Raw genomic sequence first — 288,358 nt, forward strand, 5'->3', positions numbered from 1 at the left:
ACTGGTATTGATGTGTCTATTTTTAGGGTAGTGCAGTGGTGTTTGGGCAGTGTAGAGGGTCATGCTTGGGCTGATGTTTCAGGGTTTTGGGCAATGCAGTGGTGTTCTGGCAGTGTAAGGGGTCATGCTGGGGGTGGTGTCTCAGGGTTTTGGGCAGTGCAGTGGTGTTCTGGCAGTGTAGGGGGTCTTGCTAGGGGTGATGTTTCAGGGTTTAGGGCAGTGCAGTGGTGTTCAGGCAGTGTAGGGGGTCTTGCTGGGAGTGGTGTTTCAGGGTATAGGGCAGTGTAGTGGTGTTCGGGCAGTGTAGGGGGTCGTGCTGGAGGTGGTGTTTCAGGGTTTAGGGCAGTGCAGTGGTGTTCGGGCAGTGTAGGGGTCATGCTGGGGTGGTGTTTGAGGGTTTAAGGCAGTGCAGTGGTGTTCGGGCAGTGTAGGGGGTCATACTGGGGGTGGTGTTTCAGGGTTTAGAGCAGTGCAGTGGGTCGTGCTGGGGGTAGTGTTTTAGGGTTTAGGGCAGTACAGTGGTGTTCGGGCAGTGTAGGGGGTCATGCTGTGGTAGTGTTTTAGGGTTTAGGGCAGTGCAGTGGTGTTTGTGCAGTGTAGGGGGTCGTGCTGGGGTAGTGTTTTAGGATTTAGGGCAGTGCAGTGGTGTTTGTGCAGTGGACAGCGCATGCGCTGCATCGCTAGGCGAGACCAAAAAGCATTGCACCAAGATGGCTGCCAACACTTCCTGGATTGAAGTGTTGGCAGCCAATTAGAGCCAAGCTTGTGCTTGTGTAGTTAGGTCGCGCCCAGATACATAAAGATTTTTTCCTTTAATATATCGAAAACTACTGAACGGATTTACACCATTAAAAAAAAGGTCGCTTTATGAACCAAGCACTACCTTTTTGCCTAATTTGGTGTAATTCCGTTCAGCAGTTTCAGCTGTAACCGTGTCTAAAGTTTCCTATGGGAAATTGATTTTTTGACCTCTATTTTTTGAATTTCTCAGGAACTACTGAACGGATTTACACCATTTAAATAAAAGGTCTCTTTCTGACCAAGGGCTTCCTTTGTGCAAAATTTGGTATAATTTCGTTTAGCAGTTCGGGCTGTAGTCGTGTCTAAAGTTTCCTATGGGAAATAACATGGAGAAAACACGTTTTGGGACCCCCCTTTTTTTCACAGCCCCCACTTGGCGAATCACCCCGAAACTTTTAGGATAGGAGCTGACTGGAGCAGGCCAAACGTTTTGAAAATTTCGCAAAGATTCGTCAACCGGCGCCAAAGTTATTGGGAAACTAGGTCCTAACTATAACTATCTACTGGCGACCCCCAGTAGATAATATATATATAGCCGGTAAGTGTGGGATGAGCATTGATGCACCGGAGGGTGCACATAGCTTTGTCTTATAACTCGCAGGTGTCAGGTAGAGAGCCCCCGTTAGTAGTTTTTGTTAACTGAGTCCTGGCAGGGGTATTGTGCCCTTTATCTATACACGGGCTATGGCAGGGTCATGCAGGTAAAGAATACATTAAAAAACAAAATGAGCAAGGGGAAGCAAGCTGGAGCCTCAGCAGAGGATGCGGAACCCAAGAACAAGTGGGCAGGGAGACCTGGCGCTGCACGTTCACTATTTTGCGAGATAGAGGAGGAGAACAGTGATTGCAGTTACACACCGGGGTCATCAGCTGGGCAGACAACAAGGAGCCTGAAACAAATGCTGTTCCTTTATGAGGAACTACAAAAGAAATAAATAAACAGATTGTGGAAAGTATCCTCACTGGACAATAATATCGAGGTGGGCAGGGCCCCGAGGGGACTGAGGATTCTGATTACACCAACTTATCAGAACCCGCACCCCAAACTGTAGGAGGAATGGTCAAATTTAATGGTGGCAACCTGTAAAAACATGTTGGGGCTCCTATCCAAGTATGCTGCCCTGGAACTTGAAATAACAATCAAGGAAAGAGATAAATTAAAGGAAGAACTAGATAAACATCCAGCGCAAGATGAAATCAAGGCAGCACTGGGCAAATGGAGCTAAGGCTCGACAAATATAAGGAAGAAATCAAGCAAAAAAAGAAATGAGAATTCCTTCGAGACAAGCAGGACTATGCCAGTGGGAGAATCATGACCTTCGGAAGGAGATACGATGGAGCAATTAAACAATTAAAACAAATGGGCGCGTTGAGACAACAGGAGGTGGCCACGTCAGATTCCGGCTCGGAGAAATACTCATATCTAGAGGATCAATCGGATATCCTGAGGAAAGACCCCCTAACCTTCAGACCGCTTGAGGAATATTGTTTTTTTACAAACAAACATGACTCAGAGCGAGACCACCGGAAGGAGGAAGAGGAAGAGGCGCAGGCGCAAGAAGAGGAAAACAAGAAGGGGAGGACGAACACACAAAGGACACAATGCTGTATTGGAGAACAACGCGACAGACGGAAATGATGGGTGAGCAGAATTTGACGGTGGTGAACTTGTCATCATATGAATTAACTTTGGCAGAAAAATCCTTACTTGATCTTGGCATTACTTTTTGTCCTACAGCAAACTTTGATTACAGCTGGACAAGAATTGATATGTGTTTATACATACGTAAACTAAAACTCATGAAAATGTTTGTACATAAAAAGCAATGTGCCACAGGGAGTGGGGGTGTTGTTGAGGGTAGTGGAACACAAGTATCAGACCTTTTCTGTTTGAATGATATTGAAGGACTGGCATGCTTGGCGGAATCGGGAGAAGAACTGAATGAGTGGCCAGGTGAACATGACCTCCTGGAACAAATAAGGCTAGAAACTAGGGGTACAGCACCTACCAAGTTCAGGCCTAAGTCCACCTTCAACCCCAATCTACCACATGACAACCTGGACACTTTTCATGAGGTAGTAGCTCAAAACCTCATGCGTATTTAGAATAAAAGTAAAAACAGACAGGCACATAACCTGACCCCAGAACAAAGACTAGCTCTAGGGGCATTAAATAGCGACCCTAGTTTTGTCATTAAACCATCTGACAAGGGAGGGAACGTGGTCCTGTGGGACATAAACTTATACAAACAAGAGGCAAACAGACAACTCACTGTCTCTGGAAACTATGTAAGGTCAAGCAAGGAACTATACGATGAGGCAACCAATACGTATTAAATTAAAATTGGACACTGGCGACATCAGAGAATTTGGGAGAGGAGGAATACAGGTTCCTCTGTAACAAATACCCTACAGCACCGTGTTTTTACGTGCTGCCAAAAATTCACAAAGACAACACCAACCCACCAGGTTGACCTATAGTTTTGGCCAATGGGAGCCTCCTAGAGAATACATCCATCGTCTTAGATGCTTTCCTTTTTCCATATGTCCTTAGTCTCCCATCATACTGCAGAGACAGCACTGACTTTATCAATAAAATTTTAGGATTTTCTTGGCAAGATAATTTCTGGTTAGTGACAATCGATGTGGTGTCATCGTACACGTGCATCAAACACGAGGATGGGATAAATGCTTGCAAAAAGTTCTTTAGAGACAGGTCAATCTTTTGTATGAACAATCTCGAATGCTAATTGGCATGTTGACATTTTGTCTTTAGAACAACTTTATTCTTTTTGAGGACAGGTGGTACAAGCAAGTGGTCGGTACCGGTATGGGAAGCTGCTTTGCACCGAGCTATGCCTGTATGCTAATGGGATGGTGGGAGGAACAGCTGATTTGGATTGAAAAGAATGAATATCTGACACGGCACACTGTTTTTTGGACACGGTTCATAGATGACATCTTTATGATCTGGGATGACTCCAAAACTGATCTAGAAAACGTTCTCACTATGCTAGGGAAAAATTTGGTAAATCTCCGTTTTACGCATAGGTATGATCTGTATGAGATAGCCTTTTTGGATGTCTGTGTGAAAATCAGGGATGGCATTGTCTCAACCAACCTACATAGAAAGGCGACTGCGGGCAATAGATTGAACTGGAGCATCCCGTTTGGTGAGGGCAAAGCGTAATTGCAACACACAATCTGCAAATAAGAAAGAGCAGAGCATTATGCTGGAGAGGTTCAGGAAAAGAGGCTATCCTGAAAACAAGTTTTAAGGGTAGCTATAGAGAAAGCTGCTGCCCAGGAAAGAATGGCCCAACTGGTAAAGAGACCTGACACTAGGAAAGAAAGTAATGACATTAGAATGATAACATCCTTTAATGTTGAAGCATTGGCAGTGTGTAACACTCTTAAGAAACACTGGCACATTGTCAAGAATGATCCAGTAATAGGATCTCTGGTCAGCAACCACCCCCTGGTCAACGAAACAACAAAATTGGATACAGAAGCAGAAAGGCTTTTTTAAGTTTGGGAAATGTAAGGCCTGTAGCACCAGCAAAAAGAGGAGAACATATCCACTGCCGACTGGGAAGACAGGGGGTATAAAAAATGTTCAGAAATTGTAATACTGATTTCTGTGTCTTTGTGAGAAAATGTACATAGGGAGCACCATCTTCCCTCTGAAGAAAATACTTTTGGAGCACAGTAGAGCAATCAGAAATGGTGATCTGAGTTACTCAACTGCACGACATTGGTTGAAATACCACAATAAGAAAGTTAATATATTGTCTTTCTTTGACATTGACGGGATGGCTCCAAACCCCAAAAGGGGGTAACCATGAAAAGCAAATAAGAATCCTGGAGTCAAAATATATCATACTTCTCGATACTCAGACCCCGTTCGGGCTGAATAAAGAGGAGGAACTGTTTATCCACATTGGATGTGTACCCCATTTGTTTCATTGACTTTTTGTGCTTTCATGGTGATCCAAGGTTTATCTGTATATACTGTGTCTTGGGGAGGGCTCTCTACCTTGACGCAGTATCAGCAGGTTGGAAAACTTCACAGGAAGCATAGCCTGTTATAATGCCCAATTTAGTGTGGTTCCGCACTATTTATTAGTTTCATTTTTTGGTCGTCCTTCACCTTGGGTCTCTGTAAATATTTACATATAAAAATGTTTGATAGATACCAACTGGGGTACCCTAAAAATCTAGAGGTCATGAGAATGCTGAGGCCCAGTTAACCTGCTCCCCTTCGTCTTCTTTTTTGTCTTTTTAATTTTATTTTTCATCCTGACCTCCACCACCACTGTATCTGTAGTTATCCCTCCCTGAAAGGACCCCCCCTTCACTTTTAAATGTTGTATTATTTTGCAAATTAGGATAGTTACTGTGGGTTGCACAGTGGTAACCATAGTTTTACTAAGATTGACCTCTCTTATAATTTTTTTAAGGACCAAAATTGGTATTACTTTGTTTTCTATTTTTGCGTATATATAGGAAAGAGGATTCACTCCACGTGACTCGGCCTGTACTGATTAAGCCACTGGGCGTTTATTTTGGAGAAGCAATAGTTGAAAATGCTTAATATGTAATGAGCGTGGAACATATGATAACGTCATCTAATCATGAACAGTGCTCCTTTGTGGGTACTATGATATGTATTTGTATTTATCTGTGACTTAACGAAAATGTATTTTGTGCATTAGATGATTATTGAATGTCAAGTCAAATGAAATTAATTTGATCACACAAAGTGATTTTGGTTGCGCAAACAACACTGTGGTATTGAATCAAAGCACCGAAAGTAAGTCTTTCCATATAGTCTGTTTTCAATGTTTATATGGTTAACCAGTAGTGTATGGTCCTTCTTTTATGTTTTGTAAATACACTTTAAATGGTGGTCTCAAATAGTGAAACTTTGGCTTGTGGCAAAGACCATTCAGGTTGAAACAGGTAGGCAATAACAATATTTTGTTTACACTGACCCTGGTGTGCGAGTCTTCTTCGTTGTGAAGGAAGTGCTCATGGGATTTTGCGTATATATATATATACATATCTATATATATATATACATATATATATATAGATATGTATATATATATCTATATTGGCGCTCCAGGACTTTGGTGTCTATAGAGAGAGAGAGAGAGAGAGAGAGAGAGAGAATTTCTCTTTGTCTATATTTGTTTATAGGTGTGGTTTCCCAGGAAAGAACGCATCTATAAAAAAACAATTAGCCCCCACAGAGGGCCGACCCCCTGTCAATTTCACCGTCATTGTAAAACATTTTTTTCCTTTTTTCAATTTCATGGTGGGGGGGATCGTGCCACCCCCACGGAAAACCAACTTTAAAAAAAAGAATATATATGCCATGGGGGGGGGGTCGTCCCTTTCCCATGAACCTGTATTCCCCATTGGAGTTGAGCGTGGCCTTAGCTGCTGCATTCTTGGCCCCGGTGGGGAAAACTGTGACGTCAGAGCGCCTTGCAGCGTTGATGTTACAGATAGACGGGAGGAAGGGCAGGGGGAGATGTGGAAAGCACCAAAGATGTTAACAATATATTGTGTTAAAAATAATGTAATTCATGTTAATTGCTTCAATACACAACTTTGAACAATTATTAATGTACGCTATTGTTTTATTCTTTAGGAGAGTATTTTTTTATTTAAACTTCAGAAAAATAATTTTGATTTATTTGAATGTATTTGAATTTTTTTAAAATATAACTTAAAATGTACCTAATAGTGCTGTAGCTTTTTCTTTTTGTTCGACATTTGAAGGAAATATGTAAAATTGATTTAATTTTCAAAATCTGTCTAAAAGGTGTATTCAGATTTCCGATAACATAAATAAAAAAGTAACTTAATAAACATATACCTTAGGTTGCTTGAGACAGAACTGTCTTAAAACCAGTTCTGACACTCTTGTCACCTTCAAAAGCTGGAATACACAACCGTGGATGGGAAAGTTAACAACACTACCCTGGAAGACAGTGACCCATCTCTGAGTCCACGATTTTTTCAATCACTGTCTAGTGCATGGGTTAAATCTGGTACCATCAACTCTGATTTACTTTACTGCCTCACCTCATTTTCCTTTTTGAATCTTTGGTTTTCCAGTCCCACCTGGTATTCCAACAGGCTAGTGAGGGTTGTTGGGGGATCATGGGGGAAGCCCTATGCTCCTATGGCACTGCTGACAAATACCTATTTGCTGCAATCCAGTGCAGCATGCAGAAGAAAGCATTCTAACTTTCCGCTCCTACAGCAGCAGAAGCCAGCTTACTTTCCTCCTATCAGTAGACAGAAGCAGTACTCTTTTACGTCCCTCCACCCCCAAAGACAGGCAAAGGGCGGTGGTGGTCTGTGCATTGCTCCTGGGGCTTTGGCTACCCTGGGAGCAGATTTAAGGGTGTCACTTTGCTCCAAAGGTGACCCTTCTTTGTCCAGAGGGATGGGGTCCTCCAGACACCAATGATTGGGCCAGGCCTGAGGGAGGAGGCCCTCCTGGCCAAGTATGAGTCTGTAGAGGTGGCACCATGCATGTTAAATACCTGGGCAAAATAATTCATGAGTTTCAGAAGCACTGCTTCATACCCTGGAGGTTTAGCCCTCCCTTGTGAAATTCAAAGAGGTCTCACAAAGTGACACACACTTTTTGCTTCTTATTTTGCCTTTTTTAGCAAAGTTTTAAAAAGTCACATTTCAAGCCACCAGGAATTTTTTCAACAGCCCACCCTGGCTTCTAAAGTGAGCATTTTCCAGGAATCTGGTATTACTGGTTCCCTGTGCCGGTCTTGTCTCCTGGCTTTTGGGACTGCACTCCTGCTCATGGGGCATCTTGTGCAGCCTCTCCACCATATGCCAGCCAAACAGCCTTCTGTCTGCACTACAAGGCCCCAAAGTCTCTTAACCGTCTTGCAGGACATCCAGGGTGGCAGCGGAGTACAGATCTTCCCGAACAGACCCTCAGGGGGCTTAAGGGGGGCCAGCTACACTGCATATGGAGATACCCAGCTAGTTCTGTTGGTTAGCTGGAGACAAATGTCCTCATTTAAATCTTGATGTAGTTGGAACTCTGTGGCGGTTATGATGATGGAGTCCCCTCCCCACCAATATTATAGTCTATCTACCTGATTTAAAAGTGAGTGGACCATGGTTTGATGTCTGCCTAGATGACTCCTTCTCAGCTGTTGTCAAACTCCTCCAACGGCCCAATGCAGTAAGGGCCATCAGAGGGCTTGGCTGTATTGCTGCAAACCTAATTTAGATGTATGGATATACAGCCATTTTTCAGGCCCAAACAAGGCCGGAAAAAACCTGGTGGCAAGCAGCATTGAAAAGTACACAATACTTTCCTCACAATAGGAGGAAACTCATGGCGAAGGGGGCATTGTTTTTTGTTTGTTTTGAAAATAAAAAAAAAACTGAGTTTGATGGACCGCTCCTTCATGTTGATGGAATCGTCAGTCAAACTTACAGTGTATTGGCAGAAACCACAATGATTGTGGTTCCTGCCAATTCAAGATGTCAGAAGGGGTGCCAAATATCACGTTTGTCAGTAGCTCCAAGAGGGCAACTTGCTGATAGAGGGAAGCTCAGACAGTAAATTTGGATTCTTATCAATGATGAGAGTTTTCCTCAGGAGAGGGCTTGTAGGGATGCTATCTTTAATCGCTTTGATCTTATCAATGGAAAAAGAATTAAGAGCATCGGTGAGGGATTGGGTAAGGGGAATCATTACAGTAATTCTGTTGGGATTTGATAGTTCAGACAAAATTCAAAAAATATCCTTTGACTTATTTGTAGAATTTTATGATTTTCCAGAGAAACAACCAGATTTGGCTTGTATAATACAATTGTTATATTGCGTGAGCTGAGACTTATGAATTTAACTTTTTTCCAGGTGAATAATTCCTTCGCCAGTTACATTCAGTCCAGCACGTTCAAGTATAGCAGGTCTTAGATCTTCAGAAAACCATTTTGGGGCATTGAGATGCCTAGTCAGCCTAACTATCTGAAGAGGAGAATGGATTTTACTGGCTTCTGTTGGCAAGGTTGTAATGTTTTACTCTTGTTGGTTAATGTGGGTCTTTTTATTTTGAAGAGATGTAGCCAGTAAGTTGCAAATGGAGTCAATATTGTAGTGTGTATAATTTCTAGCTTGTATACCTGGTCTAACCCGGGGTTTGGGAGGGACCAGATCAGAGAGCTTGAATTTAATTAAAAAGTGGTGTGACTGAGCACAAGGCATGACCAAAAGTTTGTCCACCAAATGTTTGGTCGTCTAAACCTGGTCTAAAATATGGACCTTTATCTGGGATGGGGAGGTCACATGCTGTTCAAACTTCAGGAAGCTTAACAGATCAGTTAATTTTAGAGATACTTGCACACCCATTTCTGCAGTAGCCTAGTAATTGAAGTCCTCAATTACCAAGATTTTTGCATGATCAATTACTAGGGGAGAGATGTAGTCTGCCAAGGAGTGTGGAAAATGAGGCATATGTCACAGTGGTCCATATACCAACATAAAGGTTAAGAGAGTAGATGTAGAATCCAGTTTAATCAATAGACTCTCATCTGCTCTAATATCGAGCAGGATTACAACAGACAGGGGCAGCCCTGTAAACCAAAACTGGGGCTCATAAACAATGTGAATGCTACAAGGGTTCAGGTTCCTAGTTCAAAGAAAAAACATTGTGACTTTAAATGATTCATTTCAATAATCCTATTCAAAGATCATAAAATAATTCAGTACACTTAAGAAATTGTCACAAATATATTTTTCATTAGTCCATTTTATTAAACAGATATACAATAATACAAAAGGTGCTCATTACGTTACACAAACATATGTCAATAGCAAGGACAAACTCTAGTGTAAACATAAATAATAATAGTGGCAAAAATTTAACAAATTATATGCAATAACAGGTTTGTTGAATCACAAAAACAAAAACACTCAATGCTTCCTCAACGATATTTCAACCATATTAATTTAACAGGTCATCATCAGGACAGAATATATAAAGGGCAACCATTAGTCATTCAAACTAGAAAAAGTAGGGATGATCATCATAAATAAGGATACTGATATCTATTTTTTAGTTCCAAACCATATCATTCAAGTTACTCTTGCTTAGAAAGCTAAGGCCCAAAGAACGAAAGAAAGATCCTTCACCAATCTTGAATTATTAATGAAGAGAAATAAGTCAGAAGCAAATTAACTAAAGAATTTAAAATTATTTATATAAAAAATGTATGAGAATGTGTAAGGAAATATTAGACAATGGAGCACACCACGTGGAAGTAAGTCTCCATTTACAGCTCATAAAACAATTGTTTTTTTAAAAAATTATTTTAAAATGAGTAAAGTGAACTAATAACTTCTGTCAGTGCCCAATACAGAAGAAAACAAAATGTTCTTAGCCACTTACAGGTCCTGCGTGGCCAAAATAAATTTGTCGCAGACGGGGGGCTATTAGATTTAAAAAATTGTGCTCCTTCCCAGGTCCAATCCATATACTTTAAGCTGCTAGCACAAAGAAAAGAAAACTGTCAGTGGTGCAAAACAAATCATATATCTCACATTCGATATACCAAAAAATATATAGTGCTGGTTTCCATGAAGGATCATTATCAACAACCTCAATAGAGAATCAATAATGTAATGCAATAAGAATGTAAGGATACGATGCAAATTGTAATGAAAACAACATACTTCACCTTCAATACACATAATTATCCAATACTGATTTCAGTGAAAAGTTGCAATATCAATCCATTTGAGGAACAGTATAATACAAAATCAGATGAAAAGAGAAGATTTACAATCTTCTAATGTGTTCAGACCTCTTCTGATACTGTCGCATTTTAGGAACCAACAACACTCAGTTTGATTTAGCAACATTTGAATGTTGCCTCCTCTTACAGGTTTTTCACTTGATCAATACCCTGCCATGTAATTTCATCCTTGTGATCATTACATTCGAGAAAATGAGACACTAGTGAGGCATTTGGAGTACGACATTGAATGTGACTCTTGTGTTGTATTACTCTGGTCTGAACCTTTTGAGAAGTCTGTCCCTCATAGATGAGGTCACAGCAGCACCAGATGGCATTGACCACAAATTGTGAATACAAATTTGTCTGGTCCTTCAAACTATGTACAAAATTGGCATGTGAGAAAAGTTTTGTATTTATCGTAGATTCATAGGCATTGCAATTGCCACATTTAAAATGTCCAACAATCTTGTTCGACCCCCATACACCTGCTAAATCAGGGGAACTTATTCTTGGTGTAGCCGCACGTACCAAGTGGTCTTTGATATTTCGACCTCTCTTAAAAGAAAACAATGGTAAATCATCAGAGATGCCGCCTGACTTAACCAAAAGCCAATGTTTCTTAACAATTGTACTTATAGTGTTGCCCTGAGTACAGAACGTAGTGGCACAAACAACCCTTCCAACAGTTTTTTATGGGCGTGGTGTAAGTAAAAGTTCCCGGTGGTTATACGGTGCTCTTTTTTGTGAGTGCTAATTTATTTAGATATTATTTAATAAAAAATATTCTTATATTATTTTACCATTCAAAATAACATATTAACTGCTATAATTAAATATTATATATGTACAATATTTATATATTCATAACATTAGATTATATTCATTGATAATTTTAACTATCTAAATTAATTTGATTTAAATTAACGTGTGGTTTTATTTGGATCCCCTGCATCCATTTTTTTCTAGTGGGTGTTGCAATACCAATGGTTTCCCACGTGAGGATGTGTACTTAGCTTTTTTTCAGTAGTATTTTACACTTGGATTGTGTCATTAGGCAAGAGAAGTAAAGTTACTCAAAAGTGTGAACAACTGAAAAGTGTAAGTTACCTTTTTGAATCGGGCCTGGTCACTGCGCTCTATAAACCATTAATGTAACATATCATAACACATGTGAACAGTTTAGAACTTCACTCTTGCAGGCCAGAAATGACAATGCTCACAGTGACCAATTGTGGAGAGGAGAAGGAGCGTAATCTTCTTCCAGAACTTCTGTCACACAATGAGAAGAATGGCTCAGTGGAGGGAGTTCTACTCTTTCCTAGTCCGATGAAAGAACGAAAGAGGGTCTGCTGGCAGCTCTTGTTGCAGTTTGCCTCAAGGACCTTAAGGACCTTGGGTTCACCACTTGGCCCACCCAGGGCTTTAACTGGGATGAAAAAACTGGGGGTACTCTCTAAGGGGCATGGCCGATGTAAATTAAGGGCATGGCTTAAAAACATGTAAGCTAAAAATCTGTGCTTAGCATAGTGTGCCGTCCAACTTTTATTTTGCTGTTTGTCGCTGCACCCAGATATATGATACAACAAGTAACATCACACCTACAAGTCAGGACTATTGGTTTTGTCAATGGTTCTTAGTTGCAGAAGATAAATAAGCAGCAACTATGGCTTGACGTATATAATATTGAAAAAGGTTCCACTTAAAGCCCTTGTGACACCACGGCGATGTTGCTGCTCTTGCGTCTCAAAAAGAGAAGGGAAATCCAGTGGAAAAATGACTCTCTTTAAATGATTTCCCTTCCCCTACAACGCTCACCTGGCATGACATCATGCCAAAACTTCTCTACTAGTGAGAAGTGAGCAAAATGAGCAGGCGCACTTCAATGTGCCTGCTGTCACTGCAATCTGGAAAAAAACAGACCGCCTGTGCCACGGCACAGAACAGAGACTGATAGGGACCCATTTGAGGACCCGTTATAAAAACTGCCAGTGATCTACACTGGCAGGACCCGGTCCACTTAAATCCCTGGGTCTACTCATGACATTGACACTTTTGCCAGCATGCCTGTAAGAAATACAATAAAGAGAAATAGGTGAATTACAAGTATCCATGTATCCAAGATGTTGGAAATTGTAGTAATTGAACCCACTAGACGTTTGGGGTGAAGTCCAGTGGTTTTGTTACTTCAAACTGCCTCACTGCCCCACAGTGCTGCTGGTCTGTGTGGATGTCAGGTTTCAAAGAAAGAACAGATTAAGTGCATCCAGAGTCGTCTGCTTAGTTAATTTGAAGAAGCAGTTAAGGCAGATGAAACCTACTATAAATGATTAAGGCCAATCTGCTTTGTTGGAAAGCTTTATGTTAGAAAGGAATTCGAAGATGGCCACAGAGTTCAAATCACCCACACCAGTAGTTTTCCAAACAAACTCTCGCGATAAGAAAAGAGTGAGAGAAGAACTAAAAGACTCTCTCAATCCATCAGACGCTTCACTTCACTGAATTATTCCCGACGAGCAGCGTTTCACGTGTGCGTAATTCTCTCAGAAGAATAATGACCGTAGTGATTGTGATTAAAGTGTCTGTTGATTATTAACGTCGCAGAAAAAAGTCACTCCTTGCTGTAAAAGAGAAGTTCTCATCAGACACAACTTCCCCCTTCAAAATATAGCATCTCCTCACATTTCAATCTTCAGAACCTACAATGAAGAAAAAACTTCAAGAGTGAAACGAAACATTATTCACTTTTAGAAGTAAACGTTCTGCAGATCGCAACGTACCTCGTAGTGTTTTCGGCAAGTAGTCTTGCTGTACGCAAATACCTGTGAGAAAAACAATACAGAACTTGATAGTGTGAACTTTGAAATTTATATGTTATTGATAGAAAATGTATGGACTAGATATTAAAAGAGACTGAGAAGTAACCCTGGGCGTAGTTCGCGAAGTAGCACTTCGCGAAGCTATGCAAAGTGCAGTTCGCACTACGCGAGCTACGCGTAGCACTTCGCGAACTGCGTAGTACCTTGTTCGCACTGTGCCAGATGTCGTTTTCAATGATTGCACAGTGCGGACAAGCAACCGGCACTGTGCAATCATTGGAAATGGCATCTTGCACAGTGCGAGCTGTAGTTTTCTGCTGCTCGAGTAGATTTTTACTCGAGCGGCAGCTTTCTCAACGCGAACTGGTAGTTTCTCATCGCGAGCGGTCGCGAGCATACGCGACCACTCGCAATGAGAAACCTGACCTCTTCGCGTTGGGAATCTCGCCGCGAGGTTTATTTTCCATGCTCGCGATCGCCAACTTGATGTTGCTGATCGCGAACAAGGAAAAAGTCTCGCTGGGATGTCATTTTGCTTGCTCGCGGTCGCCAACTTGACGTTGAGGACCGCGAGCAAGCAAAAAATGACCGCAGCACTACGCAAGACTACTCTACGCGTGTTCGCACTGTGCTACATGCAATTCGCGTAGTGCGAAGTAGCGCGAACTTCGCGAACTACGCGAGCGTAGCGTAGTGCTTTGCCCAGGCTTACTGAGAAGTAAATATTGTAAATAATTGTTGGATTGTTAGAAAATAGGGAACTGGTATATTATTACCAGCAAGAGAACAGGACAAGCTGAGAAAGAAGTGTCAGAATGAAGCAAGACTTGTATCCTTCGAAATGGTTAAATAGAACATAAACATAGAAGAGAGGTTAAAGCCATAAAAGTATGGGTATGTTAGAATCATAGAACAATCACATGCATGATTATTAAATACATGTAAATGTTGGCTAAAATTAATTAAACAAGTTTACTAATGAAATGTTGACCTTATTGTAGTTCATTAGCTGGTTCAATAACGATAGACCATACAAGTAGAAGTTTAAAATTCATTTAAAATCAGCTCATAACAAGGAAACATTAAAGGGCACTTTATCAGCAATCATCAGCAAAAAAATATTTAAAAACAGTATAATATAATATGTATAATGCAAAAATTGGCCACTTGTTGACTAAGATAATTGGGCTTTCCTAATGCAGATTGGATCCATATAAATAAGACGGTATTAAAACAGTTCCAATGTTAAGTTGGAATCCTCCACGATCCTATAACTCAGTTCCCAGTACCACAAATCCGATTTGGGTGGACTAACAAGAGAACTGCAAACCCAATGTGGGCAAATTGACAACAGAATTCTACTTCTTACACTATTAACATACGGAAGGGTCCTAGGGAATATTTAAAGACCAAAAAACACAGACTCTATCCCCTGTACAACACTTTTCAAACAAATTGAGTCTGGTGGTCTACATACAAAAGGCATACCTCAGTTACCAACACAGGCATAAGAAAACCCTGAGCGCAACAAGCAAAGACCTTTGCGACTAAGAAGGATTTCCATCAATTACCAAATGCGCTCAGTGTCATCATTTGGATATCCTTCCTTCCCGCCACTAAACCTCCATGTCACAGAGGCAGTGCATGTGGATCGGGTATCGACCAGGTCACCAGAGTCACACAAGGAGGGAAAGAGGAAACAGAGACCACTTGCTTATCTCGCATTAAACCTCAACGTTAGGTGATGAGTTTGTAGATGATGCAAAATGAATGAAAAGTTTGTGCAGTGCATGAAAGTGAAGTTAAAAAGGAGTTAGAGGAAAGAGAACTTTTATTCTGGGTATCTCTACTAATCCTGATTAAAAATGGTGCAGAAACAGCTTTGAACACATAGGCTGTCTCACAATACGGACAACATGTTCCAGCCTTCCCGACTGTTAGTCGTCGGCTTTCTTCAGGACCTCAATCAATATCTGTATTGCTACTGCATCAATAGTAAAGTCAAAAACATATTAAAATAAATACAACCTTCTGGGTATACATTCCTTTGTGCAAGCGGTTTGCTTATGTCACCTACAATAGAAAAAACAATAGAAAAAACACAATGCCTGTGGTGAATAGGTAACTCTACTGAAGTGACTCATAATATACGGAGAGAGACTTTTTAGTCTCCTTCGATGTAGAATCGTTATATACCTCCATTCCACAGGATGAAATGTTGGACACTATTGCCTCTATTTTGAATGACACTGACCTAGATTTGATCGCCCCAGTTCATTTTATCATGACACTCGCCCACTTGGCGATGAAGGAAAATTTCTTCAAATTTGAAGAAACAGTGTATCTCCAAGTCTCAGGCACAAGCATGGGAAGTATTTTCGCGCCGAGCTTGGCGAATTTATACGTCCACACATTTGAACAAGAACACGTACTGAATTCTGATAATCCCTTCCATGAGTCGATCCGACTGTGGAAGCGTTATATCGATGATGTTTTTGTGGTGTGGTGAGGAGATCTGGATTCAATCTCCAAGTTTTTACAGTGGCTGAATACACGGAATGATTTTCTGAAATTTACGGTAGAGGCACATAGAGAAAGAATAGCCTTTCTTGACTTATCCATTTTTGTCACTCCAACGGGATTGGAGAGTGAACTGTATCACAAGCCAATGGCCCGCAATTCCCTTCTCAGATAAGTCAGCCAACACCCGAAGGCGTTACGTGATAATTTGCCGTTTGGCCAACTTCTGCGGGTGAGAAGGAACTGTTCTACTCTGGAAGAAAACAAACAACATGCCCAGAATCTGTCTCAACAATTGAGAAAAATTATCAGCAAAGATTAATCAAACTGGCTTTTAAACGTGCCACCAATAACAACAGGGTGGCGTTATTGGAACCTCAGTTGGAAAAATCCCCTTTAGGTCGTTTAACCTTTGTCAACACTTTTAGCACCTTAACAAACAGGATTCAGAAGAGCATAAAGAAACATTGGCGACTTCTGAATAGTTGTAAAGATAAAATTCCACTCCCCCTGTTTTCATTGAAGAGAGGGACGAACTTCTGAGACAAACTGGTGCACACTCGACCAAAAGAACAAAGTCCAAGGCAAATTGGAACACTGTGGGACCTACCTGCGGTCCAAGGGCATTATCCCTGTGAAGTTTGTACAATCTGTCCACAGACAAGACATTCAAAAAGTATCGACATTGGAACAAACAGACCTTGGGAACAAAGAACATTCTCGAATTGCAACAGTGATAACCTGATATATTTGATATAGTGCCCTTGTAAATGTCAGTATGTAGGTATGACAACCCGAAAAGTCAGATTGAGAATGTTAGAACATAAAAGCACTTTTATGTGCAAAAAAACGAACACTAAATTCACAAGACATTTTGCCGAGTTCAACCACCAAGCGATGATTTCACTTGGACTGTTTTAGAGAAACCGTATATACCTTCTCATGTGAGTGACATAGTAAAATTTCTGTTTACAAAAGACCAAAAGTGGGTGTTCAAAATCCACAGTGATATATCAGGCCTGAATGATGTTATACCATGGACATTCCTATGAACCTTCATTCATAATATTTTGTGAGAGACACAAATGCCAACCTATACTAACATCACAATACGCATCAACGCATATACACTTTCTCAGTTATGAAGAGTCATAGTGAATAATGGCTAGTAAAGTAGAGACAACATGAATATATGAATTAACCTATAGGCGCAAATTTTCCCACTTTGTCTACACAGCTATCTCAACCCCTTTTGCCGTGCCGAGAGCACACTGATCTCAAGATATCCCCCACATGAGATCAAACTTAGATTTATTGCAATTCATTTTGTATTGGGAATAACTTAGGCATTTTCATTTCGTATTTGTATTTTTATAACAAGTACGCTTTTGTGAACTCTCGGACAGTTTGGCAAATGTAGATGCACATTTCATAGCAACTAGATAGTCACCTACTAGCCTATCGTGTTTGATTAATCATTTTAAACCACTGGTAGCTTTTGGTTTAAGAACAAACATCAAGCGAGATGTTCGCAATATATATATACAAACTTTTAGTATTTAATTCCTCTGCTAACACCCACGGGGTTTAATGTTGAAAAATAATTTGAACAATAAAGAAATATAATCTTGAATAACACAGGAGATAAACTGCAGGACCGCGTTTTCAAGAACTACCATTTCTGGGCTAATTGACGTCTTTTAGTAGTTCAAACTGCTGTCTACACGTTGTTTGATCACCGGGATAATAAACTACTATTTCTGGGATAATAGACGTCACTGAGTAGTTCAAACAGACGTCATCGGGAAACGCCGGATGTCTACACTGTTTTTGATTTCGGCTTAAAAAGAACCATGAGTCGAGCGCGGCCACCTCCCATACAGCTCAGTGCAGAGCCAAAGGCACCGACCGAGAGGTGAGTCTCCGTTCACAGTTGCTCGTGTATGTGTCAAGAGTCAGATGTTAGGTGGGAGAAGAAAGGTGGCAGTGACGTTTTATTGGCTTCCCACTCTCTCCCCCTTATCGTATTTCTCTCTCTCCAATTTATCGATTTAGGCTAGGTATACACGAGGTATAAGCCGAGTCAGTTGAATTAATACTGAAGGGCGAGATATGGATAGTTAACGCTTCATACCATTTCACTTTATTTTATTTTATTTTATTGTGGCATTGTGATTTGATATGCGCACATTCGAAATAAAGCCCCTTGAATGAGAGGTATTGGTAGAGCAGAAGTTTCTTCCCCTTTAAGCAGCACTTAGATTACCAGTGTTGTTTTCACGATTATACAGTCACATAAACCAGTATATTTTCGGTGACTAGAGCGCATTTAAGAACAAACGTGTACTTTTAAAAGGTTTTTTTCGGTTCTGGTTGAGCGAATTCTGATACTTGTTTTTTGCCTTCGCACTTCAAATCTCAGATGACTTCTGGTTACTGGGGTGTGAACTCAGGAGAACTTTTATCACCATTTTTCCGATATAGATATGGTGTGCTTGTATAATCATGTTGTAGTATAATCATGTGGTAGTTGTTTTAAGCTGTGTCCCATCTGAGCCTACATATGTATCAACATAAAATCTACAAGACAGTAACAAAAATGAGAGACAGAATTAGAATTAGTTTCATTCTTTTTGCTCATATGAAAAAATTCCCCTCTACTTCTAGGGCAGGCCTCCATTTACCTGAGTAGTACCGGGTTAGGTGAGGTTTTCTCCTTGTGACAGGTAAGCACATCGAGTGAACAAAATAAAAGGTTAATAAACTCATAGTTATAGGTGACTATAATGTATCTATAATGACAAGAAACAATATTATGAGTCACTTCAGTAGAGTTACCTGTTCACCACTGGCATTGTGTTTTTTCTATTGTTTTTTCTATTGTAGAAGACATAAGCAAACCGCTTGCACAAAGGAATGTATACCCAGAAGGTTGTATTTATTTTAATATGTTTTTGACTTTACTATTGATGCAGTAGCAATACAGATATTGATTGAGGTCCTAAAGAAAGCCGACGACTAACAGTCGGGAAGGCTGAAACATGTCGACCATATTGTGAGACAGCCTATGTGTTTGATGGAGCGCAAAAACCCTAGCAATGGGGAAAACAACCCCCGTACCGGTATCCTCTCCGCGGCACAGACCCGACGTTACACTAACTCATTCACACATGCAGTCATTGGTGGGGCCCATAACACCAACACTCACACTTTACTTCCACACCGGTCTGCACGCACAGGAGGGATGAGTGGTTCAAGCACCGGACATGTGAGGGGAACACCTTATAACCTATAGGGAAGGAAAAGTCATTTACAAATATACAATAACGCCCTCTCGCCTACAGATCTCAATCCTAAACATCAAGGCACTCCTCCCACATGGTCAATGGACCATTTAGTTGGATTGGTTGATGGTGATTTAGAACCAGCTAAAACACATTTCAAGATTTTGATCTTACCTTTCCTAATAAACCACAAACGCGGTTCTTGTTAATCAATATCTGTGTATCTAAATTTTCATGATTAGTTAAATTTGCATTTGGAAAGTTTATATCAAATTTCATGTAAATCGCAGAACATCATATTTACCTAATCTGGCTATTCGGAGTCCTCTAATTCATTGGCTCAAATTTGCAGTCAGTCGTCCGAAAGTTAACCACAGTTCAAAGTTCTTTGCTCAGCACGCTATAGTCTCAAAAGATCGGCAAAGGACCAGAGACGTGTAAGCATCTGTCATTGTAGCGTCACAAGTAGCATCGTCGTAGTCGAAGTTGTAGTTGATGAAGTTGTCGATGAAGTAACCCTCTCCATTCTACCATGCATTTTTATAATAAAATTGAAGCGAATGTGATACATTTTATATTTTAGCGTAGTCATGATTGGCTGGTTGAGATCGTCCGATGTCAGATATTAGGGTTTCAGTACAGTTCGAGGGGTGAGGTCATTGGTTTGTTTAAAAGTCAGTTTGTTACGTTTTTTTGTAAAGTCGATTGTTTTCTGTCTTGCCCGTCTTCCCACTGTGTCCTTGCTCGGGTACATGGGGGATATAGGTTGTGACGAGGTTAAGGAAACTTCTCGCACCTGCGCAGCTCACTCCGCACCTCGTGGGACAGTGGCCACATCGTCGTGTAGAGTCAACGGCCATCTTTGATTTAGGCCCGAATGCCAACTTAAGCGAAACAAACACAAAAGAGTAATTAATACATAGAAATAATAAATCTAATGTTAATCCCTTACTAATCCCTCTATGTGCTTGTATTTATCTAGCGTATAGCAACATTTAAAGCAATTATATTCACCCTTTGGTCCTCTTCTTCGGCAACATTACAAGACATTACAAAAGCAACATATATCATGCAGTATTCTAATTACTACATATACTACATATACTACTTGTTAGTATGCGTACGGATTTTAGTCATAAAGGTTATTTAGCCATGCAAAATGCAAATCCCACATGTAATTCGAATATTAATAATGTTGATTAATAATCATGCAAACTCATTTAATCATATTATAGTTAATGGATTATTTCATTAATAATTTTCATGCAGAATGGGGGAGGTATACAATATTTTGTACTACCTGCTCCATCAATCCCCCCTTTGGATGATTTTATCACCACACCATTAAAATGTTGTATCAATTTGTCAAGAAAGTGAAATGAAGTCTTTAGATTAATTCACATCTCTGTTTCCCCAATTTCTTCTCTTCTTGCTGTTGTATACATATTGTCTTTCATTTCTTCTAATTCTACTTCTTCAAACTCTCTCTCTTGTTTCTTATTCTGTCTTCTTTTCAAATTTTCTCTTTTTAACTTTTTCTGTATTTTCTTTCTTTTATGACATAAACACCCTAATTAATACTATAAAAATCACACATGTTAATCGAAATAGGATTCTACCTCTAAATGTACCACCTAAGTTCAACAGGAAATCTTTAATAGAAGAAAGTTTCTTCCCAATCTTTTCCCAAACACTTTCAACCTCCAGTGGTGTAATTACCTCATACAATTCAGTTATATTTTTAATGTAGATCTTTAGATCTTTACTTTCGTCCGGAATGTAAGTACAACAATGTTGAACTTTCAGCATTCCACAGACTCCACCCTCTTTTGCCAATATTATATCAAGGGCAAGTCAATTTTGCATTACCATGGCACGCATTGCAACCATTTCAGTATTTACCAATAAATATCCTCCAGCGGTGCTTGTTGACAAGCGATCCACTACTGTTGATAGTTTTCTAATTTTGTGTGTATTCAGAGATATTCCCACTGCTGGTATCAATGCTCCAAAAATGTCTCCCACAATTTCTGACCAAGATTCTCTTTTTCTACGTGTTAGTAGACTACCTAACTTATATACACCATCTTCTCCTCTTCCCATGTGGAATATCTTTGGGAAAGTCAGACCTACATAACATGTGCCATACCATTGATCTGGCAACCGATAATATGCCTTGTTCCCGCAGATAAAATATAACCCAGGAAAAACTGGATCCTTTCCTCTTTTAAATCCCTATCCACCCATGATTCGGTATGTATCATGGCACTCACTGTTACCTACAAAGTAATTATCATATGCAGTTTGATTCCTTCTAAAACACAACTTTCTTTTCTGAGGCCAATCTAAAGCGATAGTTGGAATAGCTTCTCCCTTCAAGTGTTTTTCCATTTCAACATCACAGACTGTCTTTTCCTCTTTTCCCTCAGATGCTTTCTTTTGCCTTTTCAATCTCCTTTCTTCAACCATATCCAAGAACGTCTTTTCCTCTTTCTTTAAACTGCAAGTCAAATTATTTCGAAATATATATGTTAGTTCTTTAGTTTCTAAGAAAAATTCACCTAACACCTTTGCAGGCTTTACGTTATTTAATTTGTTAATTGCAGGTACTTGTGAAAATATATTATCTACATCTGAAAAATAATATTCTAACTTCCCTATTTGGTAAAACAGACTAGCTATTACACTACATGTTATTCCATATGTTACTGGAAGATGATGGTAGGTCACTCCCTCCGATACAGATGAAGGTAGCTGCATGCAAACGTAGCAGTCTCTCACATCCATTGTCTTTACATATTCATACAGTAATTTCGAAAACACATTGTTAGAGAAATCATTTATGGACCTATCTTTGTGTAGATAATTCCTCTCTATTTTAGTCGGATATACTTTCTGAATCTTTTCTATATTAGTTTTATTCTCAATATGTCCTTCTATTGTTTCTAGAGTAATCTTAAAATATATCATCAAAGCTAATACACTCCATAGAAGCATTAAAAATCCTGTACAACATAAACACATTTTAAACCATCGTTTTAGAAATACACATTTATCTTTTCTACTTTCTATGTTTGCGATTTTTGTAAAAATGATCAGTGTCTTTTGACTTAACCTCTTCTACTTCACAACTAGTTTTGTCTAACCCAAGGCTCTAAGCACCTACTTGGTTCTATCAGTTATGTCTTTTCTTGTATTCTATTTTCTTTCCATTAGCAGCACTTTTGTCTTATTCAGTTTGGCATTTGATCATCTTTCACTTTTCTCTCATAATCTTGATACAGAACTACCTGAATATCCGTCTCTTCTCCAATATCGGACAAGATAACTCTCCGGATTTCCGATTCTTCGTGTACCTCAACCGCTTCCGGTACAGTCACCTCCGGCTTTTCTTGGCTATCTGCCTCTTCTTTTATTTCAGGCAGGGCCACATACGACCATTCACCTGCTCTGCTCTTAGTGAATTCACTCGTGTCAGTCGATATCTTAATCTCTTTATCTTGTTTGGTCAGATTTCATCTCTTGCTGGTCTTTTCGATTTATTTCCTTTATCATTCTTTTCAGCTCTCCATGCTCTTTTTCTCAAGACTCGACCTTCTGGTACTTCTTCATCACTTTCCTCTGATTCTGTTTCAACTTGCTTTTTGCTTTCAGCTGTTCTTCTTTCCACCACTTCTTTTATTTTCCCTACTTTTGTCCCTCCTCGTGGTTCTTGCACACAATCTTCCTGCTGACTAATTGTCCCTTCCTCAAACTGGATGTTTGAATTCCCTACAACTCCTCGGGGGTCTTCTGCAAGAATCTTTCCCTCTCTTTCTGTATCTGGCACCTGTTCATCTACTTTTGTTATTTCAGGTGGAATTTCTCTCAGCTTTTCATCAGGAACTTCCTTATCAACAATTTCTTTGATTGTCTCTTCACTGCTTTTCTCTTTTCTCCAATGTACCTGTGCTTGTTCAGTCTCTGAGTCTGAGCTGGTATCAGATATCCGTAATTTTCTTCTCAAAGGAATATTTTCTGGGGCAACGATCAAACTTGGTTCTGACTCCCCCCTTTCAGGATTTTCTCTTGTTCTTGTTTCTTCAGCACTAGTCTCGGACTCTTCAAAATATTCTCCTTCTTTGTTATCCACTGGATTTGGGATTCTCAGTGTGTGACTAGCATGAATCCAGTTCTTGATCCCAGCACACTTCACAGCTGTTGTTGTAGTCAAAATCAGTTGTCGTGGTTTTCCCCAACGTGGAACCAACAGTTCCTTCTTCTGTGTACTTTAATTCTCACCCATTCTACTGGGCTCAGATCATGAGCTTGCTTCTTTACAAGGGTGGTGGCATTCAATCCAACCTGATGAAACACAGAATGAACTGCGTCAGCCAGCCACTTACAGTAATCCAACACCAAGTCATCAGTTATAGGCAACAGCTTGTTGACTAGTATGAATACATGATGCATTGCTCTTCCCATGATAATTTCACGAGGGCTCAAACCTGTGTTCCTATCTGGAATAAATCTAATAGTCATGAGTACTAGAGGCAAGACATCAGGCCATTTCAAACCTGTGGCTAAACACATTTTTCCCAATCGGTTTTTAATTGTGCCTTTCATTTGTTCCACCACAATAGAAGCCTCTGGGCGATAGGCACAATGTAGTTTTTGTTGTACATTCAATGCTTCACAAATCAACTTCATGATCTCATTATGGAAATGCTTTCGTCTATCTGACTTAATTTTAACTGGGAACCCAAATCTAGGGATGAATTCCCTCAAAAGCAGTTTTGCTACTGTAATTCCATCACTCCTTCTTGTGGGGTATGCTTCTACCCATCTAGAAAACAAACAGACCATTACTAGAACATACCTCAACCTGTTACAGGGAGGCATTTCAATGAAATCAATTTGCATTCTGGTGAAAGGCCCTCTTTCTCGACCTATCGTTCCTAGACTTACCACTGTTTTCCTTTCAAGAATGAACTGCTGACATATAAGGCATCTTTGACAAAGGCTTTCAGCTACAAGTCTAAATTTTGCATTGTACCACGTTTGCTTAAAGGACCTAATCATCGCGTCTCTCCCTATGTGTCCCTGTCCATGATACATGCGTGCCATGGCAGACACCATGCTATCAGGCATGACTGGTCTTCCATCTCGATAAACCCACACATGATCTGTCTCTCTTAGTGCACATCCTGCTTTTACCCACTGTCTCATTTCCTCATCTCCTGCTTCTTCCTGCAATTGCCTCACTTCTTCCCAGGTACTCATAATGTTAGTAAACATTAGGGGACAAAAATTCATCTCTCTCCCTTTAGCCCTGTTGATTGAGCTCTGGTTTCAAGCACAATATTAAGCCATATTGTTGGCATACTTATTATCAACTGCGACGTAATCCCCCGTCTGAACGTGTGTAGCACACTTCACAACGGCCAATTGTCTAACCAGCTGTATCGCCTCAAGCAACTTCCCAACCACTTCAGCATTCTTTATAGGAGTTCCAATTGAAGTCAGAAATCCTCTCTGCAGCCATATCTGGCCGAAATCATGCACAACACCAAAGCCATACTGACTATCAGTTATCACAGTCACTCTCACATTCTTTCCCAACTTGTATGCTCTAGTTAAGGCTACAAGTTCAGCAACCTGGGCTGATTTTACTCCCTTCAGGTAAGATGCTTCCATTACTGCTGCAACCGTACATACTGCATAAGCTGCACTTAAATTTCCTTTGTCTGTTCTCAAGCATGACCCGTCCACAATCATCACAAAGTCAATTTCTGTCAAAGGTACATATTTATATCAGGACATGGTTTGGTACAGAAGTCAAGTACATCCAAACAATCATGATCCATTTCGTCCCTGACTTCAACATTCTCAGCATCAGGTAGCAACGTTGAAGGATTCACATTCAAGCATCTCACAAGGCTCACATTCGTTGCACCTAAAATGACCTTCTCATATTTAGTCAGCCGACTATGTGTCATGAACTCAGTGCGACTCCTTGTTAAAAGGATTGCCACATCATGAGGCACAAACACTTGCACAGGATAGCCCATCACAATTTCTTCACTCTGTTCTAGACTCTTACAAGTAGCAGCTACTGCTTTCTAACAACCTGGCAATGCTACAGCTACAGGGTCTAGCATAGCTGAAAAGTATGCAATTGGTCTTCTCAATTTTCCATGTTTCTGTATTAGTACCGAGAGTGCACATCCATTCCTCTCACTGCAATACAGCTCAAACTCCTTTTCATAATCAGGCATTCCTAATGCTGGCGCATCACACAAGCTGTCTCTCAATTTTTTAAAAGCTGCTAGTTCTTTCCTATTTAAGTCACTTCTCATCAGTCGTACCAAAGGTTTTGCGATCAGGGAAAAGTTACTTATCCACTGACGACAATATCCAACCATTCCAAGAAACATTCTCACTTTTCTTTGCATCATTGGAGCTCTCATTCCTTTTATTATCTTGATTCTGTCTATAGTTATCTTTCTCAGTTCTTTTTCAATTTTGTGACCTAAATCTTGTACTTCTTTCTGACAAAATTGCAATTTTGATGGGGATACCTTAAGTCCTCCATCTGCCAAATGATTTAGTAATGCTATGGTGTCCATTACACTAGCTTCCAGAGCCTTTGACGCCGCAAGTAGGTCATCAATATATTGGACTAACACTGAATTCTCGGGCATTTCTAAGTCTTCCAAGGACTTTTTCAAAATCTGATTAAATATCGAGGGGCTCTCTGTGTACCCCTGTGGGATTCGGCACCAAGCCAAAATACGTTCGCCAAAACGAAACGCAAAAATGCGTTGGCTATCATGGTGCAACGGGATGGAAAAGAAAGCATGGCATAGATCAATCACTGTATACCATTCTGCATCATGGGGAATCTGATACAAAATCACAGATGGATTTGGTACAATAGGACAACATGACACAACAATTTTGTTTATCTTTCTCAAATCTTGTACTATCCTGAACTTTCCAATAGGCATTTTCAGTCCCATAATTGGTGAATTACATGGACTACTCATTATTTCTCTCAGGATACCTTGTTTTAACATTTTCTCGATTATGGGAGTAACTCCTTCAATTATCTCGGGTGTCAGTTTATATTGAGGAACATTTGGGTAGCTTATTCCTTCCTTCACTGTTATTTTTATTGGATCCACATTTCTCATTAGTCTTATGTCTTCTCCCGTGAAATCCCAGACTTCTGCTTTCACTGTCTGTATCAATTCTTTTGCTAGTTTGTCAGGGTTAAAAACAGCAAAGGCTTCAGTAATCTCAGTTTCCATATTAGCCATAGTCATCTTATACAGTACATCTTCATCAGGGGTCTCAAATTGTATACCATCAGGGACACAAAATATGGTGCATTTATTTTGCACAGTAAGTCTCTACCAAACAAATTTACAGGACTTGAATCACACACGACAAAGCGGTGCATTTCAGAAAATTTCCCTATATTAACTTTTACTGGTTCTGTGAGATACGTTTTGATCTGTCTGTTGGATACTCCAACCACTTGGATTGTTTCGTCCGAGAGAGGAAGATTATTTACATCAGCTAACCTAACAGTTGATCGAGTAGCACCAGTATCTACCAGGAAAGTAATATTTTCATCATTTACCTTTCCATCCACAAAAGGGCCTGTCTGGTCTACTTCTAGAGTTGCGCCAAGTACGCACTCTTCTCCCTCCCTTCGGCACCGTCAATAACCTTCCTCTGACTCACTCTCATCGCATTGTAGCCAATACTGAGAAACAGCACTAGCGCGCGGCAGCTTAGTTACCTGTTCTTCGTTGTAGAATCCTGTCTCATTACTGTATTTCTGTGAATTTACGCTCTGTGGAAAAAGTGGTTTTGGCACCTGATTCTGTTGGGTAACAACCTGCTGCATTGGCTGCGGTTGACCACTCACCTCTTTCTGCACCTGCGGATTCAATGATGCATTATCATTATTAGTATTAGGGGGAAACTTACACTCGGATTTCCAGTGCACTATTCTTCCGCAATTATGACATGGCCATTTGTTTTTGGCTTCTTCTATATTGAATTGTCCCTTTCCTTTTCCAACATTAAATTTAGGTTTTTGTCCTGCACTATTTGCTTGTTTAATCAGCTGAGCTTCCTGTCTTTCTGCCACTTTTACTTGTGCCCACATAGCCTTTTCTTTTCATTTACGCTGTTTGGCCTCAATTTCATCACTAAAATACTTTGCATGTCTTAGTACTTCATATATTTTCTTATTTTGCCAATCCACTTTATGCTGTTTTATCATCTCACTAAGTTCAGGGCGTAGACCATATACAAATCTGTATACAAAATGACTCAAATCTTTTTGTGTAAATTCTTTTTATTCAACAACTTGCACATTATGACAATATCTTTACATTATTACAATATACGAACTGCATGGGCATATTCTTACCAGTAGCATTCTCATGTTTCTAGGCTTTCACTCCTTTACCTGCTGTGTTCGTTAAGACTCAAATCTTTTTCACTCAAATTTTCGTCACCACTATCTGTTTAAAGACAAGGATTAACCTTTCGTAGTACGCATGCACTGACTCCTTAGTTTCTTGATGAGTTTGGCCTATTTTTACCCAATCAGTCTCTTTGGGAGGTACTTTGTTTTTCAAAAAGGTGACTACTTGTTCATATTTTTTCATCACCTCCGGATCAGGGGCACCTGTCTTTGAATCTCTATGGTATTCTTGTGTAGGCCAATTGATCATGATCTTGCACTCTGTCCATAAATCTGCTGGTACTATTATGTCAAATAAACTATTTAGATCAATCCACAAAACTTTCGATAGTTTTACAAACCTGTCCACTTGCCTATACCACTCGACTGGCTTTTCGCGTAGTCGAGGGAAATCATTTGTAAATGACAAAATATCTTGCCTAGTCCTGGAATTTCTCTCTTAGGGCATTCTGTCACTATCTTTTATTTTTCTCTTACGGGGAAAGCTGCAAACGTTTTCCCTGATGCATCATCTCGTTTTCTGTACCACCTACTTCTCCATTTATCCACACCTCCCCATTTTCTTAACAAAGTGATTATGGGGCATATGTATGAAACCAAAATTTAGTCGCAAATGCTGCTAATCGCAAATAACTGCGTATGCTATTAAATTTTCGCAATTTCTTATGTATGACACACATTCCTAGAAAAAATTAAGAAATGGCTAAATTAGCGATTTCTTAGGCTGCGAAACTGAAAAATAGTGATTATGTTTGCGATTTCTTAAATAGCGATTTTTTTGACTTAGCGAAATTCGCAATGAGGATATCGCAATATAAGAAATCGCTAGCAAATGTATGAAAAAGTCGCTAATTGCGATTTTACGAAATTCGCAAATTAAGAAATCGCAATTAACACCAATTGCATGCAGGTGGTAAACTGGTGCAAGGTACTTAAACCACCCCACAATGCAACAGACCCAAACACAATGGCATCAATGTTCGTGATAGCCAGGAGGCTGCGTATTCGGGCTTTTGCACAGAGGAGAATGAGACAGGAGCGTATATTCAGGCTGCACATCACTCTGTTCCAGCACACTGAAGAGGACATCTATGACAAGTACAGACTGAACCCACAGACCATAATGGACCTGATTGAGGAGCTGAAACCCCACTTGGAACACCCTACACGCAGGACACAAACAATTCCCACACATGTGCAGGTCCTGTGCTCCTTGCACCTCCTGGAGTCAGGGAGTTTTCAACAGGTAATAGCGGAGGTTGGTGGGGTGTCACAGAGTGTACTTTTGCGCTTCTTACATGCCTTTCTAGTTGCAATGCTACAGAGGCTCTCACAGCACATATACTTCCCCACCACCCAACAGGCATTACAGCAAACAAAACTGGACTTCTACCAGATTGCACGTTTCCCCCACGTCATTGGCTGCATCGATGGGACCCATGTGGCCATCACACCCCCATTAGCAACTGAATATGTCTACAGAAACCGGAAATGCTACCATTCCCTCAATATACAGATGGTGTGCAACGCAAAGTATATCATCATTGACATTGTCCCCAAATACCCCGGCAGTACACATGACTCTTTCATCTTTAGACACAGTGGAATACACAGACGTCTGAGTGCTGGACAGTTTGGGGAGGGATACCTGCTAGGTAAATACATGGCACACATCGATACATCCACTACATCACTTGAGGGGGGGGACATTGACTTACCTTTTGTGTCTATCCCTGCAGGTGACAGTGCCTTTTCAGTGCTGGACTTCATCCCGACCCCATATCTGGATCCTGCAAATGCAAGTGAGAGGAGCTACAACAGGGCACACAGATCTACACGCAGCGTCATTGAGCGTACCTTTGGAATCCTGAAGAGCCGCTTCCGGTGCCTGCATAAAAGTGGAGGCGCACTGCAATACAGCCCTGAGACCTGCTGTAAAATCGTGGCAAGCTGTGCAATGCTACATAACATGGCAATGAGGAAAGGCACCACAATTGATGTGACCGGTACAGACACATCGGATGACGAGCGCCCTGCTCCCTCTGCCAGACCTGCATCAGGATTCAGGACAACTGCTGGACGCCAGAGACGGACTGAGATCACACAAAACTACTTCTAGGTGAGCAATGATGACATGAGACAAAAAAGCTTGATAATGTGTGCAGTGTTTATTCACCCTTCACAATTATGAAAATTGTAGCTGTCCCCAACACATGTTATGCACACAGTGCAGGTAGGGCACAAGTAACTGTGCACACAGCATAGTAGGGTTACTTCACCCTGTTTGCATTAAGTGTCACCGCACAGTTCACCTCCTTCGGTGACGCATTGGTGGTGTTTGGCGTCCAGGCTGAGTGCCCCCCATGGTGTTCCCTTGTCCTGCACCCTGTCTGGCACTGTGTCGTCTGTCCCCTGGCAATGTAGGAGTGATGTTGCTCCTACTGGAGGTGTCTTCACTCTCGGCAGAGGCCATGAGTGCGCTGCCACCTGCGTTGGCCGTCTGCAGCTGCTCCACAGCAGTGTTGACCTGTGCAAGTCCTCGGGCTATATCCTGGCAGCAGTGCGCCATTTCGACCTGCATAGTCACGCTTCTGCGTGTGAGGGTGCTGGTGGTGGTGCAGAGGCGGTTCATGGCCTTTGTATAGTTGTGAAGGCGTGCATTGGCACGTCGGCCAGCCCTATCACTGGCGGCCTGGTTGTGCCTCAAAGTGTCACAAAGGCCACGGATGGCACATGCCATGGCCATGATGCCCTCCCCATGTTTTTCTGGTCCTTGTGGATACGGCATAGCTGCCTATTGATTGACCTAAGTGATTTGCTTTGCAGGCGCTGTTCCTGCAGCATGCTATGTTCCAGGCCTGAGAAGACGGATTCTTCGGCTTCAGTCGCAGTGCTGCTCCTGGGCCTTGACCTGTGTGTGTCCTGTGTTCGAATTCTTGGCCTTGGTGTGTCCTGAATGGGCATGTGTGACACACCCTCACTCCCCTCTCTCCTGTCACTGTCATCCCCTGTGGCCGGTAATTCGTCTTCAAATGGAGGCAGTGGGGGCACATGTGCGTGCTTCCTGCGCTGGATTGGAATCTGCTCAGTCTCGTCACTGGAGTCCTCAGGCTGTGCAGGCTCCTCTCCCTCTGCGCTGTCTTCACGTGCCCTGGATTGTGCTGTGGATGTAAAGGGGACTACACGAGTTTGTGTCTTTGTCTGCAATTGGCAATCAATAAAGTTCCTACAGTTTGTTTTGGCTAACCTCTGACACTGTATCATTCACTTATCCCCAACCCAAATGTTGTCTCATGGACACACTGTCAGACATAGTACTACAAGTCCCATGATGCAGTACTGGGTGTGCTATAAGACTTGGACTGGAATGACATTTTGTGAGGTTACTATGCGCATTTGGGGAAGTGTGCATGGGAAGGGGATGAGTGCAGATTGATTTTACATGCATCTTACCTTGGCTGCTGGATGCAGGGTCGGAGCTGTCTATGTCAGCCACACCACCGACGCTCTCAGGCAGGAGAGTGGACTCAACAAGCTCCTCGTGGGGTGTTGGCTGTTCTGCTGTGGATGGTCCTCCTCCAGTCTGATTTGTGTCCTTCAGTCTGGCTGCCACCCTCTCCTTCGACCTCTGGCGCATGTCATACCATCGCTTGCGCAATTCTTCAATGGTACGATTGGTCACTCCCACTGCATTCACCTTACTTTGGATGTCCAGCCAAATTTTCCTTTTCCTCGCCTCTGGGACACGCAGTGCCTTCTTGCCAAAAAGGAGCTCATGGCTGCACACCATCTCTTCAATGAGGACCTCCTGCTCCTTTTCTGAAAACTTATGCTTCCTCTTCTCTGCATCCTTGCCCTCCTGTTGTTTGTTGGATGCCATTGCTGGTTGCTCTCTCCTGGGATGCCTCCTCACACTCTCCAAGCAGCCTCTGGGTGTGGCTCAGGTGAGCAGGTGCAGGAAATCACTCCAGTTTCCTGTTTGTGATGTCATCAGGCTGCACCTGGATTGCAGATTCCCGTTTTTGCGATTTCTTAATTTGCGAATTTCGCTATTAAGAAATCGCAAATGAGGTTTCTGAGAACATTTTGCGATTTTTAAGAAATCGCAAAATATTTGCGATTTATTTTTTACATCCCGCTTTGCGAATCTCAATTTGCTAATCGCAAAATATCGCAAATTGGGATTCGCTAAACGGGAGTTTGATACATATGCCCCTAAGTCTTTTATCTGGATTATTCGTCCTGTGGTGTTCAGATTTTCAATAACTTTCTCGGTAAAGTCTACTTGATATGGTTTTTGCAAAGCTTTTACCTTTTCAATGTCTATACCCATTTCATTTGCCGTCTCCTCTAGTCTTTAGTGTAGATTCTTTGCTCTCCAAGTTATTCTTTTGTACAAAAATACTAATTCTTTATCCTGATATGATTTTAATTTCACTGTGGGGATAGTCCCTACTGTTAACTCTTCCAAACCATCCTTAGCTTGGCCACATCTATAGATTGAGATTCTCTGTCTTTTCTCTGTAAGCTCCTCAACCATTAGGCTTAATTCTTCTGAAGTAGGACCTACTGGTTTTTCCTCATTACCTCGTTCTGAGTCTCTTGGAGTTTCTGATATGGAATCTGTAGTCATTATCAGTCTTTCAATTAAACCTGGATTTGCTGTCAAATTTTTAGGCGTACTCTGTTCTGATGTACTTACTGTTTGTCTCCATGGGTTCTCGTCTGAATTTATCCTTGGCCTCTCTGTCTGTTTATTACTGTTATAAGGGACCGTTAGACAATGCTCATTATCCTTTTGTTTATCAAAAATAGGCATTACAGGACCTATGGTTACGGGAACAGTCACGGCTTCTAAGTTTTTAGTCAATTCCCTAATCTTTTCAGTTAACTCTAAAGTGGTTTTTGATAATTCTGCTGAATTTTCACTACTTACCTTACTATCCTGTTTCCTCTCTATTTCTCTGAAATAATTATTTCTCCCTAACTCTTGGGGTACTGGTTCAGTCCTAATGTTTCGCAAAGTCTCTCTCATTGTGGCACTTGGTGTCAATATGTCAGAATCTGTTTGACACGGGGTGGATTTTTATAAAACATGTCGTCAAGAACATCATCCTCCGATTCATGCACTCCATACCCTCCTGACTCTATATTATGTCTTTTTTCTGTACATTTTCTTCCACTAACGTCTTCAGCATGTCTCACAGGAAACAAACAATCAGTCATATTTGCGTTTCGCCATCTCCTCATTCTATCATCATGATTCTCCTGTCCATGTGATCTACCAAACATGTATTTATACCTTCCGCCAATCCTCTGTCTTTCTCTCTCATGCATCTCATCTTCCCATTCTGTCAATGCTTCAAACTGTGTTGGTCTAGGTCTTGGTTCTAGATTCATCATTCTTTCTTTCAAATTTCTCAAAACCGCTAAATTAAATGAACCATGTTCTGGAAATGCTAAAACTCCACCATCTGTTGTATATTTTTCCCAATTGTCCAACCAAATACAAGTATGGTATCCGTATTTCGTAACCATAAAGGATGCGGGCGATTTCGATGGAGGAAGCAACTGTCCCTCTCTAGTCACAATCGGTTTGTCCTTTTTAAAGAAATTCTTGATTTTTCCAAACCAGGACTTTTTCTGGTGTATCGTAATACATCATTTTGTCTTCCGTGTATCGCTAGATTTTCCCTACGACTATTCTGTTGCTTTAACAAATCGTAGCGCGACTCACACTAACGCACCAATTAGGAGCGTCTATGTCACTTCTGTAATTCTCCAATCCCAGCGCGACTCATTCTAACGCACTAATCAGAAGCGTCTACGTCACCCTGTAATTCTCCACTCCTAGCGTGGCATACACTAACGCACCAATCAGGAGCATCTATGTTTCTTACTGACTAGCCAATCCCAGCGTGGTCTTTCTGACATCAGCTTTTCTCGCTGTCGCAGCTCCTGCTCCTGCTGACCCCTCCTTTATATAATGTATTGGTAAACTTTTCTTACGTTCTTCTGACTTACAAATCTGTTAGTAACGACATAAAAATGCCACCATTATCTGTAAGAATAGTTAATGACCTTCCTTACAAGAATTCCGTCCTTCCCGAGAGCAGTGCTTACCTCTGCCCTACTACAGAATCGTTACTTCCGTTGATAAAGTAGCACATCCCTCTACTTCACCCTTCTAACAAGCATCAGCTAACCGTTTCTCCAGAATTAAGGCCGATTCCGATCCTGGAAAAACCGGGTACGATTCGTTTTCTCCATCCGACTCGTACCCGGGAAAAACACCTTACAAATATGCAAGTACGATTCGTACGGAAACACCATTTCCGTACGAATCATAAAAACCACCGACCGACAAAAAAACACCCACAATTCTGATCCGGGACACCGCGGACGTGACGTCCGGACGGAGTCAGGCAGCGTTTCACGAACCAGCAAGTACGATTCGTGCCCACATCACTCCGCACGGACAATATTTTACGGCAGCCAAAAACTGCTGGGAAATCATGACGACGCGCAGAAGGAGCACCTGTACGCAACGGACAGCCCTGGACCCCAACCTACGTGTCATCCCGGCCCTCATAGCAGTCCACCTGGTGTACAGGAACCGACGCAGACGCCGCAGAAGGTCAGGACAACACCCAGGGGCAAAGAGGGGGGCAGGGGCAGGAAACATAACCTCCACCCAAGTCCAAAATCAATCATGCCCTGTACATACCTGACCCCCAGGGCATGGTCACTTTGGGGGGCGGGGGCATCTCCACCAAGGACTGCGTCCGCAACAACGGAAGTTGACATGGACGCGAACCGGCAACACAACAATTGTGGTACGCACCGTACCCACGCCTTAAGAGCGTGGGTACGGGTCGTACCACGCCCACCCCTACGTCACCCCAACAATGGCGGTACGGCCCGTACCCATGCCTTTTGGACGTGGTTACAGGTCGTACTCCCATTGTTGGGGTGCCGTAGGGGTACGTACCATACCCATGCCTTTAGGACGTGGGTATGGCTCGTACCACGCGTACCCCTACATCACCCCAACAACGGCAGTATGGCCCGTACCCATGCCTTTGGGACATGGGTACGGGCTGTACCGCCATTGTTGGGGTGACGTAGGGGTGGGTGTGGTACGACCCGTACCCACGCTCTTAAGGTGTGGGCACGAGCCGTACCCCTACGGCACCCCAACAATGGGGGTCATACCCAGGCCGTAGGTTGTGGGTACGGCTCATACCACGCCAGTGGACAGACACATAGGGGTGTGTGGCCATCAGCCCCAGCAGTGCCCAGACATAGGAGGGGTGGGTGCCTATCACTCCCAGCAGTGGCCAGACACAGGAGGGGTGGGTGCAGAGTCCTGGTTCAGTACGTGTGTTTTTCGCATCTGTGAGGTGCGTACATCGGCCATGTTGTTGTACAGTGCTCACATTTCCTATGGTTTGGTACGACTCATACATGCGCAAGGCTGGGTGAGGGTGTTGGTGTAGGGGCCTGGGGTAGGGTGCGTACAGGCACGGGCAGGGTGTAGGGGCCTGGGAGTCCATGCCGTACATATGAGAACCGAGGGTACGGCGCGGACATAGGAGGGGGCTGGGGGTACGGCGTGTACATATGGGGTGCTGGGGGTACGGTGTGTAGCCCCACCCCTGTAGGTACGGAGCGTACCCCCACCCCACCCCCGTAGGTACGGAGCACACCACCACCCCGTAGGTACGGTGTGGACCCCACCCCCGTAGGCATGGAGCGTACCACCACCCCCGTAGGTACGGAGCGTACCCCCACCCCACCCTTGTAGGTATGGAGCGTACCCCCACCCCACCCCCTTAGGTACGGAGCGTACCACCACCCCCATAGGTACGGAGCGCACTCCCACCCCACCCCCGTAGGTACGGAGCGTACCACCACCCCCGTAGGTACGGTGCGTACCCCCACCCCCCCTATGGCCGGTGCGTACCCCCACCCCCCCTATGGACGGTGCGTACCCCCACCCCGTAGGTATGGAGCGTAACCCCACCCCCGTAGGTACGGTGGGGACCCCCAGCGCTATGCGCTGGGGGTCCGCACCGTACATACGGGAGGTGGGGGTATGCTCCGTACCGACGGGGTGGTGTGGGGGTACGCTTCGTACCTACGGGGGTTGGTACGCTCCGTACCTATGGGGGTGGGGTGGGGGTGCGCTCCGTACCTACGGGGGTGGTGGTACGCTCCGTACCTACGGGGGTGGGGTGGGGGGTGGGGGTACGCTCCGTACCTACGGGGTTGGTGGTACACTCCGTACCTGCGGGGGTGGGGGTCCGCACCGTACCTACGGGGGTGGTGGTGCGCTCCGTACCTACGGGGGTGGTGTGGGGGTGCGCTCCGTACCTACGGAGGTGGTGGTTCACTCCGTACCTACGGGGGTGGGGTGGGGGTACAGCACGTACGTGGGGGGTGGGCTGGGGGGGTGTTTGGTGCGTATGCGGGCACATGTTTGGACGTCTCCATGGTTGCCATGGGAGTTCGCTCCGTACTGTGTTTTTTCCATACGGTTGTGCATTCGGACGGACGGGACTTCAGTTTACCGATTCGTATGTAAAACTGTCCGGGGACGTGTCGGACACTGTTTCGGACCCGAGGACTTGTCGGGGAATTTTCCCAATGCGATTCGTATGGATTTTTTAGCATACGAATCGTACTTGCCAGTTTGTACGGGACTTGTACGATTCGTACGGAAAAAAATCCGGATACGATTCGTACGGGGAATGTTTCTGACGGATCGGAATCGGCACCTTAGTTGGAGACCTAATGCTCCTGAGAAATAAAACCAGAGTTTCACAATTAACCTGAATGCTATTTCATTCACGCACTTTCATACGGAAAATGTAGTACATTCACACAGAATTCTGTCTTTCCCAAGAGCAGCGAACAGTCTGTCCTACTACAGACTTATGACACACGTTAATAAAGTAGCACTTCCCTCTACTTTATCCTTTTAGCAAGCTTAGGGAACACCTATTACCTTTCCAGTGATAAGCGTAATCAGAGTTCCTTTTGGACTCCTGGTACCTAAGACCCAAATATCACAGGTGACCTTCGCTACCATACATTTCTCTCATACAGAAAATGTCCCTAATAGCAACACACGACGATGTTAACAAATCGAACCCAGACAAAGCGTCGTGCAACTCCAATCATCACACGTTTTCCCCATGTACCTACAGGGCAAGAACAATTCCGTCTTTCCCGAGAGCAGCGCTTACCTCTGCTCTACTTCGGAACCGTTACAAACTTGCTACATCCCAGAAGCCGTCAAACAACATAGAACTCGACGCGACTCAACATAGAGTGTTAATACATAAGCCAATACTTATCCACAGTCAATAAGCAATTTACAAGCAAAAATTCACCAAACCAAAACAATAAAATCCATAACTCTGCTACCAGAAAAACTGATGGAGCGCACAAACCCTAGCGAGGGGGAAAACAACCCCCGTACTGGTATCCTGTCCATGGCACAGACCCGACGTCACACTAACTCATTCACACATGCAGTCATTGGTGGGGCCCATAACACCAATACTCACATTTTACTTCCACACCGGTCTGCACGCACAGGAGGGATGAGTGGTTCAAGCGCCGGACATGTGAGGGGATTACCTTATAACCTATAGGGAAGGAAAAATCATTTACAAATATACATTAATGCCCTTTCGCCTACAGATCACAATCCTAAACATCAAGGCACTCCTCCCACATGGTCAATGGACCATTTAGTTGGATTGGTTGATGGTGATTTAGAACCAGCTAAAACACATTTCAAGATTTTGATCTTACCTTTCCTAATAAACCACAAACTCGTTTATTGTTAATCAATATCTGTTTATCTAAATTTTCATGAGTTAAATTCGCATTTGGAAAGTTTATATCAAATTTAATGTAAATCGCAGAACATCATATTTACCTCATCTGGCTATTCGGAGTCCTCTAATTCATTGTCTCAAATTTACAGTCAGTCGTCCGAAAGCTAACCACAGTTCAAAGTTCTTTGCCCAGCACGCTATAGTCTCAAAAGATCGGCAAAGGACCAGAGACGTGCAAGCATCTGTCATTGTCCGTAGATCTAAGGAAAGTTCGCAGTCATCAAATAATCGGACAGCATCTGGATCCTCTAGGATTCAGGAAAACGGAGCAGTCACTCTAAGTAGCATCGAAAGTAGCATCACAAGTAGCGTCGTCGTAGTCGAAGTAGTAGTCGATGAAGTTGTCGATGAAGTAACCCTCTCCATTCTACCATGCATTTCTATAATAAAATTGAAGCGAATGTGATACATTTTATATTTTTGTGCAGTCATGATTGGCTGGTTGAGGTCGTCCGATGTCAGATATTAGGGTTTCAGTACAGTTTGAGGGGTGAGGTCATGGGTTCGTTTAAAAGTCAGTCTGTTCCGGTTTTCTGTAAAGTCCATTGTTTTCTGTCTTGGTCGTCTTCCCACTGTGTCCTTGCTCGGGTACATGGGGGACAAAGGTTGTGACAAGGTTTAGGAGACTTCTCGCGCCTACGCAGCTCACTCTGTGCCTCGTGGGACAGTGGCCACATCGTCGTATAGCGTCAGCGGTCATCTTTCGTTTAGGCCCGAACGCCAACTTAAGCGAAACAAACACAAAAGAGTAATTAATACATAGAAATAATAAATCTGATGTTAACCCCTTACTAATACCTCTATGTGCCTGTATTTATCTAGTGTATAGCAACATTTAAGGCAATTATATTCACCCTTTTGGTCCTCTTCTTGGGCAACATTACAAGACATTACAAAAGCAACATATATCATGCAGTATTCTAATTACTACATATACTACTGGTTAGTATGCGTACGGTTTGTAGTCATAAAGGTTATTTAGCCATGCAAAATGCAAATCTCACGTGTAATTCGAATATTAATAATGTTGAATAATAATCATGCAAACGTATTTAATCATATTATAGTTAATGGATTATTTAATTAATAATTTTCATGCAGAATGGGGGAGGTATACAAAATTTTGTACTACCTGCTCCATCATGTTCAAAGCTGTTTCTGCACCATTTTTAATAAGGATTAGTAGAGATACCCAGAATAAAAGTTCTCTCTCCTCTAACTCCTTTTTAACTTCACTTTCAAGCACTGCACAAACTTTTCATTAATTTTGCATCATCTACAAACTCATCATTTTAGGTTGAGGTTCAATGCGAGATAAGCAAGTGGTCTCTGTTTCCTCTTTCCCTCCTTGTGTGACTCTGGGGACCTGGTCGATACCCAATCCACATGCACTGCCTCCGTGACATGGAGGTTTAGTGGCGGGAAGGAAGGATATCCAAATGATGACACTGACCACATTTGGTAATTGATGGAAATCCTTCTTAGTCGCAAAGGTCTTTGCTTTTTGCGCTTAGGGTTTTCTTATGCCTGTGTTGGTAACTGAGGTATGCCTTTTGTATGTAGACCACCAGACTCAATTTGTTTGAAAACAGAATTCTACTCCCATAAACAAATTAGACGCTATGAGCCCTTCCAAGAGATAGAATTATGTATATGCACTTTAGGTATGGATCCCTCCCTGTTCAGCAAAATGGTGCTCAAGCAATGGGAAAAATTGCCCAAGTTGCAAGGCCGCGATAGACAATATCACCCACCTAATGTTTGCCTGCCCGGCATATAAAACATCAGGGGATAAATTGTTGAAACCGCTTTGCCAGCAACTGGGCACAAAGGACCACTGCACAGCACTGCATATCCTCAGGTCCGACCCCAGGCCTTTCTTTGCATGCTGCGTAGCAACATTTTTGGGACAAGCCTGGCTCGTGAGGCGGAAAGCCCTTTCAAGATAGCAATAGTTTTTATTGTATATAGGTCAGTGGGGATTATAAGGCTACAACATTATTGCTGCTAGAATTTCTACGCACAAGCACTTTATTTTTATATCCCCGCTGTCATGTTCAGGCAGACTTAATGCCTTTTTAGTATAGTACCAATGCTTACTTACAAAGATAAAGTATTGATTGTTTTTATACTGGTACATATTTACCTACCTTTGTTGCTCCATTCTTTTTATTAATTTGAAACACATTAGTATAAAGGGCTCGACTGATCATTTGGTTGTACCAATATCTATGTTAACCAAATATGCTGTATATCTGCACTCTTTTTTAAAGAACAGCAATGTATTTCTTATTCGTAGCTTTTATGAAATTTTTGTCGAAATAAAGCTTAAATTGATTTAGAAAGGCATACATTTATCTTATCAGAGCTTTATAAAATACAATGTAATAAAAAATAAAGTGCATATGACTTCATAAAAGCTTAAAGAATAATACTTTCCCTAATGTGAACGGTGTCCCATATAAATGAGGCATTACTAAAACATAGGAGTAGATACAAATTTTAGTGCAGCCTTATGATCGCAAATGTTATTTGCAGCAAAGAAAGGCTTCAAATAGTATACCCTGCAGTCATCATAAAACCTGCCGAAATGGATAAAGTGCTTAGTGCTTTGATTTGAAGGGCCATCACATGGACATCGAATCCTATCAGTGGGTCGTTGTTCATAAATAGATAAGCAACTAAAAAGTGCAATATCCCTGGCCGCAACCTTTTTAAAACAAAACAATGCTGGGGCTGTGAGACTGAAGAAATCAAAACCTTCTCAGGGTTTTCACTGATACACCTGGTCCTTTTAAACCATCAAAGAAGAGATTGACACAGAAGCTGTAATATAAAAGACATCTTTTTTATTAACCTCAGATGAGGGAGATTGCGTCACACAGTACCCTCAAGTCACTGTAGGAGGCATTCTAAGGAGTACAGAGAACAGGGGCCTTATATACCCACACAGGGGCTCAAAAGAAGGCGGTACAAGTACACATGAGAAGAGTTACACACATAGATGGTCATACAGAAAATGCACAGTCAACAAGTAGGAGGAGTAATGAGTTGCTGACATCAGTTAGAACAGCCTGACAGTTCTATACTAGGAGCAGATGCATTCTACTAGCTAGGCCCCTCTGAGCATGTGCAAGGCTCTGGAAGAGGGAAACAGCAAATGGCTAGCACATAGCTAACTAAAATGCCTGCCAAGTACAAAATGGCTTTCAGCTCATGCTAACAGATCCCTGCAATCTTTAACAAGACTATAGACAAGTATGACTGAAAACCTTCCTCAAAGGGATTTGACATACATAGTGAAACCATAGGCATTGCAAACCACCCATAAAAACTGCGAGTTGAGAATTTCAGGTGATTTTAACAGCAACCTAATGAAGAGCGACTCAAGCAACAAAAAGCGTCAAAACGAGCCAGTGGCCAACGATCAAATACAAAATCTGGAAAATTTGGGTTTGACCATCTTGAACGGAAACACTAAAGGGGATAAACTGGCTAGAATCACATTTCTGTGTGGGAAAAAACAATTGATCATAGACTATACCATAGTCAGTAAGGGACTTTTCCATCTAGTCGATTTATTTTCCATCCATCCCCGCCCAGAAAGTGACCACCTCCCACAAGAATTGGCATAAAACGCCAAACTGTCTCAGAAAAGGAACACAGCATCTTTAAATGAAATGCCAGTAACACATAACCTAAGGAAATTAAAGTGGGACAGGACAAACATCAACCTAATCATGGACACCATGCAAAAATATGTAAGCAACATCGGGCCGCAAAGCACCCAATCCTTGATACAAAATTGGGAGAATCTAGGAAAGTTTTTATTAATCAAATTTCCAGTAATCCCAGCACACCAAAGGACACAAAGAACAAATAATGAAACATGGTACAACGTACAGCTGCGCGATCAGAAAAGGAAAATAGCTAGGGAGGTAAGAACCAAGGCACTAGTTGCAAGAACAGGAGTAACTACAGACAATAGTAAAGTCACAGAAATGAGAAAGAAATAAAAAGACGATTGTAGGGAGGCAAAAAAGATGTATACCGACATCCTCTGGCTGAAACTACTAAGTGCTAGCAAATTGCCAAATAGCAGTGAATTTTGGGGGATAATAAACAATTTAACAAAGGGAGCAGGATTGCAACAAAATGCAGGAATAAGTGAGGCAGCATTTTCACAGCATATTCACAAATTTAATAACTACACACAAAACAACAAGAAGGTGGAAATTGACTCGGAAATACAGCAGGAGGAAAAGCACAGTGTAAACAACATATGTCCCCCTATCCAGGGACATGTACAACTGGTAGCTGACCAATAAAACCTGAACTTCCACAGTTCAAATATTCTAACCAACACAAAGCAACTAACAGTAATCATAAAAAAACTGAAAACTGAAGGAGCAGCAGGGCCAAACGGCCTCCCAAATGCCTTTTTTAAACAAGATCCCGATTTTTGGGCCAATTATCTCACGCCGCTCTTCAATCACCTATACAGCTACAACAAAATCCCAAACTCTTGGAGAGAGAACATATTCCACCCAAGTTATAAAAATGGAAGCAGAACTGAGCCTGGTAACTACAGGCTCATTGCCCCGATCGATGTTGAGGCAAAACTTTATGCATCCTGTATTCTATCACAATTACAAGCATGGATGGATGAAAGGAGTGTAATTCTGAAATTTCAAACAGGTTTTAGGCTTGGAATGGGCACAAGTACGAACCTGGCAGCACTGACAATCCGAACAGAAAAAGCCATAAGAAAAAAATCCGGCCTTTTTGCATGATTCATCAACTTAAAATCTGCTTTCGACAGAGTCCCACAAGATCGACTCTGGGGAAAACTGAAAGCATGGGGCCTGCCGCAAAAACTAATTGACACCATAGTAGCCCTACATAGTGATACCTGGGCTAGGGTGAAGCATGGAGATGGTATTAGAGTGTCATCCAAGATGAGCACATATGTGGCCTGAAACAGGGATGTGTTTTGGCTCCGAGTTTATTTAATATGTATCTCGCTGATTTACACATCCATCTGCCTAAAGAAAATGGGCATTCACCCAAATTGGCAAATGAGCCAATACAGTACTGTCAATACGCAGATGACATAGTGGTCATGAGCCAAACTCCGATCGGGTTGCATAGCGTCATTAATAACCTAATACACTACTTTGATTTGCAAGGGCTGGAGATAAACAAGAAGAAAATAAAGGTAGTGCATCTAGCAGGCTTGAGGTCTGGTAAATATAAATGGTACGCAAAGGGCGAACGAATAGAGGAAACTAACACATATAAATATTTGGGAATCACGCTGGGCCGAAACATGTCCTTTACAGATCAGAAAAGGGCAATAAGAGCAAAATCCCAATCACTAATCTTTTCATACAAACAGTTGCAAAAGAATTTGAGCTGTCCCTCTTATAGTCACCTTCTGAAAGTAATGGTAGCACAACTACTACCCACACTGGCTTACAGCCTAGAAATATGGCATGGTTGGGAAATTGATATTTTAAACGAGCTCCAGACCAAGGTATACAAATCAGTCTTTAACCTCCCAAACGCTGCATCACCAGCTCAGATCTGCATGGAATTCAGCCTCCAGAACCAAAAATACCAGAGAAAAATCACTTTTGTCAAATTATGTTGGAAATTTCGTTCCTCAGAACCCGGATCCCTGAAAAATTTATGCTGGACAGAAATAAAGGCCGAGTTTGATCAGAAAATATCCAACACATTGGGCGAATACTTGAGATCAGCTCTGGTGGAATTAGAAATCCAAGAGGAATGTGATTGCAAGATGGAAAGGGCAGCATTTTACAGAGTGTGCAACAGTGCTGCAAAGAAATTGTCCATCTTGGAAGAAAAAAAAACTTTTGTAAAACGCTGTCACACCTGGGCGGTAATAAATTCTTACTTGCAACTTAAACCTCAAGCACATTTCCGACTTATGATAAAAAAGAGGTTCATGCAGTATAGATTAGCAGAACATGACTCTAAAGACTTGTTACCGTCCTGGAAAGGCAAACATGAAGACGAAAATCGGCACCTATGAGGTTACCAAAAATAATCTTTATGCCACCATTGTCAATGACGCAAGAAGGACGCTAATAAAACCGATTTTTAACAAACTTAACAGACACTAATTAAGTGAAGAAGGGCACAAATGGGACTGTAAACCTGTACTAATATTGTGTCTTTTAACTTTTGTACTTGGTAGATTTTATAATTGTTTTTTACTTTTTATTTATTGTGTGCTTTATGGTTGTGAAAGACCAAATAAAGGATTCTTTCTCTCTCATAGGTTACGTGCCTTCGCTAAGCCTCTTATTTCCTGCCCTTGTGCCTTAAGAGTAGAGTTTATATTTCATTCCTATGCAAAGCCAACACACTATGTGGTGATGTAATCACAGAGCAGAAATGTAGCTGCTTAAATGTATCATTAATGTGGGCAAGTCAGAGAATATTAAAAGCATGATCCAGTGTTAAGCAGTCCATAATAGTAGATCTGCATAAAGACGTTTCGGGTTTAGCCCAAATTGACTGCCAAAGCATAATTAGTTTAAGTATCAGTAAATCTTCCAGATAGGTTAACCCGACCTCTTTGTGACCTCTTTGTGAGTGATATATGTTGAGGTAGAGAAAGAGATACTTAACCATTTGATGTAGCTATTCTGTTCAGCCTGCAAAGGGCCATACTATGCGTGGCCTCAAATGCCTCCTCAATACATGGCAACTGATAATTCTTTGGCTTTGTATACATTAATCATGCCCAGATAGTTAGAAGTGTTAACCCTCACAATTTGGGAGCCTTTAATAAAATTAGTTAGACATTTCTGCTTTTCCCCCCACAAATCATTGTGAAAGTCTTAGTGCTATTAAGCTTCAACATCCTCTAAATATAATCAGCAAAGGCGTCTTTCAGTCCCAGCAGACCGATGGGAGTTCTGACATCAATACCGAGTCGTCAGCATAGAGTAACACAGGAACCGAATGACCGGCATTTATAATCACATCTGCCTGCAGAGATCTGAGGGCATCACCAACCCCATTAATGTAGAGGGAAAGTAGAAACAGGGCCAAAACACAGCCCTGCCTAATTATTTTCTTGACTCTAAAGGGTTGGGTACACTCCCCGTTAGGACCAAAGCGCACCCTTGAAGCCAGACTCCCATATAGTTTTGGCAAGAAAGCTAAACATGTTTCCCTTTGTCACCAGAGAGAGGAGTGCATGCCATAGGGTCTTGTGATCCACCAAATCAAAGGCACTGCTAAGATCAGCAAAACATAAATAAAAGGAGCCAGGCTTTGCCTCTGTGTATTTCCCCACACTCAGGTCTAGGTTAATGCAAAGTTCTACAGTCCCCAAACTGTTTTTAAAACCATACTGGACCTCTGGGAGAATAGAGTTATCAGTAGCTCACTACTCCAATGCTGTAAGAGAACCCTGCCCATCAGTTTAGCAGAGGAGTCCATAAGAAAAATTGAGCCAGGACACTTAGGGGCCTATTAGCATATCGGGCAGACCACCACCGCCGGCCCAGCAGTGGCGATCCACCCGCCAGATGCTCCAGTTTCACCCCAGCTACATTAGTATGGCGAGGGACACTGCGGCGGACCGAAAGACCGTCCGCCGCTTTTCCGCCGGTCGAATTCGCGGCCGGCAGAAAAGGCCATCAATATGGTAGCGGTGCCATCCATATTAGGATGTGCAATTTTAAAGGCCTTTCCATGGTGGCGATGCGCCATGGAAAGGCCAGCGGAAATAGCTTTGGGGGCCCATTACGGGCTGCCGTGGGTTTAGGGGGTGGGGTGCTGCACTTGGGGCATTGGCATACACAAGGTGGCAGGCACCGCACTGGTATGGCATGAAAATGCACAACATGCATATTTTGCATTGTGGCGGGTGCTGCTTAATGTAAAATATGCGGAATGCGACCACCAGGGTGGCGGTTGCATCCTAATGGGCCTAACGGGTCCACCGCACCTCTGGAGGTCGGTCCCGTGTACCGTCACGGTGTCTGCCCACCATCGTAATAGACCCCTTAGAGTCCGATCTATCACCTTTCTTAAACACAGGCCCTATAATGGAGTCTGCCCAACATGGAGGGATCTTATACTCAGCGGCTGCGCTGAGCATATGAGTAAGAATCGGGCCCCAAAGTTCCCAATGGCCTTAAAGGCGTTGACCGGGACACCATCTGGTTTGGGCAATTTGCGCCTACATTATGATCTAAGGAGGGGAGTACCTCCTCCAAGGACACTTCCAATGGGCTACTATAATTTGGGATGCCTGTCATACATATATCACCCTCTTATGTGCAAAAATATCTAAATAATGCTAGACACATGCATAACAGGGCACATGCAAAGTGAGTTCAGGAAATGAATCATCTCTTATAAAAGGAGCATTGACTGTTTTCCAAAGCAAAGTGGCATTATTGGTCTAAGCCGACCGTGCCAGATGGTCCATTCTCCTTCCCTTAGAACCCTTTACCTGTCTGCAAATGGCAATTTATAATCCCTCCTAAGTTGCTAGATGGCAGTAAGGTCCTTAGGAGAGCTGTGTAATGCAACCCACAGTAATCTGGCAGCCTGGGAACATGAGTGATCAAACCATCCTTGTGTCAATGAGCTCTCGGGGTCTAGATCTGCGAGTCAAGCGAGCACAGATTGACCTAGCAATATTCTCAAATGCATCCACTAGCCATTTATTGTCCACCATGTCACTCAGGCAATATCTAAACTCTGCTGCATTAATATCTAACAGCCTTTGCAACACCACTGAGGGATCAACCCCTGTCCATTTAATCCGTACCCTGTTAGGCCTAATGGTGTCTATACTGGTAGCTATTTTGCTAGCCTCCAACCTCTCAACCTGTATTAACAACGATACGGTCTGGGGTTATGATCACTTACAGCGGTTGCTACTATTCTATAATCCGTAACAGGGGCCCCTGCTAAGTAGGAAACTAATGTACTGTTAATAATCATATTAGCACCTCTACCAGTAAATGAGAGGATCTGAATATTGTTCACTTTAATAGTAGTCTCTAATAATAATAGACCATCCCTGAAAATTAAGTGCATGTCCACAGACACTATACATGAAATGTGAGACCCCCTCACCATCTGAATTGGTAATGACATACACAGGTTTTCCTGGATGGGCACATTTCGGAATGTTAAAATTCCCAACCCATAAAATTAGGCAATTTTGTGAACCGGCTTGCAAAAAAGGATCTAGGTCATTCATACTCTAGTGCAGTAACAACTGAACTGTGGGTGGAATTAAAGATATTGTTATCAAAAATGTATTATTTTTAAAGCCAGCTATGTTCCATTAAGTGAATAGGCATTTGCATGTGTAACCTGTTGAAAGTGGCAAAGGTGGTGGTATAATTTGATTGGAGTCACAGCTAAGGTCCTTCTGATCAGCTAAACCAACTAGTGGAGAAATAATAAAGAGGGGAAGGAGTAGCAGGTCCTACATTGAGACCATGACTAGGGCTTATACAGTTATTTTGATCTCCAACTTTCTCCAGATGGTGTGTGTATCATGAGACGCTATGTCAGTCGATCTTGTGTAGATTGCTTAAGGTCTCAAACCTGCTAGTTGGAATGGGAAAGTGACAGTCAATCTTGAGCAGCTGAACAAGGGGGGAGCACCTAGTGCCCTACAAGAGAAGTGCAGATAATGGTAGAAATACCCCAAAGTGAGAAGAAGGATGTCACCAGAGTTTATATTTGAATTGGAGCCCTTGATAGAATCTCTCATACAACTCTAGGGTGTCTAACATGTATTGTCTCCCTATTAGGTCCAATCCACATAACCCTTCTTGCCATGATTATTTGGATGGCTCTCGCAATTGGAAAAACAGTCTTAGTCTGTAACCCGTGTAGGACATTATTCCTAAATTGGTAACATGACTCAACTGTACCTGGGCTCAAAAGGGGGGACATTCGTCATAATTGCCACATAAGGGCAACAAGCAGGTGGTAGATTGATGCTGACATTATCAAGTTGCTCCCAATTCCGCCCATCACTAGTATTGTCCCCTGGTTGCTGATGGGTAGCTTTCACTGATGTGGCACAGTTGTTACATCAATTGCATTGCTGCAGAATATTATTGCATAAGTTGAAAGAAATTAGAGGTTACACATTTGATTAACCGTTGCTAATATTAGAGAATCAGAAGGAAACAGCTGGCATAATATGCAGGTATAGTGCCAAGGGGTTAAATAATATACTGAAAAAAGAAAATAATAATCTTTTTAATAACTGTATTGTCCTACATATGACAAGCTGAGTTTGATGCTGCCAGTATCTACACTTTGAAGGTGTAATGGTTAAGGATCAATTGAACCACATGTGCAGTGTATTCTGGAAGCGTTTAGTGCCATGGTTATGTCAGGGCTTCAGGGGGTGCCCACGACAGAGGTTGATCTATTGGCGGAGTGAGAGGAACAAGTGTGTGGGATGAGGTTGGGTGTAATAGCTTTTGCAGATTGGGAGTCTTGGGGGTCATCGATCAAACAGTAATTATTTGCAGAGGGGTTGCTGTTCGATCTGGCTGTTGGGGGTCTGAGTGAGGTGTATAGTGCGCAGGCGGTATCTCAATAAACCATGCTATTGAGCCGATTTTTGACTTTGGGTAGATGACCCTTCCCCCAATTGCGTGCAACTTCATGGTTGACCAGCAGAAGGGCCATCGCTACGAAGCGAAGGACACCCTTCGAGAGATCCTGCAGGTAGCCAAACAGTGCTAGGAGTGGAACCAGGTCAGTATCAATCTCAGTCATTTGGGCCAGTTGGGAAAAGACTTTGCTCCAGAAGAATGCAGCATGGACACATGACCACGCCATATGCAAGAAATCTGCCTTTGCTATGTGGTATTTAGGGCACTCCAAACATCTTGTGGTGTCATATTTGTGCTGATCTTTAGGTGTGATGTACACCCTGTGCAGGAACTTAAAGTGGATAAGTTTGTGATGAGGATTAGGTGATAATAAACGTGTCTGTTGTCAGCAGGCAACCCGATTTTTTTCATCAGTTGGTGCCCCAGATCCAGCTCCTGAGTGTCTCTGAGATGTGAGTCATGGGTGGGTAATAAAGCCACACTGGTATGGTACAGCTTCGGCACTAGTCAGCTGTCGTAGTTAATCAGCAGCGTTAGAGGAGTAAAGTAATCTGGTTTTAATGGGTACACCAGTATTGGTGTTGGGAGAGCACTATAAAAGCGGTGCAACACAAAGCAGTCCATGACAGAGGCTGCGACAAAACAAGTGTCTGTGGAGTGTGTTATGAAGTGTCCATCTGGAAATAAGTCTCCAAATGTGTGATGGCCATACTGTGTCAGAGTGTGCTTCACCAAGGTCTCACAGGTGATGGTGTACCAGGGGTTATCCAATAACACCAGAGAAGGTGAGTAAAGTGACAAGGCACGCAACATATGTTGAAGATATTGCCAGGCCCATCATGTGGTGAATAGCGTTTGTCTATCATAGAGATCAAGGGGGATCCCCTTTGGTAGTATAGAGGCTAGTTCAGGTTTGGTGAATGGAAGCCTGGCGTCTGAGTGAAACCAGTGGTGCACAAACTGGCATTATGCTGCCAGGTAATATAGTGATGCAGCGCACACAATGTAATTCGTTTGATTTATTTACTTACCTATGCTCGGGCGTGTGCCTGAGTTTACTACCCCCCACCTTGCCCCTACCCGTCCTGCCCCACTGCCCCGCAGCACTCCCTTAAGGAGCTGCTACTGTCTGGGAGTGCTGTCCGTACTATATAGCGCCACACAGAGAGAATGACTGCAGGTATGTAAAGGGTCCTCCTCCTGACTCCTGGCGCTCTTGGGACACGTAGTCCCAGAATCGGCTCCTTGGAAGTCTTTTGCAACGGAAGTGCTGTCTGCACTATTTATCCCCACAGAGAGAGAAGGACTTCAGGTGTGTATATGGTTCTCCTCCTGACCTCGGGTGATCTTGGGACACGTAGTCTCTGAACCAGCTCCTGGAACACAAATCATGCTTGTGCTCCATAACTTAGGCCTGTCTCGTGGATTGTGCCACTTTCATAAATGAGAACAACCTACTGGCTTGCCAGAAAGTTAAGTAGCATGAGTGTGGTGGTGGCAGCATACCACGTTTTTGTCATCTGACAGTCTTTATTTTTTTGATTATTTCTTAATTACATTTTTATTTGAAGCACTGAGTACAGAGCATAATCATCAATAGTGTACAATTTACAACATAAAACGTAGAAAACAATTTATACAACTAAAGCAACAGAAGTAAAGAAAAGGGATGGTAGAAGGATGATCAGAACAAAACAACTTTGTCCGCTTACTTTCAACACACATATTTATTCATGAATAAATTAACATGGTTCGTCAGTATTATTTTTGTCTCCAGCTTGAGGTGAAGACTAATATTTGAAGGGTTGGAGCCTCCACTCAGAGTTCTTACATGTGGGACACCTGACAGCGGCATCTGAAGAAATCCTTTGATAGAGGTAATATAAATGTCAAAGGTAAGAGTAAAGATTCAATGGATTCTCTTCGATTGTGAAAGGAATGGGGACCAAATGCTTCCAAAAAGGTTGATTTTGTCTAAAAGGCAGTATATATTTGTTCATGTAATTCAGCCACAGATATGTCCTGTCCAATCTGTGTGTTTTAGAGGGGTTTGTGATTTCCAACATCCGAGAACTGACATTGAGGCCACTGCCACTGCTGTCTTGCCCCTGTGTGTTTTCTGACAATTAATGTCTGGAATGTCCTGGATATCATGGAGAAAGATATGGTGTATTGAGGGGACACAGATTCTGGCCAGAGGTGTTGTTCAGGGTGGTCAAGACTCAGTGCCAAAAGGATAAGAGAAATGTAGATGAGTAGATTAGGTGAATTATGCCCCCATCTTGGTGACCTCACCTCCAGCCACCAGATGCTCCTGATACAATGCCCCTCTGCAGCCATTGCTTGCGACCAAAGTCAATCATGGAGGAGTTTGAAAAAGGTGAATTTCAGTCTCACTTCATGTAAGCCTCAATTAGGCCATCCAAGTTTGATTCAGAATAATCTGTTTCCAATTTGCCTGAGCACTTCTCTCATAGGGAAAGTTGAAGGGGGTCTGTTCTCCAGCAGGGTAAAGTAGAGACTGGAAACAACCTCAGTGTAAGAGCTCCCTCTTTTTAGGTTTTCATAGACCTCTGCTGGCAGGTGGAAGGTAGATAGTTGTCTTAGGGCACAGGGAAGATTGGTCGCACCATTGCTGCTTGTTCTCCACATTAATTTGTTTTGTAATGTTTCAAAGGGTTTCACATCCATGTCTTGGATTAATTGATCTATAGTTAATATACCTTTATTGGAGTAAGCCTGCCAGAGAATCTCATGATCCTAAATTAATATAGCTTTGTTATTCCAAATGAGGGCATTCTCGTGAAAATAGGAATGGGCTTGCAGGTGTTTATATGCTCTGTCTCACATATGTGTCCTAACTAATATCTAGTAGTTTCTTTTCTCTTGCGAATCAGCCACTTGAAACAGCAACCCAGTGTTAGTGTGTCCCTCTATCAGGCTTTGTTCTACAGTCACCCATTATAATATTTCAAGGGAGTCATAAAAAGTTATGCCAAGTGTGCTAGCTGATGCGCTTTGTAATAGAGAGATATATCTGGGAGGCATAGGTCTCCTGATGTGGTGCCCACTTGTAGTTACAAAATACGAAGTTGGAGTTTTTGGCCATCATCTTTAGTCATCTTTTTCTGTTAGATTACCAGATGGATCGTAATGGCTCTTCGGATAATGCAAACAAGTAGGAGCCGTCACCATTTTTATTATTTGTACTCTGCCCTACAGGGAGAGTTTTATCTGAGACCATCTCTTGAAGTGTAGCTCAGTTCTTGTGATCAAGAGGTCCACATTTTTCTAGGAGATCATTGCCATCGTGAGTCCCCAGATATCTGATGATGTTGGTTGACCATTGGCAATATGACCCCGATATTACAACTGGGGTGTCTGTATGGTTAAGAGGAAAGGCCTTGCTTTTCCCCCAGTTTATCGTCTAAGCTGAGAAGTTGCCAAAAACATCTGTCACCCCTAGGAGGGCACAGAAGGAAGTTTCCATTTCTGTTAGTAGCGTTATGATGTCATTGACATACAGGCACAGTTTCACTTCAAGCGGGTACTCTTGTCGAGTTTCTCCGGAGACGGTGAAGTTGTTTGAGAGGAAGCTGTTACTGTTAATAAAGGCTGTCAGAGAGCAGTGCAACAGCTTTATTAGTTGCACAAAATGTTCCTTGAAATCAGCCTTTTACAATGTTTGAAAAAGATATGGTCTATCGGTCAGGTCGAAAGCCTTTTTGGCATCAAGGGGGATTGCCATTTTTTTACCTTCTTCTTTTTCACATACCAAATGATATGGGAGAGCAAATGCATGCGGTTGTAGATGACCTCTTTGGGATCAAGCATGCCTCTGATTTGTTTACGAAGGAGAAGATGTAATTTTGGGCCAACTAGCTAGTACTTTGGTCAGGATTTTCATGTCTGCATTTATCAGAGAGATTGCCCTATAACTGTCACAGTGCAGCCATTCTTTATCCACTTTGAGAAGGAGGATAATAGGGGCTCCATTGAATTCTGTTCAAAGGGTTGCTGTGGTTCTATTTTCATAGACTTTGTATATCTTAATTGGAAAATGATTGTCCCCAGGAGCCTTGATATTGACTATGGACTTCATCGCCTCCTTTGTTTCTTCTGTGGTTATGTCTCAGTTGATTTCATCTGCTGAATCCTCAGTAAGACAGGGGAGGGGCAGAGACTCAAAGAAGGTCTCTTCCGCTGGAGTTTAGGTCATGAAAATGGAAGAGGAGTACAGTATTTTGCAAATAGATGCAAATTTCCTCACTGTCTGCATCAGCTGTGAGGTCAAATTAGTAGTTGTTTTGATAGCTGGTATAGAGCGTTGGGCTTTTAATTACCCTAACTGATGAGTTACTAAATGTTCAGCCTTTTTACCAAACTCATAGTAAGGGTGTTTGCTGTGCCCCAGTGCCTTTTCTGTTAGTGTTGTATACATGAAGTGGAAGTCTAATTTGACTTGAATTACTTGTTTAAATTTTGATAATGTGGGGTTACCTCAGTATTGTGACAAGTGCTGGATCTGTCTTTCCATTTGCATCTTTGTCACCAATGATTTGTTCTGCTAAATTGCAGATTAATTCATTACATTTTCCCTCATTACCACAGAATGATTGGTGATGAGTAAACTGTATCTTCATTAGTATCTAATATTCCACCTTTTATTATTTGCTCAGGGTCTTTGCACTGCTGTGTGGCAGAGGGCCTTTTAGGTAAGCAGTGTTCTTCTTCCCTGTGGTGTTTGAGATGATGTAATACCAGTGTGCTTGTATTCGGTGATGTGTGAAGGAGACTAAGGGTGCCTCTGCAGTGTCAATTTATTGGGCAAGAATAGTGTCCAAGTAATTTTCTAAGACTGCTCAGTCTGTGCATTCTGTGGTGATGATGTTTACGGTAACAATCATAACAGCTGGGTCTAAGAGATCATAGCATATGCCCTTTTAATGCTGGTCTCAATGAATTGGCGAATCTGGTGTGATCTCTCTGCGAGTGAGTTGCCTGTGAGCCATAGAGAAATCTAGTGGTGAGCTGAATATGGTTGTAAGGCAAGCAGGCAACCAGATTGATAGGAAGCGTTTGGCATCAGGCCAATTTTCTTTCTTGGACACCCCAAGGATGCAGATATTGCAAGGATCTTGTACTCCTCAGAGTCCAGATGATGCAAAAAGGGGCCCACCCCTTGACATCCCCAACTCCAACTGAGTGTTACATAGTATTTGGGCGATCAAGTGAGGGAAAGGAAAGGTTGTAAACTGCGGGGAGGAGAACCTATAAGACAAAGAACAAATACCATGAATACATATATACATGCAATTCTACTCTCATGTGATCTCACTAGTGGGCTATATATACCTTATCTACTTGAGTGCTTATCCAAGCCTCTTTCTAGCTACTGGAAACAACCAGACCCCTTTGTAGATAATACTACAATTCACAACACATCCCCTGCCACCAACACCACAGGACTTTCTGCCAAACACACCCTTAGGCATATGAATCCAAGTACGTTCCGGCTCTCTAAATGTCAGTGGGATTAAAGTTGCTCATAATGAAAGTCTCGATCCAGAAATGGTAAAGTACCAAAATTATATGTTCCAAAGACACTACTGGAGTGTTTTACGTAGTACTCTTCATGTAATTGAAAATAGATGCAGTCAAACAACTTAAATGAAATGTTATTCCCTTCAGAATTGCAAACAAAAACAAAACTGTGTAGGTAATTCTCCCCCTACCTCCAGCAAGATCAGCTTCTTGATGGCAGAGCGGTTATCCTCACCGCCGCCCTGTTTATACCTTCAGCACAATCAGATCTTTTAGGGCTGAGTGGTTATCCTCACCGCTGCTCAGATTAGCTTAATTCAGAGCCCACTCTCCAGCCGGTACAGTGTTCTATAATTTCCCATCTCGACTTCTCCGTGGGCATAGCAAACCCACCACAGCCGACCAAAATGGAATCCTGAGCCATCAACAGTAAAATAAGGGCATGCTCAGCCGAGCACTACAGAGCGGCATCTCACTTCTGCACTAAAATCTGAAGTGCACGAAGCACTCTCCGCTCGGGTCCCATATGCTGCTGAGCCGATAACCAGACAAACAAGAATCACGCATGCTGACGAGCACACGCCGCGTCTTATTGTAGACGCTTGCTCCTCCTCCTCCTGGCTTCTAGGAACTGTAGTTTAATGGTTAGGCAGGAGCTAACCTATGCGTTTCCTGGCAGATATTATCCCTGTGACTGCAATCTTCCAGATCCATGACAATGCAGTTCCATTTATCTGAACCCCAGTCTGGCACTTTGCCCACCCTAGACTACAGGTCTGTAACCTTTCCCTCTGATACCAGAAGGTAATGCCAGTTGAAGTTGGGGTGTGGTTCATTATCTGTCCCTTAAACCTTCTTTAAATGGTATGGTAGTCAGCAATTTAAAAGTGTGGGGCAAGTCCAGCATCAATACACTTGGGGGCTGAAGGATACATTTCTAGTGCTCATAAGTGTGAACATTAAGATGTTGAGGCCCTCCTTAAACCATGTTGGAGACAATAATTAGAGCTGTATGGGATAGATCCAGCAGATGAATACTTGGGACTGCATGCGGGGTGCATGCGGGGTGTATCACCAGTAGTAGGTTTGTGCTAGCAGATATTTTCGGATCCTAGTGCCCGATAACTCAGATAACCAAGATGTTGATTATAATAGTACATGGTGACCGTACACAATCCAAAATGGGCAACACAAACAAAGTTATAATCAGATACTGCCTATATATTGATAGAGAGTCTGCCCAGTTTTGCCAAATGGGTCCGGTGTACACATTGAGCGGACCTCAGGCCCCTGTTTGCGGTTCCCCTCCTAGTGGATCACCACAGGAAACGTTTGCAGTGATCTTGGGAGTAGAGTGCTTACAGTGCAAAGGAGGCATTTGGGTAGTTTGCCGGAAGGTGAAAATCGCTGGTAGCACAGCACCCGACTGCTTTTGTAGCACTGGTATCACTGTGAAGTCTGCACCTTTAAGGGAATGTTGGATTACCTACAGACCAACATGCAGGCCCCAGGTCTGGTAAGCATTCTGGGCTTTCTAGTGAACATTCAGATCAGGTATTGCAGAGAGGCTTGATGTTTGGTTGTTCTAGGGTAGTAGGTATTAGGGGAACTCTGTTTAACTTGCAGTTAGTGCCTCATTTTTAGCACCTTTTGGGCCAGTCGCAGAGCCTGCTCAGAAAGTCTATATGCTGTTCAAAGTTGGCCCCACCCTGCTGACAGTCTCTTACTTGGTGGCATTTATAGCAAGTAAGCACTTTGGACTAGAAAGAAATTCCTGTCCTTCCTTGTCATGGTGCTCATTCCTGGCCAAGCCATTTCTATTACCATTAATATTTTACCTAGGCTTTTCTCCAGACCGAGTAAAATTACCCTGCCCCTTACCATTCAGTCTACAACCACTCTGTGGAGAGGTCCTCCCCTTCTTTGGCTTATAACGGTGCTGTTCTAGCCTGTTGTTCACTCTGTTAGCTAACCACCTGCCAGCCAACAGTGATGGCTTCCCTAGACCCCTTCTGTCAGGTCTGACAGGTATTGCCTAAGTGATGGTGGAGTTAACTCATGTTTAGAGTCACTTTGTTTCCATCAATTGGTTAAGGGATTGAAAATCCTTGGCCTCCATTCCTCTCAGACACTCATTCCAATCATGCAATACTTTACTAATGCATGTCTCAAATAGAACACCATCCACTCTCTCGTAGTCCTTGAACATCTGAAGGTACTGAGCGGGCTTCACCCCAAACCTCTCATTCAGAGCTTCCTTCATTCACTCATAAACTATATGGTCTGCCACAGGTATCCTTCCTATGGCGAGTGTCCCTTCCAGTGGCATGCAACTCATTAAGGCAGCTGCCTTGGGCACTTCATTTAAGGACTGCACCTTAAAAGTGACCTCAAATCTCACTAACCATTCCATGGTATCCTGCCCTTCGACATACACTTTTACACTTGTACAAGCTCTCTTGAAATCTTGTCCATAACCCATCCTGAACTACTGGAGGTAAAGTCACTTATTCCAGACAGAGCTGTCTCTGCCTCAATCCTAAACTTCCCTCTCTCAAGGGCTATCTTTCCCTCTCCAGCTCACGTTCTCTTTACTTTTCCCATTCCTTCATCGCTCTTTGTTACTCTTCCTATTCTCTTAGCTACTCTTCCCTTACTCTTAATGTATCTTCAAAGTACCATGCATCCTGTATCTCCATCTACATTTCTTCATTTTCCAGGTGACCTAGCCCTAACTTGTCCATCTTAAACTTCTTGTCCTTACTCTTCTGAGCAGCTTTATCTCTCTGGAGAGCCAAATGCAACTTCATAGTCTCTGCTAGACTTAATTCACACAAAGAATGTGCTCCTGGAATCAGTAATTATGGTACCTTCAAAATCAAAGGTGTTGTAAAAACCTGGAAAATTCTTGAAACTAATGTGGGGGAGTGAATCTTGGAAATTCTGGAAAGAACATTAGGGCACACACTTGGTGTGGGTATGCAATAGCTCTATGCTAAGGGAGCTCCACAACTCTCTCTTCCCAGATTCCTCTCAAGGGTACCTCTCCAGAGTATACTACATCCTCACCTTTTTCACCATGTTTCTCAAACTGGTCCCTAATGAACTCAACAAGGACACTGAGTCCCGCTCCCTTTCTGAAGTTAGTGGCTATTCTCCATTCATGTGAGGTGATCCTTTAGGTTAGGCCCTGATATAAAGTACACACCTTAGAAATTCCACAATGTGTGTATGGAGATGATGTTGTGCTGACTTGCTTTGCAGAATGCTTTGAGTTTCAAAAGCTGCTGGAAAAATATATAATTATTTGGTTTAAATATTCATAAATGTATTTTGAATGCACCAAACGTGCAGCACATAAATGTTAAATGTTGTAGGTGGTAACATCTCTATAGAAGCTTTAACTAAATAAATGAGTCTACAAGGGATTTTATGTTTACCAATACCGAAGGATGCTGTAATCCTTGGTGTTGAAAAGTCCCTGTGCACCCCTATTTTTTGCTGACTGGTACTGGTGGTAACTGACTTTGACTGTCCCTGGGCTCTGTCTAACCAGGCCCAGGTCCAATGCTCTGTTGAAAACACAGTGAAAACACACACATACATGAGGGTACACTATATATTGGGGTTCACATATAGTTGGCACCACCTACCGTATCAGTCCCTAGTATATAATAAGGCATGGCAGTTTAGAGGCTGGCAGCCTTTCTGCACTTGCATGTGTGTACTGCTGAGAGACTGATGTCTTTTTAAAAACAGCCCTGTGTTGCAGCGCTGCTTTCAAATGTAAATTGTGCCCAAACTTGACTTTGGTGGTAGGGACACTTAAGAAGTGATAAACTACAATTGTGGCATTTTAGGTACCTCCAGGGTGTCCTCTAGGTGTCCCAGGGGTGGGGGGGTCATGTCATTATAAAGAAGGTCCTTATAAAAGATGTTTTATATGCCCTGGGGATAGAGAAAGTGCACATTTCACTTTCCCCATTGTGGTAAAGGGCCTCCCATAATCGACTTTGATGCCAGAAGCACTGTGGAGTGAGGCTCTACACTATCTTTGCATATTCAGGACCCCTGAAATCTCTCCTAGGTGTCCCAGGTGAGGGGGTCATTTATCTATAAGCAGGGCCTTCATAAAGTATGTTTTATATGCTCTGCTGATGGAGGAAATGTCCATTTAATTTTCCACATTGTAGATACCTAGCCCCATAGGATAACATTGCAATAGTTCATGACCGCATAACTATCAAAAGGACTTGAATTAAGATATCACTCAAGGATTTAGGAGAATGGTTTTGATAAATCCAACAATATGCCATTGTTGAATTTATCCTAAAGTATACAGAATTTTGTTTATAACACTTTCTTTTCTGTAAGCCAAAATTCCGCCTTCCTGCCCTTTTCCCTGATTGGTCAGAGTCAACAGGATTAGCCAGACTAAAAAGGAAGGATTGAAAGCGGCATTTTTGTCTCACAATACTGATTTAGCTATTGAGACTAGGCGAACAATTATCTACAGACATTTGTGATGCAGAGTGAATAATAGAGAAAACAATTGATGGACCAAATGGAAAACATAATTGACAACTATACATGCCTGATAAAGTTCAAGACACCTGGAAAGAAATACTTTGGCTGGATGCTTTTATTGATTGGATTTTACAATTTGGAATATTGGATTTGAATAAAGCAGTAATAAGCTTAGTGGACCTAGGGACTCATTAATAAATCTGTTTACGGGTACACCATTCCACTCTTTGGTCTGTCAGGATTAGCCAAGCTGCTGTGATGAAGTGATAAGTTGCTCCCCAGGGAGAGGCTATCTGGTGGAGAGAGCTCTGCTACGCAGGAATGCCAGAGAAGGGGGGAGGGGGGCATAAAGCATGAAGTTTCAATTGGGTAATAGGACAGGCAGAGCATGCCGGGTCCATATACCCATCAGTCCCCCTGACCTTGCCAGATGGCAGGCTTCAGGCAGGAATTTTCAGATGGTAGGGGGATGACAGCTTTGGAAATGAGCCATACTGGGGGTTGGTTTAACTAGTTCTCGGTCCCCTGCTGCTGGGATTTCAGCCATATTGAATTTTGTGGATAACACGCTTTCTGGGAGAAGATTGTGCCACACTTTAGAGGAAGTGGTCATGCTCTGGGGTGTTGCCCTGCAACTCATTGAAGAGGGGAGCTCTCCTGCTTGAACCCAGTGAACACTGCATACATATGTGAGAGCAAAGCCTCTCAGATCTGCTGCTTGTAACTAAGAAGAGAAGAAGCCTTGCCAAGCTGGAAACTTGAATTGACCGTCAGGTCCTGCATTCTCACTGAGGGCGCCTACTGCATTCTATGGAACTACAGCCCTTTGGAAGTACCTTGCTTCAAAACATATAAAGAGTGGACTCCCTGCAAGCTACATGTCAACAGAGCTCTTGAGGATCACCACCAAGAACCCTATACCTCGAGTGCGTCCAGTGGATTTGTAAGAGTTTTGTTCAGGAGCATTGTGGAAATTGTGGACCCAAACATTCAAGGACCCTATTGGAAATTCCAGACCCTTTGACTGTGTTTTGGACAATGTGGACCCTACGAGGAACTTCAGGAAGAAGTTCCAGAAGTTTTGTGCAACTTTGGAAAAAAGCTCCAAAAGGGCACCAACTCATCCGTGAGAGCCAAGCCTTGAACCGCGAACTACTGGTTTGTCCCTCGGAAAAGCTCTGGAGGTCCGATTTCCAGAGTTTGACCAAGAGCTCCATGAAAAGCAAGCCAGCGAACCCTCACTGAATCCGGACTGGTGAAGAACATTGAGGGACCCCAGCAGAAAAAGCTCCAGAAAGGTTTCTAAGTCCACAGGTAAAATTTCAACCAAGGCCTACAGCGAGGGGTATACCAGCAGGGCTCCATTGCAGACAGCCTGAAACATTGACTTTGTCCTGGTAAAGTGCGAAAAGATGTCCCAGAGAGGTGCTATAGATTTTTATGTGCTATATAGTGCTAAATCATTAAAAATTCATATTTTCGGATCCCTACATTGAATTTTTGTTATTGTGGTGTCATTTTAAAGATACAAATATTTCCTTTTTGATAATTTGGTGTGATATTTTTAATGTATGTTGTGTCTTAATTATTTACTGAATTGGTGTTTTTAAATGCTTTACAGACCTGTCTCCTAAATTAAGCCTGCCTGCTCACAGCCAAGCTACACAGGTTTGAGCATGGGAATAGTTTATTGAGACCGGTACTGAGCCCTAGACTGTGTTAATGGCCTTATTACCACTGGTAGATGCATATTTATTACTACTAATAACCAAATTTCCAACACTTAGACACTTTGATTATATATCGAAAGTGTAAGATACCTACTGTTGCTCTAAAAATGGTGGCATAGTTGATATTGATGATATTGGGAAAACTAGAGCTAATGTTACATTATCCTCTTTAGTCTGAACTACAGGTATACAGAGGGCTGGCAATTACTGCAACTAGTTTATTTCTTATGGTTCGAGGGAAAGGTATTCAGAAGCAGAGTTATGTTTTAACAGTTCGAGTAACATATTGCAGCCAACCCTAAAGCAGTCAAGCAGGTTGTACTCTGATTCTGAGTGGTTGTATTTCACATTATAGAGGTAAAGAAAAGCAAATTGCACATAAGTAGACTTCACAATATTTGCTACCAACATATCAAACAGACATATATAAGGAAAAAAGGATCTACTTTTCTCAACAATGACTCTACTTTCCGTGATAATACATTGATAGCCAGTATTGTAGAGTTGATGAAAGCGCAGATCTATATTTGAACTTCAGCATTATTGTGGCTCAACCCCTGAGGGAAGATTTCTCATTTACACATTCTTGGTAGTAAGAACTAGGTGTATTAGGTATTATACTCTGAAATTATATTTATCTGGGATTCAAGTTAAAATGTTAGAACTTATGTACTGAAAACGCAGATGTTTATCTTTTGCTGGTTGTATGAGTTGCAACCCTGTCCCCCTGTAGTATTTTCTCAGGGACTACCCTTAGTTTTAAGAATGTGTCCCAAGTTGTGTATGTGAATCAGTGTTAATTGAAGTGCCCCAAGCATTTGGAAGAGCACATCTATTAGGATTATCTTTTTCTGCAGACCTCTGGGAGTCTAAAGGGCCTATTCACTCATGTTGTAGTATGTTTAGTAGTACTACAATAGTACTACAAAATGTATTCACAAACCTAGAAAAGTAAATCTCCATTTCTCCTATCTTTTCTATGGAAGGAGCCCCACACATATAAGTTTACTATGTTGTCTGGAAAGCATTCCGTCTGAATCAGTTTTAGAATGGTTTCTGACCGGATCGGATTCTGGGAGTCCGTCCGACCGATTACGATGATTCCGAACACCATTCAGTCGAACTCCCATTGACTTCAATGGTAACCTTGGTTCCGACCGAATGCACAGGCTCTGTTTGAAGAAAGGGGTGTTTGTGGAAAGTCGTGCATCCTGTGACGGGCACCCCAAAGTGCCTGTCACACTCTGCATGGTTGGAAAAGGGGGACCCATGGGTACCCCCACGGTCCCGATTCGGTGACACCCTGGTGAAGGGGGGCCTGCTACAAACCCCCAAAGTCAGATTCCGACAGCCAATCCGTGTCAGAACAACCAATTTGGAAAGACTGTCCGAATCTGACATCCTTATTGGTCAGTCAAAATTTCGGTCCGCAGACCTGTACTAGTTGGCTCCGAACGACACAGTTACTCCGAATCCCGGTCAGAGACGAGTCGGAAAGTCCAAACGGTTTCCGAACATCAAACTCAATAGTTCAGATTTGTTTCCGAGTCAGTCGGAAACAGGCTTTTGAATCTAATTGGTATGACAAGAATGCCCTTTGGGGCCTTTCCAAATGACATTGTAATCGACCCCTTAGTAGTTAATGTGGGGGGGACTAAGGGGATGGTTGAAAAATGGGACATACTTAGTATAAAATAGGTGGGTTTTAGGCAGCAATTATGGGGGTTTGGAGTGCCAGTTCCTATACACAAACCGCTCTTCTAAAGTTACTACAGCCAAAAAGGGACTCCAAACAGTAGTAAATTACTCCAGCTCAGAGCTGAAGTAAGTCCTGCCCCACACATGGCCAGCCACAGGTAAAGCTACACCCAACCTCTTCTTATACTTTACCATAGGGAGATTACCACCACAAAAAAGTTATTACATATATGATTATGGGGAATCTTATTATACATTAATTGTATATACTTATATTATATATATTATATGTAGACCAAAAATGCTACAGCACAATCAACTTAAGTTTGAATTGAGCCATATATATATTGAATTAAATTTAAGTTACTTGGATGAAATTTAAAAAAATACATATATTCTCACCAAAATATTTGTTTTTTCGTATGTATCAAAAAGTATTAAAAGTGACGTACATAATTAATTAAAAATAATGTAATTATATTTTAATAAAATGTAGTGTTGCTTTTTTAAATTCAAAACATGTTGTCCAATATTTTATAATGCAGCAATAAGTATCCACCTATATATTATTTTAGATAGTTTTATTAACATTAAATTATATTTGTTTGTATTTTAACTTTCTTAAATATTTTATATTTACCTTAACATTGTTTACTAAGTGGTTTTATTTTAATTCAGTAGCTCCATTATTTTATGTGAGAGTGTGTTGTAGGACCAGCGCTTGTCTGTGGGTTAAGACTTACTACCGTTTCTTTTTGACAGTAGCAATTTACACTTTTAAATTTGGCACCACCGATCCGTTCAGGAAGTGGAGAAGTATACATTTACACTTTTATGAATATCCCAAAGTAGAACATGTACGCTAAAGTGTAGCAGTATATTACACGTGCAAATTGCTCACAATTGTAAATTACCTTTGTGAATAGCCCCCAATGAATGTAGCTGGATGTTGCTGATTTCTGCATTAATTTCTACAAGCCAATTAGCTCTGTGGCAATGAGAGGACGTGATCAGAGAGGGCGGCATTTTGCTTCGCTTTATGGCCCCAGTCCAACCTAAATAAAAACTACCTTTAGCACGATGTCACAATTTTTCGTGTTAAATGTCCTACAATACAAGTGACCTACTTAAAAACTGTAAAGTTGCTTTGTTGCACCTGGCAATTTTACAGCAAATATTAGGTCAGGTGTCATTTACAGCACAGAAGCTAAAATACATTGGTCAGTATTCACTTTCAAGTTTTAACAAGGCAAACTGAATTTCCTTCAGTGCATTCACATCTTTCACAATCGCTGAAACTGATTTTTTTATTTTAATACCATGAAACATATGTGACTTGAATTTCCCAAACAGATTTTCATTAAAATGTTGGAATAATAACCGGCAGAATTTACAAATATGATTTTTATTTGAACTTTCTCTTTGATGTACATTTTATTGTAATGATTTTAAGTCCATCACTTTGCTAGTTCATTAGACCTACAAAGACCAACATGCATATTAATAGAAATGTGCAGAATGTACCTTTGTAATTATATGCTACTCACAGATAACCATAATAGTAAATGTTTCCTGGAATGCTGAAAGACAAGCCTGCATATTGCTGTTTATAAACTTAATTGCATACAATTTACCATGAAATTGCTTGCATACACAAAAATGGTAATGCTCTTGAGCTTTATGCATTGCTTCATGGTTCTTTTCCTTGTAGCACTTTTAAGTGCAGGGAGATGCCTGGCTCCCCTCTGCTTTTAACTGGTATTTGATTTCCTATTCTCAACTTCTAGTTTCCATTGTTATTTTAGCTTGCAATTTCCTTACCAGTATCACCATGCAGGAGAGGAAGCTCTCCTGACGTGCAAGGGGTTGCTGGGCCCCATTTGGAATTTCCCTGCCCGCCCCGCTCTATGTGGATTGGTCGGAGAACAGACACACCTATTTCATTATGGGCAATGCGCAGATGCTCCGGTCCTGATCTCCGGTAGGAGATCACTCTCTTCCCCTGTATTATTCCACTCCATTTGGAGTGAGCTTTACCACTCTGTCTGGAGTGTATTTTTAAAAGTGTTTTATAGCGTTTGGTTCTTTTACTTATAGCACTTTGAAGTGGAGGGAGATGCCTGGGTCCCTTCTGCTTTTAGTTGGTGTTTGATTTTGATTTCTCACCTTTTAGTTTACATTGTTATTTTAGTTTGCCATTTCATTACCAGTATCACCTAGCAGGGGAGTAGACTCTCCTGATGTGCATGGGGCTGCTGGCCCCGGTTGGTGTTTCTTTTCCTGCCCCCTCTGTATGGATTGGTCAGAGAAAAGACACACCCTTGAGGCAACCTATTTTATTATGGCAGATTCAGAGACGCGCCGCACCTGACATCTGGTAGAAGATCACTCTCTTCTCCCTTATTATTTCACTCCATTCAGACTGGGATTTACGACTCTGTCTGGAGTGTATTTTTTAATAACATTTGCTTCTTTTCCTTGTAGCACTTTTAGGTGTAGGGAGATGCCTTGCTCCCCTCTGCTTTTAATTGGTATTTGATTTCTTTTTCTCACCTTTTAGTTTCCATTCGTATTTTAGTCTGTCCAGACTTACCGTGCAGGGGAGGAAGCTCTCCCAATGTGCATGGGGTTGCTGGGCCCAATCGGTGTTTCTTTGCCCACCCCCCTCTGTTTGGATTGGTCAGAGAATAGACACACCTGTCTTGAGGCGGCCTATTTCATTATGCCAATATATAACTGGTATTTGGTTTCCTTTTCTCACCTTTTAATTTCCATTGTTATTTTAGGTTGCCATTTCTTTACCAGTATTGCCATTTCTTTTCAGTATTGGCAGGCAGGGGAGGAAGCTCTCATGACGTGTGTGAGGTCGCTGGATCCCGGTAGGTGATTGTTTTCCTGCCCCCCTCTATGTGGATTGGCAGGAGAATAGACCCACCCCTCTTAAAGTGGACTATTTCAATGTGGTTGATGCATGGACACACCCCAGCACACCAAAGGCAAGCCTTTTGGGGGCTTGGGGCCAGAACCTCAGCCCATTTTAACTCCCAGAGAATGTGTTACTTGGCCCTCAAACTCAGGAAATTAGCTTCCGCCTTACCAATGGGCTGCTCTAATTCTATCAAGGTAGGTGGTTCCCCTCTCATAGTCATACCAAAAGAAGGATGGAGAGAGAAGCAGAGAATCATTCAGTTTCCATTAATGGTAGATTCATACTCCAAAAGAATGAAACACTTGTATCAGTTTTGCCAGAGTCTCTATGTATCTTTCAGAGAGACCCTCATTCACACTAACAAAGGGTGCATTATATGTTGATTCTCCGCTCCTATGAGTAGGTGAACAGCATCATCATTGGGTATATATGCCCTGAGTGTCCAGTTCTCCAGTTGATCTACTGTCCTCCACCAGGAGGAAGAATATATGGCTTGCGACAGTTGCGAGTGGTAGGTGGATCATGAAGAAGAGGTGAGACTTAAAATTACCTCTGTTCCTGTAAAGACTCTTTAAATGATCAGGAAAGGGATAATAAAAACAAAGAGTGATGCTGTTGCGGGTGTGTTATTGATCCTTAGCACCTCGTGCTTGGTTGTGGTAGGTCAACATGTTTCAGCCCTATGTTGCCCTAGTGGGTCATGGGGCCTTCATCAGGACCGGTGTAAAAACGATTGGAATATAGAGTCGATCAACGTGTGTAAGTAGATTCACTTAGTACTCTTTGTTAGAGCACTCAATCACTTAATTCCTGACATTGTGTTATAGGAGCGGACTCTGCCTATAACTTAAGAAGGAGACCAATGATTCTCCTTCTGGGCTTTGCAGTGAAGTTAACCCAACCCTCTATTTTGGAACTTGTGAGCGTCAGTGCTGCTGCTGTTCTCTGCGCCCCGGATATGGCGAAGGAGAATCATTGGTCTCCTTCTTAAGTTATAGGCAGAGTGTGCTTTATCGGCCACCAACCCTGTTTTGGGTGAGGACGTGGAATTTGCAGATACTAACTTAGAAAGATCGATCAAAGAAGCCTTAGACTTTATAGTCCACCTAGCCCCTGGACGTCAATCACAAGCCTCCCCTTCTGGAACCTGGTACAATGAACCTTTAACGGCAGCCAAGAAACTATGTAAAAGTCTTGAACATGCTTGGAGGCAAGGATACAGCCTGGTCATCAACCATGAACAAGCGCTCAAAAAATACCACAAGCTTATCAGACGTACTCACAGACAGTTCTACTCACTTAAAATTTACAGATCTAATAAATCATATGAAGAACTATTCTCCATGCTCAATTTCTATCATGTTTTCAATGCGTCCCCACAACGGTAACTTTCTTCAAGGATAATTGCAAAAACATTGCTACTTTCTTTGCCTCGAAAGTGGCTAAAATTTATGGCATGTTTACTACTGAGGCTGAGAAGTGGAACAACCTACTAGCCACTAGAGAAAACACAAACAATCACTATGGTCTTGTACATTTTACCAGTCCCTCCTTAGATGAGCCACAAGGACTCCTACAAATTAAATCAGAATCTACTCTTGACCCCTCCCAAGCTCAAAATACTGCACTAAGGCATGACCTCCATCCTCCCCTACTTTAGGCATCTGATTACTATGTCACTTCACTCAAGGCATGTTCCCAGGCAATGGAAGCAAACAACTGTGCTCCACATTCATAAGAAACTTACACTAGATCCCATAATCTTGGAAAATCTGAGGCACATCTAACTCCTGGCCTTCTTTGCAAAAATTCTTGAAAAGCATGGCAATAATTAACTAATGTGTATCATTGAATCTAGTGACTTGCTTCATCCTTCCCAATCAGGATTTAGAGCAGTTCACTCCAATGAGACAGAATTATTTCTTGTCACCAAAATCTTGAGACTAAGTGCTGATGAAGGTCATACTTCAGACCTGATATTGCTAGATTTGTACGTGGCTTTCAACACCATATTCCATGGCCTCTTGATTCAGAGGCTGGAGGAATGCGGTGTCAGTGGCCCTGCACTACAATGGCTAGCCTCTTTCTTGCTCGATCGCATTTTCCAAGTCACCCAGAGTCTGTTTGTGTCAGCAACACTAACCTTACCACAAGGAGTTCCTCAGGGCTCTATTTTGTTTAATATCTATATCCGCCCCTAGCAGAGATCATTGAGAGACACAAGGTTAAACTAGTGTCATATGCCAATGAAACTCAATTGATTGCGACTCTCTCCCAGGCAGGAGACGAGCCGATGAAACAGTTTAAATCTTGCTTAGCAGAACTGGCCTCTTGGATGGCCATCAGCTGTTTGAAGCTCAACGCCAATATAACAGAGATCCCTATTATGGGTAAGGCCCCATCCATATGGTCATCAGCTTGGTGGCTGGAAGCTCTAGGCCAGACTCCTGAACCCAAGCCCAAAGTCAAGAACTTAGGGGTGTGGCTCAATTCCAAACTAACATTTGAAAACCAGATTAGCAGCGTAGCAGGGAAATGCTTCGGAACCCTTAAAACTTTACGAAAGACCCCAGACCTGCTCCCGATCGAGTCATGGAAAACCATTGTTCATGTTCTGGTAACATCACAGTTAGATTCCTGTAACATTTTGAACCTGGGAGCAATCAAAGGTAGTCTGAAAAAACTCCAAAGAGTCCATAATGTGGCAGCCCGCCTGGTCCTCAGTCCCCCCAGAAGGTCATCAGCATTGGTGACCCTTGCTACCCTCCACTAGCTCCCACTGGAGAAAACAATCAGCTTTAAAGCAATATGCTTCTGTCATAGAATCCTCTCCCAGGAAGAACCCAAATATCTGCACGCAATGATACAACCTTACTCACCATCCTGCAATCTCAGATCCTCAAGGCCAACTTAGGCTTTAGGGTCACATTAAGGGCACACTATTTCTCCTTAATGGATGCCAACGCCTGGAATTCCTTTCTGGCACAGCTGAGAGCAGAACCTTTTAAAATGACTTTTAGGAATAAACTTAAAACTTGATTGTTTAGCTCTCCTTAGTATCTCATGGTGCTATTTCTGATCTAGAATATTTTGTTCTGTAGCTTAGATAGATCAGGTATCAGTGCAGGGATACGCGGTATGGTGTATATAGGTGCTTTAAAAATCATGTATTATTTGTTATTTTGTCACTTTGTATTTATAAATTGATGCATAACAGTACAGACTAACTGTGAAGAACACCGTGCCCAACAATTTATCATCAAAGTTGATTTGTTATTCTACTTTTAAATTATTGGAGTTTCTTTAGGGAATGATAATAGCTTTTGGGAAAGGAAAGAGCATCACATATGACATGGTGTTACTTGTAAAGGAATATACAAAGGTATTGATGGATGTTTAGAAAGTGATGAGGTGAGCAACGCCGACGCAGCCATCACTCCCTCCTAGTGCCCAGCTGCTGCCTTCACAAACAGTTAGGGTGACCAACTGACTCCATGTCATTACGGACACTGTCTCTAATCCTGAATTTTTCACATACAAATAATTGTTTTCAGGTTGTGAGTCTACACTACAACACCTAGAGTGAAATAGCTTGTCACATGAAAGTTTAGAAATGGAAAGAGCATTAATAATGACATGGAGTAAGTTGTCATCTTGCCATGAATACGGAAAATAGCTGAAGCCACAGCCCACTTTGAAGGTAACCTGTGTGTCACAGGTGTAGGATGTGGGGTATGGTAATGCCCGGCAATCAAAAGCACCAATAAATGAATGTGCATGGGATTTACTGTGGGTTCAGGACATGGTCTTTAGTCAGGCATTACATGTCAATCATAGTAGATCCAAAGGCATTTTATGAGGATTTGGTGGAGAGCAGCACAGCAAGTCACCTTGCTGCACTGCCCTGTGTCAAAGTGAAAAGGCAGGATTATGCCGCATCTATGGCATAGGGTGCCTTCCTTTCCTTTCACCCTGTGCTGGTGCCATTTCTGCAGCCAACGCCAATGCAGGCACCCGTGCACTGTGGTGCAAGGATGCCTGCATTGCATGCAGGATTGTTTATGTGCAGGAGGGGGTACCTTCCGGCACAACAAGAATCCTGAGAAGCTTTTTCCTCTTTCTATGTGTGCTGCAGAATGCAGAATGCAGCACACATAGAAAGAGAAAAAAAAACGAGGAGGAATAAAGTTATTTCTTCTCGTTGCACTTACCCTAGGGAGGTAGTAGGTTTTGGCACATCCCCAGGTTTACATGGTTTTGTAAATCTGGGGATGTGTCAAAACCCATGGGTGTTGTGTAGGAACACCCACCACAATGCCCATGCAATGCCTCCCTAGCACAAGGTAAAGCAGCACAGCGATTTGCGCTGCCTTGCCCTACTCCATATTTTTGAGGCCATTCCAAGCCATAAAAAGTGGCTTCGCGTGGCCTCGTAAATCTGATTTGGTGCACTTCGCGATCCCACTGCATTGCGGGACTCATTTGAAGTAGTTTCAAGGGGAAATTTGTTGCATCATATTTCCCATTAATCGTTCGCCTGCATTTTAAAGGCCACGTTGTAATGCAGGAAGTTGGGTGGAAGCAGAAATAACCTAGGCAAAGTGAGACGCGAGCTGCAGCCTGTGTAGGAAATATCTTTCTAATTAGAAAACTGAATCAGAAGTATCATACTTTAAACACACATTATTGCGGGAAGACAAAGGCATGGCAGCAGGCGACAGTGGAAAGCTTTGAGAGTCAGACAGGGAAGGGCTCCAAAGAGGGCATGAAATTAAGGTCTCCACGAAGGGCACCAGTGTAGAGAAGATGACAGCAGAAACCCGGACTCCTGTGCAACCTTCCTAGTCAGGCAGCGCGCTGAGGTCTGTGAGCGCCTTGTGTGCCTAAGACAGGAAGAAAGAGCTGTAGCCGGGTCAGAGGGAGGGGACAACGTGTCTGACTGCTTGAAATGGAAACTCAGGGCTTGACACTAGCACTAGAAGACAGTCTTCTAAGTGGGCAGGAGGAGGGGAGGAAAGGTCTACAATGAGCGATGGCCCATATTAAACAGTTGATTGAGTGTAGGACATGCATTCCTCCGCACAACAGCACTACGCTGCAGCGTCGCAGTCTCCAGTTCCATACCTGTCTGTAGCACTCTTTGCTATTTAGTTCAACTTGTGTAGGTGCCCGCCTCTTGCATATTTTCCTTTTGAGTGTTAGCAATCACAAAACGAAACTAAAAGCCACCATGTTGGTAGGCAGAGTCCGAGAGAGATAAAGAGCTGCATAAAAAGCAAGTTCTCACTGAATTCCTTAGTCTGTAATGTGAACTCTCTTGGGCCTCTCAGCCCCCTCTTGAGTCATGTCCAGAGTGCTTTCCCTTCAAAAGATTTATCAAATTTATACTTGCTTTTTAAATTCTCTGCAAACAGAGCCAGATAAGATTCAGATTTACAGGCCTGTTTAGAAGCAAGAATGCTCTGCGAATGAAAAGGGAAACAAATACGGGTGCTGAACCTGAACACCCCCACACCCCCAATGTGAAACACGGGCAGGAAAGAAATTTAAAAAAGAGTGCCTCAAAGAACACATGAAGAACCAAAGCACAATCATACAGTACTTAGTCCCTGCTCTCTGGGAGGAATGAAAGAGAAAAAGGATGGACTAAGAGACAGGATTGACCACTTGCAAGCAAGGATTTTTAAAGGACACTGAAACAAACAAATGAAATTACTTTAAGCCCACAAGAGAAGTATATAATAAAGTATATACACAAGGACTCGAATATTCGACCTAAAAACGGCAAAATGTATGTATTGTTAAAATAAAACCAACGCATGAGTGTCCCTAAAGTCTAGCTTATTTTCAATGCAAAAATGGCAAGCAGCACAACAAAATAATCATACAACAATTGTTGCTTCACTCTACCACATCTCTTGTCCAAAAACAGCCCATTTGGGCACGTCTTGCAAGCATGCATTTATATATATTTAACTATTCATGTGTATTTATGGGGCGTAAACATGTGGCAGAATCTGTTATGTCCAGCAAAACTCATCTAATGAACACGGGCAGGATCTCCTTATGGAGAAAATGCGAGATGTCCTTGCAGCAAGAGGTAAGAGGTACAATACATAAGCTCACTGTTGACTTCATTAATTTCTTTAAATTGTGCTTCTGGCTGCCAACATCAAAAATGAGGCTACACTTTAATGCGAGATGCAGGAAACGTGCAAATATACTACTTTGAATAAAATGGTTTGTAGGCCTACTACAGACATAAAACTTTTGTAGAGACTAAAGTGTGCTCCAGATTAGTAAGAAAACAACATCCATATTTGATTATAAAATTCATCAGAGCACGTTGAAATATACAGATGCGAAAACACATTAATGTCAAAGCAATAGGAATACTTGATTATATTTCACCAACCCCTCTTTTTTGCTGGGAGGCAAAACTGCTTTACAGTAATTTGATCGAAAGCATCATCAATACTTCCTCTTTCATGTATTCATTAACACTGTCTTCAACATCCTCAAAAGTAGCAAACGAAAAAGAATTGGCAGTGCCTTTATTTTAGTGCAGATTGATGCACTTTATCAATTTTATAAAGACATATATAAAAACCCCAGTCTCCATTTAAATTATTCCAATTATCATTTTCAAAATTTCATTTCCTCAATGCCCAAAAATTTCATGTAAGCATGTAAAGATGTCTTTAAAATCTAGCCCATTCCCCAAATCATGTAATTTCTTTATGCTATCGTTGATGTGCTTTATTTATTCATGTATGCTGAGTGAGGTGTTGGGAACCTTCAAAAGCACCCTCTCTTGCTGCTAATATGTATATCTGATGCCATCCAATTCTGAACCAGCATCTTGGCATAGGCATCTAATTGATCTATCACTAATCCTCGTGCTAATGCTGTAGACTTAGCAAATTAATTGATGATCTCAGCATATCTGCTCACCCCATATAAAGCAACTGTTACACAATGTGGTGAAATTCAAGAAGAAAAAACAGAAGCAGTGGAAGCAACCCACTTGACCCTCCATCGCAGCAAAGCATCTCATTCCAGGAATGGTATATCCTAAACAACAAGTCTCAGACCAATCTATGGGCAGCCTTGGATACGCTTGGGATTTTTAAATAAAGTTTACATAGCCCCCTGATGATGTTGCTTGTCCATGAGTAAAATAATAGTTCATGAGTAAGACAGAATTCAAATTGGATGCACTCTACAACAAGGTTTCAACAAAAACATTGCAGACATTTGCTTCATGGTACACAGGGATACATCCTGGCTTAGTCAATGCTAAATAAATCACATCTGACATGGTCTGGTTGAAATGATTGTTCAATTTTCAAGGCCCTGAAAAGAAGAATGGCATATGCCGGGACACTCTGGCAGTCTGTGCCCATGATAGATGAGATCAAGGTAAGTATCATTGTATCTGACCGACCGATCAAAGAAATACTTCTCACTACATCTTTTTTCCTACTTTTCTAGCACAAGCACATAGGCGTTGAGTTGATACCATAGGTGGAACAAAGCAAACACAAGGAGAGGATGGATGGAGTGCTGAAAAATTTCAGACACTTACCCCAGTCACTATTAGATCGGGGTTGAATCCATCATTGTTTTTTAGCTCACTTCGTCACCCCAGTTCAGACCCAGCCATGTGTAAATCAGTCTTGACCTTGTTCCTCATGGGAACAGTCCAGCCCGAACTGCCAAGCCAGATCTGCCCTGGACTGGAAACAAGCATCCTGGGACCGGTTTCGGGGTAACACCCCTCATCAGCCAGGCTAGCTCGAATCGAGTGGCAAAGTGGGCAAGGGACCCACGTCTGGGCCTACCCTGCCAAATTAGGGCTAACAAAGCAAATACAAGGAGATGATGGATGGAGCACTGAAATTTTTCAGACACACACCCCCAGTCACGATTAGATCTGGGTTGAATCCATCATCATTCTTTAGCTCACTTCACCATCCAAGTTCAGGCCAAGACTTTTGCAAATCAGTCTTGACCCTGTTCCTCATGGGATACGTCCAGCCTGAACTGCCAAGTCAGGTCAAGCATGGCAAACAAAATACCGATGGATTAAAGCCACATATGTGACTGGGGGAGGGGAGAATGTTTGAAAATATTCAACATTCCATCCATCATCTTTTTGTGTTGCATTTTTACCCTAAGTGGGAAGGGTGTGCCCAGACGAGGGTCCCATGCTCACTACACCACAGGTTTCAAGCTAGCCTATCTGATGAGAGGTGATGCCCTGAAACCGGTCCCAGGATGCTTATTTCCTGGTCCAGGGAGGACCTGGCATGGTAGTTCAGGATGCACTGTTCCTATGAGGCACTGGGTCAAGACTGATTTGCATATAGCTAGTTCTAAACTGAGGTGGCAAAGTGAGCTAAGGAAAGATGATGGATTCCACCCAGACCTGTGACTGGTCCTCCCTAACACATTCTGACAATCGTGAGAGCCATCTACCCATGGCTCTGGATCCTTTTGAGTACGGAGAGTCTCTGGTTCTCTGAAAAGTAGCTGTGTGCCCTGCCATGCCTGTAGATTGTCTGTTAGGCCATGACCTGGAGCGCAGTACCTAGAGCGAGGTAGGGTTCAGGTCACAATTGGAGATGTTGGGATTGTCTGATTGGATCTGTATAACCACACGGTCCATGACTGCCCGGGAAGAGCGCCATGGGTGTCAGGAATCTGAAAAAATGACCCAGAAAGCTGACAAGAAAGTGAGTGGCAAAAGGCGTCAGAAACTAGCTCCTGGAGTTTCCACGGTCAAGGCTGATGGGGCACCTAAGGATGATGCCCACAACCACCAGGGGAGGACATTGCACTCCTGGGTGACCTGCCTGAGCTTGTTGGTTGACAATCCTATGATTCTGGGCAAATCACTTAATCTCCCCATGCCTAACCAAAAAAGAATGTGTGTCCTCATGTAACATAACTGGTGCTATATAAAGCGCTCTGATACCTGATTGGATTTGGGTCAAGTTTGCGCTATATAAAACTCTGCAAAAAAAAAAAATTGAGTTTGGGCCCACCAGTGAGGTCTTCCTATATAGTGAATCTAAGGCTCTTGGTTCTCTGGAAGCATGTGTGCTGGTGGTCCCCCAGTATTACAGGACCTTCCTACTAAGTTTGGCTCATGACATACCCCTGGTAGGACATCTAGGAGGTAGTGTCTTTCCAAGGCACTAAGTAAATGTCAGCATACATGAAGTCCATGTGGATGAGTGTGAGGTAACCTACAAGTTCATGGTTATATGAACGGGATGCACACCGTGTTTAGTCCTGATTGCTATATTCTCATTAGTCCTCCAAAAGTGCGTGCGTGAACTGGCATAGTGCCTCACCCTGGTGACACTGACAACATCAACACTTAAATGGGGTGTCCTTAACACCCCAAGCCAGGCGCACTGCGTGATTCGTTAATTCGTTACTTGATGCTACTGCATTTGTCCAATCTTGCACAATTAATCACAGGTAATCTTGTCTCTGCTTAACGCCGTTTGATCCACACAAAGAATGATGCCATTTGCCAAATTTCTTATACTTATGATGCGACCATCCGGACTTCTGTCATAAAAACCTACAAGTTCACCACATCCTGTTACCTCCAAACCAATGGACCTGTGGAGAGATTCAAAAAGACGTTCAAAGGCATGACAATGGGCCTGCCTGTGCTCGTGAGGCATGAGTGGGATGACCTCATTTAATGCCTTCTCTTTGCCTACAGGGAGGTGACTTAGAAAGGAGTCGGGGTTAGCTCCTTTGAACTCCTCCATGGCTACTCTGAAGGAGGGAGGGGGGAACAAGCTCCCGGGAAACCTCCACAGCATGTGCTCAGCTACATGCTGGCCCTTTGAAACCAAATGGATGCACTGCTTCTGCAAAAAGGTACAAAGCAACCTTCAGACCATAAAAGAGGCTATGAAGCTCGCTCTGGTAAGACCAGATGGGGGACTCTGGTGGAGTTTCCACCTGGCCAGAAAGTGTGGGTCGTGGAGCCCAGAGCTCTCCAGGATCGCTGGATGGGCCTATGAGAGGCAAAGTCCACCTACCTGCTGGATCTCCAGACCTCTAGGAATCCTGTTAGACCTGGCATCCTTTGGGTTGGCTTCCTCCAGACATTTTTCATTGTATCTTCTGTTTCTAGTTGATTCTTTTTGTTGGTGTTAGGACACTGAGTACTGCTAAGCAGTGCTAAAGTGCATGTTCTTCTCCCCTAAACATGGTGACATTTGTGTAGACCTGGTTGGCATATTTAATTTACTAAGACCCTTATAAAGTGGTATTCCATATACCCAGGGCCTGTAAGAAAAATGCTGCTAGTGGGCTGCAGCAATGTGCCACCCACAGAAGTAGTTTTGAATCCTGTCTCAGGCAAGCCATAGCAGTGCCTGTGTGTGCAGTTTACTGCCCCATCGACTTGGCATTTACAACTACTTGCAAAGCATCATACTCCCCTTTTATTACATATAAGTCACCCCTAAGGTAGGCCCTAAATAACCGTATGGGAGGGGTAAGTGTAAGGTAGGACATGCATGTTTAATTTTTACTTGTCCTAGTAGTGACAAACAGACTATTTTTTTTTCACTACTTTGATGCTTATCCCTCTCATAGACTAACACTTGAAATTCCTTGGTACATTTTTAAGATGTAATTCTGATTAGAGGGGAGTAGCTTTTTCGTGTTTCATAACTTTGAAATGATACTGATAAATCCTCCTCACATAATGTTGGGTTTAACATTGCTGTTTTAAAGATGCATCTTTAGAAAGTGGTCTTTCTCTGCACTTAATGCTCTGTGTGCCTGACAGCCTGCCTCCAATACATATCTGGGGTGGGTGACAGCTACATCTTGTGCATTCGCTCTATACAGCCACAACACAGGAGTGATCGCTGTGTCTGAGTACCCATCTACATACATCTGCATACTGATGGCCTTGCCTGGGTAGGATGAAAAAGGCAGGGCTAACACTTCACTTGAATAGGCAGTGTCCTGTCCCCACACAAAGGACTGATTACCCCCCTGGCTGACAGGACTGCATTGAAAGGGATACTTATGCATTTCAGAGAGCTGCCTTGAAGTGACCCCCACATCAACAACCCTTTTGGATATACGTACTGGGTCTTTGGCCCCCCCAAAATGAGACACTACTAGACTTGTAAATAAGGTCTTCAAGAGGAACTGCTGTGCTGCTTAAAGGACTCAACTGGACTTGCGATCTGGAAGGCCTACTTTTCTGTTTGTTTTCCTGCTGGCTGCTGCTCTCTGACTCTGCTGAAGGAAAGCTGGACTCCAAGGGCTTGTTGGCTTGTCTCCTGTTGCTTGAAACTTAGGGATATCAAAGCCTCTACCCCCGCTCCTGTGCCTGGCTTGCTGGAAGTGGCCTAGATACTTGCAACATTGATTTCAATGCCTTGACCTTGCTGCAGAGAAAAATTGACACATCGGAACCAGCGCTTTGCCTCCAGAGATTGATGAATAGGACAGCATTTAGCTGCCTCAGCAGCTTGGTGAGATCAACTCATCCCCTCAACTGCATGGCAGAATTTGGCACATTGCTCAGTGCCTTTCGACTCTGGCACCTGTCTTTGTAACTGATGCATCACCTTCACTGCGTGGAGAAGATCAACTCATCTCACTGTTTGTGACCAGGAAGGGTACTTTGTTCACTGGGGCCTGCGTAGATCCTGTAGCCAGCTGACGTTTTATTGTGGTCAGCCGGAGCTTTGACTTTGCACTGGTCAAGCGTGACCTAAAGTAACCTTTTTAGCGCTACTTGCTTTTAGGTGCTTTTCTGCATTTATTTCTTTAAAATACAATATCTAAACTTTTATACATTGGGTTTTTGTTGTTTTGGGCCTGTTTTGTTCAGAATATAATAACCTAACTTTCTAAACTTGTGTGGAGTCTGTGTGTGGTGTATTCATAGTGTTACTGTGTGAGTGTGTTACACAAATACTTTACGCATTCCCTCTTTAGAGAAGCCTGACTGCTCTGTGCTGAGCTACGAGAGGGTGGCACAGGTTATCTATTAGTGTATATCTAGCTTACCCTGACTAGAGTGGTGGTTCCTGCCTGGCCTGTTGCATACCTCAGCAAACTAGGAATCCCATTTCTAACAATCTCCTTAAGAGTGCTCCATGTGAGTCGCCTCAAACCTCACTTCGAAAGGTCCGAAGTGAGCATGCTTGTGGTGACAGATGAGGCAGTGTAAGAGGAGAGCGAGCCTCTCCCTGACCTCCCATCTTCCCAGGAACTCAGTGGAAGAAGTCAACTTCTCTTCTACTCTGATGACAGAGCAGCCGAGTGACTGTTACCAGTTACAACGGCAGTTTGCCTCTCTGTTCTCCCCTGCCCCTGGATTCACATACCAGCACGTCCATGATGTGAACACTGGAGACAGCCCACCTGTAAAGAACAAAATGTACAAGTTGTCAGATAGGGTGAGGGCCAGTATCAAGGAGGAGGTCTCCAAGATGCTGGTGTAAGGGGTGACTGAGCTCTCCACAGTCCCTGGTTTAGCCCTGTAGTGCTGATACCGAAGGCTGCCCCACCGAGCATCAATACAGAACTTATGTTTTGAGTGGACTATGTGAGTCTCACTTCCATCAAATGGACTGATGCACACCCTATCCGCAAGCCGATGTGCTCATGACAGGCTGCGCGCTGCCAAATTCCTCAATACTTTTGATTTGACATTAGGGTGCGGTAGAACAGCAGTATTTTCAACCCCACAGGGCTACTTTCAATTTTGGGTGATGCCCTTTGGCTCGAAGAATGCACCTGCCACCTTTCGGAGATTGGTTACTAGGGTCCTAGCTAGATAGGGTGTCTGCTGCATCACCTACCTGTATGCCATCACTGTCTACAGCTCACCTCGACCTCCTCCAGGAGGTGCTTCAGGCCCTGCAGCTGGCAGGCCTGACTATCATGACCAGTAAGTGTCAGATAGGGCAGGGGTCCGTGTTGTATCTGTGTCACCTGGTGGACAGGGCCAGAGTGCAGCCCCTTCAAGCCAGGATTAAGCCTATCATGGCCTACCAACCACCTGTAACTGAGACTGAGGTGAGAGCCTTCCTAGGCCTCACAGGATATTACAGGAGCTTGTTTAGGGATATGGTACCATTGCTGCCCCCTTATGACTTTAAGGAAGCATCCCAGATTGGTGATTTGGAAAGATGTTCCAGAGCATGGCATTGGGGCAGTCCTAGCACAGTTGAATGAGGAGGGCCTAGACTAACCGGTAGCCTTCATTAACAGGAGGATAGTAGCACAAGAATTAAGGTGGAGTGCGATTGAAGGAAACGTTTTGGTTGTGCTCTGGGCACTGAAGAAACTAAGACCATACCTGTTTGGGACTCACTACCTGGATTAGACAGACTACAGGCTCCTCTGATGGCTCATGTAGATAAGGGGTGAAAATTCCAAACTATTGAGGTGGTCCATCTCCCTACAGGGAATGGACTTTACAGTGGAGCACTTCCCAGGGCCACAAAAATGCTGATGGTCTCTCCAGGTTCTTCCGTCTTAGTGAATAGAATTCCCACTTTCAGCTCGGGGGTGGGATATGTGTTAGACCTGAAAGCCTTAGGGTGGTCTTCCCCACAGCTTTTTGCCTTCCTCCTCCACTTTTCTGACCTCATTTTTGCTGGTATTAAGACTGCTAACCAGTGCTAAGGTGCTCTCTCGTCTAAACATGCTAATATTGGTTTGCTCTGATTGCCCAACTGACATATTTAATTTGCTTATAAGACCCTAGCAAAATGGTAACAGATGCTCACAGCCTGTTAATGAAATGCTACTAGTGGGCCTACAGCACTGATTGTACCACCAACTTAAGTAGCCCTTTAATCATGTCTCAGGCCTTCCATTGCAACCTTCCTAGTCAGGCAGCGCGCTGAGGTCTGTGAGCGCCTTGTGTGCCTAAGACAGGAAGAAAGAGCTGTAGCCGGGTCAGAGGGAGGGGACAACGTGTCTGACTGCTTGAAATGGAAACTCAGGGCTTGACACTAGCACTAGAAGACAGTCTTCTAAGTGGGCAGGAGGAGGGGAGGAAAGGTCTACAATGAGCGATGGCCCATATTAAACAGTTGATTGAGTGTAGGACATGCATTCCTCCGCACAACAGCACTACGCTGCAGCGTCGCAGTCTCCAGTTCCATACCTGTCTGTAGCACTCTTTGCTATTTAGTTCAACTTGTGTAGGTGCCCGCCTCTTGCATATTTTCCTTTTGAGTGTTAGCAATCACAAAACGAAACTAAAAGCCACCATGTTGGTAGGTAGAGTCCGAGAGAGATAAAGAGCTGCATAAAAAGCAAGTTCTCACTGAATTCCTTAGTCTGTAATGTGAACTCTCTTGGGCCTCTCAGCCCCCTCTTCAGTCATGTCCAGAGTGCTTTCCCTTCAAAAGATTTATCAAATTTATACTTGCTTTTTAAATTCTCTGCAAACAGAGCCAGATAAGATTCAGATTTACAGGCCTGTTTAGAAGCAAGAATGCTCTGCGAATGAAAAGGGAAACAAATACGGGTGCTGAACCTGAACACCCCCACACCCCCAATGTGAAACACGGGCAGGAAAGAAATTTAAAAAAGAGTGCCTCAAAGAACACATGAAGAACCAAAGCACAATCATACAGTACTTAGTCCCTGCTCTCTGGGAGGAATGAAAGAGAAAAAGGATGGACTAAGAGACAGGATTGACCACTTGCAAGCAAGGATTTTTAAAGGACACTGAAACAAACAAATGAAATTACTTTAAGCCCACAAGAGAAGTATATAATAAAGTATATACACAAGGACTCGAATATTCGACCTAAAAACGGCAAAATGTATGTATTGTTAAAATAAAACCAACGCATGAGTGTCCCTAAAGTCTAGCTTATTTTCAATGCAAAAATGGCAAGCAGCACAACAAAATAATCATACAACAATTGTTGCTTCACTCTACCACATCTCTTGTCCAAAAACAGCCCATTTGGGCACGTCTTGCAAGCATGCATTTATATATATTTAACTATTCATGTGTATTTATGGGGCGTAAACATGTGGCAGAATCTGTTATGTCCAGCAAAACTCATCTAATGAACACGGGCAGGATCTCCTTATGGAGAAAATGCGAGATGTCCTTGCAGCAAGAGGTAAGAGGTACAATACATAAGTTCACTGTTGACTTCATTAATTTCTTTAAATTGTGCTTCTGGCTGCCAACATCAAAAATGAGGCTACACTTTAATGCGAGATGCAGGAAACGTGCAAATATACTACTTTGAATAAAATGGTTTGTAGGCCTACTACAGACATAAAACTTTTGTAGAGACTAAAGTGTGCTCCAGATTAGTAAGAAAACAACATCCATATTTGATTATAAAATTCATCAGAGCACGTTGAAATATACAGATGCGAAAACACATTAATGTCAAAGCAATAGGAATACTTGATTATATTTCACCAACCCCTCTTTTTTGCTGGGAGGCAAAACTGCTTTACAGTAATTTGATCGAAAGCATCATCAATACTTCCTCTTTCATGTATTCATTAACACTGTCTTCAACATCCTCAAAAGTAGCAAACGAAAAAGAATTGGCGGTGCCTTTATTTTAGTGCAGATTGATGCACTTTATCAATTTTATAAAGACATATATAAAAACCCCAGTCCCCATTTAAATTATTCCAATTATCATTTTCAAAATTTTATTTCCTCAATGCCCAAAAATGTCATGTAAGCATGTAAAGATGTCTTTAAAATCTAGCCCATTCCCCAAATCATGTAATTTCTTTATGCTATCGTTGATGTGCTTTATTTATTCATGTATGCTGAGTGAGGTGTTGGGAACCTTCAAAAGCACCCCCTCTTGCTGCTAATATGTATATCTGATGCCATCCAATTCTGAACCAGCATCTTGGCATAGGCATCTAATTGATCTATCACTAATCCTCGTGCTAATGCTGTAGACTTAGCAAATTAATTGATGATCTCAGCATATCTGCTCACCCCATATAAAGCAACTGTTACACAATGTGGTGAAATTCAAGAAGAAAAAACAGAAGCAGTGGAAGCAACCCACTTGACCCTCCATCGCAGCAAAGCATCTCATTCCAGGAATGGTATATCCTAAACAACAAGTCTCAGACCAATCTATGGGCAGCCTTGGATACGCTTGGGATTTTTAAATAAAGTTTACATAGCCCCCTGATGATGTTGCTTGTCCATGAGTGAAATAATAGTTCATGAGTAAGACAGAATTCAAATTGGATGCACTCTACAACAAGGTTTCAACAAAAACATTGCAGACATTTGCTTCATGGTACACAGGGATACATCCTGGCTTAGTCAATGCTAAATAAATCACATCTGACATGGTCTGGTTGAAATGATTGTTCAATTTTCAAGGCCCTGAAAAGAAGAATGGCATATGCCGGGACACTCTGGCAGTCTGTGCCCATGATAGATGAGATCAAGGTAAGTATCATTGTATCTGACCGACCGATCAAAGAAATACTTCTCACTACATCTTTTTTCCTACTTTTCTAGCACAAGCACATAGGCGTTGAGTTGTTACCATAGGTGGAACAAAGCAAACACAAGGAGAGGATGGATGGAGTGCTGAAAAATTTCAGACACTTACCCCAGTCACTATTAGATCGGAGTTGAATCCATCATTGTTTTTTAGCTCACTTCGTGACCCCAGTTCAGACCCAGCCATGTGTAAATCAGTCTTGACCTTGTTCCTCATGGGAACAGTCCAGCCCGAACTGCCAAGCCAGATCTGCCCTGGACTGGAAACAAGCATCCTGGGACCGGTTTCGGGGTAACACCCCTCATCAGCCAGGCTAGCTCGAATCGAGTGGCAAAGTGGGCAAGGGACCCACGTCTGGGCCTACCCTGCCAAATTAGGGCTAACAAAGCAAATACAAGGAGATGATGGATGGAGCACTGACATTTTTCAGACACACACCCCCAGTCACGATTAGATCTGGGTTGAATCCATCATCATTCTTTAGCTCACTTCGCCATCCAAGTTCAGGCCAAGACTTTTGCAAATCAGTCTTGACCCTGTTCCTCATGGGATACGTCCAGCCTGAACTGCCAAGTCAGGTCAAGCATGGCAAACAAAATACCGATGGATTAAAGCCACATATGTGACTGGGGGGGGGGGGTATGTTTGAAAATATTCAACATTCCATCCATCATCTTTTTGTGTTGCATTTTTACCCTAAGTGGGAAGGGTGTGCCCAGACGTGGGTCCCATGCTCACTACACCACCGGTTTCAAGCTAGCCTATCTGATGAGAGGTGATGCCCTGAAACCGGTCCCAGGATGCTTATTTCCTGGTCCAGGGAGGACCTGGCATGGTAGTTCAGGATGCACTGTTCCTATGAGGCACTGGGTCAAGACTGATTTGCATATAGCTAGTTCTAAACTGAGGTGGCAAAGTGAGCTAAGGAAAGATGATGGATTCCACCCAGACCTGTGACTGGTCCTCCCTAACACATTCTGACAATCGTGAGAGCCATCTACCCATGGCTCTGGTTCCTTTTGAGTACGGAGAGTCTCTGGTTCTCTGAAAAGTAGCTGTGTGCCCTGCCATGCCTGTAGATTGTCTGTTAGGCCATGACCTGGAGCGCAGTACCTAGAGCGAGGTAGGGTTCAGGTCACAATTGGAGATGTTGGGATTGTCTGATTGGATCTGTATAACCACACGGTCCATGACTGCCCGGGAAGAGCGCCATGGGTGTCAGGAATCTGAAAAAATGACCCAGAAAGCTGACAAGAAAGTGAGTGGCAAAAGGCGTCAGAAACTAGCTCCTGGAGTTTCCACGGTCAAGGCTGATGGGGCACCTAAGGATGATGCCCACAACCACCAGGGGAGGACATTGCACTCCTGGGTGACCTGCCTGAGCTTGTTGGTTGACAATCCTATGATTCTGGGCAAATCACTTAATCTCCCCATGCCTAACCAAAAAAGAATGTGTGTCCTCATGTAACATAACTGGTGCTATATAAAGCGCTCTGATACCTGATTGGATTTGGGTCAAGTTTGCGCTATATAAAACTCTGCAAAAAAAAAAAATTGAGTTTGGGCCCACCAGTGAGGTCTTCCTATATAGTGAATCTAAGGCTCTTGGTTCTCTGGAAGCATGTGTGCTGGTGGTCCCCCAGTATTACAGGACCTTCCTACTAAGTTTGGCTCATGACATACCCCTGGTAGGACATCTAGGAGGTAGTGTCTTTCCAAGGCACTAAGTAAATGTCAGCATACATGAAGTCCATGTGGATGAGTGTGAGGTAACCTACAAGTTCATGGTTATATGAACGGGATGCACACCGTGTTTAGTCCTGATTGCTATATTCTCATTAGTCCTCCAAAAGTGCGTGCGTGAACTGGCATAGTGCCTCACCCTGGTGACACTGACAACATCAACACTTAAATGGGGTGTCCTTAACACCCCAAGCCAGGCGCACTGCGTGATTCGTTAATTCGTTACTTGATGCTACTGCATTTGTCCAATCTTGCACAATTAATCACAGGTAATCTTGTCTCTGCTTAACGCCGTTTGATCCACACAAAGAATGATGCCATTTGCCAAATTTCTTATACTTATGATGCGACCATCCGGACTTCTGTCATAAAAACCTACAAGTTCACCACATCCTGTTACCTCCAAACCAATGGACCTGTGGAGAGATTCAAAAAGACGTTCAAAGGCATGACAATGGGCCTGCCTGTGCTCGTGAGGCATGAGTGGGATGACCTCATTTAATGCCTTCTCTTTGCCTACAGGGAGGTGACTTAGAAAGGAGTCGGGGTTAGCTCCTTTGAACTCCTCAATGGCTACTCTGAAGGAGGGAGGGGGGAACAAGCTCCCGGGAAACCTCCACAGCATGTGCTCAGCTACATGCTGGCCCTTTGAAACCAAATGGATGCACTGCTTCTGCAAAAAGGTACAAAGCAACCTTCAGACCATAAAAGAGGCTATGAAGCTCGCTCTGGTAAGACCAGATGGGGGACTCTGGTGGAGTTTCCACCTGGCCAGAAAGTGTGGGTCGTGGAGCCCAGAGCTCTCCAGGATCGCTGGATGGGCCTATGAGAGGCAAAGTCCACCTACCTGCTGGATCTCCAGACCTCTAGGAATCCTGTTAGACCTGGCATCCTTTGGGTTGGCTTCCTCCAGACATTTTTCCTTGTATCTTCTGTTTCTAGTTGATTCTTTTTGTTGGTGTTAGGACACTGAGTACTGCTAAGCAGTGCTAAAGTGCATGTTCTTCTCCCCTAAACATGGTGACATTTGTGTAGACCTGGTTGGCATATTTAATTTACTAAGACCCTTATAAAGTGGTATTCCATATACCCAGGGCCTGTAAGTAAAATGCTGCTAGTGGGCTGCAGCAATGTGCCACCCACAGAAGTAGTTTTGAATCCTGTCTCAGGCAAGCCATAGCAGTGCCTGTGTGTGCAGTTTACTGCCCCATCGACTTGGCATTTACAACTACTTGCAAAGCATCATACTCCCCTTTTATTACATATAAGTCACCCCTAAGGTAGGCCCTAAATAACCGTATGGGAGGGGTAAGTGTAAGGTAGGACATGCATGTTTAATTTTTACTTGTCCTAGTAGTGACAAACAGACTATTTTTTTTTCACTACTGTGATGCTTATCCCTCTCATAGACTAACACTTGAAATTCCTTGGTACATTTTTAAGATGTAATTCTGATTAGAGGGGAGTAGCTTTTTCGTGTTTCATAACTTTGAAATGATACTGATAAATCCTCCTCACATAATGTTGGGTTTAACATTGCTGTTTTAAAGATGCATCTTTAGAAAGTGGTCTTTCTCTGCACTTAATGCTCTGTGTGCCTGACAGCCTGCCTCCAATACATATCTGGGGTGGGTGACAGCTACATCTTGTGCATTCGCTCTATACAGCCACAACACAGGAGTGATCGCTGTGTCTGAGTACCCATCTACATACATCTGCATACTGATGGCCTTGCCTGGGTAGGATGAAAAAGGCAGGGCTAACACTTCACTTGAATAGGCAGTGTCCTGTCCCCACACAAAGGACTGATTACCCCCCTGGCTGACAGGACTGCATTGAAAGGGATACTTATGCATTTCAGAGAGCTGCCTTGAAGTGACCCCCACATCAACAACCCTTTTGGATATACGTACTGGGTCTTTGGCCCCCCCAAAATGAGACACTACTAGACTTGTAAATAAGGTCTTCAAGAGGAACTGCTGTGCTGCTTAAAGGACTCAACTGGACTTGCGATCTGGAAGGCCTACTTTTCTGTTTGTTTTCCTGCTGGCTGCTGCTCTCTGACTCTGCTGAAGGAAAGCTGGACTCCAAGGGCTTGTTGGCTTGTCTCCTGTTGCTTGAAACTTAGGGATATCAAAGCCTCTACCCCCGCTCCTGTGCCTGGCTTGCTGGAAGTGGCCTAGATACTTGCAACATTGATTTCAATGCCTTGACCTTGCTGCAGAGAAAAATTGACACATCGGAACCAGTGCTTTGCCTCCAGAGATTGATGAATAGGACAGCATTTAGCTGCCTCAGCAGCTTGGTGAGATCAACTCATCCCCTCAACTGCATGGCAGAATTTGGCACATTGCTCAGTGCCTTTCGACTCTGGCACCTGTCTTTGTAACTGATGCATCACCTTCACTGCGTGGAGAAGATCAACTCATCTCACTGTTTGTGACCAGGAAGGGTACTTTGTTCACTGGGGCCTGCGTAGATCCTGTAGCCAGCTGACGTTTTATTGTGGTCAGCCGGAGCTTTGACTTTGCACTGGTCAAGCGTGACCTAAAGTAACCTTTTTAGCGCTACTTGCTTTTAGGTGCTTTTCTGCATTTATTTCTTTAAAATACAATATCTAAACTTTTATACATTGGGTTTTTGTTGTTTTGGGCCTGTTTTGTTCAGAATATAATAACCTAACTTTCTAAACTTGTGTGGAGTCTGTATGTGGTGTATTCATAGTGTTACTGTGTGAGTGTGTTACACAAATACTTTACGCATTCCCTCTTTAGAGAAGCCTGACTGCTCTGTGCTGAGCTACGAGAGGGTGGCACAGGTTATCTATTAGTGTATATCTAGCTTACCCTGACTAGAGTGGTGGTTCCTGCCTGGCCTGTTGCATACCTCAGCAAACTAGGAATCCCATTTCTAACAATCTCCTTAAGAGTGCTCCATGTGAGTCGCCTCAAACCTCACTTCGAAAGGTCCGAAGTGAGCATGCTTGTGGTGACAGATGAGGCAGTGTAAGAGGAGAGCGAGCCTCTCCCTGACCTCCCATCTTCCCAGGAACTCAGTGGAAGAAGTCAACTTCTCTTCTACTCTGATGACAGAGCAGCCGAGTGACTGTTACCAGTTACAACGGCAGTTTGCCTCTCTGTTCTCCCCTGCCCCTGGATTCACATACCAGCACGTCCATGATGTGAACACTGGAAACAGCCCACCTGTAAAGAACAAAATGTACAAGTTGTCAGATAGGGTGAGGGCCAGTATCAAGGAGGAGGTCTCCAAGATGCTGGTGTAAGGGGTGACTGAGCTCTCCACAGTCCCTGGTTTAGCCCTGTAGTGCTGATACCGAAGGCTGCCCCACCGAGCATCAATACAGAACTTATGTTTTGAGTGGACTATCTGAGTCTCACTTCCATCAAATGGACTGATGCACACCCTATCCGCAAGCCGATGTGCTCATGACAGGCTGCGCGCTGCCAAATTCCTCAATACTTTTGATTTGACATTAGGGTGCGGTAGAACAGCAGTATTTTCAACCCCACAGGGCTACTTTCAATTTTGGGTGATGCCCTTTGGCTCGAAGAATGCACCTGCCACCTTTCGGAGATTGGTTACTAGGGTCCTAGCTAGATAGGGTGTCTGCTGCATCACCTACCTGTATGCCATCACTGTCTACAGCTCACCTCGACCTCCTCCAGGAGGTGCTTCAGGCCCTGCAGCAGGCAGGCCTGACTATCATGACCAGTAAGTGTCAGATAGGGCAGGGGTCCGTGTTGTATCTGTGTCACCTGGTGGACAGGGCCAGAGTGCAGCCCCTTCAAGCCAGGATTAAGCCTATCATGGCCTACCAACCACCTGTAACTGAGACTGAGGTGAGAGCCTTCCTAGGCCTCACAGGATATTACAGGAGCTTGTTTAGGGATATGGTACCATTGCTGCCCCCTTATGACTTTAAGGAAGCATCCCAGATTGGTGATTTGGAAAGATGTTCCAGAGCATGGCATTGGGGCAGTCCTAGCACAGTTGAATGAGGAGGGCCTAGACTAACCGGTAGCCTTCATTAACAGGAGGATAGTAGCACAAGAATTAAGGTGGAGTGCGATTGAAGGAAAAGTTTTGGTTGTGCTCTGGGCACTGAAGAAACTAAGACCATACCTGTTTGGGACTCACTACCTGGATTAGACAGACTACAGGCTCCTCTGATGGCTCATGTAGATAAGGGGTGAAAATTCCAAACTATTGAGGTGGTCCATCTCCCTACAGGGAATGGACTTTACAGTGGAGCACTTCCCAGGGCCACAAAAATGCTGATGGTCTCTCCAGGTTCTTCCGTCTTAGTGAATAGAATTCCCACTTTCAGCTCGGGGGTGGGATATGTGTTAGACCTGAAAGCCTTAGGGTGGTCTTCCCCACAGCTTTTTGCCTTCCTCCTCCACTTTTCTGACCTCATTTTTGCTGGTATTAAGACTGCAAACCAGTGCTAAGGTGCTCTCTCGTCTAAACATGCTAATATTGGTTTGCTCTGATTGCCCAACTGACATATTTAATTTGCTTATAAGACCCTAGCAAAATGGTAACAGATGCTCACAGCCTGTTAATGAAATGCTACTAGTGGGCCTACAGCACTGATTGTACCACCAACTTAAGTAGCCCTTTAATCATGTCTCAGGCCTTCCATTGCAGAACCTTTGTGTGCAACTTACACTGCCATGTCCACGTGGAAAATTAAACCTTTTGCTAGGCCCAAACCTTCCCTTTTTATACATTTAAGTCACCCATAAGCTATACCCTGGACTGCCCAGAGGGCAATGTGCAATGTATCTAAAAGGTAGTACATGCACTTATAAGATGTATATGTCCTGGGAGTGAAAAGCTCTCAAATTTGCTTTTCTTTATAGTAAGGCCCACCTCTCTCATAGGATAAAATGTGGGATTGTTTTATTACATTTCATCAGTGTATTTTCAAATTGGGAAGAGATGAACTCCTCAAGTCTGGTGTGTCTGGAATGACAAATTAAATAAAAATGTATGGTGAAGTCGGATTTTAAATTGCAATTGCCTCGCATCCTCGACGTATCAGGACTTTGCTCTGCAGCCTCACCACATCTCAGAACAGACGCATCACCTCAGCTGCACAATGCATCTTTGATGCGGATCAATGCAACACTCCGCAACCAGGATTTAAAGTACTCTCTTCAGTGTGCTTATATTTTAAGATCTTAGTTTAAACAGTTTTCACAGGGCACAAATCTGAAACCACATCGAATCTATTGCTGCATTAAACTCTTCCTTCTTTCCAGGGTCAATCCTCATGCACGCCACCTTCTCTAGCAATCTTTCCCTCACTTTCCTCACCACTATTGGTACTACTTGATTCACACCCACCTAACCCAACAAACCTTGGCAGCGGTAAAATCAGTGTGAAGATATTTCGACATGAGGAGGTACAGGAGAAAAAGGTAGACACCTGTAACTTGCTGGAGGTCAAGAATACATTTCCCACAATGCACTGTATTGTCTACATTTGGTTGATCCATCAGAGGGCCCGATTTCCAGTGATTCCTTGGTTCAGGGAGCGTGGTTCTACCTGCGAGCTCCAAGGAACTAGTGTCCCTAGTCTAAAGGGAGTCTGGAGCTCATTTTGCTCTTAAAGGGTCCCTTTGTCTGGGGGAAGCAGTCTTTGGTCCGGGATAAGTTGCAGTTGTGCAGTTGCAGAGTGATTGCACAGGTGCCGAGCATCACGCATTTGGTTTGTGCTGGTCCTGTAGTCGCCGACTCAGGTCTCTTCTTTGTGCCTTGTTCCAATTTGAATCATAACTGAAGTTCTGGTGCCAGGGGTGCCCCTTTAATACTAGAACAAGGGATGTTAGGGGTATGGGTGCAAGTTGCCAATGGGCTAATAGCCCCAGGAGCTAATCTGCTTCTGAGGTGACCACATCTGAGGTTGTATGTCACCTTTGCTACCAAGAACCCTCTATTTTGCTGCTTTTAAAAATGCTAGAAACCTTCCTAGGCTGTACAGGCAAGGTAGCCAACCCTAGGGGTGTAGCTAGGCTTCTGGGGATGTACACCTCCTGATTACATACGTTTCCCACCTGCCCAGGTGCAAATGTGCCTGGGGATGGTGGTTTCCTCATCTGGGAGAGAACCTGGATGTATATGAGAGGTGGTGTAAGTTTAAAGCTCACCGCCTTGATGTGCCAGATCTCTAGCTTTCCTGTCAGGGTGAGCGGTGTCACATCCTTCCTGGCCATGCGTTTGTTTTCTGACTCCTGGGAGTGTTCACAGTTCCTGGTAGGGGGTCAGAATACTGTCTCTGTGGCAGCAACTCCTAGCTGTCAGACCAGGAACAAGAAAGGCTGTGGCAACCAGGTGGGCAACCTCTATGGTAGCCACTCGGGTGCATGTCACAATGAATCTGCCATAGGAATTATTTCAGGGGTGATGAGACAAGTTGTTTGATTCCAAAGATGACCTATTTCAGTGGGACCATTAAGGAGCTCTAAACCTCAGGGGTGACCGGACGCCAGCCCGTTTTATACCATGGTCCTCTGATTACTTATAGTAGCTTTTAATGGAAAGTGGCTACTATTGGAAAATAGAAGCTTGCACTTACATGTCCACACTTTTAATGTCAAACACCCTGCCTCCTGGGCTCAAGACTCTTACTTAAGGGGTGACTGGCATATATTACAATAGTACTTTGACCTTGCTCTACATAGTGAGATTAATGTCAAGTTTGAGCAGTTTTCAGGGCTCCTGCTGTCAAAAATATCAGGACTGCTGTCCCCTGTTTACCTGGGTCACTCTGAGTTGCACAAACTGTCCTTCAGACCCTGGTGACCCCTTTAACTCTCATACCTTCGCTTTCACTGGTACAATTTACCAGGGACTTATAAGGGAGTTAAATCACCTGTTAATTGGTGTTACCAATTCACATGTATCAGATTTGCACTGTTCTAATGAGACTGTTTTTCTGATTATACATCTACATGTTCCCCCAGTGTTGTGGAAATTGGGTAGGTCGTTGGTTGTTGGTGATACCAACTTACGAGTGTCAAGTCATCAAGCCCTCCGTGGGCCCATGTATATGTACTTGCTGCAACTACATTTCTTTCTAACAGTGGCTTCTTTAAAGAAGGCTGGCAGCTTCTTCAATGACTGGGTACATGTAGTTTTGTGTGCACCTCCTTGGGAGCCATCTGTTATGAAGGCACATGTGTGTTCTGTTCACAAAAGGCCACATTCCCACATTCTGACCATGTTGATTGTGTCAAATATTGTGATTCCCAAGGGACCAAGTTTTTTTAGTTTTGTGTTCCACAGTACTTACAGGTCTCTGAGTGTGGAGACACCTTTGGTATTGATGTGTGTTACTTTGCCTTGGGTGCACCACTACTGTTTCTTTCAGGGTAAACAAGAGGTGGCATGACTTCATTGTATTGCTGTGCTCACCTGTTCCCACACACTAACTCCTCAGTGTTTTCTCATTCAAGTTTTGGGCTGGTGTGTCCTATTGTTCCTTGTGTCCAAGTGGCATGGTGGGTCTACCAACTGGGGAGTACAGGGCTTACATATGTGCAAAGTAATCTAGCTGTTACTCATGATGCATTGCCTGATATGCACTGTAACCTATTGTTTTTGTACTCATGTGTAAGATGTATACAGTTGACTGATGTTTTTCTGTATCTTCACCTTGCCCACAGCATCATCATTGGAAACTGAGGGAGACAACGGCACGGACCAGGATGAGGGACCCAGCACCAGTGCCACCAGTGCTGGTGAGTCTGCGGGAGCCAGTGGCACGGAGGGCGAGGGGAGTCAGTCAGAGGACCTGTCTGGTGGCGAATCCAACTACGATGCAGACGTGTCCGAGGCTGACCTCATCAAGGGTGCGGAGGCTGCTACAACACCTGGCAGCAGCCCAACATCTGTTTCCGCCTCCTCCATTCCCAGCACTGCCCTACCAGTTGCTCCAGTCCCTTCTGTCCATGCAGGGCACCCCATGTCTCCTTCAGGACAGGCACCACACCCGCTGCCCCTGTCACCCCTGCTGCCCTCAGTGCTGAGTCTGTGGACATACTGCAGCAGTTGCAGGTTGGGCAGGCATCGGTGCTGACTGTCCTCCATGGCCACACCACACTGCTAACACAGATGGTGTCGTTCATGGAGGGCATGTCAGCATCGATGTCTGAACAACGCAGGGTTCTGCGGTCCATGGACTTTTTACTGACGGCAGCAGTGAGTCTACTGCAGCGCTTCATCCCCCCTACCCCAGGCCCATCCACACTTCCCTCTCCCATACCTGTCCCATGCACACCCAGATATTCCCAAGCACACACCCCACCAGACACAGGCAGCACACCACCAAGTAAGGGCAAGTGCACACCTCCTGTCACGCACACTCAGGGGGATGTAGGCACACCCACTGGGTCTGGGGCAAAAAGACATGCAGGCAGCCACAGTCTGAGTCCACAGGCCTCACAACCCAGTCCCTCCAAAAGCACTCCCCTTGGCTCCCCTGCCAAACGGACACCCGAAGAGCTGGCCATCACCCACACTGTGACACCACCCCGCAAGCGGGCAAGGAAGTCCCCGGCCAGGGTAGTCAAGTCCCCACCCGTCCATCCCCTCCCCCACGAGCGCTGCAACCCGTCCCTTGGCCACCCCCCCCTCGGTCACCCCCCCCTCCGTTGGCCCTGGGGTTTCTTCTGGTGCAGGGCTTGCCCTGGACGCCCTGGCAGCAGTGTGCAGCGACGTGCTAACATCCACCTTTGCCGCTGCCCCACCCCCTGCGTTGGAGACATCCACCCCTGCACCCACCACACCTGCCATTCCCCCTCCTGTCCCTGCGGTGCCTGGTCCTTCCCCACATGATGCCTCCCCCCCGGTCAACGAACCTGAGGGTTCCAATGTGCAGGCAAGCTAGGGGAGGCGCGTGCCCATGTGTCCCCCCTAGGACTTCTATTGTGGACTGGCCATTGGCCTTTGTATATAGTGTCATTACAATTTTTTATTTTTATGCTGAATAAAGCATTTATTTTTACTTTGCACACTATTGCATTTCAGGTATTGATGTTGGTGCTGAGGCTCCTGGAGTTGGTGTAGTGGTAATGTGGTATGGTTCTGAGAAATGTTCTACTCTGATGGTCATGAGGTGGACCATGGTTTCTGCGTGCCATCACAAGGTCTCTGCAAAGATTCGTTGTTATTGTGTTTTTTGGGTTTTGAGACATTGTCCCAAGGAGTGTTCCTTCCTCTGTGGCACCTGACATCTTCCCTGCAAAGAGTTGCACAATTGTTGTGCTGATCTGTGTCTACATTTCCTTTGTTGGTGATGGATCCCTTCAACTATGGCCATGGCTGCTCAGCAATGTCTCCGGCTGCATCGTCTGTGCCATTATTGCTAGTCACTGTACTTGTGTATTGAGTATGTCGAAATGCCTTCATGGAGAAATTCTCCCTTTTCAGCACTATGCATGTGTGTACTCCCGGCCTAGCACACATATGGTACTTTTTCTGCTGGGTATTTGGACACCTGACTCACAATTGTGGGCATTGTATCTGTGTGAACGGGAGACATCCATTGCAACGCATGCATTTACGTCGCAAGCATTAAAACGCAAGCGACGTTAGGACGCAGACCATTTCGCTGCGCACCATTACACCGCATGTGCGTTCACCATGCATACGCTTTTAGATCGTATGTGGAGTAATGGACGTGAGGCGGGTGGCACGGACAAGCACCGGGGAAGAGGCGGAGGAGCACTGGGTCGACGCGAGGAGAAAAAGGTAAGGGGGCTTAAAGTTTAGGGTTTAGGGCAGTGTGTGGAGATTAGGGTTTAGGGCAGTGTCTGGACATTAGGGTTTAGAGCAGTGTTTAGGGTTTAGGGCAGTGGCTGGGGATTGTGATGACAGTGTAGTGTTTAGGGTTTAGGGCAGTGTCTGGTGATTAGTGTTTAGGGTTTAGGGCAGTGGCTGGGGATTGTGCTGACAGTGTGGTGTTTAGGGTTTAGGGCAGTGTGTTTAGCGTTGTGTATTAGGGGTTAGGCCTTAGGGTTTAGGGAAGTGTAGGGTACTTTTTTAGGCTTTAGGCGAGTGTGTGTTATGTTGGGGTGTATTTGGGGAAAAATCGCGATGCTAAACCATGCGGGGTGTTTGTGTGTGTTGTAAATGTGTTTTGCATGTCTTTGAATGCATACGCTAAGTAATGGTTTGCGTGGTGAAAGGCTGCGTTGTACGTGGGCATGCGATGTGAAGACCCCGATGTAAAGGGATGCGATGTAAACGTTTGCGATGTCGCATCATACATCCTGTGTGAACTACACCCTAGTCCTTCCATGTGAGACAACATCTTGGTGGCTGGCCCAGTACCTGCACATTCCTATCAGTCCTGGGATGTGCGTGACAGTGTGTGTTCCCTTTGGCTCTCTTAGTTTAGTAGGCAGTGACATGACTATACAGTCTTGTGGCATGATCTCAGTCTGGGTATTGTGCTGCATCCGCCAGGGGTGGGTATGCATGTGTTATTTGTCCTCACACCCACCTGTGGTGTGTCATGCAGTGGGGGAGTGACATCCATCCTCCTGGGAGTGAGACACTGCTGTCAGTGATGTGTTGTTATGGCACTATCATCATTGTCCTCAGTTAGGGATGCGTACATACACCCATGGAGTTGTGGTCTTCTGATAATGATGTACACCCCCATGTCTCTGTGAACTGCTGGGAGTTCTCTGCACCCACCCCTCACATGTCTGTCCACTGCTGGGAGTGATATGCACCCACCCCTTATATTGCAGGCCACTGCTCGGAGTCCTCTGCACCCACCCCTCACATGTCTGTCCACTGCTGGGAGTCCTCTGCACCCACCCCTCACATGTCTGTCCACTGCTGGGAGTCCTCTGCACCCACCCCTCACATGTCTGTCCACTGCTGGGAGTGATATGCACCCACCCCTCATATTGCAGGCCACTGCTGGGAGTCCTCTGCACCCACCCCTCACATGTCTGTCCACTGCTGGGAGTGATATGCACCTACCCCTCAGATTGCAGGCCACTGCTGGGAGTCCTCTGCACCCACCCTTCACATGTCTGTCCACTGCTGGGAGTCCTCTGCACCCACCCCTCACATGTCTGTCCACTGCTGGGAGTCCTCTGCACCCACCCCTCACATGTCTGTCCACTGCTGGGAGTGATATGCACCCACCCCTCATATTGCAGGCCACTGCTGGAAGTCCTCTGCACCCACCCCTCACATGTCTGTCCACTGCTGGGAGTGATATGCACCCACCCCTCATGGTGCAGGCCACTGCTGGGAGTCCTCTGCACCCATCCCTCACATGTCTGGCCACTGCTGGGAATCCTATGCAGCCACCCACCCTCCCAAAAACCATCCACCCACCCACCCTCTTGGTGCATTACACTGCTATCCTGGGCCTACACACACACCAATATAGTGGTAATTTGCTGCACCAGGCCGTAGGCCAACATTCGTGGCATGTGTACGTCTTGTATCCCAAATTTACTGGTGCCATAGAGTACGTGTGGTACGGACCGTACCCCCACATTCATGGTGTGTGTACGTTCCGTACCACCTGTACCCCTACAGCACAAATACAATGGGGATATGGCCCGTACCTATCCTATGTATGCGTGGGTGCGGTGCATATCACTATGGTAGTGGTGCCGTAGGGGTACGCGTGGTACGGCACATACACACGCCCTGTGAGCGTGTGTACGGTCCGTTCCACACGTACCCCTACGGCACCCCTCCAATGGTGTTACGGACCGTATACACGCTCTGAGGGCGTATGTATGGGCCGTACCACGCGTACCCCTACGGCACCACTACAATGGTGGTACGGACCGTTCACATGCTCTGAGGGTGTGTGTACGGTCCGTACCATGTGTACCCCTACAGCACCCCTCCAATGGTGATATGGACCGTACACACACTCTGAGGGCGTGTGTATGGCCAGTACCACACGTACCCCTATGGTACCACTACAATGGTGATACGGACCGTACCCACGCTATGTATGTGTGAGTACGGTGCGTATCACTATTGTAGTGTTGCTGTAGGGGTAGGCGTACACGTCCACTTCCGTTGTTGTGTGACGCAGGGATTGGTGGACACGCCCCCCGGAGTGACCGGACCCTTGAGGTAATGTATGTCCTCAATATTGTAGGTTTTAATTTGGGTAGGGGGTATGTTTCCTGGCCCTCACCCCCCCTTGGCCCCTGGGTGTTGTTCTCACCTTCTGCGGCGTGTGCGTCGGGTTCGGTGCACCAGGTCATAGGCTAAGAGGCACGGGATGACATGTAGGATGGGGTCCATGGCTGTCCATCATGTACCGGGGCTCCGTTTTCGCGTCATTCTCAGTTTTCCGGCTTTTTTGGCTGCCGTAAAAAAATAGCTGTGCGGAGTGACGTAGGGACGAATCGTACTTGCTGGTCCGTAAAACGCTGCCTGACTCCGTACGGACATTGCGTACTCGCTGTCCAGGATCAGACTCGTAGGTATTTTTTAGCCCTACGGTGTTTTGTACGATTCGTACAGAAATGGTGTTTTTGTACGAATCATACTTGCTGGATTGTACGGTGGATTTCCCGGGTACGAGTCGTATGGAGAATACGCTCCGTACGACGAATCGTACCCGGGTTTTACAGGATCAGAATCGGCACTTTAGTGTCTGAACCGTAGAGAATTCCAATAGAAACCCATGTTCTCTTGTTAACATGGGCTTCTATTGGAATTCTCTACGGCATATTATCAAGCTCATTATCGCCGTTTTAGTGGCAGTTTCCTGCCACTAAAGCGGCGATAATTTTGATGCCGTTCCTTGATAATTTGCCCCTTAGATTCTAGTAGAATTAGATACTAACATTCTACTATGACTTACAATGGAATACTACACGGAGCACATGACTTTACAGCAATGAGCTCTTAGTTTCATCCACGAGTCTTGACACCGGTAGGGGTAAGACTTTCGCTTCCCACTCCCTATATTGTATAAACGTAAACTAACACTTCTTCCACAAATATGCTACAGCGCCCAGAGCACATCACTTTACAGCAATGAGCTCACAATTTAGGCTCACGGTTTAATCCCCGAGTCTTCACACCAGTATGGATGAGTAGTTCGCTTCCCACTCCCTATATACTATAAACGCATACTAACACTACTTACACACTTATACTACAGCGGATAGTATCCTACACCGCCCAGAGCCCATCACTTTACAGCAATCAGCTCGTTTTCATCCCCAAGTCTTCACACCGGTAGGCGTAATTACTTAGCTTCCCGCTTTCAGTATACTATCAACACACAGTAGCAGTCAGTAGTTCGCTTCCCACTCCCTGTATGGTATAAAAGCCTACTAACACACGTATGCTACAAACACCTGACCACATCACTTTACATCAATGACCTCACAGTTTAGACTGTCTGTTTCATACCTGAGTGTAGCACCATATCATATCACCACCATGCCACTCTGAGCAACACCGCACTTTCAGACCGTTAACAGTGATAACTACCTACTGTCGACCGCCAGTAGGTAATCCAGAGAAAATTACAATAGTTCCTTGATTCTTTTAGTTTTCAAAAATTCTCTCTATTACTGTATTTCTACTTTTCCATATAAATAGTTTTTTTAATATTCAAGTACACATCGAAGTCGGAAATGCAAAGTATTCTATCAACACACTTTCTAGAACATTCTACAACACATGGAGGTTAAAAGTTCATCAATTTTTTTAAACCTAATGATATTTTTTTGCAACATTTTCTCGAACATTTAACGGCACATGCAGGTTAAAAGTTCACGATTGTTTTAAGTTCGAACAGTCCCTTCCAAATGCAAGTTTCAGGTGTGGTTGAGTTGAGCAAATTTTATCATATAATATGTACTATAATATGTACGTGCAAACTGCTTTTTCTTAACCAATCACAAACATACTTTTCCACAAAACAAATGTGCACCCTACTTTTAAAAAACAATGCTTTTTATCTCCCAATCAGGTACTGTTCTGTATGCAAAAATAAACTAGTTCCCCATCTTTAAACATATCTCTTATTATACGAAGGGACTACATAAGCTACAGACATCTTTCCATACCTTCCAGCCATACCTTCAAAATGCTAGTGTGGATCGTAGGACATAGCTATGTTTTCTGGTGCAGAAGGTATGCAGAACAGAGACGTATTGACTTAGACCTAGGTTTACAAAATGTGAACATTAAGGGGCCGATTCCAATCCTGGAAAAAGGCTGTACGAATCGTTGTACGGAGCGTTTTCTCCGTATGACTCGTACCCGGTAAACTTTTCTTACAACCTAGGAAGTACGATTCGTACAGAAAGCCTATTTCCGTACGTTTTATACAAAAGCCCGTACAGGTAAAAAAAAACTACGATTCTGATCCGGAACAGCTTGTATGCGACATCCGGATGTATTCAGGCAGCGGTTTCCGGCCCAGCAAGTACAATTCGTCCCTACGTCACTCCGTACGGCTCTTTTTTTACGGGAGCCAAATACAGCCGGAAAAGCAGAGTCCTACACGAACCGCTATGCAACGGAGCCCCGGTACGCGACGTACATACCATGAACCCCATCGTACGTGTCATCCCGGTCCTCCTAGCCTACGACCTGGTGCACCAAAACCGACGCACACGCCGCAGAAGGTGAGAACAACACCCAGGGGCCAGGGTGGGGGTGAGGGGCAGGAAACATACCCCATACCCAAAGCCAAACCTATTATATGGAGCCCATACATTACCACCAGGGTCTGGTCACTTGGGGGGGCGTGGCCAGCAACCCCTGCGTACTGCAACAACAGAAGTGGACGTGTACGGTGCGTTGCACACGTACCCCTATGGCACCAGTACAATAGTGATACGGACCGTACACACGCAATGAATGCGTGGGTACGGTGCGTTTCACACGTACCCCTACGGCACCTGTACAATAGTGATATGGACCGTACACACGCAATTAATTCGGGGGTACAGTGCATTTCACACGTACCCCTACGGCACCAGTATAATAGTGATACGGACCGTACACACGCAATGAATGTGTGGGTACGGTGCGTTTCACACGTACCCCTACGGCACCACTAAAATAGTGATATGGACCGTACATACACAATGAATGCGTGGGTACGGTGCGTTTCACACATACCCATACGGCACCAGTAAAACAGTGATACGAGGCGTACACATGCCAGGAATGGAGGGCTACCAGTCGCACAAAGATGTCCATCAAGTACCTGTCATTGCATACTTTCATGTGCAGGCCCTAGCTGTGTCAGCCAGTGATATTGCACAGGTCCACTCATCTAGTTGCACAATTGATGTGTGATGACCTGTGTACACATGTCATGTGTGATGGGGCACTATGTGGCACACATCACCTTGACACTTGCCACATGTGTGTCTGTAGTCCAACTGGGTCATGCACAGCAGCAGTGGGATGGCAGAGTCATCACCACCTGCACCTGTCTCCTGATGCCAGGCACAGGGACTCTCTATCAACTGACATGTCACGATCATCGTGCCCCTATGTGACTATGTCAGGTGTGTGTCATGTGTTCTCATGAGCTTGCTGTTAGTGTTCTGTCAACTGCATCTGCTGTTGGTGCATCCAACATGGGTCTGTGTGGAGATGGGCATGGCACACATCTATGCACACCATGCCACATGTGGATTCCCATGGCTGTAGAGTCTGTGTGCATTGGACATCATATTTTCCCAGGCATACATGTCTGCGTCATCTCAATGGCTGTGTTTATTTGTTGTCATGTGTACCCCTTCATCGCAATGTGTTTCATATGTACATATGACATTCCATGTGACCTGTGCGTGTGCCTTGCAGTCAACTGTCTGGATGAGATGACATCCTTCCAATGCTGCAATGTGGATGTGTGTCACTCTGGTGATATCACTGGCTGTTCACTCAGACTAGCCGCCAGCTCATTTCAGGGCATGTCATGTAGACTTGACAATCAACAGGTGTATCTGGCTTTCTGTAGGAGTGCCAGCAAGCTGGCATATGTGTCCTGGATGTATTGCACACACCAGACTCCATAGTTACCTGATGTTTAGTAGCAGTTTAGCATGTGCTATGTTCATTGACATTGATGTTGGCAGACTCTCAATCTTCATTATTCCTACCAATGTCTTGCAGGGCACCGCCTGTCCCAAGAACAATGCCAGACTTGGCTGCCATGAGGGAACGTGCCTGCATCCGACGTTACAGATTCACTCAAGAGTTGATTGAGGACTTGACCGACAAGCTGGCACCACACCTCCAACTGCGACACAGGTATCCTACTGCGCTGACCCCAAAGATGAAGGTGATGGCAGCCTTGCATTTTTTTGCCACAGGTACATTTCAATTGACCATAGCAGATGTTGGTGGGATGTCACAGACAATGTTCAGCCGTGTCCTGCGTGATGTTTTGGCAGCCATGTTGGAGCACCTTGATGAATTCATCACATTTCCTACTCCTGAGGAGTTGACAGATGTGAAGGGTGAGTTCTATGCCCTGGGAGGGATGCCCCATGTCATTGGGTCCATTGATGGGACACATGTGGCTTTGGTACCACCACAGGCACAGGAGCAAGCCTATCGCAACCTGTAAACATTACCTCTCAATAAATGCCGTTGTGGTGTGTCTTGCTAACATGCTGATTTCCCTTGTCTGTGCACGTTTTCCAGGATCAGCACACGATGCCTACATCATGAGGCGTAGCAGGGTGCCACAAATAATGCAGCGGCAGCACAACAAACGATCATGTTTTATTGGTGGGTATACTCTGTTGGGCCTGTGTGTTGCAGTATCTTTGGCTCTTACCGCATCTCCTGACCCACTTATTTACATGATGTTTCCATGTAGGGGACTCTGAATATCCCAACATGCCATGGCTAATGACATCTCTCCGCAACCCAAGAACGGCTGCAGATCACAGGTACAACAATGCACACGGGCAGACCAGGCGAGTGATTGAGAGGACGTTTGGCCTCCTGAAGAGCCGATTCCGGTGCCTTGACAAGACAGGCGGGTCCCTCCCATGTGCACAGGAGAATGTCTGCAAAATCTTCATCGTGTGCTGCATGCTGCACAACATGGCCGTTGAGAAGGCAGTGCCACTCATCCTTGATCCTAAAGAGCAGAAACACCCATCCGTGGAGGATCCAGGGCTTGGTCACGAGGCAAGTGATGAGGAGGAGGAGGATGATATCCGGAGTCAGCTCATACGCAACTTCTTCTCATAATGGTGAGTCACTGGGTATGAGTGTGCAAGCTTGTAGCATTGAGTGGCATGTGTTGCAATCTGTGTGTCCAGCTGACTGTATGCAAAGTGACTTTGATGTGTGTACTGATGTAATACTCGAGCGATATCATGCCACACAGTTTTGCGGAGAGACTTTCTTTGAAATTTGCATGTGTCCAACATTGTTCATGTTTCGTAACTGACCATGTGTGCGGCGAGATTTGTTTTAGGTGACTTCTTATGTGTCTGTCATTCCCAGGTTTTTGCGCCTGTTGTCTGCTCGTGTCATCTTTGCCCTCCTGCTATTCCTCAAGAGGATTGCAACGTGTGCTGAATCAGCATTCCATGCACGGACATGTGGAAATGTCAGTTTGGGTAAGGATTGCAGCAAGGCTTTTTGGTGGTGGTACGGGTTGGGAATGTGTGGGGACTGATTCTGTGCATGTTGTGGTACAATGCATACATGTCTTCTCACCATGGAGCATATAACATGTAGCATCACTCCCATGACATGTTAGTCACCCTTCTTGACAGTAATCTGTAGTGGAGTGTGGAGTCTGATGAAGGCATCAATGTGCGTAAACCTTGCCTCTGAAACATTAGTGATGCTATGGGTGAACATAGCGTGGGACATTACAACAACAGGCTCTATGGTGATTTGCAGCCTTTCCGTGTGCAGCAGGATATGTTTGGCTCATCCCCTTAACTCTTGTGCCAATTAATTGGGATTTACGACATCCTTGTTGTGAAGGGGGGGTCCAGCGTATGTCCCACATGTTCTGTCAACTGACCTGTGAGTCTGTTCGTATGGATGCATTTCCCTTTGTGTGAGTTTGTGCAATAAAGGTGTTCAGCACAATCCAAAGTGTCTCATCTCTGTCACTGCAGATCTCTTGCCAGTTTGCATGTGTCATCTATGGCATAATTGTAAAAGATTGAGCATATGAGTGTATGTGTACTTCAGCAACAAGCATGCATTTCTTCATGGCTAATAATCTCTATTGTGCATGAAGTACCTGGTTGTTTATGTATTTGTGCAGGTTGCTCCCCACAACGGGACGTCAACACCTGCTGATGGTGTGTCTCATGTGCGCAGCTCCGCATTTTGTTGCCTGATTCTGTGGCCGTCATTTTTGTTGATTCTTCATCCATTTTCTCGGAGTGACCCATGAGTAACCTGACACTCCTTCCTTTACATTCACCTGTTGCACTGTGCCTTTCTGACCTCCTTGTCTTTGTGTGCTACTTTTTGGCTAGTTTTTCACCCCTTCCGCCCGCTGCTGCCTCACCTGTGGCACCGCCCCACCGAGTGCCCTGATTCTGCAACCCACACGCCTCCAAAATGCTCCTCCCTTCCCCCCTCCACCCATTCTTAATACAGCCAGCAGCTTGTCTGTGCCACTGTTGTGCCAACGCAGTGCCAAAGGAAGAACCGTCTGCGCCTGCAACATGCACAGTGCACGACCCTCTGGTCCTTGCATGACCCACGTCACACAACACGCTCATGCTGCAGCCATCCCTCAAAGCAATGTCCACCAGACAAGCAACCGCCTGCTATCAGGAAACCCCTAAGCGCACACATCACACCTTTGCACGCTGAGTGTGCAACTCCAAATGCCTACACAGTGCTGCCCCGCCTACCAGACCCTGTCAGAACAACCAGATCATGTGCCTCCTACTCCACACTCGCTCCATCCACCAGCATGCCACTGGACTCTGTTACCTCCTCAACACAACAGCCCCACACATCACCTTCATGACAGTAACCTAGATAAAAGCATCCTCAGCACACAACTTCTTCATTGCCATCTCTGACAGATACAAGATCACCCGCAGGGACGGCCCCAACAATCTCGGTGGCTGAGTTGCAATTTATTCAAAATTACACCCTCAGAGTCACAAATCTGGTATTGCACCAACCCCCTGGCAACCCTCAGAGTAACTCTCATCTACAGATCTCCAGGCCTACATCCACAAATCCCCAAAGCCATCAACACGTACATCTGCATGCACGCCCTCACCTCCACAGGCTGGGGGCCAGTAACTTCTTGCTTGAGGAAAACCACACCACCATCTATCATTGGTCCATCAACATTTGCATCCACGTCTCCGATAAGCAACACACTGCCCCACATCCTGTTTCCGATCCCGCAAAGATGCTTGATTTAAGTCACCACAGACAAGCTGTGTGGGACACTCGAACCAACACCCCCGCCACACCCTGCAACCTCACACACTAGATCAGCAACTGATCCAACAGTCTTGCCACATTGACGGACTTTACTGTGAAGCACAGCAACAGTTAAGGCACCTGGGACAAGGCAGATCTACTAGACTCATACAGATCTAGCCGGACTCTTGTGCAAACCTTGCAACACAAAGAACCATCAGTTACCTTACAGCCCTGGAAAACACCACACACAGCCATCACCATATCATCAGCAAGGACAAGTGGAGATCCTTCAGAAAGGGCCGAGGCACCACAACACACGACATAAAGAAGCTCATCAGCATAGTGAGTGAACTGACAGCAGCTCTCCATCCAAAAGACACCCCACCCTTGCAAGGCAGATCAAATCCCTTGCATATTTCTACCACTGCAAGCTCATGGACATACACGACAGACTTGGCACACAGAGGCAGACAGCACTATTATCCGCGGGACAAACCCCCCTCAGGTTCTGGACTCCCATCAGCAGCAAATACACCACCTGGCTCATGTGCACCATCCACTCTGGCTCTACATCAGGCTCCTTCCCACACAACATCTCAACCACATCATTCCCCATCCTTAAAACCCACATCAAGCACGTCATGAATGTCTCCTTTGAGTTTGCAACATACCATGGGAGCTGGAGGCATGCAGAGACCCAGGCCCTTCTTAAACAACGGACGGCAGTACCGCCGGAACTCCTGGAACATCACCCTGCTTCCCTACCCAGCAAATGTCATCAGGAAGACACTCAACGAGCAACTGACAAACTTCCTCCACGCAAACAGCTCCAGGCAACCGGCACCAGACCATCTTCCACAGTAATCACACCACTGCAACCGTTATAATTGCCACCGCCAACGGCAACTTTATCCTGGTCAACAATGGTGAGACCACCCCCCTTGTCCTCTCAATAGCTTTCTACACCATGTGCTACCACACTGTCATCTCACATATCTCCAACACTGGTATCCAGAGGAGGGCCCAGGATTAAATCAACAAGTAGCTCACCAGCAAGGCCCTGGGAGTCGGCCTCCACCCTTCCACATGTGGTACACTGGGGTCCTCTGGCCCATGCCCCAGGGCTCATCGCTCAGCGTGACGATCTTCAATGTCACCATGATCCCCTCTCCACCATCACATGTGCACACGTCCTCATCATCATCTCGTATGCCATTTACACCCAGTTGATCCTCACAAAAGACCCAGCCATTGGCAGATCCAACCTTCAAGAAGGCATGAGATCCGTTGACGAATGGCTGAACATCAGCCACCTGAGGCTAGACTTGGACAGGACTGAGGTCATCATGTGAGGATTGTCCCCTTACGGCTGGGTCAACTCCTTGTGTCCCACCGACCTGGGAACCGCACCAGCACCCAGTGACCACACACGCAAGCTGGTGTTCATCATGGACTCATCGCACACAATTACCATGCAACTCAACACCATCTGTACCTCATGCTGCAACACCCTCCACATGCTGCAAATGATCCGCAGATAGATCCACTCCAAGGCAAGACAGACCGTTCCCCAGGTCCACGACACCAGCCGGGTCAACTACAGCACTGCCCTGTACGGAGGGACAACAGCAAAACTGCAGGAGAACTTGTCCATATCCAGGGTGCATCCGCACACCTCATCTTCAACATCCCCCGCCCCAGCCACATCACCGTCCACCTGAGATAGCTACAATGGCTCACTGTCTGCTGCAGGATCACCTTCAGACTCCTCACCCACACTCAGGAGGCAGTCCACAACCCCAGAACCAACACCGACCTTGGACGTCTGTCATCCAACACCCCGTTGGCCCAACTCTGTGCAGACAACCTTGCCCTGGCCACCATTCATCACATCCACAGAACAACTGCATGCAGGTGATAGTTCTCCCACCTCGCCAAACAGACCTGGGACTCCCTCCCCAGAAACCTCAACATGACCCATGACCTCTACGCCTTCATGATACTCTTCCAAATTGCTCTGTCTGAGCAGTTTTGAAATCCCCCCTCAGCAGTTTGAGGCCATCACAGGTGAGTATTGGGCTCCATGTCTATATTTGATGATACATTGTGACCCATGTGTGTCCTCGACCGGACTCAGATACCAGTGTATGGATGGCTGGAGTTAGTTCCACACTCCGGCATACTTTGACATATCCCCACACTTATGTTGTGGACTCATGAGAATGGACTGCAACATCAAATTATTATTTTTTGTTTTCATTATAGGTCTGGGCCGTGATTTATGCAAGAAAAAGGTGCAATACAGGGACCATAGAATCCAAAGTTCCCAGGGGGAGGTGGGATCCTTGGAATTTGAAAGCAGCAGAGTCCAGACCACAGTGTTTGGCATCATTGGTCAGACTGTGACCAGCAAGTCCATGTGGCAGAGATTGTCTGTCAATGAGGTGATGCTGTTGCAGATGAAGGCCAGGTGCCAGGCCAGGTGACCTGGGAGATGTGAATGGCTCGCTGCCTCTCACGGCTTTTTCCGTGGACGACCTACCTTCCTCAGGGGACCCTCAGATGCAGGCCTTGACGATGCTTGGGACGCTCCGTCGGACAAATCCTCCTCCTCCTCCCGCCCTGTGGCTGGTGGTCGTCTTCGCCTGGTGGCACAGGGAGGGTTGCCCATGTTGTCTGCAATCCAACAGAATGAATGGCTTATGTCCCTTTGCACCGCCAGGAGCTCAGCCAGTCTTGCCTCCATCCGTCCTTGGTGTTCTTGTTGACTGGCGTGTTGCTCGGCCTGCTGGTTCTTCATCTCTGTGATGGTCCCCTTTATCTCTGTGAGTGTCCCAACTACCTGGCAGATCTCCCTGGTGTCACGCCGGTATGCCTCCATGATGTTGTGTATGTGTGACATACCGGTCTCTTCAGCTGGCTGGTCAAGTTCTTGCCTCCACCTACCTCCACTCCCACCACCCCTGCCCACAAGAGCCTGGCCTGCCGTTGTGGGCACATCGGGTCTACGGGACCCTTGAGGGATGGCAGTGGTGGTGTTGTCTGCCTCCTCCTGGGTGCCCGGTGAACCTTGTCCCTCCTGGTCAGACTGGCTCAGTTGTTCACTGCGGGCAGGGCTCCTCTGTTGTTGCAGGGATTCGGCTTATGCACAGAACTATGCGCAGGAACCCAGGACCTCAGAGAATTGTGGTGTACCAAAAACTCCCCTCAGAACCCAGAACCCCTTTTCCGACTAGCTTAGTGTCCCATTCGTTATCCGAGATCTAGCTCGGCGGGCCCAATGTATAGACAACCCAGAACAAGCGACTTAGAATATTCTCACGAATGGTGGGAATCAGAAATACCTTTTCTTTATTATTCTCATATCAGTCCACAACAGAATAAACAAAGACACGGTTAAAGTTTAAAGAGTTTAATTTATAAACCTCGCATCCTACGATGCAGTATTTTGGCTAACATAAGCAGACAAATGGTTAAGATCAGAACCATCAGCATTGTTACAATACCATAGAAAATGAAAGAGCAATCATAATAAAATGACAGTGCAAAGCAGCCACCCTCCTTTCGCTAGTAACCTAATAGTATTATTATTAGACTATTAGAAGGTCTCTAGGCTTGAATGGGGAACCCCATACCGTATAGGTCAGCTTAGTGGAATCACATCACAGGATCAGCTAGGCTCTCTCCTGGGAACACTCTTCTTGCCGACTGACTCTAAAACATGCTGCACTCCAATATTAAAAGCACTCGTCTTTCAGGTATCTGCAGCTGCGTGCATGTTATGGCTAAATAGTGGTACGATCAACCTGAATACAACAACATGCACCGTCTAGTGACCCAGACTCGTTCTTTACACGGTGTACAGACCAAGGTCACTGCTCACTGTTAGGGATGTTAAACAACAGACAGTTCTCATGTGAAGCAAAGTCAAGTAAGCATCTCTTAATTAATAACATGTGACTACAGTGTCGCGTGCAAAAGCAGCAGAAGCGGCAAGATGGCTTTCTAACATCTAACGTGGTTGTGCTAACTTAGCATTGTACATAGGGAGATAGGTATCATCATTACACTGTGTCTCCAGGGATGTGGCAGGAATGGGGTAGTGGTTGGCACAGAGGTTCTTGAACCAGGTGCTGCAGTGGCTTGGACAGCAGAGGGTCCAGGTCGGTCGGGGTCATCCGCGGAGTGTTGAGAGGCGTCGCTGCCGGTGGGATCAGGTTCCTCCCAAGCCTGGGACTGTGATTCTTCACCCCCATTGTTGGGGGGAGATTCCTCATGTTGCCCTGTCAATGTTAATGCTGTTTCATGCAACATCCATGTTTCATACACATTCTAGTTGACACTGTTCCTCCAGGTAGTTGTATGTGCCTAGCATTGTCCTCAATGTTCACTTGTGGATGGGTTTGTTGTGGGTGACAGATTGATATGTGTTCCTGAGTCTTTGACTTGTTGATTTTTGGCTTTGATGCTTCTTCGGCTATGTATTGGTCTTGTTGTGTTACATGTCCATTGTGACAGTGGGTAAATCCATTGCCTGTCCCTTGGGTGTTTGCTTGTGTAAGGGGTGTGTGTGACAGGGCTTGCTGGTGGGTGTAGTGTGATTTTGCACTGGGGCTCCCAGGTGATATAGCTGTCCCCCCATGGAGCATGCTGCCATGACAGTGAGTGTGAGTTCCTGTCCTAGATATCTGACCTTGTTGTCTTGGTGTTTGTGTTTGCACAGGTCACAGGAGGGCCTTGTGCTGCCTACACCAGGGCCCAGTGTCAGCTATCTTGTTGGTTCTTTCACAGTCCCTGTGCATTGAACATGGTGCATGGGTATGTACCTGGGCCATATGGGATGAGGGCAATTGTGCCTGATTTGGAGTTCAACAATGCGTTTTGTGACACCCACCCTCCCAGTGTACCGGACATCCATTCTTGGGTTAGTTCTTCGTGTAGCATGGGACACAGCATGGCCTTGCTTTCTCAATGGGGCAGACACATGTTAAAGGCATTGGCGTTGTTTTTGACTATGGTTCTGGCCAGTGAGTGTTTGGAGGTAGTTGCGTGCATTTTGTGTAGTTGGGGTGTGGATGCCATTACCCCCATGTTACATAAGTTGTTTGTGTACTCACCAGGCTCTGGAACTCCTTGAAGTCCATGTACTCCCACCGGCGGAAGCAGGGTCATCACCTTCTCCTCCCAGGGATGGAAATGCACTGGTCTGCGGGGCCCATCACCACCAGTGATTTTGCTCTGGGCATAGTCGTCATTCATTTTTCGCTTGACTGCCCTCCGCAGATCGTACCACCTGGCTTGGCATTCAGTCCTGGTCCTTCTGATGGGTGCAACAGCATTCACCCTATCGACGATCCTCTGCCACAGGCGTGATTTTTCGTCTATGCTAGTCTGTCTGACCAATGTTCCAAACAGCTGCGGCTCGACTCTTATGACTTCATTGACAAGGATCTCCAGCTCCTCCCTTGTGAACTTTGGATTCTTGTCTGTGGGCATGGTGTGGGGTGAGGGTGTGGATGGTTGTGGGTGTGTGGGTCTGAATGTGAAGTTGTGTGTCTGAATGTGAAGAGGGGGGTATGTGTGAAGGAGGTTGTGTGAAGGTGTATATGTTAAGGTGGATGGGTGCAGTTGTTGGTGTGTGCTCTCTAGCTGCAGTGGGTCTGTTGCAAAGGCTCATGGTTTGTGTGTGTGGGCCCTTTTAATTGGTCCATTTGTGGGTGGGCCTCAGTTTGAATTTTTGGTGGGTGTGTTATAAGGGTTGGTTGTGAGATTGGCCCGCTGTTGGCCTGTTTGGATGTGGCCAGGTCAGTCATTTCACTGTAGACGTGTTTTGTGGTGTTGTGCGAGTCGAATAGACACTCCTTGTGCTGTTTTACATTGCCTATGTATGGTGCGTACATACGCGATGTTGTTGTGAGGTGCATACATACGTGATGTTGGGGTACGCACCGTACATATGCGATGATGTTGCTGTGAGGTGCGTACATACGCGATGTTGGGGTACGCACCGTACATACACGATGATGTTGTTGTAAGGTGCGTACATACGCGATGTTGGGGTACGCACCGTACATATGCGATGATGTTGTTGTGGGGTGCCTTCATATGCGATGTTGGGGTGCGCACCGTACATACGCGATAATGTTGTTGTAAGGTGTGTACATACGCGATGTTGTTGTGAGGTGCATACATACACGATGTTGGGGTACGCACCGTACATACGCGATGATGTTCTTGTAAGGTGCGTACATACGCGATGTTGTTGTGAGGTGCATACATATGCATGGGGGGGCCTGTACGACTCATACCCCTGTACAACTCGCACCCCGGGACCTACGTTTCCCGGGTAACGAGTCGTACAATGTTTGCTTTGTAGCAGGTGAAGTCATTCCCCGTGTACGGGACGTTTTCCGTACGAATCCTAAATCGGTAAGCCGGTCCGGATCGTACTTGTACGGTCGGACTGTATTTTTAGGCTTCGTACAGAAAAGTGTCCAGGTCCGTCTCGTACAACTTTTCCCGATCGAATTCGTACGGTTCGAGCCGATCCGTATGTATTTTTCCCGTACGAATCGTACTTCACGGGTGGGACGGGACCTGTACGATTCGTACGGGAAAAATTACGGATACGAATCGTAGGGAAAAAAACATACAGGATTGGAATCGACCCCTAAATGGTTTGGACAGAGAGGATTGAAGTGCCCCAATTATTGCCTTTGGTAAAAACCTGTTTGCATCTCCAACACCCTGACCTCATGATCGTGCACTGTGGTGGAAACGGCCTAGGCACATTGACTGAGGTAGATTTGGAAATGCTTATGAAGGACACCTTTGGACAATCGATGTACTTTTGTCTCAAACTGTCTTTGTATATTCCAATATATGCCAAAGACAGAAGTGGAAATGGTCTAAACAATTTTGTCCTCAGATTGAAAAATCTCGGAAAAAGTCAACAAAGCTGTCTCTGCATACCTCAGAGACCACAAAATGGGGTCCATATACAACAACAACGTATGTTTTGATATGGCAGATATATACAGAAGTGATGGAGTACACTTCACAGATCAGGAAAACCGAGTTTTCCTGAATAACTTGAAGCTGTGCATCCGCACTTATATGTAGCTCCAACTAATGAACACAAGGGCTCTTTTTAAAGCTACCCTATAACTTACAACTTAGGCCTGCTATTTTAGGGCAAGAAAACGCCAACTCCCGCACCCTCACCCAAATGTATTCTCCACACAGCTGTGGCGCAGTGGCCAGACAATCTCACTTTGCAGCACAGACCTCTCGCTTTGATCCCCAGCTTTACTCACCCTTAGGGGTGAGTAGTTTGCGCTCTACAAATACCATATTGATTTACCTTCGCACTCCCTATACAACACCATCTAAGCACCACACACAAGCTACAATGTTCTAAACAAAAGTTCATCCAAGTACCTATAACTGCATGCTGACATTACTTGCACAGATGTGGCACAGCTGCCAGACCACATGACTTCACAGCATTTGACATACAGTTTGGGCTCACGCTTTAATTCCCAACTTCCGCAGCAGCTCAGTTTAGCAACATGAGACTCTAGACAATACCTCACATATATTCCGCACCCCAGGCCTTTCATACCAGTATGGGTCAGTAGTTTGTCCTAGTAGTTACAAACACATCCGGACACTACTTCCACAACTGTAGTGCAGCAGACACGGCACAGGACTTCACAGCAAAAGACACACAATGTGGGCTCACGCTTTAATCCCAGAGTACCGCACCAGCTCACCTTACCCGCATCAGACTCTACTCAATACCTCACTTAATTTCCATAGCCCACCACTTACAAACCAGTAGGGGTAAATACTTTGCTTCGCACCCCCTCTATAGCACACCCTAAACACTCCACAGAGGTTACAGTGCTCCTACCCTTCTATTTCCCACTTCTTTCCCCCTTTTCCCCCCTTTTTTCACCTTACCCGCTTCAACGGAATCACAAAATGGTGGCCAACACTTCCTAGTTGCAACCGCTTGCACCGCTCGCAGCCAATCACCAGCAAGCTCATGCTCGTAACGCCTCAGCCAATCAGATGGCAGAATTCCCAAATATCGATATCTGTAAACTTTGATATATCTCTAAAACTACTGAACGGATTTACACCAAATAAACAAAAGTGTGCTTTCTAGACCAAGACCCTTCTCCCTTCCAAATTTGGGGTAATTCCGTTCACCCGTTCGACCTGTAGGCTTGTCTAAAATTTCCTATAGAAATTAACATTGAAAAAACATGTTTTGGGACCCCCCTTTTTTCTCAGGCCCCCCTTCACGAATCACCCCCAAACTTTCAACATAGGAGCTGATCTCAACAAAGAATTTGTTTTGAAAATTTTGCAAAGATTCGTCAATCGGTGCTGCTCCTCCCTCCCTCTCCCACTCATATGGAGGCCGCACAGCGGTGGAGAGAGCAACCTTTGTTCCTGTTCACCAGGCAGGTCGCTCCCCTCACCGCCACACAGCCCCCTATGTGACCTGCATTTCGATCGCTGCCGCTCGTGTTAGCCTCTGCCTTGGCGATATTCCTGCTGTCTCTGTGCCTCTCATCGCCCCTTTTGCCTTCTGTGCCCTGAGTGTTTGTGTCCTTTTGCCTTTTGTGCCCTGATTATCTGTACCACTTTTTTGCTTTCTGTACCCTTGATTGTGTGCCCCTTCCTCGCCGCCCGTTTCCCGCCGCTGCGTCCCGGCGGCCCCACCCCCTTGTCACCCATTGGCCTCCCCGCTCCCACCTCCCAGCTGCTCCGCCCTCCCTCTCCCACCCATATGGAGGCCGCTCAACAGGCGCGCCAAAGGCAAGCCCGTCTGCGCCCGTCCGCGCCTGGCCTGCGCCCAGCGCCAGACCCCCTGGCCCCCGCAGATGCCAGCCCACCCGCAAGTCCTACAACGCCGCCACTCTCATCGCACTCAACTCCGGCCGGATCCCCGGCTGCTGCAGAGCCAACCCAAGACGTACACACGGACCATTCGGCTGCCATTCCTGCAAGTTCTCCTGCATCCGGCCCTGTACCGCGCCCGACAAGCCGAGCACCAGCAGCAACCACCTGAAGTGCATCCTGCTCAACACCCGCTCCGTCCACAGACACGCCGTGGAACTCTGGAACCTGCTCGACAACACATCTCCAGACGTCGCCTTCCTCACGGAAACATGGATGAACGCCTCCTCAGCACCCGACATGGCCATCGCCATCCCAGACGGATACAAAATCACCCGGAGGGACCGCGTCAACCAGACAGGAGGAGGCCTCGCCATCGTCCACAAGAACACCATCCGCATCACGACCAACTCCGACGACACCCTCACAGCTGCCGAACACCTTCACTTCCAGATACACACCGACCCCAAGACCACACTCAGAGGCACCCTCATCTACAGACCCCCAGGACCCCACACTCAATTCAGCGAAGACATCGCAGACTTCCTCAGCCCACACGCCCTCCCCTCCCCTCCGCTGACTACATCCTCCTAGGGGACCTCAACTTCTACCTGGAGAAAAACAACGACAACAATACCACCACCCTGCTGGACAACCTCGCCAACCTCGGACTCAAGCAACTGGTGAACTCCCCCACCCACTATGCCGGACACACGCTTGATCCAGTCTTCTCCTCCAACAAGTACATCTCCTTCAGCCATGCCACCGGACTCCACTGGACAGACCACAGCTGCGTCCACTTCAGCTTCAGAAGAACCACAACTCACCACCACCCGCAACAGGCTCCCCGCAGGAACTGGAACAAGATCACCACCGACCAGCTCACCACATCACTGAGCCAGAACCCTCCCGCCAGCTCAATGGACCCCAACCAAGCAGCCAACAACCTCACACAGTGGATCACCAACTGCGCTGACGACCTCGCACCTCTGAAAAAACCCCCCAGCAGGCCCGGCAGCAAGAAAGCCTCCTGGTTCAACAACGACCTCAAAAACTCCAAAAAGAACTGCCGTACCCTCGAGAAAGCCTGGCGAAAAAACCCAACTACAGACAACATGACCGCCCTCAAGCACGCCTCCCACAAACACCAACAGCTGATCCACACCACCAAGAGGACAGCATTCAAGGAACGACTAGACAACAACGCACACAACAGCAAGGAACTCTTCAGCATTGTCAAAGAGCTCTCCAACCCCAGCGCCGGAAACAATGACGTCACTCCCTCACAAGACCTCTGCGACTCCCTCGCCTCGTTCTTTCACCACAAGATCGCCGATATACACAACAGCTTCGGCGCACAGACCACGCACCCAACCACCGAACCAACGACCCCCACCACCACCATCCACACGATGAACACCATCCACTCCGGATCACCAACCGACCCATGCCCCCACCAAGTCTTCAACAAGGCCAACTCCGTCATCGCACCTCAACTCCGGGACATCATCAACTGCTCCTTCAACACCGCCACCTTCCCGGAGAGCTGGAAGCACGCCGAGCTCAGCGCCCTCCTGAAGAAGCCATCAGCAGACCCCTCCGACCTCAAGAACTACCGCACCATCTCGCTCCTGCCTTTTCCTGCCAAAGTCATCGAGAAGACTGTCACACAGACAGCTTGCTGCCTTCCTCGAGACAAACGGATCCCTCGACCACTCGCAGTCCGGCTTCCGAGCCAACCACAGCACCGAGACCGCCCTCATCGCAGCCACTGACGACATCCGAGCCCTGCTCGACAACGGGGAAACAGCGGCCCTCATCCTCCTGAACCTCTCCGCAGGGTTCGACACTGTCTGCCACCGCACCCTAGTACAGCGCCTCAGCAACATCGGAATCCAAGAGAGGGCTCTAGATTGGATCATCTCGTTCCTCGCCGGAAGAACCCAGAGAGTCCGCCTCCCCCCGTTCAGATCCGAGGCCACCGAAGTCATCTGCGGCGTCCCGCAAGGATCATCACTCAGCCCCACCCTCTTCAACGTCTACATGAGCCCCCTCGCAGCCATCGCACGCCAACACAACCTCAACATCATCTCCTACACCGACAACACTCAGCTGATCCTCTCCCTCACCAACGACCCAGCCACCGCCAGAACCAACCTACACGAAGGGATGAAAGACGTAGCCGAGTGGATGATGAACAGTCGCCTGAAACTGAACTCAGACAAGACGGAAGTCCTCATCCTGGGATCATCACCCTCCGCCTGGGATGACTCCTGGTGGCAGCGCACCCAAACCTATGGACCACTCACGCAACCTGGGCTTCATCCTGGACTCCTCCCTCTCGATGACCAGACAAGTCAACGCCGTCTCATCATCATGTTTCAACATCCTACGTATGCTCCGAAAGATCTTCCGATGGATCCCCACCGAAACCAGAAAGACGGTCACCCAGGCTCTCGTCACCAGCTGACTGGACTACGGAAACACCCTCTACACCGGAACCACAGCCAAACTACAGAAAAGACTCCAACGCATCCAGAACGCCTCCGCACGACTCATCCTTGACATCCCCCGACACAGCCACATCTCCGCTCACCTGAGAGACCTGCACTGGCTCCCCGTCAGCAAGAGAATCACGTTCCGACTCCCCACCTACGCACACAAGGCCCTCCACGACCTGGGCCCAGATACCTCAACAACCGCCTGACCTTCTACACTCCCACACGCCAGCTACGATCGACCAGCCACGCCCTCGCCACCGTTCCACGCATCCGAAGAGCCACCATGGGAGGAAGATCCTTCTCCTACCTGGCAGCCAAGACTTGGAACTCCCTCCCCATCCACCTCCGCCTGACCCAAGACCACCTCTTCTTCAGGAAGCAACTCAAGACCTGGCTGTTCGAGCAGTAGCGGACCCCCCTACCCCTAGCGCCTTGAGACACTCCGGGTGAGTAGCGCGCTTTACAAATGTCTTGATTGATTGATTGAATGTTGCCATTTTCCTATAGTAACTAGGTCCTAACTATAGCTACCTACTGGTGACCGCCAGTAGGTAATATATATATATATATATATTACCTACTGGCGGTCGTCAGTAGGTAGTTATAGTTAGGACCCCTTTTCCATAGGAAAACCTCAACATTCTATTTTGAATAACTTTGGCACCGGTCGATGAATCCTCGCGAATTTCTCAAAATAGGTGGGGCGCTACGCTCCGCTCCTACCCTGAAAGTCTCGGGGGGATCCGTCAAGCGGGGGCTGAGATAAAAGGGGGGTCCCAAAACGCGTTTTTCCCATGCATTTTTCCATAGGACCTTTAGAACGAGCTACAGCCCGAACGGCTGAACAGAATTACTCGAAATTTGGCAGAGAGGTAGTCCCTAGGTCAAGGAAGTGCCTTTTGTAGGTTTGGTGTAAATCTGTTCAGTAGATTCTGAGAAAATAGCCTTTAAATCAATATATATATCTGAGCCCGCTTACGGTACGCTTACCGTACGCTTACCGTAAGCGTACGGTGGCGTGCGCGAGCGCGATTCTGATTGGCTCTTAGATCTTAGTAAACATTCGATTCGGCCGAAACCAGGAAGCGGCGGCCGCCATTTTGTGTATTTCACTCAGAAAAAAAAGAGTGAAAACAAGAAAAGGGGGCAATGAGGAGAGTTACAGACCCCCTTACATTTGTGAGGGGGTCAAAGAAGGACTGTAAAGTACAAAGAAAACATTTATTGATTTTTAAAAAAATCACGGGGTACGCGTACGGTAAGCTTACGGTAAGCGTACGGTAGAAAAAAAAAAAAAAAAAAATGAAAATCAGATTTAAGTGTTTAGATATTAGGGGGCTCTAAAAAGAGCCGTTGTGTTTATGAAATGATTTTTTAGTGGTACCTACAAGTAAGTACCGATGCAGAGTCTAAGGTTCAAGAGGAAGACTCTGTTCCCTTCATCATTGAAGTGCACACCATCTCCTCTATAAATGTCTTGCATGTCATAACGCAAGTTGTTGTGGTAAATGGCACCCATACCATAGTCACGGAGGAAAGCAGAAACAGATTTGTTGACGTGCTTTCTTGCTTTGTCATCGCACCGCGTGCCCACCGTGCGTGCACGGCACTAACTGCGTAAAGTGGGCGCGCGGTGCGCGAAGCGCACCGCGTGCTCACTGTGCGCGCACGGTGCGCGAAGCGCACCGTGCGCGCACGGAACGAACTGCGTTCAGTGGGCGCGCACGCCACGAATGGCGTAAAGTAACTTAGCATTTAAAAAACCGTACAAATTCACTGAAAAAACCATAGGTTTCACACACGTTATAGTTAGGAATTAGCATTTAAAAAACCTTGCAAATTCACTGAAAAAACCATAGGTTTCACACATGTTATAGTTAGCGGAAATTTTACTGATAAAAAACCAATGAAATTCCCCCGTTATAGTTAGTGCAGGCAACTATAACTCACGCGACCGCAATCTTCTGCTGATGACATATGTGTCTTTATGAAAAAAAAATATTTGTAATATATGTATAGCTAAAAATGTATGGAAGAAGACATGGGCAAATAAGTGTCTAAATACAGTATTAGCATCAGCAGAAGATTGCGGTCGCGTGAGATATAGTTGCCTGCACTAACTATAACGGGGGAATTTCATTGGTTTTTTATCAGTAAAATTTCCGCTAACTATAACATGTGTGAAACCTATGGTTTTTTCAGTGAATATATATATAAATATGTATATATATAGTTAGGACCTATTTGCCATAGGACATCCGCAACATTCTATTCCCAATAACTTTGGCGCCGATTGACGAATCTTCGCGAAAGTGCCAAACCTTTTGGCCAGTTCCGGACCGCTCCTATCCTGAACGTCTCTGGATGATTCGTGTAGCAGAGGCCGAGAAAAAAGGGAGGTCCCAAAACATGTTTTCCCCATGCTGAATGGAATTACACCAAATTTGGCAAAGAGGTAGTCCTCAGTTCAGGCTCATGCCTTTTGCTTAAATGGTGTCAATCTGTTCAGTAGTTCCTGAGAAAATCAAAATCAAAATCACATATATATCTGGGCGGAGCCTAACCACATATCTCATCGTGAGATCTGATTGGCTGTCAGCACTTCATCCAAGAAGTGTTGGCAGCCATCTTCAGACCAATATACATGATAGCACCTCATTAAAAAGCATTGCAGTTAATAGAAGGTTTTAAGCCTTTAGTTACATTATAAATCATTTGTTGATGGTATCATACTCATTAATGGAATTCTGGTGTGTTCTAAGGTGATTTTAACATGTGAAAAAGCCTTCTGCTGGGATATCATGAATCATGTTTGAGAGAAAAATATTTTCTTATGCTTTTCCCACAGAGGTTTGGAAGGTGATCTATAAGTTAACCTGAGAGCATATTTTCTGTAAATCCACATTGTCTTTCTCAGTCATGTGAGAATGAAGTGTGACATTCTCAGTAAAACATGTACATCCAACAAGGGCAGAGACTGTCAGTTGATTCCTTTGTGTTCTACTGCAGCTTCCCAGAGTGTTCTAAAGAACAACTAGATCGCTAACAGTCCTACTTATGACAAACGTATGGCACACCTGAAGCCATCAAGATTGGAATAAAGTGGTAACTCTTAAAACATTTAATTTAATAAGAAACAAAATGAGGGGGTTCCTTTTGCCATAGAAAGCATGATTAGTGCTGCAGAAAGAAAAATTAGGGCACATTTTGAGTGACTTCTCAAATCCTCTTCTATTTCATTAAAAAATTCTGACATGCAGACTGAAACATGCACTTTGAATACCAGCAGAAGACTTCCCTGGTGAGCAGTATCTTTACTACAGTGCTAGCATTCTGAATTTATGGCGAATGTGTGACACATCTGAATGACTTCTTGATGGAATCAAAGTAAAAAACTGAAAGTATTCCTACTGAGGAGACTGTAGTAAATGAGGAAATTAGGAAACTTCATAACAAATAAGTCTCCTAAGATGGCCACCAGAGACAAAAGAGCCCAAATGTAGCACAAATATCACCCAGATGTAGCCCAAGTATAGCCCAATGACAGAATGTCCCAGAGTGTTCTAAAGAACAACTAGAGCGCTAACAGTCTTACTTATTACAAAAGGATGGCACACCTGAAGCCATCTTGATTGGAATAAAGTGGTAACACTTAAAACATTTAGGGGTCGATTCCGATCCTGTTTTTTTTTTTTTTCCGTACAACTCGTATCCATACTTTTTTCCGTACGAATCGTGCAAGTCCCGTCCGAACCGTGAAGTACGATTCGTACGGGAAAAATACATACGAATCGGCCCGATCCATACGAATCGGATCGGGAAAAGTTGTCCGAGACGGACCCGGACACTTTTCCGTACAAATCGTAAAAATACAGTCCGACCGTACAAGTACCATCCGGACCGGTTTTCCGATTTACGAATCGTATGGAAAACGTCCTGTACACGGGGAATGACTTTACCCGCTACGAAGCGAACTTTGTACGGCTGTATCCCAGGAAAAGTTGTTCCCGGGGTGCGAGTCATACAGGGGTACGAGTCATACAGGCACCCCCCATGCATATGTACTCACTTTACAACAACATCGCGTATGTACGCAACGTGCATACGCATTGTTGGTGTGCGTACTGTACATAGGCAATGTTGGTGTACGCACCGTACACACACAATGTTGGTTATGCACCGTACATACGCAATGTTGGTGTACGCACCGTACATACGCAATGTTGGTTACTCACCGTACATACACAATGTTGGTGTACGCAACGTACATACTCAATGTTAGTTACGCACCGTACATACGCAATGTTGGTGTACGCACCGTACATACGCAATGTTGGTGTACGCACCGTACACACGCAATGTTGGTGTACACACCGTACATACGCAAAGTTGGGGTACCACCGTACATATGCAATGTTGAGGTATGCACCGTACATACACAATGCATGGGGTGTATGCCTGTACGACTTATATCCCTGTACAAGTCGCACCCCTGGGAACGTGTCGGAGTACGAGTCGTACCGCAGAGAACGTCGCGTATGACCGAGTCGGACACACAAAAAAACAGAAGCAAGTACAACGAAACAAGTCGTACTGAACCACGGACACTGTAAAACAGCACAAGGAGGGTCTATTCGACTCGCACAACACCACAAAACACATCTACAGTGCACAAAACATGGAAATTACTGACCTGGCCACATCCAAACAAACAAACAGAGGGGCAAACTTACAACCACCCCTTATAACACACCCAAAAAAAAATCGAAATGAGACCCACCCACAAATGGACCAATAAAAAGGGCCCACACACACAAGCCATGAGCCTTTGCAACAGACTCACTGCAGATAGAGAGCACACACCAACAACTGCACCCATCCACCTTAACATATACACCTTCACACAACCTCCTTCACACATACCCCCTCTTCACATTCCGACTCATACCTTCACATTCAGACCCACACACCCCCAACCATCCACACCCTCACCCCACACATGCCCACAGACAAGAATCCCAAGTTCACAAGGGAGGAGCTGGAGATCCTTGTCAATGAGGTCATCAGAGTCGAGCCACAGCTGTTTGGAACATTGGTCAGACAGACCAGCAAAGGTGAAAAATCACACCTGTGGCAGAGGATCGTCGATAGTAAGGGTGGGCGTAGTTCGCGAAGTAGCACTTCGCGAAGCTACGCAAAGTGAAGTTCGCACTACGCGAGCTACGCGTAGCACTTCGCGAACTGCGTAGTAACATGTTCGCACTGTGCAAGATGTTGTTTTCAATGATTGCACAGTGCGGACAAGCAACCGGCACTGTGCAATCAATGAAAATGGCATCTTGCACAGTGCGAGCTGTAGTTTTCTGCTGCTCGAGTAGATTTTTACTTGAGCGGCAGCTTTCTCAACGCGAACTGGTAGTTTCTCATCACGAGCGGTCGCGAGCATACGCGACCCCTCGCAATGAGAAACCTGACCTCCTCGCGTTGGGAATCTCGCCGGGAGGTTTATTTTCCATGCTCGCGATCGCGAACATGGAAAAAGTCTCGCCGGGATGTCATTTTGCTTGCTCGCGGTCGCCAACTTGACGTTGAGGACCGCGAGCAAGCAAAAAATGACCGCAGCACTACGCAACACTACGCTACGCGTGTTCGCACTGTGCTACGTGCAGTTCGCGTAGAGCGAAGTAGCGCGAACTTCGCAAACTACACGAGCGTAGCGAAGTGCTTCGCCCAGGCCTAGTCGATAGGGTGAATGCTGTTGCACCCATCAGAAGGACCAGGACTGAATGCCAAGCCAGGTGGTACGATCTGCGGTGGTCAGTCAAGCGAAAAATGAATGACGACTACGCCCAGAGTAACATCACTGGAGGTGGTGGGCCCCGCAGACCAGTACATTTCCATCCCTGGGAGGAGAAGGTGATGGCCCTGCTTCTGCCGGTGGGAGTACATGGACTTCAAGGAGTTCCAGAGCCTGGTGAGTACACAAACAACTTATGTAACATGGGGTAATGGCATCCACACCACAACTACACACAATGCATGCAACTACCCCCAAGCCCTCACCGGCCAGAACCAGAGTAAAAAACAACGCTAATGCCACTAACATGTGTATGCCCCATTGAGAAACCAAGGCCATGCTATGTTCAATGCTACACGAAGCACTAACCCAAGAATGGATGTCCGGTATGCTGGGAGGGTGGGTGTCACAAAATGCATTGTTAAACTCCAAATCAGACACAATTGCCCTCATCCCATATGGCCCAGGTACATACCCATGCACCATGCGCAATGCACAGGGACTGGGAAAGTACTGACAAGAAAGCTGACACTTGGCCCTGGTATAGGCAGCACAAGGCCCTCCTGTGACCAGTGCAAACACAAACACCAAGACAACAAGGTCAGATATCTAGGACAGGAACTCACACTCACTGTCATGGCAGCATGCTCCATGGGGGGACAGCTACATCACCTGAGAGCCCCAGTGCAAAATCACACTGCACCCACCAGCAGGCCTTGTCACACACACCCCTTACACACGCAGACACCCCCGGGACAGGCAGTGGATTTACCCACTGTCACAATGCACATGTAACACAACAAGACCAATTCATAGCCAAAGAAGCATCCAAGCCAAACATCTACATGTCAAAGACTCAGGAGAACATATCAATCTGTCCCCCGCAACATACCCATCCACAAGTGAACATTGAGGAGAATGCTAGGCACATACAACTACCTTGAGGAACAGTGCCAACTTGAATGTGTATGAAACATGGATGTTGCATGAAACAACATTAACATTGTCAGTCTCTCACACACAGGGCAACGTGATGAATCTCCCCCCAACAATGGGGATGAAGAATCACAGTCCCAGGCTTGGGAGGAACCTGATCCCACCAGCAGCGACGCCTCTCAACACTCCGCGGATGACCCCAACCGACCTGGACCCTCTGCTGTCCAAGCCCCTGCCGCACCTGGTTCAGGAACATCTGTGCCAACCACCACCCCCATTCCTGCCACATCCCAGGAGACACAGAGGAGCCGTGCCCGCAGTGAACAACTGAGCCAGTCTGACCAGGAGGGAAAAGGAGCGCTGAGCACCCAGGAGGATGCAGAAAACACCACCACTGCCATCCCTCAGGGGTCCCTTAGACCTGATGTGCCCACAACGGCAGTCCAGGCTCATGTGGGCAGGGGTGGTGGGAGTGTAGGCAGGCGGAGGCGAGAACCTGACCAGACAGCTGAAGAGACCGGTATGTCACACATACACAACATCATGGACACCTACCGGCTTGACACCAGGGAGTTCAGACAGGTAGTGGGAACACTCACAGAGATAAAGGGGACCATCACAGAGATGAAGAACCAGCAGGCCGAGCAACACGCCAGTCAACAAGAACACCAAGGACGGATGGAGGCAAGAATGGTTGAGCTCCTGGTGGTGCAAAGGGACATAAGCCATTCACTCCGTCGGATCGCCGACAACATGGGCAACCCTCCCTGTGCCACCAGGCGAAGACCACCACCAGCCACAGGGAGGGAGGAGGAGGAGGATTTGTCCGACGGAGCGTCCCAAGCATCGTCAAGGCCTGCATCTGAGGGTCCCCCGAGGAAGGTGGGTCGTCCACAGAAAAGACCATGAGAGGCAGCGGCCCATCCACATCTCCCAGGTCACCTGGCCTGGCACCTAGCCTTCATGTGCGACAGCATCACCTCATTGACTGACATTATCTGCCACATGGACTAGCTGGTCACAGTCTGGCCAATGATGCCAAACACTGTGGTCTGGACTCTGCTGACTTCAAATGCCAAGGATTCCATCTCCCCCTGTGAACTTTGGATTCTATGGTCCCTGTATTGCACCTTTTTCTTTGCACAAATCATGCACCAGACCTATAATACAAAAATGAATAATTGAAATGTTATGTTGCAGTCATTTAGCATGAGTCCACAACATACGTGCGGTGATATGTCAAAGTATGCCTGAGTGTGGAACTAACTCCAGCCATCCATACACTGGGATCTTAGTCCGGTAGAGGAAACACATGGGTCACAATGTATCATCAAATACAGACATGGAGCCCAATACTCACCCGTGATGGCCTCAAGCTGCTGTGGGGGGGCTGGTAATACTGCTCGGACAGACCAATTTGGAAGAGTATCATGAAGACGTAGAGGTCATGGGTCATGTGGAGGTGCCCGGGGAGGGAATCCCAGCTCTGTTTGGCGAGGTGGGAGAACTATCTCGTGCATGCAGTTGTTCTGTGGATGTGATGAATGGTGGCCAGGGCAATGTTGGCTGCACGGAGTTGGGCCAACGGGGTGTTGGATGACAGACGTCCAAGGTCGGTTTTGGGTCTGGGGTTGTGGACTTCCTCCTGAGTGTGGTTGAGGAGTCTGAAGGTGATCCTGCAGCAGACAGTGAGCCGTTGTAGCTATCTCAGGTGGACGGTGATGTGGCTGGGGTGGGGGATGTTGAAGGTGAGGTGTGCGGATGCACCCTGGATGTGGACAACTTCTCCTGCAGTTTTGCTGTTGTTCCTCCGTAGAGGGCGGTGTTGTAGTTGACCCGGCTGGTGTCGTGGACCTGGGGGACGGCCTCTCTTGCCTTGGAGTGGATCTATCTGTGAATCATTTGCAGCATGCGGAGGGTGTTGCAGCATAAATGTAAAATGTAAATGTAAATTTGATACTTGTATAGCAAACTACTCACCCGCAAGGGTCTCAAGGCGCTTGTACGAATACCGCTGTGGAACCCATCCTGGCTTTCCCTGTGAGGTGTCCACTCCTGGGCACCCCTAAGGTGGAGGCCAGGCATCCTTAGCGTTGAAGAGGGGCCATTGTGGAGATTAAGCAAGCTATTGCCCAGAGTTGCAGAGTGGGACTCCATGATTGGAATAGGCACTGAGGCGAGAATTATCAGGTCCGTGGAATTTTTGAGCCCAAGACCCGCCGAGGCGGGGAGTTGAACCCTGGTTCTGGGCTAGACCACTGCATCAGGGTCTGCCGCTCTAATCATTGAGCCACACTTCTCCACCTCCGCATGAGGTACAGATGGTGTTAAGTTGCATGGTAATTGTGAGCGATGAGTCCATGATGAACACCAGCTTGCGTGCGTGGCCACTGGGTGCTGGTGCGGTGCCCAGGCCGGTGGGACACAAGGAGTTGACCCAGCCATAAGGGGACAATCCTCAGATGATGACCTCAGTCCTGTCCAAGTCCAGCCTCAGGTGGCTGATGTTCAGCCATTCGTCAACGGATCTCATGCCTTCTTGAAGGTTGGATCTGGCAATGGCTGGGTCTTTTGTGAGGGTGAGGAACAGCTGGGTGTCAATGGCATACGAGATGATGATGAGGTTGCATGCGCATGTGATGGTGGAGAGGGGGGTCATGGAGACATTGAAGATCATAACGCTGAGAGATGAGCCCTGGAGCATGGGCCAGATGACCCCAATGTACTACATGCTGAAGGGTGGAGGCCGACTCCCTGGGCCTTGCTGGTGAGCTACTTGTTGATTTAATCCTGGGCCCTCCTCTGGATACCAGTGTTGGAGATGTGTGAGCTGACAGTGTGGTAGCACATGGTGTAGAATGCCGTTGAGAGGTCAAGGGGGGTGGTCTCACCATTGTTGAGCAGGGCAAAGTTGTCGTTGGTGGTGGCAATGATGACGGTTGCAGTGGTGTGATTACTGTGGAAGATGGTCGGGTGCGGTTGCCTGGAGCTGTTTGCATGGAGGAATTTTGTCAGTTGCTCATTGAGTGTCTTCCTGATGACATTTTCTGGGTAGGGAAGCAAGGTGAAGTTCCAGGTGATCCTGCAGTACTGCCGTCTGTTGTTTAAGAAGGGCCTGGGTCTCTGCATGCCTCCAGCTCCCATGGAATGTAGGAAACTCAAAGGAGACATTCATGACGTGCTGGACGTGGGCTTCTAGGATGGGGAATGATGTGGTTGAGATGTTGTGTGGGAAGGGGCCTGATGGAGAGCCAGAGTGGATGGTGCACATGAGCCAGGTGGTGTATTTGCTGCTGACGGGAGTCCAGAACCTGAGGGGGGTTTGTCCCGCGAATAATAGTGCCAAGGCTGTCATGTATGTCCATGAGCTTGCAGTGGTAGAAAGTTGCAAGGGATTTGATCTGCCTTGCAGGGGTGGGGTGTCTTTTGGATGGAGAGCTGCTGTCAGTTTACTCACAATGCTGATGAGCTCCTTTATGTTGTGTGTTTTGGTGCCTCTGCCCTATCTGAAGGATCTCCACTTGTCCTTGCTGATGATATGGTGATGGCTGTGTGTGGTATTTTCCAGGGCTGTAAGGTAACTGATGGTTATTTGTGTTGCAAGCTTTGCACAAGAGTCCGGCTAGATCTGTATGAGTCCAGTAGATCTGCCTTGTCCCAGGTGGCTTAACTGTTGTTGTGCTGCACAGGAAAGTCTGTCAATGTGGCAAGATTGTTGGATCAGTTGCTGATCCAGTGTGTGAGGTTGCATGGTGTGGTGGTGGTGTTGGTTCGAGTGTCCCACACAGCTTGTCTGTGGTGACTTACATCAAGCATCTTTGGGGGATCGGTAGTGGGGTGTGGGGCAGTGTGTTGCTTGTCGGAGACGTGGATGCAAATGTTGATGGACCAATGATGGATGGTGGTGTGGTTCTTCTCCAGCAATAAGTTACTGGCCCACATCCACATGTAGCCTGTGGAGGTGAGGGCGTGCGAGCAGATGTACATGTTGATGGCTTAGCGGAATGGTGGATGTAGGCCTGGAGATATGTAGATGAGTGTTACTCTGAGGGTTGCCAGGGGGTTGGTGCGAAACCGGATTTGTGACTCTGAGGGTGTACTTGTGAATAAATTGCAATTCATCCTCCGGGATTGTTGGTGCCGTCCCTGCGGGTGATCTTGTATCCGTCAGAGATGGCAATGAAGAAGTTGTGTGCTGAGGATGCTTTTATCCAGGTAACTGTCATGAAGGGCATGTGTGGGGCTGTTGTGTTGAGGAGGTAACAGAGTCCAATGGCGTACTGGAGGACGGAGTGGGTGTGGAGCCGGAGGCACATGACCTGGTTGTTCTGACAGGGTCTGGTAGGCAGGGCAGCACTGTGTAGGCAGTTGGAGTTGCACACTCAGCATGCGAAGGTGTCGTGTGTGCGCTTAGGGGTTGCCTGATAGCAGGTGGTTGATTGTCTGGTGGACAATGCTTGGAGGGTGGCTGCAGCATGAGCCTGTTGTGTGATGTGGGTCATGCAAGGACCAGAGGGTCGTGCACTGTGCACGTTGCAGGCACAGACGGTTCTGCCTTTGGCACGGCGTTGGCGCAACAGTGGCACAGACAAGCTGCTGGCTGCATTAAGAACGGGTGGAGGGGGAAGGGAGGAGAATTTTGGAGGCATGTGGGTTGCAGAATCAGGGCACTCGGTGGGGTGGTGCCGCAGGAGAGGCAGCATCAGGCGGAAGGGGTGAGAAACGAGGCAAAAAGTTGCACACAAAGACAAGGAGGTCAGAAAGGCACAGTGCAACAGGTGTATGTAAAGGAAGGAGTGTCAGGTTACTCATGGGTCACTCCGAGAAAATGTATGAACAATCACCAAAAATGACAGCCACAGGATCAGGCGACAAAATGCGGAGCTGCGCACAGGAGACACACCGTCAGCAGGCGTTGACGTCCCGTTGTGGGCAGCATCCTGCACAGATACATACAGAACAAGGTACTTCATGCACAATACAGATTATTAGCCATGAAGAACTGCATGCATGTTGCCGAAGTACACATACAGTCATCTGCTCAATCTTTGACAATTATACCATAGATGATGCATGCAAACTGGCAAGAGATCTGCAGTGACAGAGATGAGGCACTTTGGATTGTGCTGAACACCTTTATTACACAAACTCACACAAAGGGAAATGCATCCATATGAACAGACTCACAGGTCAGTTGACATAACATGTGGGACATACGCTGGACCCCCCTTCACAACACGGATGTTGTAAATCCCAATGAACTGGCACACAAGTTAAGGGGATGAGCCAAACCCATCCTTCTGCACACGGAGAGGCTGCAATTCACCATAGAGCCTGTTGTTGTGATGTCCCACACTATGTCCACCTGTAGCATCCGCAATGTTTCAGAGGCAAGGTTTACGCACATTGATGCCTACATCAGACTCCACACTCCACTACAGATGACTGTCAAGAAGGGTGACTATTATGTCATGGGAGTGATGCTACATGTTATATGCTCCATGGTGAGAAGACATGTATGCATGGTACCACAACATGCACAGAAGCAGTCCCCACACATTCCCAACCCGTACCACCACCAAAAAGCCTTGCTGCAATCCTTACCCAAACTGACATTTCCACATGTCCTTGCATGGAACGCTGATTCAGCACACGTTGCAATCCTCATGAGGAATAGCAGGACGACAAAGATGACACAAGCAGACAACAGGCGCAAAAACCTGGGAATGACAGACACACAAGAAGTCACCTAAAACAAATCTCGCCACACACATGGTCAGTTACGAAACATGAACAATGTGGGACACATGCAAATTTCAAAGAAAGTCTCTCCGCAAAACTGTGTGGCATGATATCATCACTCGAGTGACACATCAGAACACACATCAAAGTCACTTTGCATTCAGTTAGCTGGACACACACATTGCAACACATGCCACTCAATGCTACAAGCTTGCACACTCATACCCAGTGACTCACCATTATGAGAAGAAGTTGCGTATGAGCTGACTCCGGATATCATCCTCCTCCTCCTCATCACTTGCCTTGTGACCAAGCCCTGGATCCTCCACAGGTGGATGTTTCTGCTCATCCGGATCCAGGATGAGGGGCACTGCCTTCTCAACTGCCATGTTGTGCAGCATGCAGCACACGATGAAGATTTTGCAGACCTTCTCTGGTGCATATGGGAGGGACCCGCCTGTCTTGTCAAGGCACCGGAATCAGCTCTTTAGGAGGCCAAACGTCCTCTCAATCACTCACCTGGTCTGCCTGTGTGCATTGTTGACCGGTGATCTGCAGCTGTTCTTGGGTTGCGGAGAGGTGTCAGTAGCCATGGCATGTTGGGATATCCAGAGTCTCCTACATGGAAACATCATGTAAATAAGTGGGTCAGGAGATGCCGTAAGAGCCAAAGATACCGCAACACACAGGACAAACAGAGTATACCCACCAACAAGACATGCTCGTTCGTTGTGCAGCTGCAGCATCATTTGTGGCACCCTGCTATGCCTCATGATGTAGGCATCGTGTGCTGATGCTGGAAAACGTGCACAGACATGGGAAATCAGCATGTTAGCAAGACACACCACAAGGGCATTTATTGAGTGGTAATGTTTTCGGTTGCGATAGGCTTGCTCCTGTGCCTGTGGTGGTACCAAAGCCACATGTGTTCCATCAATGGACCCAATGACATGGGGCATCCCTCCCAAGGCATAGAAATCACTTTTGACATCTGTCAACTCCTCAGGAGTAGGACATTTGATGAATTCATCAAGGCGCTCCAACATGGCTGCCAAAACATCAAGCAGGACACGGCTGAACATTGTCTGTGACATCCCACCAACATCAGCTATGGTCAATTGAAACGTACCTGTGGCAAAAAAATATAGGGCTGCCATCACCTTCATCTTGGGGGTCAGCGCAGTAGGATACCTGTGTCGCGGTTGGAGGTGTGGTTCCAGTTGTTCGCCAAGTCCTCAATCAAATGTCGAGCGAATCTGTAACGTCGGATGCAGGCACATTCCCTCATGGCAGCCAAGTATGGCATTGGTCTTGGGACAGGCGGTGCCCTGCAGGACATTGTTAGGAATAATGAATATTGAGAGTCTGCCAACATCAATGTCAATGAACATAGCACATGCTACATTGCTACTAAACATGAGGTAACTATGGAGTCTGGTGTGTGCAATACATCCAGGACACATATGCCAGCTTGCTGGCACTCCTACGAAAAGCCAGATACACCTGTTGATTGTCAAGTCTACATGACATGCCCTGAAATGAGCTGGGGGCAAGTCTGAGTGAACAGCCAGAGATATCACCGGAGTGACACACATCCACATAGCTGCATTGGAAGGATGTCATCTCATCCAGACTGCTGACTGTAAGGCACATGCACAGGTCACATGGAATTTCAAATGTACATATCAAACACATTGCGATGAAGGGGTACACGTGACAACAAAAAAACACAGCCATTGAGACGATGCAGACATGTATGCCTGGGAAAATATGATGTCCGATGCACACAGACCCTACAGCCGTGGGAATCCACATGTGGCATGGTGTGCGTAGATGTGTGCCATGCCCATCTCCACACAGACCCATGTTGGATGCACCAAAAGCAGATGCAGTTGACAGGACACTAACAGCAAGCTCATGGGAACACAACACATGACACACACCTGACATAGTCACATAGGGGCACACTGATCGTGACATGTCAGTTGATAGAGTGTCCCTGTCCCTGGCATCAGGAGACAGGTGCGGGTGGTGATGACTGTGCCATCCCACTGCTGCTGTGCATGACACAGTTGGACTACAGACACACATGTGGCAAGTGGCAAGGTGATGTGTGCCACATAGTGCCCCATCACACATGACACTGGAATCAAGCTATCCTGGCTGACGAGGGCTGAAAGCCCGAAACCGGTCCTAGGATGCTTGTTTCCGGTCCAGGGAGGACCTAGCTTGGCAGTTCGGGCTGGACTGTTCCCATGGGGCACAGGGTCAAGACTGATTTGCATATGGCTGGGTTCAAACTGGAATGGCATGGTGAGCAAAAAAACGATGGATTTAGGCCCAGATCTCTGTACTGGGGTGAATGTATGACATTGTTCTGCATTCTGTCCATCAATTGTTGTTTTTGCATTTGTCACCCCGAGTGGAAAGGGTATGCTCAGACGTGAGTCCCGTGCTCTCCATGCCACTGAGATCAAGCTATCCTGGCTGACGAGGGCTGAAAGCCCGAAACCGGTCCTAGGATGCTTGTTTCCGGTCCAGGGAGGACATGGCTTGGCAGTTCGGGCTGGACTGTTCCCATGGGGCACAGGGTCAAGACTGATTTGCATATGGCTGGGTTCAAACTGGAATGGCATGGTGAGCAAAAAAACGATGGATTTAGGCCCAGATCTCTGTACTGGGGTGAATGTATGACATTGTTCTGCATTCTGTCCATCAATTGTTGTTTTTGCATTTGTCACCCCGAGTGGAAAGGGTATGCTCAGACGTGAGTCCCGTGGTCTCCATGCCACTGGAATCAAGCTATCCTGGCTGACGAGGGCTGAAAGCCCGAAACCGGTCCTAGGATGCTTGTTTCCGGTCCAGGGAGGACCTGGCTTGGCAGTTCGGGCTGGACTGTTCCCATGGGGCACAGGGTCAAGACTGATTTGCATATGGCTGGGTTCAAACTGGAATGGCATGGTGAGCAAAAAAACGATGGATTTAGGCCCAGATCTCTGTACTGGGGTGAATGTATGACATTGTTCTGCATTCTGTCCATCAATTGTTGTTTTTGCATTTGTCACCCCGAGTGGAAAGGGTATGCTCAGACGTGAGTCCCGTGCTCTCCATGCCACTGGAATCAAGCTATCCTGGCTGACGAGGGCTGAAAGCCCGAAACCGGTCCTAGGATGCTTGTTTCCGGTCCAGGGAGGACCTGGCTTGGTAGTTCGGGCTGGACTGTTCCCATGGGGCAGAGGGTCAAGACTGATTTGCATATGGCTGGGTTCAAACTGGAATGGCATGGTGAGCAAAAAAACGATGGATTTAGGCCCAGATCTCTATACTGGGGTGAATGTATGACATTGTTCTGCATTCTGTCCATCAATTGTTGTTTTTGCATTTGTCACCCCGAGTGTAAAGGGTATGCTCAGACGTGAGTCCCGTGCTCTCCATGCCACTGGAATCAAGCTATCCTTGCTGACGAGGGCTGAAAGCCCGAAACCGGTCCTAGGATGCTTGTTTCCGGTCCAGGGAGGACCTGGCTTGGCAGTTCGGGCTGGACTGTTCCCATGGGGCACAGGGTCAAGACTGATTTGCATATGGCTGGGTTCAAACTAGAATGGCATGGTGAGCAAAAAAACGATGGATTTAGGCCCAGATCTCTGTACTGGGGTGAATGTATGACATTGTTTTGCATTCTGTCCATCAATTGTTGTTTTTGCATTTGTCACCCCGAGTGGAAAGGGTATGCTCAGACGTGAGTCCCGTGCTCTCCATGCCACTGGAATCAAGCTATCCTGGCTGACGAGGGCTGAAAGCCCGAAACCGGTCCTAGGATGCTTGTTTCCGGTCCAGGGAGGACCTGTCTTGGCAGTTCGGGCTGGACTATTCCCATGGGGCACAGGGTCACGACTGATTTGCATATGGCTGGGTTTAAACTGGAATGGCATGGTGAGCAAAAAAACGATGGATTTAGGCCCAGATCTCTGTACTGGGGTGAATGTATGACATTGTTCTGCATTCTGTCCATCAATTGTTGTTTTTGCATTTGTCACCCCGAGTGGAAAGGGTATGCTCAGACGTGAGTCCCGTGCTCTCCATGCCACTGAAATCAAGCTATCCTGTCTGACGAGGGCTGAAAGCCCGAAACCGGTCCTAGGATGCTTGTTTCCGGTCCTGGCTGACGAGGGCTGAAAGCCCGAAACTGGTCCTAGGATGCTTGTTTCCGGTCCAGGGAGGACCTGGCTTGGCAGTTCGGGCTGGACTGTTCCCATGGGGCACAGGGTCAAGACTGATTTGCATATGGCTGGGTTCAAACTGGAATGGCATGGTGAGCAAAAAAACGATGGATTTAGGCCCAGATCTCTGTACTGGGGTGAATGTATGACATTGTTCTACATTCTGTCCATCAATTGTTGTTTTTGCATTTGTCACCCCGAGTGGAAAGGGTATGCTCAGACGTGAGTCCCGTGCTCTCCATGCCACTGGAATTAAGCTATCCTGGCTGACGAGGGCTGAAAGCCCGAAACCGGTCCTAGGATGCTTGTTTCCGGTCCAGGGAGGACCTGGCTTGGCAGTTCGGGCTGGACTGCTCCCATGGGGCACAGGGTCAAGACTGATTTGCATATGGCTGGGTTCAAACTGGAATGGCATGGTGAGCAAAAAAACGATGGATTTAGGCCCAGATCTCTGTACTGGGGTGAATGTATGACATTGTTCTGCATTCTGTCCATCAATTGTTGTTTTTGCATTTGTCACCCCGAGTGGAAAGGGTATGCTCAGACGTGAGTCCCGTGCTCTCCATGCCACTGGAATCAAGCTATCCTGGCTGACGAGGGCTGAAAGCCCGAAACCGGTCCTAGGATGCTTGTTTCCGGTCCAGGGAGGACCTGGCTTGGCAGTTCGGGCTGGACTGTTCCCATGGGGCAGAGGGTCAAGACTGATTTGCATATGGCTGGGTTCAAACTGGAATGGCATGGTGAGCAAAAAAACGATGGATTTAGGCCCAGATCTCTATACTGGGGTGAATGTATGACATTGTTCTGCATTCTGTCCATCAATTGTTGTTTTTGCATTTGTCACCCCGAGTGGAAAGGGTATGCTCAGACGTGAGTCCCGTGCTCTCCATGCCACTGGAATCAAGCTATCCTTGCTGATGAGGGCTGAAAGCCCGAAACCGGTCCTAGGATGCTTGTTTCCGGTCCAGGGAGGACCTGGCTTGGCAGTTCGGGCTGGACTGTTCCCATGGGGCACAGGGTCAAGACTGATTTGCATATGGCTGGGTTCAAACTAGAATGGCATGGTGAGCAAAACAACGATGGATTTAGGCCCAGATCTCTGTACTGGGGTGAATGTATGACATTGTTCTGCATTCTGTCCATCAATTGTTGTTTTTGCATTTGTCACCCCGAGTGGAAAGGGTATGCTCAGACGTGAGTCCCGTGCTCTCCATGCCACTGGAATCAAGCTATCCTGGCTGACGAGGGCTGAAAGCCCGAAACCGGTCCTAGGATGCTTGTTTCTGGTCCAGGGAGGACCTGGCTTGGCAGTTCGGGCTGGACTGTTCCCATGGGGCACAGGGTCAAGACTGATTTGCATATGGCTGGGTTCAAACTGGAATGGCATGGTGAGCAAAAAAACGATGGATTTAGGCCCAGATCTCTGTACTGGGGTGAATGTATGACATTGTTCTGCATTCTGTCCATCAATTGTTGTTTTTGCATTTGTCACCCCGAGTGGAAAGGGTATGCTCAGACGTGAGTCCCGTGCTCTCCATGCCACTGGAATCAAGCTATCCTGGCTGACGAGGGCTGAAAGCCCGAAACTGGTCCTAGGATGCTTGTTTCCGGTCCAGGGAGGACCTGGCTTGGCAGTTCGGGCTGGACTGTTCCCATGGGGCACAGGGTCAAGACTGATTTGCATATGGCTGGGTTCAAACTGGAATGGCATGGTGAGCAAAAAAACGATGGATTTAGGCCCAGATCTCTGTACTGGGGTGAATGTATGACATTGTTCTGCATTCTGTCCATCAATTGTTGTTTTTGCATGTGCACACAGGTCATCACACATCAGTTGTGCAACTAGATGAGATGACCTGTGCAATATCACTGGCACTGGCTAACACACGTAGGGCCTGCACATGAAAGTATGCAATGACAAGTACTTGATGGACATCCTTGTGCGACTCGTAGCCCTCTATTCCTGGCGTGTGTACGCCTCGTATCACCATTGTAAGCATGTGAAACACACCGTACCCCCACATTCATTGCGTGTGTATGCCCCGTATCACTATTGTAGTGGTGCCGTAGGGGTACATGTGAAACGCACCGTACCCACGCATTCATTGTGTGTATACACTCCGTATCACTATTGAACTGGTGCCGTAGGGGTACATGTGAAATGCACAGTACCCCCGAATTCATTGCATGTGTGCGCCCCATATCACTATTGTACTGGTGCCGTACCTGTACGTGTGAAACGCACCGTACCCCCGCATTCAATGCGTGTGTATGCCCCGTATCACTTTTGTACTGGTGCCGTACCTGTACGTGTGAAACGCACCGTACCCCCACATTCATTGCGTGTGTATGCCCCGTATCACTATTGTACTGGTGCCGTAGGGGTACGTGTGAAATGCACCGTACCCCCGCATTCATTGCGTGTGTACGCCCCATATCACTATTGTACTGGTGCCGTACCTGTACGTGTGAAATGCACCGTACCCCCCGCATTCATTGCATGTGTACGCCCCGTATCACTATTGTTCTGGTGCAGTACGGGTACGTGTGCAATGCAACGTACACGTCCACGTCCGTTGTTGCGGTATGCAGGGGTTACTGGACACGCCCCCCCAAGTGACCAGACCCTGTATGGGCTCCATATTATAGGTTTGGCTTTGGGTGTGGGGTATGTTTCCTGCCCCTCACCCCCACCCTGGCCCTTGGGTGTTGTTCTCACCTTCTGCAGCGTGTGCGTCGGTTTCGGTGCACCAGGTCATAGGCTAAGAGGACCGGGATGACACGTACAATGGGGTTCATGGCGTGTACGTTGTGTACCGGGTCTCCGTTTGTAGGACTCTGCTTTTACGGCTGTTTTTGGCTCCCGTAAGAAAAGAGCCATACGGAGTGCCGTAGGGACAAATCGTACTTGCTGGGCCAGAAACCGCTGCTTAAATACATCCGGATGTCGCGTACAGGCTGTTCCGGATCCTATTCATTGTTTTTTTTTACCCGTACGGTCTTTTGTACGGTTCGTACGGAAATAGGCTTTCTGTACGAATCGTACTTCCTAGGTTGTACAGAAAGTTTACCGGGTATGAGTTGTACGGAGAAAACGCTCCGTACAACGATTCGTACAGCCTTTTTCCAGGATTGGAATCGGCCCCTTAATTTGCAAAGGACAAAATGAGGGGGTTCATTTTGCCATAGAAATTATGATTAGTGCTGCAGAAAGAAAAATGAGGCCACAGTTTGACTTCTCAAATTCTCTTCTATTTCATAAAATAATTCTGACATGCAGACTGAAACATGCACTTTGAATACCAGCAGCAGACTTCCATGGTGAGCAGTAGCTTTACTACAGTGATCTAATGAGCAACTAGAGTGCTACCATTCATAATTTATGGCAAATGTGTGACACATCTGAATGCCTTCTTGATGGAACCAAAGTAAACAAGCATTGAAAATGTAATAGGTCTCGCCCTCGTTTAAGTTAAAGCAATTCTGTTTGTAATTAGGTGGCTTTTTAGCTTTGCTTTTATTAGTGTTTTTCAAACTTTCATGTACATAACATGCATATATATGCATATATGTATATGTATATGTATGCTTGCATTTATATTTGTATTTATATAGATATGCAGCTTATATATATGTTTATATATGTATGTATATATATATTCACTGAAAAAACCAAAGGTTTCAGGGTCGTTATAGTTAGCTGGACATTTCCCTCGTACAAAACCCTAGAAATTCCCCTGTTATAGTTAGTTCAGCTAACTATAACTTGCGCCCCCGCAATGCACTGCTGATGAAGTCACATATTACATCACTCATGACATGGTCAGTGACATCACTGATGACATCACTGATGACATCACTGATGACATCTCAAACTACATCACTGATGACATCACTGATGACATCATCCAGTCGGTATGTGTTTCTGTACAGTTTTAATATGTTTAATATATATAGGGAAAGGTCTGTTGAAGAATGAGTGGGTGTACAAGTGTGTGAATGGATGATTTTGTAGGTGCGTAACTGACTCTTTAAGTGAGTCATTAAATGTATCTTACTGCAGACTAGTGACTAAACTGTGTGAATGTCTGTATGTGTCTGTGTGTAGGTGTATAAGTGGCTGCATGGTTTTGTGAATAGCTATATGAGTGTCTATATGGGTTATTGATTGGTTGTATGAGTATCTGTATGGGTGCCTGAGTGTTTGTGTGGGTAGGGTGTGTGTGACTCTATGCATAGATGTGTGAGTGGGTGATTCTATGGGTGCATGGTTTTAAGAGTGCATCTGTGATGGACTGTATGGTTGGGTGAGTGTATGTATGGGTGTGTTAGGGATTGAATGTATACCTCAGTGGTACATGTGTGACTAACTACATATGTGAAAGGCAGTATATATGTGTGTAAGAGAATATAAGTGGGTATATGTGAGAGTGTGTGATTGTGAGAGTGGCTGTATGGATGAGTGTGTGCTTGTATCAATGATTCTATTAAAGCGTAAGAATGTGGTACTATTTTTATGAGTAAGTGAACTTGAGTGTGTTTAACTGTATAGGTGAGTAAATTGGACTGTGTTTAATTACTTGCACGACTGACTAGGTGTGTCAGTACCTCAATGGATGATTGGCGGTGTGTGAGTGTCTATATAGGTGTATAAATGCATATGATAGTCTTGTATGGAGTGACTGTAAGTATGAGTGACTGTACAGGTGAGTGAGTGGAGGTGTATGTAGACCTAAGAGTTAATGAGTAGGTATGTAGTTATTGGTATTGGAGTATCTATGATTTTCAAAATGGCCGTCTGAAATTTTGAGTCTGTGTATCAAATGTTATATTAGGGTGTGAGAAGATGCACTAATTTATCACATGGATGATGTCATCAGTGATGTCATGAGTGATGTCATTTGAGATGTCATGAGTGATGTCATCAGTGATGTCACTGACCATGTCCTGAGTGATGTAATATGTGACGTCATCAGCAGTGAATTGCGGGGGCGCGAGTTATAGTTAGCTGAACTAACTATAACAGGGGAATTTCTAGGGTTTTGTACGAGGGAAATGTCCAGCTAACTATAACGCCCCTGAAACCTTTGTTTTTTTTAGTGAATTTCTAAGGTTTTTTAAATGCCAATTCCTAACTATAACGCCCCTGAAACCTATGGTTTTTTCAGTGAATTTCAAAGGTTTTTTAAATACTAATTCCTATCTATAACTTATCTCTGAAGATATCACGAAAAGCATTCTTTTTTAAAAGTAGGGTGCACATTAGTTTTGTGGAAAAGCATCTTTGTGATTGGTTAAGAAAAAGCAGTTTCAACGTGGAGTACATATCAAAGGATAAAATTTGCTCAGATCAACCACACCTGCTACTTGCATTTGAAAGGCTCTGTTCGAACTTAAAACAATCGTCAACTTTTAACCTGCACGTGTCATTAAATATTCAAGAAAATGTTACAAAAAAATATCGTTAAGTTTTAAAAAATTGATGAACTTTTAACCGGCATGTGTTGTAGAATGTTCTAGAAAGTGTGTTGATAGAATACGTTGCACTTCTGACTTCTATGTGTTGTTCAATATTAAAAAAACGGTTCATATGGAAAATTAAAAAGAAACCAATAGAGAAGTTTTGAAACCTAAAAGAATCAAGGAACTATTCTAATTTACTCTTTACATGTATTTATGTGTCCAGCAACAAAATTATAGACACAACAGCAGTAGGAAGAGGAAGAAGCAGGGAGTGGGGGGAGGGGGGGAGATGGGCAGAATGGAACACATGCACAATTAAGTACAACACACATATTGACTAACAATGGCCAAAATGAAACACACCAACAATCAGCACAAGTCACACAACCCGCCAACATCACACCACTGAACTAGCATAGAAGTGAAAACCACGCTGCATTCATACAGGATGTGTACAAAGGCTAGTCGTTGGTGTTGTGGGATGTCTGCGACCATGGTCATCATGGATGAGATGCCCCGCATGTGGCACATGGTCGAGTTCACTGTGTGTTATGTTGCCAAACGGCTGCACCTCCCTCCCACGAGCCCCCACACTTTTGTACGGTGCGCTGTTGTATCTCGTGCACTCGTACAGCACACCATTGTAATGCCTATTTGCGCATGTCCTGCTACATTCCAACTACAACATCACAGTGCCGTTTGGAGGTGGTGCATGCCAGTTTACAACATCAACTGCTGCAGCTCTTGTAGCAGGCCACACCAGAACACAGAGACACACTTACCGCACTTCCTGTACACGGACTTGTCCGAGACACCCCGTTCCCCTTGCCGGATAGGCATGTTGTAGTAGTCTCTATTTTACCTCCATGTATAATCTATGTGCATGCTCATGTCCATTGTCACTATGATGTCATTGTCATGGAAATGGAGTGTTGTGCTTTGAATCACGAGGATGACCAGTTGGTTCCTGGAAGCTGTGGAGACAGACAGTTAATAAATCCAGTGTGTTACATTAACTATTTGTAATGTAATTACTATGTTATGTTATGTTATGTTATATGGTTTTTATATAGCGCCTATCACCGCCGGTCTCTAAGCGCTCAACAAAAGTAACATAACATACTGTCACCCTGAAAACACTCTAACATCTCTAATTAGGCCGGAAAAATTGCCTTTTTAAATAGGTACGTCTTGAGTTTTTTCCTGAAGGAAAGTAGCTGTGAATCTTCCTTCAGGCTGGCTGGTAGCTCATTCCAAAGTTGTGGAAGAATCACTGAAAGGGCACTGCCCCCTTTAGTTTTTAATTTAAATCTGGGTTGAGTCAGATTCGAGGCATGACCTGAGCGCAATGTTCTGCCGGGAACATACTTCCTCAGGCGCTGCTTAATGTACTCTGGGGCTTTGCCAAAGAGTGCCTTATGGGCCACACAGAGACATTTGAACTGAACCCTGAACTTCACAGGCAGCCAGTGCAGCTTCCAGAGGAGTGGGGTTGCATGTGATTTTCTCGGTAGGGAAAAAATCAATCTGGCTGCGTCGTTCTGCACGACCTGCAGCTTCCTCAGCAACTTCTGTGGCAAGCCGAGATACAGAGCGTTGCCATAATCTAGCCTCGAAATGACTGTGGCAGAGACGATGGTTTGTAGGGTGGAGGCTGAAAGAATAGAGGACAGCTTGCGTAATTGCCTCATCACACCCGTGCAGGAGCCCACCACAGCCGAAACTTGAGGGGCCATGGTAAGATCCGCATCAATCTTTAGACCTAAACTCTTTACCACCGTACCAGGAGTGGGAGTATTACCTAATTCTGGGGGCCAATACAGATCACCCCACGGATTGGCCTGGTTGGTGAGCACCAGTACCGTTTTCTCAGCATTCACCTTCAAGAGGTTGTTGGTCATCCAATTGACCGTGAATCTGAGCAAATTCCTCACTGATTCCTGAGCGTCCCTTGTTTCTTTCAGCTGCACCAGCAGCTGAGTATCATCAGCGTAATTAAAGATTTCACAATTCCTACGCGTGAGTTCCTCCATCAGTGGTTGTAGGTAGATGTTAAAAATTAAGGGGGAAAGTGCGGACCTCTGGGGCACACCCCCCATGTCACTTCACTAATCCCAGACAGCTGATCCCCCATCTGGACCCTCTGAGTGCGTCCTGACAGGAAGGATTCTAGCCACTTGAGCGCCTGTCCTGTTATCCCCCACTTAGCGATACGGTCCAGCAAGATGGTGTGGCTGACCGTATCGAATGCTGCCGACAGGTCTAAAAGAATCAGGGCGCACGGCTGTTTCTTGTCTGCCCTGACTCTCAACTCATCGGTAACCGTAGCCATAACCGGTTCTGTGCTATGCTGTGGCCGGAAACCAACCTACCTGGCATGGAGTAGATGGTGTTCCTCCAGATAGCTGGCTAAGGTATTCAGGATGTGTTTTTCTAAGATCTTACTCAGAAGTGGCAGCTGGGAGATAGGCCTATAGTTTTTCAGTACCTTAGCATTGGCTCCCGCTTTCTTGAGGAGTGGGGAGACTCTAGCTTTCTTCAGCTGGGCTGGAAGGTAGCCCGCTTCTAGTAAGGCATTCAGTAGGCTCAAAATGAGGCTGAATACCAGGCAAGGCCAATTTGAAGATTTTCGGGGGACAGGGATCGTGCTGGAGCCTGATTTAACATGGCCGACAAGCTCCGCCAGTCGCTTTCCATCAATATATGGAAAGCTATTCAAAGTCCCAGTTTGCAGCTGACTATCTGGGCAGGATGGCAAAGGCAAACCAGCTGGGAGCGTGGCAATATCCATCAAGATATCCTGAACCTTCTGAAAGGTATCGCAGTCGGGTTGGTCACCCGCAAGGCTTTTGTCGCCTAGCTGCATGAGTTCCCTTAAAATCACAAAGGTCTCCCTTTGTTTATTTGTAGCCTCCCTAATTCTGTTCTCATAAAAGGCGGATTTCCTTGCCAGGATGTCCATCCTATAACTGGCAAGAAGTGATTTAAAGGTTAGTAACTCTGCTGGGCAGTAGTTGAGTCTCCACCTACGCTCCGCCTTGCGGAGTGCTTGCTTCTTTTTCTTAAGAGAAGCGTCAAACCATGGAGCTCCCTTTCCTTTTTTTCTGGTCATCTCCATTCGCTCAGGGGCGAGCTTATCTAGAGCGGACCGGATCCAGGTCATCAGGGCCGAAGTGTAGGAGTCCAGGTTCCTCTGCGTCATCTTGGGGGGGGGGAAAAAGAGAGAAGAGTCGAGATTAATGAATCGGCCTCGATCTTCTTCCAAGACCGAACTTTCCTCCGCATCTGTTTTGACGCAGCCGACAAAGGATCTCCCGGAACCCAGCACTTGATCAGAAAGTGGTCTGACCAAATGCAAGGGCTAACTTCAGTAATTTCCATGAGGGACAGGGAGGACCAAACAAGGTCAAGTGTGTGGCCCTTCACGTGGGTAGGGCCCCTTACAAGTTGTTGTAGGTTAAGAGCCGAGAGATTAGTTTCAAACTCTGTCTCAGTGGGCTCTCTGGGAACCTTATCCCAATGGTAATTGAAGTAACCTGCCACTATAAGGGATTTATATCTAGAGGCCAAGTCTGTCAGCAGTTCAAAAAAGATGTCATTAAATTCAGGTGAGCTCTGGGGTGGGCGATATACTATCAACAGCAGGATGCATGAGGATTTAAGTGCTATTTTTATCCCTAGCAGCTCTGCGCAATCACAATTTTCTGCTAAAACCTGTGTCACCTTGAGACTCTTTTTAAACAGGATGGCCACACCTCCCCCTCTTTTATCCTTGGGGCGATTGTGCCAGAGCGCATCAAAATCAGGAGGCAGGGCTGCTAAAACGTCCGGTGTCGATGACGTGCCCAGCCATGTCTCTGAAAGTGCAAGGATGTCTATCTCGCCCTCGGCCAGAAGTGAGAATACCTCTAAGTGATGCTTGTGCAGAGAGCGTGTATTTAACGTTGCAATTATAAGGCCTTGTGTCCTAGTACGGGTGAGTACATCCTCTCCCTGCAACAAGGCTTCAGACCGTAGTTTGGCGAGGGTTATCCCATCTAACACAGTATTGCCTGCGCTAAGAGATCTAAGGGTAGCGGGCGAGTATGTACGTGGTCGGCAAGGGGGGGTGGCCCCTGGGCCCGTCCTGGCCCAGACGGGCACAGACGGGCTTTCCTCTGGCGCTCCTCCGGCGCGACCCTGCGCGCGTTCGCTGCGCGCGACCAATATGGCCCCCTAAATAGAGTTTGCCAATGAGCGCTCGTTCAAACTAGAGCGTTAGCCCCGGAAGCGTCTTGGGAGCGTCTCAGACCCACACCCAAAATGGCGGTCGGGAGTGTGGCAGCGCGATAAACACCCAAATGGTGAGTGGTGCTAAACAATTTTAATGTGCAAGCAATGCGGGCGTTGGGGGGAGCAGAGAGGTGATATTTATACAATTAAAAACACAACAGATTCACATATTAAAAAGGTAAGAACTCAGCAGAAATTACAGCAAGCAGCAGTGAATTCTGAATAACAGCGTTAGCGTGGCAGTCTAGTTGGTTGACCGCACGCAGACCACCTGGTCCCTAAATAGAGGTTGCCAATGAGCGCTCGTTCAAACTAGAGCGCTAGCCCCGGAAGTGTCTTGGGAGCGTCTCAGACCCACACCCAAAATGGCGGTCAGGAGTGAGGCAGCGTGATAAACACCCAAATGGTGAGTGGTGCTAAACAATTACTACACATTTGGCGACGAGGATGGGATGAGTGCCTCATTGCCGCTGTGGATGCCTATTGTATTGGATGTTTTTCAGAACATGATTGGTTCCGCGGGATGGAATCCGATATTTTACTCAAAAAAGTGAGGGATTTTTATAGTTTTGGGCTGGCCTAAAGAGAAACATCTGGACTCTGATCTTCATCCTTTTGCAAAGGTGGCTGAAGAACTTTCTGTAGAGGATGGTGGAATGGTCATGCGGGGAGATAAGTTCGTGCCCCCACTGTCCCTCAGGGCTCGCATTATTGATTATGGTCACGAAGGGCATTTAGGTCAAACCAACACAAAAAAAAGGATTCGGGCGGTCTACTGGTGGCCTTCTATGGATCGTCAAATAAATGATGTTGTTGAAGGGTGTTTGACATGTTGTACGAGTGATAAGGTAATTAAAGTCATTTCACCTCCGTTACAACGTGTTGAAATGCCAGAGGGTTCTTGGTTAAAGTTGGCCATAGATTTTGTGGGTCCATTCACTATTTTATCCAACAAATACAAGTTTGCTTTGGTACTCGCTGACTATTTCAGTAAGTGGTGGGAGGTCCACTTTATGTCTGATCCCAATTCAAGAGAAGTCATAAGATTTCTCCAAAGCCTGTTTGGTAGGGAAGGATTTCCCAGAGAAATAGTTTCTGACAATGGAGTGCAGTTTACTTCGAAACAAATGTCTGATTTTTTGAATCAGTCAGGTATTGCACACCGACGTGTGGAGTTATATCATCCTGAAGCAATGGTTTTATTGAGTGCAATAACAGGATTTTGGTTGAATGTGTTCAGTGGGCTGTTTTGGGGAAGGTAGACATCAGAGAGGCGGTGCAGAGTATGTTGTGGGCTCATCGTACGACTCGAAGTACCATTACTGGTTCTAGTCCCTTTGCTTTGCTGAGAGGAAGGGAAGCTTCTTTTCACATGTGCCCAGCATGGATGAAAAAATGGGGGGTGGCGTTTAAAGATGTTGAGAATAGAAAAAGCAAGAAAGATGAGTGCAGTGCATTTTCTAAACCCATGGTGAATGTTGAAGATAATTTTGAGTCTAGAGTCAAGGTTGGAGATTGGGTCAGGATAAAATCTCCTTTGAATGTTCCCAAGGGTTTGTCCAAGTTTGGTCCACCAGCTAGGGTAGACGCTACTTCACGTTTTGCCATGAGAATTAATGGGAAACATTGGTGGAACCTTTCCAGAGTGTATAAAGTACCAGTGAAGGTGGTTACACAGTTAGGTCTTGAGTCAGAAAACTCGAGTCAAGATCAACCAAATGCTAGAGGTTTTCCTAAAAAGAAGGAGGAACAGAGAAATGAGTCTCATTTGTTGAAGTATGTTCCTCCTCGGAGAAGCAATAGGACCAGTGTTCCTCCAAATCGTTTAGATCTATAGTTTTTGGTCCTTTGTGTGAGCATTGTTTATGTGTCATGATCTTTTAAATTATCTAAATATTACAACTTCAGGTCTATTATTTATATTATATTTTTAGTATGTTTACATTTTGTGGTAGTATTTTAATGTGTTTTTTAAGATAGTTTTTTATATTCTTTTATTTGTTTATTTATTTATTTGTTCTGGAATCTGTCGAGAGATGGGACATGTTGTAGTAGTCTCTCTTTTACCTCCATGTATAATCTATGTGCATGCTCATGTCCATTATCACTATGATGTCATTGTCATGGAAATGGAGTGTTGTGCTTTGAATCACCAGGATGACCAGTTGGTTCTTGGAAGCTGTGGAGACAGACAGTTAATAAATCCAGTGTGTTACATTAACTATTTGTAATGTAATTACTACAAACACCCCTGCACTGACCTGTGAACCCCAGACCAGCACACGCCAGTTGTGCATGCAGGAGGATGCGCGCGTAGCTACACATCCAGGCTCACTGCCAACGCTGAGGTGACAGCACACTGTGATGTTGCAGGGCTCGTGCCTATCATGCAAAGACAATGACCACAGGGACACACTTACTAAGATATGGGTTTGGGGGGCCTGGAGTTGTTGAGATGAGTCTTCTGTCCCTGATGGGTATCCCTGTATCATGCTCATTGACTCTATGGTACCTGTGGGTGTTCTGGTGTGGCTCTTGGCTGTGTTCTCTTTCATGGTGCAGGTAGTTGTCCTGCTTAACACCAGCAGAGAAGCAGGTATAAAATCCCTGGTGCTAACGTGTCTTATCGCCGGAATTTGTTTCGCATTGCAATTGGTGTGAAAGTTGTGATGTGATTTTTTTCGTGTGCAGAACAATATACGAACTGAGCAGTGTATCTCATCAAGATCCAGCACCTGACGCACTATTCCCAATCAATATAAATACAATGAGATTTCTTAATAGATTTTGTGTGTACACTGTAACTGCAGCCAATACCTCAGTGCAATTCAATACAGGATTTTAGTATTTAGAATAAATCGGAAAGGTGCACCTCGTGTCTTTTTGCACGGGAACAGCTACTCTCCATTTCATTATCAGCACTTTAACGGAAGTAAAGTTGAGATAAATCTAACACACTATTCAGAAGTTAGTGCAAACTGCAGATATCACCAGCATTCCAGCGATAAGTCCCCCAAAATTTAACACCATGGTGGACTCCATCAAATAACAGTAATAAGAACAAGAAAGAGTCACACAGCAGTTAAGAGAACAACCAAAAACATTATAAATTTTTTTTTCAAACTTTATTTTTTATAATAATAAATATATAAACGAAAAACTATTTTCAAATTTAATTTTTTTATTAACATATATATGAACAATAAACTAATAAACAAAATGTAACAACAATAATAAAAAACAACAAGGCGGAACACTATTGTGAGGACAATGGATGTCGACGACAGACCTGGAAAATAAGAAAGATTGTTAAAAAAAAAACAACATGGTATTCTCAACAAAATACCACAAGAAACAAATCACAGATATATAAAATGCATACAGCTAACAACATTTTATAAGTTTTACTTACAAAAACTGTAAATGTTGCCGCTTTAAAATATTTACCGAATCTGAAGAAAATGTTTTGCAGAAGGCACCACACAAACAACGTTTTTCTTAAGTGGTGAGGAAATGTTTTACTTTTTCCAAGGAGCAAACAAAGACCAATGCCACCTTCGTCACTCGCAAGATTTGCCAAAGAGTTCTGTTACAAGGAGATCCTAACAAAAAATACTCGTGCGGCACAGCAAGTATGATGAAATACCTAAGGACCCTTCATCCAAACAATCTTGGACGAGAAGAGTGCAAACAGATGAGAAACACTCCTGTTCTGTATCTGTAAAAAAGAATCACAAATAAATGTATATTAATAACTTTCAAATTTATACAATTCCATTACTGTACAAACACATTTTATATAAAAACTGACTATGAAACTATAGCCCTGAACCACAAGTGTGATGTCATTAAAACACTACATGCATAGTGCATACTACTTTGAAGCAGTTCATGCCCTAAAGCCTACCTCAATAAAACACTACATGCTAACTGACTAAATGATTACAGTAGTATAAGGAGACACACTTGGTGACTCACAGGGTGTTTGCTAGAAGAGTATGAATACTAACTAGGGAATAGAAGGTGTGAAACACAATTGTGTAGGTGATTAGAGGACTGCATCCATACTGCATAGGCATTTAAAGCAGTCCATGTGCTAAGGCCTAGCTCACTGCATGACTACTTGGGTACTGACTGAATGATTATGGTACAGCAAGGAGAGTGCCTAGGTGAATTTATAAGTGCTAGGATTTTCGCACAGAGAATAGATTAGTAATTGGTACTGAATGGGTCACTAGAGGAGTGCAAAGGCAGTGACAAGTTCTGGACTGTATGGATACTGACTAGGAAATTGATAGTGTGAAAGACAAGTGTCTAGGTGGTTAGAAGACTGCCTGCATAGTGCATAGGGGTTTGAAGCAGTCCATGTGCTAAGGACTGGCTCAGTGTATGAATACTTAGGCAATGACTGAATGATTAGAGTACTGCAAAGATAGTGTCTTGGTGAATTTATAAGTGTTTGGGTTTTAGCACAGTGAATGGATTAGTACATGGTGCTGAATGGGTCACTAGAGGACTGCAAAGAGAGTCACAGGGTATTTCCTGGAAGTGTATGGATACTGACTAGGGAATTGAAGGTGTGAAAGACAATTGTGTAGGTGGTTAGAGGACTGCATACATAGAGGATAAGGGTTTGAAGCAGTCCATATACTAAGGGCTGGGTCACTGGATGAGTACTTGGGTACTGACTGAATGATTAGAGTACTGCAAGGAGAGTGCCTGGGTGAATTTATTAGGATTTGGCGCTGTGAATGGATTAGTACATGCTGCTGAATGGGTCACTAGAGGAGTGCAACGGCAGTGACATGGTGTTTGCTGGAAGTGAACGGATACTGACTGGGGAATTGAAGGTGTGAAAGACAAGTGTGTAGGTGGTTAGAGGACTGCATGCATAGTCGATATTGGTTTGACGTAGTCCATGTGCTAAGAACTGGCTCAGTGCATGAATACTTAGGCAGTGACTGAATCATTAGAGTACTGGAAAGAGAGTGTCTAGGTGAATTTATAAGTGTTTGAGTTTTGGCACAGTCAATGGATTAGTACATGCTGTTGAATGGGTCTCTTGAGGACTGCAAAGGAAGTGACAGGATGTTTCCTGGAAGTGTATGGATACTGTCTAGGGAATTGAAGGTGTAAAAGACAAGTGTATAGTATGTCAGAACACTTTTATTTGAAGCAATCTTTTCGGTACTTAGAAACTGACTAAATAATCAGACTACTTCTAGGACAGTGCTTAGGTAAAATTAAATTTTCAGTTCTGCCACAGTGAACAGAATAGTACATGGTACTGCACCTTAGTGTCAAACCCTGACTAATTTTATCAATGCATAAGCAAAGACTAACTTCTAATGCTACTAAAACTTGACAACATGAGAGGTTTTAAATTAGTTATCTCTCAGCAAATACACGATGTTACCAAATGCTTCTCTCACAGTGGTTCTCAAATGCACACAGACTCACAGTGTAATTCTAGACAACAACCACTATACCTAGGAGTTGAACAAAAATCATTCACTACTGTGGAAGTGGTAAGCGAACTGCACACAATTTTTATATTTCATGACTGCACTTTTGTGTCAATGCCTGACCCTTTTAATGAAAGCATAAGCCATAACTGTCTTCTAATGCTACTAAATCTTGACAACATGACAGGTTTTAAATCAGTTGTCTGTCAGCAAATACACGATGTTACCAAATGCTTCTCTCACAATCCTTACCCAAATGCACACAGACTCACAGTGTGATTTTAGACAAGCAACACTATCCTAGGTGTACCAAAACTCATTCACTAGTCTGGAAGAGTTAATGGTACTGCACACAATCTACATATTTAAGTACAGCACATCAGTGTCAAAGCATGACTCATTTAATCAACATATAAGCAAAGACTGGATTCTAATGCTACTAAAACTTCTCAACATGACAGATTTTAAAACAGTTATCTGTCAGCAAATACATGATGTTACCAAATGATTCTCTCACAGTGATCCCAAATACACACTAACTTACAGTGTGATTATCGACAAGCACCACTATCCCTATGAGCTTACCAAAACTCATTCACAACAGTGCAAGTGGTAAGGGAACTGCACACAATCTACATATTTCTCAACTGCAATTTACTGTCAATGCCTGACTCATATAATGAAAGCATAAGCCATAACTGTCTTCTAATGCTACTAAAACTTGACAACATGACATGTTTTACAACACTTATCTGTCAGCAAATACACAATGTTACCAAACACTTCTCTCACAGTGGTTCCCAAATACACACAGACTCACAGTGTGATTCTAGACAAACAACACTATCCCTAGCAGCTTACCAAAACTCATTCACTACAGTGCAAGTGGTAAGGGAACTGCACACAATCTACATATTTCATGACTGCACTTTAGTGTCAATGCCTGACTCATTTAATCAACGCATAAGCAATGACTGGCTTCTAATGCTACTAAAACTTGACAACATGACAAGTTTTAAAACAGTTTTCTGTCAGCAAATACACAATGTTACCAAACGCTTCTTTCACAGTGGTTCCAAAATGCACAAAGACTCACAGTGTGATTCTAGACAAGCACCAGTATCCCTAAGAGTTTACCAAAACTCATTCACAACACTGGAAGTGATAAGGGAACTGCACACAATCTACATATTTCACGACTGCTCTTTAGTGTCAATGCCTGACTCATTTAATCAACACATAAGCAAAGACTGGCTTCTAATGCTACTAAAACTTGACAACATGACAGGTTTTAAAACAGTTTTCTCTCAGCAAATACACGATGTTACCAAACGCTTCTCTCACAGTGGTTCCCAAATGCACAAAGACTCACAGTGTGATTCTAGACAAGCACCAGTATTTCTAGGAGTTTACCAAAACTCATTCACTAAACTGGAAGTGATAAGGGAACTGCACACAATCTACATATTTCACGACTGCACTTTAGGGTCAATGCCTGACTCATTTAATCAACACATAATCAACGCAAAAGCAATGACTGGCTTCTAATGCTACTAAACTTTGACAACATGACAAGTTTTAAAACAGTTTTCTGTCAGCAAATACACAATGTTACCAAACGCTTCTTTCACAGTGGTTCCCAAATGCACAAAGACTCACAGTGTGATTCTATACAAGTACCAGTATCCCTAGGAGTTTACCAAAACTCATTCACAACACTGGAAGTGATAAGGGAACTGTACACAATCTACATATTTCACGACTGCTCTTTAGTGTCAATGCCTGACTCATTTAATCAACACATAAGCAAAGACTGGCTTCTAATGCTACTAAAACTTGACAACATGACAGGTTTTAAAACAGTTTTCTCTCAGCAAATACACGATGTTACCAAACGCTTCTCTCACAGTGGTTCCCAAATGCACACAGACTCACTGTGTGATTCTAGACAAACAACACTATCCCTTGCACTATATGAAAACACATTTCTTCATCTAGAAGTAGTACTACATTTTAGTATAGAAACATAACATAACTCATTTCACAAATTCATAAACAATGACTGGTTTCTAATTCTACCAAAATATAAAAACTGCACAGTTATCTCTCTACAAACACATGAAAAACACAAATGCCAATCACAGAATGGTTTCCACATGCACACACATTGTAGAGAAAAGTACTCCCTACACTTTAGCAGGAAAAATTCATTAGTCTGATTAAAATCAAAATAGTCCACATACATCCCCTCACAATTAAATAACTCATCTTTCAAGTTCTTTTGTAGATTAAGGAGTATATCAATCACTCACCATATTTTCTTTTACAGAATCTCTGCACTGTGCACCTCTCAGCAAAAGCAAAGGATGGAACATTTTCCCTTTCATTTTCCACATATATACATGTAATCATCAAATCACAATCCTTCGCACATAAACTCAAAAGCAAACACACATTTCTATTGGTTAAACATTTCAACCCTTTCCAACTGAAATTCATTTCAACCCTTCCCCCAATCTGCCTTCTGCCTGTTACCATAGAAACAGGTCATGGAACACTGCACTGAGCTCACAGGTCACAAGTTCAGCACACAATGATCCTACACAAGACAGGAAGTGTGCTTGACTTTTCAACATATCAGCTTATCATATATAATGTTCCTTACAATCTGTTTTTGTTAACCAATAACAATCATACCTTTAAAAAACCAATAATATAGACCCTACCTTTTAGTGTAGAAAGTTGGTTTACAACTAATGATTTCGTTTCGTTTTTCAAAAAACGTTGCCGTGAATCCACGCACCCACCGCGAGAGAATCCGTGCATTTCGCTGCTTTTTTTTTTTTTAAAGGGGGGCCCCAGGGGGTCCTTCTGGGACCCCCTAAGCACCTCTAGAGGGTCAGAGTATTCCCACTCTGCCCCTTTATATGTTTTACGCACTTATTCCCCTTGCTTCTTCAGCCTCGCTTCTACCGAGGCAGAAAATGGCCGCCAACAGTTCCTGGCTTCGAATGTAGAGAGACGCTCGAAAGCCAATTAGCATTCAGTGTGCGATCGGGAGGATGCACGCTCGGTTCGGGGAGGGTTCGTGTACGGTGGGGGTAGGGTCCGCGGATCCTCCGCGGCCATAGATAACAATAACTTTTTTACCCTAACTTTCTCAGGAACTACTGAACAGATTCACACCAAATATGCAAAAGGCACGAGTCCGAACTGAGGACTACCTCTTTGCCAAATTTGGTGTCATTCCGTTCAGCGGTTCGAGCTGTAGCTGCGACAACAGATCCTATGGAAAATTGCATGGGGAAAATGCGTTTTGGGACCTCCCTTTTTTCTCGGGCCCCGCTTGACGAATCACCACAAAACTTTCAGGGTAGGAGCGGAGCGGAGCTGGCCAAAAGTTTGGAGAATTTCGCGCAGATTCGTCAATCGGCGCCAAAGAAATTCCCAATAGAATGTTGCGGATTTCATATGGAAAATAGGTCCTAACTATAACTATCTACTGGCGACCGCCAGTAGATAATATACACATACATATATATAAATGCATATGCATATATATGCATATATATATGTGCATATGTGTTTGTGTAGAGAGAGGTAGAGAGCTAGAGGTGTAGAGCTAGAGGTGTAGAGGTAGAGAGGTAGAGGTAGAGAGGTAGAGAGGTAGAGAGTAGTAGAGAGAGAGGTAGAGAGAGGTAGAGAGGTAGAGAGTAGAGGATGAGTAATAGAGAGTAGAGAGTGAGTAGTAGAGAGTAGTAAAGAGAGTAGCAGAGAGTGAGTAGTAGAGAGTAGTAGAGTGAGTAGTAGAGAGTGAGTAGTAGAGAGTAGTAGAGTGAGTAGTAGAGAGAGAGTAGTAGAGAGTGAGTAGTAGAGAGTATTAGAGTGAGTAGTAGAGAGTGAGTAGTAGAGAGAGAGTAGTAGAGAGTAGTGGAGAGTGAGTAGTAGAGAGTGGGTAGTAGAGAGTGTGTAGTAGAGAGGAGTAGAGAGTAGTAGAGAGTGAGTAGTAGAGTGAGCAGTAGAGAGTAGTAGAGAGTGAGTAGTAGAGAGTAGTAGGGATTGAGTAGTAGAGAGTGAATAGCAGAGAGAGAGTAGTAAAGAGTAGTAGAGAGTGAGTAGTAGAGTGAGTAGTAGAGAGTAGTAGAGAGTGAGTAGTAGAGAGTGAGTAGTAGAGAGTAGTAGAGAGAGAGAGTAGTAGAAAGTGAGTAGTAGAGTGAGAGTAGTAGAGAGAGTAGAAGAGAGTGAGTAGTAGAGAGTAGTAGACAGTAGTAGAGAGAGTGTAGTAGAGAGTGAGCAGTAGAGAGAGAGTAGAAAAGAGTGAGTACTAGAGAGAGAGTAGTAGGGAGTAGTGGAGAGTGAGTAGTAGAGAATGAGTAGTAGAGGGTAGTGGAGAAGTGGAGAGTGAGTAGTAGAGAGTAGTAGGGAGTGAGTAGCAGAGTGAGTAGTAGGGAGTAGTAGAGAGAGAGTAGTATAGCATGAGTAAGTAGAGAGTGAGTAGTAGAGAGTAGTAGAGAGTGAGTAGTAGAGAGTGAGTAGTAGAGAGATAGTAGTAGGGAGTAGTAGAGTAGTAAAGAGTGAGTAGTAGAGAATGAGTAGCAGAGGGTAGTGGAGTAGTGGAGACTGAGTAGTAGAGAGTAGTTGAGAGTGAGTAGTAGAGTGAGTAGTAGGGAGTAGTAGAGAGTGAGTAGTAGAGTGAGTAGTAGAGAGTGAGTAGTAGAAAGCAAGTAGTAGAGAGTGAGTAGTAGTAGGGAGTAGTGGACTAGTAGAGAGTGAGTAGTAGAGAGTGAGCAGTAGAGGGTAGTGCAGTAGTGGCGACTGAGTAGTAGTAGAGTGAGTAGTAGAGAGTAGTAGATAGTGAGTAGTAGAGAGAGTAGTAGAGAGTGAGTAGTAGAGAGTGTGTAGTAGAGAGTAGTAAAGAGTGAGTAGTCGAGAGTGAGTAGTGGAGAGTGAGTAGTAGAGAGTAGTAGAGATTGAGTAGTAGAGAGTGAGTAGTAGAGAGTCAATAGTAGAGAGTGAGTAGTAGAAAGAGTAGTAGAGAGTGAGTAGTAGAGAGTAGTAGAGTGAATAGTAGAGAGGGAGTAGTAGAGAGAGAGTAGAAGAGAGTAGTAGAGAGTGAGTAGTAGAGTAGTAGAGAGTGAGTGGTAGAGAGTAGTAGAGTGAGAAGTAGAGAGTAGTAGAGAGTGAGTAGTAGAGAGTGAGTAGTAGAGAGTAGGTAGTAGAGAGTAGTAGAGAGCAAGTAGTAGAGAGTGAGTAGCAGAGAGTAGTAGAGAGTGAGTAGTAGAGACTGAGTAGTAGAGAGTGAGTAGTAGAGAGTGAGTAGTAGAGAGTAGCAGAGAGTGAGTAGTAGAGAGTGAGTAGTAGAGAGTGAATAATAGAGAGTGAGTAGTAGAGATTGAGTAGTAGAGAGTAGTAGTGAGTAGTAGAAAGTGAGTAGTAGAGAAAGAGTAGTAGAGAGTAGTAGAGAGTGAGTAGTAGAGTAGTAGAGTAATAAAGAGTGAGTGGTGGAGAGTAGTAGAGAGTAGTAGAGTGAGTAGTAGAGAGTATTAGAGAGTGAGTAGTAGAGAGTAATAGTAGAGAGTAGTAGTGAGTAGTAGAGAGTAGTAGAGAGAGAGTAGTAGAGAGCAAATAGTAGATAGTGAGTAGTAGAGAGTAGTAGAGAGTGAGTATTAGAGATTAGAAGAGTAGTAGAGAATGAGTAGTAGACAGTAGTAGAGAGTGAGTATCAGAGAGTGAGTAGTAGAGTAGAGAGTAGTAGAAAGTGAGTAGTAGAGAGTGGGTAGTAGAGTAGTAGAGGGTAGTCAGTCAGTGTCAGTCAGTGTCAGTCAGTGTCAGTCAGTCGGTCAGTCAGTGTCAGTCAGTGTCAGTCAGTCAGTGTCAGTCAGTCAGTTTGTGTCAGTCAGTGTCAGTCAGTGTCAGTCAGTCAGTGTCAGTCAATCAGTGTTGGTCAGTGTCAGTCAGTCAGTCAGTTTCAGTCAGTCAGTCAGTGTCAGTCATTGTCAGTGTCAGTCATTGTCAGTGTCAGTCAATCAGTGTCAGTCAGTGTCAATCTGTCAGTGTCAGTCAGTCAGTGTCAGCTAGAGCAGCTCTGCTGACCTGGTTCTCTGGCTCAAAAGCAGCTCTGCTGACCTTGTTCTCTCCCTCTAAAGCAGCTCTGCTGACCTGGTTTCTCTGGCTCTACAGCAGGTCTACTGACCTGGTTCTCTGGCTCTAGATCAGCTCTGCTGACCTAGTTCTTAGGCTACAGAGCAGCTCTGCTGACCTGGTTTCTCTGGCTCTACAGCAGCTCTGCTGACCTGGTTCTCGGCCTCTAAAGCAGCTCTGCTGACCTGGTTCTCTGGCTCTAGAGCAGCTCTGCTGACCTGGTTCTCTGGCTCTAAAGCAACTCTGCTGACCTGGTTCTCTCCCTCTAAATCAGCTCTACTGACCTGGTTCTCTGGCTATAGAGCAGCTCTTCTGGCCTGGTTCTCTGTCTCTAGAGCAGCCCTGCTGACCTGGTTCTCTGGCTCTACAGCAGCTCTGCTGACCTAGTTCTATGGCTCTAAAGCAGCTCTGCTGACCTGGTTTTCTTTCTCCCTCTAAAGAGCTCTGCTGACCTGGTTCTCTGGCTCTAAAGCAGTGATTCTGACCTGGTTCTCTGCCTCTAGAGCAGCTCTGCTGAACTGGTTCTATGGCTCTAAAGCAGGTCTGCTGACCGGGTTCTCTGGCTCTAGAGCAGCTCTGCTGATCTGGTTCTCTGGCTCTAAAGCAATTCTGCTGACCTGGTTCTCTCCCTCTAAAGCAACTCTGCTGACCTGGTTTCTCTGGCTCTACAGCATCTCTGCTGACCTGGTTCTCGGCCTCTAGTGCAGCTCGGTTGACCTGGGTCTCTGGCTCTAGAGCAGCTTTGCTGACCTGCTTCTTAGGCTCTAGAGTAGCTCTGCTGACCTGGTTCTCTGCCTCTACGTAATATTAAATGTATATGATGTAACTGAAAAACACACAGCCGTTGCACACCGTATGCGGATCCAGTAAGACTTTTCTAAAATAGCAGCTACAATCACCGCACCCACCGTGATGTTTACGCTTTGAGAGCGCGACTCCAAATTTTTTTGGGAAACAACATGTTTTTAAAGAAAATAATATAAATATATTAAAATAAAAAATGAAATAAAAAAAAAGTTCCCAATATTTCAGTTTGAATTTTTTTTTTCTTTTGCAGTTTTCAGAAAAATATATAATGTTATTTAATGAATAAAATATTTAAAAATGAACAGTTAAACAACTGTAGAAAATCAGTACAAAAAATAGGTATAACTACTATCCACTTAAAAATTAGCATTTAAAAAACCTTTGAAATTCACTGAAAAATACCATAGGTTTCAGAGACGTTATAGATAGAAATTAGCATTTAAAAAGGCTTTGAAATTCACTGAAAAAAACATAGGTTTCAGAGACTTTATAGTTACAAATTAGCATTTAAAAATCTTTAGAAAATCACAGAAAAAACCATAGGTTTCAGGGGTGTGATAGTTAGCTGGCCATTTCACTCGTACAAAACCATAGAAATTCCTTTGTTATAGTTAGTTCTGCTAACTATAACTCGCGCGCCCGCAATGCACTGCTGATGATGTCACATATTTCATCATTCATGACATGGTCAGTGACATCACTGATGACATCTCAATTGACATCACTGATAACATCATCCACGTGACAATCTGATACTCCTCATTATACACTAGTATAACCTTTCATCACTCACTGTAAAATACCGAGTGCCATATTTGAAACCATTGACACACCGATACCAGATACTACATACCCACTCACTGATTCCTACGTCTACACACACAACTACCCATTCAACAACAGAATCATTTATACATGAAGTCACTAATTAATAGAACACTATCAAATGCCCTTATACACATATATAGACATTGACACATCGGCATTTATTCAAACACATAGTAACTCATGGTTAATATGTTAAAAAATCACCATTACAATTATACACTCATTCATATAGTTACTCTCACAATCATTGACTCTTACACATACTTATTTATATACACCAGCTCTCAGATACAATGCCTTTTATTTTTTTACTTGGTTGAAGATGTACAACTAAAACATATATTCGCTCACCAACACACAAATAAATACACTCAGTTAACTATAACGGAGGAATTTCTATGGTTTTGTACTAGTGAAATGGCCAGCTAACTATAACACCCCTGAAACCTATGGTTTTTTCTGTGAATATTTATATATATATAACCAGGATCCCGGTGAATGGCCGCAGCGGGCCAAATAAGGGCACAGACTCCAGTTGAAGATACAATAAATCAGTTTATTGCTTTAGCATATCAGGATGACGTGGTCTTGATCACATAGTGCGCTTTGAAAATGTACATTGATGTTATAGTATCTATTAGTGACTTTTCTATGTTTATTGTGACATGGCAAAAATGTGGCAATTTTGCAGCATGCAGTAAAAGCATCTTGTCATCAGCCGATGACTAGGCGCAAAAATAAAAAGCAAACTTCAATGACATGGCAAAAACGTGGCAATTTTGCAGCGTGCAGTAAAAACATCATGTCTTTAGCCGATGACTAGGCGCAAAAATGACAAACAAACTTCAATGACATGGCAAAAACTTGGCAATTTTTCAGCATGCAGTAAAAACATCTTGTCATCAGCTGATGACTAGGCGCAAAGATGACAAGCAAACTTAAGTGACAGACAAAGACAAAAGACTAGTGCTCAATATAACAGTGCAGATGGCCCAGCATTCTGTAACTCCAGTGATGCGCAGTGTGTTAAGAGGTAAACAAGTGTGGGCAAAGATAGAGGCAGTGTCAATGTGTGGAAAAAGGTATTATGATAGTCTCCCAAGATGATTTCATTGATAGAAACTAGTTCTATAATTAGATGAGATAACACAAGTATATGTTCCTGAAAAACACGGGGATGCCATGTGGCACGATTTAAATGCAAGGAGCCAGGTATGCCATCATCACTGACTGGGGAACATTCGATGAAGTGCATCTATTGCAGCCTTCACGTGTTAGCGCCCATGCAGTTAACTATTATGCGTGAGCGCATTTTAAGTCATGGTGCTATGTATGCTAAGTGCGGGTACTTAACTGGGCCTAAGTGTGATAAGAGTCATATATAGCATGTCGAAGTCTGCGTGTGATGTTCACTAAATGGCTAAAAGATGTGAGTACGTTAATCTACTAAACAAAGGGATCACTAATAAATAATATTGGAAATAAGTGAAGTAGGACAGGGGAAGTGTTGAGGTGCTGTGACGTGCGAGTATTAAACCCTAACGTTGCTCCCAGAACTGGCGAGCCTGGTGCAGTGTGTTAAAACAATGTTGCTAATCATGAGAACAAGAAATGCAGTGGGTTAAAAACCGGACAACCAACTAAAAGTCAGCAGACTTACTTTTACAGGAAGTTGTAAAGGTCTTCACTGAGATTCAGTCCTGTCGGTGCCTTGCTGTTGAGTTCAATTATATATTTGGAGTCCAGTTGTCTTAAACAATTTCTCTCCATTTCCCCCACATCTGAGTGGTGGGATGCAGTCAATTACACAGTATTTAAGGTTGTCTAAATAGTTTTGATGTGTTTCTTTAAAGTTCCTGGCAACAGGATATTCCGGGTCACTGTTGACAAGTGCTCTAATGTGTTGCAAGATACGTAGGTGCACCTGGAGCTTAGTGTTCCCTACATACCTGTGCCCGCAGCTTCAGGTAAAAATGTAAACTGCAAATTCCGTTCTGCAAGTGAGTTTTTGTTGGATCACTATGGGTTTATTCCTGATCTCTGCCGTGATTTGGGTGGTATTAACTCCAAATCTGCACGCCCTGCAGCTGCTGCACTCGCAAAACCCTATGACACCTGATAACCAATTTGTGGTATTAGTTATTTCCGGGCTGTTTCTAACAACAGCATCATGCATAAAACTTGCTCTCCTATAGGTGATGTCAGGCTTGGGGACATCCATGGTTCCTAGTGTGGAATCAGTCTTGATAATTCCCCAGTGTTTGTTGAAAATGGATTTGACTGCATGTGCCTCGGTGTTGTGAGTGATGATAAGGCGCGTGGTTACCCAGCTTTCAGTGGTCAGCTCTGGTTGAGTATCTGTGTTGTTAGTAATGTCAGCGCATGTGCCCTGTAATAGCGCCTCTCTGGGAAATGAGTTAGCTTTGGTAATCGCTGCCATGATCGTCTTTTCAGTGTACCCCCTGGCCCTGAGTCTCATGTGAGACTCCAATTGGCACTTGGTTATGTCTGTAGTGTTGCTGCATATTCTGTGCAAGCGCAGCATTTCTCCATAAGGAATGCTTGCTGTCAGGTATTTCGGGTGGAAGCTGGTGGCGTGTAGGGTGGAATTCCCTGCAGTTGTTTTTCTATGGAGGGTGGACTGTAGTGTGTTCTCAGAGACATATACTTTTACATCCAGAAATTCCACTGATTCTGTGCTTATGGTGGCATTGAACTCCAAATTATAGTCATTACAATTGATCTCATTGATAAATGTATTTGACCTGTCAATAGAACACTTTCAGACCACAAATATATCGTCTAAATAGCGCAGCCAACAGAGGATATTATTGGACCAAGATTCTGAGTGTGTGACCCTAACGACCCGCTCATCCCACCAGCTCACATGGAGACATGCGTAGCTGGGGGAGAAGCAAGCCCCCATGGCCACACCCCTGAGTTGTTGGTATGTTTTGTTGTTGAACATAAAAAAGTTGTTGCAGGCACCACTCAATGAGAAACATGATGAGTTCATTGTGTTTGTAACAATGGATAGGTCTCTTAGCCAAAAATTCATGGCATGCATTTAGTCCATCTGAATGACATATGCTGGTGTAGAGTGAAGTTATGTCAAGAGACATCAGGACACAGTCCAGTGACCATATATATATATATATTTATTGATAAAGATATTCAGTGGGAAAACCAAAGGTTACAGGGACGTTATAGTTAGGCTCATGTTGCACTCTTTAAAACCAGTAAAATTCAGCAGTAATAGTTACCTGAGCTAACTGCAACTTATGTCCCGCAATGCACTGTGCATGACCTCACATATTACATATTATGGACTAAGATCTAGCTTTCCGACAAATTTGGTGTAATTCCATTCAGAGGTTCGGGCTGTAGTCTTGTCCAAAATTCCTGTGGGAATTAACATGAGAAAAGAACATTTTTTACCCCGCTTTTTCTCAGCCCCCGCTTGACTGAACACCGCAAACCTTTCCATGCACAATAAGAACGATGGCATACTCTTTGGGGGAAATTTTTGTGAAGATTCTTAAACCCGTTACCAAAGTAGAGGAGGAGGCAGAGGTAGAGTATAGGTTTATCCTCCTGACAGTTGCGTATCGAGTACATAAAAGAAAACCTACCCAGGGAGAGAAGTAGGTTATTGTACCAGAGGCGGCTTTGATGAAAGTGTGACTACAAGCACCTCTACCCCTGGCTTTTCCCATGGTGCAATAATATAGCATCTACAGAAACACAGATTAATCACTAGAACGGTATGCATACAGTGTGCATTAGGTGTGCATGGTTTGGGTCCTTATTATAGGATTCACTTGGAGTGGTACACACGGGGCTGGACACCGGGAAGTCCTGATGAAGAGCTATTAGGGGAACAGCTCGAAACATGTTGACAAAAACACATTACTGAGATAACCAGACTCATCAAGGTCAGGTTTCTTCTCAGTAAACGATCCCTGATTTTTAACCAAACCAACTAGGGGCGGGAATAAAAGAGTGGCCAACTAGTTAGGTTTTTTTAAATTTTCCTTTCCTTTTCAGTCTAAATCACTGCATTACACATAGGGGCCGATTCCGATTCCGGCCGCAAAACGAACCGACCGACACGGACCCAGACTGAATACCGAATACTGTACGACCTGTGCAGTACGATGCAAACGTGTGTGAATTACAACCAACACGTACGGAATACAACCGTACGACTGAGCCATAGGGAAAATAGTGATCCCGCCGGAAAACCGGCGCGATTATCACCGACCGACACGAACACGGAATGAAGTCGGTCGACCCGTACCCGCGATGTAGGATTTGCGCAGTACGATGCAATGCGTTTAAAACCAGACTGACTCGCATAGAGAACAAGCCGCACGACCGACACGCACAGACAACCTGGCACACAAGCAATAGAGACCGCCGCGACCGACGTGTACCAAACACAGAAGATAGGCAGCGTGAACGAGGCGGAGAAGCCCGCACAAGACAACAGCAGCATCCGTTTCCATCACATTAAAGTCTCCTTCATGTCTAGAAAACACAAAGGAAAAAAGACAAAAAAAGGACCAAACAAGCAATGACAAAGCCAATAAATACCCCCCCCAAAAACATGGGACAAAGACACACCCACCACTCCAACTATATAAAGGACTACAATCACTACCATCATCCCTTGCAAACAGGAGACACAGCCAGCAGCAAACACCAGTACACAGCAACCACAGACACACTCACAACTCACCCATCACACAACTCACAAACCATCAGCACCTCATACAAAGCACACACATAGACACCCAGCAAAACCAACACCAACCCACCCTCACTTGCACCCTCACACACACATCCTTCACCACCACCACCCATCACCATGCCCCCAAAGAAGAATCCAAAGTTCACAGATAGTGAGTTAGATGTGCTGGTAGACGAGATCATCATAGTAGAGCCACATTTGTTTGGTACATTGGTCCAAAGGACCCCCATCTCACAGAAAACAAAGATGTGGGCGAGGATTGTGGACAAGGTGAACGCTCAAGCACCAGCAAGGCGCACAAAGGACGATATCCAGAACAGGTGGTATGATGTGCGCAGGAGAGTCAAGAAACTCATCGAAAAAGATCACGCCCTGAGTCAGTGCACCGGCGGTGGCCCACCTGCCAAACCAGTCTACTTCAGGACCTGGGAGGAGAAGGTGCAGGACATCCTACCACCAGAGAGCGTCCATGGCCCAACAAACATCCCAGAGCCTGGTGAGTACACAAACAACATACTCAAGATTGTGTGGCAAGGGGACAGTGAAACCATGCACCGCAAGCAAAGCTACACCACCCAATAGATAATCAGCCCAAGTTGTGTATGCCAGTCACACAAACACAATACCTGCCATCTCATAGTGACTGGGAACTGTGTCATGGCATGCACCAACCTACAAACAAATAGAGCAAGCCAGTGGCACAAAGCCAAATAGACCCTGCCAGACAGTTTGCCACCACAAACACACCACCTCACAGTGCAGCTGACTGTCAGGAAGGAATAGTGGGGATGCAGGTCAAGTGAGTGTAGTCAAAAGCATGATGGGGCCTGTAGTCACAGATAATGCTCCCCCTCCTGATTGCCCCATCAAGACCTCTCAGAAACATGCCCACATCACAGGGAGTGGAAAATGACAAGATGGCTGACACTGGCTTCTGCTGTGGGGAGCACAAGGTCCTGCTAGGGCTTGTGTGCAAATCAGAAGCAGGACACCACTGATTGACATCCAGAAAGACAACTTGCACGCCCTACAATGGAAGTACATTTCATGATGGTAAGGAGGACTGACAGCCCTGACCATACTTTGCAGCATGGTGAGACACCCCCCTCAACACAAACTCCACACAACTCACCGGGTACAATGCATTGACACACACCTCATTGAAATATCAGCAAAAGAAACCCCGTACTGGGTGCTGCTGTGTAAAGCACATGGGCTCACTTTGGACTTGTAGCCAAACAAACACCAGGATTTCACAGTCAGCCATCTTGCCATTGCTGTCACACCCCCTCACAGGGAAGCAGAGTCAAGAGGGAGGAAGTATGGGCATGCTGGAAAGGGGGGTGTAGCCAAGAGTATGATCGGACTCACAGTCACAGACAACCTAGACCCACCCACATGGCCCAGCAAGACCAAACTGAACCCTACTTGCCTCACAGGGAGTGGGAAGGGACTGACAAGATGTCTGACACTGGGCTCTGTTGTGGGAAGCTCAAAGGCCATGCTGGGAAATGGCCACCAACAAACATCAGGACTTCACTGTCAGCCATCTTGCCATTGCTGTCACACCCCCTCACAGGGAAGCAGAGTCAAGAGGGAGGAAGTATGGGCATGCTGGAAAGGGGGGTGTAGCCAAGAGTATGATGGGACTCGCAGTCACAGACAACCTACACCAACCCACATGGCCCAGCAAGATCAAACTGAACCATACTTGCCTCACAGGGAGTGGGAATGGATTGACAAGATGTCTGACACTGGGCTCTGTTGTGGGGAGCACAAGGTCATGCTGGGAAATGGACAACAACAATATCAAAGTTTGTCCGTGACAAGCTGGGAAAAAGCAGTGTAAAGTAGAAAATGTCATGTTTGTGAACCAACGATGCATGTAGAAACATAAATCACATTGTGTGTCTCTGCCAAACACAGGTGGTGCTGGGCACCCAGCAACAAATGATGCGGATACCCAGTCCCAGACTCTGGTGGACACTGAGCTCTCTGGTCTGACTCTCTCACTGTCCTCTTCGGATGATGACGACCAACCTGGCTCCTCCGGTGTGAGCCATCATGCAGCACCAGCAGCATCAACATCTGCCCCCCCTGTACCCACGCCTCCAGATCCAACACAGACAGACCAAGGCCAATCAACACCCAAAGCACAGGGACACAGGACCCCCCGGAAGCTACAGCAAACACCACCAGCAACACCACCCAAGGGGTCTGAGGAAATTCGATTTTCAATCACGATCGCATTGAGCCGCTATTTTGTGCTCTGCCACCATTTTGTGTTGCCCTCACTCAGGCAGCATGACGAACAAAGTCTTTTCTGCTTTTCCTGCAATATTGTGTCAAAATAACCTTGTGCCTCTGTTTGCAAAGCTGGTGTTAGAGACTGGCCGAGTACACTAATCCCTGTCTGGTTTTCCTAATCCCTGTCTTAACTATCTGTTGGGTCACACTATTCTCTCCTGACCTTATCTTGTCTTCTGGCCTTCGCTGTCCTCCGCTGATATTCACTTGTTTCACAACTGTCCTCCAAAACACACAAACGTATCTCGCCACCTGTAAACCAGTTACAGACATGTTAATACCTTAACCTGTGGGAGGGATGGCAAACACCGTTGGAGGAGAGGCTTCTTCGAGTTACTCGATATCTTTGTTTTTCAGCCTTTTCTATTGGACATGATTTGTCTTTAACCTTACCTTATTGGTCCTCTATGTATGTTTTAGGTGTGTTCTTGGTTAATGTATATGTCACCTATGTACTATATAAGATTGTGCGCCACGGAGTGAAGTGGCAGTCTCCTGAGAACATACCGTGTGTACTTCTAGGACAACTGTACTAGCTACAGCTAATAAAATCTGATCTTTTACGCCGACAGAGTGTCCCCGTGTCTCTGTTAGCTGAAGCAGGAGAACCCAGGAGATTAAGGCGTACCCTGCGCCGCCAGGCCCAATTGGTTCTGGTTCTTCAACTGGCACCCAGCGTGGGGCAGCTTCAGAGGTAGTGGTTCTGCCTGAAGGTCGTGAGGAACCCCGCAAGAAAATTCTGGAGGAATCGCGAGCCACGTCAAGCGACCCCTGTATGTTGAAAGTGGTCCGAAGGTCTTTTGCAGCGTGGTTACTCCTTCCTGACGGCTACTGACGACTGCTGCCCTGACTGCCGCCCTGCCTTGGCCCTCTTTTCGATGATGTATGGTAAAGCGAGACGATAGACGGGGCCTCTGTTGGTTTGAGAAGACATCTTAGTTAAGTATTGGTGGGGCGCTCCCACATTTGGTTCTTTGGTCCTTAGGATCTTTGGTTCTTTGGTTCTTTGGTTCTTTGGTTCTTAGGTTCTTTGGGTCTTTGATTCGGGTATTGCAATAACCGAAGCCGAGGGGTAAGTTCACTTGTGCTGTGATAAGTATTTAACCCCCTTGATGTTTGTGAACAATCCAGTGAAATAACGATGCCTGGTCTGACTAAGTTTGAAAAACTTTGTTGTTTTGGTTATAATAGGGATTCCCGGCTGGAGGACTCTTGTCCGATTCCTTCGATTGTAACTCCCACTTATGAGCTCTATTCTAAACATGGTGTTGGCCCCATTGCCTTTAACGAGGCATGGATCCGATACACGAAGAATGATGGTGTTTTAAAATGGCCAGAAAATGGTAGCTTTGAGCCCGACATACTAGATAATTTGGAAACTATTTTATTTAAAAGAAAAGCCCGGCTGGCAATGTTTGACTCTTTCCGCCTTTGGCGTAAGGAAGCCAAACAGAGAAAAATTAAGCAAGAAAAACGAGATAAGAAAGCATAGGGTATGACAATTATACAGGCTGCTCAGCAGTTTAAAGATGAAGAAGTTGATAATACGATGGAAATTTCAGAGAAACAGCATTGTATGGCGATAGATAAATGCTATCCGATGTTGCCAGGTTCCCCCTCTGATAAAAAAAGGATTTAGAAGAGGACTCCTTGATGTCTCACCTACTAAGATTGCCTCCGCCCTATGTACAAGATGCTAATGCACCCCCGTTGTTACAGCCTGTTCAGCCGCCAGTTGCGCCTCCGCTTGCTCCAGCTCTTCCACATTTGCCCCCTCAAGTAATGCCTCCTCTGTCAGCTTTGCCTTCGACTCCTTTACCTTCAACTTCTACGCCTTCTGCTCCTCTGGTAATTACTGATTTCCCTTCCGTTAGTTCGCCTAATACCTTGTCCCCTATCCTTATGTCCAATTCTCCGTCTATGCGTAAACGACTCACAGAAACGGTCTCTGGTCTTTTATCACCTTTCTTTGAGGCATTAAATGTGTCTCCGGCTTTCTCTCGAAGACAGTCTCGTAGTCAGTTTCCAGCTTCCGAAGAACGAGAAAGGTTGGAGTCTCTCGCTCGCAAATGGATTGAGAAGGGTCCTCGGTATAGTGTACTCGACATTATGCCTACCTTCTCACAGTGGAATGCGCCTACGCAGAGATATGTCTTCAATACTATGTGTGATACTCTTGTTAAAGGTTGGGAGGATATGGACTTGGGTTCGGTTCCTCAGGGTCTGTTAGATATTCAGGCTAATTTTGATAAGGGACTCATTGTGGGTTCTAAGGTTGAGGACGCTGTAAAGGCACTTGTTTCCTTTAGAACCTTATTTACTTCACAGACTTTTCTTGATTCCGATCCTTCAGTTAGGTTGACACTGAAAAATTATCCAATGGGAGAGGTTCCTCCGGGATGGAGAGAAGAGGTTCCGGCAGCAGGTGCTAATCTAGCTATTCCTGCTCATTTCCAGTGTATATGGGTACATGTGCCCTGGTAAAGATCTGAAGTCCTGGCTCTTAAACAGTCTTTACCGGATCCTCGTAAGAACCCTGCAGGTTATTATAAAGAATTGTCACAAACTGTTGAAGCTTGCATCATGAATTTAGCAGATATTGATATATTGATGGAGAATGTAGTTCCACAAGCATTATGGGCTAGGATTCATAAGGAGAATCATGCCCAAGAATTAGGTGCTGATTGGGATGCTAAAATTGCCGCAGATAGAAACCAAGTGGGAGGTGCGAAGCCTGATGCTTTGATTTCAGAACTCCCGGGTAGGATTATTGCATTAATGAAAATGATGATGCCTGCCTTGAGAGTTAACTGGGATAAACTAGCCGCGTGTAAACAGAAGAAAGATGAGAGTATCTCCGATTTCTTTACTCGTTTCGAGGAGACATTCATTGATCACAGTGGTCAGGATATGACTAAGGAGGGTGGACAGCGATTATTTGTAGATAAGTTCGTATTTAATTTGCTTCCCGAGCTGTCGCATAAGTTGAAAGACTCCGAAAGTTCGTGGGCTGTTTCTTCTCCAGCTCAGATATTGGCTACTGCTCAATATTATGAAAATAGAGATAAAGAAGAAAAAGATAAGCAAGAGAAAAAGACTAAAGAATTGAAAACTAAGGTTCTCTTGCAACAGGCTTATCCACCTCGTTATGCTCAGCCCCAGTTTCAACAGCCTCCGCAGTTTCAGAGGGTGTATCAAAAGCCTGAGCCATATATTCCGCGACCTTTGCTAGGTCCTAATCAATGTGCCTATTGTAGAGAGGAAGGTCATTTCAAGAATAGTTGTCCGGTTTTATTGCAGCATAATGGGACACTATCTGCTCCACGAGGTCGTGCTGGCCTCCAGTCACCAAACAGAGGGAGAGGTCGAGGTATATTGACTCAAGAACAGCGTTCCCTTCCTCCCTCTAATTCCGTGAACTACTTTGATCAGCAAAATGCTCGGTCTACACAGTATTACAATGAGGATTGTTATATTGAAGGCGAGAATGAAAGTCTTCATGTTAACTAGGACAGCCATGGACAAAGTAAGGGAGTTGTGTCGATTCCAGTAGATCAGAAGGGACCTTATGTTAATGTCACTACAATGGGTGTTTCAGAGACATTTCTTTTAGATACTGGTGCAATGAGAAGTTCTATCATTCATTCAAAACTCCCTGGGGCACCTTTGTCTGGCTTAACTAATGTATCTGTAGGTTTTTCTGGCGCCCCAGTTAGTAATCTGGTTTCTTGCCCTTTGCACATTTCAATTGGCCCTTATGATTTAGAAGTTCCGCTTCTCTTAATGAATGGTTGCGGCGAGAATCTATTGGGCTTGGATCTATTAAAAAGACTGCATGCCACAATATCTTGTTCTCCTTCTGGTGTATATCTCACTTTAGGACAACAACTGACTTCTCCAATGTATTTGTCAAAAGATCAATTTCCACCTGAATTGCTTTCTCTTCCTACAACGCTTTGGGCTACGGGTTCAAATGATGTTGGTTGTCTTGAAATTCCACCTTATGTTGTTACTCTCAAGCCCAATGTTGAATTGCCACGCGTTCCTCAATGTAGAATTCCACTGAAGGCGAAAAAGCGCTTCTGGAAATCATTCATGATTTGATTCAGAAAGATGTGGTTGAGGAAACGAGAGGTAACATATGTAATAGCCCTATTCTTCCTGTTCTTAAACGCACTGATCCTTCTCAGCCTCCTGTTTATCGTTTTGTAATTGATCTTCGGGAGGTAAACAAAATTGTTGTACCACAGTTTCCTGTTGTCCCAGATATCACTGCGTTGTTGACGATAATACCTTCTACAGCGGTTTGGTTTTCTGTTGTCAATCTGAAAAATGCTTTCTTTAGTATTCCCATTGCCGAAGAGAGTAGGGATATTTTTGGCTTCTCTCTTGGAGGCCGAAGCTTCCGGTTCAAGCGCGCACCTCAAGGCTATTGTAAAAGTCTCTCTATTTATAGTCAAGCTTTAAAATGTCATCTTGATGCCTTTTCCTTGCCGTCTGGTGCTGCTCTCATTCAGTAAATGGACGATTTGTTAATCGCTGCTGATTCAGAGGATATATGTAAGAATGCGACGGTTGCATTGTTGCAACACTTATCCAATCTCAATCATAAGGTTTCGCCTTCTAAGCTACAATATGTTCGCCGAGAGGTTACCTACTTGGGTCATCTCTTGTCGAAGGAGGAAGACGATTAACCCCAGAACGTATCCAAGCTAATCATCCACACAAAGAGAGGTACGTGCCTTTTTGGGCATTACTTCCTATTGTAGGCAGTGGATCCCTAACTTCTCTCTGTTGGCCAAGCCTTTGTTGGCACTCACTTTGAAAGATACGCCTCAGCCCCTTCCATGGACTGACGACTGTCAGAGGAGTTTTACTGACTTACGTGCTGCTCTGTGTTCTGCTCCTGTACTAGGTACTCCTGATTACAGTAAGCCTTTTACACTCTACATTCACAAAAGAGAAGGTTGTGCATTGTCAGTCTTAACACAACGATTTGGATATAAACAGCGGCCATGTGCCTATTTTTCGGCTACGTTAGATCCAGTAGCTAAACCATTGCCTAGTTGTCTCAAAGCGAGAGCAGCAGCAGCAATTTCTATTCGACAGTCTGCTGGAGTGGTGCAAGATAATATTCTCATTGTTATGGTGCCACATGCAGTGGATACTTTGCTAAACAGAACAAAAACACAGCATCTTACGAGTGCTCGTTTGTCTGGATACGAGCTGACGCTTTTGGCTAGTCACGTGCACATCAAACGATGTAATACTTTAAATCCAGCTACTTTGTTGCCTCTTCCAGAAGAGAAAGGTGTTCAGGAACAACATGATTGTTTCTTTCGTACTGAGGAAGAGACAAAGGGTAGAATTGACTTAAGAGATACGCCATTAGTGAATCCGGATGGAACGCTATGGGTAGATGGTTCTTGTTTTAAGCTTCCTAATGGAGAGACAACTTCAGCCTATGCTGTTACTACTTGCATACAATCGTGGAAACAGCACGCATCAGACATAATTCAGCTCAGGCAGCTGAACTGATAGCCTTAACCAGAGCGTGTGTGTTATCCAAAGGAAAAAGAGTGAACGTGTACACCGATAGCCAATACGCTTTTGGTGTGGCGTTCAACTTTGGACGTTAGTGGAAAGAAAGGGGATTCCTTACTTCCCACGGCGCTAAGATACAACATGGTCAGTTGGTGACTGACCTTCTTGAGTCACTTGCTTTGCCTACCCAGATAGGAATTGTGAAGTGTAGCGCACATAAGAAGATTGTTGACGATATTGGTCGCGGGAATGCATTTGCGAATGAAGTAGCGAAAAAGACAGCCAGAGATGCTACAAGTCGCATGTATGTTGCAGGCCCTGCAAATTGGGTCAGAGAAAGAGGAATGTATGAGGATACCGTAGAAAGTGTGAAATCAATTCAAGAAGAGGCTACAGAGAAAGAATTGAGGAAGTGGAAAGAAAGTACAGGAATGTTAGATGAGATGGGATGTTGGGTAGAATTGTCCCAGCACCAACGTTGGCTGTTACCAGATGCCTATGTACTACCTGTAGTTACTATGGCGCATGGTCCAGCCCACCTAAGTGCGAAAGGAATATGCAAGCTTCTGGCTCCAGTATGGTAAAACGAAGGAATCCCAAAGTGTGCAGACAATGTAGTGAAACATTGCATTATTTGCTTAATGTATAATCCGGGAAAGGGAACCCCAACTCCAGCAGGTCACTTTGCTCCTCCGACCTATCCATTTGAGGTGTTGCAAATCGATTACATTCATATAGAACGATGCAACAATCTCAAATATGTTCTAGTGGTGGTATGTGCCTTTTCCCGATGGATAGAAGCTTACCCCTGAAAGATAATACTGCTTTATCTATAGCCAAAGTACTTCTAAAAGAGTTTTTCCCTAGATTTGGTTTGCCGCGCATTGTCTGGAGTGACAATGGGAGCGAATTTGTGGGCCAAGTCATGCAAAAGGTTTGTGCAGTTCTTGGTATAAGACAGAAGTTCCATGCGGCAAACCATCCACAGTCAGCGGGTCTAGTGGAATGCTACATTGGTACTTTAAAGCTTAAGCTTGCGAAAGTACAAGCTAGTACAGGCCTTAGTTGGCCCGATGCACTACCTTTGGCTCGTCTATCTACCAGAACGGCTGTACATTCTCGTTTGGGACTTAGCCCTTATGAGGTAGTTTTTGGACGCCCAGCTAAAATATGGGGAGTCCCTCGCCCTAAGAAGTATTCAGACTTGCCATACCCAATATTGATTGATTATTTGCACGACCTTACAACTAAATTACGTGTTCTCCATCAACAAATTGAGAGCACTCTGCCAGAGGCCTCCACAGACTCAGGTCATTCCATCCGACCAGGTGACTGGGTTTGTGTGAAGAATTTTCAAAGGACGAAGAATTTGGAGCCTCGCTGGAGAGAACCCCGTCGGGTTCTCCTAACAACTCGTACAGCAGTGAAGGTTGAAGGAAAGAAGAACTGGATCCACGGCGTGCATTGCAAGAAGGTTTCTTTGCCTTTGCCCTTTGATCAGTGGGTCCGCAAGGGTATAAGTGACTCTGAAAGCGAGAAGGTTCCACGATTTGTACCCTTTAGTGATGCACGCTTGAATGGAACATTGTCGGAAAAAGAAAACAACGACATTCTCCAAGAAGCTGTACCACCACATTTTCGTCTGAATACCACAAATCCACGAACATTGTTTCAGGATCAGACTGTACCTGATAAGACCCATTACGATTTAAGACCCAGACTGAAGAAGAAAATTTGAAAATCTCTCTTCGATGTAGTTTCTATCCCGGTTGCAGGGTCACGGTAGGAGTCTTGGTTGTGACCTGAGTAGTAGCAATAGGCCTGCAGTACTTGCAGTATCATAGGACGGCAGACAATCGTGATCAAGTGATTAATGAAGATTGCCGTGAGCATCCATTTGGAAGATGGAAACTACATTAGGCGAAAGAGAGAGAAAGAACAAAATGAAAAACAGTCATTGTAAAATAATATACAGTCGCTGTAGTATAACTTTATGTGTTTTTATACTATTGTGTATTTTGTTGGCGTCTATAGGATGGATTGTTTATGCTATGCAGCAAAAAGTTGCCCCTTCTTCTGTTACTGTGCCTTCTTATTCCACTATTTCCCCACATCTCTTTCATACACTTCCTCAACATGAACGTGTAAGAAGAATCGAATACTACAATAATTTGTTTATTCAATTATTACACCAACACCAATTAATAATTAATACAACTGATTGTTGGGTGTGTGGATTAATGCCTCATACCACAGAAAAAGGGATGCCATATTTAGTCCTTCCATTTTCTTATGAAGGTTCTGCTTGGGCTTATTTTGTCATTTTCTCTAACGCCTATCAAAGTCGATTTAGATGACCTGTCAGTTTTTATATTGGTGGACCAGATTTCAGTCATAGTTAATTGATAAAGGGAATGGTAGCTATGGCTAAAATCATGGAAAATAGTAAAATTACTGTTGATGAAATAAAAGCATACGCTAATTGGAATGTCACTCATTACATCACAAGTCTTAGTGATAAGGTTAAACAAGGAAAATCTCCACCGATTTGGACTATACCTCATCAAGGCAATTTCTGTTTGCAAATCAATGGTCAAACTACTGACCCCGAACAGAGAAAAAGCTTTTGTTCCCATACTTATATCCACTCCTCTCAGAATTCGCTGCCATTAGTGCCATCTCAGGGCACGTATTTCATCTGTCACGATAGAGCCTATACGTTGTTGCCGACTGGTTTTTCTGGAACTTGCTATATAGCTTTTCTTCTTCCCCCTACATACACCGCTTCTTCAAATTTCCATAAAAACAGATATGGCAGAGGAATTATTGATTCCAAAGACACAGCAGGTCAAGAGGGAGGAGACTTCCTAAAGGGATTTCTTCCTTTTTGGGGTACTATGGCAAACAGCAGGAATATGAGACAACTGGTTTGTGTTGTAGAGACTACCATAGACATCACTGTAGGAGCTTTGAGTAATATTACAGCGGAACTACAGGCGGATCGTCTTATGACTTTACAGAACCGAGTTGCTTTAGATGTTTTTCTTGCAGATCGTGGTGGAGTCTGTAAATTGATCAAATCAAGTTGCTGTATTTATATACCTGATGACGCTCCGACAGTATACCAGGCCATCTCTAAATTACATATAATCTCTGAGTCGATTCATCAAGACGAAGGAGATTAATCGTTATTGGGATGGTATTGGGGACTACTGTCCAAATGGGGTTGGAAAGTGCTAACATTCCTTGGTATGGTTTTAGCCATCGTTTTCTCTTGTTGTCTTTGTATGCACTGTGGTCCCGCCATCTGCGACCTTTGTGCTACTATGTGCATCCCAAAACCCAAGGCATAAAGAACAGAGAATATCAGAATGATGTTACAGCAACAGCTCGATGACCTCATGGCCATCGACATTGACTCAGATTAACATGAGTCTGTGTATCTTGCCTGAGTTCTGGCAAAAGGAGGGTCTGAAGAAATTCAATTTTCGATCACGATCGCATTGATCCGCGATTTTGTGCTCTGCCGCCATTTTGTGTTGCCCTCACGCAGGCAGCACGACGAACGAAGTCTTTTCTGCATTTCCTGCAATATTGTGTCAAAATAGCCTTGTGCCTCTGTTTGCAAAGCTGGTGTTAGAGACTGGCCGAGTACACTAATCCCTGTCTGGTTTTCCTAATCCCTGTCTTAACTATCTGTTGGTTCACACTATTCTCTCCTGACCTTATCTTGTCGTCTGGCCTTCGCTGTCCTCCGCTCGTATTCTCTTGTTTCACAACTGTCCTCCAAAACACACAAACGTATCTCGCCACCTGCAAACCAGTTACAGCCATGTTAATACCTTAACCTGTGGGAAGGATGGCAAACACCATTGGAGGAGAGGCTTCTTCGAGTTACTTGATATCTTTGTTTTTCAGCCTTTTCTATTGAACATGATTTGTCTTTAACCTTACCTTATTGGTCCTCTATGTATGTTTTAGGTGTGTTCTTGGTTAATGTATATGTCACCTATGTACTATATAATATTGTGCGCCACGGAGTGAAGTGGCAGTCTCCTGAGAACATACCTTGTGTACTTCTAGGACAACTGTACTAGCTGCAGCTAATAAAATCTGATCTTTTACACCGACAGAGTGTCCCCGTGTCTCTGTTAGCTGAAGCAGGAGAACCCAGGAGATTAAGGCGTACCCTGCGCCGCCAGGCCTAATTGGTTCTGGTGTTTCAGTTCCCAGTGTCACCTGTGCGTCCCGCCACTGGTCCTGCCCGTGTGGAGAGGGGTGCTGGGAGGGGTGGGAGGCACAGGGCGCGCCTTGCAGAGGGGTCTGCACTGCTTGATGACCCCCACCTGGCACGCATCTTAGATGCGTACCAGGATAGCACCGGAGGATTTGGCCAGGTAGTGGGGATCCTCAAGGACATGCAACACAAGCAGGTCACCCACCATGCCCGCATGGAGGCCGAGTGGGATGACATTACTGCGGTGCATTGGAACATACTACAATGCCTGAGCCAGATCAACACCAACCTGTCCACACCCCCCTGTGTGCCCACAACATCTGTCGCAACACCATCTGCCAGCACCACAGAGAGGGAGGAGGACTCGCGGGAGAGTCCCCAGCACCGCAGAGGCCTGCACATGAGGATCCCCCCGGAAGAAGAGGGGTCGTCTGAAGAAGGACATGTGAGAGGCAGATGTCCCAGCACATCCCCCAGGGCCTCTAAACTTGTTCTGGACAATGTCCTTTGTGGGCAACCCGTTCACCTTGTCCATTCGCACACTACTCGCCCACATGACATGGCGGGTCTATGTTGGGCCAATGTATCAGATAACTGTGGACTTTACTCTGGACATTTCATATACCAGCACTTTTAACTCCAATGTGAACTTTGGATTCCCAAACCAATGTACATGTTATACCTGGCACCATTGGCGTGAGTCTCCCTTCCATTTTTCGCTGTGTCTCCTCTGTTTTTGCTGGTGATAGATGCTCTGGGCGCTGTGCCACTGCCATTCAGTGCCACAGCGCAAATGCTCCCTTTGTAAAGATGACATGTGAATTGGTACATCCATGATTGGCCTATTTGGTTTACCTGTTAGTCCCTAGTAGTGTCACCTGTGCGTGCCCAAGGCTGGTAAACCGAATGCTGCCGGTGGGCCTGCAGCACTGGTTTGTGCCACCCACAGAAGCAGCTTGTAAAGTGTGTCTCAGACCTGCCATTGCAGTGTCTGCGTGTAGTCCAGAACTGCCATCTTGGCTGTGAAGAGCACCCACTTCCCAGCCCCTGAACCTTCTATTGACATCCTGTAAGCCACCCTTATGATAGGGTGCATTGTATGTGTAAGGTAGGACATGCTCTGATATGTGTAGCATGTCCTAGTAGTTAATTACACCCAATTTTGTTTTTCACTACTGTATGGCTACCTGTTCTCCATAGGCCAGAATGGGAGGTCTGGGCTATTACATGCTATAGTCATAACTGACCCACAGAACATGGTAGAAAAACAAATTTAGTATGCCTGCGCTCAGAATATTAAAATACATCTTTTAGTGAAGGTTATTTTTATATTCTGTGTTTGAAACTACCACTTTTAGAGTATAGGTACTTTCTTGCCTAAGCCTTCCAGTGTGCTCTGCTATTATGTGTATTGGCTGTCTGGTTTTGGAGGGACAGGGCAGTCTGAGTCAGACCTGGGTTGAATAGAGAGATCTGCCTTGGAGTGAGGGGAGGGGTAGCTCCTGCACTTTTGGCTCCACCTCCCACTGTGCGTCTGAAGGCAGACCTCCTCTTTCTGAAAGGAAGGATGCAGCCTGGTAAACAAAGTGCTCCAGGGCTGGGCAGAACTGGTTCTGGCTGGGTTCAGAGACTTGTGAATCCTAAGAACAAAGACTTTGGGAGTATAAATATGTGTGCCCAAACCCCTACAATTTGTATTGCTCCTGGACAACAAGAAGAACCTCTGTCCGTGTGACTACAGGAATCTGCAGGAGAAGGACTGTGCTTATGTGCTGTTTCTTGGACTGGCCTGCAGTGGTTACTACTGGACTTGGAAGAAGAGGAAAAGGACTTTGAAGGAACTTTAATTTTGTGGCTACAGCAATCACCCAAGGGCTAGAAGAGAGCTAGCCTCCTGCAGGAGTCTCAGGCACACAAGACTCCACCACCAGCCTCCTGTGTCCTCCCAGCGAGGATTTGTATCTGCAGGTGAGGCTCCTGTGAGTTCCAGGGCCTCTAGTTCTACTGCTGAGAAAAGAGTGCTGCAAATCGCCGCTAACCCCCGTTGGCGAGCCACTGCAGCTGGTGAGCGTTAGAAAAATCGTCGCTCTGCTACCGCCGAGCGCTCGCTACCGGAGATCATCGCTTCATCTGTCAGCGGGCCTGAAAACGCCTGCTATCCCGAAGATCGTCACAGAGCCTGTCAGCGGGTCTGAAAACGCTCGCTAACCCAAGTATTTGAATCGCCTGACAGCGGGCCTGAAAACGCTCGCTAAACCCAAGGATTGTCGCATTGTTGGTTAACGTGCCCCAAAGCGCTCGCTAACCCTGAATCATCGCACCAAGCTCATCACAGCGCGGATGCCGAGCGTTCGCCATTTTCCCCACATCGTATCAGGATCGTCGCTCCCTCGCGGAGCGCCATTTTCCTCTATCGCAGAAAGATCGCATACGCACTAGGCACGGTGTATCATCCTCCCTTAGCGGCAAGGATTTTATCGCATCACCGGCTTAGCGTGAATAAGTTTGTCGCTTTGTCCTGCCCGCAACCCAGCGCATCATCCTCCCTTGCGGTAAGGATTCAACGCATCGCTGGTTAGCGTGAGGAAATTTATCACTACAACTCCTTAGCGACATTTTTGTTGCTTTGCTACAGAATCCAGATACCTTGTGAGTAAAAGGGTCGCAGAGACCACTGCATTGAACTGAACATCATTTTGTGCACCTTGAACTACTTTTGCAGCATTTTTAAAGTAACCATATTTTTCTAGTATTGTGGATTTTTACTGTTATTGGTCTTGTGATTAAGTCTACATAAATATACCTATTTTTTATAACTACTTGAGTGGTGTCCATTTGTAGTGTTCCTCATTGTATTACTGTGTATGGTCATAAATGCTTCACACACTGCCTCTGAGATAGGCCTAGCTGCTCGTGCTACGTTACCACAGGGTTGAGCAGGGGTTATCAAAGGGTGTAGGCTGCTTACACTGACTTAGGAAGAAGGGTCCCTACTTGGACAGTGGCCAGCCATTGCCAACTAGAGACCCCCGTTTCTAACATTGGTGGTCAGTGGTGAGGATCTGGACTTGCATTTATGATCGCATACAGTAATTATAGTGTACACTACTAGTGAGTGCAGACCATAACATAACCATGTACATTTTTTTTTAGATTTCTTGATTCTATTTTTGATTGTTATTGCCAGTTATTGCTACAATGGGCAAGCCCAGATCCAATGCCTCTGAGGATCTCTCCTGGGAAGAAGAGAAAATAGACACCTACACTTCTAAGCAGCTCAAATATTTTTGCAAACGCTTCACAGTCCCTATCACAGGTCTCACTAAGAAAGAAGAGTTTTACAAGGCGCTGAAGGCCTGGCTAGAGGCCAGGGATGCCCCTAGGAAAAGGGAAGAGCCTGTGGAGGGGGGAGAGAATGCAGAAGAGCAGCAGGAAGAAATTGTAGATTTGGTAGGGGATAAAGCAGTTTCCAGCCCGGGCACTAGTGTGTCCTAAAGGGGCCTGACTCCAGAAGAGATGGAGGACAGGGAGAGAGATAGGCGGCATAATATGGAGATGGCTAAGCTTAAATTGGATGGTCAGAGAGGCCTAGAGAATAAGAAGTTAGAATTTGAGATGAAGGTGAAATTTGAACATGAGAGAATTTTGAGGGAATTGGAGATTAAGGCAAAGAGTATAGAGATCTCCCCCTCTGGTGGCAGCATACCAGTAGTGCATACTGAGAGTAGAGTGTATATACCTAAAGAGGTTATTAAGGATTTCCATAAAAGTGAAGATATTGGGCAATTGTTTGCCGCGTATGAATTAGTTACGGTGTCCCACCGGGTCCCTGAGAAGGATTGGGGAGCGGGGTTGTGGGGATGCTTTGTGAGTGAGGGGAGGGATACCTTTTTGGACCTGCCCCCAGAAAGTAGAATGGTTTATGCCCACATAAAGGAAGCTTTGATTACCCGCTATGGTTTGACCCCTGAAATGTACAGGCAGAGATTTAGAACCTGCAAGAAGTGAGAGGGTACCGCGTGGGTTGAATATGTGTCTTTGTTTGGCAGAGCAATGGAGCGCTGGGTAAAAGGTAGTAAAGTAGCAACTTTTGAGCAACTGTATGATTGGATTGCATGGGAGCATTTTTCTAGTAATTGTTTTCTGGAGCTACGCCAGCATCTGATAGATTGCAAGCTAACTAACACTAGGAAGCTTGCTGAGGAGGCGGACCGCTGGGTGAGCACCCAGGTTCGCAAGGGTCCAGTGGGAGTCTTCGCCAAAGGTGGGCAGGGTCCCATGCAGAGAGGTGGGGGGGCAGGGGTAAACCAAGGGAGTTCCACAGAGGGCCCCAAAATAATTCCCCAGGGCACCAGGCAGTGGTGTCCCAGCCCCCCAAGGATAAGAAGCCAATGCCCCCAACAGGTAGGCCTGTTCAGAGGGGGCCCCCTACTTGTTTTAAGTGTGGCCAGGTGGGCCACAGGTACTTTGATCCCCAGTGTCCCCAAATGGATACTACTGCACCACCCCGTGCACCGCCCCGCCAGCTTACTAGTATAGCCCTGGGGGAGGAGGAGATGGATGCCCAAGGTGGGTGGGACCCCGTAGAATTGACCCTTGTCTCACTAGGAGACTTTGAGATGGTTCCTAAGCCTGCACTGCCTGATAACACTAAAAAGTACAGGCAGTGGGTAACCATCAATGGCCATAGAGTGGAGGCTCTGAGGGACACAGGAGCCAGTGTAACTGCTGTCAGCTCCCGGTTGGTGTCCAAAGAGCAGGTTGTGCCCCATGCCTTCTACCCAGTAGTGTCTGCAGACAACACAGAGAGCCAATGTGAGGTGGCTCAGGTTCCCTTTGAGTGGGGGGGGTCTCAGGAACTCTTCAGGTGGCTGTGAGGCCCGCCATGCCTATGGACTGTCTGTTGGGCAATGATTTAGAGAACTCACCGTGGGCTACGGTGGAGAGGAGAGCTCACTTACAAATGTTGGGTCTGCCTGAGTGGGCGTGTGCTACCACTCGGTCTAAGGCAGCGATGAAGGGTGTTGAGAAAGACCTGGAGCCTGAGAGTATGGCCCAGGTCCCTGCCTTAGAGAGAAGGGGCAGGGGGCGTGGGAAGCCGGCCCCCTTGGTTCCCACGGCCCAGAAGGGAGCAGACCCTGAGGGGGATGCCCTGGAGCCTACCAGGGAGCAGATTACCGACCTAGGGGACCTACCTGAGCTGACCCAGTGGCAGCAGGAAGGAGGACCCACCAGGGAGGAGTTTTGTGAGCAGCAGAGAATTTGCCCTTCTCTTGAGGGTATGCGGCAACAGGCTGCAGCCCAGGTAGCAGGTGATATGTCTGGTTCACACCTGATTTATTGGGAGAACAGTCTCCTGTATAGAGAGCCTAAGGCTGCTGAGCCAGAGTCAGCCCGTGTGCTGGTGGTACCCGAGTGCTTCAGAGCCTTCCTACTGGGGTTGGCTCATGACATTCCATTGGCAGGACATCTGGGGCAGACCAAGACCTTTGAGAGGCTTGTCACCCACTTTTATTGGACCCAGATGCACAAAAGCTCAGATACATACCGTAGGACCTGTGAGACTTGCCAGGCAAGTGGGAAGAGTGGGGGGAAGATCGAAGCCCCACTCCAGCCCTTTCCAGTTGTTAGTACCCCATTTGAGCGAGTGGGCATTGACATTGTGAGCCTCTGGACCCCAAGACAGCCATGGGCAACAGGTACATCCTGGTCTTGGTGGACCATGCCACCCGGTACCCTGAAGCCATCCCGCTCAGGACAGTGACGGCCCCCGTGGTGGGAAGTGCACTGATGGGGATCTTCTCCCGTGTGGGGTTCCCCAGAGAGGTGGTGAGCGACAGGGGGACCAACTTCATCTCCCAGTATATGAAGTCTCTGTGGAAGGAGTGTGGGGTAACTTACAAGTTTACCACTCCTTACCACCTCCAAGGTAATGGTCTGGTTGAAAGGTTCAACCGGACCTTGAGGGGCATGATCATGGGCCTGGAAGAGCCCCTGAGGCATAAGTGGAACGTCCTCTTGCAATGCTTGTTGTTTGCATACCGTGAGGTGCCACAGAAGTCCTTAGGGTTCAGTCCCTTTGAACTGCTCTATGGCCATCCGGTAAGAGGGCCTCTGATTCTGGTCAAGGAAGGCTGGGAGCAATCTCCCAGGAAATCTCCCCAGGATGTATTTAGCTACATCCTGGCCTTCAGGAACCAGACTCGGCGTTTCAGAAAAATTGCTTAGGCAAATCTGGAAGCCAGCCAAGAGGAGATGAAACATTGACCAGAATACCACTCTGGTCAAATTTCAACCTGGTCAGAAGGTTTGGGTACTGGCTCCAGTGGAGCCTTGTGCGCTCCAAGATAAGTGGACCGGTCTATTTGAGGTGGTGGAGCGCAAAAGTCAAGTTACCTATTTGGTGGACTTTAAATCTCCCAGGAACCCCCTGCGTGTGCTGCATGTGAATCGCCTAAAGCCCCACTTTGAGAGGTCTGAAGTGGGCATGCTTCTTGCCACAGATGCAGGGATGGAGGAGGAGAGTGAGCCTCTTCCTGACCTCCTGTGTGCAGGAGAGAAGGATGGGTCAGTGGAGGGTGTGGTCCTCTCCACCACACTGACCTCTGAGCAGCAGAGAGATTGCCACCATCTGTTGGGGCAATTTCCTGATTTATTTTCCCTAGTGCCTGGTGTCACTGATTGGAGCGTACATGAGGTGGACACTGGGGACAGTCCTCCTCTCAAGCACAAGGCTTACAGAGTGACTGACAGGGTAAGGGCCTGCATTAAGGAGGAAGTCTCCAAAATGTTTGCCCTAGGGGTGATTGAGTCCTCTAGCAGCCCCTGGTCCAGCCCCGTGGTCTTGGTACCAAAAGCTGCAGCTCCTGGTGACACTCCAGAACTTAGATTCTGTGTGGACTACCGAGGTCTCAATTCGGTCACGAGGACCGACGCGCACCCCATCCCCAGAGCTGATGAGCTCATAGATCGGCTAGGGGCTGCCCGGTACCTCAGCACGTTTGATCTAACGTATGGGTACTGGCAGATCGCCTTAACTGATGGGGCAAAGGAGAGGTCAGCATTTCCCACCCCAGATGGGCACTACCAGTTCCGTGTGATGCCCTTTGGGATGAAGAATGAACCTTTCAGAGGTTGGTCAACCAGGTGTTGGCTGGGCTGGAGGATTTCAGTGCCGCCTACCTGGATGACATTGCAGTGTTTAGTTCCTCATGGGAGGACCACTTGCACCACCTCTGGGAATAGTTGATGGCGCTGCGCAGAGCAGGCCTCACAATCAAGGCCAGTAAGTGCCAGATTGGGCAGGGTTCTGTGGTGTACTTAGGACACCAGGTAGGGAGTGGCCAGGTGGCACCCCCCACAGCCCAAGATTGAAACCATCCTGGCTTGGGAGCCCCCAAGGACCCAGACCCAGCTGAGGGCCTTCTTAGGACTCATGGGTTATTACAGGAGGTTTGTCAAGGGGTATGGCAACATCGTTGCCACCTTGACTGAGCTGACTTCCAATAAGCGGCCAAAGATTGTGAACTGGACTGACACCTGTCAGAAAGCTTTTGATGCCCTCAAGACTGCCATGTGAACAGCACCCGTACTCCAGGCGCCCAACTTTGCTAAGGTATTTATTGTCCAGACAGATGCTTCAGAGCATGGGGTGGGGGCTGTTCTGTCACAGATGAATGAGGAGGGACTAGACCAACCTGTAGCCTTCATCAGTAGGAGGTTACTTCCACGGGAACAGAGGTGGAGTGCAATTGAGCGTGAGGCATTTGCTGTGGTCTGGGCACTGAAGAAGCTGAGACCCTACCTGTTTGGGACTCACTTCCAGGTTCAGACAGACCACAGGCCCCTCAGATGGTTGATGCAGATGAGGGGTGAGAATCTCAAATTGTTAAGGTGGTCCATTTCCCTACAGGGTATGGACTTCACGATGGAACATCTCCCTGGTACAGAACACGCCAATGCTGATGCGCCAATGCTGATGGTCTTTCCAGATTTTTCCGCCTTAGTGATGAGAACTTTCAAGGGGATGGGTAGTTCTCCCCACATTTCAGCTGGAGGGGCTGCGTGTTAGACCTGGCACCATTGGCGTGAGTCTCCCTTCCATTTATCGCCGTGTCTCCTCTGTTTTTGCTGATTATAGATGCTCTGGGCGCTGTGCCACTGCCATTCAGTGCCACAGCGCCAATGCTCCCTTTGTAAAGATGACATATGAATTGGTATTTATTTATTTATTTTATTTATTTTTTAGATTTATACAGCGCGTACAATTGCACGTAGGCGTCTCAGCGCTAGAAACTTTGAAGGTATTCCCGAGGTTAAGCCGGTAACTATTCTTGATCAAACAGCCAGGTCTTTATCTTTCTACGGAAATGCATCAGGTATGGGCTGTCTTTGATGGATGCTGGCAGGGAGTTCCATAACCTGGGAGCTGCCACAAGGAAGTGTCTATCGCCCCAGTTAACTGTTTTGTTCGGGGTATTTGAAGGATTTTAATGTTGTTAAATCGGAGCGATCTTATGGAGGACTGGTATCTGAGATGGGATTTCAGGAAATGTGGACCACAGTTGTGCAATGCTTTATAGAGTATGCACAGCGCTTTAAACTTGATCCTGTTTTGAATCTTGAGCCAATGCAAGTCCCTTATAGTCTCAGAGATTGGTGAGAACTTAGGGATTCCAGACAGGAGGCGGGCTGCAGCATTCTGGATGGTCTGCATTTTGTTGGTCACTCTTGCTTGGCGTTGATGAATAAGCCGTTACAATAGTCAAGAGATGACAGCACGAGGGCGCTTACCAGCGTCTTACCTGCTGAGGTTGGTAAAAACGGCATGATTTTCTTGATCAACCTAAGTTTGTGATGGGCTGTTGCTGCTATTTTACTTTGAGTGGGCCATAAAATTTAATTTATCGTCAAAAATCACCCCCAGATTTCTGACGGTGATGGCTGGTGTAGGTGGTGTTCCGTGCGTGGGGGGCCACCAGGTGTTTGACCATCCTGGGGAGAGATGTCCAAATATGACGACCTCCGTTTTTTCGGCATTTAACTTTAGACAGTTAGAGGCCATCCACTCACTGATCGCCCGCATGCCCTCTTGAAAGTTTTCAGCTACCTTGTCTCCATTCCCGTTAATGGCCAACACAAGCTGGGTGTCATCCGCATACAAAGTAAGGCTCATCCCATAGGCCTTGATGACAGAGGCCAGGTCCGACACGTAGATATTGAATAGTGTCGGACTAAGGGATGAGCCTTGGGGAACCCCACACGGTAGTGACAGCTTGTGCGATTGGAAGGGCCCCAGTGTGACCACCTGTGATCTACCGGCCAAGAAGGAGGAGAGCAGATTTCTAGCCATGTGGCGGATGCCCAGGTTTTCGGCACGGTCGACCAGGATCTTGTGGTCGACCGTGTCGTAGGCTGCCGACAGATCGAGCAGTACGAGTATTGCTGTACCTCCCTGGTCCCGGATCACTCTTATGTCCTCTGTAGCTTTTATTAAGGCAGTTTCGGTTCTGTGGAACTTGCGGAAACCAAATTGGGTGTTGTCCAGTAGTTGATGTTTTTCTATGAACTCTGAGAGTTGTGAGTTCATAGCCTTTTCCACTACCTTTGCTAAAAAGGGGAGACTGGCTATGGGGCGGTAGTTTTTTGGTTGGTCCTTGTCCAAATTAACTTTCTTAAGTAGGGGTTTGACCAAGGTATTTTTAAGGGAGTCTGGGTATATCCCAGTTCTGAACATTGTGTTGCAGATTGATACAATGTCAGGGGAGAGATAGTCCATGATCGGACGAATGACTTTTAGAGGACAAGGATCTAATGCTGAGCCTGATTTGATTGTGGCCGTTGTTTCCTTGATTTGTGTTTCTCCAAGGTCTAAGAACTGAGAGAGTTCGATATTGTTGGTCCCGTTGTTAGATATGGGGGGGTTGATTACTGTTTTTGTGGAGAATGCTTGATATATATCATTTACCTTTGTGAAAAAGAAATCAGCCAGAGAATCACAAAAGACTTGGGATTGTGGAGGATTCAGGTCCGGTGCGTTTCCCGCTAAGACCTTAGTTATCTCAAAAAGTTTTTTACTTGAGTTTTTAGCAGAATTGATTTGTTCAGTGAAATAGGATTTTTTTGTCTCGACAATAAGAGCTTTGTATTGTCCGAGTGCTTCCTTATATCTGGTCTTGCTTTCAGTGCTGTAGGATCTGCGCCAATGTCTCTCCCTGTTTCTACAGAATTGCCTCTTAATACGGAGCTCCTCTGTAAACCATGGGGCTGATGGCGTTGCTCTGTTTCTAGAGAGTTTTTTAGTTGGGGCTAAGGAGTGGGTGGCGGTACCTATCCACTCCTGAAATTGTCGTGTGGCCAAGTTTGGATCAAATGTTGAGTCAGGACGAGTTTTTTCAAGTAGGCTCGTTAGCTCAGCGTGATCGATGTCCTTCCAAACTTTGATGGTTTGTGGTTTCGGTACAGAGTGGGGTCTGAGTCTATTTAATGTGACTGATATTTTTATGAAAATGGCGAAGTGGTTGGTCCATGGCATTGGTAAGGTATCTATTATATTAACGCCTTGCATATTAGTAAAAATGCCGTCTAACGTGTGACCGGCTATATGGGTGGGGGTGGTTACCAGTTGCCGAAGACTCATGGTGTGCATGTCTGATATCAAGGACTGGGTATCTTTGTCAGATGCATTCTCAAGATGGAAGTTCAAGTCGCCCAATAATGTAAATGAGTCTTCCAGCGCTGGAGCTTCTAGTATTGCACCCAGATTTGCTAGAAAGTTGGTGCGAGAGCCTGGTGGTCGATATAGTAGGATGCCTTTATAATGAAACGATGGGGTGAGTTTAAGATCGAAAAGAAGGGCTTCGCAGGAGGTGGAGTGAATGTGAGATATTCTGACCGTTATGTGGTCGCGGGCGATGATGGCTAGTCCTCCTCCGCGCTGCCCCACTCTATCTAGGCGATAGGCGTTATAGGCTGGGGGGTTCGCAACTGCCATGTCTGGATCGGATGCTCCATCCGTCCATGTCTCCGTGAGAAAGAGACAATCAAGGTTGTTGTTGATAATAAGATCGTGTATTTCTTGCCGGTGCTTGACAAGAGATTGTGCATTGATTACTGCAGCGGTGATGTCGGAAGACATAGATGCAGTGACAGCATGCGTTTTGATTTTTTTATTCATTATCTGTAACTTCACGTTACAGTGGGGACAAGTAAATTTTGTGGTATCTGACCATAGGTGTGGATTATATTGAGCGCAGTCGGTGTTAGGCGTGCGCAGTGCCATCAATGTAGATTTGGGGTAGATGTGGGGAGCCTGTCGCGGGGATTGATCAGAGGTTCTGGCCCCTGGCCCGGTCTCGGCACGGACGAGCACAGACGAGCTTGAAGGCGCGCATTCGTCATGCCCGCTGCGCTCGTCCGCTGCGCTTCCGGAACATGCACATATTTGTAGGGAGGGAGCAATGCGAGAGACGTGGCCTCAAGGTGGGCGTGTCCCAGTCAGGGAGAGGGGAATGAAGTTGGAGGGAAAACAGCGATTTTGCCCTTACCAGTGCTCGTTTTTCAGCAGGAAAGGGTGCCTGCACACTGCAGTGATGTGACCGGGAAGGTGAGTGATTTTAAAAGCAAAGTGAAATTTTACACTTTTAAAACAAAGTTATGCTTAGTTTTCCTTGCTACTCCCGGCTGTGCCTCAGGAGGGTTCAAAAGTTATCTAAAGCGCTAGTAGTCAGCACATCTTTTATCACTTTGAAGAGGGGGGCGTGGCCTCAAGTTGGGCGTGTCCCAGTCAGGGAGAGGGGAATGAAGTTGGCGGGAAAACGGCGATTTTGCCCTTACCAGTGCTAGTGTTTCAGCGGGAAAGGGTGCCTGCACACTGCAGTGATGTGACAGGGAAGGTGAGTGATTTTAAAAGCAAAGTGAAATTTTACACTTTTAAAACAAAGTTATGCTCAGTTTTCCTTGCTACTCCCGGCTGTGCCTCAGGAGGGTTCACCTGTTAGTCCCTAGTAGCGTGGCCTGTGTGTGCCAAGGGCTGGTAAACCGAATGCTGCTGGTGGGCCTGCAGCGCTGGTTTGTGCCACCCACAGAAGCAGCTTGTAAAGTGTGTCTCAGACCTGCCACTGCAGTGTCTGCATGCAGTCCAGAACTGCCATCTTGGCTGTGAAGTGCACCCACTTCCCAGCCCCTGAACCTTCCCTTGGCATCCTGTAAGCCACCCTTATGATAGGGTGCATTGTATGTGTAAGGTAGGACATGCTCGGATATGTGTAGCATGTCCTAGTAGTGAATTACACCCAATTTCGTTTTTCACTACTGTAAGGCTACCTGTTCTCCATAGGCCAGAATGGGAGGTCTGGGCTATTACATCCTATAGTCCTAACTGACCCACAGAACATGGTAGAAACACGAATTTAGTATGCCTGAGCTCAGAATATTAAAATACATCTTTTAGTGAAGGTTATTTTTATATTCTGTGTTTGAAACTACCACTTTTAGAGTATAGGTACTTTCTTTCCTAAGCTAGACCTGGGTTGAATAGAGAGATCTGCCTTGGAGTGAGGGGAGGGGTAGCTCCTGCACTTGAATAGGGCTGTGCCTGGCAAGGTGAATGCTGGCTCCACCTCCCACTGTGTGTCTGCCTTCAGACCCCCTCTTTCTGAAAGGAAGGATGAAGCCTGGTAAACAAAGTGCTCCAGAGCTGGGCAGAACTGGTTCTGGCTGGGTTCAGAGACTTGTGACCCCTAAGAACAAAGACTTTGGGGGTATAAATATTTGTGCCCAAACCCCTACAATTTGTATTGCTCCTGGACAACAAGAAGAACCTCTGTCCGTGTGACTACAGGAATCTGCAGGAGAAGGACTGTCCTTGTGCTTGTGTGCTGTTTTTTGGACTGGCCTGCAGTGGTTACTACTGGACTTGGAAGAAGAGGAAAAGGACTTTGAAGGAACTTTGATTTTGTGGCTACAGCAATCACCCAAGGGCTAGAAGAGAGCTAGCCTCCTGCAGGAGAAACAGAATATTGCCATAAATTACTGTTTATGTGCAGGAAGGTGTCCCTTCTTGCAGATAAACAATCATTAAAAAAAGCAGATTTGCAACGTCTATGTATGCAGCACATAGGAGTTATAAATCACCATTAGTGAGTGTTTATGTGCAGGAAGGGACACCTTCCTAAACATAAACAATCATTCAGGGATGTGCTGCATCATTGTAAATACGGAGCATCCCTGCCTTTTTAAAATGGCGTGGCGTTAGCAATCTTTGCTTAAAGCCACGTTTCGCCATTCACTCGTAAATATGCCCTTAAGTGTCCTAAATCAGGCTATATTACGAGGATGTTGCAGTTATCCAAAAAAAGGCTTCTGGTTTATTTCGGGAACTTAGTTTAAAACATATCTGAGGGTGAATAGCATACAATTGGTGTCATGACTGAGGAACCGCATTCATTCTGTACAATTTCTGAACAGAGACTGAGTGAAGAAACATTTTCTCAGCCTTATGTCCCCAGTCGCATTCTGTTTCATTTCTGTTGGTAACATTCCATTTTACTTTCGTGAAGTCTGCTTCAAGCATTTAAAATGCTTCCTAACGCGGAGGTAAGTGTTTTACATTATTTCCAAATATACGGAGCGTGTGGAGCATGCACGCGCGTACAGTTTTTGAAGTCTTGACTTGGAATGCATTTGAAATGAAGGCACCTATTTAACATCTGCTCACCTGTTCTGATAAAATGCACTTTCTTATCAACTCCGCTGAATGAAAGAATCATTTCAGCCTTAAAATGTGGCTGTAGTAAATAGAGAGCATGGAGAAAAGCTCACATTTTAAAACCTTTGGGATATTGCGATGACAGCCTGATATTTGCTGTTATTCTGAGAAAAAAGCCAATTAGACCATTTCCCCTGCCGAGTGGAAAGCTTTAGGAAAGTGCTTTATGACAGCGAATGCACTTCCTCTGAGCAACAGATGATTTACTGTTTGCTGCAGCTGCATCTATTGACCCTGTCTCTCTCTTGAATTATCGATTATATACTTTTTGTACCTCCTTTTCCAAACCAGCAATTAGAAGCCAGAGCCTCCTCAAACAGCTTTGTTTATCTTTTCAGATCGTGTTTAATTGTTCCCCCAGTAATTGGCTTCTCCTGGCAGTTTATCCTCCCACAACAATTCCCATTCTAATCACAGCATCGGTTTTTTACCATTTCGTTTGCGCATATGAACTTGAGGCGCACTGCTTTTGGAATTAACTAGTCAAATGTGTGTGACGCTGCAGAACATGCAGATGCGCTGACTATAGTCTAAGGTGTAAGAAGTGCAGAAGGGTTGTCGTAGTTTTTGCTTGCGAAGATATACTTAGGGGGCATATTTACAAGCCCCTGTTTCCACCACCACGTCACTTTTCATGACGTTGTGGTGGCGATAGGGGCTTTGCCTTTTTTACAAGGCAGCGTTAAGCCACATAACGTGGCTTAACGCTGCCTTGTAAATAAGGCACCCTTTCACGCTATACTTAGAGTGAAAGGGGCAAGTAATGGGTGTTTTTGCTGGGTGTTCCACCGCAACACCCATTGATTTTAAAACTGCACCATATTTACAAGGGCAGCATAAATATGAGGCAGCCTGGTCTTACCCTAGTCGAAAGTCTTAAAATTAGTCCTAACTTTACTACTACTAAACTGAGAAAAATCCAAATTTTAAGACTTTCAGTATTCACAGAAGGCATTTAGGAGTCCTAAAGTTAGGAGTCCTAACTTTACTAATACTAAATTGAGAACAATCCTAATTTTAAGACTTTCGGTATTCTCAGAAGGCATTTAGGAGTCCTAAAGATAGGAGTCCTAACTTTACTACTACTAAACTAAGAAAAATCCTAATTTTAAGACTTTCGGTATTCACAGAAGGCATTTAGGAGTCCTAAAGTTAGGACTCCTAACTTCTGTAAATACCGAAATGAGTAAGTGCCTTCTGTGAATACCAAAATGAGTAAGTGCCTTCGGTGAATACCAAAATGGTAGTAAGTTTAGGATTTTGTCTTAAGTTAGTTCTGTGAATCGGGCCCTGAGACTCTCTCTAGATTGACTCCCCCTAGTCTGACTGTTCCTCGAAATTGTCTATGTGGGTAGATAGCCATAAATTTGGTTTTGTCTGCATCTTTTGCTAGCCCATTGGTAGTGCAAAATAAAGTGAATCTTTCTAGCAATAGTTCCAGGCCTTTGGGGGTTTTTGACACCAGAAGGGTGTCATCAGTGAATAGTAATGCCAAGGTCTTAACACCACCCAACACCGGGTGAGTGGGATCCCCATGTCCCTCAGGGCGGCCCAAAGTTTGTCTCTGGGAACCATATCGGAGGCAGCCTTGAGGTCCACAAATGGTATTTGAAGGCTCCCTCCATTAAAGTCCACCATTTTCAACCTCAGCATAGTGAACCTAAAGACCTGATTAATGGTACTTATTTTAATGCACAACCCAGCCTGGAATGAGGCCAGAATGATGAGGTGATTCAGGACTTGTTTGCAAAAGATCTTCTGGGCTACATCTATCAGGTTTATTGACCGGTAGTTAGATGGGGCCTCTCTCGCATCTTTCTTATATATGGGGACTATTATTGATTCCTTCCAGGAGTCAGGAACGGGTGCACCTGTCGCAATGGGACCACAAATGCAGTTTAAGTATGGTGCCCAGATTTCAGGTACAGATTTAAACAAGTCCCCGGGAATTCCATCTGGCCCAGGAGCCTTACCAGCTTTTAATTTATGGATTGGCTGTTGAGTTTCTCTCAATTTGAACATTATAGTTTTGTTTGCGAGTTCAATCCAGGACCCGAATGGATCTTGGCCCGTGTTGGGTTGATCTATAGGAAAGGGCTCTTGGGTGGGTGAATCCCGCCTGGAGAAGTTTTGTTTACCCTTGCTATAACGGGATTTGAAATGGACCACCCAATCCGTAGGCAAAATATTGTTTTGCTCCCATGGCTCTGTATGTGCCAAAAGGTGGCCTGTTTTTTCGACTTGACACTTGGAGGCTGGAACAAAGGGCCAAGCATCCAAGGACAAGGGCACTGGGCCTGTTGAGCCAGCCCAGGGAACTCCAGAGGTGCAGTAAGAACCTGATCCTGATGGGAAGGATCTGGCCTCTGAGGGAGGGACTCCATCCCTACCAGAGCTGCCAGATTTAGCAGAACTGACAGTAGCAGGTGGACCCCAGAAAGGAGTTTAGTATGGGACAGAGAGACTGTCTCACCTTTGAGAGCTTGAGGTGTATTGCCTCTAAGCAAGAGAAGGGGTCTTCCTCAGGCAAGAATTCTAACTTTGTTCTGTTTCTCCCTGTTTTAATATGTTTTTAAAATAAATCTTTGTTGCACCTGCACTGCACTAATTGTGGTTTTAATTTTACATACGTGTGTTGCCATCCTCTCTCAATTCCAATGCGGTCTTCACCGTTTGTTGTGGAGAGAGCTCTCTATTTTTCTCAGTTCCAGTTGTGAGCTACGGGGATCAGCGGTCTAGCTGCGCTCTTAGGTCTCTCATGAAATTCGGATGTCGGGGCCGATGCACGCTAGCTAGTTCTCAGGCAAGAATTTTAATTTTGTTCTGTTTCTCGCTGTTTTAATTTTTTTTATAACTTCTCTTTGTTTGCACCTGCACTGCACTGATTGTGGTTTTAACTTTTCTTACTTGTATCACCATCCTCTCTCTGTTCCACCGTGGTCTTTACCGTTTGTTGTGGAGAGAGCTCTCTATTTTCTCACTTCCAGTTGGGGGCTACAGCGATTAGCTGTCTAGCTGCGCTCCCAGGTTTCCCATTAAATTCACATATCGGCACTGATGCACAGTGGGTGCGCCGGCGGTGCGCCGAAGGCAAGCCTATCTGGCCTGTCCACCCCCGACAATTGCCAAGATCCAGTACCCCTTCTCCTTTCACTTCAGATAACTGGTACCCAATTAAAATGGCCTATTCTATGGAGGAACGTATCCTTATAGGCACTCAAGTTAAGGGTTTTATTCCTAAAGACCCCTGTTGCAAAGGTAGATTTCCATCTCACCTAGAAGGTCCAATAACTTTTTTAAACTGTAATTTCTAAAGCCTCAAGGTCGACCAGCAAGACAAGCACACTCCTAGTCTACTAAAAGACCACCTTAATAGCATCACCTCAAACACTAACTGTGACTTACTCAACTATGTCCCCTTATCCTCTCTAAGTCCGCACAGATCTCCAAGGGATTTTTATGCAATGAAATATCCCTATCTAAACATGCCAATGGAGACATGGTTGAAACCTACTACGACTCGTTCCATTGTACTAGCTCTCCTGGATAATTATTGCATGCTGAGATGAGACAGGGAAGGCAGGATGGGTGGCAGAATTGCCATAATTTTTAAATACACATTAAAAGTCTCGCTCACTAAAACCTTTTCTGGGGAATAGGCTTATATGTGTTTTCAGGGTTGAACCACGATCGTTGCAGAGGCGCCTTTGTATATTGCCCCCCAGGTCCTATAGGAGACTTTAGTCTCAAGCTTACGGAACTTATTGGCAATCATGTGTTAACATCCAAACATTTCCTCCTAGGGGGCGATTTTAAAGTCTACAGTGAAGATGCAAAAATAGACAAGCAATGCAACTCCTCTCCGACCTGCCTGTGCTTGGTCTTGATGGACAGTCAAAAGACCTATGCATACAGCTGGACACCCTCTTGATTTAATTTTTAGTAGTTCTCCATTTGCGTCTGATGAGCCTCCCTGCCCTCTCCTATGGACGGATCATTCGTCAATCGATTTTCGGGTCATCATAGCACATATGCCAGAACACCCCAAACAACCCAAGCAAATCCCTGTGAGACACTGGTGCAAAGTCACCCCGGGCTCTTTTGCTAAGAAATTCTATTTTATGGCTACAATGGAGGTTGGTGATGTACACAAACCACCAGCAGATTATCACTCCGCTTTAAACACAGGGTTAGATAAATTGACCCTAGTGAAAATCATGTAGCTAATCATGGTTCACATGCTCCATGGTATACACCAGAATTGCATAGTGGGAAAGCCCTGTGTAAAAAGCTGGAGAGACAATGGCAGCAGTCCAATAGTCCCAGGGATAGTGAGGCCTACAATGCAACCTTAGCGCTATATCATTGTGACAATAAAAAAGCGGGTAAATCACATGTTGCAATGCAACTTAGCCAGGCGGGTAACTCCTCAAAAGAGTAACACAACATTTTCAACACTTTTTTAAACCCAAATGCTGGCTCATCTGACACCCAACCTTCTCAAGAGCTGTGTGATTCTATTGCAAATCACTTTGAAGAGAAAGTTAATGTGATTTATAACAACCTTCTCATCCTGTGGATCAAATGTGCCGAGTCCAATATTAGCCTCTCAATTGCCTATCGTACCTGCACCCTAGTGAATTGCATGCCTTTTAGGCCAGTCTCAGTTTGTAAAGCACTGAAACAGCCAAATCAGGGTCTCCCTTGGACGTTGCCCCAGTGGGGTCCTAGCAGCTCTGTCCAGTCAGCTAGCTGAGGTCATCTGCGCCTTACCTAACTTTTATCAGCTAGTGGGAAGTTACTCTAGCCTGTAAATCTGCTCAGATGATCCCTGATCTAATCTTTAAGCCACAGACCTGTCCAATAATTGTCATGTGCCATCTGCAGCAGCGGAATCAGCAGTGAGGTGACCGCACATACCTGGGCTTTCTCCCCCTCCCTCGCCACCACACGCCATCAGAGGCAGCCACAGGGGGAGACTACAGTACCCAGCAGCCCCCTATTGCACCGCCCATTTCCGGCGGAAAGCGCGCCCGGAGGCGCTACTTCAGCAGCGGCTCCCCCCGCGTCGCGGGACGCGCGTGGGCGTCGCCGGGCTGAGCCCGGGCAGAGGGCGGGCCGTCTGTGGCTGTCGGGGCAGACAGTGGCAGGGCTGGGCCACCCCCCTTGATTCGCAGTCCGGACAAGCATCTTCCTCTTCTGTAACAAAGGTTAGTGTGTGCATTTACTCCTCATGGGGAAAGTATCCGCAAACCCCTCTGGTCCGGGCCCTAGGAGCTCTCCCATTATCACGTCGGCCCTGGAAAGCATGATAGAAGATGCTTTTCTGCTGGTCACGTCGGAAATTGAGGCCACTGAACGGAGACTTTCATTGGGTCAAAATACCCCCATTATTGAAACAGTCGACTTACCCATGTCCCGTGGTGCGGTTAATACTGACTCTTTGACTCTTGTGCCGCTAACACCTAACATAATAGTCGCAAACCCTACTCATCATAAAATTTTACCTGGACTAACAGAGGCTAATCAGCTTGTTACTCCCATTATTGAAATAGTCGACTCACAGCAGGAAATGGAAGCTGCCCCCATTACTGCTAAACCAGCCCCAGCGTCCAAGACCACTGGGGGAAAAAGGAAGAGTGGCAATACAAAAGCACCTATTGCCAAAAGGAAACAACCCCCGCGCAACAATAAAACCCAACCTACCCCCCTGAGTTTGTGGACACGTGGGAAATCTACAGCAAATGTGGGACTGGCTAATGTAAGCACACACTTACAGGGCCCAACCAATAGCACTGATGTCTCAACGACCATTACCGCAGATACTAATTCCTCGTGTATACAAACACAAACTGAGCCAACACTTGCACATGGCATGCCGGGCCGGCCAACCGAAAACTTAATTGATACTATCGTGGATTCCACTTTTAAACAATTGAAAAGTTTAATGGATAAACAATTTAATCTTATTTTTAAACGTCTGGATAGACTGGAGAGCCTAGTTAAGAAGGAAGACGCAAAAAGGAAAGGAACTTTTATTATCGATCAATGCAGGGGGGAACGGCTACTGAAAGACATGGAGGCTACCAACAGGGTGACTCAAGAAGGAAGTGGCAAACGCACTCTAACTACAGTAGATAATATATGTGCTAAATGTGATGGCAGTAGGGCGCGCTTGCCCAGCAATCCCGCATTAAGCAATTTGGTTAGCACACCACCCTCGCCACCAATGCCTGTGATTACCAATCCTCCCCGTCTCCCCCCACACCCAACAGCAGCCGCCCCCGAGATAGTACCACCTAACCTAACTACACTTACTAATCACGAGTCAATCACTTCTACCCGGCCTATAAAATATGCCACCTCGGCACTTAATCTACCGCCAGAGGCATGTCCTTACGCTTTAATCTTAGCCGGAGTACCACCTCTAAAAGAGAATCAAAGTGAGTCTTGGGACCAACTCAAGAATAAGTGTATTGATTGGCTATGTAAGTTCAAGGGGGTGGGCATGGAGTCTGCTAATACAATCCTGATGGTGAGACGGGTGGGATGGGTTGGTCCCCTGACAAAAAATATCGTGGGCGACTGTATAGTCATAAACTTCAGGTACCCCCCCTGGTAAAAAAGATTTTAAAATGTAACACTATCCACCCTAATATTGCAACGGCCATAACTGCCTTACCACTGGGCTTCTTCTACAGACCACCTCAAAGTAATCATCACCTTATTTTACCAACTTATCCCGTACATAATCGGTTCGATGTTCTGACCGATTTGGAGGGACAGGACTGACTCTCGTGCAAACTCTCAAATACTGCAACACAGCCTCGGGAGGTATCAATAGTTAATCAGGTTATGTCCAATCCTAGTCCCACCAAGAACCCCCAAACAGCTAGCTTGGCAGAGTGTATTACCTCAAGTACTTCCAATTGTGTTCACATGTCCTCTGCCCAACATCTCAAAATATTAAGTTGGAACATCGCTGGCCTTAAATCAAAAATGAACATAGTAGAGTGGATTAAAATGGTCAACAATTTTGATGTTCTAATGTTTCAGGAGACCTGGTGTACCAGCAGCTTGTTACTTGAGGGTTTTGTTTGTCTCAATAGCACCGCCCCTAGTCCTGAAGCTGGTCGACCTAGCAGGGGCTTATCCACATGGATAAAGATTACCGAAGGATGCAGTACTAAACCCTTACGGACAAACGATAGTCATCTCCAGGCCACAATATATTCAAACGGGATTACGTTATGTTTTATAAATTTTTATAATAATTATTTTAAATCACTCCCCAACAAGAATTTTATCATTTTATTTGATTTTATTGATGATATGCTAGTGGGCAATAAGTTTGGGAAATTGGATGGCATCTGCTTAGGGGGAGACTTCAACGCACATTTGTATAATAGAATGCAGAATACCACAGCCTCATGCCACCCGATAATTCCGTGTAAAAGAGGGGAAGAACTGTTTAACTACTTATCCTCCAGGGACCTAACCGATGTCATGGTAAAAGCTGGTGGATCTCCCGATACTGATCAGTTGCCCACCTATACAGGTCGTGGCTGCTCTTCCACCATTGATTATGTTTTTATATCATCGGCCCTTGAGAATTGTCTTGTCAAGGCTGAGGTCCTATCAACTTGTTATAGTGACCATAACCCCATTCTGACAACGATCAAATTTGTTAATAAATTCACTAAAAGGAAAGAAATTGGGGCAAGGGATTTGGTCGCATCCACCGACAAATGTAGAGTAATTTGGAAAGACATTAACAATAAAATCCTACTTGAACGAATTATAAAATCTCACCCTATAACTGTGGAAACATGTTTGTCCAGTGTTTGCCAGGACACAGAGATTGTTGAGGCTTTTGTTGGGCTATGTTTTGCCATCAAGCAGATAATTTCCAAACCCATTAGGCAACACAATAAGAGCAATAGATGGTTTGATGGGGCTTGCTCACGGGCCAACCGGGACCTTCGCAAGGCACTTGCCGAAAAACCCCGGAACATGACACTGGTTAAGGCCTTGAGAAGAAGCTATTAAAAAGCCATAAAATCATGCACAGATGAGATTTTAAAGGAGAGGTGGGATTCACTCGCACGTACTGCAGCACTCAAAGATGTGACTGGGTTCTGGGGCGAAGTAAAAGCTCTGAGGTCCATGGGATCCAACTTAACCCCCATCAACTGTAATATACCAACTAAGTCATGGGAGGAGCATTTTGCAAAAATATACACAGCCCCAGTAACAACCACAGATCCCTTTTGTACAGACATCAAGGTTGCTATTTCCATCTCTGAAGTGGAAGATGCCATTAATCAAAGCGCAGGGAATAAAGCTCCTGGTCCTGATGGACTATCAATTGACTTGATTAAATCTGAACCAGATTTTTGGTCCCCTTTGCTGTGTAATGTTTTCAACAATTTGTCCAAAACCAAAATCCCTGATACCTGGTCAAGTAGTGTCATTGTACCCATATTTAAAAAGGACGACAGATTAAATCCCAGTTGTTACCGCCCCATATCTCTAATAGACAATACATTGAAGATTTTGGGCAGGGTGATTTTTAATAGAATCAGGCTTTGGGCAGAGGAAAACTACATTCTTCACCCCTGCCAGCTGGGATTTAGAAGCAACGTGGGAACAGTTGAACAATGTTTGAATTTAAACCTCATTTTAGGCAAGTATACCGTCGCTAAAAAAGTTCCCCTGTACTTGGGTTTTATGGATTTATCGTCAGCGTTTGATTTCGTAAATCGCTCGAAACTCTGGGAGATTCTTTTAAACTATGGATTAGATGAGACACTAGTTCATTTTCTGGCACACTTGCACAGAGACCTAAAAGCACGTGTCAGGATAAATAATGAGGGAGAGGTCTCCGGGGATATTTTAATTGGTAGAGGGGTCAGACAAGGTTGTGTCTTGGCCCCTCTACTTTTTATTCTGTACATAAATGAATTAAATAAATCCCTGTCTAATCTTTCATGTGATGTGCCGAATATCAATGGCAATTTACTCCCAGTACTTTTATACGCTGACGATGCGGTTTTGATGGGCCGCACACCCAAAGCACTACGCACTTTAATTACGGGTTTTGTCTCTTTTATGGCTGGTTTGGATTTGTGTACCAACTTTAAGAAGTCATATATCATGTCTTGCGGGCCTAATAAATACCGCATTAATCACATAGCTTCAGGTGATAACATCTTAAAAAGCACAAGCACTTTCCCGTATCTGGGTCTGATTTTCTCAGAAACGGGCTCTTGGTTGGCACATGCAGCACATGGCAGAAACAAACTTGCCAAGGCAGTTAATTCCATCATTAGCCTACAACAACCAAAGAGGGCTGAGGTTATGTTGCCCCTAATACAAATTTATAAATCTCAATGCTTACCAACCGCAACCTATGGTGCCGAAGTGTGGAGGTACACCAAAAGTAGCGGCATCCAAACTGAAGAAAATAGATTCTGCAGGAAGGTTTTGGGGGCACAAATATCTTCACCCACCTACATCTGCCACAAAGAGTTAAACCTGCACTATGTTGAGGATTTCATCAAATCTCGGCCAGCTTTATTCTGGTTGAAGATCTGGCAAAACCCGGCAGCAATCTTAACAAAGAAAATAATCAGTGATTGCCTTAAGTGCGATAGGGGCGGGTCTATACCATGGTTGAATGCTGTAAAAGAAAGTTTATCTAGTGTAGATTTGGAACACATCTTCCACCATTACCATAATGCAGAGAGCATGAATATTAAGACAGTGAGAGAGCTACTATATGACTCATTCCGAAGGGATAGAGAACGCTCAGAGTTTCCCAAACCATCAATAAGTAGATATATTTCCATCTCGTCCTGCCCGGGCTATAACAACGCCTCTCCACAGGAATACCTGAAAAGGAATATTGGTAGATGGAACAGGAGCATTCTCTTTCGCCTTAGGGATGGGAGCATAAAATATTCACTCTGCTTTCCACTTGGTTTCAATAAAAATCTTGAATATTTGCCCTGCCCTTGTGGAAATGGTTTAAAACAAACAACTTTACATTTTTTGCTTTTTTGCAATTTTTATATTAGATACACAAAACAGTATTTTATCCCTTATTTCAGGTCACAAGCTATCATTGACCATAAACTGGCATATACTGAAATATTACGGCTAGGAAGTGATGAGATGATTATCAGAGCAAGCTCATTTCTGCAGTCTGCGATACGCTCACGGAATACGATGGTTACTACATAGACTGTATCCCTCAGTTGTCCTTGTTTATTTATGGCCATTGTTAGGTTATTATATGCTTGGCACACCTACTGAAACTGTTTTTATGTAATTGTCAGTCTGCACATCTCTCCATGACTTTGACTATATGTCTGGATAAGTTTGATTTATTCTAATTTGAGGTGATAATTTGCATCAATATCTTCAGCTCATGTTTCCGACTGCTGCTTGCTTAAAATGACATAATTGTTGATGTATACATGTTACCCACATTGAATATACCCGCAATTTATTTGCTCTTCTTGCACTTTTCTGCCCATATCTGCATTTAGAATTTTGGAAATGATCTTGTTTTTACCATTGTTTTATGCTGTATTTTATATTTCTTTGGTGTTTGTAACGCCCTGAACGTCTCAGGATCGTTTAACAGAAACGATAATGAGAACGCAACCACTTGTGAAGGTTTAGTTATTTTAATGAAGGCAAAAATAATACAAGTAATAAACAAAGGTTATAGTCACTGGAATCCTCCAGGCTAAGTACGTTACCAGACCACAGCACGGATGGTCCTAACCGTCCTCTGCATATACGCCGATCCCGGCGTATGCCAACAGAGGGCAGAAATGAAATGGCCGACAATGCCAATCGGTAGGCTGTGAGGGGGCACGAAGAGTGTTGGGGAGAATCGAGGAGTCAGGGAAACATCCAGCCGGGGTCTCTACCTGAAGGGAGCAGCCGCTCAACCTCTTCCTCAGACTGCACCGGGACGCGGAGTCACCTCCTGGTGATGCGTCACCGATACCCCAATCACAAGCAAAGAAGACTGAACCGAGAGCAGCCGCTCGATCGATCCTGTGGACTTCCGAGTCTGTAACGCGGCAAACACCTCCTGGTGTGCGTTACAGCTAGCAGTCCCTGTATCTCTGGTCGGGCTGGGAGTTACGACTCCAACCAGCAAAAGCGCCACTGCGCTTTGACTCAGCCGAGTCAAAAAGCGAAGCTCAATGGTTATCCGGTAGAGCTTCCGGGTCCTTCACAGGTGACGATGGGGCAAGACACGGCCCAGGGAGTAACGACTCGACCTACCTCCGTTCTTGCCTTACTGGAGCACCACTCCGGAACACTGCTCTTCACTAAGCAGGTACGTCGGTGTAAACACAATATCCGACAGCGTTGTACCTCCCGGTTCCTCCCTTTATAGGGCGTGTTTTCCTTGAGTTATGTAACAGCTCTCCTGTTTACATAAGGGCGTGTTTTCCTTGAGTTATGTAACAGCTCTCCTGTTTACATAAGGGCGTGTTTTCCTTGAGTTATGTACTAAAGAATGCACTAATCCAAATGGGTAGTGTCCCTCTACGCACAGCCGAAAGGCAACAAAGTTGCAAAGTTTCAAGGAAAGTTCCAATATGCTGTTTTATTATCAAAAGCTTAATCAATATTCATTCCACGTTGTATTCACGGGTTTGTAACATGAATATTGTAATTCAGCGCAGGACTTTTTAATGCACTCAATGCATTTTGGGTCACGCACGACCCTTCATCAGGAGAAGTCCTAAAAGAATTCAAAGGGAGAGTTTTAGCGACCTACTCAAATGTAGAAATATCGGTAAATTGAGCAAAAATCCACCGGTTTAAACGAAAACTCCGAAATGCCGTGATGTTAAACGAGAAGAGAACGTGGTTGATCATAGAAGGAAAACCCAGTTAAAAATGTCCAAAAAGAAGTGATGTTAAACGTGAGAAAAACATGGTTGGTCGTAGGGAGAGAAGAGACCCTTCAAGGAATCCCAAAAAGTAAACGGTGTTCAGAAAACGAGCTAGAAGTGATCAGTTGATTTTATGACAAGAGTAAATGGAGACACGCTTTTTACCAATGATAGAAAACACCAAGTCAACCCATTATCAAAACCGCTTGTGCAAAGAAAAGAGTTTAGGTGAAACATTATGACAGACCCAATAAATTACATTTAAAGAAGCATACCTGAAAGATAAGGAATCAAAGGTTTCGAACGTCCGAAAGACGGACAGCAAATACGCATGTGGTTAAAACACCAACACCTGTGGTATGTAATCGAGAGTGAAAAAGGAAGACGCTGATATATGTGACGTGAAGAATAGAAAGAGAAGAAGGGTTGGAAACATCCTGAAGGCAGCCATATTGGAATGGAGTCATAGTATAACAATGTTGATACAGGATAATCACAATGTGTAACAAAAGAAGGAGGAGGTTAAAGAAATTCTCAAAATATAGAAAGTAAGATATGCAGAGTAAGAATATGAGGGTTCAAGACAGAAAAAGTGAGGAGAAAAAACGAAAGTTTATTAATAATAGACACGAATGAAAAAAGTGGGTGAATAAAGTTATTCAACATACAAAGAAAAAATACGAATCAAAGACAAATTAATAAAACAGTGGAGATTGTAATGGAGATTACAGAAATTCAAGGAATGTAAAGACGGAAAAAAGGGGGAACAGAAACGAGGGTTAGCTGATGATATAATTGAATACAGAAGGCAAGTGGATAGAGTTGAAAGAAAACACACCTTAAGAACCATTTGATGATCAAGAGTGAGAAGATATGAAATGAAACTAAACAACATCAAAACAAGTAAATAGTACCTAAAGAGTACATGAGACAATGAAATTGGCAATTACTGTGCTCAAGTAAATAATACTGTGTTAACATTAAATGCAAGAAAACATAACCGATGTTTGTCATTCCATAGGATTGGGTTGCACAGAGCAAAGTTTATAGGAAACAACTGAGTTCGACGCGGTCATTAAGTCCATGTGGGACCAGGGCATTCATTCTGTAGATCCAAAACGTTTCTCTCTGGAGAAGATGTTTGCAATTGTCTCTGTGATCTTTGATCGGTACCACCTCGCATACCAAAAACCTTAATTGACTAATGTTATGACTCTTGGCCAGAAAGTGCATCGCAATTGCAGATTTAGTATTCTTGTTGCGGATGTTGCTCTTATGTTCCGTTAATCGTACCTTGATTTTTCTCTCTGTCTTGCCGATATATACTAAGCCACATGGGCACTTGAGCATGTAGACAAGGTTTTTAGAATCACATGTTGCCGTAACGTGTAGCTTGATGTTGTAACCCTGTGTAGGATGCTGAGTTGAATTACCTTGGATGATGTTGTTACAGTGGCCACAGTTATGACAAGGGATTGTACCCTTATAAGAACCAACAGACAGATTAGGCGATTGGAATTGCAAAAGTTCCATCAGGTTCTTGCCCCTTTCATATGCGAAAATTGGTCTTTCCAAGAATATATCATTGAAGTCAGGTTCGATTTGTAACATTGGCCAATGTTTTAAAATGGTTTTTTTGATGTTGAAACTCATGGTCGAAAATTTAGTGACCATGACTGATCTTGTCATGGATTTTTTTATGTTGCTGATTTTTAGCAGTTGTTCTCTGGATTTGTATTTCGTCCTTTCTTGAGAGGTAGATACGATTTCTTTGGGGTACCCACGATCAGAGAAACGCTTTTCCATGTTCAGGTTTTCTTGTGTCAAAAGTGTTGGTTCAGAAATGATCCTTTTTACCCTAAGAAACTGAGAATATGGTAGATGATTTTTCAGTGAGTGTTGATGGAAGCTAGAAAAATGTAATAAATTATTCCTGTCAGTACTCTTCCTGTAAAGAGTAGTCTCAATTCGATCATCTTTGATGTATAATAATACATCCAAGTAATTGATGGTGTCATTGCGAATATCGTAAGTGAATTTCAAACGATCATTTAACCCATTGAGCGTGTTGATGGCTTCTCTCAAAAAATGCTCAGGACCTCTCCAAATCAAAAATATATCGTCAATGTAACGTAAAAAAAGTGGCATGTGTTCTTTCCATTGTGAGTTGTTTAAAATGTGATCAAGTTCAAATTTATGCATGAACAGTTGTGCATAGCAAGGAGCTGCACAATTGCCCATGGATGTACCGTTCAACTGCAAATAAAATTTGTTGTTGTAACAGAAATAGCTGTGGTAAAGTGTGAAATGAAGTAATTCAAGTAGAAATACTTTAAGATCTTCAGAAATGAAAGATAGCAAAAGGAAAAATTCAATAGCTTCCATGCCAAGATTGTGAGGGATAGAGGTGTACAAAGAGGTTACATCTATGGTACAAAAAAGTGTGTTCGTATCCCACTTAATGTCACTTTGTTGTATGATGTTTAAAAAATGATCTCATCCTCCTAATCATTGAGGAACTTTACAACATTCTTGAGGAACTTAATAGAGAAATTAGTCAACTCAAGCAAGAATTATCTACTAAAATGACCTCAGAGGAACTGACACAAACACTAGAAGACATAAATGAACAACTTAAAAAACACACACAGGAGATTAATGAAAGAAAACTCCGAAAGTTCCGAAGGGACACCATTGATTATAAACTGGGTGAGGTTTATAATTGGGCGGAAATTTATGCTCGTAGACGACAGAACAAACCCTTTGGAAAAACTTCTGACACTGACACATCTCCAGCTTCCAGTGATTCTGACAATATGAGGAACAGACCCAAACCGAGCAGTCGAGTAGATAAATCTTCATCAGGTATACAATCTTCAACTGAGCTGCCTTCTACTACTGCCTCTACATCCTCATCTACTGCGGTTCCTTTTTTAGGGACAGGTTTACCAGACAACGCAGACCCAGGCGGGGCAAAAAACGGAAGACCGACAGCCTCATCCTTAGACAAGAGAGTCACAAGGAGCCAACGATAAATGAACGAGATAATTTGGTGATTAATATTTCGTCAATATCTTTAGATCAATCTCAGACACAACTGCTTCAAAAAGGCTCATCTTTTGTCCCTACTTACTGTTCCAACCAAGTTGAGACTGAGGTTAGCTTTCATCGTTTTATGCGTTCATTGAGACTTAGAAACTTTTTTGACAACGTTGTGATGGATTCTCAACCACAACCCACCGACACTCTGGGCGGTTTAAAAACCAAGAGCACGTACATGGCACCTGTTAGCCACAAGGTACTAGACACCTTTGAAACCCTGGTTAAACGTGATCTATCCAGGCTGTATAAACCACACAAAACAATCCATCGCAATCTCACAACAAAAGACAGAGCTCTTCTTCAAAAATTGGCGGACAATCCTGATCTTACATTCCTCAATGCAGATAAAGGGGGTGCTCTAGTCATAATGGATTCCTCTCACTATAGACTCAAATTGGATGAGCACGTACGAGATTCAACCACTTATCTTGAATTGGACAAGGATCCAACAACTGACATACAACTTACTTTACACAACATCGTGGACAAAGCGGTCCACAGTGGAACCATTGGCGAAAAAGAACGCAGATACTTTACCCAGAATTTTCCAACACGTCCATCATTGAGAATGTTACCCAAGATTCACAAAAGTCTTATCGATCCACCAATGAGACCGATTGTTTCCACATGCGGATCATTGCACGAACCTATAGGCAAATATCTTGATCGACATCTTCAACCCTTCGTACAACAAATGTCAACCTATGTACGAGACACCACTCATTTTTTAAACATCATACAACAAAGTGACATTAAGTGGGATACGAACACACTTTTTTGTACCATAGATGTAACCTCTTTGTACACCTCTATCCCTCACAATCTTGGCATGGAAGCTATTGAATTTTTCCTTTTGCAATCTTTCATTTCTGAAGATCTTAAAGTATTTCTACTTGAATTACTTCATTTCACACTTTACCACAGCTATTTCTGTTACAACAACAAATTTTTTTTGCAGTTGAACGGTACATCCATGGGCAATTGTGCAGCTCCTTGCTATGCACAACTGTTCATGCATAAATTTGAACTTGATCACATTTTAAACAACTCACAATGGAAAGAACACATGCCACTTTTTTTACGTTACATTGACGATATTTTTTTGATTTGGAGAGGTCCTGAGCATCTTTTGAGAGAAGCCATCAACACGCTCAATGGGTTAAATGATCATTTGAAATTCACTTACGATATTCGCAATGACACCATCAATTACTTGGATGTATTATTATACATTAAAGATGATCGAATTGAGACTACTCTTTACAGGAAGAGTACTGACAGGAATAATTTATTACATTTTTCTAGCTTCCATCAACCCTCACTGAAAAATCATCTACCATATTCTCAGTTTCTTAGGGTAAAAAGGATCATTTCTGAACCAACACTTTTGACACAAGAAAACCTGAACATGGAAAAGCGTTTCTCTGATCGTGGGTACCCCAAAGAAAACGTATCTACCTCTCAAGAAAGGACGAAATACAAATCCAGAGAACAACTGCTAAAAATCAGCAACATAAAAAAATCCATGACAAGATCAGTCATGGTCACTACATTTTCGACCATGAGTTTCAACATCAAAAAAACCATTTTAAAACATTGGCCAATGTTACAAATCGAACCTGACTTCAATGATATATTCTTGGAAAGACCAATTTTCGCATATGAAAGGGGCAAGAACCTGATGGAACTTTTGCAATTCCAATCGCCTAATCTGTCTGTTGGTTCTTATAAGGGTACAATCCCTTGTCATAACTGTGGCCACTGTAACAACATCATCCAAGGTAATTCAACTCAGCATCCTACACAGGGTTACAACATCAAGCTACACGTTACGGCAACATGTGATTCTAAAAACCTTGTCTACATGCTCAAGTGCCCATGTGGCTTAGTATATATCGGCAAGACAGAGAGAAAAATCAAGGTACGATTAACGGAACATAAGAGCAACATCCGCAACAAGAATACTAAATCTGCAATTGCGATGCACTTTCTGGCCAAGAGTCATAACATTAGTCAATTAAGGTTTTTGGTATGCGAGGTGGTACCGATCAAAGATCACAGAGACAATCGCAAACATCTTCTCCAGAGAGAAACGTTTTGGATCTACAGAATGAATGCCCTGGTCCCACATGGACTTAATGACCGCGTCGAACTCAGTTGTTTCCTATAAACTTTGCTCTGTGCAACCCAATCCTATGGAATGACAAACATCGGTTATGTTTTCTTGCATTTAATGTTAACACAGTATTATTTACTTGAGCACAGTAATTGCCAATTTCATTGTCTCATGTACTCTTTAGGTACTATTTACTTGTTTTGATGTTGTTTAGTTTCATTTCATATCTTCTCACTCTTGATCATCAAATGGTTCTTAAGGTGTGTTTTCTTTCAACTCTATCCACTTGCCTTCTGTATTCAATTATATCATCAGCTAACCCTCGTTTCTGTTCCCCCTTTTTTCCGTCTTTACATTCCTTGAATTTCTGTAATCTCCATTGCAATCTCCACTGATTTATTCATTTGTCTTTGATTCGTATTTTTTCTTTGTATGTTGAATAACTTTATTCACCCACTTTTTTCATTCGTGTCTATTATTAATAAACTTTCGTTTTTTCTCCTCACTTTTTTCTGTCTTGAACCCTCATATTCTTACTCTGCATATCTTACTTTCTATATTTTGAGAATTTCTTTAACCTCCTCCTTCTTTTGTTACACATTGTGATTATCCTGTATCAACATTGTTATACTATGACTCCATTCCAATATGGCTGCCTTTAGGATGTTTCCAACCCTTCTTCTCTTTCTATTCTTCACGTCACATATATCAGCGTCTTCCTTTTTCACTCTCGATTACATACCACAGGTGTTGGTGTTTGAACCACACGCATATTTGCCGTCCGTCTTTCGGACGTTCGAAACCTTTGATTCCTTATCTTTCAGGTATGCTTCTTTAAATGTAATTTATTGGGTCTGTCATAATGTTTCACCTAAACTCTTTTCTTTGCACAAGCGGTTTTGATAATGGGTTGACTTGGTGTTTTCTATCATTGGTAAAAAGCGTGTCTCCATTTACTCTTGTCATAAAATCAACTGATCACTTCTAGCTCGTTTTCTGAACACCGTTTACTTTTTGGGATTCCTTGAAGGGTCTCTTCTCTCCCTACGACCAACCATGTTTTTCTCACGTTTAACATCACTTCTTTTTGGACATTTTTAACTGGGTTTTCCTTCTATGATCAACCACGTTCTCTTCTCGTTTAACATCACGGCATTTCGGAGTTTTCGTTTAAACCGGTGGATTTTTGCTCAATTTACCGATATTTCTACATTTGAGTAGGTCGCTAAAACTCTCCCTTTGAATTCTTTTAGGACTTCTCCTGATGAAGGGTCGTGCGTGACCCGAAATGCATTGAGTGCATTAAAAAGTCCTGCGCTGAATTACAATGTTCATGTTACAAACCCGTGAATACAACGTGGAATGAATATTGATTAAGCTTTTGATAATAAAACAGCATATTGGAACTTTCCTTGAAACTTTGCAACTTTGTTGCCTTTCGGCTGTGCGTAGAGGGACACTACCCATTTGGATTAGTGCATTCTTTAGTTCATATTTGCGCCCTGGTTTAGGAGGCGTTTTCCTCTAAAGCACGCCCTAACTGGAGTAATCCTATTTCATAAATTGGTGTGCGTGGTCTTTCCACATTGTTCCTTGAGTTATGTAACAGCTCTCCTGTTTACATAAGGGCGTGTTTTCCTTGAGTTATGTAACAGCTCTCCTGTTTACATAACCTCTCAACCGCTAAGCATCCTGGGAGATGTAGTCCGTTTTCGCTGGTTACCGTTTTCCTCCCCTCGCATGACAGGAATTCTTGACAGTACATCCTCCCTCTCAGCGGCTCCCCACGGGTCCAGCGCTGGCAGGAAAACGCCGATGGAACAAGGAGACCAAGCGCGGAGCATGAACCCCTTCAGCCGGTTCCCATGACTGCTCCTCCGGGCCATAGCCTTTCCACGCAACCTGGTACCACAGCTTCCCCCTGCGCCATTTGGACGCCCGTATGCCCGACACTTCATACTCCACCTCCGACTCCACGCATACCGGCCTAGGTGTCCCAGACGGCTTGGAGGGTGCTGGTTTGAGCAATGATACATGAAAGACAGGGTGTATCCGCAATGACTGGGGCAAGCACACCTTCACGTTCACCGGACCCATACACTTGGTAATTCGAGAGGGGCCCATGTACTTGGGATGGAACACACTGTTCTTTCGAAACCTCATGTTTCTTGTGGATATCCAGACGTAGTCTCCAGTGCGGTACAGTGGCCCGGGCCTTCTCTTCCTGTCTGCCGCAGCCTTGTATCTTCTCTTGGCCTCTATTAGGACAGCCCTTGAGCACATCAACGTGTCTTTTATGTGTGCCACCCTGTCCGCTGTGGCGGGAATCCTGTCCTCTCTGAACGGATGTAGAAATGGCAAGAACCTGGGATGTTGGCCATAGTTGCTATAGAACGGAGATGACTGTGTGGAGCTGTGAGTGGCGTTGTTATAGGCTATCTCTGCAACCCATAGCAAGTCGACCCATTCTTCCCTGCCCTGGTCCACAAAACATCGCAGATACTGTTTGAGCGTTTGGTTCAGGCGCTCGGTTTGGCCGTCCGTTTGAGGGTGGTAGCTGGTGGACAGGGCGGTCTTAACATGCAGCGCAGTGCACCAAGTCTTCCAGAATTGCGCAGTAAACTGCGACCCCCGGTCCGACACGATCACCCCAGGTAATCCATGCAGTCGTACCACATTCTTTAGAAGTAGTGACGCCAATTCCCCGGCCGTAGGGACTCTCTTGCAGGGGATGAAGTGCCCCATTTTCGTCAAGTAATCCACCACCACCAGTATTGCCGTCATCCCCTGGTCTACCGGTAGGCCCACCACGAAGTCCAGTGATATGCTATCCCATGGTCTATCCGGGGTCGGAAGTGGATGTAAGAGCCCTTGGGTTCGGCCATGGTCGGCCTTCATGGTGGCACACGTAGGACACTCCTGTCCCCACCTCCTGACATCCACTCTCATGGTTGGCCACCAGAAATGCCGTCCCATGCTAGCCACCGTTTTTTCAAAGCCCAAATGACCTGCGCATGGAGAGTCATGGCACCAGATGAATGCTTGTTTCCTTAGCCTAGGCGTGGGTATCAATAGGCACCTGCCCTACAGGGGTATCCCGTCCTTCAGCTGCCATTCTCTGTGACTGAGGAGCCACCTCCGCCATGCGAATGACCTGATCCCTCTCTTTATTCCCCTCAGGAAAGTATCCGGTTGGATAACCCCCAATACCATCCTCGGGAAATGATGGAATGCTCGGTCGCAGGCAATGGTTCCTTAACTGCAGATTGACGGGACAGGGCGTCCGCCTTCCGTTTTTCCGTCCCCGGCCGATATGTGATGCGGAAGTTGAACCCCGCAAAGAAGATCATCCACCGCAGCTGTCTGGGAGAAAGGTGTCTTGTGGCCGTCATGAACTGTAGGTTCTGATGGTCCGTGTACACCGATACCACATGTCTTGCCCCCATCAACCAATGCCTCCATTCGGTGAAGGCGTCCTTGATTGCGAGAAGCTCCTTCTCCGCAATATGGTAGTTGCGTTCGGCGTCGTTGAGTTTGCGGGACATGTACGCAACGGGATGAAGCACCCCTGTGTCGTGGTTGCGTTGGGACAAGATAGCCCCCAGCGCCACATCCGATGCATCCGCTTCCACTACGTAGGGGAGATCCGGATCGGGGTGAGCCAACACCGGCGCCTTACCAAAGGCACTTTTCAGGGCCTCAAAGGCTTTGTTCGCTTCAGGGGACCAGATAAACTCCTTGGACTTCCTCAGTAGCTGTGTGATTGGGGCCACCAATCCTGAAAATCCATCTATAAACCGCCTGTAAAAGTTGGCGAAGCCAATGAAACTTTGGACGTCCTTCACGCTTTTGGGCACCGGCCATTCTTTCACCGCCTTGATCTTTCGTTCTGCCATCTCCTGTCCCTCTGGACTCAGCATCACTCCGAGGAATTCCACGGATGTGACGTGGAAGTCACACTTGCTGAGTTTACAAAACAGCATGTTTTCCCTCAGCTTTTGGAGCACAGCTTTGACGTGGTGTACGTGCTCCTCCACACTGGACGAATAGATGAGGATGTCGTCGATATATACGACCACGTAGATATCCAACTCCTCTCTGAATACCTCATTCAAAAAGTACTGAAAGGCTGCCGGGGCGTTGCACAGACCGAACGGCATGACGAGGTACTCAAAAAAGGCCGAACCTGGTCTTAAAGGCGGTCTTCCACTCGTCTCCGTCCCTCATGTGCACCAGATGGTATGCCCCTTTCAAATCCAACTTGGTGTAGATACGAGCTTTCTTGACCTGTTCCAGAAGTACACTGATGAGAGGCAAGGGGTACCGATTCTTTACGGTTATCGCATTCAATGCCCTAAAGTCCACACAGGCTCTCAGCTCCCCATTAGCCTTCGGGATGAAGAAGAGTGGCGAGGCGGCCGGAGACTTGGACGGGCGGATGAATCCTAGCTTGAGGAGTTTATCCAGGTACCCCCGGAGATGCACGTTTTCAGGCTCCATCAGGGCATACAGCCTGCCGCTGGGAACGCTGGCCCCTGGCACCAGGTCGATCTGGCAGTCAAACTGTCTATGTGGTGGTAGCACTTCCGCCTTCACCTCATCAAATACATCCTCAAAACTGTGATAAGCCTGGGGGAGAGCCACATCTTTTTCTGCCGCTGTAGCCACCGTCTGACTCCCGCTCTCATCTGCGTCAAGGGATTCCGTTTTAATTCCACAATGCAGGATGCAATACGGTGACGTCAGTTCGATGCGATGTGTTGGCCAATCCACAGAGGGGTTGTGTTTCTGTAGCCACGGCAATCCCAATATCACGCCATATTGGGGCGCTCGGATGATGTTAAAATCGATTTGTTCCAAATGGTTCCTCCCACATCTCATCGGAAGGACCCCCGTGTGCTGCCCGATGGGCCCCGTCACCAATCGCCTTCCGTCTACAGCATAGACGTCTTCGGGTACAGCTTTGGGAAGAAGCACTAGCCCTAGCCTGCATGCCTCGTTGTGGTCCATAAACATGCCAGTGGCCCCTGAATCCACCATGGCCACAACGGGTATTCACTGGTCATGCACTCCCACGTGCACCGTGAGAAACAGGTGTCTTTGTCCCTTAGTGACCGAGTTGGAAAGTGAAGGGATGGATGAGTGACTCCGAGATGCCCCTTCTTTGGTCTGGGAGTCCTCTAGTTTTCCGCCGGTACGTCCACCACGGCTGTTACCGACCGGTTGGCCCGATAATGTGACGTCTTCGGTTTGGCAGGGCATTCACGTACGTAGTGGCCTTTTTTGCCACAATATAGGCACAATCCTTGTTTACGGCGTGACTCTTTCTCCGTGGCTGTGAGGCTCGCTCGTATTGCGCCGATGTCCATGGGTTCTCCCTTGGATGCGGTGGAAGTTTCAGGACTTCCCACTGTCACATAGGATGGAACGGATTTTCCTTTTCTCCCATGATCCCCCTTTCTTTCACTTAGCCTATGTTCCAACCGTAATACCAGGTTGATAAGGCCCTCACATGTCTTGGGTTGTGGGTCAATATGAGCCACGGCGTCCTTGAGCTCATCGCACAGCCCGTGATGGAAGAGCGCCGTCTGTTTAGCAACAGGCCACTTGGTTTCCGCAACCAGCCTTCGGAACGCGTTGAGATACTGCACCAGGTCGTTGGATCCCTGTCTCAACTCAAGCATTTCACGGTCGAGTCAGCCCTTCTGTCGAAGACCTTCAGGAATTCCTCGCGAAAAGCACCCCAATCACATAAGATGGGGTCGTCCCTGCTCACCAGAGGTACGGCCCATTGTGCCGCGTTTCCAGCCAAATAGGATATAAGGAAAGCCACACGAGCCTGACTCGTGGGGAACGCCCTTGGTTTGCACGATAAATGTAGCGCCACTTGTGTGAGGAATACCTGCACTGTGTTAGGATCCCCACTGTACCTCTCTGGTGTTGCCAAGGGGACGGCTACCGGCATTTCCACTACTACCGCAGGGGTCTGGTTCGTGAGGGAGGTGCTGGGCGTGAGCGGGTCCAATTGGATAGCATCCAGTCTGGCTTTTACATCGGCTGTTTCTTGCCTGGAGGCAGCCAATTCAATTTGCACGGTCGCTAAAGCAGCCAGCACATCATCAAGTGTTGCCATGTCTGTTATCGACCGGGAGACAGTTAGTGTTATTAAGGTCAGATATTTTGTAACGCCCTGAACGTCTCAGGATCGTTTAACAGACACGATAATGAGAACGCAACCACTTGTGAAGGTTTAGTTATTTTAATGAAGGCAAAAATAATACAAGGAATAAACAAAGGTTATAGTCACTGGAATCCTCCAGGCTAAGTACGTTACCAGCCCACAGCACGGATGGTCCTAACCGTCCTCTGCATATACGCCGATCCCGGCGTATGCCAACAGAGGGCAGAAATGAAATGGCCGACAATGCCAATCGGTAGGCTGTGAGGGGGCACGAAGAGTGTTGGGGAGAATCGAGGAGTCAGGGAAACACCCAGCCGGGGTCTCTACCTGAAGGGAGCAGCCGCTCAACCTCTTCCTCAGACTGCACCGGGACGCGGAGTCACCTCCTGGTGATGCGTCACCGATACCCCAATCACAAGCAAAGAAGACTGAACCGAGAGCAGCCGCTCGATCGATCCTGTGGACTTCCGAGTCTGTAACGCGGCAAACACCTCCTGGTGTGCGTTACAGCTAGCAGTCCCTGTATCTCTGGTCGGGCTGGGAGTTACGACTCCAACCAGCAAAAGCGCCACTGCGCTTTGACTCAGCCGAGTCAAAAAGCGAAGCTCAATGGTTATCCGGTAGAGGTTCCGGGTCCTTCACAGGTGACGATGGGGCAAGACACGGCCCAGGGAGTAACGACTCGACCTACCTCCGTTCTTGCCTTACTGGAGCACCACTCCGGAACACTGCTCTTCACTAAGCAGGTACGTCGGTGTAAACACAATATACGACAGCGTTGTACCTCCCGGTTCCTCCCTTTATAGGGCGTGTTTTCCTTGAGTTATGTAACAGCTCTCCTGTTTACATAAGGGCGTGTTTTCCTTGAGTTATGTAACAGCTCTCCTGTTTACATAAGGGCGTGTTTTCCTTGAGTTATGTAACAGCTCTCCTGTTTACATAAGGGCGTGTTTTCCTTGAGTTATGTAACAGCTCTCCTGTTTACATAACCTCTCAACCGCTAAGCATCCTGGGAGATGTAGTCCGTTTTCGCTGGTTACCGTTTTCCTCCCCTCGCATGACAGGAATTCTTGACAGTGTTGATGAATTGTACTTTTATGGATATTTTTTATCCGAATAAAGACCATTTGACTTTGACTGACTTACTGCTTCACTTATTGAGTAAACTACTGGAAGGGCAAATCAATAGCCAACTTATGGAGTTTCTAGAATCTAATAGGATTCTGGACCCTCCCTAATCCGGTGTCAGACCGATGCACAACAATGAAACTGCACTTATTGAAGTTACAGATTACATTAGATGGTCTCTGGATGAAACTAAGTTGTTGCTGCTTCTGCTGCTTGACTTTTCAACGGACCTCGAGCACTCTATCTCACAGAAGCCAGACCATCAACCTAAGTCCTTTTAGATCACGCACCATAGAGCTCAACAAGGGGGTGCCCCAGGGCTCATGTCTTAGCCTCACACTGTTTACTTTCTATGTAGCCCCCCCTTGCATAACCATCAGAGATTTTGGATTCAACCTCTTTCATATGCTGATGACACTCAGCTTCTTACCTCTTTTGATAAAGATCTCCATAATATAAAAGCACGTTTTGCAGCCAGGATGAAATCAACCTCTTCTTGGATGACCAATAATTTTCTCCAGCTGAATTCCAGCAAAACGGAGATCGTGATTTTTGGCAGAGCCCAACTGCTCTGGGCCCATGGCTGGTGGCCTTCAGAACTAGACATAACACCTACTCCTAAAGTGACAGTAAAAAACACAGGCATTCACTTGGATCAGACCTCTGACCTCTTGGTCAGGGACCTGCTCTTTCCCCGGCAGTTCCGCTGTTAAGTGCTGCTGCCCTGTGCACTGCTGTGGACTGGTAGGCGTTCGAGGCACTCCTCCACCCGCAGGCTCCTGCGCCTCATCCCTGGTGGTCCAGTGGGAGAGCCTTGCTCTTCTGCTGGTGCCACTTCTGGTATAAAATACTCCAGCCAAGCCTTGGAGTAAGTCAGGGACCACACATGGCCAATTATTGATACTGCAACACACAATCATAAAAATTAATGGAGGCAATGAATAGCACTAACAGCAGAGAAAAAGAGGGAAAATATATTCGTTTAATTTCAAGAAATATATTTTTCTAATTCTTTTTTTATGCAGCGACTAGCATTTTAGAAACTAAATCCAGTAATAATTTACTTGAAGTTATATATAAAAAGATTTTGCAACAAAGATTCAAATACACGCAATCTACTTGCTATTAGAAGAGGGAAAAAGACTGGACAGTCTGGGCTCTGCCACACCCTTCAATAGGTGAAATTCATTACAACATCAGCGAATCACACATAGCCTGCCCACACAAGAACCACACAAAAATTGCTTTACTTTGCCAGTCAATAACTTTATTACTTTTTCCTTAATTTTGGGAATCAGGGCCCTTATTTATGAGGCCTTACGCCGCCGTTGTGCCACATTTCCGTGAAGCTGCGGCAGCGTAAACAATGCACCACACAGCACCATATTTACAAAGTGACACATCTAGGCAGAGGCATCACTTTGTAAACCCCTTTGCTACATTATACCTGTGTTAGGTATAATGTATGCAGGGTAGGCGTCCCCCGTGAAAAAAAGCTCATAGAAGTGGCACAGTGAAATCTATGAAATGTCCCTGCGCCACTTCTACGAGTTCACTGCATCATATCTTTATGCCTGCTTCACAGCAGGCATAAGGAGTGACGCAGGCCCTTTTACATGGGACTTGCTCATGTGTAATGACACATTTCTGAAGTTGCGTCTATTTTTACGACACACTACAGCAATGCGTCATTACTGAGCCACCATAAGTCAGCTTTCGCAAGTGTCCCAAGGAGGGCACAATGAAAAGTGTTGCATCGCTGTTTTCAACCAGCGATGCAACACTTTTATAAACGAGGCCCCAGATATTTGAAGAGGAGAGGAATTATGTACAGGCAAAGATTCAAAATCTTTGGCATGTCCAGGGAAGCAGGTATTGGTGGATATAGTTTCTCATCTGATGTGATCTTTGATATGATTGCAGACCTGAAGCAGGAGCTCAATTCACATAGAAACCACTCCTAAGCCATACCTGTCCATGTCAGCAGATTGCTACACTGTATCTGGCCACTGAGGGGTAAATTTACTATTATTTCTGCATTTTGTGAAAGGGAAAGAGCAGAAATTGATTATTTTTACAAAGATTTAAAGCATTTTTGCTCTCTCCTTGCTCTGGTGCACGGTGTGCTGCCTAGTGCCCATGCAGGCACCTTTGCATCATAGTCCAAGCACCCCTATATTATAGACAGAATTGTTTTTCTGCAACAAGGGACAACTTCCTGCAGGAAAACAATACTTATGGGCATATTAATATTTTCAATATATTTTGCAGAATGTAGCACACATAAAAAGAGGAAGAAATGATAAGAAACAAAGATTTTTCTTATAGTTACACCTTTGTCGGTCAGGTGCACCATTTTGAAGCAAAGCTTGATTTGCAAGTCTTTGTAACTCTGGGTTTGCATCATAATACATGTGGGGTTGCATGGGAACGCCCATGCACCACGCAAGTAATGCGTACCCGATGCAAATTAACTCAAGGCAGCGGTATGCACTGAATTGCATTACTTTATATTTAATAAACCATGCAAAGTGTCTTTGTGTGGCTTAGTAAATGCCAAAATGATTTTATATCAGACTGCACAACCAAAGTGAAGCAACTCCAAAGCAAATCAAAGTAAATTTCCAGATGGTCAGTGAAGATCCTGTGGTCATCTCTCAAGCAAGCCAATTGCAATGCTTGTGACAAGTACTGAGATTCATCACCAACTTATCACCCAGCTACATTCATAAGTACTTCTGCTCGAACGTTTGCTAACAAAGCGCTACATACTAGGACTGTATGTGAGAACGTAGCACATGGCAGGAATGTTCCCTTTCCCCACCGCTCTTCGCCCAGGACATTGAACCCCTAGCCAGGATCATCTAGTGCGATGCCCAGGTGCTGGGATTGAGATGGGAAGGGACGCTCGAGGATAGGATTTCACTAGATGCGGATGACGTTCCCCTCTTTCACACAGACCCTCACACAACTTGCCCCAGGATCCGTTCTCAGGGTGTTAGATGGGGCCTCGGGCCTCCGTATGAACTGCAGCAAGTCACTTTTAGTCCTCATATGTGGTGACCATCCAGCACTGTCCTGACAAGTGACCATTCGATCTGCCGTCTTAGCTTTAAATATCTGGGTATCCACATTGCTACAGTACCAGAACTTATACACAACCTCAACCTTATGCCTCTGGTATCTGCCACTTGAACCAGCCTTCACAACTGGACCAAGATACTCTTAAATCTGTTGGGATGAATCACATTTGTTAAAATGCTGATCACCCCGAAATTCTTATACTTGTTGCAAAACTTCCAAATCTCCCCTTCTTGGTTTACTCAGATCACGGTGCTACTTAGCTCCTTTATCTGGAGAAGCAAATCCCCCAGCATTGTCTTCACCAAATGCCGTAGGGAAGTCTCTGAGAGGGGGTTAGGTGCTGTAGATATTAGATTGCATTACTGGGCATCACAACTTACCATTAATAATAACTGGCTGAGTGGGGGCTGAAGCGACCCAGCAAATCAGTTGGAGCTTGCCCGCCTAGGCCTTGAAAACATCATGCACTTCCTGTATGGCTGACCCATCCCATCCAGTCCTGCAGAAGTCAATGAAATGGTCTTTCTTGTTTTTGGGAGGCGACCAACAGGATCACTGGATTAGACAAATGCCCCATCCAACAGACTGAAGAGATTGCTGAGTCATGTGACGCAATTAGTGGGCTTCAGGAGTTGGTACTTGATTGGGCTCTCTGCGCTGGTGGACATGTGGATGGAGTCCCAGATGCATTCCGTGCAAGACCTACAGACCACTTACCAACTCTCTCACACCCCATTTCACAAATTCCCTCAATTAAAACATGGGCTTGTGATGCACTGGACAGAACTCACGGATTTGCCCGAATTAAGTCCATTGGAGACGAAAAGATGACTGGGTTGTGGGAGCATATCTCCGATTTTTTTGCACCTTAGTCTGCAACACCCCAGAGGTGCAGAAAGTGCTTCCTTACAAATGGGAGCAGTGGGTGGGCACCCTAGATGACACCAAATGTGGGAGGCATGAATGCCCCCCCCTGAAATCGCCAACCCTATGTGCCTGTGTATGATACAAATACACTACCTACACACAACATACTTCATGGCCCAGAGGCTATGTTACTTGGGACGAATCCCCAAAGTTCTCGGCCTGCGCTGTTCCCTCCCAAATGCTGACTTCTTCCATATGACGTGGCAGTGCTCTTTTATGGCCCACTACTGGCAGCTGATTGCCCGATCTGTCTCTTCAATACTAGACCAATCAATTCAACTGATCCCCAAAATTGTCCTTTCGGGCCTTCTAGATGAGGAAGGGGGGATTCAGATTGCACACACCTAGGCATAGCTACAATGGATTTACATAGGTCACTGGAACAAGCAGACGATGTTGCATATCAAAAACATGCTGCCTGAGTGGAATTTTGTTTTTACAGGAGCTGTAAATCCTATGCGGGGTTCAATAATCTAGATTGTGAGTCCCAGTCCCATGGACCTATGTAGTGTCTGGGATTCATGAATACAGCATCCTATTCCTGAATCCTGTGACAAGAAAATGTGCTTCCTTTAGTAAAGCACTGTTGAGTAATGCCAAATGTGGTGTACCTCCATTGAAACCCTTTTTATGTATTGAGGACCTAAAACGAGGAATGCCGTTTTAGGGGCCCTCCCTAATTTGAGGTCCATGCTTGATTGATCTGCACTGAATTTGTCATTAAGTATCTAAATTGTATGCACATTTTTGGCAAAGTTTAATGTAGATTTTTCAAATGGAGCCAACTTTTCAATGAAATCTCTGACCTAACCAGAGCTACAGTGGCGCCTTTACCTCCTTTGTAACATTTGTCTGATGTTTATGTTTGTGGTAGTTTCAATTGTCATTGTGTAAAATACTAATGATGTGTCACATTCAGATATGGCAAATACATTTGCTAATGGTGTTTATATTAAAGAATACTGTGAATGTAGACAAGTTAGGAATGTGGACACTATAAGGAATAAGAGCTGCTATTATTTCAAGAACTTCAGGACTAATGTTTAGATGTTATGTTCTCTAGGTACTTGCAATATCAATGCATTTTGTCAATGCCTCAAGAGTTACCCATCTGTAGGAGAATGCATTTGCACAAGTAATTTTGTGTTTTTTTCCTTGAGACAGAAAGTCATTCTCCAAATGGTGAAATTACATCAAATTCTGTAAACTCTGGCGGTTCTTGGCTATTTTTTTTATTACTAATTTGCAGATATACTGCGTGTTATACATAACTGCAAAAGTCTGTACATTTCTGTAAAGATATAATTTAGGGTTTGCTTATCACCTTTTCAGTTGCCACATCTACACCCACACTATAATCCTAGGTTGGAGAAAATCATCTGCTTGCATAACTGCCCAAAGTTATAGACATTATGAATTTGGATCACCCATAAGTGCCAGCACTATTGCCCACTTATTTAAACCAGCCAAGTCTCTGCATGGCTCAGGACACATGGCCAGCCAATTTTAAACTTTGCCAAAAACCAACAAATGAAAGACTGCTTTACATCACTCCAAAGGTACAAGCTACAAAAGTCATTGTTAATGCCAAGCCACCGTAAACCACAGCACTGTCCACATTGGTCTATAAGGTGAGCAGTCAATGTAAAAAGCCTGCCGGGAGTCAAGCAATAAAACCTCTCTAATGCTACAAAACGGAGTCTCCTCTACTAAGCGGCTGAGCAACACAGCATCACTCCAAGGTTGAAGTCAATTCACCAGCTGACACATGGCATGACAAGAGCCAGCAGATCAATGGTTCCTTCCCTTACTGTCACTATAAACCCAGAAACGAAAATAATCATTACCAAACGGTTGTGCATAGTTATACAGTCCTCAAGGACGAGGTGCTATGAGCAGCTGATGCAAAGTCTTTCAAGTGCCAACCAAACAGAAAAGAGACTCACCTTCCTGAAACTCAACAGTTCAACACCACTCATGCCACATGACATGCTGTTCCAGATCCTATAGGGAGCTAACGGGACAGAAAGTATCCCCCACCCCCTGTCACTCCAAAATTATGAAAGGTAATCCCATTGACTAAGTGATAGCACAAAACCAGCACCAGCTACATGACTCAAACTAGTGACAGCTGATAGGGCAGTGAATAGGCCTCAGGACAAGAACATCTGCCCCTGCACACAGCACAAATCAATCACATTATATTGTGCACATTATCACCACCACCTTATGCAGCATCCAATCCATCTTCCATGTTGCACACATTGCAACGCTCCAGCAGCTGAACATCCGCACACAACCATAGCAACCTCATTGTCATTTCATCATCGTAAACCAGGGCAAAAAAGGCCAAATGCACCTATCATTTCAAGCCAATCAGGGGTCAGCGACCAATGCGGCACGCAGAGGACTTAGCAGTCCTCACTGCTGTCAACGTTGTCAGCGCCAACTCTTAAACCTAGCTCTCTCCAACTACAACTCACTTTTCAAAGGCATGGATCAAGAAATTCCAGCACCCACCCAGCACACCGACGAAACTGACCATGGTCACGCACTCCACACAAGCAACTCCACCTCCTTTGTGTTCCTACCCTGCCTCTTTTCTCTAGTACCGAACTCTCACACTGATTCTCATATACCATACACCTGGCTCTGACCAGCGTTTAATATTGACATAGTAGAAACTCACGCCAACTCCTATGTTGGAAAACGTAAACATGAACCTTCAAAATAGAGAGGATGAAAGAACCATGAAGCAGTCTGTCCATTCAAGTTAATACTTTCGCATCCTGGTACTCTCGCGAGCTCATCAATGGCATAACGGCCGCACTGTGCCCTGCATTACTAAACACAGCCAACAGTGGTTGTATTTGGTGGTCGTTGTTGGCCGCAGTTTTATTACTTATTATACACGTCATACGTGTACAACTCCCCTGGACACCTTCTTGGGGCCGGGGTCATAAATCATTGTCACACATTATTACAAATTGGATGTCACACATTGTCAGTTGGACATCATAAATCATGGGTCATAAATCATCGTGTATCATAAATCATTCTGCCACAATTGGTCATTATTTTGTTAGGATAAATCACTCTGCTTGATCATCATAATTCAGCAGCCATAAATCGTGGGTCATACATCATCGGTATGTCATAAATCATTCTGTCACAATCTGTCATCATTTCGTTGTCATAAATCATTCCGCAAGAGCATCATAAATCATCAGCCATAAATCATCGGCTGGCCATAGATCACTGGTTTGTCTTTTGCTCATTTGCAACTCCTAGGGTCATAAATCACCCTGACAGCTCGTAGATTGCTCTTTGTTGTTTACCACGCCCCTTTGCGTGTGGGGGGTAGCCTTTCCCCGGAGTTAGGCCCCAACTCGCTGCCTTGTTAGTCTCTTTTGTGCCCCGCCGTCTGGTGGGGGCTGGGCTAAGAGTGCCGTCTCCGTTTGCTAACCCAATTTTGTCAGGTGTACTTGCCCTGCCATGCAGCATCCCAAAGTGAGTGGCCCTCCTTCTACACACCGCCCTGTTCCCATAACCAAGCCAATACACTTGTTGTTTCCGTCCCTTTTTTGGTTGGATTTGCGCTCTCTGTGCTCTCTCGTTGCGTGGGGGCAGCTTCTACCCGGAGTTAGGCCTCAACTCGCTACCTCATTAGACTCTTTTGTGCCCTGCTGTCTGTCGGGGCTGGGCTGCGAGTGCCGTCTCCATTTCCTACCCCCTTTTTTGTTAGGCCAACTCACCCTGCCGTGCGGCATCCCTAAGTGAGTGGCCCTACTCCCGCACTCCGTCTGTCGGTGTGTCTCCATATCAAACCATTGTTCCCGTAGCTGCTTTTGTTTTCGTCAGCACTGCAACACTGCTGCTCCCTAGGTGTGGGTGGTGGGACTAAAAAATCATTGGCGCCGCTCCCCCAGCTCCCATGATGTGTAAGTGGACTGCCCCAGGGGAAGCGTCACCTTATATCCCCACTTCCTCTTTTCCTATTGTTCTTGGAAGGGGGGTGGGGGCCTCAGGGCGTTTCGCCGTGCGGTGCTTCTCAGCAGCGAGAACCAGTTCAGTTCCTTGTTGGGCTCTGGCAGCCATTATGGCGCTGGCCCTCGAGGCCCCCTTCGGGGGCGGACTTTGCTAAAAGACCAATCGCACATCAAGGGAAGAAGTGGAGGCGTAGCAGCTGCATGACTACCTGCTGCCTTGAAACCACTCTGCACCAACCACTGACAGGCTTCACGGAAGCCAAACCAATCCGCTAAGGAATATTATTATTATAACGAGGAATTGGGTGGCTGTTAGCACTCCAAATTTATATGTGAGAATGTGCATTGAGTGTACATCTTAGATAACGCCTCATTTGCCTGCATCTGTCCTGTGTTGTGACACTGAACCGCTCACTAAAATGGGATTTTATCTCAAGCGCAGTTGAAGTCTTCATCAGAGGCCGACGCTTTTCATATGCTGCACTGCGTGTGTTTTTCCTGTTCAGGCAGTGTAGCGCTATAGATTTTCACGCAGTGCTGCGCTGCCTCTTTTTGAGTAAATGTGAGTCCGAGTTGGCAAAAATGGGCATAATCACACAGCATTGATGGTCCGATGCAGCCTGCACTGGAAATAGCCTCAAATTTACTCTGAGTACAGGAAGAATTAAGGACTTTGTCTCATGAGAAAGGCTGGGTGGTGAACTCCGCTCCACTTGCGGAGTTTGTGGAGATTTCTGCACTCTGGGTTACACGGAGCTCGCTGAGTTCTGATGAGTAGCAGAGATTTTTCCCTCGCTCGCGTCGTCAATGTCAAGTTGGCGAACACAAGCGAGGAAAATCCACCCCCGGTGATATTTTTCCTCATTCACGATCGTCAACATCAAGTTGGTGAGCGCGAGCTTGGAAAATTAACATCCCGGTGAGATTTCTCAATGCAGGCGGTCAGATTTCTCAATGCGAGTGGTTACGTATACTCGCGACAGCTCACGTTGAAAACTGTCTGCTCGCATTGGGAAAGCTGCTGCTCAAGTAAAAATCTACTTTAGCGGCAGAAAAGAAGCAGTGCCCGCTTGCACTGTGAATGGTGCCATTCACGACGATTGCACAGTGCAGAAGAGCACCTAGGACTAAAAATCACTGCAAACAGCATTTATCCGACGCACTCCGCCGCTTGCAGAGCTCCGCGTAACGCAGCAGAGTTTTTTGCACTTCGCATAGTTTCACATAGCAGAACTCCGTGAACTCTGCCCAGCCTTAGTGCTAACCAAGCAGCAGTATCGAACTACTTAATAAAACGAATTAAATGCAGGCTCGCCACATCATTCTCCATTATCATATCATTCTTATAGTGTGTCCGTACACTTCTGGTCACTATGAGCATATTTCTGAGCCCTTTGCCCTGCGGGAGCATCACTTTTTGTGCCGCTCTGTATGAGGTCACACAAAACAACTTTTGGTAGCTTTGACTGGCCTCATAGATATTGAGCAAGGCAAGGCAGCTTAAATCATGCTCCGGAAGAATTGCAGGTGACTTGCTGCACTGCAAATCCCCATAAATGAGGGGCAAGGAGTACCCATCATATGGCTCTACAATTTAAAATTAAAACAAGTAATCGAGCCATGCTTGTGAATGTCATTTCGAGGATGTGTGCAATGATCAGATAAATATTTCAGTGAAATATGGGAATAATTAATAATCAACAAATCTTTGTTTAAAACTTATACACAGAGCTATAAAGATGTTTTAGTATCTATTTATTGAGATTTTCTACGAGTTATGCAGATCATTGAGCCAGCAGGCATATAAGGACAATAGTAATATGTATGCAAGGCCATGTGCCCTCCTCACATTTTTCATCTGTGAACAGCCGGAATCGCCAGATCCAACCTTCACATTTCTACAGCATTCAGAAATATGTGTACATGTTTATGGATGGTTTAAACTCAAGCCACATTGATAACAATATGTCTTAGATTTTACGGAGATGCATCTATCACTAGAAACAGATATCTGTATAAAAGAATGAACTAAATAAGAAACGAATTATCCAAACTTTCCCGATGGGGTAGTGCCACTTTGAAAGAAAGCTTATGCGGGGTACAGGTCAGATTCATGGGTAAGAACCGTAGCTGTTCGATGCAATGCTACACAGAGCTATCTAGAGGATGCTTATGATGCTTGGAACATCAGGACCTGAGAAATGAGTAAAACAAACTGTATCGACTAAATCCAAAGCAGAAACACTTAAACCCCCAGCGGTTTTTCTAACTCTCGTCATTTCGCTCATATTTCACATGTGGGAACAGATGATACAGTGGAAGCAGTTGGGGACCGCTAATCATCAAGTGAACACAAGCTAACACACCCTCTTGGAGAGGAAGGCACCAGTTGTCAGTCGCAGGCCTGCTGTGAACCTAATTAAAATGAATAAATTAAAAAGCACTTCAATAAATGGCCCAACCGTGACTGAGAGTCCACCAAACACGTTAGAATTGACGTGTTTGGAAATTACTTGCTATGCTTTGTTAGCCATGAGAATTCACTGTCAATTTACATTTCTGTGGCTGTGCCGTCAGAAAACATGGTCGTCCAATTTCTATTTCTATTTGTGTGTTTTGTACAGGTTATAACTTCAAAGTGCAGACAACAGGAAATGGTAGGACTGTACACATTCGACATTAGGTCGAATCTAGCAGGATGACGTGAAATTACTATATCGTTTCTCCATTCCAATATCTTAGAATGAATGATTCAGGCAAAAGATTTTAATTTGCAGACATTTTTGTCCAACCTGATTTTTGTATTTATATAGGAGTGTTAGTAATGGGGGTCTCTAGTTGGCAGTGGCTTGCACAGTGTCCAAGTAGGGACCCTTCTGTCTAGTCAGGATAAGGGGATTACACACCCAAAGTAACCTCTGCTCCCCCCCTTGGTAGCTTGGCATGAGCAGTCAGGCCTATCTCAGTGGTAATGTGTAAAGTGTGTACATAACACATTCAGTTACCCAGTGAAACACCACAAATGGACACCAGACCAGTTTAGAAAAATAAAGTATCTTTAGCTATCCAAACAAGACCAAAACGACACAAATCCAACATACACAACTCAAAATATGACTTTTAAATGGTTTCAAGCAATTATGTCCATAGATATCTATGCACACGTGATTTTTACACAAAGTACCTCAAATGCGTCAAAATACACAAGGCAAAACAGCCACATGGGTGGGAAGCATTGGAAATCACAGCTATAAGTCGAATTCTGAGTGCTGGTGAGGCGATGTAACAGTTCTGCTGCATGCAGGAGAATTGATATGTTGAATCTAGACTGTAGGGGGAAGCGATCGATTCTAAGATGGTTCTGGTCTGCAGGCGCTGTGTCAGAAAAAAGTAGTGTACCGGTGCGATACGTGATAAAATTCAGGTGCTAGGGGTCGATGCAGCGGTGATCCAGCTGCTGTGTTGATTTCCGTAGACGTAAACTAATCATAATCACAATTTACACAGAGAGCATATGCACTTTATCATTGATCAGCAGTGGTAAAGTGCCCAGAGTGATAAACCCAGCAAAATAAATCAGAATAAATAGGAAGAAGGAACTACAACGTTTGGGTACAACCCTGCAAAAAGGGCCAGGCCCCACAGGGAGTCTGCACAAAACAACAGAGAGTCAGCTCTTCCAGAATATAAGTGATTTACTTTACATCCATCGTTTTAATGGCAGCTATTTGCTTTCTGACCATGCAGTAGTACAATTGTGCACCAGCCTGACATCGAATAACGTTAAATGTCTCAGCCTAGGAGGAACCTTCATAAGGATGGAGCGGTGGGCCTTCAAGATGATACAATGTTTCCTGATCATTCTAAGCAAAGCAGTGCTCTCAGAAATATTCATTCCTGCCCTTATTGATGAGACAATAAACTCTGCTCTCACTAGCCATGGGACAAGACAATTAATAGATTAATTCTGCTACTGAGATCAGGGTGTCAATGTAGACACCTGAAAACTCAGATTAACACACATTAATTCAGGCAACTATGTTTTTTTTTTCTCAAAAATCTTTATTGAAAATTGAATCACGTCATGTTACAGGCAGTCATTGCAGCAGGAGTATAGTTACATCTACATAAACATAACACGGTCCACAATGAAAGATAGGTGACGGGTCAGAAAACCACAATACATGCCCCAGCTCATATGTATGGTGTTTAGGGCACTGTGGGAAAAGCAGGTGTAGACTGGCTTGAAGAGGGGAAAGTATCTGCCGCACTGTCGCTGGCGCTTTGCGTTTCGGCATCAGGGGAGTCCATTAGTGGGTCATCTGAGGCAACCAACTGCTGCAGGTGATCGATGAGAGGGGCCCATATGTCAGGGAGTCTACTAGCTGCCGGCATCAAATCCCAAAATTCGCCCAGGAATATCTGACAGTAGGCTGAATCGTACAGCCAGGTTTTTACCGCGGGCGCAGGTTTTCGCCCCCAATGGATGGACACCCTGCATTTAGCGAGCACCAGAAGCATAGAGGTGAGTTTTAGGTTAGCGTCCGACACCTGCTTTACATATAAATATAATGTTGCTGATGGTTGCACATACCCCTTGCCAGAAAGCGAAGACCCGGAGGCATAACCAGGCCAAATGAGCAAAATCAGCATCAGGAGCAGAGCAGTGGGCACACCCATCATTCCTGAGCAGTCCCATTTTATGTAAGGATGCAGGGGAACGGTAAAGTCTGTGCAAATATTTAAAATGTAGGAGCTACAGGCGATAGTTGGGGGAAAGGCGTTTGGTCTGATTGCAGCAGTAGAGCCATAGATCTTGGGGGAGGTCCCTGTCTAAGTCTACACTGCACGCAGCGCGGGCATGCACAGTGCTAGTAGAGAAGGCGAGTGTGAGGGCATAGAGTCTGGTAACCAGCTTACGTGGAGAGCTGTAGGAGTGGACTAGTTCAAGAGCGGCCTTAACCTGGGGTTGGCTTCTTTTCAAGTCGCTCTGATTTGATAGTAAAGTGTCGCCTGGGTAGACATCTGTAATGGTGTTGAGTCCTTGATGGGCTGCGCAGCGTGCCATGACCGCAGTCTGCAACGGGGTGAAGGCAGAATTGTTGGCTAGGCTCATGGAGGGAGCATGTAGTGTGCTTGCGCCTGTATATTTACGAAGCCGGTCCCAGACCCATCGCATGCATTCAACTGTATCGATCAAACCGCGTGGGAGTTTGGGTGGAACAAATAGCGTCTGGAGAGGCCATGTGGCAGCGAGATCCACCCCAAGCGCCCCATGGGGTTGAAAGGGAGTGGGGTGCAGCCAGAAATGGAGGAAACTGGCCTGGGCGCACAGAGAATAAAGCTTAAAGTCTGGGGGCCCCATCCCGCCTCGGGTCAAGGTGAGCATGAGAGTGTCATAGGTTATTCTAGGTTGTCGTCCTGCCCAGACTAAGGTTATGATGTTGGAGCGTAGTTTGTCGAAGAATTATTATGTGAGAGGGACGGGAATGTTAAGGAAGAGGTACAGGAACTTGGGGAGCCCAACCATTTTGGCAATGGCTATGCGACCGGCCAGCGATAGAGGGAGTTTTTGCCACAATTGGATCTTGGTCTCCAGCCAGTCCATCGCACAGCCGAAGTTAGCCCTCCAAAGCTCATCCATGTCCCTACTTAGCCAAATACGAAGATATCTGTTGGGGCCCATCACCCAAACAAATGGGTAGCCTGGAACGAAGGGCATCGTAGCATCTGTGAGAGGGAAAAGGACCGACTTGCTCCAATTACTTAGACTCTGGATAGACACCCGAACCGCACCAGCTCCCTTGTCATGGGCGCAAGATTTTCTTGAGGTTTTTGAACATATATCGTGACATCGTCTGCGTACATTGATGGGCCGTGAAGCCTATGCCCCTCTGGGTGTGGTGCTGATGCAAACGAGCCGCCAAGGGCACCATGGCGATGGCAAAGAGCATAGGGGAGAGGGGGCATCCTTGCCCGGTGCCTCTCGAGATGGGGATGGGATCGGTGATCTGCCCATTTATCCTGATGCGGGCTGTAGGGAGCGTGTATAGCAGCCGTACCTTATGCACAAAATCCAGACTAAATCCCAGGCGCGGGAGGAGATAGAAGAGAATGGGCCATTCGAGAGTATCAAAGGCTTTGGTAGCGTCTAATAGAGCAGCAACAGCTGGGAGAGAGGGATTCATTTGGTGGAGGACAGAGAAGATAGTTTGAAGATTGTGAGAGGTGGCACACCCCGGAATGCTCAGGGATCTATGTTGCATGCTCCTACATAACACTCAGGGGAATTCCATATTGGGTCCATTAACAACCTATGATATAATTGAATCATCCTGGAAAAATTGGCAGGCTATTTTAGATGTTAGAAACTAGGCTGGACGAACATGGTATCAAAGAGGCCCATTTGCTTCTCCTACTGGCCAGTTCAGTAAGAACAATAGAAAAACAATAGTGACACATATTCTAACATACTTTCTATGTTAAGGATTGAAGATCACATGCAGAGTAAAAGTATCTGATTTGGCCTCCAGTTGAAGAAATCTTCAAATTTCTGAATGAAACATGGTGCGAATAGATCGATTTGGAGGGGATGCTAATCATTGTTGAGTGGAGAAAAACACTTGGCCTAGGGCCAAATCACTGGTATTTGGCGATACCTGAAATAACATTCCATCAAGGCACTTGAGAAGTCCAGACAATGTTACATCTATATTTACAATGCTGTTTGTCAAACCGGAATTCCTTGTAAAATTATTAAACTGAATAATCATCTTTCCATCACTTTTTGACCTCAAAGCTCCATGCTAAATTATGTAAAATAAACTGCTGAGATATTGTCCAACACAGCAATTTTTTACATGGGTTTACTCTGAAGTAACCTCAAAGAAGCTACTTGTAATTAAACAAAAATCCCTGTTGTGCCAATCTTCCTACACCATGCCCCAACTGACCTTGAAGCCATTATACTTGAATATGAGATTGGTACTTAGGCATAAATAGATCTTTCTTTCCACTCCTTCATGCTGAAGAGCCACCGTACCAACACTGCTCTTGCCTCCGGGGATGACATTCTAATGCTGAATAAGAGCTTGATCTCTTTTAACTCCAGAAGATCCCTGTAGGCAATCATGCCAAATGACTTTAAAGTAGGCTAAAATCATCCCCAAAATGTTGACCAAACTCCTGTATACAGAATTGTCCATTTTTATCTCTACAAACAAATCTTCTTCTGGATCAACTTAACCTTCTAACCCAAACGTCAATGGCAGCTGCCACCAAATACAGCAAGAAACTACAATTGCTGAGCTGGGTAAAATTTCTAATTTGTTTAGTTTTATCACAAATACAAATTATTGAAATCATGGTCATCAGCACCTGTCTGGTGTTAACCTCTGTGTATTGAGATAAACATGGCATGATTCCCCCTGGTCTTAGACATGCCCCAAGTGCCTTCAATGAAATTTCAGAGAAACAAGGTGACCACTGGGTTGAAGTCTTTGAAGCTTATATGAAATTGTAGAGAAGCCATAGGTTTGTCATTGGGACTTTCTCATTTCTCCAGGGCCTGATTCACAAAGGTAAACGTACACTTGCAGAGTCTCCACATGTAAAAAGATTGGACTGTCCTACCTTTTTTTGTGGGGAGACTCAGCAGCCATAAAGCTACTACCAGTAAAATACCTTCATGAATAGCAAATAATTGTAAACTTACACAAACGTGTATGTTTACCTTTTTTATTGAGGCCTTAATTAATCCACATTTTCAGTACCAATGCTACCACCAACACTGAAAACACAAATGAGTAAGGCTGAACACACTGATTTGGATTAGAATACAATTATGAACAACTTCATCACCCTACTAATGATTTAAGAAAGTGGATTATTAGCTGGGTTGAGGGTAGTCCACCACAAGTAATAATGTAACTATTCTTGTCAGGTCCGGTAAAGGTTTCAGTAATTTAAACCTGACCTCAACTCCTGGTAGCTATGGCACAGAGCACAGAGGATTAACTTAAAACATGTGTAAGCATTTAGAAGTACCAAAAAAGGTAAACAGCCAAAAACAATACACAATAAAAATGACACTTCAATTCATATTTTTATGACACATTTTACTGAAATTTCGAAACTGCCTATGAGAGCAACAATCAATATCAACATCGACAGTCTAACAACAGAACATGCTCTGCCTCTGCTTAACCACCCACCCCCCACATCCAACATTAGACTCCACTTCTCAGGGGTCCGTTAAACTGCCCTGGTGGCTGGCCTGCGTCTGTCTCATTAGTCTGGTCTGAATGTGAGTTTTTATGTGTTCTATGATGTTGGTATCGAATGTTCCCCCCTCAGGCTAGTTAAATGGGTATGCTTTGGTATGGGTGTGACAGTTGCAGCAAGGTTTTCCTAATGTCCGTGCCTGTGTGGGTAACCAAGCATGCATATGATCAAGTGTAATCTCCATGATGGTTTTATGGAACTCATTTTAAGGAATTTTACCAAACTTTTATCATCTTCAGATGTTTGAAATGATTGGAATTCTACACTAATTGTGGGAAAAACTGTGCACACGTGGTGGTACCAGAAACAATCTGCAGGTTGCGCACTCGCTGAATTTGATGCATCAAGAAAAAGAACATTTAACAATAAACAAAGACAAATGCAATGAAATAGTAACAACCTGTAACAGAGTGCATTTGTTAAGTCAGAAGTGTAGGAGTTGATTTCTAGCAGTAAACTAGCAAACATGAAATGCTGATTTTGGAAGCAATGGTTATTGTTTCTTAAAGCATAACTCCCAAACATGACATAACATTTAAACATGCCGTCAGGCATATTGCAAACATTTTAACAGCACCAGAATATCATAAAATGCATAAATGGAAACATCTAAAAGAGACTAAAAGAGAAAAAGGTTCACAGAAAAATTATTATTTTGTGCCAAAAACCTTAGCTCCCCTCCTCGGGCTTACTGCCCGAGGAAAAGGGATGCTCCATGTCATACGTGAAGCTACGCGAGCCTGACAGTCCATCACTATTGGCTCGGTGGACAAAAAAAGCTCCAATTTGTGTGGAGAAAAAGGAATAACCTGACAATTATCACCCCCCTGTGGCTATACATAAGCTACACCTTATTCACCAAGGTCAGAATTATTTCCCTAACATCCAAATCACACCCTATAACACACCCAGAACCTATACATACCTCTGTATCATGCCCGGGAGTCCAAACAGTCCCTTTATGACATCCAGAAACAAACAAACAAACCTCTGTATCATGCCCAGTAGTCCAGGTGTTCCCTATCTGGCAACCAGAGACAAGCAAACCTTTGTATCACACCTAGAGCTCCAGGTGGTTAATACATGACACCCAGAGACAAGTGTACCATGCATCCCCCACCCACGTCCCAAACCTGTAGCTACCTTCACCCTCTCTAGTGTGCTGACTAGCAGAAAAGCAAAGGTGAACAACCCGCTTGTCACAGTTTGCCACACGCCACATGCTGGGACTAAGGATCAGATGTAGTCACTTACCCTCTGACTTTTGTCTCCGGACCGACCTCAGCCCACTGGATTCAGTAGAACTTCTAATCAATTATGGAGTCTTCTCACCGATCTTGTTTTTGCCACTGTGAATGCATATGTGCCAAAATGTTGATTGGATATGAATTTGCCTTAAAGAAATTAAAAGAAATGAGGCACTTGGTAAAATAGAAGAAGTTTGTTTAATTAACTGCAGCGGCCAGGAGAGTATCTACAGAGTTGTGTATGCAGAAAGTCTTTTGCTTGTACAGAGTTTCAGCCAGCAATATATTTATCTTGTGAGGTACAATAAACCAATTTTGCATTCTTGGAAAAGCATCTCAGTAATAGATAGCAAGTACAGTCATCTGATAATGGGACACAGGTGGCTCTCAGCCTCAGGGTCCCAGATTGATTGATTGATTGAGTGTCAGCCAGTGTGTTTGTGTCCAGATGTCTGGTGTGTTGAGCGCATGATCATTATGTGTGCTGTGCATATCGAGCCTTGGTTGGCTGAGTATTTTCTGTCTACATGTGGCATCTAGCTTTGTGGTATTTTTGAGGAACACAACCTCTGGCCGAATGTATTTTATTAAGGCCAATTTCTTTGGACCTCTTTGAAGTGCAACTGTCTATCCGTCTCAATGATCAGGGTTTTCCCTGGGTGCACGTTTGTCTATGGGCTAAGCGAGATACCAGCTGTGCCCTGTCACTCGATTACTATGGGTTTGGGTTGCAGGGCCTCTCTGACCATGTATCTCTGACTCAGGGTTGATAGGGAGGTCACCTTGGGTGAATCCAACAGCTATGATGTGAGTTCATTAGACCTCCTACAAATAATTTGACAGCCATTGATATATTTTTTACTGACATCCTTAATATTGTGTGTACAGTTATCACAGCATACACTGATATTGTCTGATATTATCTTTACTGATATTGACATTATTATGCACATCTTGATCATATGTACATTGACCTTGTTTCTACTTGTACTCACATTGTGATGCGTGCATGGATTATGGCATACATTGACTTTGCATTTATGAGTATCAACACTGTTGCGCGTGCATAGTTCTTGGTATTTATTGACATTGCATTGCATTGATGAGTATTGACATTGTAGTGAGGGCATATGTTATGCATATGTTGACATTGCTTTTATTGGTAATGCCATTGTCAGGCCTGCACCCATCCTAGCACTGGCACAGCTTTTGTGCATCCCGCCGGGCCCGCCTTCTGCTTGGTGCAGCCACTGCCTACCCTACTGGAGTCCCAATTCACAGGTTTCTCGGTATATTGATCCCCCTTTGATACTCTGGCATGCCTTCAAAATATGCATCAGCTAGTTATTCACCCCACTCTTATTCCCATTCTCTATAATTTTTCCAATGCCCAACCCTTTCCTGTGTTTCCTTTTCATACAGGTATGGTTAATTAGTATGTGTACCCCCATCCTGATGATGACCAGAAACAACACAGGTTGAAATGCCATCAACAAAACTCAGCTAACTATGGCTTATTTGTCTCCTAATGTGTTTCCATTAAATTATGATCACACTGTTAATGTTATATACCAATTCTAAACTGCATCGCCTCGCTGTTTTCTTCAGTGTATCAAGTGTCTCACTTTGCACTGTTCACATTACAACAAGCAGATGTGTGCACTTATATTTTGGAATACACTTGCATATGATGACATTCAATACTGCTGTCTGAGATTAATGTATTTTTCCAAAAATGTCGATACATATTGTGATATCCTTGCTTGCCTCCTCATTTATTTTACATTTTCGTAATTGTCTTTGAAATATTACCTGTTGAAACATTGTTGCCTGTTACCCCATTTACCTGGGTTTCAACTGGGTTTATGGGACTACTCCTGTTGTATTTTCTGTCAGCGGTCTGCGACCAGCACATGTGAAGTCAAAGCTCTTTTCCAGCTTATACACGCTCAAAAGCCTTGCAGAGGAGTATATTCAAAACACCCGCCATAACCACCAATGAGGTGATCCACAGAGGCACAGCGCAGCATCTGAAATGCAGAATGATTGTTCAGATGAAGCAAGAAACAATGATTGCATCAATAAAGTGCAAAAACAGAAACTGTACTCACTGTCAAGGGTGATCAAAGCAGCCTGTGACCTAGGTTCAAGCACAAGGGTTCTGCTGGCAGAATTTGCAGGTGCCACTCAGTGCAACAAGGGACATCTCAACAGCACGTTCTCTCAATGGTGGAAAATGGGAATGCAAAATACACTACAGCCTTGTTTCTGAAGCCACCACCGCCTTTCAAAACGTCTACGAAGCAGAACATTGGTGCTAGATGAGCTGCATGAATTGACACATTTCATGACTTCAACAAGTGCACTAGAAGAAGAAGATGAAAAGAAGATCATCGAGTGCCTAAAATATCTTGCAGGTAATGGAGTGATAGAAGTGCTAAAGAACTTTTCACAAACTGAAGCAAAATTATTCCAAAAGTTAAATGAAGCATTGGAAGCCAAATTTGGCCCAATGACGAATATTGACCATGAGAAGTACATCTTCAACCAAGCACAGCAAGAGCTTCGAGAAACAATGGGCAAGTTAGTCGAAAGAATTGATACACTCATCACACATTGCAAGTTCTGTGACTTCACCAACAAAGAAGCCATGTGCCTCAGAATCATTGATAGCTGCCTTTCAGATTTGTTTATAACATGCATGTTGAGAGAAACATACTGTTTGGAGAAAATGCTGATAACTGCATGAGCAGAGAAACAAGCAGACCGACAAACTGCTGACATGGAAAAAGAAATAGCTCACAATGAATCAACCCTGAATGTGAAAAGCAAACACAAACGAAAGCAAGATGTACGTAAGTCAACATCTTTAAAGAAATCAAAGCCATGCTTCCACTTAATTTCTCCATGCAGGAGAATGTCCAGCCATTGGGCAAGTCTGTAAAGGTTGTGGGATAGAGAAGTGTTTCATAACTGTGCCGAGCTAAGGAAAAATTATGTACGTCATGACAGAAAACAAAGCTGAACGTAAGAATGTTCCAGAAGCATTCTTCCCACATCCACAAGGCCAAAAAGCAACAGCAGCTATGACAAGTTAAAAACAGGCAAAATCCATAGTCGTCAAGCTCTTCGTACAAAGGCTCTTCAACATCACTATTAAGTTCCGACGAAGGATGGGTGTGCACTGACGGTATTGTCCAAAGGGTTGCATGCATATGTAGAATTAGCTGTCTGTAAAGAAGATCACATTTCAATGAAAACATGCCAAACAGATCGAAAAACCTCTTTTTGACACTCTCCCAAAATCACATTGAAAGTCAACGATCACCCAATAACTTTCATCATAGTCAGTGGTGCACTGATTAATGACTGTACAGTAGATAATTTAAAAAGCCTATCCCCTGTGCCATGTCTTACCCGGTCAGGCATGAAGGTATATACTTAAGCCGCGTCTGAGCCACTGCAAAGCCAAGGGTCATTCACAGCGATAATACAACACAAATAGACATGGGTGCAAGCTACTATTCATAATCTACAAGGGACTCCATTGAGTGCCTGTTTGGTCAGTTTTGCCACCACTTCTGACACTTGATTGATATCCTTCAACTGCAACTTCTGTGCTCAATCTGAGATCACAAGCTGATTCCCATCGTTTTTCTATGGCCTGGGAGAGCTCCAGAAAATGAAAGTACACCTTCATATAAATGAAAACATTTGCCCTAATTCTCAACGACACCGTAAAATTGCTCTTCATCTACAAGAAGCTGTGGAGAAAGATGTATATATAGTATCTTGAAGGGCAAAGAAGTGTTTTGAAGAATGCCATTAAGGGGCTGATTCCGATCCGGGTTGAAAGGGCACCGAAAGCGATCCGGCCGGAAAAACTATGAGCCGTACGCGTGTTTTCCACCCGACTCGTACATCTGTACGAGCGAGCAAGTACAATGCGAGCTACGTGAAATTCACCGAACGAGTCGTTTCCGTGTCTGAACCACTCCGTACGTCTCAACCATAAGCTAACCGTGGCGTGCAATGGATGCAATTTACGACCGAGCCAGTACGATGCATGCAACGGACAGCCTGTGCGAGCCGGAGTGTCCGGCTTGCAAAACATCCAGATGGTTGCCTTTGGGGGTCCGCATCAGACCACCTGTCACCTGCAGCCCTACGACTCGGACACAGGGGGAGACCCAAGGGTCCCCCCAACACAGGCATGTACGGTGCGGATGGCACAGACGCATACCTACTGTAGGGGGCACCCTTGCACGAGACGTACCCATTCAGTTAACGGGAGCCCATGTACCCGTCATACTACCGGCTCCCATTGACTTCTATGGGAGTCCGACCGAACCGGGTCCGGCAGCATACGGCCGCATCATACTCGCTCGGTCGGACTGCAGGACTCCGGCTCGGTCGGAAAACACTCCAGATCCGGCGTGCCGATTCCGGCGTGGATCGGAATCAGCACCTAAGTCTACAAACAGCTCAAATATGTTCAGACCTGAGTACGGGGCAAAAGATAGTAAGGAATTGGTAGACGGAGTTAGACTGGTAGTACTTAGATTAAATGTGTGGATGTTTTTCACTCCCTCCAGTATTGGGCATTGCTAGTCACCAGATATTGATTGTAATCTGTCTGTTGATTACCACGATATCTGGTATTGTGTCCCCTAATTGCCTCTCCTCATGTTGCGCCTGCCTTAAAAAGGCTTGCTATTTTGTTGTGCTCTTGAGATATAACGATTACCTCTGGAGTCAAACTTGGGGAGTGCACATCTCTCTTTTTTATCTTCTTTTCCTTCTTTTTTTTCATGGTGATCAATAAGGTAGTTGCACACAAAAAATTTAAAATAAGGTCGCTAGAGTTCTAACATATCTACTATAATTAAACTTTTAGAACAACCTTCTTGCAATGCGTAGATATTATATAAAGTAAGTAGGCAACCATACATAGATGTGCTTTCTTTTCTTTGTGTTCTATATAGTGAATGTTGTGACGGTCTCCTGACGAAGACATTCCAGCCGAAAAGTGCGTAGTAAGCCAACCTACTGCCAGCCTTCTTGTTCATCTCAGCTATTCGCTTTTTGGTTTTTCACACCAATCACTCAATGGTTTTATAAATGAATTTAATATACATTTTTTCAAGTGAAAAACAAATGGAAATGAAAATAGATGAATCCATAATTTAGACTGTATTATTCCATACACACAGTGTAATATAGGACTCTATATCAAATCACATTGTTGGTTTTATACAGTAAACTATTTATTATTGCCCTATTTGTGATAATTATCATAATAAAAATATATAGTTTGTGAAAACAAGTAACAAAATCGTCAAGTATGATATCTTGCTATGCGGTATTTGTGCGGTTTCCTTTTGGTTTGCCTCCACATATGATATATTTCGTCCTTGGCTGGGCTTTTTTTCACGAGATTTACTTAATCACGTAAACCTGGGGCACTGTAAACCCTTATTCCTCCCCAGAGCATGCGTAATGAGGAGACATATTTCCTCTTTCCATGTGTGCCACATTATGCAGCACACATATAAAGAGGAAAATGACTTTCGGGATTGTTTTTGTGCCCAAAAAGGCCCCTTCCTGCACAAAAACAATCTTGCATTCAATGCAGACACCCTTGCGCCATGGTGAAAGGTTGCCAGCATTGGCACTAGGAAACAAATTGAGCGGTAGCACAGGGGGAAAGGACAGGAATGCACCATAGCTCCTAAATACGGTGCCTTCCTGGCTTTTCACATTGGTGTAGGGCAGTGTAGCAAGAAGACTTGCAGCATTGCCCGATGCCAATTCTCCATTAATGCGGCCCTGAGTTTTGAAGTATATTCAGCTGCTGGGATATTTCAGGATGTTATTTGCAGAGTAATTAAACCTGTCACACATGCTTTCAATTAACAGTGATGATAAAAATGTTTTTTGGGAGAACTAAAAAAAACGGATCACTGAGAGAATATTGAGGAGCAGAATATCGAGCTGCCAGAATATCAATGAGAAAATATCGAGTGACAGAATATCGACTTCCTATCTACAAACAGGTAAAAAACAATTGAATTCTAAATCTCGTTGTCAATAATATAGTTTGCTAAAATATCAACTTTTTTAGATGTCTTAAAAGTAATATAAAATTATTTAAATCATCAATATAATTAAGTAAAACATACTTCAAAATAATAAAAAACGTAAACGTTAAAATTAATAAATAAGAATTGTAATGTAAAAAAACATGCATTTTTGTTTTTTTATTATATATATTAACTTAATATTAAAAAATAATTAATCTTTTCAATTATAAAATGTAAAAAACATAATTTACAATATAATTACATATATATATATATATATAAATAAACCTCTAATATTAATATAAATATACATTAAATATAATAAGTTAAAACATTAAAATAAAGATTTTAAAAAAAATTATATTTTACACTACATTAAATATAACGATACTGAAGACGTTGCATGCGTAAAGGATAACATTACTATTTCCACTCCAACGAGTGGTACAGTAGGAAAAGTGTTGGATAGTGGGAGGGTAAAAATTACTATTCCCCCTACACCAAGTGTATCAGTGGGGAAAGTGTTGGATAGCGGGTGGGTAAAAATGACTATTCCCACTCCAGTGAGTGCAACAGTAGGGAAAGTGTTGGATAGCGGGTGGGTAAAAATGACTATTCCCACTCCACCATTTGCAACAGTAGGGAAAGTGTTGGATAGCGGGAGGGTAAAAATTACTATTGCCACTCCAGTGAGTGCAACAGTAGGGAAAGTGTTGGATAGCGTAAGGGTAAAATTACTATTTCCACTCCAGTGAGTGCAACAGTAGGGGAAGTGTTGCATTGTGAAGGGGCACAAACATTTCTATTCCCACTCCAGTGAGTGCAACAGTAGGGTAAGTGTTCCATAGCAGAGGGATTAAATGTACTATTCTAACTCCAGTGAGTACAACAGTAAGGAAAGTGTTGGATAGCGGAGGGATAAAAATTACTATTACCACTCCAATTAGTGCAACAGTAGGGAAAGTGTTGGATAGCTAAGGGATCAAATTGCTATTCACACTCCAGTCAGTTAAAATAAAAACAAATTAAATATTTAAAAATCAAAAAATAATATAAAAATAAATGTATAAATGCAAATAATTAAAATAACAATATATTTAATATATAAACAGAAAACATATGTTAATATTAATTACATATAAAAAATACCTACAAATATCATATAAATAAAATAAAAAATACAATTCCAAAAAATAAATAGTTTAAACTAGAAAATATTTACAAACAAAAACAGTAATTATTAAAGAAATGTATTTATTCTATTTCCTACCCTATAACACCACATACATCACAACACACTTTTACATTTTGAAAAAAGAATATACTTCCATAGTTAACATAATTAATTATCAATTAAAAAATATTATTAAAAAAAAAATGTAAAAAAGAAATTAACTGCCCACACTTTAACCCTATAATACCCACAACACACACATAAATTAAACTGTAAAATACTATGGGGCCTATTATGTCCGCCCGCCACCCTAGTGGTGCTGGGACCAGCCGCCAGTGGTGCAGCAGTCCTGCAGCGGCAATTGGGATGCCACCGCCACGGTGGCATCCCCATCCACATCATTGTAGCGGGCAGTGCACATAGCACCGCCTGCCACAATGCCGTGGCTGCACATTTTGCACTTGCATGCACAACGTGGCAAGCAACGCGTGGTGCCTGCCACGTTATGCATGCGAATGCAGGGAGGTTCCATATGTACCCCCCCCTGTGCACCCCCACTGCGAACATCGCATTCCTTTCCATGGCAGCAACGCCGCCACGGAAATGATGCTTCCCGCCTGCATAGTAATATGGATGGCTGTGTCTTGCAGACACCGCCACCATATTCAACCAAAAGCGGCGGACGGTCATCCCGTCCACCGCAGTACCCCTCACCATCATAATATGGTGGGGGGGAAATGGGAGGCGGGCGGTCAATAATGTTGGGCGGATCGCCACCGCCATGTGGACAGTGGCGATCCGTCCGACATTATAATAGACCCCTAAGTTACACAAATAAAACTTATTTTAAAATTACAAACTATTACTATTAAACAACTAATTATTAAGTAACATTTAGTAATACCCACCTTTTACCCCTTTCAATGTAAAAACAAAAAATTAACAATTACCCAAAATAAATATCCAATAACTAACATTAATTAACGACTATATATTAATTAATTAAACGCAAATTAATTCCCACCCTTTACCCCCTAAGCACCACAACACACAGCTAAAATTAATTACACCATTGCCATAATACATTTTAATCAAATTAATTACTAGCAATTAACAAATAATTGTTAATAAAAATATAAACAAATTACTTGCCACCCTTTACCCATATAAACCTCAAAACACACACCTAAAATAATTGCACCATTAACACAATTAATTATCAATTAATTGATCAATATTAATTAATGACCAATTATTAATTAATTAATACATTAATTTATACATTTAACACTATAACATCTCAATTAGATGCACATTAATAAATAAAACATAATCATGAATTTAATATAATAAAATTACATCCCACCCTATTCCCCTATAAACCCACAACCCGCTGCAGAACTAAAAAAGCTAAATTCAAATAACAAAATGAATAACTACTAACAATTTAACACATATATTGAGTGAATTCTCTCCTGAGAAAGGCTGATGTAGTTGCCCGTATCATAAAATGTTATACATTTGAAAGAACAGATTTTCTTTAACTACTTAACTCCTCCCCTTACATACGTGCTAGTGATCCAGCGCAAAAACCCTGGTAACGGGGAAACAACCCGTACCGATATCCTCCCTGCACAGACCCAACTTCACACTAACTCATTCACACATGCAGTCATTGGTGGGGCCCATAACACCAACACTCACACGCCTCTTCCACCGGTCTGCACACACAGGAGGGATGAGCAATTCAGGCGCTGGACATGTGAGGGGAGCACCTTATAACCTATAGGGAGAGAGTATCACTATTGTACTGGTGCCGTACCTGTACGCGTGAAACGCTCCGTACCCCCGCATTCATTGCGTGTGTACGCCTCATATCACTATTGTACTGGTGGCGTACGGGTGCGTATGCAACGCACCGTACACGTCCACTTCCATTGTTGCGGTACGCAGGGGTTGCTGGACACACCCTTCCAAGTGATCAGACCCTGGTGGTAATGTATGGGCTCCATATTATAGGTTTGGCTTTGGGTATGGGGTATGTGTCCTGCCCCTCACCCCCACCCTGGCCCCTGGGTGTTGTTCTCACCTTCTGCGGCGTGTGCCTCGGTTTCGGCGCGCACCAGGTCATAGGCTAAGAGGACCAGGATGACACGTACGATGGGGTTCATGGTGTGTACGTCACGTACCGGGGCTCCATTTGTAGGACTCTGCTTTTACGGTTGTTTTTGGCTCCCATAAGAAAAGAGCCGTACGGAGTGCCGTAGGGATGAATCGTACTTGCTGGGCCGGAAACCACTGCTTAAAAACGTCCGGACGTCGCGTACAGGCTGTTCCAGATCCGAATTGTTTTTTTTTCACCCATACGGTCTTTTGTATGATTCGAATGGAAAGAGGCTTTCTGTACGAATCGTACTTCCTAGGTTGTAAGGAAAGTTTACCGGGTACGAGTCGTATGGAGAAAACGCTCCGTACAACGATTCGTTAAGCCTTTTTCCAGGATTGGAATCGGCCCCTTAATTTCTACTTTCTGTGTTTGCCATTTTCGTAATATATGATCAGTGTCTTTAGACTTAACCTCTTCTACTTCACAACTAGTTTTGTCTAACCCAAGGCTCTAAGCACCTACTTTGTTCTATCAGTTATGTCTTCCGTATTTTATTGTCTTTCCATTAGCAGCACTTTTGTCTTGTTCAGTTTGGCATTTGATCGTCTTTCACTTTTCTTTCATAATCTTGATACAGAACTTCCTGAACATCCGTTTCTTCTCCAATATCGGACAAGATAACTCTCAGGATTTCCGATTCTTCGTCTTCCTCAACCACTTCTGATACAGTCACCTCTGGGTTTTCTTGGCTCTCCGCCTCTTCTTCTATTTCAGGCAGGGCCACATACGACCATTCCGGCGACTTATACTTCTGGTTAGGTTTTCTCGTTCTTTTGTTTTCCTCTGCTGTAGTTATTTTCGCGTTTTTTGATTTTTCTTGACTAGATGCTTCATTCACTTGTTCTGCTCATGGTGAATTCACTTGTGTCAGTCGATATCTCAATCTCTTTATTTTGTTTGGCCAGATTTTATCTCTTGCTGGTATTTTCAATTTATTTCCTTTATCATTCTTTTCGACTGTCCATGCTCTCTTTCTCAGGACTCGACCTTCTGGTACTTCTTCATCACTATCCTCTGATTCTGTTTCAACTTGCTTTTGCTTTCAGCTATTCTTCTTTCCACCACTTCTTTTATTTTCCCTACTTCTGTCCCTCCTCGTGTTTCTTGCACACAATCTTCCTGCTGACTAACTGTCCCTTCCTCTAACTGGAGGATCGAATTCTCTACAACTCCTCGGGGGTCTTCCGCAAGAATTTTTCCCTCACTTTCTGTATCTGTCACCTGTTCATCTACTTTTGTTATTTCAGGTGGAATTTCTCTCAGCTTTCCATCAGGAACTTCCTTATCAACAATTTCTTTGATTGTCTCTCCTTTGCTTTTCTCTTTTCCCGAATGTACCGGCATTTGTTCAGTCTCTGAGTCTGTGCTGGTATCAGAAATCTGTAATTTTCTTCTCAAGGGAATATTTTCTGGGGCAAAGGTCAAATTTTGCTCCGACTCCCACTTTCAGGATATTCTCTTTTTCTTGCTTCTTCAGCATCTGATTCACAACCAGTCTCTGACTCCTCAAAATATTCTCCTTCCTTGTTATCTACTGGATTTGGAATTTTCAATATGTGACTAGCATGAATCCAGTTCTTTATCCCAGCACACTTCACAGCTTTTGTTGTAGTCAAAATCACTTGTCGTGGTTTTCCCCAACGTGGGACCAGACAGTTCCTTCTTCTGTGTACTTTAATTCTCACCCAGTCTCCTGGGCTCAGATCATGAGCTTGCTTCTTTTCAAGGGTGGTGGCAACCGATCCAACCTAATGAAACACAGAATGCACTGCGTCAGCCAGCCCCTTACAGTAATGCAACACCAAGTCATCAGATATAGGCAGCAGCTTGTTGACTGGTATAAAAACATGGCGCATTGCTCTTCCCATGACAATTTCATGGGGACTCTGACCTGTGTTCCTATCTGGAATAGATCTAATAGTCATGAGTACCAGAGGCAAGACATCAGGCCATTTCAAACCTGTGGCTAAACACATTTTTCCAAATCGTTTTTTAATGGTGCCATTTACTTGTTCCACCACACCAGAAGCCTCTGGGCGATAGGCACAATTTAGTTTCTGTTGTACATTCAATGCTTCACAAATCAGCTTCATGATTTCATTATGGAAATGCTTTCCTCTATCTGACTCAATTGTAACTGGGAACCCGAATCTGGGGATGTACTCCCTCAATAGTAATTTAGCTACTATGATTCCATCACTTCTTGTGGGGTATGCCTCTACCCATCTAGAAAACAACCAGACCATTACTAGAACATACCTCAACCTGTTACAGGGAGGCATTTCAATGAAATCAGTCTGCATTCTGGTGAAAGGCCCTCCTTCTCAACCTATCGTTCCTAGACTTACCATTGTTTTCCTTCCAGGATTGAACTGCTGACATATAAGGCATCTTTGACAAAGGCTCTCAGCTACAAGTCTAAATTTTGCATTGTACCATGTTTGCTTAAATGACCTAATCATCGCGTCTCTCCCTATGTGTGCTTGTCCATGATACATCCGTGCCGTGGCAGACACCATACTATCAGGCATGACTGGTCTTCCATCCCGATAAACCCACACATGATCTGTTTCCCTTGGTGCACATCCTGATTTTACCCATTGTCTCATTTCCTCGTCTCCTGCTTCTTCCTGCAATTGCCTCACTTCTTCCCATGTACTCACAATGTTAGTAAACAATAGGGATCAAGAATTAATTTCCCTTTCTTTCGCCCTGTTTACCGAATTCTGATTGCGTGCACAATATTGAGCCATATCTTTGTCGTACTTATTCCCTACAGCGATATAGTCTCCAGTTTGAGCGTGAGCAGCACACTTCACAACAGCCAATTGCTTAGGCAGCTGTATCACCTCAAGCAACTTCCCAACCACTTCAGCATTCTTTATAGGAGTTCCACTTGATGTCAGAAACCCTCTCTGCAGCCATATCTGACCAAAATCATGCACAACACTGAAGCCATATTGACTATCGGTTATCACAGTCACTCTCACATTCTTTCCCAACTTACATGCTCTAGTCAAGGCTACAAGTTCAGCAACCTGGGCTGATTTTTTACTCCCTTCAAGTAAGATGCTTCCATTACCGCTGCAACTGTGCATACTGCATATGCTGCACTCAGAATTCCTTCATCTGTTCTCAAGCATGAACCGTCCACAAACATCAGAAAGTGACTTTCTGACAAAGGTACATCTTTTAAATCAGGTCGTGGTTTGGTACAGAAATCGAGTATATCCAAACAGTCATGATCCACTTAGTCCCTGACTTCTACATTCCCAGCATCAGGCAGTAACGTTGAAGGATTCACATTCAGACATCTCACAAGGCTTACATTCGTTGCACCTAATATGACCTTCTCATATTTAGTCAGCCGACTATGTGTCATGAACTGAGTGCGGCTCCTTGTTAAAAGGATTGCCACATCATGAGGTACAAACACTCGCACAGGATATCCCATCACAATTCCTTCACTCTGTTCCAGACTCTTACAAGTAGCAGATACTGCTTTAAAAAAACCTGGCAATGCTACAGCTACAGGAGCTAGCATAGCTGAAAAATATGTAATTGGTCTTCTCAATTTTCCATGTTTCTGTATTAATACAGAGAGTGCAGATCCATTCCTCTCACTGCAGTACAATTCAAATTCTTTGTCGTAATCAGGCATTCCTAATGCTGGAGCTTCATACAAACTGTCTCTCAATTGTTTAAAGGCTGTCAACTCTTCTCTATTCAATTCAATGGGGTCTTTTACATCACTTCTCATCAGGCATACCAAAGGTTTTTCAATCAGGGAAAAGTTACTTATCCATTGATGACAATATCCAACCATTCCAAGAAACATTCTCACTTCTCTTTGTGTCATTGGAGCTCTCATTCCTTTTATTATCTTGATTCTGTCTGTAGTTATCTTTCTCAGTCCTTTTTCAATTTTGTGGCCTAAATGTTGTACTTCTTTCTGACAAAATTGCAATTTCGATGGGGATACTTGAAGTCCTCCATCTGCCAATTGATTTAGCAATGCTATGGTGTTCATTACACATGCTTCTTGTGTCTTTGACGACACAAGCAGGTCGTTAATATATTGGACTAGCACTGAGTTCTCGGGCATTTCTATGTCTTCTAAGGACTTTTTCAATATCTGATTAAATATCGAGGGGCTTTCTGTATACCCCTGTGGGATTCGGCACCTTGCCAAAATACGTTCGCCAAAACGGAACGCAAAAATTTGCTGACTATCATGATGCAATGGGATGGAAAAGAAAGCATGACATAGGTCAATTACTGTATACCATTCTGCATCATGAGGAATCTGATACAAAATCACAGATGGGTTTGGTACAATGGGACAACATGACACAACAATTTTGTTTATCTTTCTCAGATCTTTCACTATTCCGAACTTTCCATTAGGCTTTTTCAGTCCCATAATTGGTGAATTACATGGACTACTCATTATTTCTCTCAGAATACCTTGTTTAATCATTTTCTCGATTATAGGAGTAACTCCTTCAATTACCTTGGGTGTCAATTTATAGAGAGGAACATTTGGGTAACTTCTTCCTTCCTTCACTGTTACTTTTACGGGATCCACATTTTTCATTAATCCTAGATCTTCTCCCGTGAAATCCCAGACTTCTGCATTTACTGTCTTTTTCAGTTCTTTTGGTAGTTCTTCAGGGTTGAATACAGCAAATGCTTCAGTAATCTCAGATTCCATATTAGCCATAGTCATTTTATACAGTACGTCTCATCAGGGGTCTCAAATGCTATACCATCAGGGGAACAAAATATGGTGCAATTCCTCTTGCACAGTAAGTCCCTTCCTAACAAATTTTCAGGACTTGAATCGCACACTACAAAGTGGTGCATTTTAGAAAATTTACCTATATTGACTTTTACTGGTTCTGTGAGATACGTTTTAATCTGTCTGTTGGATACTCCAACCACTTGGATTGTTTTGTCCGAGAGAAGAAGGTTCTTAACATCAGCTGACCTAACAGTTGATCGAGTAGCACCAGTATCTACTAGGAAAGTAATATTCTCATCATTTACCTTTCCGTCCACAAAAGGGCCTGTCTGGTCTACTTCTAGAGCTGCGCCTAGTACGCACTCTTCTTCCTCCCTTCGGCACCGTCAATAATTTTCTTCTGACTCACTCTCATTGCGTTGTAGCCAATACTGCAAAACAGCGCTCGCGCGCGGCAGCTTAGTTACCTGTTCTTCGTTGTAGAGTCTTGTCTCATTACTGTATTTCTGTGAATTTACGCTCTGTGGAAAAGGCAGTTTTGGCACCTGATTCTGTTGGGTAACAACCTGCTGCTGTCGCTGCAGTTGACAACTCACCTCTTTCTGCACCTGTCGATTCAATGATGCATTATCAGTATTAGTATTTGGGGAAATTTACACTCGGATTTCCAGTGCCCTATTCTTCCGCAATTATGACATGGCCATTTCTTTTTGGCTTCTTCTATATTGAATTGTCCCTTTCCTTTTCCAGCATTAAATTTAGGTTTTTGGTCCTGCACTATTTGCTTGTTCGATCAGCTGAGCTTCCTGTCTTTCTGCCACTTTTACCTGTGCCCACATTGCCTTCTATTTTAATTTACGCTGCTTGGCTTCAATTTCATCACATAAATATTTTGCATGTCTTAGTACTATTTTCTTATTTTGCCAATCCACTGTATGCTGTTTAATAATTTCACTGATTTCTGGACGTAGACCATATACAAATCTGCATATAAAATGACTTGGATCCTTCTCACTTAAATGTTCATCACCACTAAACTGCTTAAAGGCAAGGATCAACCTTTCATAGTAAGCGTGCACCGACTCCTTAGTTTCCCGATGAGTTCGGTCAATTTTTACCCAATCAGTTTCTTTGAGAGGTACTTTGTTTTTCAGAAAGGCAATTACCTGTTCATATTTTTTGATGACTTTAGGGTCAGGGGCTCCCGTTTTTGGGTCCCTAGGGTATTCTTGTGTGGGTCAGCTAATCACAATTTTACATTCTGTCCATAAATCTGCTGGTTCTATTATGTCAAATAGACTATTTAGATCAATCCACAAAACTTTCGATAATTTTACAAACCTATCCACTTGCCTATACCACTCGACTGGTTTCTCACGTAGTCGAGGGAAATCATTGGTAAATCACAAAATATCTTGCCTAGTCCAGGGGACATGTACATATCCTCCACCTGGAATTTCTCTCATGGGACATTCTGTTACTACCTTTTCCTTTTCTCTCACAGGGAAAGCTGCAAAGGATTTGTATGAAACATCTTCTCGTTTCCAGAACCACCTACTTTTCCATTTATCCACATCTCCCCATTTTCTCAACAAAATGATTATGTCTTTAATCTGAGTTATTCTTCCTGTGGTGTTCAGATTTTCAATATCTTTTTCAGAAAAGTCTACTCGATATTGTTTTTGTAAGGTTTTTACTCTTTCCATGTCTATAACCATTTCATTTGCCACTTCTTCTAGTCTTTCATGTAGATTCTTTGCTCTCCAAGTTATACTTTTGCATAGAAATAATAATTTTTCATCCTGATATGTTTTTAGCTTCTCTGTGGGGATAGTCCCTACTATTAATTCTTCCAAAACCATCCTTAGCTTGGCCACATCTATAGAGTGGGATTCTCTGTCTTTTCTCTTTAAACTCCTCAACCATTCACTTAATTCTTCTGAAATAGGACCTACTGGTTTTTCTTAATTACCATGTTCTGAGTCTTTTGGAGTTTCTGATACAGATTCTGTAGTCATTATCAGTATTTCCACTAAACCTGGATTTACTGTCAAGTTTTTAGGCGTACTTTGTTCTGATGTACTTACTGTTTGTCTCCATGGGTTCTCGTCTGGACTCTTTCTTGGCCTCTCAATCTGTTTATTACTGTTAAAAGGGACCGTCAGACAATGCTCATTATCCTTTTGTTCATCAAAAAAAGGCATTACAGGACCTATAGTTACGGGAACAGTCACGGCTTCAAAATTTTTAGTCAATTCCCTAATCTTTTCAGTTAACTCTAAAATAGTTTTCGCTAATTCTGCCGAATTTTCATTATTCATTTTAGCATCCTGTTTTCTCTCTATCTCTCTGAAAGAATTATTTCTCCCTATCGCTTGTGGTACTGATTTAATTTTTATGTTTTGCAAAGTCTCTCTCATTGGGGCACTTGGTGTCAGCATGTCAGAATCTGGTTGATACGGGGGTGGATTTTTATAAAACATGTCGTCAAGAACATCATCCTCCGATTCATGCACCCCATTCCCTCCTGATTCTATATCATGTCTCTTTTCTGTACATTTTCTTCCGCTAACTTCTTCAGCATGTCTCACAGGAAACAAACCATCAGTCATATTTGCACCTCGCCATCTCCTCATTCTGTCATCATGATTCTCCTGTCCATGTGATCTACCAAACATGTACCTATCCCTTCCGCCACTCCTCTGTCTTTCTCTCTCATGCATCTCGTCTTCCCATTCTGTCAATGCTTCAAACTGTGTTGGTCTAGGTCTCGGTTCTAGATTCATCATTTTCTCTCTCAAATTCGTCAAAACCGCTAAATTAAATAAACCATGTTCTGGAAATGCCAAAACTCCATCATCTTTTGTATACTTTGCCCAATTATCCAACCAAATACAATGGTATCCATATTTCGCAACCATAAAGGATGCGAGCGATTTTGGTGGGGGAAGCAATTGTCCTTCCCTAGTCACAATCGGTTTGTCCTTTTTAAATAAACTCTTGATTTTTCCAAACCAGGACTTTTTCTCTTTTTCTGATGGATAGTAATACATCATTTTGTCTATTTTGTGTATCGCTGGATTTCTCCTACGACTATTCTGTTGTCTTATCCAATCGTAGCGTGACTCACACTAACGCACCAATCCGGAGCGTCTACGTCATTTCTGCAATTCTCTAATCCCAGCGTGACTCACACTAATGCACCAATCAGGAGCATCTACGTCACCCTGTAATTCTCCACTCTCAGCGCGGCATACACTAACGCACCAATCAGGAGCTTCTATGTTTCTTACTGACTAGCCAATACCAGCGCGGTCTTTCTGACGTCAGATTTTCTCGCTTCTGCTGACCCCTCCTTTACAAAATTTTCTCGGTAAGCTCTTTACTTTCTTCTAACTTACAAATCTGTTAGTAATGACATAAAAATGCCACCATTATCTGTTTCGCTAACAAAAGAATAGTCAATGACCTTTATTATAAGAATTCCGTCTTTCCCGAGAGCAGCGCTTACCTCTGCCCTACTACAGAATCGTTACTTCCGTTGATAAAGTAGCACATCCCTCTACCTTACCCTTCTAGCAAGCATCAGCTAACCGTTTCTCCAGAATTAAGACACCTAGGGGCCGATTCCGATCCTGGAGAAAACGGGTACAAATCGTCGGACGGAGTGTTTTCTCCGTCCGACTCGTACCTGGTAAAAACACCATACAAACATGCAAGTACGATTCGTACGGAAACACCATTTCCGTACGAATCGTACAAAACACTGACCGACACAAAAATACATCCGAATGTGATCCGGGACAGCGCATACGCGACATGCGGATGGAGTTAGGCAGCCTTTTACGTAGCAGCAAGTACGATTCGTACCGACAGAACTCTGGACGGCAATATTTTTACAGCCCCCAAAAAGTGCCGGAAAAGCCAAGTATGCCGCAAAGCGTGAGGAAAAGGGGGCCCGGTATGCGCCGAACACCCCCCCCAGCCACCTGTATGTACGGTGTGGATCCTTACCCCCGTGTGTATGGTGCGGACCCCCACCCCCGTATGTACGGTGCGGACCCCCACCCCCGTATGTACGGTGCGGACCCCCACCCCCGTATGTATGCGCCGGACCCCCACCCGCGTCTGTACGGTGTGGACCCCCACCCCCGTATGTACGGTGCGGACCTCCACCCCGTATGTACGGTGCGGACCCCCACCCCCGTATGTACGGTGCGGACCCCCACCCGCGTCTGTACAGTGCAAACCTCCACCCCCGTATGTACGGTTTGGACCCCCACCCCCGTATGTACGCACCGGACCCCCACCCGCGTCTGTACGGTGCGAACCCCTACCCCCGTATGTACGGTGCGGACCCCCACCCCCGTCTGTACGGTGCGGACCCCCACCCCCGTATGTACGGTGCGGACCCCCACCCCCATATGTACGGTGCAGACCCCCACCCACGTCTGTACGGTGCGGACCCCCACCCCCTAGTATCAGTCTAGCTGGGCAAGGTCCCCGGTGGGTAGTTAGGCGAAATGTATGCTGCTGTGGATGAAGGCTGGACCTGAGTTAGGTGGTGCTTTGTATGTGTCAGTGACACTCTTGAATTGTGCACACTTGTGTATAGTGGAGCTCCAGCAAGTATAGTGTAAGGTGGGATCAGCTTGGGAGGTTGAGGACAAGTCTGGCTTCTGTGTTCTGGATGATGTGTAATCTCTTTATGAGTTGCTTGGTGATTCGTACTTAGAGGGTGTTACCATAATTCAACATGTTAGTGATGAGGGCTTGGGTGATGTTTTTATTTTAACTGTTCATTAGCCTCATGTCAAACTTTCACAGCATACCCAGGGTGTGGCAACAGGTTGTGGTCAGCACACTCAGGGTGTGGAAACAGTTTATGGTGATGGTGTAGACCGGGGCAGACATGTCCAGTTCGTTTTCAATAATGATCCCAAAATGTATCTCTTGCAGACTGGGGGTGGGAGTTTGTCAAGGTCTGTATGCCACCAGGAGTAGTCATATGGTGAAGCATGTTTTCGGGAGATTACTGCTTCTGACTTCACCTGCTGAACCTGTTTGGATCTGAAGGACCGAGGGCCAGAATCCCTTCTGCCATGGTGAGTAATCCATCATCATGTGTCTTTCAAACATCAATACACACCACTACATGTTCACACCTAGACACAGCAAACATACCCACCATACTTGCAAATCTAACACCAACAACCTCATATACATACCACTCACTAGAATACATCCCCCTGCATCAGTCATGCTCATCAGTGCACTATCAGAAATAAATCTTGTCACTGACGTTGTGGATTTCATCATGCACCATAACCTAGATGCTCTTTTCATCTCTGACACCTGCTTCATACTCTCAATGTATTTAACAATGTCCTCAAGGACAAAAAACAATGCTCGCCTTCTGGGCCTGATTGACCACTCCGTAGCTTTCAACAGCATCAATTATCCAACATAGATCCAACACCCGGAAAATTGGCCTGGGATTCACAATCCTGCAGTGGATCACATCCTACTTCATCAATTGATATGAACTGCCAGAACTCTGACTCTCCATATCACCATGGGGTCCTAGAGGGCTCTATCCAGTCACCTATTATTTTAAACAATTATACGGAATCCTTGGAAGACACCATTGTAGACAGCAACATCAAGATCCACTAGTGTGCTAACAACAGCAAACACTATCTCAAAATCTCCTCAAACAATGACATCCAAAGGCACAACACCTGCTCGCCTCTGTGGTAATTGGCATATAGCCCATGCTGGGAAATGCATAGCCTATAAGAGAATATCCACAAGAATAACAATACAACATCATGTTTAAGCACAAACCATAAAAGAAGTTAACTGAATCAGTCAAGCATAAGGTGCCTAGGAGGAATGCCCCATTATCCACTTAAAGACAAGAAAAAATAAAACTGACTGTGTAAAATAAAGTATATAAATCTACATTGAAGCTACAATAAATCTGTCCTGTTAGATTGTTAAAAATATATTTTGTTGAGGATTATTTTCATTACTTCTCTCATGAGTGAGGCTCTCTTGGTAGCTATGGCAGGTAACTATGGCACAAGCAGCAGGTAACTCTTGAGAGACAAACATTGTAAAATCCAGCAGAACCAAGCAAGTCAAGATAGCAACATAATAAAATGTCTAAAACAAACATAATTCAAAAATAGAGAAAAAGCGAATGAGTAAAAAGACATCAACATCTTTATAATCATAATAGGAGTACCAGAGTTTAGAATTTTTAAGGATTTGGAGAAAGAAGTGCATTAAAGAAAGTAAAGCACAAATAAAAGAAATGTTTCTATTTATCAGGATGTGAGCATAACTTCAGGCAAACAGTGATGTAATCAAAGTTAAATTCACCAAGTAAATTGTTAGGATCAAATATTGTACCTTATAATAAAGGACAGATGTACTAAGTCAAACAGTGCAGCACAGCAATCCAAGTTGCTATGTAGCGTTGCATGAAAAAAAGAGAAAAGGATATCACCATATATACTAAGATCAGGTACTGTTGCTATCTTGCGCAATGCTGGGGCACTTTAGGTTGATGTGTGTCATGCACACATCTTTGCACCATAGCTCTTTGTGAGGTCTAGAATAGGTATTGTACTGGAAGGATACCATTGTGTTACAACAGTCGTTCTTTACCGTTGGTCTGAGCACCCCTGGGGTCCACAACCCTAATTCAGAGAATCTGCAATTATTTTCAAAATGATATTAAATATCATTAAATGATTACTAAAGTATACATACACAAAGAAGCAACATGTAATTTAAAAGCTTTGTAAAGTTGAAGGGATTTGAAATTGGAAGCTGGAAATTAAGTTGGTAACTTTAGCTTGAATTGTGGAACAGTGTAAGAACAGCAAAAATAATCTAGTATGAACTATTGGCGGTCTCAGTTACAGCAATGGCATGCACTAACAAAAAGAGAGCAAGCATTTGGACCAAAAAAAACAGACAAAGTGATATGCTAGAATCTGCCACTGTAATGTGTTTTGTAGCAGTAAAACCACATTTTGTAAAGCTCCAACATTCCCCTTAAAATTAACATTTAGATTTTTGCATTCTTTTTGCTTTGTACAATATAAAATAACTCATAATGTGTGGGTTTGTTCGATTTACGCTTGGTTCTCTTTTACATGCATTGTTTTGAGGTTCAAATTGTAGAAATTGTTTGAGCTGGGGTCCATGGATTCCAGTAGTGATACAATGATTGGCCGCTTGGAAAACTGTGGGAAAAATATTTTTTCTATACAACTCTCCTTGTTCCTGATAGTTGGGAAGATGGTGATCCTATAATAGCAAACCATTTGCTATCATTTTAAGAAAAGCAATCATATACTTTCTTGCAGAAAATGTTTAAACATTTGCAAAATTCAGCTATATTTTGTGTATGTGATCGGTTCCCTCCAAGGTAATCTATAAGCATGTTCTACCTTGAGAATCGCCATTATGTTGCAAACAACAGATGCAAATTCGATGTGGATAATATTTGTGAAAAAACTTTTCGAAGGTGTAAGCACGAGTTAACCCAGACACATAAAAAAGGGCTTAGCATCTGGGTGTAAGCTCAAGCAGTCAAATGGTTAATTTTGTGAGGCCATAACGTGTCTACCAACAATGTGTTTACATTCTTTCAATTAAAGCAGGCTGCAGCAGTGACCTGGGAAATATATCCTTGCAAGATGGTAGAGTTTCCTCCCTAAAGCAGATGATCTGCAATGCTATTATGTGAGACATTGGGGCTCATTTATGAGCCCCTGCGTCACTTTTGCGCCACCGGTGCGTCACTTTTTGTGACGCACCAGTGGCATAAAACATGCGCCATGTTGCGCCATATTTACAAAGTGACGCATCTAGGTAGATGCATCACTTTGTAAACCCCTGCGCCACATTATACCTGTGCCAGGTATAATGGGGCAGATTTATGTTGCACTTGCGGCACTTTTGCGCCGCCGTTGCGTCACTTTTGTGACGCAGCAGCGGCGCAAATCCTGCGCCATGGTGCGGGGCATTTACAAACGTGACGCATCTCCCAGATGCGTCACGTTGTAAAGCCCTGCGCCACATGTAGGCGTTCCAGGGCAGGTGGGGGCGTTCCGGCGCAGGAACGCCTCCTAAAAGTGGCTGAGTGAAATCTACAAGATTTCACTCAGTCACTTTTAGGCCCATGCTGCGTCAAAACCCTGCGCCTGCTTGAAGCAGGCGTAAGGATTGACGCAGCATTGTACAGATAGGGCCCCCCAGATCATTGCTGGAGCTGCGTCGCGCTTGCGACGCAACTCCAGCAATGCGCCACTTTTCGGCACAGATGCGTCACGCATCTGTGCCGTTTTTGCCCCATGGTGCGCCGCATTATAAATGCGGCGCATCCATGGTGGCGCAGCTGTGGCGCATAATAACTGGTGCATCCCTGCTGATATGCAGGGATGCGCCAGTCATCATAAATCTGCCCCAATGTATGCAAGGGGGGCGTTTTGACGCAAAAAAGGGTCGTAGAAGTGACGCAGTGAAATCTACGAGATTTCACTGCGCCACTTCTAGTGTGCAAATGCGTCAATTTCTTGCGCCTGCCTCACAGCAGGCGTAAAACTGACGCAGGCCCTTTCACATGGGGCTTGCCCCATGTGAAAGGACACATTGCTGGAGTTGCGTCACTTTTGTGACACACTCCAGCGATGCGTCACTTTTGCGCCTACAGATACGTCAGAAATACTGACGTATCTGTGACTCCTTGCGACATGATGCGTCATACTGTAAATATGACGCATCACTGGAGTCGCAGGGAGGGCGCAGTGAAAAGTGGCGCATCACTGTTTTCACGCAGTGATGCGTCACTTTTCATAAATGAGGCCCACTGTATCTAAGCTCTATCATATATACCCTGACTAAACCATATTACCTGATAACCTTATCTTAAGATAATGGGAGAACAATATGATGACCCTTATAGTACAAGTAGGACATGTAGCTGATCCACCAATCCACTAGGAGACTGACAGTGATACTATTGGTCTTAGGGAAACAAAGCGTAGCTGCAGCCTGGCTGAATGGCCCCCATCCAAAGGTACTAGACTGTCTCAGAGCAATGGTACATCTGACATTTTGTCAGGTCCAGAATACTTATGCAGGAGTGGACATCTGACCCAGCCTTGATGCAGAACAACAGATTCAATCAATAAATTAATCAATCAATCAATCATATACTTTATTCGGGACTAAAAAAGACCACCAAAGGTTCATAAATTCAACATAAACAGAAACACATGCACATCCAGAAAAGCAGCATAATAAAACAAACTGAAGTGGAATGAGCAATAAAGTGCATTCAATAAAGCAGCATAAAATAAAACAATCACATTTCAATGCAGTGAACACTGTATTCATTTAGGTGCCATATGCGTCCCAGATGGCTTAAAACATATAGAAATTAAAACTATACTTCAATAATCCAGGAACCTGAAAATCATAAAACCCACTGCAATAAAATGCCTAAGGATGTTCATCTACCGCGCCAATTTGAGCTTCAGTAGGTATTGGTTAACATAAACGGTGAGTACAACATTACTTCCAAAGACTTCGCCTTCCCTTAATTTTCTACTCCTCACCGTTGCGTTGAGGAATGCACGGACTCTGAGACAAACATCAGTACTACTCAACAGCTGAAGCGAGAGTAATGCTTCCCTAAACATTTGAAACCCTAATAGGCTTTTAAAGGAGAAAAAGAAGAATCTAAACGATTTACAAATAAATATGAGGTGAAGTAGTGTTTACTCAGACAACCCATCACAAAGACACACCCCTGCAGAGCTCCACTGGATGCCATAAGGCTCAGGGAAGCACAAGCGATGACACACTATAACCACCTTTAAATGAATAAGAAGAGGTCTTTCCCAGCATTTAAAAGCTAATGTTAAGTACGAACAGAACTTTTATTAAGTTCAAACCTCAGTCTTTGTGATTAACAATACTCAAAGAAGCTAGTCTTCAATTTTTACTTGTCATTCTTAGTTAAAATGGTGGTTAGATTCAGCATATCAGGCAGGCTCATTTCATTCAGGGTTTTTGCAAATTAACGCAACCAGGGAAGAGATAGGACCTTTTCTAATTTAATACAATCTAATATTATGTCTGTTAAAATAAGACATATTCTTGGTAGAATTGTAGAAGAGATGTTTAATTGAAAATGTCAGTGTAGGTGAACAGCACCAACTATACAGCAGGACACTGAGCTCTGGAATGAAGGTCTCAGAGCAACCTCACTACATTCTAATGACATGGCTGGGTTCTAAACTTGACATCACCAGCTTCCAACATTACCCAAGATTACAACACATTCCTATTTCAACTAGCCTCTGGGTTCGTTCAGATGATGATTTCGAGCATAAGCGGGGCTATTCTGACTTTTTAAAATGGGAGCTGGTAGGGGGCAGGTGTAGGAGACACCTGCAAATATTATTTCGCTCTACTGGAAAGGTGGTAGCATTATAACACCACACCCCAGCACCGTACAAAGCTGCATAAACACACTGAGACTTATATGTTCTCAAATGGGAAGAAATGGCCTTCCTTGCAGTTGTCTGATAGATGGCATAATACCCCTGCAGCCCTGCTAAGCTTGAAACAGGAGCTACTGATCTGTGGCTGCCATGAGATGAAGAGTTAAATACAATACCCAGATAGCTGAAATCAGGCATGCTACCTAGAGATTGGCCACTTCCCAAAAATTTGGAGATGTTTTTCCTACCTGGGAAAGTATCTGACTACCCAAAATTTGTGAGAAGATCAAGTTTGCTAATGAAAATCACAATGGACATCACTAACATTCGAAGAGCCTTCGTGGTCCTTGCAATAAGTACCACATCATCTGCGTATATGAACACTGGTACGGACAGGTTTGCTATCCTTGGGGTATCCTTAATAGCATTAATCAAAAAGGGGAACAAATTATTAATATATATGATGAACAACCTTGGTGCACCCCTCCAGCAATTGAAAAGATCAGACATTTCAACTGCCGGGCCGAATTTGACCCTTGCTGGTGTATTCTAATGGAGATTGTAGAAAAGAATTCCCAAAGATTCTTTAACCTCCATGTCTAAGAACAACAGCCATAATTTGGTTCTGTTTACACAATCAAATGGTATACTTTCCAACAATCGGATGTGAATGTAAGCACTGTTCCACTATACCCAGCCCTGGGTGAAAACCAAATTGACAAGGACACGGAATATTATTTAAATTTGCCAACACTTTTAAGCGTTTGAAGATCATACTCCCAATTATTTTCACAGAGCTCTCAATAAGTGAGATAGGACGATGGCATTTCAGCAACATACTATCACATTTCTTAAATATAGGGACTATGGCGGAGAGAGCCCATGAGCAAAGGATCTTGCTGCATAATGGACTAATAAATACATTTGTAATTAGAGGGTCCCACAGGTTTACATTGTATTTGATGAGGTCCATAGGGTCAGCATCTAGTCCTGGGGCTTTTACACCAGGACTTTGCCTGATTGCTTCCTCTATCCCTGGTAGGTTGATCGACATAATAAGGGAGATAATCAATTTACCCCAAATTCTTTTCCCCAAACCCTCCTCAGGTTCTGTAGGATAGATTGCACTGAAGTACGAGACCCATTCAGGGCCCAATACATTGCACTGCGAGAGGGGATTGACCGGGGGTTCCCTTTGCCTGAACTTTTTTACCGTGTCCAGGAATAATTTGCTATTATGCGAGAGTGCACCACATTCTAAGACTCCCAGTACCTTTTATTCAAGGCATCCTTCCCAGCCTTCGAGGTGCACTTATAAGTCTCCCAAGCTACACTAACCTCAAAGGGATCCTTTGGCTAGTTTTGAGTGTCATTCTTAACAAATCAAACCAGCATGTACTCTCTAAGATATGTGGATTTGGCTTCAACAAATAGGTTCTAATACATGCACGTAGCTCTTCATAAGGATCTGTCAGTATCCACTCATTAACTTCAGACAGACAGTCCGGAAAAAACTTTAGGAATGCCTTTCAAAAGTAGACCAAGGGTGACACCTGGTTCCTTTAGAAGCCATATAAACTTGAGTCCATCAAGAGTATAATCAGGGAGAGAAATAGTTTTATTAGGGCTATCGGTTCTCAATACTGGGAAAAGGCCTAATGTTAGACAATTGCGGACCCCCACTCCATCTCAATAGTACTCTGTGAGAACCCCAGATGAAAAAATTCTAGCAAAAAATATACAAGTAATAATCAACACCCACCTAGACCCTCTGTAAGTTGCCAAAGATGGTCTGTGTTTTCTTAACATATCAGCAACATCAAAAAGATCATGTGTGGCCAAATACTGATTTAACTCCTTTCCCCTGCTGTCTGATTGTGCCCTGAGAGATGCAAAATGCTTCAAGCCCTGCAGGTCAAAGGTGTTAAGCAGTTTGGTTTTAAATTCAACACACAGCAAAAAAAGGGCTGGAGGGAAAATCCAACCTCCAATGGCTTCAGATCACTTCTGCAAAAAGAACACATGCAAAGTTTAAAAAATCATTATTATATAAATTAATCTAATCAAAGTGAAAGGGACTCAAATTATACTTAATGAGTAGAGCCATGAAGGCCAAGCTTCCTGTGTCAATACCTGACACTTCTACTCTAGGATTCAAATTAACCAATTTGGAAATACCACCCTTGGCCCCGATATGAATGGAAGGAATAGCAGCGCAAGAATAGCAAGCGAAACTTTCGCAGGAGGAGGAGATAGTGCCCCAGGTTTCCTGTAGAGCAGTAAAGTCATATTTGGTTAAACAATCAGGCCAGATGGGGTTTGTAAGCTTATCATTGAGCCCAGCAATATGCCAGCTCAAAAAGGAAAAGACATAGTTGAGGCCCTTCTTTGAGGTCAGTTCCCACGCGCGATTATTGGTGGGAAGAGCAGCCTTGGCCCAATTAAATCGTCAATCCACACTAGAGAGAGCTTCATAGCGATTCACAACAGTTATTAGAATCCGATACCCACTACAAGATGGAACGTATAGGAGAGGCTCATTTTGTTGCAAAGCCTGGGACACAGATGGAGTGAGCTCCGGTTTGTTCCATCCATTGTCATCAGTCATGGATGCTCTGTGATTAACTTCCTGTAGTTGGATAAAGTTAGGTTTATAGAAGTACCCTAGAGGCACCAGACTTATGTCACTCTTGTCACCAGCTTTGCTCATAGGCACAAATAGTAAATTTTGCACCAAAACAGTTGAAATTCACTATAACACGGTCACCCCTTGAATCTGGAAGACCCGGCCGAGTATAACCCACCCAGAGGGTAAGCAAGATGTCATTGGCTGAAGAGAAGTAAAAACCTCTGTAATATGCCAGCCAATCTAGAATCTTGTTTTGTAGTTGCATGGAAGTTTCTCCTTGGTCCCTGTGTAGTGAGGGTGTGAAACAACCTTTACAATGCAGTCATTACATCGCACTACATTTACAACGCAGTCATTACAACCCAACATCTTTTACATCGCATGCCATTACAACGCAGCCATTACATCGCATGTCACTACAACGCATGCCATTACAACGCAATATAAGGTAAGTCAAGGGAAATAGTAATTTGTACCCCTACACTATCCAACACTTACCCTACAGTTGCACTCATTGGAGTGGGAATAGTAATTTTTACCCCTACACCATCCAACACTTACCCTACTGTTGCACTCACTGAAGTGGGAATAGTAATTTTTACAACTACACCATCCAACACTTACCCTTCTGTTGCACTCACTGGAGTGGGAATAGTAATTTTTACTCCTACACTATCCAACACTTACCCTACTGTTGCCCTAAAAGTAATATGCGTTGTAATGGTATGCATTGTAATGGTATGCGTTGTAATGGAATGCGTTGTAAATGTAGTTTCTAAAAATGCATTGTGATGGCATGCGATGTAAAATCATGCGTTGTAATGGATGGTGCGATGTAAAAACTGCGTTGTAAAGGCATGCGTTGTAAATGTTTTCGTTGTAACGTCATACATTCAGTGAGGGCACTCCCTTAAGAATCACTACATAGGTGAAAGCGGGGGGAGAGTGATGGTAATCCGATTTGGGTTCAGATCAGGCAACACATGCGTCCCCAAAACTTGAACTAGCCCGGTGCCATGTTCTGGGGGCAAGCATCATTGTGTTAGCCATAGTCCCTCAAGATAATCAAGTTCAGAAAAACTATAAGAGGGAAGCTCTGAATTAGATTGTAGAATAGAGTTCCATATTGGTGGTTTAATGATGGTTGCAGGTTGGGAAAGTGACTGTGAGAAAAATGTCAATTGCACCTCAATTGATTGAAGTCTTTCCAAAAAGGGGAAAGCTAGGTTATTAATAGCCCCTTAAATTTAGTACAATAATCCTCCAAAAAACACTTAATTCAAAACTGCCTTGAAATAAACTCCCCCAAAACCGCTACCAAAGAGAAAGAGAGAAGAGCGGATGAAGAGGAGGAGATTGAGGCCTGCGGAGTTGGACTTAAAGCCGTAGTATGGCTAGCTTGGTTGATATGACAGGGAGCAGCATTATGTCTTTTGATGGATCCCAGCTTCCCCCTCTTGCTGATTGGAGATTGTAAATGGGGGCCATTATCCTCCTCTACTCCAGGAAGGGAATTTGTGGTGCCAACTTCTTCCAGTGTAGAAGTATGTGTAGGCAAAGGCGGTCCAGAAGTTGAACCAGAAGGTAAGTCTGCCACAGCCTCCAGAGCAGAAAAAAGTTAAGCCCAAATTCAGGGACAGCCATCTCTCTGTTGATGCAATCTTGGTGCTGATAACCCCCATTACCCTCCCCAACCTCATATAATTTGAGGTACACTTCATTGGAGGAGTAAAGATAGATTAGCCTCCAAATATTTTCTTATTTCCCATAATATCAACACGGGTAACCACCAACAAGCAAAGCAAATCATGGAAATACCAGGGAAGCCGGCCTGAGACACAAAAGAGATTAACTAAAAGTACCTTTAAACAAGCAAAGCCACAAGAAATGGCCCACCCCAGCATCCTTTGTGCTCCAACAGGTGTGGACAGGCCTGCCTTTCGCCGTAGTGAGTCCCATACAGAAATAATTCTGTATTGCTTTTAATCTCCAAAAGAGGCTTGCAGGAATAACCTCCTGGTGAACGGAGATGCCCAGGGCTTATGGGGCTTGTAGTCCGCTTTGCCCTCATCTCACTGCGTGTACTGTGCAGCGGGAAATCCAGCTTGCTTTTAAGCCCCATAGCATGATTGCAGGAACCGCCTCCTGATGTAGGGCGATGCCATGGGCTTATGGGGCTTGTAGTATGCGCAGCCCCAGTCTCACTTGGTGTTTAACACAGTGGGGAACCAGCTTGCTATTATGGCTTAAAATGGGCTTTCAGGTACCTCCTTCTGGTAAAGGGAGATGCCCAGTGTTTATGGGACTTGTAGTCTTTTCAGTCCCCATCTCACCGCGTGTCCAACACAGCAGGGAATCCAGCTTGCCTTTAAGCCCCGAAACAGGCTTGCAGTAACCACCTTCTGATGAAGGGAGATGCCCAGGGCTTATGGTGTTTGTAGTCCCCTCAGCCCTTGTCTCACCACGCGTACCACATGTCTGACAGACTCAGAAGGCCCACAATGACATGACCCTGGGTTTGGGGAATAGGGAAGGAATGCCAGGGAGTAGATCCTATAGAAAAGAAGTCCTGGTAGGTATTGCTTCATGAATATAGCTTGCAGAAGATTTATTTTAACAGTATCCTTTTTATACTCTTCATACATAAATTCATTGGAATGGTTGATTGAAAGGATAGGATGAGATCTCCCTTTGTTAAGACTTACAGTGGAATGTGCTAGGAAAAGCTGTGGCCAAGCTGAAATTCTACAAATACAAACCACAATTATTACAGTATTTCATTAATGACTGAACTGTTCTTGCAGACGTTCCTTGTGTTGATCATAATCGTCACACAGTTTGGTAGAAATGGGGTTTCTGGGTGTCAGACTATTCACCCTGTACAAACAGGAACCACCACTCTTTTCAGGGTAAGCAAGACACACACAAAAAGATAGTCTGTGCTCACGCTTTGGTAGCTTTGTACAGAGCAGTTAGGCTTGTCTAGACAGGCAATCTGTAAAGTATTTGTGCAACGTACAAACACACAGAGTAACTCAATGAAAACACGACAAAAATGCTCCACACACGGTTAGAAAAATTGATTATAATTTTATAAGTATAACAAGAACAAAACAACATCAAATCATAAAACCAGGGGTATATATTAAAGAATAAATCAAAAAGTAGTGCTTAGAAACATATATCGCCTAGGGGTTACTTGAGGTTGCACTGGACTGGGGTAAATTCAAAGTTCAAGCTGAGTGCGAGGGAGGGCAGGTGAGCTACAGGACTCACACAGGTCCCACTGAAAAAGTATCTTGGATGGAGCAAGCGTCAACGTTGAAGACTCGATTAATCGGTTCTGATCTGCGCAGGCAATGAGGACTTCATTGCCAAACCCCTTTACAATGCACGTGCTGCATCGCCATGATGCCATGCTGTCCGTCATTGTGGAGCCGTGCAGTCCATAGAACCAATGTCATCGATCGGTTTCTGCATCAGTGTCAAAGAGCAATGCATCAGTTCTGATCAGTGCAAAGTTGGCACTGTGCTGATTTTGATGGTTCTGAACAGCAGAAGTCACCTTTCAAGGGCCCAGGATTGTATTGACAACACTTGGCAGGGCAGACTCACAGACGGCAGAGTCCAGGTGCTGTTGCAGAGTTGAATCAAGTCTTTGATGGTCCTGAGACTTTAGATCAGGGGGCAAGTCACCAAGCCCTTGAAGTCACTCTGGGTTCAAGTGAGATGGGTCCACTGCTTTTCGTCAGGGCAGAGAAAAACAGCCAGAAGGGCAGCTCAGCAAAGCAGAAAAGCAGTTCTTCCAGAGCCGCAGTCAAGCAGAGTGGCAATCCTTGTAGGACAGCAGTCTTTACTCCTGGCAGAGTTCTTCACAGGTCTAGTAGTATACTGTCTTGGTAGGGGAACAACCTTTACAACGCAACTTTTACAACGCACTACCATTACAACAAAACTGTTACAACGCATATGCATTGACAACGCATGCCATTACAACGCAAGTCTTTACATCGACTTGCACTAGATGGCGTGCTAACATTAAAAATAGTGTAGTTTACTATCCAAACACCTTCCCTACTGTTACGTGAACTGGAGTTAGAATAGTAAATTACACTTTTTTAATGTTAGCACGCCATCTAGTGCAAGTCGATGTAAAGACTTGCGTTGTAAAGACTTGCGTTGTCACTGCATTTGCGTTGTAAAAATGTTGTTGTAACAGCATGCGTTGTAAAAGCATGCGTTGTAACATCATACATCCATCTTGGTAGGGTCAGAGGCCAGTACTTATACTAAGTGGTGCCTTTGAAGTGGGAGTGACTTCAAAGGTAATAGGCCCTTTGTGTAGGAAACAGGACTCGCCTAATTAGGTGTACGTTTCAGCTCCCCCCTCTCTTCCTGCCCAGGAAGAGCTATCAGAATGGAAATGAATGCAGATGAGGTCTCTGTCAAATCTACCCTCCCTGTGTTTGTGCCTGGTTAGAAAATGAGTCATTAGTTGTGAAGCCTGCACTAGTAATGGGTCTACATTTGTCCTCCACTGGAAAGCGAACACCTTGTTGAAGCATTTGACTCTCATAGGGAAGCGTTGCAGAGGAGTCCAAGGCCTACTCAAGGGAGGTGGTGTGGGCCAGCAATCACTATTAACAGTTACACAAAAATAACACTCAATAATTGATTGTTCATTCTGTGCTTTTTCATTTGAAAAAGGAAAAGAATGTATGACACGCACACACTACTCAATACTATGCAACCATTTACAAATATACACAAGATGATGAAAATACTTTTGGATGACATTGCATAATCATTCTTGTCCATTCACTTGTATGAAAACGCAATAATGGCATCACTTTGAATGAACGCACCTACTATTGGCAATAAAGCATGTTTACATAGCCTATGTGTGGTTGTCAGTGTCAATACTTCTTTAAAACTTTAACAAGAAAAAATATGTAGGCATGTCTAAGTGATTTGTGTTATCAAAATTACCTCTAGCATGAAATACACAATTTAGACATTAAAACAACAAAGTTATAATCACAACATCTATGTAATTATAGTCCTTCACCCCTAGAGGGTGTTTGTAGCATGAATACTTTAATCAGAGATAGGATTCCTGCCCTTTAAATACAGTCCCTAAAGGACATATCTGTTGTAACTACACATGTGCAATGACCACCTTTGAGCCCTAGAGGTTGTCTCTCAACGTAAAAACTCAAGTTGTACACTTCAGGCCACAACTGGTTGCAGCCATAATCAGGGTATTTTCAACTGTAAAACAAAAGTTCCAGCTAGGATAAAGCTTGAAAATCACTGGGGGTATCTTTTTGAGTCCCACCAAACTTAGGGAATGGACTCTGGTTCTTCCTTTGGGGGAGGCTGTGTGGCTCCTGCAGCTCCTCTCACACTTTGGTAACATTTTGGTGGTGACCCTGCTCTCCTGAGGTTGCCACAAATGAGTGGTTTCTAATATTGAAAAAGTGACGAGCCCTGTGAGGCATAATGGGGCACTCCTTATGCTTACTCATGATCTTTGAACAGCTGCTCTCCCACTGCGCTGGAAAAAGCTGCGTCAGTTTACTAGGTTTTCCTTTTCCTTTTCTGCAGCCTCACGCTGTGCTTCTTTTTTACGTCAGGGTACCTGGTCCCATCTGGGCACCCCGTGGCCATTCACAACATTGGAGAGCAGCTCGGGGAGCCCAACCCCAGTTGCTCTTGCCAGCTTCACGCAGGGCCAACACACTCGCTTGCTACCACGGGAGCCGGCACTTCACTTTGGTCTACCTGCTCTTGCTGGAAGATGCGTGTGGCGCTTACCGGCCTTCTCGAAGTCTAGGTAGGGGTTTGTTAGACCTGGCACCATTGGCGTGGGTCTCCCTTACATTTTTTTGCTGTTGCCTCATGGTTTTTTGCTGGTTATAGATGCTTTGGGCACTGTGCCACTACTGTTCAGTGCCACAGTGCAAGTGCTCCCTATGGTAAATTGATGTATGGATTAGTGACTCCATGATTGGCTTGATTGGTTTATTTGACAGACCCTAGTACAGTGTACTGCGTGTGCCCAGGGCTTGTAACCAATGCTGCTGGTGGGCTTGCAGCACTGATTGTGCCACCCACCGGAGCAGCTTGTAAAGTGTGTCTCAGGTCTGCCACCGCAGAGCCTGTGTGCAGTCTGGTACTGCCATGCTGACTGGGCAAGTGCACCCACTTGCCAGTCCCTAAACCTTCCATTTTATACATATTAGTCACCCCTATGGTAGACCCACGGGCAGGGTGCATTGTAGGTAAAAGGTAGGACATGCCCTGCTGTGTGTGGCATGTCCTAATAGTGAATTACAACCATTTTCGTTTTTCACTATTGCAAGGCTACCTGTTCTCCATAGGCCAGAATGGGCAGTTTGATTATTACATTTTATAATCCTAACTGACTCAGGGAACATGATAGAAATTCAAGTTTATTATGCCTGAAATCAGAATGATAAAATACATCTTTTAGTGAAGTTGGTGTTCACATTCTGTGTTTGAAAATGCCACTTTTAGAAAGTAGGCATTTTCTTGTCTAACCATCCAAACCTGCCTCTGCTAGGCTGTGTATTTCTTGTCTGGAGTTTGAGTGACAGGGCTGGGGGATTCCAGGAGACAGGGTGAGTCAGCCCAGTGGTGAATAGAGAGATCTGCATCTAGATGGGAGGGAGGAGTTGCACCTGGGACCTGAATAGGGCCTTCCCTCCACAATGCTGGCTCCACCTCCTGTAGTGTGTCTGATGTCCCTGCCCTGCACTGTGAAAGGAAAGTAGGAGACATGTCAACAAAGTGCTCCAGGACTGACCAGAACTGGTTTGGACTAGGCAAAGGTCTCTCTGCCTTCAGAGAACAAAGGAAAAAGGAGTATACATATTGGGACCCTGACCCAAGAACTTTAGATCACTGCTGAGAATCAAGACGGACCTTTGCTGAGGAGAAGAACCAGGAAGCTGAAGGAGGAGACTAACCCTATGCTGTGTGTTTGGGGGTTGGCCTGCATTGGTTGCTTCATTGCCAAAGAGAGGAGAAAAGGACTGAGTGTGCTTTCTATCAACTTGAAGAAGAATCTCCAAGGGCTTGAACTAGAGCTTGCCTCCTGCCTGAAGTCTCAGGGATACAAGACTTCACCAACCAGCTCCCCCCTGAATTCCCTTGCTGGGAATAAAAGTGCCTGCTGTTGTGCTGGACCTTCTGAGAGACTGTGTATCTCTGGGAGCTGGAAACGCGATGCAACAACGAGAAGCGTGTCGCCGCCACAGCTGCTGTCATCGCATCGCCGAGGAAGCGAGTCGCCTTTGCCGCTGTCATCATCGCATCGCCGAAGCGCGGCGCATCGCCGGGGAAGTGGGACGCTGCCACAGTGGTCATCGTCTCATCACCAGAGAAGTACGTTGCAGGGCCTGTCGCGGCTCCAAAGATCATTGAGTCGCTGCACGGCCATCGGGCGTGTCGCATCACACCAACGTTGTCGCATCGCAACCAAGACGCCATTTTGTCTCATTGCACCAGAGAAGAGGATCTCATCGAGGCGCAGCAGTAAGGAACCGACGCATCCACTCCCCTGCGTGCAAGGAACGAACGCATCACCTTCCCTGCAACCCTTTTGTGTTCTTTTCACTACGCATCTATGGTACATTGAGAGTAAAGTGTCGCATTTACATCTTGAGAGAACTGAGCTATTTTATAACATTTGAGAGACTATTTTTGAGTACAGTATTGTGGGTTTTTGTCGTTTGGTCTTGTGTTAAGTCTATATAAAAATACTTATTTTTATAATACAGCCTGTGTGGTGTCCATTTGTAATGTTGTCACTGTATTACTGTATGTGCTCACAAATGCTTTACACACTGCCTCTGAGATAAGCCTGCCTGTTCGTGCCAAGCTACCAAGGGGGTGAGCAGGGGTTATTTTAGGAGTGTAGCCCCTTACCCTGACTAGATGCAAGGGTCCCTATTTGTCACATATACCTACCTATGCCAACTAGAGACCCCCAAATCAAACAGGGTTCCTGAGCACCTTTTGCTTCAGCTGGGAGGCCTGATTCCCAGCAATAGGGACATGGACCCCTTCATTTTTGCTGGGTTACTAAACTCCCAATATCATAATAAGCACACAGACTCTTCTTGGCAATGCAAAGACAGTATTTACTAACTGTTGCGACAGGGAGACAGGGAGAAAAGCACAACGGCCTGCAACTCAGTCCTGCTCAGGCTATCTCTGGGGTAATTGTAAATGTCAAATATCTGTTGACAAACAGGCGTTTTTATACAAATCAACACAATACTTTATTACACATAGTAAATAATAGTTGACTAGCAAGTTACAGATTTAAGATGAGAAAAACTCTCAAAGACATGTCACCTCATTTTAACACTGAATTCCTGAACTAAACCATTACACATTCTTCATTATACGTCTGGCAATGCTTGATTATAGAGCATTATTTTGCCTATGAATGCATGTGTGTTTCATGGAAGATGCAATTTACTTGAAGCGTGTGCTAGTAGCATCTTGTGCCTGAGACCTTTGTGTGCTCAGAACAGTTTATTCCCTGCACTCATGGTTTAATCAAGCACTTGTGTGCTCTGGCCTAATTCAATTATGAACTCATTGTCTAATCAAGTCACAATTTGGTGTCATGCCAGGAGACTTTGTGCTGATGTCGTAAATGCTTTCAAGTCTGTTAGACATAATTTGGTCTTTAACTGAAAGCTCTTTTAGGTTTCTAATTTCACTGCATTCTTAAGTACATTTTCACCTTGCTCATGTAAGTGTGGGAGTTGGGACTAAACAGTTTTTTTTAACCAAGAACAGCTGTGTTGTTTCTACTTGGACTTGATGTTGCATGATATTTTCATGTTTCATATTTTATACAACATGTTAATTTTTTACATTTCCTACAAACTTTTCCCCCCTAGTTGATATTTCAACGACTGCATTTAGATGATGGTCTGTCCTTGGGACCAGGTGATACACGTAGCCCTGGGAATCTACTACTTGTTTTGGTGTCCTAACGAAAACATCCCTCCCGTCTTGGCACCTATTCTCTTAAAACATCTCAGAATTACTTGTATTATACAGTATATTAGTAAGTAAGATCACAGTTGTCGGCAACAGGCCCCCAAATGTCCTGACATCCAGGATGGCAGCGATCTGAATTAGCCACTGAACCAACTATCTGGGGCACCTCCTGACAAAGTTATATTTTCTGCATTATTTGCTGGAATGAATGTGCAGCATGCAGTACTTATTTTCTTACACACCCCTCCCTGCATGGCCGTTATGAGGTCAAGTACACAAAGCTGTTTTAGCACCATCATTCTTATGGCACGCAGTTCTTCTTTTATGGCATTGAAGCCATTGTTGGTGGTGTTGATGATTCCACAGATCTACCACCTTGTAATCTGGAGCCAACAAGCTGTTGATTTAGCTTGAACAAACATCAAGATGTTCTCAAATAAAAATTCAGCATCGTTGAACAGAGGATACTCCGGGGGAACTTCATTCCAAGTGCTTGTGCCATGATATTCTGCAGTTCTCTTCCTTTGGTTATGGTGTTGCTAGGTCACAGAATGGCTCATTGGGTGTTTTTGCAGAGTAGATATGTTGATTCCAAGAATTACTAAGTCTGGATTTTGCAAAGTCACAATGGAACAAATCTCTCATCAGTTTGGCTGCAACTGGTCATACAGAAGGTCTCCACACTGCCAGAAGAAATCCATGAGGGTGGAGGTGCCCCCCTTGCATGTCAGCATGGAATACACTGATCCTACAACCAATATTCTGGATTACTTTGATGGTGCCATTTTTACTGAAATATAAGGATGCAAAATTTAGTTTCACGACAGTCTGTGGACTTACAGTGCTATCTACCTAAATGTAACTCAAGATGTTTTTGTCCCAGGTAGGTGTACATTTCCCTATTGCATCCTGGCTGACATCAGTGTCATTCCATAAAGGCAAGGCTCTACAGGAAAATTCAATGTTGAGGTGCCACTGATCGGGGCAATGACTGATCCTGTTACTCTAAACTCTGGCCTTTAAACACAGTCTGGGGGAAATGAGTTTGGCTTGGGACAGTTGGTGGAAGTGTTACTCCTAGAAATCTTAAATCTACGACCATCTGTGTCAAATCTGTAGTGGTGGGGCGACCTGTCTTTCTAGTGCGTGATATTTCTTCCCTGAAGACCTGACTATCAGTGAGAATGTATAGTATTTCTGGTAAAGTGTCATATTTTGTGGTATTAACTAGGAAGCTTACTACTTTGACACATGTTAACAGCATGTGGGCCTTAATTTTACACAAATATAGATGTAATAAACTTTGAGCTATACCTGGGGCACTTCTTTTGTGGAGTGTAGACTTTCAGGACCAGTAGCATCAAGAATTAGGTAACACATAAAAGTACGACTAATTCATTGTCTCTGCACCTGTTTCTGTCACATAATGATACCACATGTTATCTGACAATTTAGTGTGGGCACTATGGGTCAGATATTATTAAAGAACTCTCACTAGACATGGAAGACATTAGAATTTGAGGGTACTTTGCCAGCAAAGGGAAAAAAGGATAGAATTAAAAGACAATAAAGAAGCATAATACAAAAATACATTTCTTTTGTGCTGTCCTTTAAAAAAAAAGACCAAAAACATAGCTGAGGGCAGTGCTTTCATGATCTCAATCTTCGTCCCCCCTCTTGTTCCATTTGAATGGTTCATCATTTTCGAAGAAAAGCTGGGTTGAGATGTACATGGCTGTGATGAATGCAGAGATACCTGCCTTCCACATTGAAAGCTGTTGGTGTGACCATAGTGACTGTGTAGGGTCCCTTAAAAATGTTCTCCCTCCATTTTCAGACCAAATTGTGTACATACACATTATCTCCTACTTGCCCAGTTAGGAGGTCGACCTCGGTGTTGTAGCACTTTTCTTTTTCCTTGATTACCTGTTTGGAGATGAAACTTGCACACTTCATCAGTTCACACAAATGCATATGCATGTCATCATTCAGTGCTTATGATGAACTTTCTCCTTGAATTTTACTTCTAGTGGCAGGGACTTGGACATTGGATAGACCTTCCTGTCACTATTTGATGGGATGTCAAGTGATGGTCTGAACTCGGTATATTCTCTAGGAAAACAGTGCCATTGGAAAACATGTTCAGTCCTCCATTTTACAGACACGGACAGTTTCCCTTCTACAGGGAATGTTACCTGCCCTGCTTGCGACTTTCTCTTAGGACCTCTATCTCTTGCTCTTAGGTCACCTACTATTGCCTCTACCACTTCCCAGTCACCCTGTGCCATCTGTAGTACTTACCTGCCATGTGTACTCCTTAGTGCCAGATCCTTGGTGAATGCAAAAACAACAGTTGATCGACAGAATGCAGAACAATGTCATACATTCACCCCTGTAAAGAGATCTGGGCCTAAATCCATCATTTGTTTGCTCACCATGCCATTCCAGTTTGAACCCAGCCATATGCAAAACAGTCTTGACCCTGTGCCTCATGGGAACAGTCCAGCTCGAACTGCCAAACCAGGTCTTCCCTGGACTGGAACCAAGCATCCTAGGACCGGTTTCGGGGATTCACCCCTCTTTAGCCAGGATAGCTTGATTCCAGTGGCATGGAGAGCACGGGACTCACGTCTGAGCATACCCGCCCCACTCGGGGTGACAAATGCAAAAACAACAGTTGATAGACAGAATGCAGAACAATGTCATACATTCACCCCAGTACAGAGATCTGGGCCTAAAGCCATAATTGTTTTGCTCACCATGCCATTCCAGTTTGAACCCAGCCATATGCAAATCCGTCTTGACCCTGTGCCTCATGGGAACAGTCCAGCCCGAACTGCCAAACCAGGTCCTTGCTGGACTGGAACCAAGCATCCTAGGACCGGTTTCGGGGTTTCACCCCTCTTCAGCCAGAATAGCTTGATTCCAGTGGCAGATCCTTGGTGAGGCATAGCACAGAATTTCACCTTTTCATGGAATCTCATGACTAAGCCTGGGCAAAGCACTACGCTACGCTCGCGTAGTTTGCGAAGTTCGCGCTACTTCGCACTACGCAAATTGCACGTAGCACAGTGCGAACACGCATAGCGTAGTGTTGCGTAGTGCTGCAGTCATTTTTTGCTTGCTCGCGGTCCTCAACGTCAAGTTGGCGACCGGTAGCAAGCAAAATGACATCCCGGCGAGACTTTTTCCTTGTTCGCGATCAGCAACATCAAGTTGGCGATCGCGAGCATGGAAAATAAACCTCCCGGCGAGATTCCCAACTCGAGGAGGTCAGGTTTCTCATTGCGAGTGGTCGCGTATGCTCGCGACCGCTCGCGATGAGAAACTACCAGTTCGCGTTGAGAAAGCTGCCGCTCCAGTAAAAATCTACTCGAGCAGCAGAAAACTACAGCTCGCACTGTGCAAGATGCCATTTTCAATGATTGCACAGTGCCGGTTGCTTGTCCGATCTGGCTCTCCTGATGACCCTTGCCTGCCCAGGGTCACTGCCCTTGTTGCAGATACTATCGCCCCGGTTTTAACCAATATCTTCCAACTTGTATTTCTTCCTGGTTCCTTTCCATGTTGCTGGAAGAAAGCCTCAGTTATTCCTCTCCTCAAGAAACATTCATTGTATTCCTCTGATCCAAATATTTACCGGCCAATATCCTGTCTCCCCCTGCTGGTAAAGATTATTGAAAAGTTAACGAGCTTCCAACTCATAGAATTTATTCAATCCAATAATTTCCTGGATGACAATCAATTTGGTTTCCGTTCAGACCATAGTAGGGAAAGAGTCCAAATTAAGGCTACCGTTGAAATTTGAATGTCCATTGATTTGGGTGGTTAATTAGCCCTGATTTTACTGGATTTGTTGGCTGCATCCAATACCGTCCAACACAGCAGACTTCTATCCCACCTAACTGAGATCGGTATCACCGGATCAGCCTGGAACTTACTTAATTCATTCTTACATTCTCGTAAACAATCAGTCTGCCTTGATAACTATGTCTCCCCACCTTTTTGTCTTCAGTGCAGGGTTCCTCGGGTGTCCTCGCTTAGCCCCAGCCTTTTTAACATTTATAATATTCCTTTAGCTGAGCTCATAAAAAATTTGGCTTCGCCCTCACATCCTACTGCGACGTTACTCAAATTGTCGTCTGTGTTGGCAATGAGGGGCCTGACCTAGGAACCAGTTCTAGTAATTGTATGCAGGCAGTCAGTACCTGGATGTTTGAGAACTGCCTTCAGCTAAATTCAGGAAAGACCGGGGTCCTGCTCTTTGTTTCCCAACCTTCATTCTGGTCTCCTATCTGCTGGCCCAAAGAGCTGGGCCATTTTGCCACACAAGTCAGTAAAACCTGCAATCTGGATGTTCTGATAAATGACCAGCCTTCCTGTACGAATCAAGCAAACGTGGTCTCTTCTAAAGTTTGTTATACTCTTAAGATGACAAAAACGGTTCTTCCTTTCATTCCACCACAGCTTCGAAAAAATCGGTAGTCACCTCTATTGCCCTTTCCAAACTTGATTACTGCAATACAATTTATCTTAATGCACAATAACAGCATCTTGTATATATGTAACTCTAGCCACTATTTTTTGTAGTAGACATAAGTAGTTACTGCCATTCTTAAGTAAGCTTAGAGTTTTTTCTGTTTGTATCTTCTATATAATTCATGTAGTCTGAAGTCCTTATGTAATGAACTGGCTCCATTGTAAAGCACTCTGACACCTTCAGGTAAAGTGCACGCTATATAAAAATGCATACATAAATAAGTTACAAACTTTACAAAATGCCGTGGCCTGTCTCCTCCTTAAGATTCCAAAATACCAATTGGTGTTTAAACATATGAAGAAGCTTCACTGGTTGCCTATAAGGCACACAATTACTTTCAAAGCTCTTTATATTACATTTAAGGCTCCATGGGATGAAGGACTCGCATTCCTGAAAAATCATTTCAATTGGTATACTCCCAACATGCTCCTAAGATCACCCACAGCTAAATCTGTGATTCTGGCCAAATTCAACCGTGCGTCATGTGGTGAATGCAACTTTGTGCTGGGTGCCTCCACCGCCTGAAGCAAGATTCTGCTCCACATCAAATCCTCCACAAACCTTTTGACTTTAAGAAAATCTCTCAAGTTCTTGTTATTTAATTGTTTTTAAGTCTTTCCTTCATGACACTCAGTAGCCAGTGCCAAGACACCATTGGGTAGTAGAACACTTAATCAGTTCATTTAACTTAACAGTGTAAATGGTTTTTGTTTAAAGTAGTGCATAACTTGCTGATCTTGCTCTTCAAGAGGTCATCCCGGTGCTCAACAATACCATTACTTTGAAGGTGGTACACAGAGGACAATTTGTGCTTTATCCCTAACAGTGTTGTAATATGTTCAAATATTATATTAGGAAAAATTAGTGCCATTGTCGGATCATAACCCTTCTGGGATTCCTCATTGTGGAACCACTTCCCAAACTGGGAATGTGGCTGCTGACTTGGCATCACAATGGAAACACGGTCCTGCTTCGATCCATTGGAAAAATGAGCAAACCACCACGATGAGGTACCTGTAGTTACTGCACCTATCAATCATATCTACAAAGTCCAGATGAAGGGCTTTAAAGGGACTTTGAGGGCACAGAATGGTGGAACTTATCGCTTTTACTGTGGGATTAGGGGAATACTGCTGGCAGATCATACAGCTGTGCTGATACATGGTAAATATCTGAGCCACCAGAACTGGGGCTGGTTGTGGGTCTGATGGTACCTTTGGGGGTTTGCGCCAAGCTGCATCCGTAGCTGCCTGATCTGCTAGTGCATTACCCAAGACACAAAATCCTGCCCACTTGTGTGTCTGTGGTAATGAAAATGCTTCTATTAGAGCCTCTAAGAAATTTCTATCCATTAGAGGCCTGCAATCTGATATAAGAAACACTCTCCTGCTCCACCGCATGATGCTTGAGTGCATAGTGGTTGTTACATATGCTGAATCTGAGTATATGGTAATTCTCCAGCTCCTGACTTAAGGGCCACTATTAATGCTATTAGTTCTGCTGCCTGGGCTGAGTAATGTCCATTGTTCTATGACCTGCAGTGTATCAGAGGAACCGTGCTGTTGAGCCATGACTACTGCTGCCTTTGTGTATCTAAATTCCTGTCTCCTGGTCAATCATGGAGGAACTGTAAACCGGATCTAATATTGGGTGGGCAAAGAATGTCTCAGAGATCACGGTATGACACTTTACAACCTTCAAAGATGGTAGTGACAGTATTACCTCGCAATTAAATGCATTTTCTGTTAGAGAGACAAGGGTGCTCCCATAACTATGGGGTGCTCTTCTGCACTTAAAAGGTTGCAGTTGCCAGAGCCTGCTCACAAGGATGGTGTTCTTTCATGACTGAGTCCAGCAGGTCACTAAAGTATGCGATCAGTTTGTGCCCTAGCGGATACTTCTGTGTGAGGTCATGTGTCATCACCTGACTGTTGCAATGGCAGAATAAATAAAACTACATAGAGTAATCCAGAGTTTTCAACTTCAGACCATTTTTTATTCCACTTTTCAGTTTCTGAAAGGTCTCCTTTATCTCTGGTGCCCATGTTATCCTGTCTTCTCTGTCTCTTGCCTGTTTGATAGCAGCTAATGAGGATGCTTATGAGCAAGTAGCTGCTCAGGCCGTCCAGCCTCTCCCGATAAAGAAACTGCTCTGGAGGCTTGTATAGGGGTTGTTAAGTCTACTTGGTATCTTTAATTTAACACAGTCAAGTTTGTATATCCCAATGAGTCTTGCTTAGATACACCGGGTCCCAATCTTGGGGTTGCCAAAATGAAAGTCAGGAAATGGGGGAAACAAAATGGCAAACCAGGAAACAAAAGCCACGTCCACCGGCAGTTGTTCTCCCCCTCTTGTGCTGGTCTTGCCCCAGTCTTGCTTCTGCACCTCTGGGAGGAGGGGGGGGGGGAGGGGTGCCTACAATGGAGTTCCCGGGGAAAAAATAAAGAAAAGAGAAAACAAAGGACACAATCAGGTCTCAACTCGGACCGATAGTAATAAAAGGGAAGAGTGCTCCTGTCACCCGTGCTCCCTAACATGCGGTGCCTAGGTGCCAGGGGAAATTCAGTGCATTGTGGTGGTGTGGCCCTTAAACCTCGCCCGCCAGCCTCTAAAAGAAAAGAACCCTTTTTGGGGCACTTGCCTGGACCCACAACCCTCCTGGGGGTGGAAGTCACAGTCACCTCTTCCACAGTTGGAGTGCTGGACTCAGTTGCGTTGCTTCTAGAGCAGTCATCTGTCTGCTGCTCCTTCTCTCCAGCTGGAATTGCTTCTTCGGTCACCTCCCTCTCGTCGGTTTCACTTCTTTCCTTCTCCTCCTCAAGTTTGTTTCACTGCGTCCTCTTGTCCTCCAAGGTCCCGCCTGGCCATTCTCTGATTGGTGGGAGGCTGCCGGTATCCAGTAGGACCACTAGATCGTCGACTCCATTTCCTGTTTGCCACCTGGTGGCCACCATGTTGGATAGGTTGGGTGACTCCGGGTTTGTGGGAGGGGAACCTTTTCATTACTATAATAAAAAAACTACTGTCTCACATAGTTACAGAGACCCATGAACTTCTGCATCCCTTTGACCATTTCTGGTTCCCTCATTTGGAGGGAGGCTGCCCTTTCAGGTGTTACACGTTGACCAGACACTGACAAAAATTGTCCTAAGTACTGGACTACTTTCTGACAGTCATGAATTGTCTCCCTCTCTACTTTAGACCCTTTTGGGGCAAGAGTAGCTAGAAGAGATATAGAGGTCCATTAGGATGGCGGGCAGAAAAGCACCCCAACTGCCATGGAAGCAGAAAACAACCGCCCGCCGGCACCGTGGGAAAACCGGTGGCCAAATTAGGATCAACCGCCCCACTGCGGCGGAACAAGGCCAAGAAAAAACGCCCGTCGCGGGCAGAGATGACCAAAATCCATCCACGGCGGTCGGATTCACGGAGGAAAAACACCAACCCACCACAAGTATAGCAGAGACACCGCACCGGAAATTAGGATATCCCCAATGGTCCCGCAGTACATACCGCTGTCTCCGACCGCCGTGGTCGCACAATGGGATGAATGGGAGAGCCAGCGGAAGAGCTGAAGCACAGCCACCGCGGCAGACGATCCGTGAAAAATATGGCGGACAAAGCAAAAACGCCCGAGAAGGCCAAAAGTGCACACAGAAAACTAGCCATGCCCCCCCCCCAATACACAAAACACACTCCAATGACACAACCACATGGCAAAAAGAAAAATACAAATCCCAGGACAACACACCTGACAGCAACACCCCAATTGGAAACACCCAAATAGCTGAGTGTTATACCAGCCCCTTCCCTGACCACAATGCTTTGCAATACCCCAGGAGAGAAGGAACACATACCCCAGCTGACAGGAGAAGCAAAGGACACAACATCACTAGCCACACCACATACAGCCCCACCACCACAACCACACCTGCACAACTAACCCCCCTGCACAACACATACTATACACAGCACAACCACCACTCGCACCCCTGCACCCAAACCACTTTGCACACCACACACCAAGGCCACACAGAAAATGCCCAAATTCACTGAGAGTGAGTTGAAGGTTATGGTAGATGAGATAGTCAGAGTGGAACCACAGCTTTTTGGTACCCTGGTCCAATAGACACCATTAGCCACAAGGACACAAATGTGGGCAAGGATAGTCCAAAGGGTCAATGCAGTAGGGACCACCCCAAGATCAAAAAAGGAGATCATGAAGCAGTGGCATGATCTGAAGAGGGTGGTCAAGGAGAGGAGGAGCAAGAACTGTGAGCTGGCTCAGAGGACTGGCGGTGGCCCTCCCATTCCACAAAAACCATTCACACAATGGGAGGAGGAGGTGCTTGCCATACTGCATCCAGAGAGTCTCAAAGGAGTAGCCGGTTGAGTGTAGGCTGGTAAGTACAAACAAATGACTACCGTCACTCTGCTATGTACTGTCTTGCACAACTACAAAGCTACACCACCTAGGACACATACCATCCATCTGCACCACACACTCACAAAAACATGGCTCACAGATCCAGCAGTCACCCACTCCCATTCTCCCCAAACATAGCTACCAACATTACCATGGGGGCATGTGTACAGGCAGACAGCACTACAACTCCCACCAGGCCCCCTGTCCCACAGCCTAGCAAGATGGATACCTCTCACCATCCCACCCAGAAGCATGTGTCAGCCATTACACAACCCACATCAAACTCACAGGTAGGTAGCCATCTTCCCTGGGAGGGTGCCTGGGGGTGAGGAACCTGTACCACTACTCCCACCATGCCCCCTGTCCCACAGCCTACCAAGATGGATCCCTCCCACCACCCCACCCAGAAGCATGAGTCAGCCATTACACAACCCACATCAAACTCACATGTAGGTAGCCATCTTCCCTGGAAGGGTGTCTGGGGGTGGGGGGCCTGCACCACTACTCCCACCATGCCCCCTGTCCCACAGACTACCAAGATGGATCCCTCCCACCACCCCACCCAGAAGCATGTGTCAGCCATTACACAAACCACATCAAACTCACAGGTAGGTAGCCATCTTCCCAGGGAGGGTGTCTTGGGGTGGGGGGCCTGTACCACTACTCCCACCATGCCCCCTGTCCCACACCTCGGCAGGATGGAGCCCTCCCTCCACCCCACCAAGATGAAGTTGGAAGGCATTGCAGTACACAAAACAAACTTACAGGTAGGTAGCCATCTTCACAATGAGGGTGTCTGGGGGGCCTGTAGGTAGGCATATTATTCTGTCTTGTGACCCCACTGAGCAGGATGTAAGCCTCCACCACGCACACACAGATTTGTCACATAACAAAGCCAATTGTGAGCACATTACAGGTAAGTAGACAGTACATGCACCCACACATTCGTCACAAAAGAAATGGTGCCATATGACAACAACAGCCCTCTCATTGCATAAATATGCACACCTACACCACTGCCATGCACAGTGTGCACACGGGTGAGATATGGAAACTGTCACAGCTACAAAAGTGTGACACACTGTTAGGGTCGGGGATCTCTGGTTGGCGCAAGGTTGCCCTTGTGTCAAGCAGGAACCCTCTCCTCTACGTCAGGGCGCAGGATAACCCCTCGTGAATGACCCTTGCTCACCCTCTAGGTGCGTGGCGTGAGCAGCCAAGGCGATTCCTCAGGCGTTGTTGGTTAAGCACTTACAATCGCACACACAGTAAATACATCAATCCCCCCAGAAACGGACACCAGACTTGGATATGTAGAAAAATGCGCTTCTTTATGTAAAAATAAGTATATATATCTCAGCAGACTTATCACAAGACCAATAACGTTTTCGCTATGCCACCAGATTGTAAAAGCAGGCAAACGTTCTTTGTTCGTAGCTTCAAATAGATACTTTGCAGTCTCTTGCAAATGTTACTTGTGGTTCCAGTACTCACAGAGATCGGCTCCGCGAACGGGGAAATAAGGCGTTGCGGGCCCCGAGCCCGATACTGGAACTTCTTTCGTGATGTGGAGGGTCGGCACAGGTCGGTGCGACTCTCAGCTTGGGGAGTGGTCTTGGGTCCTCGATCAGCGGGTGTGGGCAGGTAGGCAGGCGCGGCCAGCGACCCTCAGCACGGCGGTGCAGGGGGGGTCTCCACAGCGGGGGCGGCGCGGCCTGAGGTGTCCGGGGATAGCGAAGCGGGGTCACAGGGCACGGTCAGTGCAGCTGGATGACCCGGCGTAGATCACAGTCGGCGGGCGGCTTCCGGCGGGAGGGGTGATAGCGCATTCAGCGCGCTCCAGTGGCAGGCGGTGACAGGGGCGCAGTCTCTTTCCAGCGGGATGCACACACGGCTCGAATCGGAGGACGAGCAAAAGCACAGAGAACCCACTGGTCCTGGGGTTCAGTTCAGGGGGCAAGCTCAGATCAAGCCCTTGGAGAATGTTTAAAGCACAAAGCAGCAAAGTCTTCTCAGTAGTCTCTTCCTCTCCTTTCTCAGCAAGGCAAGCAGCAGGCCAGCTCCTCCAGCGTCTTCTTCTCCTTCTAGTCGGGCAGAGGTTCTTTGTGGTAAAACAGGATTCTGATTTCTTAGGAGCCAGGCTCCTACTTTTATACCATGATTCTTTTGTTCTTTAGCGCCAGGGGGCCTGGGCCTGGCTCAGTCCAGTTCTGGAGCACTTTGTTATGGTGACTCTGCTCTTTCCTTTCAGCAGCAGGGCAGAGACATCAGCCGCCCCACAGGGGGCGGCGCCGGCTTTGTGGTGGCAGAGCACAGGTCTATTCAAGAGTCAAGGTGTACTCCTCCCACCCATCCTGGGGTCCTCTCCCTACCCACCACCTGGCAGCCAACCTGTCTCTAGGGATTCCCCAACCCTGCTCCTTACTGTTGCTAGGCAGAACACACACACACAGCAGAGGCGGACTGAAATGGTCAGGTCAGTAAATACTAACTTTCTAAAAGTAGTATTTACAAACCCAGGATATTAAAATAAACTTGACTACAAGAAGTATTTTATTATTCTGAGTTCAGGCATACTAAACTTGACATTCTACCATGCTCTCTGAGTCCACTGGGGTCACAGCGTGTAGTGACTCCAGCAGCCCATTCTGGCCTATGGAGAGCAGGTAGCCTTCAATAGTGAAGAACGAAGATGGCTGTAATTCACTACTAAGACATGCCACACACATCAGGGCATGTCCTACCTTATGCCTACAATGCACCCTGCCCTTGGGCCTACCAGAGGGGTGGCTAATATGTAGGTAAGGGAAGGTTTAGGGACTGGCAAGTGGGGGCACTTGCGCAGTCAGCGCGACGGTCCAGACCGCGCACAGGGTCTGCGGTGGCAGACCCTAGACACATCTTACATGGCCGCTTTCTGTGGGTGGCGCAACCAGCGCTGCAAGCCCACCAGCAGCATTGGCATTCACAAGCCCTGGCACCCCTGGTGCACTTTACTGGGGACTGACAGTGAATCCAATAAACCAATCATGAACATCAATTACAGGTACACTTTACCTAGGGAGCACTTGCACTGCGGCACGGATTAGCCGTGGCGCAGTGCCCTGAGCGGACAACACCAGCAAAACAATCGAGGCACACCATCAAAAAGTGGAAGGGAAACTCACGCCAAGGTGCCAGGTCTAACACACACCAATGCACATGTAGAAGAAAGTCTGGGCACAATCATGCACAGCACCTATTGACATGTGCATCACCATGGGGCAAGTGCAACAAGGACCATTCGAAAAATACGAAAGCATGTTTGGTGGTACAAATCAAGATATGCACATGACAGGACAAAGGTATGCAGGAAATGACAATGGCCAGTCCATGTCCAGATGTGACGCCTGCCAGGTCAGACAAATCAACAGAGTCCTCAATGAAAAACATGTTGTGCCAGTTCCTAGATGGCAACTGGTCCCTGTAATCATGAATTATGCACGGGTCGCATGGTATGCTTTGACACCTCATACCATGGACAAGTAATGCATGTACCACTGCATCATGTCAGGAAGCACAGTAGTGCACATAGTAAACAATGTGATGATCAGCCAATTGTACAGTGTACAAAAAGGAAATGACACACAGCTAACACAAAGCTTGAGTGGTCCACTACAATGACCATTTTCCATCTGATCCACAGGTGCCCAAGAACTCACTGCAGCTACCTGCAGAGCCAGTCTCTCCTCCTCCGGTAGATGGCCTCTCAGATGTTGACTCTCAGGATTCCCTGGACGATGGGCTCGTAGCCGGCCCATCTGGTGTGCCAGGGAGTAACAGGTCCCAGGACCCCATCGTCCCCCCACCACATCTGCGGCAATAAAAACTTCACTGCAGACCCCTGCTGTTACGGCCTGTGCGGCCACCTCCACCACCACCACCACCAGTGCTGCCTGCAACACCCTCCCTGTCCCAGAGGATGATCACACCACCGACAGAGGGCAGGAAGAGGATGCGGGTGCCCACAGTGCTGAGGCAACAGGTCCGTGGCAGCAGGGTAGGTGGGAGGGGCAGGGTCACCCACAGATACCAGGAGGCAGGGACCCAATCCCTGGAACACATCACCAGAGTCCTTGGCGCATACGAACAGGCCCAGGGACGAACTGGTCGGTCGGACAAACTGTTGCATGAGCTCATCCTGCTGATGAGGTCCGTCGACATGTCATGGGACAAATCGTGGACCTCTTGGGCCAACAAGTGGCAGTACTGAGGGACAGGCATGCGCCAAAGACAACACCTCCACCTCCCTCTGGTGGGCTGCACAATGACAGTTCACCATCCTCCCCTGTGCCCACAGAGAGGGGTGAGTCTTCAGACCCCACTGGCCCTGCAGCAGGATCCCCCCCACCAAATGATGAAGGGGCTGTCCCAAGAAGACCCTGGGAGTATCTGGAGGCCAAGCACCTGCCAGACGCCAGTCACGGAGCCAGCCATTATGGCAACCCACTCCACCCATGCATTGACTTTTTGGACTGTCCTTTCCCACACTGCCTTGTGAATGGTATCTGTCTGTTGGACTGGGTCACCACAGCAGTGTGGTGACTACTCGACTATCTCATCTACCACAACTGTCAACTCACTACTCCACCCCACCCCCAATGGAAATGTACACACCCCTTGCATCTCACCATTGCAAATAAAATATCCTTACACACATGTTGCCTTGTCTGCTCCGTCTTTATTGCAGGATGTACAGTCTTCAACATGATCACAATGTACCAGGATCATGGGCTGTATGTAGGCAAGGAGAAGTCGAAGGCACCTAGGGAAACACAACAGAACTACTTCCACTGGTCTGGGTGTGGCATCAGGATAACCCAACATGCACATGTCACAATGGGCAACAAGTGTCAACATACACGTCCTGTAGATGTTCCCAAATGACCTGTCCCAGAAACATTGCCAACCACCACTGAGTCTAAAACTGGCTGCTGCTACAATTCTCACATGCCCCTTCACGACAACAGCAATATCAGCAGACAATGGGTATGTTGCACATTGACACCCACCTTCAAATGAAGTAGCGGGTCAACACCTTCCTCCTCTCCACTGTCCTCATCACTGGACATGGCTTGGTTTGCAGGCTGGGGCCTTGGGTCCTCACCATCATCCAGGAGCAGGGGATGTGGAGAGTGTAGCATGCCACTACAATCGGACACACCTTCCTGGGCGAGTATGCCAGTGCACCTCTGTTCTAGTCCAGGCAGTGGAAACAGCAGACCAAAAGTACGCTCCACCACATGACGTGTCCTCCCATGGGTCTCATTGTAGCGGACTTCAGCCGGGGACCTGGGATTCCGCAGTGGGCGCAGCAACCAGGGACGGTTGGGATATGCAGAGTCATCTAGGTATGACAAACACAAATAGACATTGCAATGTCGCAGAGGCTGAGGGCAGCAGGTCACACACCCAGCATGCCACACAACTAGGCACACTCACCCACAATCCATGCACGCTTGGGAAGAAGATTAGCCATCAGCTGGGGCACAATGTTGTTCTGGTTGGATAGAAGTCTCCCTTCACAGCTGGCAATTCAGCACCCTGGGGAAAGGGATGTATCTGTCCTTGTACAGCATCATGACGGACAGTACATCACGCAGCACCATGCTGAACATCGGTTGTGACATCCCACCAGTGCAGATCACTGTCTCTTGGAACGATCCAGTGGCAAAAATGCAGGGCTGCATCACCTTATAAGTAGGGGTAAAAGCTGTTGGATATGTCCTGCGGGGCTGCAGGTGGGGCTCCAACAGATCACAAAGGGTTTTCAGGGTGGCTCTGTCCAGGCGGCATTTCCGTATGATCGCAACATCCTCCATGTCCTCCAGCACCGTCAAGTGACGAATCAAATTTGGTCGCCTCCTAGTGGAGATGATAGTGAACACATGTCAATGCAATACATCATGAGATGACACAACGACAACAATGTCTGACTTCAACCTTGACTAACAGACCAGCTCACATGTAGGGACACCTTCATGTGCACAAAGGCCACACCTGTCAACTTACACAAGACAAGTACCTCAAACAACACTTTGGTCAATGTGAATGCACATAGTGATACGGCCACATTTCAAATGGGCATGCCTGGGAGTACAGCATCCATCAAACGTGTAACTAATCTAACAAACTGTCTCATACCTAGCTGCTGTACGTGTCACACCTCAATGCGTCATTACAACCTGGCACACATCCACCACACAATGACCACAGTCTGCGCAGGACTGACGAATCTGTGCATGAGCAGGCATGAGAGGCAATGCAACATAGTTCATCATTCATTGAGACACGCATCGCTGTGATTGTCACTGCACCTCAACACATTGACATGTGTACACATTGTAGAGTCCAGAACAGCACTATCCTGCCTACACCAACATCAAATCCATAAGTGACATGTGAGTGGGTACCAGCCAATCTACGAAACACACACACAAACATGGCATGTGTAGCCATCAGTGGAATAAATGGGAGATTGGTCTTGTGTGCACGGTGATATTCCATTGACCATCTTGGCACTGTGCCCTGTTGATGTTTGACAGATGGGCATTGCGATTGTATGGCACCCATATCGCGGTAGCCACTGCCTGGCCCCAGCGGTGTGTCACCAGCACCCCCATTCACACAAGCACGGTAGTCATAGGCATGGTGACATGGAGAAATGGTGGTGGGCATGCTCCTCCACCCAAATCACAGTGCCTTGTGTCAATGTATGGCATCCATATCGAGGTAGCTACCACCTGGCCTTGGCGGTGTGTCACCAGCACCCCCATTCACACAAGTGCGGTAGTCATAAGCATGGAGACATGGGGAAATGGCAGTTGGCATGCTCCGCCACCCATATCGCGGTAGCTAACGCCTGGCCTCGGCGGTGTGTCACCAGCACCCCTATTCCCACAAGTGCGATAGTCATAGGCATGGAGACATGGGGAAATGGCGGTTGGCATGCTCCGCCACCCATATCGCGGTAGCGCACACCGGTCCCCTGCATTGTGTCACCGCCATGGAGCTTGCCCTAGAGCCAATGTGAAGCTCGATAGCGGTCACATGATGCAATTTTGAAGATCGCAGTAGGCGTGCTCTGCCACCGTGGAAGCGGACATTGGCTGCATTTGAAAGATGCACCATTGCGGTAGCACACCCTGGGCCTCAGCATTGTGTCACCGCCATGGAGCTTGCCCTAGAGCCAATGCGAAGCTCGATAGCGGTGGCATGATGCAATTTTGAAGATCGCGGTAGGCGTGCTTCGCCACCGCGGAGCCGGACATTGGCTGCATTTGAAAGATGCACCATCGCAGTAGCGCACCCCGGGCCCCAGCATTGTGTCACCGCCATGGAGCATGCCCTTACAGCCAATGGGAGCCATGATTGTGGTGACATGATACAATTTTGAAGATCGCGGCAGACGTGCTCCGCCACCACGGAGGCTGTCATTGGACGCATTTGAAATAGGCAGAGCTGGACCACCAATTGCTGCAGCTTGGAACCTTTGAAATGACCTCAGAGGGCTATATATGTGTGGGAGTGAGCCTCACATTTCCACTGCTACCGGAGCATGCTGCCAGAAACCCCTCACCTGCTGCAACCTTCAGGGATTTCTGCATGAGACCCCTCACCTGCTCCTGCCTCCAGGGACTGCTGTCTGAGACCCCTCACCTGCTGCTGCCTCCAGGGTCTGCTGCCCGAGACCCCTCACCACCCAATTCTGCCGCTGTTGTCTCATGTCCACAGTGATTGCAAGGACAGAGAATATCCGTGCCAGTCCCTTCACAAGCGAGGAGCTGGAGGTCCTGGTGGACAAGGTGCTCACACAGTACCCAAGGCAATATGGTGCCCCAAATGTCGTGGTATGTCTTTGACTGTGGTGGGGTAAGGCAGGGGGGGCACACATGTAGTTGGACCGATGCAGTATGTGCCTGAGAGTGTGGGGTAGTGTCATGCACTGCCTGACATGCTGTCTCTAGTGGGAGGGTGTGTGTACACAATGCCACAGCTTTCCCTCCCTGCACATGTATGTATGAATGACCTGACACAGAAGGTTGTTCATGCTGTAGTCAGGACAGTGATTGCTTGGCTGGATGACTGTGTGTGCCCATGTAGTCCATCTCAGTGTGAGCCCAGCTGGCCTGCACAATCCCCACCTACAAAGACAAGGACACCTCACTCAACTTACAGAGTATGACATCAGTCTTTTCACATTTAACTTCAGCTATGGGCCATCTCAGCACTGTATTTTGCACACAACTGCACTTGTGAATGGCATTTTGTATTTGTGAGATCATGTCCCTCAATGTGACCACCATGACACATTCATCTATTCACAGGACAGGGACATTGATGGCTGCGCAGTCTTGGACACAGTGAGTCCACACCAAAACACAGGTTGACATGTGATGTATGTGTTGCTCAATCCAACAATGGACTGGAGATGTGGGCAGGCTACATGGGTGTTTCAGTGCTGGCATCCTGCATGTGTGTGAGATGTGCAGGGACTGTGTTTTGCCCTTACACCTTCATGCTTTAACATCAGCTTTTCCCATGCAGGTGTCCCATGTGAGCTGTAATATAGTATCTGATTGACCTATTGTTGTATATGTGATGATTTTGTATCTTGCTGCTATACTGATAGATCTTGGTACATGACACTGTGTCACTGATCATTTCCCCCGCTTGTCTTGCCTGCAGCTCAAGGTACACCAGCGTAAGGCCATGTGGAGGGCCATTGCAGCAAAGGTGCGAGCTCTGGGGGTCTCAATCCGACGGCGAACCCACTATCACAAATGATGGGACGACATCAGCTGGCTGGCAAAGAATGTGGCAGAGATGGCCTTGGGGCTGCTTCCTCGCACTGGGCGTCTGGCATGGCACAGCATGACAGCACTGATGGCGCGCATCTTGGTGGTAGCACAGCCTGAACTGGATGCACGTTTGAAGGAGCATCAGCAGCAAACCAGGGGTGAGCATTTGGGGAGTCTGACTTTGGCTGCATGTATACAGAGCATGCACCAGCGGTGGCCTATGTGATGTTGGTAGTGTGATGCTGTGGCATGTAAGTGGCTGCTGGCCTGGGTGCCGGTGGCATGTAATTGCCCTATCTGTACTTACAAAGGTGATTTGGATACTGTGCCTTCATATTACATTCTGCGCTGTGCTCTTCAGGTTTCCTCTGTATTGGGCTAGTCTTGAGAATCCCATGGGAGGGAACAGCAGTGTGCCTGATCTGACTGTGCGTACATCAATGCGTCCATTGCATGCACCCAGATTGGGGAGGCCTACACATCTGACAGCAATGTGCACCATTCTATTGTCCCCAAGGTACGACATAGTGGGTGTCATGGGCTAATGTCCATTGTGGACTGTCATGTTGTAGTCTGGGTCTGTGTTGTCCCCTCCTGTTCCATTCAGATCTGTCATTGGCAACAAGTACTGTGCCCCCATCATGTCCCTAGGTGTGCTCAGAGCTAGTTGTGCATCTGTTTGAAAAGAGCCACAAGTAGGGTGTTGTCCTGTGTTGTCCTGTGTGGTCATCACATGGCTCACTCATGCCTAAGTTTCCAGTTTCCAGTTTCCACGCACTGCTTGGGTCTATATAGTGAGTTGGCACGATGTGATTGTAAAAGGGTGATGTACAACATGTAGATTTGGTCAACTTTTGTCATGCATTGCTTGCATATGTTTGTTCTGTTGCTGCAACTGACCTGACCCTACATCTCTCTCTCTCTCATGCATCATCACCTGTGGGCACGGAGGGACAGGAGACGGACACCAGTGGGGGTGAAACTAACACAACAGCTGTCCAGGACCCCAGTGACATAGATGTCACCAGCGCCTCAGAGGGAGACAGGAGTCTGCTGGAGGAATCCCAGCCTGAGATGCAAAGCACCACATCATCCGATGCCAGCATGGATGCATCCATGTTGGAGGGCACAGTGAATGGGGACTCTGCATCGACTTCCACCACACAGCGGCCATTGCCCACCCTTCCAGCCACTTCCTCTGGTGCTGCTCGTGTCCGCCTCAGTAAGAGGGGAAGAATGTCCTTCACCCCTGCCACCACTGCCCCTGCCCCCCCTGCTACCATCAGTGCTGAGTCTGTGGACCGTTTGCGCCAGCTGTGTGTAGGCCCGACAGCTCTCCTCAATGCCTTCATTAACCACGAGAAGAAATTGGCCCAGGTGGTTGCTTCCATGGAGGGCATACATTCCGACGTGGTTGGACTGAACCGGACAGTCGAGGCTTTGTCATCAACAGTGATGTCTGCCCTACAACAGGCAGATACTCACAGTCCAGCTCCGGTCCCTTTGTCCACCCCCCTTGCAGTGGGCACGTTTGAGGATAGTGACCATGGTCCACATACGTCAAAGTCACGATACAGCACACGAAGCACAGCAGCAGCAACCCAAGCGGTCTCGAGTGCAGACCCCATCCCCACAGAAGACCAAAGGCACCCCAGAGCGCAGGGAGAAAAGCCCATCAGGTGACACCAGTAGACAAAAAGCAAAGCAGCAGATCTCAGGCACACATGCCTCAGTGGCATCTCCATCCAAGGACTCTCCTGCACCTAAAGCATCTTGCAAAGAGAAGCATACAGTGTCTGTGGCCACCAAGGAGGTTGTGCATGCCAAGGGTACCCCTAGAAAGGGCTCCAAGGCAGAATCACCAACCACCTCAACTACCATTCCAAGCCCAGTGAAGCAGGGGCCAGAGGGCACTATAGGGGTAACACCTAGTAAACAGGGGAAGGGGGGCCAGCTGCCGGAGCCTGCACCTGCAGCAGCTGTGATGGTGAGTGTGCCTGTTGTGCCCACACCCCTTCCCATTGATCCAGAGTCAGCCAAGCCATTCAGCATCCCCAAGAAGTGGAAGGGCACCCCTTCACAATCTCCCAGCCTCACCGTGTCTCCCGTCTGCATGACTCCACCTCCACATGCCACTACACCACCTGGTCCAAGCAGTCCTCCGGCTTGCCAAGCCACTGATAGCTTTACCTCAGCTGTTCCGCTTTCTTCCCGGTCAAGTGCCCAAACTGTCCCAGAGACACAGCCATCTCCCAGTCCGCCTGACAGCCAAGTCTGAGTGGTAGTCACCCTCACACACCTGTCTCTCACACAGGTGGGCCTGTACTGCACATTGTTGCCCCCTGACTGTGTTGCTGACCATGGAAAGGTACAGACACACACATTCCCTGTGCAGCTTCTCATGGACAAACTTCACACCCTAAAGTGGCCACTGGCCTTGTTGCTCTTTGCTGTGTTGAACTATTCCCTGTGCAGCTTCTCATGGACTCAGTCTTCACTTTGTCCTGCCCACTGGCCTTGTCGTTCACTGCTGTGTGCCCCCTGCCTGTGCAGCTTCTCATGGACTCATTCTGCACTTTGTCCTGCCCACTGGCCTTGTCGTTCACTGCTGTGTGCCCCCTGCCTGAGCAGCTTCTCATGGACTCAGTCTGCACTTTGTCTTACCCACTGGCCTTGCCGTTCACTGCTGTGTGCCCCCTGCCTGGGCAGCTTCTCATGGATATGCTCTGCATTTTGTGCGCTGCTCTTCTCTTCTCATGGTACCTATCTGTGCAATATGTGAATAAAGACTATTTTGTCAGTGTCCTTACTGAATAAAGTTATTTTGCTGTGTGTAAATGGTTAACTGTGCCACACGGTCTGTGTGGCACTTCAACATAGTGAATGTTTGGGCTCACTTACTCTCTTTTTTTCAGGGGTGACAGGGTCTTCAGTTCTTCTTGACCCAGATACTTGTGTGGGCAATGGTGTCAATTTCAAATGGTTAGCAGTAGTCATTTACTTAATTAGTTCATGTTGGCTATATTGTACACATGTCAGGTTGGGGGGCACTGCCAGCACAGAGTGGGTTTCTGCACACAGTATTGCAGGCAGGCTGTGCAGGGTCATCATGTATGTGTGTTCTTCCTCTATGTGTGCCCAATAGTATATGTGTGTGGTCATCTTGTGATGGGCAGTCATGCTAGTCCCATGTGTGCTTTTGGATGGCCAGGTAGTGTGCAGTGTGAAGGGGTGAGTTTGTGAGGAATGTTGATGTGTACATGCCTCTGCAATGTTAACTACACACATGTGTCACCCATGAGTTGTTTGCCTGTTGTTTTGATTGTTCATCTCTGTGGATGGGGTTGTGTGTCCATGTGTGAGTTGTATGTTGTGCACTGTGCAGTGTGTTGGTGTGTCCTTGCAGTTCTTTCTGACTCCTACTTGTTGTTTTTGTCACTTGTGAGTATGCAGAGAGTGTTACTGGCAAGTCAGTATTGTGTTTTGTTGCACATCCATTTGTCTGGTGGCTATTTGTGGAGACTGTGCAGACCTGCTGCTCCACACTGCCATTGTGGTTGTGTTTTCTCATGCCTTGCTGTCACATGGTGCCTTCTTGCCTCCAGTGTGGCATGTTGTGTGTGTTGTCATGCCATCCCCTATCTGTGCTTCAGCTGCTTACCCATTGTGGGTCTGCACTCCCTCTCTTTGTGTATGGTACACTCCTGCCATGTCCTCTGCTGACATGCAGTACACTTCACTTTGCTGTGAGCTGTCCCCTTGGTTTGTATGTGTGTGTGCCTCCCCATGACTTCATTTGTGACACTGTGCATTGTGGTGCAGTTCCAGGGTCAATGTGTCACTCAGGGCCTTTCCCCACTGAGTCGTGTGTGATGTTCTGGTGCTGTTTGTCAGTCATGGTTGCTCCTATGCAGTTCAACTGTGTGTGCTGCCCAGTCCTCTGGTCAAGTTGTTTCCACCTTTGTGTCCCAGACTTGTGCATCTATTCTGTGTTGTGTTGGAAATATGTGTGTGTTTGTGTTATTGCTTCACTTCCTGGGTGTGCTGTTGTCTTTGTGCTGTGCTGTATGGTGTTGTGTGGGTTGCTGTTCTGTCACTGTTTGCTGTGTGTCTGGTATGCTTGGTGTGCACACACAGCTTGTTGTGCATGCAGTGCTGTGTGTGTATGTTGCCTTGTGACTGCCTGGTGTGCATCCCCTGATGTCCTGCTGTGTTTGCTATGTGATTGTTCTGCCTGTGCATCTGTTGTTTGTTTGCCGTGGCTGTGTTTTTCTGTGATGGTGCACTTCTTGTGTGTGTTGTGGTATGTTGTCTGTGCATTGTTCCTGAGTGATGAGGTTGTGCACTCCTGTTGTGTCTGTGCTCCCATTGCCTTTCCCCAGTTTAGCTGCACAGGGCATGTCTGTTGTTGTTGTTGTGGCTCTGTGTGTTTCTGTTGGGTTATGTGTTTGTCTGTTGTATTTGTTTCCACATTTGTGGTGGCAGCCCTGTGTGTGTGATGTTTGTGGCTGAGACCAGGATGTGTGGTTGTTTGTGTGTGTATTGACTGTCAAGTATTGCCAGCCTTCAGTTTGTTTGGAGCTGCTGTTGTGTGCTGCTGGTGTGTGGGGGGTATGTGTGTAGACTCTTACTGGGTTTGTCAGTCCTGAGGTGTGTAGATGGGCCATGTGTGTAGTGCTTCTGGTGTGCTCCTGTGAAGTAGTTGTATGGATGTGTGGCTATTCACAATTTGACTTCAGCACCTTCCTTTCATCCTTGTGCCTATACGTGGTTTGCCTTGCTGTCTCCCTGTGTTGTTGCACTGAGCTGTCTGTGGTTTGAGTTCACTGACTGTGCCAGCCATGTGTGCTTTGTTGGTGTGAGGGTGCTGTTCTCTGTTCCTTGTGTTTATGTGATGTACACATACTTGTTGTGTGTCTCCATGGCCTTCCATTTGTGTGCAGCCCACCTTGGTTTCCATATTTGATGTGCCCCATTGCTGTTGGCATGTGGGGTGTGTTTGTCATGTTGTGGTATGTATGTGTGACTGTGCAGGCTGTGTATCCATTTGGATGTTAATTCCTTGTATGTGTTAATTGGTTGCTTGTCCTCATTTATATTTCCCTTAGTGTGGTGTTGTGGTGGTGTGTGTGTTTCCCTGGCCCTGTGCTACTGTTCTCTGTGTTGTGTGTTCCTGTACAGCCACTCTTGCAGTGTGTGTCTCCATGATTGTTTGTTGTGTGGTGCAGGGTGTATATTGACCTGGCTTGTTGTTGTTCATGCGGTGCACAGGAGGGGCACATGGCATGTTTCTTCATGGGGTGTGCTAGTGTGTGGTGGGAGGGGGTGTGACCCTGTGGTCTTTGTGCCCTGCCCATGCTTGGCACTGGCCCTGCCTTCTGCATTGTGCACATGTATTTGCTTGTGATCGCCGCTGCGGTGACGTGACAGGGACATTACTTCATGGTGGTGGTAGCTGTGTGTTCAGCATGCAGAGAGGTGACTCTGTGGCAGTTGGGTGATGTGTGGGTGCCTTTGTGGATGTGTCCCTGTCCCCCCTAGGGTGTTTGATGTGGATTTGGACCCTGTGTCAGCCCGTGTGTTGTGTGTTGTGTTTGTGTTGTTGCGTACCTGCGGCGGCATCCTCGGCGGTCCATGAGTTCCTGGTGATGTAGCAGATACAGACGTGTAGAGCTGGGTCCATGGCGGTCGTGACTGGGACTCTGGTTTGGTGCTCCGCTGTCGAGCTACTACCATCTCTGGTTGGGCGGTGTCTCCGCTGCGGTGCGTCTGCTTGCTTGTGTCATCCTAATTTGTGGAGCGGGGCAGACATGATTCCGCACGGCGGTGAGTCTCCATTGGCTCCCACCTCCGCGGTGGTGGGCGCACTTTGATGGCGGTGCGCGTCGCACCGCGGCGGTCGGGAAATGGCCTATGTTTGGCTATACTAATATGGCATGCGAGAGGACCGCTGCTCGAAGGCGGAAAAAAGCAGTTTTCCGCACCGCCAGCACCGCGGTGGTGCCACCGCCCGACATCCTAATGGGCCCCATAGTGTCTGTAATGCACTGTTGCTCTGTTGGACTATAAATCAATATTTCATCAACATATTGCAAGAGAATACTGTAACATTGGAAATTTGACTGGTCAATCTTTATCACTCTTTTAAACACTCTGGGGGACTCACAATACCCTTGGGATGAATGAGAGTAAAAGTACAAGCACTAGGTCCTTTGATATGAGAACGCTGTCAGATTGTGGCTGTCTGGATGAAGAGATATGCCGAAGAAGGAATTCTTTAAATCAATGACTGAAAATGACTTGGCATCATGGGTAATATTTGTCAAGATGATGGAGGGGCCAGGGAAGATTGGGAATTCTGGTACTACTATGCTGTTCAGAGGACACAGGTCTTGAACCATGCACCAAATATTACCCTTAGTTTACTTGACTAGGTGAATCAGGTCATTGCAAGGAGACATTCCAGGTAAATCACTGCCATCTCTAGCAACGCCTGTATAGTAGGGGCGAGGCCCTCGTCTGCTTTCTTGGATAGGTGACATTGTGTAAGCAGGCACCGTTCTTCAATACAATTCTGAATGGTCCGGCAGTGTAGATGAGGCCATCATTGTGGGGACCCTTAGTCCACAGGGTGTCTGGTATTTGGGACAGATCTGCTTATTTTACTAAAGCAAACACTCTATGTGATGTGGCTGTTCTGACTTCTAACACTGTCCTTATTGGTATGCCCTCTTGAAAAATCACAACTATTTTCTCGGGGGTCACCATCAAACAGTTGGTCATCCAGTATTTCCCTTACCGTCATTCCTGGCTCAAGGAAGATGACACATGCCCACAAAACATTATTATGGTCGCTGGCTATTAGAGGACCATAGGCGAATATAGCATATTACTATGCATGCTATCACATTGCAATCCTTTACAACGCGGTCTTACAATGACCGTGTTTTCAGAACGCAATACCTTTACAACGCAAGTCATTAGATCGACTTGCTGTAGGCACCATGCTGGACTTAGGAACAGTATAATATATTATTCCTACTCCAGCCTACGCAATAGTAGGGAAGGTGTTGGAATAGTAAATTATACTATTCCTAATGTTAGAGCACCCCCTACAGCAAGTCCATCTAATGACTTGCGTTGTAAAGTCATTGCATTCTAACAATGCGGTCGTTGTAATGACCTCCTTGTAAAGGAACTGTGATGTGATGACTGTGTTGTAGACGCTATCTCCCCCATAAGCCGGTGTCAATTCCAATGCTTCTATCTGCAATATCAACTTGGAATTTGATGGCTCAGGGTCCTGTCCTTGCTGTCTAAAAATGAATTCTTTGGGCAATTGAACCTCCTTTCCCAGTAATTATGGTGTCTCTACAAGGATGGTGTACACTGCTGTAGTAAATGTCTCCATATCAGTGGGCTGCACTCTAATTGGGCCTCAAGTGGAGGAATATGCTGTTAGTGCCCTGATTCTGGAAAAGTGGGATTCCAGGTGTAGAACAAATCGTGGTACCATCAGTTTCAAAATGAATGGTCATATTTAATTTGCCCATCAAATCTCTTCCTTACTAATTAGCTGGTGCAGAACAGTAAACAGTCATCAATGTCTATCCCCCCTACTTTCATCTCCACTGGTTTGGTAAAAAGAACACTATAGCTTCTGTTAGAATGGTGTTTCTGGTTGGCTAGGCTATGCACCAAAGCCAGGCAGAACCCACCTCTCTAGTCAGGGAAAGGAAGTTAAACACACAAGATAGCCCTTGCTCACCCCCCTAGGTAGCTTGGTCGAGCAGTCAGGCTTATTCCAGAGGCAATGTATAAAGCGTTTGCACAACACAAACACCAGTGACACTAGGCACACCACAAAGAGACTCTACACAAGGTTATATACAATATTTGTTTGTATTGTTTATAAAAAACATTAGACCACATTCACATAAATCACTAGGCACTAGTCACGAAATGACATAGATCATAAAAACACTTTGCAACTAGGCAATTGTCAAAACATTACAAGTTAGTGCAATCCGATTAATCATTATTGGTTGCATATGTTGTAAAACCACTACTGCACATGTAATGATTACACTGAAATAAT

Source organism: Triturus cristatus, chromosome 5_2 (genome assembly GCF_964204655.1).
Source record: "Triturus cristatus chromosome 5_2, aTriCri1.1, whole genome shotgun sequence".
Taxonomy (NCBI): Eukaryota; Metazoa; Chordata; class Amphibia; order Caudata; family Salamandridae; genus Triturus; species Triturus cristatus.